Source organism: Aulonocara sp. 'chitande type north' Nkhata Bay, linkage group LG7 (assembly GCF_057382095.1).
Source record: "Aulonocara sp. 'chitande type north' Nkhata Bay isolate Kocher_YH1m ecotype deep benthic linkage group LG7, A_spYH_male_GT1.1, whole genome shotgun sequence".
Taxonomy (NCBI): domain Eukaryota; kingdom Metazoa; phylum Chordata; class Actinopteri; order Cichliformes; family Cichlidae; genus Aulonocara; species Aulonocara sp. 'chitande type north' Nkhata Bay.
The window spans coordinates 64,871,518-65,153,034 of NC_141350.1; the positions used below are offsets into that span (position 1 = coordinate 64,871,518).

Consider the following 281,517-nt stretch of genomic DNA (forward strand, 5'->3'; position numbering starts at 1 on the left):
GCAGTGATCCACAAACTAAAGTCAGCCATGGCTAGGCATGGTATTCCAGAGTCGGTGATTAGTGATAACGGTCCGTGCTATGCTTCGAGTAAGTTTCAACAGTTCGCAAAGTCATGGAGTTTCACCCACACCACTACTAGTCCCCATTACCCACAGAGCAATGGTCTAGCCGAGAAAACAGTCCAGACAGCAAAGAAACTTCTGGACAAGGTCAAAGCGGAACATAAGGATCCCTACTTGAGCCTATTAGAATACCGGAACACCCCCGTGGACAACTTAAAGTCGCCTGCACAACTACTCATGAGCCGGAGACTTCGCTCCATCCTCCCTGCAACACCAAAACAGCTGGAACCCCAAGTAGTTTGCCAGCAAACAGTGCGTGAGAGGAGAGAGGTCTGCCAGCAGCGCCAGCAGACTTATTTCAACAAAGCCACCCGACCTCTGCCTCAACTATGTCCTGGCACACCGGTCCGGTTCCGGCAACAAGACGGTTCCTGGAAGCCAGCTGTGGTCACAAGTTGTGCCGACACGTCCAGAAGCTACAACATAACCACAGATACAGGACAAGTTTACCGGCGTAACCGCCGACACCTCCGCAGAAGCAGGAACAGCGTAGGAGGTGAGGAGTTCATTCAACCAACAGGCATCAGCGATGACAGCCCTGTGGTATCTCAGCCCCCGCCTGTGGAGCCCCCTGATAAAGACATTACAACACCTGGATACACGACTCGTTATGGGCGTGTTACCAAACCAAGACAGGTCTTGGACCTGTAATATTGTAAAGGGTGCAGGCGGATCGCTGCCCTAGAAAAAAAAAAAAGGGCTGTTTATATGTTTGTTGTTCCAATGATGTCACTAAATGCATCTGTTTATTATGTTTGTGATATAGCCAGTATTGAGTCGAATGCTATGTTATCAATGGATGTGCTCAGGATGTTATTCCTGTAATTTCAGTTGCCTTAGAAATTTTACAAGCCTGAGTTGTGTTTTTTTTTTTTTTAAGAAGGGAGATGTAGCATGTTGACCTATGTTTGTATCAGCCACTAGATGGCACTGTGTCGCTGCAATGTGTGTAATTCACTGGCGAGCAAGAAGCTCCAGAGAAAATGGAGAAGTAGACGAAATAAAGTGGAATCGGAGCAGAGATTGGTGTGTGCGTGCAGTTAGTATGAAGCTCGGTATACATACAAAAACAACACATGCACCACTGTTTTACACCTTTTAGTTTTTAGTTTAGTTGTTGTTCAACTGCTCATCAGTGGGATGTAGTGGTGTGACTTTGTTGTGTGGGCACAAGAGGACTACCTAGTGCAAACAATATACATGGATACAGATGTGCACAATGCAACCAGAGGAAAGGCAGACTATTTCTTTTTTTACATATATATGCCAAGATACCTGTGTTTGGAAAAATGAACAGTGAAAACATAGCAAAAAGAAAAACAGATCCTTCAGGCTTGCTGGAACAAAATAACTGATGTTTTATTTGCAATGTATTTCATGAATTATTTTGTTGTTACATGTTACTTTTATGTGAAATCAATAAACTGTTATTTAAGCAATGGCATCAATTTCATTTTTTAAAAACACACAAAACATTGAATTTGTGTAGAACTTATTTACATGGTATTTAAAACTCCATGCCTAGCATACTGATATACATTTAGACAATAACACAACTGAATGAAGAAAATGACAAATGGTATTTTTGATGTTACAAAAGCACAAAGTCACTTATGATTTTAAAACGATTTAGTGATTTACTTTATAATTTTGATAAACAATTTTGTTGAATCTGAATAGTAATATAGTAGTATAATTAAAAAGTATTAACATTCAACATTTGCAATGAATTTGAATTATCAGTAACTTAAACTCAACTATCAGCACTCAAGTACCAGTTCTGTAATTAAGTATTGTCAGCTAAGAAGTCCATGTTGCAATAATGCGGCTAACTGTGGACTGGTGTATGTTAAATCGGTGTGCCAGGTCCCGCTCCTTCAAACCAACTGACAGGAAAACCAGGAAAAGGAAAAAACTCGTCAATTGGCTGTAGCAGCTGCCTCTGGAAGGTGAAAACAAAAGGGAAAATGTTACTCCTTAAGCTATGAACTAGTAAAATTATGCTTTTCTTGGCTAAATGTTTTGTAATGGTTATGCATACCATACTGTACCATGGGGTAAACAATGAGGTGCTGTAGTACACAGGTGTATGTATGTAGGATACTGAGTCTAGCATACATACACCTGTGTATGTATGCTATTGTACATTATGTAATGTTATTGTACATAAATACAATAACATTACACCTCTAGTTCTAACTACCAACAAACCCATAACCTACCGTTGATGTGCGTGCAGGTGTCAACACTTCTTCGTTCCGATTGGCAGCTGACTTGGCTCTTGAAACCCGGATCATTTTATAGCTGCAAGGCTCAATCAAAAACCAAAATGCCATCAAATGAGCATAGCTTGGAAATCTATTCACGAGAGAGACATACATCGTGTCAATCATTAATTAACATCCAACATTGGCATAAAATAAACTGTGACAAATATGCTAATGGTATGCTGTATAAAATAGTCTGATTAAGAGTCTATTTGGTGTTGTATTTTATCTGTAGCATTAGGATATCGTTTAAATACTAAAGCATCTACATGAAACATACAGTCAGCAGAGAAAAAGTAAATTTCTATTGTGTTTCATTAAGACTTGTTACACCCCGGCCTAGGCAACCGGAGTGCAACACGAAAAAAGTAAAAATAAAGAAAAAAAAAAAACACACAAAAAAACCCCCCACTAAAGCTCACCACCAAAATCCCAAAACGAAAGTATCGACAAATCTATTTACAGCTATTTAAAACAAACTATTTATTTACAACAAAACACCAAACTATTTACAACACGGGGGAGATCGCGACCATGACACACTGAAACACAGGGTTTAAATACCTAGAGGGAGCAATCAGGAAAATGGACAACAAGAGGGAAACACAGCTGGGGCAACTCAGAACTGACGAGACAGGGAAACGTAAACTGAAAACACTAAGATAACACAGACTTTCAAAGTAAAACAGGAAACGCATAACAGTCACGCCAAAAACAACACACTGACAACACCGAAACGTAACAGACTGGAAACACTTGAAATTTAACTGATGGTGACCTTGGTATATTTTAAACAGTTAGCTTGAATAGAACTTAGGTGTACCTGGTATAGAATCGGATGTCAGTGTTGGAGCCAGCAAAAAGCTGTAACCCAAATTCTCGCTGGACACGTAACTCCTGTATTTCCTTCCTCAGAGTCTCCACGTCTTTGAACAGGTCTTCTGCAGCTGATGCAGATACAGTGGGGCAAAAAAGTATTTAGTCAGCCACCAATTGTGCAAGTTCCCCCACCTAAAATGATGACAGAGGTCAGTAATTTGCACCAGAGGTACACTTCAACTGTGAGAGACAGAATGTGAAAAAAAAATCCATGAATCCACATGGTAGGATTTGTAAAGAATTTATTCGTAAATCAGGGTGGAAAATAAGTATTTGGTCAATAACAAAAATACAACTCAATACTTTGTAACATAACCTTTGTTGGCAATAACAGAGGTCAAACGTTTACTATAGGTCTTTACCAGGTTTGCACACACAGTAGCTGGTATTTTGGCCCATTCCTCCATGCAGATCTTCTCGAGAGCAGTGATGTTTTGGGGCTGTCGCCGAGCAACACGGACTTTCAACTCCCGCCACAGATTTTCTATGGGGTTGAGGTCTGGAGACTGGCTAGGCCACTCCAGGACTTTCAAATGCTTCTTACGGAGCCACTCCTTTGTTGCCCGGGCGGTGTGTTTTGGATCTTTGTCATGTTGGAAGACCCAGCCTCGTTTCATCTTCAAAGTTCTCACTGATGGAAGGAGGTTTTGGCTCAAAATCTCACGATACATGGCCCCATTCATTCTGTCCTTAACACGGATCAGTCATCCTGTCCCCTTGGCAGAAAAACAGCCCCATAGCATGATGTTTCCACCCCCATGCTTCACAGTAGGTATGGTGTTCTTGGGATGCAACTCAGTATTAGTCTTCCTCCAAACACGACGAGTTGAGTTTATACCAAAAAGTTCTACTTTGGTTTCATCTGACCACATGACATTCTCCCAATCCTCTGCTGTATCATCCATGTGCTCTCTGGCAAACTTCAGACGGGCCTGGACATGCACTGGCTTCAGCAGCGGAACACGTCTGGCACTGCGGGATTTGATTCCCTGCCGTTGTAGTGTGTTACTGATGGTGACCTTTGTTACTTTGGTCCCAGCTCTCTGCAGGTCATTCACCAGGTCCCCCCGTGTGGTTCTGGGATCTTTGCTCACCGTTCTCATGATCATTTTGACCCCACGGGATGAGATCTTGCGTGGAGCCCCAGATCGAGGGAGATTATCAGTGGTCTTGTATGTCTTCCATTTTCTGATGATTGCTCCCACAGTTGATTTTTTCACACCAAGCTGCTTGCCTATTGTAGATTCACTCTTCCCAGTCTGGTGCAGGTCTACAATACTTTTCCTGGTGTCCTTCGAAAGCTCTTTGGTCTTGGCCATGGCGGAGTTTGGAGTCTGACTGTTTGAGGCTGTGGACAGGTGTCTTTTATACAGATGATGAGTTCAAACAGGTGCCATTCATACAGGTAACGCGTGGGGGACAGAAAAGCTTCTTACAGAAGACGTTACAGGTCTGTGAGAGCCAGAGATTTTCCTTGTTTGAGGTGACCAAATACTTATTTTCCACCCTGATTTACGAATAAATTCTTTACAAATCCTACCATGTGGATTCATGGATTTTTTTTTCACATTCTGTCTCTCACAGTTGAAGTGTACCTCTGGTGCAAATTACTGACCTCTGTCATCATTTTAAGTGGGGGAACTTGCACAATCGGTGGCTGACTAAATACTTTTTTGCCCCACTGTATGTCCAATGCAGACGGCTCGGGGACTGAGCAGTAGTCATGATCTCTTGTAAGACGAACTAGTTCAGGGCGTCGCTCCGTTCTCTCCCAAACACTACGCCGCGGTGGTTCAACTTTATAGCCATTCCACTCAAAAAGTGTTGGTACAGCACCTTTAATAAGCCGCCTTCGACCATCGAGGGTTGTTGGCTCTATGAGTTGATCACTGGCAAAGTGTCTGCAGCAGAGCCTGGTGTGAGAGGTAATCGTGAAATGATCCCGGCGTATGTTTACCAGCCATTGTCTTCTCAAGTCGGAATGGGTCGGAAAGCCATGAAAACTTAGTATGCCGTTAAATTTGGCTGAAGCCGAACAAAATAAGACACAGCAATGCTCGGAGTATTTCTTCTCCTGTTTTTGAAAATGTTCTGTTTTAAATACTTTCCTTTTTATACTCATTCTGAAGGGACATTAGCATAGCTACCGACAGATAAACAAACATACCGGAAACGCCCAAGCGGTAGTATTTGGAAACAGAAATACGTCACATGCCCTAGTGCAAGTAGTCCATTCTACACTGCAATCATCGAGTCCATCCTCACCTCCTCCATCACCGTGTGGTACGCTGGAGCCACTATCAGTGACAAACAGAGACTGCAGCGTGTTGTGCGCTCTGCTGAGAAGGTGATTGGCTGCAGACTCCCATCTCTGCAGGACCTGTACACCTCCAGGACACTGGGGCGTGCAGCTCGGATCTCAGCTGACCCTTCTCACCCTGGACACAGTCTGTTTGACCTGCTCCCCTCAGGCAGGAGGCTCCGGTCCATTCGCACCAGAACCTCTCGCCATAAGAACAGTTTCTTCCCCTCTGCTGTTGGACACATGAACAATAAACGTACGACTGTTCCCACCACTAACACATGACCCTACGCTGTGTTCACTGCATCATTCCATGTTTGGCACTGATCACCACCTGCACTCATGTATATATCTTTCTACGTAGCACTTTTAATTCTTATTCTTATTTTTATTTTTTCATGTCTATTTAAGCGTAATTTATGACAGTATGTTTGCACTGAAGCACCGCAGCAATTTCCTAATGTTGTAAACCTGCTCAACATTTGGCAATAAAACCCTTTCTGATTCTCTGATTGTATTTTCATTTATACTATTATGTTTTACTGCAGGCAGAGGTTTTTCTGTGTGGAGTTTGCATGTTCTCCCCGTGTTTGTGTGGGTTCTCTCCAGGAACTCTGGCTTCCTCCCACAGTCCAAAGACATCCACTTAGTGGAGATAGGTTAACTGGAAACTCTAAATTGCCCATAGGTGTGAATGCGGGAGTGAATGTGAGCGCGAATGGTTGTCTATGTCTATGTGTTAGCCCTGCCTCTGTCCAGGGTGAACCCCACCTCTTACAGCTGGGATAGGCTCCAGCGCCCCCCGCGACCCTGAAAAGGATAAGCGGAAGCGAATGGATAGATGGATGTTTTACTGCATATTTATTGACAGCATTATTAATTGGCTTTGTTCACACTGTTGCAGAATTAACGCTGTTTTTTACTTATAACAAAAGAAGTTCAACTTTAAAAATAACATCTTAACCGGTAATAAGAGTCACCTGTAAGAAGTGCCATATCTAATCCCTGTCACCTCAAAAAAGAAAAAAAGTACTACCAAAGGGAGGAAAATGAATGTCTGGACTATATTCAAACAAATTATAGAATTCACGTGTCTGCAACACTGTGTGCTTCAGGTCCCAGAATAATACTGGGATTTTCATAAAACAGAGCACAAATGAACTGAACCGAGCTTCTTTTTCACAGAAGTGTGCACAGAGTGAGGGACTTTGCTCTATTGAATGTGTAACAAATAAAAGTGAAATGTCTGTAAATACAGCTATCAATTAATCTTATCTTCCTTCTTATTCCTATACAGTTTCTGACTGACTTGTCTTACAGAGTGAAATAGAAACAGAATGCAAACATGTAATAATGAGTTAATCTGTACTTGTTATTCTGTCATAATGAATCATTACACTGACTGACACATTTCATTAATGCTGGTGTCTTGACAGACAGAAATTACATGTTTGTGTTGCACAAAGGGCACTTTAAGAGCAATTTAAGAGCCTCAGACACTTAAATGGAGCCAGGATGCAATGCAATTAAGAGCTTAGTGCTGGTCTAAGAAAGGGCAGGTAAACTAACCCATGTTGGGAGACTTTAGTCGATCACATCTAGAAGTTTTGATGCGTCACTTCTGGTGGGAAATATCTGAATTAGTGAATTTTTGGAAATGATATCCAAATTCAAGAGTTTGATGAAAATAATTCATATTTTATTAAACTTTATAAAACAATCCACAATATTTTTTGAAGGAAAATGTCCTTCACTCAAATGTTTTCCCTCCACTCAAATGAAACATTCTTTGTCAATAAGCTTTTGATGAACTCGTGAAAATAAAATACAATTTTAAAAAGCCTTTGCAACACTTTCCAGCAAATTCATACATACAGACCAACAAGCTCAAGTAAAACAAATCAACATGTATTTCTCACTGTCCGTGCCGGAATACCGCCCGTAGAGATGCCAAAGCCAGAGGTGGGAAGTAACAAAAGGCAAATACTCCATTACTGTACTTAAGCAGAATTTCCAGGTATCTATACTTTACTTGAGCATTTCTTTTTCTGGCAACTTTTTACTTCCCACATTTCTGCACAAATATCTCTCGGCTACCTTCTACTCCATGTAACAGGAGAGGAACAAGACAGGTTGTATTTAAAGGTAAGGACTGCTCAAGAGCATTAAATAAACTGTAAAGTTAAATATTACACATCAGTTGCTCATTTTGTAAATCAGATATTTGATCTGTATGATATGCAGTTATGTTTTTTTCCCCTTTTGTTAAACACCCTGCAAAACAAACTGAGCTTTATAGTTGCTTGTGATATTCCGAGGTTGCAGGAAAACCGGTTCAGTGCTGAATAAACAGGTTAGTTTGCTGTGCTGTGGTGGGTGTACTATTTTTCTGTGTAGGTGGTTTATGATTACAGTAATTTGGTACATTATTTAGACACGAGTCTCTTGTGGAATTTTCCTTCAAAAAGTGCTACTTTTTAACTTTGTGTGTGTTATTATTATTACTATTATTTATGGTGTATCTATATTGAAGAAAATCATGAGATGACTGTTATTTAATGTTTGATTTGTAGTACAAAAAACATGGCATCCATCCATCTTCTTCCGCTTATCCAATTCAAGGTCACCGGTGGGAGGCTGAAGCCTGTCACAGGGTGAAAAGCGGAGTACAGGTCTGTCGGAGGGCTAACACAGAGACAGACAACCATTTGTTATCTAAAATCATGGGGAACATCGACTGTGTGGATCATTATTCATCCAACAATTAGCATATCTCTGTCATACTCTCTCTGTCGTACTTACAAAAAATACATATGAAGATCTAGTGCAAACCATCTATGCTGTCTTCAGTGTGCTGGTTCAGCGTATTCTTGAATCCTAGTCTGTACAATTGGCCTCCTCAACACAGCCTCTGATTGGCAGCTACAGGCTGACCTGGGTAAACGGCTAAAGTTCCCACAGTACATTGTAAAAACATCTCTCCAGACATGATCATTATGTCTGAGGCCTCAAAACATCTGATCATAAAGCAGTTAATGCAGTACTTTTGTTAAAAATGGGATTGTTTCTGTCGTGCATTTCAATGATTTTATAAAAGCCAAAAACGTCTTTCAGAAACACAATGAGCAAATTCAGACCTGTCTTCATTCTGGTATGATCTAGTGATTGGGGGGCCTTTCCTGCAGTCTGGGTGAAAGATGGGCTGATCCTATATACAGTATCCAGTATCGGTCCGATCCTGACCTAAATTACTGGATCAGATATCGGCGAGAAATAAAAAATCAATTAAATATCACAAAAGCGCCTCACAGAACGTCCGACATGGCGTAACCCAGCTAGTGACCTTAGCACGTCGGAGCAGCAGCTGTTGCGTGCGAGACCTGTCGGCGGACTGGAGTTGCTTCACAATGAAGGCATCTGGAGCCTTGCACAGGAAAAACGTTTCTCCCACAGAAAACGCTACATCCAGATGAACAGAATCAACTTTCAGAGATTTACTTACCTGGATGATAGAGCATGCATCAAGATGACCATACAATGGTTAGACTCACGTCTTGAAACTTGAAATGTCTGAAAATACAGCCGTTGATAAATCCATGTTAGTGTGTTAGATTAATGCCTGAATGTTGCAATGCGCCATTTAAAAAAAGAACAGATTTACACACATGGCACATTAACATAGTTACTGGGAAGGCTCATGATCTCATGCAGCAATTTCCTAATGTTGTAAACCTGCTCAACATTTGGCAATAAAACCCATTCTGATTCTGATTCTGATTCTAAATAATGTCTTGTGTTGTTCTTCTGCACAGGGGCGCTACCAAGTTTGCTGACCACCCCAGTGGCCCCCTCCTTGACAAGACAGTCCTAGGTTGGCAAAAATGTTAATAAACGCGAGCACAAAAGAGAGGAAGGCACCCTAGTTGAAACATAAGCTTGTTATTTGTTCCTGCATTAAAGCATATTCTTAGCAGATCATCCAGCGACTGTGGTGTTGCAAGAATTTGCCTCACTTCATAAATCTTTTTTTTTTACCCTTGTGTTTCTTCTTCCTTTCTTTCTGTGTTTCTATTTTTCTCTTCTTACCCCCCTAATTCCAACGTGAACCGTAAAACCTTAGCCCTAGACCATGAGTAAAATTAAAGCTCTAAATCTTACAACATTTTTTACTCAAATTCAGTTCAGTTCAGTTCAGTTCATTTTTATTTCAAACATTTCAAACATGTGCCTTCACAATCATTACAAAATATCATTCCATTATTTGTTTGAAAAGGAGTAGGCTGAAGTATTTACTTATTTGTCCCTACCCCCTCAAGTTTTACCTCTCATTCATTTAATTTTTTTTTGTCTTAAATTAAACAAACAACATATGAAACATATAAACATATGAAGTAAAACAAAACATAACATACATAAATCAAAAACAAGAAATTAGCAAGCCCCACCACAGTATAGTTTCTTTCATATGAAAAATACAGAATGTGTATATTTGCAGATACACAAGTTATGGAAAAACAACAAACCAAAACAAAACAAAAAAACAACCAAAAAAGAACCGCAACACCATTACGGGTCCGTGTACTTTTCGGTATTTGAAGTTTCGTTTCAGAAAGTATAATTTAAAAAAGAAAATGAGACACTTATTTAATTCTCAACTTAAAAAGCTAAAATGAAAAACGTAAAACAATTGTTTTTTTCATTTTGTCCTTTCGCACATCAGAAACGAAAAACCCAAGAAAAAAGAACGAGAAAGGGCCCTTTATTTATTTTGTCTGAACCGGAAGTTTTAGTAGGTCAACAACCTGTACAAGTGATGCGCAAACTTATGGCAAACACTGTAGTGTGGACATCATGACGTTGGAAAAATACTCAGACGTGATCATGGAGATGGCAAAACAAGGCCTGTCATCGGAAATTATATCAGAGCGTCTGTCATATGAACACGGGGAAGTGAGAGGATTTTCTGCGAGAAATGTTAGAAAGTTTTGTGCTGAGCAAATCACTAGCTGTCGACTCTCGGACACACGGTTGGAGCTTGAGGTGACACAAGCTATAAATGAGGTAAGGTACTTTCTTCCTTCACCTTATGACTGTGTATGGTTGTCTTAACTGGGTTGTAAGGGGGTTAGTCTAGACTGTGTGCGCGCGCCCGCGCGTTTTAGCGTCTTGCGGGTGGTGGGTAACGTTAGTTATTTTAAAGATGTCTCTCACTGGTATTTGTACAGTTAATTAGCACAATACTTTAGCTTTACACATTTGCTTTCAGAATAAGCTACTTTACATTTGTTGTTCTAGTAGTAGCATGATCTTTTATTTTAAACAGGTGGGCCCAACATATGGCCGCAAAATGATGAAGGGCTATCTGTCCACAAAAGGGGTACATGCTGCAGAGGGACGAATTGGGTCAATTTTAAGAGAGGTGCATCAACCTTATCATGAAGCAAGACGCCAGGTAGCCTATGTTATTTAATCTTCCACTAGAACTGTATTCCAATGTTCTTTGTCATATTTGTGATATACATCATGTAATGGTAGGGCCTAATTCTGTTTAACAGATGTACGCCCTGCTTTAACAGTTACTTGACTCTTCCTCAAACGTATGATCAAATCTGCCTTTATCCAGTCAGCTGTCATTTATTTTTGTGATTTTTTTTTGTAAGGGAGCTCGGAATCTTAATCCCACACCGTACCATGCTGAATGCATGGGGCACAAGGTTCACCTGGACCAAAACGAGAAACTTGTAATGTTTGGAGTCACCCATGTTTTAGCTGTAGATGGATTCAGTAAAAAGATTGTGAGTCATTCCACAATGCCAATCAAAAACAACTTGAGCATCTATGAATATGTTTTCAGGTAATACAACCTCTCAAACCATTTATTTCATCTTAAGTGTTTTGATGGACATGTTAGTCATATTGGACATGAGCTGCACCCAAATTTACAATATTTGAATTTAAATTAGACATGCAACAGATGGGTCTGGTTATGTTCCTGAATATAATATATTAAGAACTTACCAAACATTTTGATCAACATTTTCTATTAATGTAAAAATAAATAAAATGGAATTGCACATGAATCATTTAACTACTTTATTGCAATTAATCAGTGTTCATTTATGAATGGAACAAGGTTCTTGGATTTCCACATATCTTTCAATTGTTCTGACATACATCTAAAGTCTGAGCATGACAGTGACATTGCAAAGAAACTTAAGAAATATATGTTGTCCTACTACAACTAAAATATTACCCAAAAAAAACATGAATGAATACATTCAAAATAATAACACCTTTGCTGGTCTTAAAGCAAAATAGTTAATAAATGTTCTTTATTTTTCCTGTACCAGACCTGCAGTGATCACCTATGGTATGTGGGACCAGGTGCGAGTAGACCATGGAAAGGAATTTTATTTAACACTGTTCATGCAAGAGATGCTGTCACATCATCGCTTCAATCAGGAGAGACTGCCTTATTTACAGACCTCATCCACAAGAGTAAGATTTAAGTACCATTAACATCAGCTGAAATTCTTATACTATTACGTGTACTACTACGTACATTTAAGACATGTTTCTTTTAACTCTTTTAGAACCACACAGTTGAAAGGATTTGGCCTGAAATCAACAACCGTGTCAACTACCCACTAAAAACTGCCCTACTCCAGCTGATGGACCAGGAGGAGATAGATATGGAGGATAACCTTGTGCGATACTGTGTGTCCAATCTAACCTGTCAGCTGTGTAACATTGGTCTTGCAAGTGTGGTAGAATCATGGAATGCTCATAGAATCCCAGGTAAAAAAAAAAAAAAAAAAAAGTCAGATTGCTTACAACCCTGATAATGAACATTTAAACACCTCCTCTATTTTTTACAGGAAAAGGCATACCAAATCACTTTGCAGAACATGGGTGTAAAAGAAGAATTTCTCCAGAGCTCTTGCCAAATGCACTTGAAGCAGCAGACCTTTACAGGCAGCACTTGGGATCTGCACTCAAAGAATATTCGACTTTTGGAGTTGATCCCTTCACAACCGAACAGGACAAACTTAGAACAGAGAGTCATTTTGCAGAAAAATATCCTGATATTTCACATTTGTTTTTTAGAGCCGTAAATGGTGACTTTATGCCATACAAAGAAGCTCTGCTCTGTCTCATAAACATAACTCAGAGAAATGTATGAACCACTGCATCTGTAAACTGTACAGAACAGACAAAAAAAAAATCAACTGACTGTAAACATTTGTGTGTACACACTACATTACTCCTCTGCAAAAAAAGATTTCAATACAGAAAATGCAGCTGTTAGACCAGTAATTTGTAGAACTCCGTTGTTACTCTCCCTGCATTTTGCACAGTGCTGTGATGTCTCTTGCCACTGTTCCACACATGTCTTGCAGCCAATAATGCTTCTGCAGCACAGTGAGAACACTGGATCCTCAATGATGTCTGCAAAAGTAAATCAGATAAGTGAGACTGTTATCCATTTATGTTGAATTTAGTTCAAACTATAGGTTCAAAGTCAGTCTTGACATAAATTTACAGACAGCATGCAGAATATTTTTGGTTATTCTGTAATTCCTCTTGTTCACGCTGTTCTGAGAAAGTCCCTGTCTATATTTTTGTCTATAATTGATGAGGGGCAAAATCAGTACATTTTCTCAATTAGCAAGCAAGAAAAATGAAAAAGTTACAGGTACTTGATTCAATATATGCAACTACAGTCCCATTTTAAATGTGAACTTTTTAGTTTTACATTACTGTGAACAGTGTACCGTCACCCATACTGACATTGTAATCAATTTGAAAAGCTATACTTTCATAGTCAAGATTGCAAGGAGAACCCAAATTAAATGTGCATGTAAACTTTTGAATGTTATGTTACAGTAGACCTGCATCTTGATTGTCTGTGCCTAAGTATTTAAATGGACACTGCTGAATAAAGAGCCTATGTTTGGTAAAAAAATGTTTGTCCAAAGTAATGATTGAATGTGGTTTGACATTGTTTTAATTGTAATTAAAATGTTAGTGTAGATGTAATGTATTTACTAAGCAACATTTGAACATACTCATACAAACCACGCAGCTAAATCCCTCCTTGAGTGTCTGCAGCTTGGGGGTTGTGACTTTCTGGGCAACTGCAAGATCAGTGAGCTCTTTGATTGCTGCTGTGACAGCTGGCAGACTTTGAGATGCCAACACCAACTCTTCTATTTTGTCACTCACTTCTCCCAAACTGGCACTGTCATCATCTTTACGGCTGCTACAAATAAAAATGGATAATCAGATGTCAAAGCTACTTACTGGCTTAAAGAAACATCACATCACTTACTGATAGATGATGATTTATGTAGTGATGTCTTACTGCTATTATAGGATTTAAATCAAATTAATTCTTCTATATTGATGTTCATCCTATAGTATATACATATTTATTCACATACCTCAGTTTCTTCCTCTTTGTTCCCTGGAGGCAATTAAAGTCTTGTTCAGGCACAGCAAGAATTTTTCGTGCATTTTGTCTCCAGTACTGTGACCCTACAGATGAAAAACAAAACCAAAGAAACCTGTTTAGAAGCCAATACCATATTACCCAATAAATATTACAAAGAGTCTGGTAAGACATGTCTCTCCATAAGATATGGGCTTTAGCTGTAATATTATGGCTCACCTGTTGTGCCCTCCGACTCCAGAATTGCATTGCCCTGTGCATCTGTCAAAATTATTGGGTTGTAATTACCAATGGCATCTTGCACTTTTCCTACTATCCCTTGAAGCGTAGCCTCAGACTCCAGGAATCGTACAACCACCATTCTATTGGGAATCAACCTCCCACCAACTACATCTGCAAAGTACACTGATCTGTAAAACAAAACATAATAATTTTACATATCTTGTAAAAGACAGCAGGCCACAAATCCATTCAGTGATTGCTATAGGCAAATTGTACTAAAACAGCTTTGCTATTCTTAACAATTCAACTATCCATGCACCTTATGTTTCTTTTTATTTTGCCTGTTCTGTAATTTAATATTCAAGAACACAGACTCATCCTACCTCTGAAATGTTTTGGAGGACATAGGGGAACTTGAAGTAGCCTGCTGTGAACGTGAAGGTGCAGACGCTGCCACAGCTGGTGCTCGCATAAATGCAAAACGCTGCCCGCTGGAACCTGCTGTTGGAATTGACTCCATGTCTTCTCCGTGGACTTCATAGTGACCTCTGGGTGTAAGGTCTAATGCGCTGAAAACACCAGAGACCGCACCGGGGAACATAGCCACGTTTGAATCATCCGTGATGTACAGAGTATGCGCGGATACCTGTTTAAGAAAAGTTTCCGTAAATCACGTTGCTCTGCTAACGTGTTACTCCTGTGCACACGGTTAATAGGCTCTAAAGGCTTACTTATTAGCTAGTAGCCGGTAAAAGTCAATGAATAACTATTTACACATTAGCACATGTGCACAATTCACATATTAGCACAATGAAGACGGCTAGACATAGTATTAGTAAAAGTAGGCCTACATGAAATCACCAAATGTTAACGTTAGCCGTTCCGCAGTAAGGAAGAACAATAACGTTCATAAAAAAAACTGCTGAAAGCAAAGTTTGCGAAGTTTACATATCTACCTGAAAGATGCGACCCAGTTTTTCTGCAGTCATGTCTTCGTCCCGGAGTGTCACTCTCTTAGTTTTCCTAAAAACAACGTAATGGTCCATCCTCTGTTTATTCCAGTGTAACTTTAAGGCCGTCGATCTCTTGTGTGGGGGACGGTGTGCGCGCGCCATAAAAAAACGCGCAGAAGAAGTACTTCCCGTTTCAGACATTGAAAATGCGTCTATTTTTTTGTTTTTGCGCTAGTATACTTTCATTATTTGAATCACGAAGAAATCCAAAAAAGCACGTCTAATTTTAAGTGTATGACGGCTATTTGTTACCACCGAATGAAAAAACAAGTTATTTTCGCCCATTTTATTCTTTATCAAAAATTAAAAAAATGAAAATTCTTTTAAATATCGTTTTTTCGTTTTGGTTTCTGAAACAAAACTTCAAATACCGAAAAGTACACGTACCTCTTATTATCCATACATTCCGTTATCTTTTCCATTAAATCTATCAGTGCCAAAGCTGTTGATCTGTTGTTTCTGAACCCATACTGACTATCTGTCATTAATTCATATTTTTCCACAAAACTGTCAAATCTTTTTATGAAGAGTTTTTCCAGTATCTTAGAGAACTGGGAGAGTATTGACACTGGTCTATAGTTTGTAAAATGATGTCTTTCACCGGTTTTGTAAATGGGAATAACTTTAGCAACTTTCATTTTTTGTGGAAAAACTCCTTTTTGAAACGACAAGTTGAATATATATTTTAATGGTTTTACGATACCATCAATAACTGTCTTTACCGTTACCATATCAATATCATTCCAGTCTGTACTGGTTTTGTTCTTAAGTCCTCTAACCATGTCATAAATCTCTTTCTCTTCCACTGCTCTTAAAAACATTGAGCTACTATTCCTTTCAATATTTTCACCAGTGTCCCTTTCTATTCCATCAACCTTTATTTCTTCTGCCAGTTTTGGCCCTATGTTTACGAAGAATTCATTAAAGCCATTTACTATCTCCTCCATGTTATTAATACTTCTTGTCCCTTCTATAAAGTACCCAGGGTAATCATTATTCCTTGATTCATTTTTGATTATTCTGTTTAATACATTCCATATATCTCTTGTGTTATCTTTATTGTGTTCTAACCTTTTAATGTAATACTCTCTTTTACAGGATCTCATTATATTAGTTAATTTATTTTTGTAAGTTTTATACTTCATTTCAGTTTCTATTGTTCTCTTTTTTATGAATTCTCGATATAAGGTATTCTTTTTTTTGCTGGCATTTTGTAGTCCTTTTGTCATCCATGGTCTTCCTGCATAGTTGTGTTTCCTATTGATTTCAATTACTGGGCAGTTTTTATCAAGTAATGTGTTAAATGTTCTTAAAAATCCTTCGTAAGCTTTATTAACTTCTGTTTGTTCATATACAATATTCCAATCTTGCTTTAAAAGTTCATTTCTAAGACAATTTAAGGTCTTCTCTGTTCTTATTCTTTTGTAAATAATCTTATGTCCATCGTTGTTCACTTTATAATGGCAATTATACGATGCAAAGACTGGTAAATGGTCACTTATATCATTGATTAACAGCCCACTTTTTATCTTTCCTTCTATTATATTTGTAAATATATTATCTAATAGAGTTGCACAATGAGATGTTATTCTGGTCGGTCTTGTTATCAGTGGAAATAAACCTATGCTGTACATGGAATCAATAAATTCTTCTGTACTCTTATTATGATTTGGATTCAATAAGTCAATATTAAAGTCCCCACAAATAAACATTCTTTTCTGATTTATATTTGTAAATAAGTCCTCCATATTATCCTTAAATATCTCAATCTTAGATCCTGGTGTTCTATATATACAACTGACAATTAGGTTTTTCCTTTTTTCTATAATTATTTCCACTGATAAACATTCCATCACTCCATCAATAACAGTTGTCATTCTTCCCATTCTTTTGTACTTTAGGTTTTTATCAATGTAAAGTGCCACCCCACCTCCTTTCTTGTTGATCCTGTCTACATGAAGGAATTCATATCCATTTATTTTAAAGTCTTCTTCTTTTCCAGGAGTTATCCAGGTCTCCGATATGGCTATCACATTGAATGGCTGTTCAAACTGTGTTATGTAGTCTTTGATGGATTGAAAGTTTGCATATAAGCTTCGACTATTAAAGTGAACCATTGTTATACCCTGTTCTACCTTGAATTCCTTTTTAAGTTGCTCATTTGTATAATAATTGCATTCATTTGTCTTATTGTTAAAGAAATTACAATCAGGATCTATGTTGCTGTCATACATCAATGTCTTATTTTCAATATCTATATGAGTTGTTAGTTGAAAATTGTCAGACATCTGCGTTGGTTGTGCACTTGGACGGTCACATCATATTTAGCACTGCTTTGCATTTATCGGTTATATTTTTCTAGTTTCGTCATCTCTTTGATGACTAGAACCTTAGCCTGCTCTGGTGTTCCATTTAACTTAATGAATATTTTACAGTCTGACGTCCAAGTTGACTGTATTTTCTTCTGTTTTCTTAATATTCTTGCTTGTCTTGCAATGTCTGCATTTTTCTTGATTAGGTGTTCATTTAAATAAACATTTGTACCTTTTAGCTTTCTTCCTTGCTTGAGCAGTTCTTTTTTCTGTTTTCTATTAACAAAACGAATGATAATGGCAGGTATTTGATTTTTTCTCGGAAGAGGATGGCATCCCTCAATATTTTTACTGTCCATTTCTATACCTTTGCTTTTAAAGAAGGCCATTACCTGCTCTTCCAAAGAGCGTAGCTCTTGCTCGGGTGGCTCCCCTCTCTCTGCTACTGCTACCCGTGCGTATGTCTGATGCTTGGTTTCCAGTCCTGTCACTATCACATCATTTACTCTTGAATATTGTTCCAGATCTGACACCCGTCCTTCCAGCATAGCAATCTTCTTGTCCTTTTCCTCGCTCTGCCTTCTTAGTTCTTTAATATCATCCATTAAATTGAGTATCAGTTTTTGTTGTTTTGAAATTGTTGTTATTTCTTCAGACATAAAGTTTAGGGATTTCTTTATGTCCTCCAGTTCCTCCTCATTAACGTTGCTCCTCTTAGGCGGCATCTTAACGCTCCTGGGCCTGGTGGAGCAGGAGGATCCTGGGCCTAGTGGCTGCTGGAAGAGCCTGGGCCTGGTGGCTGCTGGAGGATCCTGGGCCTGGTGGAGCAGGAGGATCCTGGGCCTAGTGGCTGCTGGAAGAGCCTGGGCCTGGTGGCTGCTGGAGGATCCTGGGCCTGGTGGAGCAGGAGGATCCTGGGCCTAGTGGCTGCTGGAAGAGCCTGGGCCTGGTGGCTGCTGGAAGAGCCTGGGCCTGGTGGCTGCTGCAGGATCCTGGGCCTGGTGGCTGCTGGAGGATCCTGGGCCTGGTGGCTGCTGGAAGAGCCTGGGCCTAGTGGCTGCTGGAAGAGCCTGGGCCTGGTGGCTGCTGGAAGAGCCTGGGCCTGGTGGCTGCTGCAGGATCCTGGGCCTGGTGGAGCAGGAGGATCCTGGGCCTAGTGGCTGCTGGAAGAGCCTGGGCCTGGTGGCTGCTGGAAGAGCCTGGGCCTGGTGGCTGCTGGAGGATCCTGGGCCTGGTGGCTGCTGGAAGAGCCTGGGGGTGATGCTGGCATTCAGAGGGCACTTGGTGCACTCATCCTGATCATCAAGCCCTCACATTGTTCTGAATTGACATCACAATCTTAAACTGGTGTGAATAAAATACCCAATAAATTATGCATATGCTATATTAAGGGAACATCAGTAAACTGCTCAAACAGAAAAAATGGGTAAAAGAAAAGACAGAAAGGAAATCCCTTGCATGGTATTTCCAAGTTTGTTTGTTTAGGTTTTTTTTGCTGTGTGTTAGGAAAGATTATTTCTGTTGCATTTACAGTCCAATGAGTATTAAAAAAGTAGTTTTATTGTATTCCAAAACTAAACAACTATTCCAGGTTCTTCCTTAGTTTCACTGAATATCGAGCTAACAAAGATGAGGAAGGATGACAAGATGATACTTATTAGTGACTCAGCCAGTGGATGGTACTACAATGCAAATTATCCTTTGATGAGAAAAGCTGCTTATCACCCCCTTAAAATGTGAAGTCAACAAGGTTCCTAACAATAGACTAAAATACACAGGAGTACTTGTCATTATTTATTGCTGCCAATAGTCAGGAACAGTTTCTGACTGATTCATCTTACAAAGTGAAATAGAAACAAAAAGCTCAGATATAGAATCACAGACAAGTCTTTCACACAGTATAGAAAGATATTTTACTGCAGTTGAAAAACCTTCCCAGATAACTAATAATAGCACACATTACTCTACAGTAAACCTCATTCTCTCACAGTGAGTCGCTGTACTGACTGACATTTATTCTATACTAATAACTGCCTTGTGTTCAGTTGTTTCACTCTTCAGTATGGGAAGCATCATGCCCAAGGGCAGCCAGCAAACAAACCGCCAACGTTCTAATCAGTAGATAACATGCGCTATGTCCTGAGCTACAGCGCTTCAGCCACCCCTGATAATAGAAACATATTTATTCAATCCAAACCTTCTTTGTTTTGTCTTGAGTGATACTTTGTATCATTACTTTTGAGACTCTGAGAATGTAGGTTAAAAGTTGCTGAAATTCAGAATCAGTTAATGCAATACTTTTGTTAAACACCTTTATCTGAAAGTCTGTGTTTCAATCACAAGTGGATTCTTTAGTTTAAAATCCATAGTGATGGCGTACAGAAGTAAAATTACAATAATTATGTCACTGTCTAAACACTTGTGCATGTAACTGTATCCTACATATGTTAGAAACACCCACTTTGGACAACTTACTACAGATATACATAGATTTTACAGTATATGACAAGTACTGGCTTTCTAAGACAAGCATGCATATTCCTGTAACTCCATTAAATTTGTTTTTCTTTTTTCACGGTAAGGATTAATAGATGAGCCATATTTTGCTGTAGTGTGTGATACATATGAGGAAACATGACAAGTGACGCCAAAAGCAGCAAACCTGTCTACAGCAAAGTCTGTCATGATAAAGTGGCAAGTAGCGTTACTACTCCCTCTTGTGCTGACAAGTTGCAATAACACCAAAAACATGAAATGGCTCTAACACACCGGCCCCTAATTGTTCTTTGGCAGAGCACATAACAATTTCACATTTCACAAAAATAACAGAGCCATTACTTCAATAATTACAAAGGCATCAAATACTTAACGAAGAAAGAACGAAACCTTTTGCAAATTAATCATCGTAATTTGTATTGACTTCAAAAAGGTGGCGAATTTTGGTCAAGAGCCTTTCAACGATCCTTGTCTTAGTTTTTTAGACCCCAGATCAAACGAGTCCTCCTTTGTCAGGATACACCTCAAGCACTTTTCAAAGGAATGTGGGGACAACGTGGTGCTTTGGGATGAACTACGCAACATCGTCTCCAGATGAAAGGCTTTTTCTTTCTTTGTTCCATTCTTGCCTTTCTTGCAACAATGGCAAATATTCTCAAGTCCATCTTTTCCAGAAGAGATGGCCCAATTATTGAATTTGTTTCCATCTTCTTAGATATTGCTCAATCCTTTTGAAAACTCCTGGTGGGAGAACTGGTTTTCCTTTCAGTAAAAGAATGATTTGGCGTAAGTGGGATATTTGTTGCGATCATCAATTAATGTAATGGGACGGTCATTCAAAATGTTTTCGCGCAATATAGTGCGTAGCCCTTTGTCGTCGTTGCATTGTCTCACTCACAGCATGACTATTTTCTTCAACCCATTTAATTAGAGCAGGTAGGCATCCATGTCAGTCAAGTCGAGCAGCCACCTCTACTTTTTCTGGTATACCGAAAAAGTAAATTGGGTGGTTGTTACATTAAAAAAGTCTAACTTGTAATTTGAACGCAATAATTTCGTGTTTCTATGAACGTAATTAAATCATGAAGGATCTGTACGAAATTCAACAACTTAATTTGTTCTTGTTGAGATGACATGATACAGTCTAGTAAGAGTGGTTAGTTGCTGAACTCATAAAATTCACAAGATCGAACGAGATCTCAAACTGCAGGAAAATCACTGGAGTTAAAAGAGGCAGACAACTACACACACACCACGTGCATGCTATTGCTATTTATTGTGGATTAACCTGTCAAGGACAAAAACAAAAAAAAATCTGCATCAAATACAGGAAATCATAGCTTTCCTGTGTTTCCTAGATTGTTGGCATGGTGGTTAGTGCTGTTGCTTCACAGTAAGAAGGTCCTGGGTTCAAATCTACATTCTGGCTAGTTTGCAGTGGTTTCTCTCTGGGTATTCTGGTTTCCTCCCACAATTAAAAGTCATGCAGTTATTAGGGTTAACTGGTGATTCTAAATTACCTGTGAATGTAAGTGCAAATGGTTGTTTGTTTCTATGTGATAGACTGGTGAGCTATCCAGGGTGTACCCTGCCTTGTAACCTATCGCTTCAGGGTTATTTCCCAGCCCCCCTGCAACCAGGATAAAGATAGAAGGATAGTTGTTGAAGACCCATTCAATTTTTATGGTAACCAGGATCTACACTTTGTTGAACATTATGTAATATGAAGACAACATGTAGTATTTAAGTGACCAAGTAGTATTGGGGTAAAAGTTATTGAATACTGTTGAAATAAAATGACAAAATTGTGAAGGATTAAAATATTCCAAGAGCTCAACTTACTTCATCTAAACATGTTTCAATCGCGTTTTATGAACACAAAATGCACAGGTTTATTGAATATGAAAAAGTTGTGTTGATTTAACTCAGTTGTTTAAGTTTCTGCCAAAGCAAAACATTTGTGTGCAACCAATGTCCACTATTGAATCAAGGCAATCCAACATGGCCTTTTTTTCAGTGTACTGTGAGCTTCATGAACTACCTGTCCATTTAAGTCTCTCTGAAATGGAGAGTGCTGTGATCTTATGTGTGTGTATTTAAAACCTCAACTCTGCTGATACAAAAGAGACCCAAACCAGTGCAAAAGAGATTCAAAACCAGTGTTTTAATGAGTAGAATAAGCCATTTAAAGTTTCCATTGATTGAATAAACCTCAAATTTGAGTGCTTATCATGTAAAATATTGCAAAATATAGCAAATTTCCAAAAATGTACAAGTGAAGATATTGTTTTATTCAGAACACTCAGTCATTTAGGAAAACCAAAACTCTCACAAAGTTGTGACTGAAGTCCATCTTTAGTGTAAGTGTTTGGCAATTTTTCATGTGCTCAAAAAAATCACTATCAACATTTTCCCAGATATCACCCTAAACACAATTAATAGTAGTTAATTTACCCACTTTCTCTTACTCTGAAGAGATAAATCAACATGATTTAACATTTGCTACTCATTCAAGTCATTTCAACGTCAAGCCTAAATGTACCATCACAGATTAAATGTTCTATGATGTTTATATGTGATGTTATTCTGTCTGTGCAGACAGCAAGAGATATTTGATTTTCATTAATTTCTCAGAGTTGGTTGCTGTATTAAAAGATGTATAACTGTGAACTTGACTCATTTGTTTTCAGACTGATATCAGATGAGCAACGTTTATGGCAGGTTGGTTGGTGTACTTTACAATCTCTTTTTGCAGCAATGAATAAATAAATAACTATAAGTTTTGTCTACTTATAGAGACACTTCAGGAAAAGTCATGTGATCGTGGCACGCAAACACTAAATGTACATTAACAGAATACTGTGCTGCCTTTTCACATTTCAGTCTTCTTACAGTGTCCGTGCTTTAAAAATGGACATTATGACAGTGTTCTCTGTTTTTAATAGTCGTACCCTAATGTAGTTTTTTGTGCGGTCCATCTGTCAGAAAGTCTTTGTCATTCTTGTTGTAACTGTTGTCCATGTGCTGTGTTTTATCAGGTGACCAGCTGAGCTGTTCTTGTGGTACCAGCAGATCTACGTAGAGATTCTTCTGCTCTATTTCACTGTTTACCATCGTGTACCCGAGATAAGACATGGCCTCTTCACACACTTCCTGTACTCGTTTGACCGTGTTGTGTGGCAGCATGGTGCGCCAAGCCTGAGAGATGTCAGTGGCGCTTCGCGATGTGATGTCAAAAGCCTCTTTAATGGAGCCTTTGCCTTTTCCGTGGGTCACCTGGTAGATCCATGTGGCCAGCTGTGTGGTCATCTCCAGACCTACAAACTGATACAAGGATTTGATCTCCTTGACTGGGTTGCGCGTCACATCCTCGTAGCGAACCAGTTTGTAGCGGCCTTTTAGAAACGGAGGAGGCTTCAGGACCGCCCTCTTATTGATACGCAAGTGGCTTCGACAGATCTCCTGCATGACCTGATACTGTACCTCTGCTTCATTGATGGGTTTCTGCTCCAAGACGATCGCGTTATCACTCGCTAAGTATTCAGCTACCTTTTCCTTAGACCGCATCACTCCCCGTGGGTCTCGGACCAGGTGGATGATGCGGAGATTTAAGTTTGGGTCCAGCAATAGTGGGTAGAGGGATTCTAGCTCAAAGATGCGCACTTCCTTGTACACCACACGAGAGTAAAAGCCACACACCTGCTCTACAATCTTCAGGTCCCGAGGTTTACAATTCTGTTGGCAGTGTGTCTTGTTGCTGAGCTGATTACGTGGCATGAGAGGACAGACCGGGGGTGAGCACAGAGCTCGACTGTGACTCCACATAAACAACTCTTTCTGGTTCTCTGGAAGGTAGGACTCCATCACTGAGAAGTCACACTGGAACAGGCTCCGTAAGAGATCCCTCAAGGCCATTCGAAGTGCCCGTGCACCATTTTGCCTCAGCTGGGTCCACACATGCCAGCCAGGCTCCATAAGATAGAAGACAGACGGGTGCTGACTGAATACCTGGCCCAGGAAGGATGAGCCTGATCTCCATGATGACAACAATAGAACGTGGACTTTGTCATTGGAGGGTTGTGGGTCATAGAGGCTGAGCTGCATGTACCAGCCGCTGACCAGCAACAATGCTGCCCCACATAGGATCACTTGGAACTTCATGGTGTTGTGGTTCACTCTGTAGCGCAACATTATGGCTGTGAGCTGCTGTCCAGTCAGTGGTGCTTTGTGCGAATTCTTCTCTCTTCAATCTTGTCTTAAGCTGTGTCTCTTTTGCTGCATAAAAAATACACAAATAATATTAATTATTTTTTATAAAATACCAATTTGTTTGCAAATCCTGTCTTTGCTGGAAAACCTGGCATGCCACTGGTTGTGAACCACCTTCTTAAACATTTTAAATCACATGATACAATTTTGTATATGGTGGAGAAACTAAACCGAAACGGCAAACATTAACCAGTGATACTTTTTGTAAGGGTCATTTCATCAGCACAGAATTTTAGCTTAAAAAATCTTGCATACTCCTTCTGTTTCCCTTGTTTGTCTCTCACTGTGTGTGTGTGTGTGTGTGTGTGTGTGTGTGTGTGCGGTTTTACCACAAAGGTCTGCTACCCAGTACCCAGTTGGAATTAAAGTTTATCCAGTATTCTGGGCTGTAGAATCTACCGTAGCATCGCAGAACAGAGCGTGTCCACAGTCCTTTGAGTATCCCAGGGGAGCTCTCCTCTCCTTCTCCGCTTCCTCTGTCAAATGCTGCTGCTCGGATAATTATTTTCTTTAGTCCCCGGGCGTGTAAAAAGCGGAGATTTTGGGCGGAGTCTTGCATGCACAGAGTTGACGGTGTGGCAGGGGACTGCCACAGCCGATGCTATCGTCACCTTCCGGCATAACAGGTCAGCTGGGGGATGTTCGAAAGCTGGAACAGAACTGTTAAAAAGCCGTAATTTACATTTACCCAACTGCCGACATCGTTTAAGACATTTGCTCTTTATGTGTTAATTATCTTGTGGTTCTGTCTGTGTTTTATATCTTCTGGTGTGCCAAAATATGATCATCTGCCAAACAGTAATTTCGGATGTTCCCAAAAAGCGATTGCCCGTACCTGTAAAATACTTATTTGTTGAATTATAATATATGAAAAGTGTCTAATGCCTCACTCACGAATGGTATCAATTCATCTTGAGCTACAAACAACATTCTGGCTGCATCAGTTTTTAACACAGCAACTTTTATATATGCTCAAGAGTTAAAAAGATATTTTAACTGGCCTAAAGGGCTGGACTGATTACATCAGGTACAATATCATAAAGATAGCCTACAAGTCATAAAGATAAAGAACAGGTCAGGTAATGTCTTTAATTTATATATAACCTTGTGAATCCTGTTCGTTATTTAACAATATGAGTAAGACATTACACACACACACACACACACACACACACACACACACACACACACACACACACACACGCAAAACAAGACATTGGACATGCAAACGTAGCAGCCACGATAACACAAAAAAACAAATATAAATATATATTTAAATATCCCCCCCCCCCCCCCCCCCCCCCCCCCCATTTCTTTGTACTTTCACGTCCATTCCGAGAATTCTGGCAATTTCCCTTAAGGAACTCGGTGACATTTGTGAGTTCTTATAAGCGATGATTATTATTTTCTCCGAGGTCTGCAGCAGATCTTATGAACTAGACCAGCAAAAATGCCACTTACTGCCGTTGGGGGTGAGTGGATGAAAACAGGACAAAGACACGGTGAAAGAGAGGCAGAGGTGAATAACCAATGATTAAATGCGTAAAGAGAGGCGTAAAAACACGCAGCGAGTGAAAAAGGTGAGTGAAGAAACAATGCGTCATGTGCAGCTACAAAGAAGTCATTCATCAGGTTTTGCAGTTACCGTTAAAGCATGAGCTCACATCGAAATTGCAAAACAACTGGAAAGACTGTCCAAGTTTGTGGTACGTCACCAAACAAGAGCATGTAGCAGAACAAGCTGCGTGTCACTGTAAGAGAGGATTTGACAGGTTTTTCATTGTTTTTGCAACCCGCACACACTTAAACACTCAACACCCCTGACTTTCTGAAGCTTCCCATTATACCGGTTATACTTTCTGTAACAACATTTAATGTGCTGTCTTTTATCAAGAGGGATGATTGGTGGAAGACAATGCATGTTTTGATAATCACTTAATTATTTCAGCTATTTTACAAGCAGATATGCTGACTTATCAACATCTGCTTTTCTTTGTCTGATATGACAAAGGTCTAGGTAGTCTAGGTATCATTCTGCAAAAGACCAAATAATTAAAATAATAAAAAATAATAATTATAGGCAGTTTGGCGATTATTAGAAATACTTATCTGCAACCACAGTGCTGTTATCCTCCAATGATTTCAAAGGGCAGCAAAGTTGATTCTCAGAATCAGAGAGTCATCTGAGTCAATTAATATTTTAAGTGACTTGGCATTGTTAAGCTCGTTTTCTGAAAGATTATGTCATAATTGTCCTGAAATTTGCTGTCCAAAGTCCAAAATTTCTGCTGGTGTCTGTTTGTGGTGAGCATCAGATCAAAGTTAAGAATTATAAATTGTAATTATAATTAGCTTCTAGTGCACTTTCAGGCCCGTGAGACTCATTTAGACTCTCGGACACTAAGCCATGGCTCTTTGCGAAGTGCACACATTTCTGCATATCTGCCATTCAAAGACACTTTTTATAGAGTTTATTTTATGTAATATTCAATACTGAACTGTATGTGGGAGCCGAATCTTCAGCCCTGCTGAGAATCCATGTGGGACTTTACTTCCATGGGCATATCATGCAGGCCAGTTACATGCAAATACCAAAGGGTCATTTATAGCTGACATATGAAATTATCTTGCAGACCAGTTATATATAACAGAATAGTAACTGCTCAGCTGGGGTTCCAAGCAATTCAAGCAGGTACTAAAATATGACATCATACCCAGAGTGCGTGCCACCAATTGGCTGGTCAGTGGTTTCACTCAGTAGGTTATTCACAAAAATCAAAGCTGCTATTTCTGAAATCCAGCAACGAGGAAAATGGCTACAAAAACAATGCTCTGTTCATCCAGTCTCACAAAAAACCACAGACTGAGCAACAGTTACATCGTTGCCTCGACATCCACCTTTGTTGTAGCATTCATGTCACATACTAATTATGTCACAGGACCCTCGTCAGCATTGCTATGACGAAGACCACACACATTAGGTAGCACTCGATTGTAATGGAAAACAAATGGATCCGAGTCAAGTCGTGGTGGGTCAATCCAAGTAGGTACTAATGGAAAAGGAGCTTAATGGTATTGCGGGCCAGAAGTTTGACGCCCCTGGTACGGATGCTTGATGTAAGATTTCAGGCTATAGGACAATGAAAACTGTTTTGTAAGGACATTGTGTTATCAAGTTGTGAAATGAAAGTGTGAAGTGTTGCCCTGATGGTAGGGTATGGAAACAAATTTCAAAATCCATTCAATACTTCGTGGACAGCATCAGCAGGATCAACGAAGCTGGAACCATTCTTTTGCCAGAATCTGGAGGTTTGAGTCGATGAGCGCCACTGAATGATGGACAATCGATTGCACTCGCTCCACTCCACAGTACCGAGGTAGCAGAGCTCCTTCTTCCTCAGACTTAAACCCTGCTGCCATAGAATGTTTCAGAACACTTCAGGAAACCATTCTCTGTGAGACTGTATGCAACTCCACTTTCTTTAGCAGGTACGTACATCCGTCACCATGCCAGAATATACTTGTTACACCTGTTTCCAGGCAAAGTGTTAAAAACCCAAAAAGACACCCACCAGTGACAGGGGACCTTTTGCTGACTCCTGTCAGTTGTTCTCGTGTTAAACCAGATTCCTATGTGAACAACAATATGGTGAAATGTACATTTATTCAACTAGCATTCTCACATTCTCTTGCACAATCTTGCAAAATCAAATACTCTCAGATCCATATGTTTTTCAAGGGTCTTCTGAGCCGCTTTCAGGCCTTTTTTGCATAGTGAAATCTTCTACAATGATTGAACATGAATATCTCAAAGACTGTCAAAGATAACCTGCCATGGTTACTAGAATCAACAAGTGAATGAAAATGGCATTTTATTTACAATAAATGCCATTTTCTTGTTGAAAAGTATTCTATATCCTTAATTTTGTATTGTAATGAAATATTAAATAAATAAGAAAGTTATTTTAATTATTTGTGCTCAAATATGCAACTTTCCAGGACAGCTTGAAATTGTTTTTAATATTTTAAACAGCCATTTCACATTTTCTACCATGAACGTAAAACAGAGACAGTCGAACAGCAAATGCTCTGAACGTTGGCTGTTTTGAAACAGAGTAACCCATGTGTAAATTTTTGCATCTCACAGTAAATGTTAGGCCCTGACAGTGTCCGGCTGTGACCTTTTATTTTAACTATGTTGTTTATGTATTGTGAACGGTACTATTTTTATTCTTTACTCTTCTGAGAACATGCTTCCTAGTACAGGGCTCTATGGTCACATGATTAGTGGTGGTATTCTCCAACGCATGTTCAGTTTCACGTCAAAATATGCCTCTAATTTTTCCACTACTCTTTGCTCTGCTTTGAGCTTGCTGGACCGCCCATCCCTTCAAACTGGAGAGCACTAGTTTCCTTTTGAGATCTTGAGTCTGTGTATTTAAGATTTTATCTTTGCTTATGGAAAAGAGACCCAAACCAGTGCAAAAGAGATTCTAACCAGTGTTTTAATGAGTAGAATAACCCATTTAAAGTTCCCATTGATGAAATAAACCTTAAATCAGAGTACATATCATCTCAAATAAACAATATTTTGTTATGTATTTTACTCCATGATGTAAAACACTTCTGTACTTCATAGCAAGTTTCCAAAAATGTACAAGTGAAGATATTGTTTCAATCAGAACACTAAGTCATATATGAAACACAAAACTCACACCAAGTTATAGCTGAAGTCCATCTTTAAAAAAAAAAAAACCCATGACAATTTTTTATGCATTAAAAAAAATTAATGTACATTTTTTACTACAAAGCACCCTAAACACGATTAACAGTAGTTCATTTATCCTTTTTCTCTTACTGTAAAGATATAAATCAACGTGATTTAACATTTGCTACTCATTAAAAGACATTTCAGTGTAATCAAGTATTAATCAATAAAACAGACAGATCCCGTAAACAAATGTAAATAATGACACTGAGCACTTTTATCCAGTTTAAGTAAACATGTTAATTCCACTCCTTCATGAATGTATACCTTCATAGCTACAATACACTGTGGAAGTGAGGAGTTTCAAGTGGGAGCAAAAAAAATAATGTTTAAATTCTCAGGCACTTAAATGGAGCCAGGATGCAAAATAACGCTGTTAGTTCTGAGCTGAGAGCAGGTCTGAGAAGGAACAGATAATCTATCCCATGCTGTGAGACTTTTGTCAGTTACATCAATATATTTTGATGTGTCAGACATTCATTTGCAGAGTAACAGGAGACTGACTCCATCTTAAAGCAACATTTATGGCAGGTTTTAGTAACAGCGTTGGCGTGCTTGACTCATTTTGGAGCAAAAAAAACATGATTTTTTGTCAATACCTGTTTTTTTATACTGCAGGGTGTCTGGTGATTTCCGCCCATTACTTTTTACTGCAGGATGAATTAAGCTTGAGTCCAGTTAGTGAGTTTCCTGGCTGTACCGTATTAATAACATGCACATTGCTAAGAGAGGGTAGGTGCGTTTCATTGTGCTAATGCATTTTCTCACGGCTCTCTGCAGCTTCTTAACTTTTCTCACACTATCAGCATGAGAAAAGTATGTGAGGTGCCAAATGAGTAGCCCTTCAGTTCTAAGTGCTGTTAGTGCGTTAACACATCAGGTGCTGGTGATACTTGGAGGCTGGTCAGTATTTATGCATCGTGTTGCACCATTAAAGACTTTGCATAGGAAACATTTGTATTTATTTGTTCTATGCGTCTTGGTTGTCCTTGAGGTGCACATAAGGGATTTGAAGAGCAAGAGTAGCCACTAGAAAGCATCAAATAGCATCATCATCATCATGAATCAAGCCTTCAGGAGACAATGGTTTGATGCATATGCTTAAAACAATGTGGCATGCAACGGCCAATGGCCGGCTCTGTGTGTTTAATGTGGCACATCATAAATCAGGATTTTGGTTATGTTACATCGTTTTGTCATAAATTGTTTTGTCAGTGAGTCTGTGGACTGTTTTTGTGTGTGGTCTGTGCCTTTAAGAGACTATACATGTCCCTTGTCTGATTGGGTGAGCTGTTTTGGGCTGGCTTCAAAATGGCATCTGCTGATTGGCCCCCACTGTCAACTGGCCACTTCAAAAACTGTGTCTCCATACATCCCCTGACAGCAGCTGACACCAGACCTAGTTTTGATTAGTTTGATTTCTTGCTTTTGACCTTGGTTTACCCCAGAGTTAATGGTTTCAGTTTTGGTATTATTGGTGTCCCCACTTCGGCCTCCAAACCAGGAGAACCAGGGCAGGGTGGTACCGTTATCCGGTCCTTTGAGTAGTCCATTCTTTAAAAAGTCTGTTTGTATTCCTGTTTTAACAAGTCTTTGTCATTCCAGTTCTAATTGTTGTTAGGGTGCTGTGTTTTATCAGGCAACCAGCTGAACTGATAGGGTTCCCGTGGCACCAGGAGATCTATGTCAAGCCTCTTCTGTTCCTTTTCACTGTTCACCGTCCTGTACCCGAGCAACGACATGGCCCCTTTACACACTTCCTGGATTCGTCTGACCTTGTTGTATGGCAGCATGGTGCGCCAAGCCTGGGAGACGTTGGTAGCGCTCCTCGACGTGATCTTGAAGGCCTCTTTAATAGAGCCTTTGCCTTTTCCGTGGGTCACCTTGTAGATCCATGTGGCCAGCTCTGTGGTCATCTCCAGACCTACAAACTGATACATGGCATTGATCTCCTCGAGTGGATTGCGTGCCATGTCCTCGTAGCGAACCAATTTGTAGCGGCCTTTTAGAAACGGAGGGGGCTTCAGGACCGCCCTCTCGTTGATACGCACATGGCTGCGACAAATCTCCTGCATGACCTGATACTGTACCTCTGCTTCCTTAATGCGTTTCTGTTCCAAGACGATTGCGTTATCACTCATAAAGGCCTTGGCTGACTCTTCCCTAGACCGCACAACTGCCCGTGGGTCTCGGACCAGGTGGATGATGCGGAGATTTAAGTTCGAGTCCTGCAAAAGTGGATAAAGTGATTCCAGTTCAAAGAGCCGCACATCTTTGTACACCACGTGAGAGTAAGAGTCACACGCCTGCTCTACCCCCTGCAATCCCTCAGCATCACATTTCTCTAGGCACAGAGTCTGGTTGCTGAACTGATTACGTGGCGTAAGAGAACAGATTGGTGGCGAGCACAGAGCTCGACTGTGACTCCACATAAACAAAGACGACACATTGGGGTACTCTGGAAGGTAGGACTCCATCACTGAGAAGTCACACTGGAACACGCTCCGTAAGAGATCCCTCACTGCCATTCGAAGCGCCCTTGCACCGTTTTTCTGCAGTTTGGTCCACACATGCCAGCCAGGCTCCATAAGATAGAAGACAGACGGGTGCTGACTGAACACCTGGCCCAAGAAGGATGAGCCTGATCTCCACGATGACAGCAGCAGAACATGGACTTTGGCGTTGGAGGGTTGTGGGTCACAGGGGCTGAGTTGGGTGTACCAGCTAAAGAACAGCACTACTCCTGCCCCCTGTAAAATCACCAGAAACATCATGGTGCTGCAGTTCACTCTGTAGCGCGGCATCGTGGCTGTGAGCTGCTGTCAGACAGTCGTCCTTTGTTTGAATCCTCTCTTTGGTCCTGTGTTGAGGTGTTTATCTTTGCTGCATGAAAAAGCAAGACAGACAGAGAGAGAGAAATTCATATTCAAGATTTGACAATCATGTTTATGCAGCACTCAAAATCTCTTGCAAATTATTATCAAGCATGTGTCAAGAAGAGAGAGCCTATACGCTCTTATAAATTAGCTGACTTTGGGACATTAATAGTGACACAACATTGATTAAGAAAATATGACTTTTGTTATCAGTTTTTTTATCTGATGAAAAGCTCAAATAATAAATAAATTAGATTAATTTTACTTAGAGACTAGTTATACTTGCTCCAGTAAATGAGGCCTTGTGCAGCTTTAAATGCTAAAAAAAATTACATGTATAGTGGAAGTATTTTAAACTGTTTTAATTTTGATGATTATGGCTCATGAAAATCAGAAATCTATTATCTCAAAGTGTTAGCATATTTAATTCAAAGTTTGCATATGAATGGCGTGTATTTCTCAGTCTATTTTAGCACTAAAACTACAATCATGGGGACAACTGCCGATGCAACGGTTAACCAAATAATCATCGACATCCTGTACAAAGATTTTTGTATTTCATTTCAGGCTCATAGCGCCTAGGTACAGGAGTCCAGGTTTTTGAATGGTTTGAGATACTATGTCCTCTGTGTTGGTGGTGGTGGTTGGTCTGCTGTGTTTCATCGAGTCCAAAGCCAACACAGCATTTCCCAGGAGATGTGTGAACACTTCATGCTTATATCTCCTGACAAGCTTTATGGACATGCTGCTTCCCTTTTCCAACATGACATAGCACCTGCCCACAGCTCAAAAACATCATTACTGTGTGTGACTGGCCTGACCTGGCACCCCAGCAGTGCAACAATGTGATCGCCTCCCTGCCACACCACACGTGCTGAAATTCTTGGCAAATAAGTCCCAACCAAGTAATGAGTTTGTAAATATGGTTTAAGTAAATTTTAAATACTTTTATCATGTGTCTGACAAAACATAATCTGAGATACTGAAATGATGATTTAATGAGCTTTAAGCCCATAATCCCTGAGTAAAGAAACATTTTACATAGATGAAGAACCTAACAATAAACTAGTGCAGAGTGAACTCAGGTCAAAGAAGTGGAGCAATATCCTTTAAGAACACTACTTAGAAATCCATTGCGTTCTTATTCTATTACAGTTTTGTTTTCATCTAAAGTCTCACCTTAGACATTTTATAGAGATGTCTGCAAAGATTATGGCTAATGTCAGTGCGTCAAATTACAAGCTGAGCAAGTTTCAACAATTTAAAAGGATTCAAATGACACTCAGCCAGTCAGACTAAGTCACTAGCTTATATCTGTTATAGCCCATATAATGTTTATATCTAACTTTGTAAATAATGTGTTGCTAATATTATTAAGTGTACTGACAGCTAATAAACCAAAGATAGGTTCATTTGATAGATACACTCCTCACACTTGGAACACATCATGCACTGACTGTACCTGACAAAGTCACGTGCTACACACAGCACAGTCAGACCTTCCGGCACAATCTCAGCAAAAACTGTGAAAAGGTATTTGAATCATTCATTACCTTTTCAGGTTTATTTTTACCCATTCATGTTCGCACCTTCATTTTCAGTGCAGATAAAACAGATAAGCAGATAAGATTGCAAAACGCTCTTGCAAATTTTTCCTGTTGTACTTCTGTGTCTGTAATTAGCTCAGTGCATTTTTACCTCATTCTTTCTACACATACGCACGAGCATACATCCATTGTCACAGTCTATTTTAAGTGACTCAGTTTCCATTACAAAATCACATAAATTCCAAAGAACCACCTCCCATTCTGCTTGCTTTTTATTATTATTATTTATTTATGATGTGTTCTACAATATTTGTCAATTTAACCAATTTTGCAGGGCAATCTTCATATACAAGATTAATTTTCATATATGAGAGACCTGACAGAATATGGAAATGACTTTTGTGCTTTTTCCTGCCTATCTTGAAATCTTTGAAGCATTTCCACTGGACTAAACATGTTAAAAACAAAGACTGTGCTGAGAATTCAGTGACATTTACAAGCAAAGCTGTCATCCAGAGAACAAGTTAGAAGCATGATTGCATCTTAATTGGTGGATTTTGAGACATTTGTTTGTGTCCCTCGTTGCTGCAGGAGAACTTCATGCTGGTTTGGAATGCAGAGAGAGCTCGGGTTAGTGCAGAGAGAAAACTGCAAACACTGGCACGGCTTCACTGAATGATTTTTCCTGCATCATGCCACTGTAGCAAGCGGCCTTTATGTAGCTGTTCAGTGTACATTTTTAAGGATTGAAGAAAAAAAAAGTTCATTTACATTAAATGTGTTTTCATAGAAAATAAAGGGTCCAGTTTTATTGTTACTTCATTGCATATGAGATGGTTTTAGTAAAGTTATAACTTTTGGCCACTTTTAAATGCGACACTTTCTATTGATACTTTTTAGATACTTTTAAACCAACCCTATACAAAACTCTGATCTCTCCCCTAATGTTCCAATGTCACGCAACATGCTAACATGTGAGGCGTGTCACCTCACCGGCGGCTTATGACAGGAATGCTGTCACCTGATGACAGTTGAAAATACTGGCAGCATTCTTCTTTCGCCGAGTGCAGGAAGAAGGAAGAAGAGCAAGATCCCTGATGATAAAGCAAATCATGGTAGTATGTCATAAGATGTCTGAACAGGCTGGGACACGAGCTAATCAACTTTTGACCCTCGAGATAGTGAAACAGTGATAGTGAAATCCTAGTGTGGCAATAACTACCTAGTTAGTTGGTAACTGATGTGAACCACCCTTCTTAAACATTTTGAATCACATGGGCTGATTTTGAACATGGTGAAAAAATCAGACCTAAACATCACACATTAATAATAATAATAATAATGGATTGGATTTAGCGCTTTTCAAGGCACCCAAAGCGCTTTACAATGCCACTATTCATTCACTCTCACACATTAACCACTGAAACTTTACACAGGTATTAATCACGCCACTGTATTCCTGCTCTCTCTGTTTCTCTGGGTCGTCTGACTGTTGGGAATTTCCCTCTGTATCAATGTAGAGTCATTACCTTACATACAAATTGCCTCGAGGTGATTGTTGCTGGGATTTGGTGATATATTTAAAAAATCTATTTCATTTATTGAAACTATCAGGTGTCAGGGCATTTAGCCACCTGCTACTCACAGATAGAAGGGCCTGAGTTTGACTCGTGTATCTGGGGCCTTTCTGTGTGGAGTTTGCATATTTTCTCAATGTTTGTGTGAGTCTTCTCTGGGTACTCTGGCTTCCTCACACAGTCCAAAGTTCGTGGGAATTCGTATTTAATTATTTAATTATTAATTAGTGATTCCAAATTTCCCATAGGTATGAATTGCTGTGTGTCTCTCTGTGTCAGCCCTCTTTCAGATTCCAGGGTATGCCCTACCTCTCAACCCTATGACAGCTGGGATAGGCTCCAGCCCCCCCTGGTGCATGAAAGTATCAGTCAAAGATTCAATCCTCAAATATTTTCAGACAAGCACTTATTCATCCACCGAAAAACACACGCTAAGCTCGACATTTAGCTAATAACAGAAGATGAAACCTGAGAAAGTTACAGTCTTGTTAGCTGCTGATCCTTTCCCTATAAGAACCCCTTACCTGTTGAGTAACCTTCCTCTTAAACTTTCAGATAAATGCAGAAAAAAAATCTTAAAAATTAACAACTTGTGACAACTGGCAAAAGAAATCTTTCAAACCATATTTACTCACTTGTACTGAAAGGCAGGATTTTATTGTATTATTTTCTAACTGAGCTATCACTAAATACTAAAATATCTGGATGAATGTCTTGCTTAAACTGTAATGCGCGTCCACATACTTGCATGTGGGCGCAGATCTGATGTAGAGGCAATAATGCCAGGTAATGTCAAGTTTCAGATCACTTTGTACTCTCTTAAATTTCAACAGGCTGCTCAGCTGAAAAAGTGGAAACTTTCCCCGACTGTAAGACTGAAGTGCTGAATCGTCAAAAAAACGAAAATCCCGATTGGCTTTCAAAGATGCTGTTAAATGATATTTAACTGCTGAAAACAGCAAGCACTGTGCACTCAGACATAAGGTGACATGGATCCATCACATGCAAAACTGCCTGAGGCTGTAATCTGCCCTTTAATTTGAAATGCTAACATGAGCCTGCAGTGTCACAGACACAGTGGATAAACAGGGACAAGCCTGCAGAATGCCGCCCAAGATCAACATCATTTCTGTTAGAAATATAAAGAACATTTATACTGGAGATGAATTTCTCAACCCACAATTAAAGGAGTGATGGCAATCTGTCTTAAGTTTGGGATCACAGAAACTAAAGCGGGACAAACCACATATGAAGCTACAAGTGTGTTGGTGGAGCAGATCAGGTGTGATGGCGCAGTGGGAAAAAAAGATTATTCTCAAAATTGTCAAATTCTTTTGTACTGTGACTTCAGTAGAACTGTTTTGTTTGTAGGGAGACGAATCAGCTGACCAGGGCACTAGTCAAATGAAGTTTATAAATATGATTCCATACAAGAGGATGATAAATGACACTGGCATTTTGCTGCTGGGATTCTTTCACCTGTGCTTTGACAAATTTCATTTACTGATTTTAAATCTGTTTTCGTCTTGCAAGTTCCCGTTTTTTTAGTTATGTTCCAAGTATTGGACAGCTGGACTGGACAGAAACAGCGACTCATTATAAAATTAAAGAAAGTAAGTGTGCTCTGCAGAAAAGTAAGCCCAAAATTAATGAAGGTCTTTTTGTTGGTTCTAAAATCTGTGAACTGATACTTGACGATGAGTTTGAATGGAAACCGGAGCCAAGTGAATCAGTAGCCTGGGAAGCATTAGTGCAGGTTGTCCAAAATTTACTTTGGAATCACAGAGCAGAGAATTTTGCTAAAATCACATCAGCTAACGAGTGCAAAATGTCACTGAAGATGCACTTTTGTTCACCCAAACCTGGGCAAAGTCAATGATGAGCGTGGAAAAAGATAAAAGATCAAATAAAATGTTGGAAAACTGATACCGGGGACAGTGTAATCTGAGCTTGATGGTTGACTGCTTCTGGTTCTTTGTAAAAGACATGCATGCTCAGTACAAGTGCTAAAGTAAGTGGCTAAAACATTTTTGAGCAGACATTTTTTTGACAGTCTCAAATGTATGCTCAACTGTGAGGTTCAACCATGTGCACCTCACAGTTGAGCAAAAGTTCAGCACAGTTCATTACTGTAAACGTTGCCACAGTTCCCTAGCACTAACTAATCCCAGCAGCCTGCACACGCAGCCTTTAAATTGATCTGAATGCAGTGCCCTGATCAGGCTGCATGAAGAACATACTTGACATTAGGTATTACCCCGCCTCTTAGATTTAATTACTCATGAAGGTGCTGACATGTTAAGACTTTCTCTCCTGTTTATGTCTTGAACAGATTAGACAGCACACTGAACAATGGAGAAGTAAACAAAAGGTAAATGCTTTTAATACCCCAATCTTCATCTGGATTTATATAATTTATGACTGTGTGATATTATACACACGCACCTTGTGTAAACATGGATCTGCAGCGTCTTGTGTGCAGACATTGTGCGACGCCTTGCGTGCAGCTGCTCGTGCACTGTTTGTTTGCAGTGAGACTGAGTCTGGGAACAGATGCGTCTCTTTCTGTTTGCCAGCAGACGTGGTGAGTCCAAGTGCAGGAGACACTTTGCTGTCTTTGTGAGGAGAACAGTGCTGGCAAGCAGCACCGTGAACTACAGCGCTGCAACACCGAAGAGATCCAGATATTCGTCTGCTAAGAAGCATACATTATTGCACCTGCATGGCGAGCTGCGCCAGCTGCAACCTTTCCTTGTGATTATCATTTCTGACAAAGCGGCTACTCGAAAACACTCGCTGCTCGTCCTGCTCAGCTCTGTGTGCATGAAAGAACACAGGCTCTCAGGGTTGTTTCGGGGTGTCTTGCAGCTGCTTGATCAGTGGATAAATAAACCACAGAGTCAGCCAAACCTCAACAATCCACTTAAACTAAATCACTCGCTTTGTTCATGAAGTCTGCCTGAAGGTGGCCATTCTTTAATTGTACTTTCTGATGTTTGTAGTTGGTAATGGAATGCATATAAGAGCTGCAGAGTGCTCTTTAGACCACTCTGTATCTTGTAAGTGTACAGATCCAACTCTAAAAAGCTTCTTAAACATATGACAAAAGATTTGAGCCGATATGTGTATAAACAAAATCAATGAGCCTTTCAAGCTGGCCTATCACATACTCTGTAGTCTTTGTGAACCTGAACCGTACTTGTTTCTGAAAAGTAAAAATAAACATTTGCTCAGTTTTGACGTAGTTGTTCACACATTGGCCAAACAAGCAAAAGATCCCTAGTTTGTTCCCAGGAGAAGGAGAGTTTGTGGGTGCTCTTGGCCCATCAGCCAATCGTGGAAAAGAGTAAACTTCTTAAGTGCAAACAGCTAAATGTTAAAAACCGTGAAAAGTGCCCGTTGTCCCTGTCTGTGCTTTCAAAAATGTATATTTGGATATTTTATGGGGGTTTTCTCCTATGAAACTCTGCGTTCACCTTCTATGGATGCACAATCTGATACTGGACACAGGTTCAGTCCTATTCAGTTCATTGTTGCTCTGCATTTATAACTCTACATAGCAGAAGCGTTGCTCCTGTTACCAGCAGCACAGCTAATATAGCATGGAGGAAGCTGGCAGCACAGGTTCAACAGTCGGGAGGTATTCCAAGCATACTGCATCAACAGCTTTACATATTTGAAGTGGTTTTTACTGCTTATCAAAGCGTTGCCAAGTGGGGTGACTCAACTGAAAATCTCCAACAACAGTGCTTTCTTTGTTGGTTTCTCTCTCGCTCTGTTTACTTTAACACATGTTGGGAGGCTTTTACTATACTCACTGTAACATAAAGTGTTGATAATCTTGGTTAATATTAAAATAATCTCTCATTTCACCTGCCTCCTATTACACCAGTCTCCTTCCCCTGCTCTGACAGCAGGGTGCAGTAAAGAGCTGGTCGTTTTCTTCTGTAAGCAGACCTGAAACAAACATTGACACTGAAAACATGATTCATGTGTGTTTTCTTTCCACCTCTTCTTTCTTTTTGCATTTACATTTATCAGCTGTTATAAATGCTGATATTCAGCAAATCACCAGCCACCAATTTTTTGCAAGCTATTAAATTTCAAGACTTGGTGGCGTTTAAAACAGCGCAAATAAGATAGAAAAGAAAGAAATAAAGTGTTTGCAAAAGAGGGAAATGGAATTTTAAAATACAAAGTGTTAGAACAACTTTTAAAAATGTCTATCTCAATAGCAGGAGTTAAATTATGGAACAGTCTAACAGAAGAAATTAAAGAAAGTAACAACATAAACCAGTTTAAAGTGAAATATAAAAAACTGATTTTTAACAAATATAAGAATGAAGAAAACGGGGTAAACCCAGGGCGGTAATGTTGTTCGTAATAGTGTTTTAGTTTGTTTGTCTCATCATTTGTGAATCTGCAAACGTTGCCACTCAGTCCTTATTTATATGAAAGTAACTATACTGTGGTGGGGCTTGTTTATTTGTTTTGTTTGTTTGTTTGTTTGTTTTGATTTACTTTTGCTTCATATGTTGTTTGTTTAATTTAAGGCTAAAACAAAATGAAATCAATGAGAGGTAAAATTTGAGGCGGTAGGGACTAATAAGTGTATACTTCTGCCTACTCCGTTTCAAACAAAAGAATGGAATGATATTTTGTAATGATTGTGAATTCACGTTTGAAATAAAAATGAAATGAACTGAACTAAATCATAAATAAATCAGCTCATAAAATTTGTTTATTTTCTGTAAATGTTCCTTAAGCATGTGCTTATATAGAAACAGTCTCTCAGCTATCCTCCGTCAGAAACACCTTTGACATTATGACTCATATTTCTTCTCATAACCTGAAACACTCATAGACACATCCAGTATTTCCTCTGATGTCACAGTCCCTTGATGTGTTTCTCAAAAATTAAATTGTAGTTTCCTTTAGAGTACGAACAACGTAATAACAAAGCCAGTGTTCTTGGTTTGCTTTGTTCTTGGCCGTTACTGATTCCCCCTTTCGTGTTATCAATACTGCTTTGTCTTTTATCTCCACTCCCTTTGAATATTTAACCAGTTTAACACTAATACGAAAGCACACATAAGTAATGGTCAGTGGTACCCATGCACCAGTCAGCTGGGATGCATCTTTTTTTTTTTCAGACATTATTTGGTAACTTTATATTTTTGCTGTGGATTTCTACACTGTCACTATCACAAAGTGCTCTTAATCCACTTACTATTATTATTGTTATCTCTTCCATTGAATAGCGATTTGTGTGTTTGCAGATCAGCTGAAGTAATCTTATCAACTACCCACTGGAAACGCTATAGAGGAAAGCCCACATTTAAGGATGATTGACACGGGCACTTGAGCAGAGCAGGCTTCCTCATATTACCTCTATAAGTTTACAGTTAGTTCAAACACTCAGCCTCAGGAGTACCCATCACCATTCTTTCTTATATATATATATAAACATTATGTCAAATTCTGTTTCAAAATTGGGGGGAAGAGAAAAATTTTAAATGAAAGGCAGTGTGACAAATTTAATAGCTTTACACCTGATGTTTTTGAAAAAAAAAAATATAGCTATATATTCATCTGTACGACAGATAGAGTCTCACATTTTAGACTGCTGCTCAGCGTGTGGCCCGTATAATGTCTGTCTGTGAAGCACAAACGTGACATGAATATTGGCAGCTTTTAATTACTTCATTCATTCACTGCCTTCAAATGAACCCCGTGGAATCTGGTAAATATTGTACAGAATAAAAACGGCCGAAGAGGCTTGTAGCTGGCACTTGTAATCACATTACAGAAGACTGTGTAACGGCACAGACCAAACTAACTCTGAGGGGATAAACGGGGGGTAATGGAGTCCCCTGCGCCTACCTGGGTGGTCACGGATTCTGATCTTTGGAGTTTCGTTACATTGTTGCGTTGCTCGGTCTTAAAGACGAATTTATTGACATGGTTGTAAAAGAATCGCCAAGATGGGCAGAAAAGAGGGTCGTAACCGTAGAGAAGCGAGCGGGTTGTAGTTTATTCGTCTTTTTTTTTTTTTTTTTTACCTCTTATTCCACCAAAGAGAAAGAAAAAAGTCTCACCTTTTATTTTGTTGTCGGTCGCGCTGTCTGACAACGGAGCCGGTCCACAGTCCTCTGAACTCTCCCCTCCTCCGCCGCCCTCGGTCACCAGCTGCTCGGAGAACTTTCTTGTAGTGGCCGTGCACAAGGCGAAGTTTTGAGACGTGGCCGGTGGCAGTGCAGGGCTGACGGGCTGGCAGAGGGCTGGGCGGGGGCTGCTGGTCACAGAGATAGGAGAGTGGTGGAAGGTGGGTGGGTGCGTGGATGTGTGTAACGGAACAGTTATAAAGGCGACATTTACGGCGCATCGATGGCAGACATCCTTCCCAACATTTATTCTTGTGTGTGGTGCAGTAGGCTACAGATGTTAACTGCCCTGTGGTCCAGTCCCAGTGTTTTATCTCCGTTACCAGCTGCAATGCAGCCACTACCTTTATAACTCTGTGTTTATTGTACTTACATTTTAACCCATCCGATCTTTTTTGGCCACTGAAAACATGTTTACAGAACTATTGTTATGTTTTATATTGTTATATTTGTGCTGTCCTCTTGGTCAGATTACGCTTTAAAAAGACATTTTTAATGTGAACGAGATTTTGATATCATTCACGAGGGATACATTTGACATATATTTCACATATCCTCCTGAGAACCAGCAAACAAGTATCTTCCAGTTTAACGTTTTTTGTGATGCCCTGCCTATTTGAACGTAGAGGCGACTCAAAAACATGAGGTATCATTGGAAAGGCACAGATGTCCCCGTTTGAGCTCACTTTAGGGCTTATTACAGTAGCTTGAATAAATCAAAAGATGTAGACCAAAAACAGATGTCCATTTGTCCAGTTTTTGGCAAATACACACTTTCAAGTCACTTTCCTATTCAAAAATAACTTTGCAAACAGGAGAGACACTAGATCAAAACTAGATCTAAACTCAAGGACGCGTGAGGAAAGTTGACATTGTCGTCAGAACATTTCCATCCTATTTGTTTTTGCTATTTTCAGTACAGTCAAGCTTTAAAACTAGCTGCACAAGCTGACGGGTAGCCTCTCTTTACTTTCAAAGATAAATGAGGGCTCCTCCTCTGCACTGGCTCATCAGCTCAGTGTCCTCCCCAGTTATGCTGGTTATCATCATGGCTGCAGAAGCACGAAGCTGCAGAACTCTACTGAATCTCCAAACATTGATTCTGTTCATCTGGACGTAGCGTTTTCAGTGGGAGACTACTGAATAATTCAGCTGAGCTCGCATTGCATTAATGTGGGGGTTTTAAGTTTTCATTACAATGTCTCACTGTCTGCAAGGGCCCCTCATCATAACTTTTCTAGCAGGCTACAATTTCAAGTGTCCATCCTCCGTTTTGATAAGGGACTTAACCAAGGTGTCGTTGAGCATTGTGCCTTAAAGTAAACTTTGATATAGTTCAATCCAACGACTGTCTAAATGTATTTTCTACAGTCATTGGTTTAATCAGTCGATAATAGGAGAACCAAAGCAATTTTAATAGCCAGTATGTCACGGCTGCCGAGGCGAGCTGTGTGGTGTTGGAGGAAAGGAGGACCCAAAATGCAGGCGATGACTGATGTTTATTTACAGGGTGGTGTAGTGGCAAACAAGCAGTGAGGGATGACAGGGAACTAAAGAAACCTAAACTGGAAAAACTAAACAACAAACCTGAGAACATACGAAATGGGGAGAGTGGCAGAGAGCCGCAGACAGGGAACAGGACACTGTGGAACACAGATGAACCGACAACAGGCAGGAGAACACACAGGGCTTAAATACACACAGCAGTAATCAGGGGACGAGACAGGAGGGCAACACACCTGGAAGAAGTCAGAGCTGACGGGACAGGGGAAACGTAAACTGAACACACTCACACGAGACAGGGACCTTCAGAATAAAACAGGAAACTCAGACACAGAAGCAGACAAGACACTGAACTAACTAAACAGACAGATTCACAAACAGACAGTGTGACAGCATAGACAGACAGAACACAGAAGTGGGACCAGGGTAAGCACAGAACAGAAACCTAACAAACGGTAAATCATAACAGAATACATACTCAGGATAAACAAAAGCATAAAGAAACACAAAACACTGAGTCGGCAGACTCAGGACCATCACACAGTAAAGCAGCATCTGTTTCGTCCAGCATCTGTGCTTGTTGCACCTTATAAGTTTGACCATCCTTTTGTTTTGCAGGTAGGCCTACATAGATTTTACAGGTTCGGATCACTGAGCTTTTGTGAATTCTTTGCGTGTCCCATTCAGGGACCAGTAAAGAAGTCACTGATTCTGTGCTTTATCTTCAGCTACAGTTTCTGAATCACTTTTAATGTATACTGTACCATTGCTACTTGGTGGGGTAAAGTTATGTTTCACATATTGTTTTGATTGCCCAGATTGTGATAATATCGTGTAAAACAACAAATGAATACTAGAAAATACTGTGCATTGTTTTTCTGGAAGCATGGAAAACACTGAGGACAGTACACAGGTTGCTGGCAAATGAATGCCAGTATGTTATTGCCAACAAAATGTATTTACATTACTGTAAATACATTTGCAGTAAAAATATCCTGCCTCACTTGCATTTACATGAAAGTTGCTGTAACTGGAATTTACAGTAATTTGCTGTGAGTCTGCATAGAAGTTTGCAACTCTGCCTGCCGCACACAACTTAACATGACATATATGTCTCTTAACTTGGACATAATAGTAATTCAACATGTAGAGCTATGTTAATATTTACTACAGCAATGTAGCTGACTTGTCATTAGCTAATCTGAAACCGGCTGGGGTTATTTTAAACCCTGGCAGTTTGTGATGTCTGGTTTGCATTATTGTGCCAAACATATTTGCTTTTCCAAGATGAGCTCCATAAATTGTCTATATGCTTCTCTTGTTTGTGTTTTTCTTTTGTCTGTTTATTTATTCATGTCCATCATTATTTCTATAAATAGCCTAAGGAGTTTGGAATGAAGGTGACTAGACTTTCTTTAAGTTGCTAATAATTTAGGGGTTCAACAATTTAAAAATTCTGTTACCTGTGTGGGCATTTCTGAGTTCAGTTGCCAGCAGTGTTGGTCAAGTTACTTGAAAAAAGTAACCAGTAACTAATTACTGATTACTTCCCCCCCAAAGGTAATCCCATTACTTTACTGATTACTTATTTTCAAAAGTAATTAATTACTTAGTTACTTAGTTACTTTTTAAAAACACGATTTACAACCTGAATAGGTGATAAAGCGATCGATCTTTCAGCCCAATTCTACTTTTTCTGCATAATCCATCATACAAAATGTAATCAAATGGAAAAGTCTCTTTTTAAAACTTGTTTTATCAGTTTTAATCTTTTAACTTTACGCATGAAGCAAACATTAAATTATATGCAACATTCTCTGACTGGAAGAAATTAGTTTAACATTTAAACCTATTTTCTGCACATTCCAGCACATAAAATAAAATATTTTTTGTGTTTACACTCAGTCTTTCAAATAGATGCAAGTAAAACACAGCAGAAAATAAATAAAGTCAAAGACTAGCGGTCCTGTTGCTCTATTTTCACCTGTAAAGCAGGAGTGGGGTAGGCGGAGGTTTACCCTGGTGCAGGTGTGCTGCAGCGGTGTGGAAGAATCCGCGAGTTTCTCTGTGAGTTTCCCATTACGTCTTTGCGCACTCGGTGCTTGCTCGGAGGTTTAGGGTTTTTTCGCTGTAAAAAGAAGTTTTCTTCCCACGCACAGCGGACGCTAATGTTTTTGTCACTTTATATGGAATCAAACTCAAAGTAAGGTCAGTACTTCCACGCTTTAAACGCTGCACGCTCATACTCTCTCCGCACTCCATATATTATTCACTGTTGATCTGCACACAGCTGTTGTCACGAACGTCGCACTCGCTTACGTCATTGTCATGAGACATTCTCGCAAAAATTCACGGTTTTAGTAACGCAGTAATGCAGCGTTCCTACGGGAAAGTAACGGTAATCTAATTACCGTTTTTGCAATAGTAATCCCTTACTTTACTCGTTACTCGAAAAAGTAATCGGATAACAGTAACGCGTTACTGCCCATCTCTGGTTGCCAGGGATTAAATCTTTTCTCTATGCTGTTCATCATTTGCTGATATTTAAGAAATCTACTGTTGGTGAGCCTATATTTTGATATGCATTCTTGGATTTTTTTTTTTTTTTTTAATTGTCATGAGTAACATGTTCCAGATTTTTTATTCGTTTTTATGAAATGATGGAAAATTCTGTGTTTTCTTTTTCGGGCAAACTATCTGGATTGTCCCACACCTCCAGACTCACAAACCAACCTCTTCTTCCCCTGGGCTTGTGTAGAACTACTAGTAGAATTTTCCAGTCACCCTATGAGCTATGAGCATGTTCATATGAAAAGAATATTATTGGCAAGATCTAGGTCAAAGTTACCATGGCAGAGAGTGAAGTACCTTTGGAACACTGAAAACCAGGGTTTAACCTAAATTAACCTCACCAAGTGCATATCCTGCCCGCAAATACAGGTCTCTGGTGTGCTTTTTTGCAGCACAGAGTTAGCTGTATACAATGCAGCAATATTTCCATTGCAATAAGAATCCATTAAAAAGATTCATGCTTACATAACCTTTCAGAAACCCTGAGAAGACAGAAATGTTTGCAAATGGAAGTCAACCAAATAAAAGCACTGAGTCGATCATAATCGTTATGCTAAACCAACACTGCACACATGTGTGAACAGGAATACAATATTTAAAAAATAAAACCAAAACAAATATGCCTGCATTTTTGTTTTTTTGTTTGTTTGCTTTCTAAATTGAGCTTACCTTCAAACCCTGCCTGTTGCCAACCAACCAGGTAGATTCCTCAGATTTGGTACTTTAGTACATTTTCAGCTCATTACTCCCTTTCAACAAAAACGGTCTAAAACTGATTGTTTAAAGCAGTCTGGTGGTTATGTTTAACATGAACATCCACCACTTTAACAGCATAAATAATGACAAAAATCACCTAGACAGAAAGTGAAAATCATAGCAAATTTGCACATTTCAAATGATTTTGATTTTTAATTCCCCACTTCCTCCTTTTGATAATGAAAATAACTTGCTTGGTACCTTAATGGCACCAATGTTGCCTCACTGCACAGGCTGCACTTCCAGGCTGGGGACCTTTATGACTCTGCACATTCTCCCTGTGCATGCATGAATTTTCTCCAGGTTCTCATTCTTCCTCCCAGAGACATGTGTGTTGGTTAGGTCAGTTGGCTGCTTTATACTGGCCTTAGGAGTGAATGGTTGTCTGTTTCTCTTTGCAAGCCCTGCAGCACACTGGCAACCGGTCATAGGCCTCTCACGCTATGCCAGCTGTCACAGTGTCTTCCTTTCTTGTGGCATTTAGTGAAGCAGAAGTTCTTACTTTGCTGCTCTGACAAAAATGGTAATAACATAAAAATAATTTAAAAAAAAAAAAGCAAAAATGTGAAAAATAAGCAAAATTTGCCACATGTTCTCTTCTTGATTATAATAAAACTTTAATAGCTGGGAGTGTTTTCATAAAACTTTGAGATTATTTTGGCATTGTTTTCATTGGGATGAAGAATTAGAAATCTGTATGTTGATGCTCTGTCTCTAGAGCAAAATAAAGTGGAACTTGGGAAAAGCAATGAAACACTGAAAAAAGAGATGCAAACAAGGGATGCACCTGTTTCCTGTAAGACCCATCTCATATCCTGTTTTCCTTCTCTCTGCAGCTGAAAGAAAAGCTTTTTGGTGACCAGTAAGAGCTGGATGGAGGCGGAGGAGGGACTTTGGGCAATGATGTGGAATTAGTTGTAACAGTTGCAATAAGGTGTTAAAAAGAGTGCTCTTTCATTCAAACAGGAGACTTCCAGTTTGAAGTGAGCCAGCACTGTTATTGGTTATATGGCTCTTTGTTACTTTGTCCCTGCATTCCCAAAAAACAATGGTCTACAACCCTGTTTTGTGAATGGACCTGTTGGCCCATCCTTAGTAATTTCAACATCTATTGGTGAGATTCCCACAAGATGCTGCATATACGCCCATGGAAACAGATTGCATTTAACAGGGTTGTAGAAACACTAAGCTACTGTTACTAATAAGATCACAATACTAACTTTATTTATGTTGACTCTTTATAAAAAGCAAAATAACAGATTGCAATATTGAAGCACAAAGCCAGAAATTACAGATTAAATTAAAGTTAAGGTAGAAACAAAACTTCTTAATTTCAGCTTCTCCCTTTAGGGGTCGCCATTCTGGACCATCTGCCTCTATCTCAATCTAGCGCTACGATCCTCCTCTCTCATACCAACCCTTACACATCCTCCTTCATTGCATCCATTAACCTGCTTTGGATTTTCCCGTTTTTTGTCTGACCTGGCAGCTCCATACTTAACATCATTTGCCCAATCAGCTATTCCTCTTCTGCACATGTGCAAACCATCCCAGCCTCACTTACTTTGTCTCCAAAGCATTCAACCTGAACTTTCCTTCTGATGTGCTCATTTCTAATCTCCCTCCTGATCACTCCCATCTTAACATCTTCAGCTCCACTCCTGTCTTTGTGTTAGTACCACTGTCTCCAAACCCTACCTCATACCAGCCTCACTACCACCTCTTCTGTTACAAATCACCCAACACTCTTCATCACCGCTTGCGTGCACTGTCTGTTGCTTTGGCTGGTCGATCCCAGGTATTTTAAATTTACCTTGTCCATCACCACTCCAAACAAGAAGATGCTCAGAGCCGATCCCTGATGTACTTCCACCCCGACCTTGAATCCATCTGTCACTCCTACTGCATGCCTCAACACTCGTGCGTTTTCTTCCTACAGGTCCGTCCTTACAGACTTCTCTGTCAGTCTTGACTTCCTCATGCAGCACCGCAGTTCCTCTCTTGGGACTCTACCCCTATCTCTCCAAAGTTACTGCAGCTCTGCACGTCACCCTTGAACTTGAAATTGGATTTCTCTATTCTTCAGGAATCCTCTGACCAAAATTATGTTAATCAATCTGTTTAAAAGAAGCCATCTCTCCTAAAGATCTTCATATTTCACAGACATGCCATCTGAACCACCTTTCCACTCTTCATAGTGTAATATGTGAAATCTGCACTTCCTGACTCACTTTCCTCCATCCATCCTCCTCTCTTTCTCATTTTCATCATTCATTAGCTCCTCAGAGTACTCCTTCCATCTTCTCAGCACACTCTCTTCACTTGTTAGTACATTATGATCTCTATCCGAAACCACCCTAACTCAGTACACATCCTTTCCAGCTCAGTGTCTGTGCTGCCTCGTCCTTTCCTCAGTGCCCAGCCTCACATGCAATGCCCATAAGCCTTTATCCTTTGGCACCCTCTCTCTTTGCCGTACACCTACCCTCTCAGCATTCCTGCCAACTTTCTTCATCTCCTTGACTATCCCACTTTTCTTTGCTAACGTCTTCCTTTAAATATGTTCCTGTACTTTGTCAGTGCATAGAAAGTCACAAATCATCAGCATAATGAATGAAATAATAAAGAGCAAAAATTGTGAGGCTGTGAGGACAGCAGTCCACCTCTCTTAAGCTAAACAGGCATCCTAGTCAGAAAAACGCACCCATTTGATTTTTTTAAGGCTTTAAGTTGGGATCGTCAGGTATAATATTCCAGTCACATATTCTACTTTATGTTTGTGCTGTTGTGGTGATGCAAAAACATCCTTATAATAATGAATCTAATTGACTAATATGAAACATTAACCAAATATAGCAGCAGCGTGTCCTTTCTGTGTCTCTTGGGTAAAGTTTAGTTGATAATAAAACACCTTTTCTTTTCTTGTTTAAGAGCATGCAGCACGTTTATGATAAAGATAATGACATCAACAGGAAGTGAGCCAAGACTTATATGTTCAGATAATCTGACCTTGAGAACGAATAAAAGGTAGTACCCACAGAATGGTTAAGACATGATCTTTCTGAGATGAAGTTGCTGAGCTGCTTGGGTGTTACTAAATCGTTTCGTCCAGCACAAACTTTGACTGATTGGTTTAAATGAGCTAATGCTCTGGTACAGGCACAGAACCACATAAACACACATGCACACATTAAAAAACTTCTCCCTGGAGGATGAGTCACAGGGAGGAAGAGAGTGCAGTACTGCAGCCTATACGCCCAAAGTCAAAATGAAGTAACTACAGAGCCTGCTAATAGTGTGAAAGATACAGTACTGTGCAAATGTCTCGAGCCACCCTTTGTTTCTGCATATTTTGTTCCCAATGGGCCAGATTTTCCTGTAATGTGTAAAAGTGTTCTTAAGTTAAGCATTCAGGAAATACTTTTTTAAATCCACTGAACACCGATCTGTAAATCATTCAACCATCAAAAGGCTCCTAGCTCAGTCTCTTGATGTGTGGAAACCAGTGTGGTTTCCAGTGTGTAGAAATCAGTGTGTGTAGAAACCAGTGTGGTTACTACACATAACAGACAACTTAGCAAAGAACCAATTTTAAATTGTATCTTTAGGCATTTTGTTACTAGCAGTGTATCTCAGAAAACATCATTTGTTGCCTTTTATTTAGTTAAATCTATGAAAAATGCCCAAAATAACAACAGTGTTTCTGCACCTGTATCATTAAAAGTTTTAAGGAACCCGGACAAGTGCACAAGGGTTATCTGAAAATGTTGTCCTTAAAAAAAATGGGGATAACAGACATCAGAGACAGAGGTAATCAGAGGTCAATTGATCCAATTCATCTACTGTTTACTGAAGCCTGATCAGGAATTCTCTCAATGCTGTCAAGAAGCCAAACTATCTATATAATTGGTTTAAAAAGTTGTCATACTAAATATTGACTTTCAAACTTAGATTTATACAGACTCTATTTTTGCCTTATAATCTGTATTTCCATGTATGTTTGCAGATGTATCAATAAATCGCTGCTCCAATTTCCCATTATCTTATCAACAAATAAAAAAATGGGGGGTGTTTCATGAATTTTGCAATTAACAGTGAGAACTTGGTGACATATTAAAAGGCTTGAAAGTGAAGTTGGCCATTCTAAACCACTCTGCTCACAGTCTGCTGGCTGTCCATGTTGTACGCACACTGAATAAAAACATCTGCTGTTTGTGCAAAGCCCTGAATGGCCAAAAGGGGAGAGACACAGAGGAGCTTGGACTGCTACAAAAACATCGGTCAAGCCAACCAGCAACACACACACTGCTTCTCCTCCAAGCACCAAAGCTTAAAGGACGTGTAATAAAACATGAAATGCTTGTCACCTTTTTATTTCCAAGAGTAAATGTTAATGAGAAACTGGTTTTTGCACCACCAGGAATGCTTCCTAACACACAAAGAAAAATTCTTCTGTCCTAATCTTGAGGATTAGGGCTGTGACAACTCCAAGACAGGGAGAGAATCATCCTTCAGCCAGTTCGAGCTGTGTTGGCCATTTGCTCTGTCTAAATATTCTGATGATAGGATCGGTTAACCATTAATTCTTTTGAACCTCATGATTAACATTATCTCATTTTCTCACACTTAGTTCCTTCTGGTATTTCACATGCTAGGATTGCACATTTATGATCTCTGGTTACTTGCAGCCCTTCATTAGCTCGGTTGTTGTGAACTCCTTTGAAGTGCTTTCACACAGGAGATCATTAGCTCATTGGTTATTAACCCTATGATATAAAGTGTCTTAAGATAAATATTGTTGTGAGTTGGGGTTATGGCTTCGTGAAAAAGTCACAAAACATTAAAAAACAACAGGTTGCTTCAGAAAAAGTCTGAATACTTAAAAAAAAACAGGTTTTAGTTTTCATTTCTTAGGAAATCATCACACACATGTTATGGTTAAAGCAGACACACATAGTTAAAACTGTAAAAAATATTTATTATCCATTATGCCACAACACAAAAGACTGATTCTGCCACATACACTCACACAATAGCACAAACTCTTCTCATATTTCCTAAACAGTTGCTAGAAAACAGCAGCAGAAAGAAAAAGATCCACTTTTCAGAGAAACAACTATTCAGCTTTATTAGAGGAGGTTGCTCCATTGCTCCTCAGGTGGTAAAGAAAAAAGCAATAAAATTTTAAAATCTTAAAGATTTGCTACATGGGATTTCATTCATACAGAAACTCCTGTTTCTCACAAAAAATATCTCCAAACTGCCAACTACAAATTCCTAACTACAGCAGACAGTTTGTTTTCAACACTGCCACGCCCATGGATGTTCGAGATAACAGGACATCTGTGAGTCGTATAACTTCAGTGCGCTTTATCGTATAGAGGCAGCTGTTGAGTTGTGCCAGCACAGGTCAATCAGCGCTACGTGCACTGTTGTCTCTGCACAAAAGAAGGAACCTCGAACGTGTCTAACCTTTCAGACACTACTTTTTGTTTTTTAAGTTCCTGCGTGCAACAAAAGACAGACTGATTCTGCTTTCTAACAAATATCAAAGCAGTTTTAAAATTGAATGTGCAGCATGGGTGCTGGTTGTACTGATGTTGCGAGGATGCTGCCTGGTCCTAATGTGTGAATGTGTTTCAGATCACCAAAACAGGTTTTCTGGACGATGATGGGGCAGCACTTACTGCTAACTGTAAACCTGAGTTAACACACGAGAGGCAACAGCAGAAAGAAGTTCAAAGAAGAACAAGGAAAAAGAAGATTGTGGGCAGGCTGCATAAGGAGGTTGAAGCACTACCATCATGACATGTGAGGTTTTCCCACTGGGACTGGGACAGTTGTCAGAACCTGGTTCTGGAAAACAAATCTCTGGATGCGTTCAAAGACCCAGAGGAAGATGAGGAGGATGCTGACATATTGAATCCAGGCAAATTTGATGGTTTCCCAGAAGCCGGGGCGATAGGTGGAGGGAGAAGTCAAGGCAGAAACAATGACAAAAATTAGACACCACACCCCAAAATCAGGGGTGTCAAACATTAGAATCAGAATCAGCCCAACAAAGACTCCAGTCTGGGCCTCTGGACTGCTTTGGCAGATGTGAATGCAACGGCACACATTTTTAATTTTTAACTGTATTTTGGCACGGTTTACAGCTTCTGCTACTACTAATGACCTTTTTTAAGGTCATTCACAGTACACCAAATGAATTAAATAAAATACACAAACAATTAAATGACAGAGGTTTTTTTTCAGGATAATTACATGTTAGAACAATGAACTACCAGAACTTTTTCTTTTAACTTTTACACATCTGTTTCTCTACTGTGCAGAAAAATGACGTAAATGTAATGTTGTATTTGCACTTCTTATTCTTATATTAAGACATCTCCAGGATTAAATGTGCAGTTAAACCTCTGTACAGTGACAGAAAGGGGAGTCTAACACCTCTGGCCCACTTAACGTTGGAGCGTGGGCTGAGCGTGGGTTGGAGAGGGGCCGATGGCACGATATGGCAGCCTCGCTTCTGTCAGTCTGCCCCAGGGCAGCTGTGGCTACAACTGTAGCTTGCCTCCACCAGTGTATGAATGTGAGAGTGAATGAATAGTGGTATTGTAAAGCGCTTTGGGTGCCTTGAAAAGCGCTATATAAAATCCAATCCATTATTATGTGGCCCACTGTATAATGTGACTGTATTATGTTACTATGCTGTTTCTTGTTTTATTGCTGCTGGCCTCTGTGAGCTACCAAACAGATTTTGTTGTATAACTACAATGACAAAAAAGTTCTTCAAGTCTTTAAGTCACTTAAGTCACTTTAATGATTTTAACATCCCTGCTCTAAATTTTCTGTACTCATGTTTTACAAGTTTCTTAATTTTACCTGACTTTTCTTTCACCCAAAACTTCATAGCAAAGTTTAGCATGTGAATAAGTAAAGCACTGAATGGGACAAAGAAAACGACATCCCAGTCTCCTGACATAAAATGTTAATATCATGCAAACGGAGCTGAATTACCAGCTAAATTAAAGCACTTAGTTAATTAAGCTACTGCATGTTATTCTAACTCACCACATTCATTTTACTTACTTTTTCTGATGCAGTGATTTTGCAGAATTATTTTACAGTGCTTTGAACAACAAAGCTATGTGACGCCTGATTGAGTAAAGATGAAATAATATTTGATTTTTCAGAGAATAAACATTCAGAGGTTTGCTGCTACAGCCTCCCTTTACCTTCCTAGTTTTATGCATGCACAGTACTGCTGTGGAAAACATGTCCAATAAAAGCCTACTTACATGAGATAAAATTTATCATAAACCTCTTTTTTATTATGAAATGTTTCTGGGCTTCTGGAGACATGGAGCTAACATATACTGACAGAAAGTTTACTTAAATTATTTATAATCATTTTTTACATTACGAGGTTTCACAAATGTCCAAATGAAGGATCACCCCAAATGAGTTCAAGGTTTTTATAGAGGTAGTGTTTGAGATCTCTCTTTATCGCTTCATGAATCAGAAAATACACAATGAAATCCATATTCTATAGCCAAAAAGGCCATACAAAGCATCACGATACAGGCAGGAATAAAACAGGAAACTCTGGTGTATGCAAATGACGTAGAAGAGTATGTCAGAGTGTAAGAAAATGACTGTTAAAGTTTTGTATTGGGAAATGACAGTAATTTACATACATGTGCATTACCAGAGGTGTAAAACAAGCACCTCAGTGTTTGTTCTGGACATTTCCTTTGTATTACCATCTCAAAAGCATGTCAGAGGACTGACAAGACTATATAAAATACCTCGGAAGCTCAAAATTGAACAGTCCATGAAAAAAACATGCTTTGTCTGCAGCGTCCCACCTTAAATAAACCTTATCCATAGAAAGTATTCAAAGATATATTTATTTGAAGGTTACTCTATGTGAAAACAAACATGTCCATTTTAATGTATTTATCAAAAGGATATCTGATTACCTCCACAGGGTAGCGGATTTCAGCTTTAAACTCAAAGGGAGCAGCAGCAGCTCGTCCTATAGTCCACACGGGGATTGGGCAGGACAGCACTGTGGTCACTGTGGCAGGAAAAAAAAAATACACACTTGCAAAATTTGACTAAATTTACATTAAACCAAACAAGAGCAGCGCCTTTGTCAACTCACAGTTTCTGTTCTGGTAGCTCCTGATTATATTCTCGAGGTCATACGCGCTCGCAAAAGGGCTGGAGCCATCGATCACCGACACCTTAGCATCAACGCGGAGGAAGAGAAAACAGCACATTAACGTATAATCATCCCCCATAGCATGTATTAACACTGACACAGCAAAGATGCATGGTGTACTGCAAATATATTTTTATACGGGGTTATTGCGATGGCTAAAATCACTAGCTGAATTACTCTGATATTGAAGTAAACTTTAGATTAATACTTCAGGAGTATTTTATGCAGATTTGTTTTGTTTTATGTGGAGTTACATTTGCTGTGGATGTCTAAGTCACACATATTCTAAAAAATGACACCATATGGATACAAATTTGGGCAGGTGCCTCTCTGACACCATCATGCATACACCCAGTTTAAAAGCGCGTTTAGTGGGCTGTTACAGTGGTAGTGAGTGCTTAACAAATACACGCCTTTACAGAAGACAGAAAAGATAAGAAGCTACTGTTCTGCTGTGAATGACCCTTCTTGTAAAGCAAGACACTTGGGATGTGGTTGGTGTGTTTAATTTAACATTAGCAAACATTGTTAGCAAACCAAACACATGCATACTACAATGACGCTAACCACTGAAGCACGAAGCTTTTGGATATCAGATCTTAAAAGTGCCTTTCTGCTCCGCTCCAGGCTCAGAATGTGGTAGCAAAGCACTCATCTACTCTAAAGGGTGTAGCGAGAGAAAAAGGTGGTGATCCCGTGTCCTCTTACATTATAAATATTGTAGAGCCCCCTGTGAGGCAAAGGCGTTCTCTGCTGCAGCCTCAGGTCTCCGCTGATGAACAGCTTAGCTCCGGGGACAGAAGAGGAGTGCTGCATGTATGCCAGACTCTGCATCACCACGGTGGACATCCGCTGGGAAAACAACAACAACAAATATTACACTCTGCTTTAGCTGAACCACCAGCCGTAGACGGTCCTGAAGGCCCTACTTTGGTGCTGTCACACTGAAGGCCACATTTTATTATTTACAGCACTTTGAAATACCTGTTATTAAACAGGTAATATTTATTACCTGTCTGAAAAAATGTGTTTACACATGTAATAATTGGGGCCCAAACACTAAAAGTGTGAAGGTTATTGTATCTGCTTTGTTGTTTATCAATATTCAGGCAAATGAATCGCCTATTTGAGGCTCAAAAACTCGTGAAATTGTGCATACGCCTCAGTTCTGCTGAAAATTTACATAAAATCTACATATTTTACCGATTTAGCGTTTCAAAATGGCTCTAGAGCGCCACCGATGCTGATTATTAAGAAGTACTACAGACACATAGCTGAGCTACATGAGTCAAATTTGGTAAACATGTATAACATGAGACAAACAAAAAGTCTCGGGGCCCATTGACCTAAACCTAACAGGAAGTCAGCCATTTTTAATTTAAAGTGGAATTTTGCGGCAATTTCGTCCATTTTCAGGCCTCGTACGTTAGCTAACTCCTCCTAGGGTTTTTATCAGATCTACATGAGCTTTGGTGAGTACAATCTAAAGGCTTCGGTGATGTTAAATTGCAAAGCTTTTGAATTTTCACGAAAAGGCGTGGTCCTGGCGGCACGCTAATTTTCACTCATTCGCCACAGGACACGACATTGTCAAATCTCAGCTAAACATCGTCCAGTATGTCCCAAACTTCACAGCTTCGATGCGAGTCTAGAGACATCTGTGTGCCAATATTAGGTCACACTTATGGCGCCACCTAGTGGAGACAGGAAATACACAGTAGGTTATTTCCCGTCTTCACTTGTGGTTCAACGTCTGATATGCTTCAGAGATCTTTAGATGGTATTCTCCATCGCCACCTAGTGGGCATAGGTGTCCAGCATGGACACCTATGCCCGCAGCGCACCTGGATATACGCCAGGGTGCGGGGGCCCTCTCGTCGCTGCTTGCAGCTTTAATTCTATTTTTAGCAGGCAGAGTGAGAGAAATATTGACATTTAAAACTGCTTAAAAGGCTTTTAAAAAATCCCCAAAGCTACTAAAACTGATAAAAATCACGTGGTGATCTGTGCCTCTTAGCTCCAGCCCCACCATTACCTCACAAGTTTTATCACGTTTCATAACATTAGTTTCGTAAGTGAAAGAAATAAACTTTTTATGGCTCCTTCTCAGGTTTAAAGTTAGTAGAAAGCCTTGTCTGATGAAAAGGTGTTTCCTACGGAGGAAAGGTCGAACCTAAACTATCTAAAGTCAGTAACGTGGACCTCTTGGCCATCTTATTGCTGTTGGTGCCTTTTTGGAGCATCTTTAGTGGTGAACCATGTTATTTATGGCCCAATGTGCAACCTTTAATTTGCACTAACTAGCTTAACAGATTCATGGAGTGTCTGTGCGAGTGGGTAATGCTGTGGGATACATACAAAGAGCTGGTAGCTGAAGGTGAGCAGCAGCTGAATGCTGTACACCTGCTCATTGGGTTTCAGAGGAAGCTGCAGCTGAAAGACCAGGAGGTCCAGTTTCCCATCCTGGTTCTGGTCCTCTTCTCTCACCTGCAAAGTGCAGTCACAGAAGAACAAAGCAGACTCTACTGTTATTAAAAGTAAAAAAAATCATATCTGTCCACTGTTCAGTACAAACATGATGTTTATTATGCAGGAACGGACACTTTTTTAAACCAGGGCTCGCTACTTAATACGTTTTCCAGCTTTTCAATGACAGTAAACTCAAACTGCTCACTGAGCAACTGGACTACGAGGAAAAATAACATAATTGACATTTCTAATGTATTACACACAGTGAAATCATTAATTATTGTATGAAATAAGAAAATTAAAGTAATTGCCATGTGAGGCCTTTTGGTACTTTTGTGATGGTACAATGCAGACTTACCTAATGTTTTTGTACATTTATTACAAGTTCGTATTGGAGCTGAAAAATATTAAACCAATACATAAATGCCAAAATCTGCAGCTATTCTATACTGACTGATTTTGTGAGGCAGTTTTGTATCAACGTGGGGACACCAAATATTGATATTGTATTAAATAAATTTAATAATCACTAAAAACAAGAACAAGAAGCTGCATCTCATGCACCACCATCCTGAGATAAACGAGCAAAATTTACATTTAACTGGCCCACCTGAAAAACATTGCTTCACTGGACACACTCGCCTTAACAAAGCTGCCTCCTAATTCAAAGCAAGCTAACGGCTCAGCCACATAAACGAAATTCAACAGCAACCTTGTGACATTGACAAAAACTCCCCACAGCACTAAATGGGAGTCTATGGAGACTCCCTTACTCTTTGAGAAGGCCCCAAAAGGGAATCAGGGGAACTGCATGTTCATTTCTCAGCCCCATAAGTTGCTGCTTGGGTCCTACTGATGAAAAACACTGATGCACTCACTAACAGCTACTTTGGTCACAAGCACCATTCACAAATACACAGAATGAGCACGAAAATGAAGCTTACACCACGGCCAAGTTTCTTACTTCTAAATTCTGATTTCAGCATAAACTCTAATCACCTGTCTAATCTCATCTAATCCAATCCAGTCATCTGCTCAAAAAACTCAACTGTGAACACAGTGCTTTAGTTCATTACTTAAATATCATGTCTTCTATTAAAACAGGATCGATTCTGCTGTAGTTTGTTACCAGAGAACATAAGCACCGTGCTGATTTGAGTGGCGTGTTGTGAACACATTCTTACAGTGACAGCAGGAATCCGGAGGTTGGCTCCTAGCATGTTGTTAAGTTGGGGGAAGGTGCTCCAGGCGACATATTCTCCCCTAGTACTGGTTGCTGCAACAAGCAGAGTCTGATACTGGAATCTCACAACTGGCTGTTCCTCATAAGTGCTCCTTTTTATCCAAAAACCTAAAATTAAAAACAAGTTTGAGAACAAGGAGCATGTATTTGTACCACTCAAACTGTTCAGTTTTCTACAACTACTTACTTGGTGTAATTACAGACATATGCAAAATAAATCAGACTAGCACCCATTTGAAATAAATAAATAAATAAATAAATAAATAAATGAATTGCTGGACCACTCCTTGGAGGTCAAGAGACTGGAGTTGAGATTTTTGTGTGGGGAAATCCCAGTAAATTCCGGTAAATCAGCAGTTTCTGAAAGACCCAAAACAGCTGGTCTGGCTCCAACAACCATGCTGTATTCAAAGTCAGTGAAAATAATACTAAAATACATTTCTTAAATTATCCTCATTTAGAAAACAGAAGCAGCTTGATGATGTCACTGAAGGCTTCTGTTTTCAACTCTGTTGTCATTTTACACATGGACACCACCAACCACTTGCTTATCAGTTGTAATAATAAACGTGAAAATAATTACTGCCAATCAAACAACCACGTACAATGCTTTCTATGTGTTTTCTGTTTAAAGCAGACATGAATTAAGCGTTTTAACATGTTTCACAGTCATACGAGAGCAATAAGAGAAACAGGGAGCCTGTGATTCCTGACAGAGATAAATGAAGTCTGATAGTGCAAAATGAATCTTAATAGGTGTATAAAAGCTTCAATCGGGAGTTTTATAAATGTAATTTAAAACTTCATGGCTTGTCCCATGCTTTGATACCTAGCAGACTTGGGAGAATAGAGGAAGTGCCACTGGATTTTGCCTTACCAGCAAAATCTATCTATGAAAATTCCATGGCGTGGCGCAACCCGGGTGTTTTTCCATGAGTGACGTGCAAACAAATATTTTGCTTCTATTAGCGTGGCATGTGTTGCTGTTAAAGGGTGTAGTTTTTAGAGCGCATGTAGAGTTTCTGGACCGTAAATGTACCTTGGCTCCTGTAAGCAACCAGCAGAGGCGGGATGTAGGTGAGGCACAGAACCACAACCAGGAACAGCGTGGCTTTCGTGCACACGCTCGTTTTGTACCGAATCAAAGCCGGGTGAGAGTACACCTCATAGAAAGCCATAAGTGTGCTGGAGGTATAAACAGCTCAGTCTTCCAGATAGCAAAGATGCTAAACCGACGGAAAGCCCTCGGAGGATCAGCGTGGGCAAACCGACAATAAAATGCTAAGCAACCACAAATTATCCCTTAGTCATCTAACCGCTTCCGTAATTAAGTGAGTCTAGTAGGGCACTGGTCAAAAACACAGCGAATTAACATGCTATTTATGTTAGCACCAAGTACCGCGCCATGTTCCTTCCTAGCTTAGCGTCTGGCGGTTACCATGGCTGCCAGTGTTCGCGTTTGTGCTGCATTCACGCGATACCAGCACGGTGAGGAGCACACACACACACACACACACACACACACACAAAACGTGTACAGAAGCAGAAACGCATTACAGGTAGGGATTCTATATTTTTGTGGTTATTGTGCATTTATTTCTTGTAATTTTGACTTTTGAATAATTTCATCACCGTTTTCATCAGTTTGCTTCGCTTTGCGGCCCTTTTTGTGTCTGTTTCAAGTTGTTTGCGGGGTTTTTTTTCAATCTTTTTGAGGATAGGGGGGTCTCTGATTATTTTTTAGTTTCTCTTTGAGGAGGTTTTGTGTCTCTTACTTTGTGTCTTTTTGCATCTTGTCAATTTGCACCCGTTTCAGGCCACTTCCTGTATTTACCTATGTTTTCAGTTGGGTATGTCTGCAAACACGTGTCTGTTGGGTTTTTTCTATCACTTTCTGTTCATTTTGCATTTTCCCTTTACATGCCAATCTAAATATTCTTCCGTAATGAAGTGAGTCTAGTAGGGAACTGGTCAAAAACACAGCGAATTAACATGCTATTTATGTTAGCACCAAGTACCGCGCCATGTTCCTTCCTAGCTTAGCGTCTGGCGGTTACCATGGCTGCCAGTGTTCGCGTTTGTGCTGCATTCACGCGATACCAGCACGGTGAGGAGCACACACACACACACACACACACACACACACACACACACACACACACACACACACACACACACACACACACACAAAACGTGTACAGAAGCAGAAACGCATTACAGGCAGGGATTCTATATTTTTGTGGTTATTGTGCATTTATTTCTTGTAATTTTGACTTTTGAATAATTTCATCACCGTTTTCATCAGTTTGCTTCGCTTTGCGGCCCTTTTTGTGTCTGTTTCAAGTTGTTTGCGGGGTTTTTTTTCAATCTTTTTGAGGATAGGGGGGTCTCTGATTATTTTTTAGTTTCTCTTTGAGGAGGTTTTGTGTCTCTTACTTTGTGTCTTTTTGCATCTCGTCAATTTGCACCCGTTTCAGGCCACTTCCTGTATTTGCCTATGTTTTCAGTTGGGTATGTCTGCAAACACGTGTCTGTTGGGTTTTTTCTATCACTTTCTGTTCATTTTGCATTTTCCCTTTACATGCCAATCTAAATATTCTTTATTTTTCACTATGCAGTCACATAATGAAATTCTGTGTGGTAGTTTTCATCTTAAAATAAGATATTAATTGCTACATAATATATAATTGTACACAATAGAAAATAAATCATCATTAAAGATAATTTTGTGTTTGTTATTATTATTATTATTATTATTATTATTATTATGGATGGTTGGATGGGTTCATTATGCATTAACACCGATGTCAAATTCATTTTACATTGTGGCCCACATGCAGACCACTTTGATCTTAAGTGGGCCAGATGAGTGAAACTCTGCTTATTGTCATTGACCAGAGGTTTAACTGCACATTTACAGTCCAAATCGGTTTTTCTACATGATAACGTTTTTGTACTGTAGTTAGTGAAAAAGTAACACCAGCCTTAATGATTCTGGGCTTATATTGTAAAAAAAAAATACATGTGTAAAATTAGAGAAGCAATTCTGCTATCTCATTGCCCAGACTGTTCTGTAATTATATAACAGAAAGTTTTAGTTGTTAATTTTTTTTTTAATTTTTTGTCTGTGGACTTTTTGCAAATCAATAAATTGCTCTAGTAGAGCATCATTTAATTGCTTATTTGTTACTTAATTACTTTGTTATGAATGGCTATGAGGTGGGAAAAGCTGTAAAAGGTATGAAAATACAGTTAAAAGTCCAATATTTGTCATCTTTCACATTTTCCAAAACCCCCCAATGTGCCTGATTACACTCTTTGCCCGGCCGAAGATGGCCCCCGGACCTTATGGTTGACACCCTTGCATTCGTAGCTGGACTGAGAGCACTTGAAGGCAGCACCAAAACCATCAGCACCTCCCCTGTGTCAGACAGTGACGTCACCTCCCTGATAGACGGACAGCTGAAAGCTCCTGGCTCAGCGGGGTTTTTGACGTTTTGTTTTGACCGCTTTTGTCTGGATTTTTGGACATTATCCGCAGATTTAGAAGCCCGCCTTTCGACCCTGCCGTCACGCGTCAGTGCGGGGATCCAGCAAAGATGAAATGGATGTTTAAAGAGGACCATTCCCTCGGTAAAGGGGTTTGGATTGTTATGAAACGAGAGATCTTGTCATGTCACGCACCCTCCGTTCTGTCTTTTTCTCCGCATCCATTGTTGCCATCTCATCCCATATAGGTGTAGAAATGTATTGCTTGCCTCAGCATATAAATCCATGATGGCTGATGCTGCATGGCTAGCAACTAATGCTAAGATTATTCTTGCAAGTGTTATGACCGCTGTCAAAATCCGGCTCACCTTTCATATCCCTGATGCATCCAATCAATCCTACCCCGAAATGTGTTTTTCCACTGCATGCATGTTCTTAACCAAAATGCATTTAAAAATCCCACAATTTAATGTTGCTTTGCCTATATGTAATCACTACTTAAAACCCTGTGGTAATAACATGATTAAGGGCTGTCAGGGACTGTTGTGGCAAATTCGGCTGTATGCAGTAGGGCTACAACTTTTTGTGTTGGTTCATGCTGCTGGGTAACCCCCTCCAGGGTCTATTTAACTAGGCCTTATAACTTAAATGGGTACTGAAGAGGGCTTCCTCAGTGATTCAGAGCTGGTAACACCTAACACAAACAGTGTAAGTGTTATTATGTTTATTAATAATGTGCCAGAATTTGGAACTGAGTTTGGTGTAAAGTTCTCTCCAAATTTAGATTGCTGGAACGGCTTTGCTCCTCAGCCTTTGTCTCCATACTCTCTTCAGATAATCTCGAAGTTCCTTTTTAAAGAAACACACAGCAAAAGTAGGCCTCTTAACTGGGCTAATGAAAGTGTGCACCTAAATGAAGCACACATCTTCTCACCCATCACCTCATCCTCTCTGACCTCTGTTCATTGTTTTCCCTGCTGCATGCAGTCTTTCCTCCAATAGATGCTCTTTCCTCCTCCTGATATAATAATCACTTAATAAAAGCTGCTGATGTGACTTACTACTGATCTGTGACAGTAATGCCTTTAAGTGTCCACTTTAACACACATGATCACACTGTGAGTTGATGTTAGAAGGCATCCGCCGCTCTGTCTGCGTAAACTGCAGTCAACCTTAATGCTGTGCTTGAATGTGCATTTGAGCCGATATATCTGACTAGCCTTGGCTTGAAAGGCCAGAGGAATCCCAAGAGGCCTCGCTCAGCCCTTTAATCTCTGACTTCCTGTTTGTTTCCTGTCTCTCCTTCAGAGCACCGATGTGTGGAGTCAGCCAAAATACGCAACAAATATCCTGACAGAGTACCGGTGAGTTGTGGGGGAGGGCAGTCACCCAAAACCTGCTAAATTCACATCAGGATTGGGTAAATGTGCAGTCCTCTGGCATTGTTTAAATAAGCAGAGCTGTAGGCCCGTAGCAAGAAGGATGGTCCTTCTCATCTTTAGCCTGGAGGATGCAACATTCACGGTTTCCATAAAGAATTTGAGATTCTGATTGACCAGACCACCATCCATTTTCTTCTGCCTATCCGGGCAGAAAATGACCACAGGACAACTTTCCATTTCTCCTCAGTCTGTCTTAATTAAGTTAGGCCCCAGCAGAGTGCCTAGGTCTGTTCAGTTTGTCTATTTTTTCCATTGACCATGGTTTACTAATGTATTCCTAAGCCCATGCAGTGATTACTATAGAGAGCAATGTCTGTCTCTAATGCAGTAGAACATGAGGACCCCAGAGATCAAAATTTAAAATTAGTTTTCAGCCTTGTCCCTTGTGCAGTGGGATTTTCCCTCCTTTGTCTGAATCCTTTAATGATGTTGTGCGTCACAGACGCAGCGACAACCTGGGCACACTCTACCTCTCGCACTATGGCAGCTGGGATGGGCCACAGTTATGGCTCTGTGACGTTTGGTGTTGCATTCAGCCAGTGAAAATTGCAAATGCAATAAAAACATGCGTGGATAGAAGAAGGACTATCAGCCATGGATTGTGACGCACCTTAAAACCTTACAAGTACCTTGCTGCTGAGGGCTTACTGGTGACATATGTTCTTACAACTTCACTCACAGACATTGTATTGTATTGTATTGTATCTTTATTTGTTTCAGACATATAAAACAAAAAACAATATATACACACTACATATATTTTCATTTACAGATACGAATATATATGTAGATATACACACACACACACACGTATGTGTTCAGATAAACAAAAAATATATAATGAAATAAAACAAAATCGTCTGACATAATGTAACAATGTTTGGTCTGAAAAGGAGTAGGAAGAAGTATGAACATACTTATTAATTCCTACCCCTGCTCAACATCTTATTGATCCCACATAATTCACCTAATTCCCATCATCACATACTCCACACGATACACGAGGAGAACCTATATAAACTTGGCTACCGTGACTGATATAATTTGGATATAATTTGATATTTTTTATACATACAATGGGTGATCATCTTTATCGGTATCATATTCTTCCAAAATCAGTTTTCGAAGTATTTTCATGAACTTACTAATTCCTGAGCATTGCTGTAGATCTATAGTAAAACTATTCCACAGTTTTACCCCATAAATAGTGACACAAAAGGTTTTAACCTTTGACCGTGCTTTAAGAATCCTTAGATTCAATTTCCCCCTCAATTCATAGTCTCCTTCTCTGTCATAGAACATCCTCTGTATATTTCCTGGTAACATTATTGTAAGGCTAAGCTTAATGGTCAGCCAGAAGCTTTCAGATAGGGAGTGCAGGTGTTTGCTACAGTATTGGGAGATTTGTGGCCCACACACAGCATGACCACAGTGTGTAAGAATGCATTTGTCTGTTAATGTGTGCACTCCAGGTGATAGTGGAGAAGGTTTCTGGCTCTCAGATAGTGGACATAGATAAGAGGAAGTACCTGGTGCCCTCTGACATCACTGTGGCCCAGTTCATGTGGATCATCAGGAAACGCATCCAGCTGCCTTCAGAGAAAGCCATCTTCCTCTTCGTTGACAAAACGGTCCCCCAGTCCAGGTGAGAGTGCGCTGCGTTCTGCAGCAAGTCAGTAGATTTAAAGGTCAAACTCATGAGTGTGCACCACAGAGACCAAAAAACCTTGTGCCAACTCATTCTTCTCGATAATTTTATTGAATGTAAATGTGTTAGATGATTTGAACTTTTTTTGAGTTTAACAATACCTTTGAAATAAATATTTATGCTGTATATTGTTAATATTTACTTTGAATTGCATGAATTGTACTCTGTAGTTGTAGCTTAAGAAAGAAATGTGAGTTACGTTGATTTTTTTAGCATCTGTTCTCCTCACTCAGATGTCTCCTGGGAACCAAGAATTAACTGATTCGAGTTTAGTGGTTTTTGGCCATATCGCCAGAATTCATTACATAGTTACAGCAAAATTTCTGCAATAAATACATAAAAATAAATATGTTTAAAATCTGTTAGCCACATTTTACCCTGGATCAACAGCCTGACGTTATCAAAGCTGTAATGTGCGCACTGTGTGTTACCTAAAATGTGTTTAACCATTCATCTTGTGTAACTGATGAGCAGGATCGTATGTAGAAGTATTTCTTATCCAGCTCCATTTGAGTCTGAAGCTACACTTTCACCTCAATCAAAACTTTCACCAGTTTTAAGATGGAATAAGCTTCATGGTTGTTGTAAGGTTAAGTAAACAAAGAAACTGGAAGCACAGCTGAACTTGGTGTATACAGACAAACATGAACAAGAATAAAAGAGTAATATATTATCATAATTTAAAACACCAAGTACATAGGGGCTAATCCTAATGTTAGCAGCTTTATCAATGGTATGGGTAAACAGTGGAATAGATGGAAATAATAGAGGTAGGTGAATATTATAGAAGGGGTGGGGGCGTCAAGGGTGGATCGATCCAAATATCGGTAGTATCGATACTAGCGCTGGTATTGGTATTGGAGCAATATTAGTGCGATAGCATCGATACTTTGTTTCTCTCCTCTAAGTTCTGTGCGTTGCTCCCATTCACCAGAAAGAAGTCATGTCTGTGTAAACACTGCTCCTCTTTGGACACTTTGCTGTCCTGTGTTTAGTTGCCCTTGGGTCACGTGTCCTACCGGCACTAAACAGCTGTAAATACTAAAAACAGTGATACTGTATGTATTCGAAGAAAATTCTCTTCTGTGGCTACACCATCAACCATAAAAGACCATGAAAAAGCACAAGAAATGAAGAGAGGAGGTAATGTGTATGTAAATTCCTCAAATTGACCCAGACAGACAGAGCTCGCTGTCACAGTCCTTTCAGAGAGGCAAAGAATATCCAGGTAGCTCACGTAGTGGTGAAGCTAATGTTAAATAATTCAGTTCATCAGCGCAACTTAACGTGGACGTGTTATTGTCCACCGTAATTGTTAGTGGTCATTGAATTATGTTCATGATGATTCATCTTATAAATCATGACACATCACTCTCCACCATATATTATTTTTACTATAGTGCTTTGCACTTAAGGTAGATATTGCACAGGGATCAGCAGTTTTCTAGGTGTGAGTGTTGAGTAGCCTGATGGTCGATGGGAAGAAGCTGTTTTATGCTCTTTATGCTCCTGTACTTTCTTTCATAAGGCAGCATGAAAGTCTCTCATCTATTCGTCGTTTATTCAATTAAATCCGGTTTTACTTATATAGCACCAATTTCTAACAAAAGTCACTTCATTGTGCTTCATATTGTGAGGCTAAAACCCTGCATTATTAGAAAGAAACCCCAGCAATCACAAGGGACCCTATCAGGAAGCAGTTGACAAAAGTGGGGAGGGCAAACTCCCTGTTAACAGGAAGAAGTGTCCATCAGAAACAAGTAGGTGCAGCCATCTGCTCTGACTGGTGGAGGCGGGACGGGATGGGATCAGAGAGAGGCAGCTTATCAAAGGAATCTGCTTCTGAGTGCTTTGTAGCACGCTGATACTGCTCTCCTTATTAAAGTCTAGCCACAGCACGTATGCCACCTCTTCACTAACAAAGCAATAATGCTGGAGCCAAATCTAGAACCAGTTCCACAAAAAAGACTGGCTCTGGGACAACGTTTTTTGGCATCGTCTCTACTGATGTGGTTGCTCCAAGTAGTTGTTTAGCAAGAGGATGTCAAAGATGTTTCAGAAGCACAGCTCCTACAGTCCACAGCTTTGATAAATGGAACCAGAAGGAAGAACCACTAGCGGCTCTTTTTTATTTTTAAAACTTAAATTCATTTTTTTATGAGGAATTTATTCCACACGTAAATCAGCTGTTGTGAGGAATGTTCATGTTCATGTTACAAAAACATGCATCTGGCTGTAATCGCTGAGCTCTCAACCTCACGCTCCCATTGAAGGTATTAAACAGACGGCCTGTAGTTTTTATCAGATTTGACAGTGAGTCTAATGAAATTTAGACACACCGACACAGTAGGGCTTAACATTGCTCAGGTCTTTGTCATATTTGACATGACATAACCACTGGTTGCTAAGGAAATGTGCAATGCTAGACTGGTTGGCAGATTTCCCAGGTAATTCTCAGTAATTACTAGTTGTTGTTGTTGTAAAATCGACGCAGTTCCCACCTTTAAAGTAAACGCTGCAGCTAACTTTTACTTTTAAAGGCACACGGTCTGCAGTTCTGCTTCTGCAGTTTAACTTTGAACAGTGTGAAAAGTGCAGGTTTTCTGCAGGCAAACCCATCATTGGTTCCCCACAGAAAACCACGATCTGGGCCTTGAGGGTTAAACTAGGCTAGCCCATAGCAGGTTTGCCCTTTTGGGTTGGCAGTGGGTCTATCCACAGATCTCCCGCATGAACCCTGAGGAGGAACATTTGCTAGAATGATTGTCAAATGCCCAAAACCACAGACAAGTTATCATCACATATCAACTTGTGTCTACAAAATCTCAGTACATGCAGTTAAATCCTGGTACTTAGATTACAGTTTCAAATTACTTTTATATCTGTTCCTCCATTTAAAGGGTGGAGCTGCCCAAATAACTGCTGGGTGGAATTACCAAGGTCACTATAGAGTGGTGAGAGTTGCTTCAAGAAGGATTTTGATATATCTGTGCACTGTATATAAAGAATGCACATAGCTAGTATTGGGCCACACCTCAGGCTCAGCTTCTGAATCCGGTTTTCAGTCTCATTGAATTTCAGTCCTGTGGCATCAGCACATTAACTGTGCACCAGGAGCTTAATGATACGGGTTTCCAAGGCCGAGGAGCTTCTGTCGGTGTAATGTGTTTGTTGCCCAGGCCTTTTTTTATACGGTGTTGGCCTAAAAGTGAATCTATTCCACAATATGCATTTGTTTTAATTGCCAGCAGGGGGCGACTCCTGAGGTTCTTTGCTCTGCGACTTCACGTTCCTGATTACTTAATGGGCTAACTCAAAGTAGTTTGAAGTGATACTGAGTAAAACCTAAATTTAATTTAATAATTATGGTCATGATATGAGTCAGAAACCAGGATATCCGATAGCCGTCTTCCAGCATGTTATTCAGAAGCTCACACTCATGACCTCTCAAAACAAAAAGATGAAGGTGGCATAAACACTCGGCGCAGTAATGCAATGGTGTCGAATCTGTCTTTAGGTAAAGCCTGTAGACATGACTGACTCTGTTTTGTGCATCATCTAACTATTCGGTTTTTACTGTGTTTCAGTCTGACGATGGGCCAGCTGTACGACAAGGAGAAGGACGAGGACGGCTTTCTGTACGTGGCCTACAGCGGAGAAAACACCTTTGGTTACAAGGCCTTTTATACAGCACAGGGTTAATGCATAACTGATTACTAGTTTCTCTCTCACACGCTTGCACACACACACACACACACACACACAAAACCCCAAACACACCGACACATTAGGGCTTAACATATACTGGTGCATAGTGCTTCAGAAATTGGCCTTTACATGTGTTACACAGGTAACGCACCTACACATTTGGCACTTGCATTTCTGATCAGCTTTTGATACTTAAAACTGCTCATTTATGATGCGAGTTTGCTACAATAAACAAACTTTTTTCCCCAGATGCTTGGATGATGTAAAAAACAAACAAACAAACAAACGCTGAACTTTATCATGATCTCCATTTCAAGGCCAGTTACTGAAAGAATTATCTTTAACACTGCCGCGAATCTGAATAACAGTCATGTACATTAAAGCCACTTCAGATACCATTCATCATCCTGGCACTGTTAATAAACACACACACACACACGCATGCACAAACCAATCATTATGTGACACAGTCATGCTCCATTTTATTTGTTGTCACAGATATTTATGTTCAGTGGAAGTGAGAAAGAGACGCAGTAATCCTGTGACTAGAATACTTACCCGCATTCTTTGTATTGCTCATCATATCATGTATGAAATGTTCACCACAAGACAAAAGATACTCGTTAGAAGGCCCAGGATAGGCTTGAAGGTTGATCATAAGCACGTGAATGTTAGCCGGCGCCACTCCTCGGGATGTTACCGAGACTGCCCCAGCCCGACGGTAGTCTCTCGGCACAGGATGTTGTGCTGGATAAACACGAATTCATTGAACTGCTTCAAAAAATCCAACACTTTACTTGAAGTTTTAAAATACCGTCAGAAAAAACAACAACATATAAACAAAATACAATTAATGACAAAACAACCTTATAATTAATAAAACCTTAATGAATATTTCCTCAATTTAGAGACACAAACAACCGAAGCCTCGTTATTTATTATTATTAATTCACTGAACTTTTAAAAATGTAACATTTCTGTTCAAACCCATTAAGTTCTGAAATGTTCAGTGGGAGTTATTCTATGAATATTACACTGACAGCACTAATAAAATATTCCAACAGTCTTCTGATTCCCCCTGATTCATAATAACCTGTGAATGAGTTTAGCTAAATATAAATGATGTAATGGTACAAGTCAAACATATTGACCGCACCCAGATAGCAAGGAGACACTGAACAGATGTTGATTTTCCATCTGAACCATCAGAATCGTCAGGATGGAAATGTCAACACAAAACCAATGTTGAAACAACATTGAAATACCGATGAAACCTGACACTGACAATGAAATAACATTGATTCACTGTTGTTCTGTCATCGTTGGTTGTTGATCTATTTATAGTTGACAAGGTGACAACAATCACGTTGAAAAACCATCGATTTATGGTTGAGCGGGAAATTAAAGCTGCTCACACTCAGCTGCGGTGTATATTTAGCACTGAGAGTTTCATGTTCCTGCCAACTTTGTTGTCACTGCACACTCAGATTTGCACATGTGCTGGTCTGTCACCGTGCAACATGGATGACCGGAGTGTCGCGTTACCGTCTTAGCCAGCGTGCGCAAGCGTGAGCGGCCGGGAGGTGACTGCAGTTCACAGCTGTGGGTGAACTTCTCTCTTTTTTCTTTTTCTAATCCAATATTTAAATTTTAGCATTCAGTGTTTTATTTTTACTACCTGTGTCTTGGGGTGCAGTCGAGTCCTTATGTGACATTTAATTAAAAAGTAAAGCTATTTGAATTGTATTAAACTCGTGTGAACGTTTATGTTTAAATCCTGTTTAACATTTAATTATGGGCTCATTAACCACAATAATAAAGAGCTCGCTATTTATTTGCGATTTTTATTTCTGGGAAACCTCATCCCTCATGAAATGTGATTGGGAATTGAATATTCACAGATCTGTAATTAAATTGTTTTGCGCGAGTCCTGCTGTGTCTTTTGTGTTATTAATGAGCTGTGATAACTGGGATTTACACTTCAGTGCATTGCACCATTTCACTTTAGGGAGCTCAAAAAATGGACAGTAAAGAGCCGAAAGGATGAAATCGTCATTAAAACGGAAACTTCTTGGCTACTCAGAAAACACACTTAAAACCAGGGCTGAAGGATGTATTCAGGTCTTTACTTAAAAAAAGTAATTAAGTAAGTAAAACTATATTTATAGGGGCAAGGATAAAAAAAAAACAGCATTAAAAAATGAAAAATGTGACAAAACAATCACCATAAAGTGATTGAAAAACTTACAATTCAACAGAATCTTTTCTGAATGTGTCATGAGATTTAAATATGAATTTTAAAACAACGGGAGAACTATCGGGTTAATAAACACGGAGGTCCCACTCTATTTTTGGCTTTATAGGCTTGCAAACATGGCTGGAGCGAAACCTGCGTTTAGAAATGACGCGCCGTGCTTTGTCATTAACTTCAAGTAAAGTGTTGTTTGTCTGCAAAGCATTCACAGCCTTTTCATCTCTCAGCTCTCACGTTGCATTCAATATGACTTCAAGCTTGTAACTGAGATAATAAACTTGTATTTAAAAAGTTTAACAAATTCAAAGACCAATGGAGCCAAAGGATGACGTTTCATACACACAGACTTATGGCCGGAGGAGATGCCTCCTGCTGGCAGGTTTAAGACTCGCACTGGCTTCATTTTGCACACCTGAAAGTTACACCTGTCCGTCCACTGCAGAGCGTCTATGGATGACTCTGAGGCTGAACTTTTAGTTGCACCTGTAGTTTCTGGTGCTGGTTTCCACCCATCATTTGACCTCGTTGCAGTTTTCATGTCTGCGCTCCACAAAGCTGGTTCACTGTCTGATGTTGTGTAATATGCATTGGTAATTCTTATTTCATCAGTGTTGTATGAATATAAAACATATCTTAAAGACATAAATAAATTTTAGATATCTGATAAAGGGAAGGTAGCTGGAAGACCTGACCAATAAAAACTAATGTAAAATTTACGGTGTGGTCTTTGACTTGGTGGTTGCACTGTAGTTTCACAGCTGTGTCCCTATTTTTAATGCTTCATACACATAAACACTACATGATGATGTAAGGGGGTCCGAGGAAGAGGCGCACAATTAAAGGCAGAATCGTCCACTTTAATAAAAACCTAGAGATTTAATGATGAGCACTGATCGTGTTGACAGGCTTGTAAAAAGATGTAACACAAAAATGCTCCATGCAGCAAAAGCTGACATTTCCTAGTTTTTTTTATACTTTACGTCTTATAATGCATCAACGTAGATTAACTTCATTAGCCCTCACCTTTCAGACTTAATCTACTGGAAAAGCATGAAGTTTTCAATCCGACGCCTTTACAGCAGAGTTCAAGCTCACTTCTTTTTAAAGGGGACAGTTTTAAATACTGTTGCTCTTAAAATGCATCACCTCATTTATTTCCCTCAAGCCCCTGGTCTTTCTAATAAATCCATAGTCTTTGCTGATAACATGAATTATTCTCTTGAAATCATTTGGAGCATCTCTGGAAGTCGAAGCTCCAACTGGGAAACATCACAGTGGAATAGATTCACACATAGATACACAGAAGTGATCATTAATCTACTGAGTCAGAGTTTATAAATAAATTATCCTAATATTTGTCAAATACTGTGTGCCACATTATCTGTGACAGATATTCATGTTCTTCAGGTTCAGTGATATCGAAGTCGGCCGTGGCCATGGACCCTTTAAAGTCTAACTACTGCCAGATACATTTACTGGCTTAATCAGCCACTCACGTGGCAGAAACTGTGCATTTAGGGTCAAGATGACCCGTTGAAGTTTAATCTGGGCATCAGAATGGGTGATTTAAGTGACTGTGGGTGGTTTTCTTCAGGAAATGTTTCCAGCACCTTGTCGAATTAATGCCACACAGAATTAAGGCACCTCTGAAGGCAAAAGGGGTCAAGGTGTGTCTAAAGAAGTGAGCGTTTGCCCCTGGTTCAGTTTTCCTGTAAGGTCTGTTTAATCGGACCTCATGGGCTGAATCAATACTTCAAATATAAAACTCTGCTTTTTCTGTATTAGTCCAACGCTCACAGACTAAAATTATGAAGCTGTTAAAAGATTCTCTTGAATCTAAAATATGATTGATATTGTTTTCCCTTGGCTTGTAGTGCTTTTATTCATCTGATTATTGAATTGTGCAGTTCTGGAAACATCAGCTTTCTCTCTAATGGAAAAGAACTACAATGAATCCCCTCATGCCAAGGGAAAAAAAATCCAACCGAAAACTTGCATTAACCTCAGGTTTATTTATGCAACTATCCATATATTTAAAAAAACAATATAAAGAATTTAATTCAATTTTATTAATACAGCACACAAAACACAATGAGGTGCTTTATATTGAAAGGTAAAGACTCTATAATAATACAGAGAAAACACACAGCTTTCTATGAGCAAGCACTTGGTGACAGTGGGAAGGAAAAACTCTCTTTTACCAGGAAGAAACCAGGTGCAGGGAGAGGCAGCCATATGCCACGACCTGTGGTTATTTTTCCCCTGAGCTACAGACGAGCTTGCACTGATGTAATCAGATGTCTGCAGCCCAGTTCTCTGCATCTCTACGATGGATGTGACGAAAACAGCTCAAAATCGCTGAAGAATGAGAATGAGAAAATTGAGGGCATCCTGGACATAAGCCACCATGTGCTGTTTGTCATTAGCAGAGAGGAAATAGCAGGAATCAGCTGAGCCACATCACCAACTGAACTGATCCTCTGTCCCTGCACCGTGGTCCTGAATGAACGACCTAACTGTTTGTGCAGAAATGTGCAGCTTTACCTTTTTCTTCACAACAATGTGTCCTACACAGGCCGAGTTAACAAACTGGTGCGAAAACGTTTTTGCAGGGTTCAAACCACTGCCAGAAAGTAACTGCTGGTCGTTTCCTTACGATGAAATTAGAAAGCTTTTCCCAGAATTTGCCAGTTCAACCTGATAAACCAACTAAAGCAATTCCTTTGATTCCAAATTTTGACATAGTCTGGGACTTCAGGAGTATCTTCATGTTTTTAGTGCAGGACGCATTCAAACTAGGAGTGAGACTGGAGGCTGTGTTTTCCTGTGCAGGTATAAATGGCTGTGCGCTTTTAAGAACACCAGGCAGCTGGAGCCACGACATGCACTGTGAAAATAAGCCATCGTGTGTGCTGCATTACCAACAGTTTCAAACAGCGTGACAGCGCAGAGCGTCCTGCTGAGGCAAACCTGCACTGCAGACCAGCTGAGCCAACACACACACAGGAAGAGAGGAAAAAGACAGCGCAAATTAAAGAAGCCAAGCTTGTCCTTTCATTAAAAGGGTGCCGCAATCCTTTCTGTTCTCTGCAGCATGTTTGAAATCCGAGTTTCACAAGGTCAAACCTTGGGCGACCCTTGACCTCTGAGTTTCTCCTACAACAAAGCTGCTTTGTCATCAAGCCTGTCGAGAGTGAGTTGTCAGTGGAAGAGGAGGAGGTTTCTGTCACTGCGCGGCCACAGAGGGAATGCCTGACTGCGCAGCTGCTGCCAGGCCTGCTGGTACGACTGGGAGGCCTGCTTGTAGTCCCAGTAGGTCTGCAGCTCTGCTTTCCTGGACACATGTAAGAAAAGAAAATCCTCGATGTAAAGCAAGAAGCAAAAATTATTACTCTAAGTTACTTTTAAACCACTACAGAAGTACAAAAAAACCCCATTGGCTGAAACTGTTCGTGCAGATTGCTGCTACAACCTGTTAGCACGTAAAATGAGCTGAAGTTTAAGTTCTGTAATAAAGATTCAAAATACATCATTCAAAGGGAGAAAGTGGATTACTGTGTGTTAGATAGGAGAAACAGATTGTTCAAATATCTGCTGGTTACCGTGGTTACTTGAGCCACTGTAGTAAAGAAGAACATCTTGTAGATAAAGTGATCAGGACTGGCTCTCAAAAGGCAGATTAACGATTGATTTCCCTCAGCTGCAACTTCCTCCTTCGTCTGCCGTTTCTCCTCCTCGGACGTACCTTTGTCATTAAGTCCTGTCATTGTGCTGAGCTGAGTGTGAGTGTTTACAATATGTCTTTTGTGTGTGGGCCGTATCAGGTTTTCTGACAAACACAAGGACCTTTGTCCTCCATTGTTAGTCATCAGAGTTTCATTTTCTCAGATTCATTTTCAGGAGACCTACTGTCATCCTGAAGCCAGTCTTCCACATAAATGTAGCACAGCACACTATGTGACAGGATCTCCAAAAACAAAGACGATGCAAACAAAGTAGCCGTGTGACAGACTTAATATAAGTACACAGCCAGGGATTCAACTGCAAGGACCAATTTTCACAGAAAAAAACCTTACAGATTCCTGTCGAGTGCAACATGAAACCGCAGCAGCCTTGGACAGTCCTTTATTTGGCAACAGCCTGGCATGACTGCACCACGGTGGTGGTTTTATCCATAGTTTAACAGGTAACAAAATGAGAGCAGAACAAAGGCACCAGCCGAGAGAAACAGTACCTCCAGCATGTCCTGGATTGGCCCTTTAATCTCCTCACAGCTGGACACCACATCCTCAGCTCATCTCTAAAGGAGAGCCCGAAACCTGCCGAAGTCCAGCCGCTACCCGGAACTCATGGCCAAAAGTGAGGTAAGGAACAGAACACAGCACCCTTCTCCACCTAACCTGGTGCATGTGAGATCCACATGGCCTTAGATTTGGAGAAGCTGCTAACTCTGAGCTCAGTCACTTCAGACTCGATTACAACTTGCTCCAGTGCAAGCTAAAGGTCACTGCTTGATGAAGCCTTAATACGAAAGCTTAATACAAAAAAAATCAAAAATCACCTGATAACTTCATAAAGTGATCAGTAAACATGAAGCCAATCAGCAGCAGCATAGCACACAAGTCTGAAAAAGTGCACACACAACATTTTATCCCACAGCAGGCTGGAAATCTAAGACTGAGGAATTCAAACCAACCCCACCTGTTTAATACGAGCGTAACAGTCAGATTGCATAACACGATTTCCAGTAATGAACATTTCACAGTGATGTGAACATTTCCTTAGTGATTGGTGCACGTAGTTTTATGTGAATGAGAGTTGCACAAACTGAGAGAAGCTGCACTGTTCTTCAAATATTGCAGCTCTCGTTGGAGCGTTTTCAAAAGCTGCAGCGAGTTTCTGAAAGAGCCAATTGTTTGTTACCTGAGAGAGTCGGGGAGAGCCGAGGGATCGGTGGCCGACACCAAAGACAAGAAGGAATGAAAAAGCTCTGATTTGCACAGAAGAGACCTGAAATCAGAGAAGCACGCCGGGATGTTTGAGAACACAGCAAACTCACGTGGTACTCATGTATGATGACAGTGGATTGGTTCTACCTGGCTTTTGCTGTTCCCAGGGCCTTCTTGGTGACTCCGTGTTTGTAGCCGTTAGCGGTGACATCTAGTGGCTGCTCTGTTACGTTACACCAGCTGATGGCTGAAACACAGGGAGCAAACCTCAGATACACGCCGAGATTGCAGCTCAGTGCTGGAGCAGTTTAAACACAATTAAAACTTTAATTGAAACCGTAAAAACTGCTTCACTGAGTGAATGGGTTAAATGCAGAGAGGAATTTCCCCACGGGGATCAATAAAGTATACATTATTATTATTATTATTAAAAAACTGATACCATTAACAGAAAGAGACAGCTGCAAACTGGACCTAAACTGAGAGAGGCCTGCAGCGAGGCAGACACCCTGAGTCTAGCAGATACTCTTGATCTGAAATCCTTTCTCATCTCATGCTCAGTTCCTCCACTAAAGCAAGTGGAGGAACTAAAGCAATTTCCCGATTGGGTGATCCTCACAAACAGAAGGTCTAAGCTGCAGGTGGGTGTGGCTTCTTTGAGATGACTATATTAGGGATAGTCCATGGTTGATGTCAAGTGTTGACATCTAGTTTTTTGGCACTTACAAATAATTTGCAGAATACGTGGACAGTCCTACCTGCCCCGCAGGGGGAGATGCGGCCCTGGCCGGCCTGGTGCTGGAGCTCAGTTTGGGCTTGGCTGAAAGGAAACTCCAACGTGGCCTGGAGCAGCTCGGGCGGACGTACGGCGAAACCGGCAGGGAGGTCCGATACACAGGCGCACCTGACAGCACAGAAGCACTGCATTTAATTGAGTGTGGTCTGATTTGATGAAGACTATTCACTGCCTAACACCTGCAGTGCTGCAGGTGTTCCACTAAATTCCACAGAATTTAGCAGCTAGAAAATTCCCACATGATTAAAGTGATATCAAAGCAGTTCTTTATTGTTGCATACTGAGGCGTCAAAATGCATTATCTTCATGGGTGAAAGAGTTCATTGTCTGTGTGAATAAGTGATAATCACACAAACTGACAGCTACCTTGATGTAACCACTTAGCCCGATTACAGATGTTAGGCTGTCAGAAGGCAGATAAAGGAAAGATATCCTGGTTATACGGCCCAAGGAAGTGGTTTTTAAACCAGCACCAGTTGGTGCCTGTCCAACATGCACACTGCAACAAGAACACTATGCTGTCTTAAATATTTGCTCGTATTTGCATATGAACTTGAGTGACATCCCATTCTTAATCCATGGGGCTTAATATGATGCTGGCTCACCCTTTGCAACTATACCAGCTTCAACATTTCTGGGAATGTAGGAGTGTGTTAGTGGGAATTTTTGACCAGGAATCCCAAATACAGGAAGGTCTGGAACTGGCTCTGTTTAAAAGCCCTAATCTCTGAATCCCATGAGCATTACCCAGTAGGCAAACACAGCTTAGATGGAGCCAGGGAGGAGACTCACCCAGCTCAAACTGGTACTCAGCCCTCCGGATGCTGATCCTGAAGGTGTGCTTGCCAGGGTGGCTAAGCCCGCTTCCTCTTCAGCCACACCCATTACCAGCAGCTCTCCTCTAAATCTGTGTACTTGGTAACTGACTGGTTTAAATGCAGTAGCTTGGAAAATTAAGCCCCAAGGATCTGTTCATTTTTAAGGTTAAAGTAACATGTAAGAACCCACTGAGTGACGTTCTAATTAAATGCAGATTTTTACCTTTGAGGTTTCACACAAGGTTAAAAAGGAAGTGTCCACTGTTAAAAACGGTTCTTTTGATTCTTAGGGCCAAAAAGACACGGCTCAAAAGTGGTCTTTTACTTTAAAAAATGATCTTTAATCTTACATATCCCGGGATATGGAGACTGAGCACACACAGAAACGCCTGCTCACATCAGCCAGTCTCAAGCAGAAAACAGGAAGCCAGGTTATTTATGTACCTCTCGACATCACATACAGTTTCATTTAGGGCTGCCACAAACGATTATTTTGATAGTCGACTAGTCACCGATTATTTTTGCGATTAGTCGACTAATCAGATAATCATCCATTAGACGTAAAACTACAGCTTATTGCACCAGCAGCATCTGCTCTCATATAACTATCATTAGCTTACAGCTTTAAGTGTTTAAGGTCTGTGCTAACTAAAAATAAAGACAAGATGATAGTTTATTAAATTTTAATGAAATTTGCAGATTGTTTCGGTGAAGTTTAATGAACTCCTTGCTATCTAAAATATAACAGGACACTGGAGTATATTCTGGAGCATCTCACACTTCTGATAATCAGCTGTCTGCTTGACGTTTATTCAGCTGTGTAAAAACTATAACTTTAATCTCAGACAAACTGATTTACTCAGGAACAAATAAAATACAAAAAAAAAAAAGCCAAACAATAACATTTTAAGTTATCTAAGTGACTCATATATATTTAACCTGAGTAGCGAAAGACGGCGGTGGGTTTGAAAACGATTTGCGGGGAGTCCGGTGTTCTCACCGCGCTAGTGAGCCTAGCCCCCGGCTCGCTAACGAGCTAGTGGGTAACAGATGTCTCCGAAAACGTCGGAGCGCTTTTGAAAATATGTGGTGTCCTGATAAACTGAGCAGATATTTGAGGTTTACACAGCTACATTCTCGCCTGAAAATATGTTAAACGTTTATTTTGTGACCCAGAAAGAATAATAAGAGTAACATTAAAACTAACTAGCTGCCGCCATTGTTGGAAACTGCGCTGGGCCGCGCTATGAATTCTGGGACACAGCTGCTCCTTCTTCTTCTTCGGGGTTTAGCGGTAGCTGACATCCTTGTACATGCAATGCTGCCATCTTCTGTTTCAGTCCGTTATTACACTCTTAAATCCTGCCACTTATTCCTGCGTCTTTTGCGATCTTACAAAGCTTCAAACGACGCGTCGACTATTAAATCAGTCGTCGACGATTTTGATAGTCGACGTAATCGTGACTAGTCGACAAATCGTGGCAGCCCTAGTTTCATTACACACAAAACTTCTTCTATTCACTTCCTCTTTTCTGTGTCTGATTTATTAATATGCCTGTGCACTAAAACTTCTTGTGCAGCTTGCAATAACTTCCCCTTTCTAAGGTCTGTTGCCAGGGCAACCTGTCTAGACTTAGTCTCACTCTGTCGGTTCCTCATATTCTACAAAAAACATACAGTTTCTGGTCAGCCTGTAACCTAGTTTTACACTGAAGTCTGGGCCTCTCTTATATAAACCAATAATAATCAGCATAAAAGCATTTAAGATTATATATATTACCTAACACCACCTTTTAGACTTTTTGAATGCAGGATGTTTTACCAAAGCAATTTAGCAGGAGCGAACTAGAGCCAAAAAAATCTCTTGAATCATACGTATCCAATAAACTTCTCTAAGCTAGTGCTGGTTTTGTTTGATTTTGAGAGAGATTGACCAAATAATGAGCACATCCAGGTGAGACGATGCACTTATCTCTGTTTCGTGTTGACATAAATAATCCCAGAGGAATACAGGGGAAATCCAAATCTGCTCAAAGTTATCAGCTGCAGGACATCAGTGGAATTCTTTGGAAGCTGTAATCTAGCAGGAAAACAACAGAAATCCAGATCCTCTTCAATTTATAATCAAACATGACAAAATGAGTAGAGAAAACCCCAAAAAAAAATTTCCAAATGTGAACTCTTTGATCCAATCTTCTGTAAGGCTCGTCTCCCAGGAGACAAAAGGATGAACAGCTCGTCTCTTCTGCTTAAAACAACAAGGCTTCGCTCACGGTCTCTACTCTAATTCGCTCCAAAGGGGTTCTGTCAGGCTGAGGTTAGGATTCTGTGCAGGCCAGTCAAGTTCTTCCACACCAAACTAGCTCATCCATGTCTCTATGCACCTTGCTTTGTGCACTGGTGCGCAGCCGTGTTGGAGAAGGAAGAGGCCATCCCCAAACAGGAACAGTCTTGGTGTGCTGAGGCATTCAGGGGCCGAGCCCAATTCCTCCAGAACAACTCCACACCATAACCGCCGCCCTCCACCAAACTTTACACATGGCACAATTCAGTCAGACAGGTACCGTTGTCCTGGCAACTGCCAAACCCAGACTTGTCTGTCGCATTTACAGACAGGGTAGCATGAACATGCAACATTGTTCTGGAGTCCAGTGGCCTCATGCTTTACAGCACCGATGCTTTGCATTGCACTTGGTGACGTAAGGCTTGGATGCAGCTACTCCACCATAGATACCCACTCCATGAAGCTCTCTGCAAACTGTTCTTGAGCTAATCTGAAGGCCACATGTAGTGACTAGAACACCTGAATTCAATGATTTAGATAGTTGGCAAAATAGCTGAAGAATTAAGTTCACCATTTAGCAGTTTTTTCTCTCAGGAGTTGGTGGAGAGGACGTGTCTTCGTTCATTGAAAGGCAACTGTTTGCAAACAGGTCGTTTTTCTGGCAGAAACCAAACTGAACTGTGAAGTCATTGCACTCATTTCACTTTCATTAATATCTGCTGCATTTAGCTTACTCTAATTGAACCTAACGTTGTTTTACATCAAGGAGGGTCCTTGACATGCTGGTCATGACTGGAACTGTTACATAAACCTTCAATATCTCTATTTGGTGTTTATTATTATCACGAGTTGTGATTACTGGCTCTGTATCTGTTTAGGTGAAGTTTTCACAGCGCATGACTAATAAAAATATAAAGCAGCCAGTTCAGCATTACCTTGTGACCAAAGCTCTCTGCATGACTTCTTGGTCATATGGACACTTTCCCACCACCATGGTGCTGAAGTACAGCGCCTCCTGTAGGTAATGGGACAGCAGTGCACCCTGGAAGCCCAGCACCCCCCAGCGGGCCATCTTGTCGCTGCAGGAGAGGGAGAGAGTTGGCTCTCCTCTGCCGGGCTTTACCCGGAGAACGCCCGGACTGTGATACCCCACCCCAGGCTGCAGAGGGTCAGCTGGGCCACCCGGTACACACTTGGCCCCTGTTCTGTGAATGTCTGAGACCTGATGATGCAGGCCAGTGCCATCAGTTTGAGCCAAGACTGCAGAGCTGCTGGTTTGTGAGGATGTTTCCGATGTTTTGTTAAAGTTCAGCGATCCACGCTGTTCTGTGTCTCCTCTGTCCTCTTCCTTTGTCTCTGCCGTCTCCTCCAGATGAGGCTGCTTAGAGATTCGCTCCTCGCCGGATTCCTCTGCTTTCCTTTTCAGGTCTCCTCCTCCATCAGTCTGTTCATGGCCCTTTACTGATGTGACAGGAGGGCAGGGCTGAGGCTGGCTGTCAGTCATGGGGATGATGGAGGCGTCGCCACCTGGTTTCAGATCGGACAAACAAATGGCATGAGGGCACACTTCTGCATGATTAAAGCCAAGATAGATAAAGGTATGGTTAAAGGTAGAATGCATATGTCTGAAAGACAACAAAAAAGAAAACGCCTGCAAATGCCTCACAGCTAATAACAAATACTAAAATGTAAGGCTACGTCCACACTAATGCGTTTTAGTTTGAAAACGCATCATTTTCTCTCCGTTTTGGCCTCCCGTCCACACTGAGACGGCGTTCTCACTCATGGAAAATGCAGCGTTTTGAAAACGCTCTCGAAAACGCGTAATTTGAAAACGGTGCTTTATGTGTCGCAGTGTGGACAGCGAAAACTTTTGACAGCCCTATTAAAGCTTAATATCAGTCCGTACATGCTCCAGAGAGCTTTTCTTCAAATTCTTTAATTCTCACTCGCTTTTGCAACTTTGTACTTTTGCGTTACTCGCAGCAACAACTTCACCTCATTGTCAGTCCATTTAAAAAACTCGGTGCTTTCTCAACGTTTCGCCGCAACGTTTTTCCCATTTTCCTCTATAAACCATTGTGCAATACATATTTACTTTTTTCTTCTTACACCAGATTGTACTTTTTTTCTGTTAATACTGTTTATATGTATATAGTGCTGCTGTTTAAAAACTATATATATATTGTGAAGTTTTTGATATATAAAGCTGAAATTTCACAGCAATCATTACAGGTGTCCAAACTTTGGACCATAAAAGTTTCGTGTAAATCAGAGATGATTAAGCAAGTGAGCAACGATGATTTGAGAATTACTTTCTCTCTTTGTTCCCACAGAACTGTGCCGGTCTCAGTTATAGCGCAATGTGCTTTATCACAAATGATCCCTGTTCTCTGCATGAAAAGGCTGGACTGACTTCCTTCACAAACAAGAATAATCATGTCAAGTCCTCAATTATTCATCATCTCATGGAACTAATTTTACCATAAAGAGGTTGGAGAGTTAAACATTAACAATCCTTATCAGAAATGCATCTTTATTATTTATGGGCTAACAATGCCGCTGCTGACTAATATTTAGGTTTACTGCTTAATAAGCGGATGTTAAATGTTATCAGTGGTGAATATTTAACTGTTGCCATATCAACTCTGCATCAAAGCTCAAGAGCTGAAAGACTTTTCAGGCTATTTGTTTGCATCTCTGGCACAAACAGGAGTTATTACATGTTATCATTTATAAAGACCTTCATTACACTCTGCTAGAATGGGTTATGTAATCAAAAAACAGAATAAATCTAAACTGGGTAAGTTACCAAACTACCTCACATTAACTCACAGTAACTACAGCTGATAACCTAGCCACTCTCTGTGTGAGCAACACAGATCTGGTTTGATTTCTTTCCATCTACTTTCTGCTGTGTGTAACTGTATTCGTTATTGTCGCTGTCCTGTGTGCTGACACTCACAGGGAGTGTGGCTGGTAAAAAGGAGGAAGGAAACTCTGGGCCGAAGCTTCCACTTTCCTCGCTCATCTGCTGCACAAAACACAGAGCTGCCCCGACCGCTCACAGCCCCGTGCAGCTCCTGGATCAGGTACCTGCAAATAAAAACGCATACATATACATAAAGCAATCAGCACAGTCAAACAGCCTGCAGTGACACAGGTGGGTTCATACACACACCTGATACATCCCCTCCTGGCAATGACCTCTGCGTGGCTGTCGTTAAGTACATCACCTGAATTAAAAAGGAAAACAAAATTTGGTTTGCACAATCGACACCTTCAGCGTCTGAGACACAAAACGTCCATCTGCACACACCTGTGGGACTCATGGCGGTCTGTCCAATACATTTGGTCCCAGTTCCCAGAGAAACAACCTCCATAGCAACTGTGATGGAAAAAGAAAAATATCGCATCACTATACCTCACTCATATCAGTGTCTACAGGTCCGCTGAAATATACATTATGGACATAATTTAGAACAATTTAAAGCCTTTTTCCCCATCTTCAGAAAACTTTAAATGTCTTTTTAGCACTGACGTTTGATAGAAATGGGGAAAAAATGAATGAAACCGGGGTTTCAGAACAGTGGACTGGTCCATCCTGCCGAACAACCTGAATGAGAGTCAGCTCCGCGGGTGATCTGGAGCACAGCGGCCAGCAGGGTCCACTCTCTGCCCGGCTCAGGCTTCCCTCTGCGGGGAAGCTGACTGAAACGCTCGTAGCACAACTTGGCGACTTCATCCGCGCTCACCACATTAAAGCGACGGGGAAGGCGGATGTGAGCACCAGTAGGCATTTCAGATATGATTAAATTCACCGTTAATGTCCCGGTGTCATCCGAACACTACAAAGGTGGCATTTTCATTTAGAACTGCGACTAACTCCGGTGCACTTCCGGCGAATGAGAACGAGAAGTTACTTCCGGTCCCAGCAAAGGAAGAGGTACTTTCACAATAAAAGTCCTCTCTTCAGCACCCTATGTCAAAACATCCACCAACCCTCTTCTGTACGTCACCAAACCACCTCATCCTTACCTCTTGCCTGTGTCCAGTGGGCTGATTAAGTAAACCTCTCCAGCGTACTCACTAAATTTATTGTCTTTCCACCGCTGTAGACATAATCTGTTGTGCCCAGAGCCACAAACTGGACGGCCAATGGGAGACTGAGAGTGAAGATTCACTCAAAGTTTGCGTGCATGGTTACATCCAAACATGCATTTTCAATTATTGTGACCCAGTCGGCCAAACCTCAAACTGCTTCGGGCTGAGCTCTAACTGGGGGGCCCAGGCAGAGTGTAATCCCCCCTACAAAGACAGTGAAATAACATATGTCAACATTCCTCAAGCCGTCTCAGGAAACTTGTCAGTAAAAAGGTGACACCGCTACCCTTGATAATCAGTGTAAAACACCTTTAAAATATTTTTTATTATCTGATTTTTTTAAAACAAAAACCACAAACAAAGCTACAGAGATGGTTCGTTTTTTTAAATTTTCCCTAAACATTTCAATAATATCGTTGATTATTTTTTTAAACACAGTAATGATGGCAATCACGACAGCAATTGTGACATGGTGAATTTTTCTATGCAAAGCATGTTTTTATAAATATTCTATTTTGGGGAATTAATCATAAACCACACATAAAAATACATTTTGAGTAAGGTTATCATTTCATCTTTCTTCAACAGTACAGTATTGTTATTGTGAAGTTCAAATCTGACATCTGGACATTGCTAACCTCCATCATCATTTGAATTTTCCTCTGTAAAGAAGTTATATACACTTTAATGATTGTAAGTCATTATGTAATTTCTGTGCAAAAGTCTCAAGCCGCCCCTCATGGGTGCAAACATATTTACAACTGGAAATACAGTATATAAGGCAAAAACAGTACAATTCTGTACAATTCTAAGGGGCCTGAAAGTCAATATTTGGGATGACCACCTTTACACTTCACCATAGATTGAACTCTGAGGCTGCTTTCATGTCATTTCTTTAAGCACTCTTCAGGAGTAGCTCTCTGAGCTCCTTGAAGGACATTTAAAGCTCCTGTTTGAAAGCCGGCTGCCTTTTTGTTCCGTCCTCTATCAGAATGATCTCACACTGCTTCAATAATATTGAGATCCGAGCTCTGGAGAGGCCACTCCATGACTGATAGTGTTTGCTTGTGTTTGTCAAACTGTGTTATCGTTGATATTTTTCATAAATTCAACAAAAGAAATGGGAACAAATTATGTGTCTTTGCGAAATGCTCCTAGTACCAAAGTGCCTAAAGATACCATTTAAAATGTTTCTTTGCCAAGTTGTCTGGTACTGGTTGAGTTTGGTGCCTTTTTATTCTTGAATGACTCAGAGTTTGGTGTCAAGTAGCTTAACAAACAAAAGAAATGATCAGGTTCAAGTGAAAAAGCCACCAGTGTCCAAAGAAAAGCTGTGAAAAACCTTCAGAAAGCCTGCAGAACGATTGCTCAAGAGCACTTTAAAAAAGAAAGTCTGATAATAAAGAAACAAAGGGTGGCTCGAATTGTTTGCACGGCACAGTAAACCAATTAATGCTGAACCTACGTCACTCACACTGGATTAAGCATTTTAAAAAGAAAGCCTCACCCAAACATCTTATGACTGAAATCTCATTTATTTGAGTTATATACAGGAGAAATCGACTGAATTTCACAATCAACAGAAAAAATAAAATCGCATCTCATCTCTCTGACCTCTGTAACAGAGGCGCACTAGTTCACGATAACAGCTTCCGCTCACACGCTGCCGTCTCGCTGCTTTAATATGCTTAAAATGTACGTCTCTCTGGTAGATATGTTGTACTGCATTTGCGGGTAGCTGTGCTGTCGCTGTGAGTCGCTGCTGACATTAAAACTATCATGTCGTCTGGTTTTGGTGCGGTTCTAAGCAGTGAGTGAGGAGGGGGGGGAGTGGTCATCCTGTTTAATCCACACACATACACACCATTTATATGCAAATACACAATGGCATTAACATGAGCAACCACACACACACCCACACACACACACACACGTAAGCATTCACTCTTCTGTGTTCCTGTGCCTCAAGCCTGATCCCATGATTCAGCTCACTAGCTCACTAACATGATCCTCGCCCAGGGAGGGCTTGTTTAGCTGACAGGTGACTCCTCAGCCCTGTGATGAACAAACAAACGCAAAATAAGACCAATAACAAAAAACTATTCGTCGATTTAAGTGTCGTCCGTCTCTGCCTCCTCGTCTCACTCCTGTCCAAATCCCTCCGTCTCCTCGATGGCGAACAGGAGCTTCTCTCGGAGCTGTTCCAGGCTTCGGTAGGGAGGCAGATCCAGACGATTGAAGCTGAGGAGGAGGAGACAGAGTTACACCTCAGCGTGGATTTACAGATGGAACTTCAGGGTGACATTTATCTATTTTTTTAAACGCTCCCAGGCTGCTCACAGCTCAAACAGAGGAAGTGAAATCCTGATTTTTATTTTTCCCCCCTGTAGTAACCGTTTTAAATCCTACCTGCCCTGCTCAGTGGCTTTAATTCATTTTAGATCATGTGTATTTTTAGCTGAAATTACTTTTGTAGCTGAAATCCTGTCCGAATCCACGTCCTTAAATTTCAACTGTCTTTTTCTTTCTCCTTTAAAACGAGAATTCCCTTCGAAATGTAGCAGAAGCGTTACAGCTAAGATACAAGCGTCTTCTCCTGATACTAATCCAGGAGGTGAAGGTGACAGAGGGGCGGTCCTGAGATGGTAAAACATGCATAAAAAATGTGACTCTTGTCAGGGAGGTTCTGAATACTATGTGACTTTAAAAAAGTGAATTTATCAGGAATAGCTGCTCGTTTCAGACAGACGATGACCTGAGGGACTGCACAGAGACCATCTACAACATGAAGAAGGATTCTAAATTATGCAAAGCTGCTCTAGTAGAGTCCCAGAATAAAAACCTGGAGCTGGAAGTTGAGTGAAATGAGTCCACTTTAAGACGTTTAGTTAAATCTGCTGATCTGTCTATCAGATGTCTTTTTGTACATTCATTTTAGCCTCAGAGCGGCAGCTCTCTGTACTGTGAAAAGACTGTAATCTAAGGAAAGTGATTTAAGTAGAGAGAGGTGAAGAAGAAAGTGCAGGCAGGGTGGAGATGGGTGTCAGGGGTGATTTATGACAGAAGGATAGGTTCATAAGATTGTTGCGAGAGCTGCTATGATGACAAAATAACAGGAGGCCGAGCTGAATATGTTCAGAATTTCATTGGGAGTGAGCTAAGTGGGCGGGATTAGAAACGAGTACATCAGAGGAAAAGCTCAGGCTGAGACAAAGTTAGAGAGACGAGTGCAGAGGATGGATAGTGGATATACTGAAGACAGGATGTGGAAGAGGGAGCTGCCAGGTGGGAGGGAAAGAGGACATGCAGGGACTGATGTGACAGAGGAGGATGTTGGGATAGGGTGATGGAGGCAGGTGATCCGCTGTGAGGTTTGTAAAGCTGTCCTTCTCGTTTGTAACCTTGCTAGTCTTAGGCTATTTTTAAGTTTTTCAGAGGAGCGCTTCAATAAACACCTTGCTTTTTACCCTATAACAGCTTGAACAGGCTCCGCCCCCTCGACCCTAAATAAGATCAGCGGGAGACGATGAATAAATGGATGATTCGGAGAAGCAGAACATGAGGCAGCATCTTACCATGTGTGGCTTCTTGGAAGCCAAGTCTCCTTCCCCACTTTGTCTATGCAGAACTTCTGGGGACCATTACTTCCTGCAGGACACACACACACACAAACAAAACTCAAACCCTGAACAGGAAGCTGAATGCTGCCGACTCGCATAGCAGAAACTCAAACTGAAGATGATTAAGAAAGTGAGTAATTTTATTATATCTTATGAAAATGCTTTGGGATTTCCAGCTCCCAGAGCAGCATGGAAAAGCTTTTGTTTCAGCACTTTGGTTTGGAGCTAAATGTCTGCTCAATTTCCTTACAATTGCTTGAGAATTTCCTGTTAGTGTCTGTAAACATCACAGGTCCCTCCATGCAAAGGCAGAGATCTATTTACAACAGTATTAAAACCAGGAGAATCCTCATAACCAGGACACTCCTGTCCCTGTAAACGCAGTCAGTACCTATGAGCTCGGAGAACCCTCCGACGGGCAGCCGACAGGTTCCCGTTACAAACTGAAGCAGACGGATTCTCTTCTCATTGTCCATCTCTTTCACCACCTGCAGAAAAAACGCTCAGGTCAGCGCTTTCCTAGGAGCATCAGTGTGGTAGGTGTGTGTGTTTACAGGCCCATACCTGCCAGAACCAGTGGATCTGCTTGCTGTTCTTGGTGTAATGTCTGTAGATGGTGTTCTTCTGCCAGTCGGCCAAATCGATCTCCTGCATCCCACAAAGCATCAGCTGCAAAAAGGACAAAGACGGGGGGGTTACTTTAAAATTTGGAGTTTAAACTACTCACATGTGACTTCACTCTGTGTGCTCAGAGACATTTTTGCATGTGGTGGTACAGAACCCTGACGTCCTTTATAAAACTTTACTGATTACAGCCCAAATTCTCACATTTCCTCCTGATAAACGGGGCTCCTGCAGCTCAAGTCGGATGAGATTTCAGACTTTTCAAAAAAAAAAAAGAAAGAAAAAAAAGTCCAAGCTTACCCCCCACCAGCTTGTTTTGGGGGTTTTTCTCTTGGCTCATGAACTCTTTCCCTTCTGTTCCTCTTTTCTGAGTTCTGTTGTTTTAGGTCTGCTTCCAGAAAAAATGTTTGCATATGAGGTCAGCGAGGGTCTGTGCCTATACAGCTCACTAAAGCTATGATTGGGGAAAACCCAGGAAACTATTCTGATGGTCGTCACACCACGTCTTTACTGATCTCTAAAGAGGTGTCAAAACGGCTCAATAAGGGTGCAGGGAGGTCCATCCCTCAAAGAAAAGCTAATGGTGTAAAAGGTTGAGACATTTACACTCAAATAACTTTATTTGAGTACATGGTGTGAGATTAAACTGCCTCAGGCTTTCACTGAATTCACAAAATATCAGTGTCACACGGATCCTGATCCGTGTGACTTTAAATCCTCAGTGGAACCCTGGGGCGCAAATGAGTGGCATTATGGTGCGATCAGGCAAAACACGAAGCATCGTTTTCACGTGGTGTGATTTTTGCTGGGAGACACACACAAGTAAAACGAGCTGCTAACAGCTGGATTCATGACATTTTAAGCCTAAACACCAATAAATACAAGTCTGCCTCACCTCCAGCTCCTTCTCGTCAAAGTAGCGAAGCCACTCCAGAGGCACCACCTCGTTGAAGCCGTCCAGGAAGGCTTTGGTTTGCTCCTCCACCCCGCGGGTGAACCTCCAGTCTGTCAGCAGGCTGCGTGAACAAAGAGGCTGCTTTTTATGGTTTGCTCTCCACCACAGACCTTGTTTCTCCTACGCTCATCCGTCTTCATCAGCCCAACTGTCCCCATTTCTGCTTACTGACCTGATGTACTCCTCCTTGTTCTCCTCGGTGACCAGCTCGTTCTCCCCGTCGTCCTTCAGCTGGTGAGTGGAAACCTTCCCGAGGATCTCCATGTCCTGTGCAAAATAGAGCTCCACACCGCACTCCTCCAGGTTGTTCTCTCTGAAAACACAGACGCACACATAATGAAACTAAAAACATTAGCACCTCGTCCTCTCTGTGTCGCCTGCAAGACTGACCTAAATCCAGCAGCCTTCTTGGAACAAACTGCGACACCAACTCCTTTATGTGGCAGTTCATACATAAAATATAAAAATATCAGAAATATAATTTTTTTTTTAATGTATTTACTAATACTGTTAATTTAGAGAAGGGGTGTCAAACATAAGGCCCAGAGGCCAAAATTGGCCTGGCAAAAACTGCAATTTGGCCCACTGGATACCTTTAGAAAATGTAAAGGCGGGCATAAATTTTTTACCTGTATTTTCCTGCTGAGAGTCATTATCACTCAAAGTAGCAACAGATAAACATGCTTCTGTTCACCATGTTTAGAAATGTATCTTAATAAAATTGAATAAAAGTGGCTGTGAATCAACAAAAACTTCATGTTTTACAGATACGGGACAGGCTGGGCAGCTGCCAGAACCTTTTCTGTAATTTTACACATTTATCGTGTAGAGAAACTGAGGCGTATTGTTGAAATTGCACTTCCTAATCTTATAACAAGACATCTCAGGGATTAAATTTGTACTGAAACTTCTTTACACTGACAGAGTTTCACTTGTTCAGTCAACTTCAGATCAAAGTGGGCTGTATGTGGCCCTCGATGTAAAATGACCTTGACATCCCTAATTTAGAGTAAAACCTCACATTAGGTGGTGGTCTGATAAATTTTGTAGTCTGTCCAGCTGAGGGCGCTCCTACTCCACTGTTTGTGATCAGCACTGTCAGCAGCACATGTAACAGAGCAGCATCTCAGAGTCTTATCAGCTAAGCTTTTAGCTGGTTTGTCAACTAAAAGTCATTTAACAATTACTTGATATATCAATGTGGTTTGGGAGGCATTTTAAGACTTTCAGACTTCCTGCATCCAGGTTTCTGTTGTTTGGATATAACTGGCTTAGTATGACCTATTCACCTGGACTCCTACTGTTCATTTCTTTTATTAGTTAAAACTAACTAACTCACATGCCAACCTCTACCCTTGTGAGCATAAGGTGGCCAGAGCGCACAGATTCAGAGGAATCATAACTGCATTACTTACTTGACCCACATGATGGAGTTATAAAACTCCGGGTCTATCGACTCCAGGTCTTTGAGAGTGGGTTTCTTGTCCAGCATTCGCTTGTAGAAAGGCAGCGTGAAGCCGGTGTCGATGAACTTTCCATGATACAAAGCCTGCAGGGAGGATTTATTACATTAGAAACCACAATAAGAGACGCCACCTGGTGTTCACCGCTCACATTTCATAAAATGTAATTGGGTTAGGCTGATGATAGCGCAAGTTTGAGTTCCTGGATGTAACAAAGCAGAGACAGAGGGAGGTTATTTTTGGCCTGCTGTAATTCTGCGATATTAGTGTTTTTTTATGGACTCTGGTTGCACATGTTTCAAATTAACGCCCGACAAATTACACATATTTTCATCTCGGACGCGCGCCATGCTGATGATTCACACGGGGGCCGTTTTGAGCTCATTCAAGTGTTAGAAACGCTTTAACAGCCAATCACACTTGCAGAAAAAATGAATGGGGCTTTTATTTCTGAAATCACTGCAGCCACAAGAACAACGCAAATCATTAAGACTCAGACGTGGACATAAACATGTGCAGCGACCACAAACGGCTCCAAACCACATCTTAATCTTTCCTTCGTGTGTGTGTGTGTGTTTTCAGAGAGAGCACACTCAGTCAGACGGAGCTGTTTAATGTTAAAAACCCTGTGAGAGTTCAGAGCTACGATGAGCCAAGAACAACACAGACGCTCACTGACTCAGTCACAGACTATCCTGTCCTGCTGACCCACCGCATCTGTGGAAGCAGAGCAGAGGGTGACCGAAGTGAGAGCAAAGCAGGTAAGGAAAAGACACGAGAAATAAAGTCAGAGAGGCTTTGGGAGCTGGGAGTGGGTAGAGACAACGATCTTTGTGAGGAAAGTCAGCAATGTGCAGTTTAGGGCTAAATATAGGCAGCTGCTGCCGGGTGTGGGCTGGGTGCGGCAGTGAAGTCATGGTGTGGGTGAGGGGTGGGGTAGCAGATGGAGGGGAAGGTGGAGGGTGACGGCTTTGGGACCTACAAATTTTTTTGAGTTGACCCCAGAATGCCGTGCATGAATGCTTCAAACTACTTCAAAACGAAACCTGCTCTGAGCGAGAGCTTTCCCGGCTGACAGCCTGTGGAATGACTTTTATGTGACGCACTTTCAGGAAAAATCCAAAATATGTGATATCTGTTCTAAACAGTGAGCAAAACTAGCTAACCAAAGATTAGAAATGCAGTCATCTAATCACAAAGGTTAGTTAAACACACAAAGCCTACATACGTGCGGTGAAATCCATTTTTGCTGCTAAAGTAACAATATTACTAAGATCGCAACACGATAGAGGAATGTCTCAACTACATCACATCTGCATTTTGGCTTTCCCAACGTGAGCGTCGCTTCAGTTTATTAAACTGAGGTTTCACTTTAAACACATCTGGATACAATGTTGCCGTATGTGGCGATCAAGTGAAAAAAAATGGCTCAGATGTAACAAAAGAACTGTGTTTTTGTGCGATTTCAATACAGCTCACCATAGCGATGAAGCGACCGATGAAGCGAAAGTACGTGAGGTGGTCGGGGTTTATGGAGGATGCTGGGTTGATCTGCAGACAGTAGTTGTTCTTGCCAGCATACTCAAACAGGCAGTACATGGGATTCAGGACTTCATGGGACAGCAGGAAGAACCACTCCCTGTGGAAGAGGAGAAGAGGACGTGAATGCACGAGAGGAAGACACAAGGCTGTCATCCTGCAGGGACCTAACAGTAACATACAACACTGAAATTAAACACCTCAAAACTATTATTTTATTTTAAAAACCCCAAAACACATTCTATACTAGCTGTACAGTCAACAGAAGAGCACATGATCACAGGGAGTTTATAAGAAAAGCAGGAAAATGAAAAAGCATTTCTCCCACACGAGAACGAGGTGCTTTTTTTCCATTGGCAGCATATAATTACGACATCTATCATCCTAAACTTCCAGCGTCTTCATTTTTCACTCATTTGCTGCTTTTAATCTTCTTGTCAAAAAGACAGGAACCAATTACAAGGTGTTGCCAAGCTCAACTCTAAAATTACTGCCAAACATAAAGTCCACTGGCACGGCTTAATACTGATGTCCTGTAGACACGATGATTTCTTTAAGCTCATCGATGCCTCGTGTAAATCAAATAGAAGACCAAATAAGGTTGGGTTTAATTCTCTTTATTCTGCTGATCCTTAAGATGATGTTCATTTCTGATAATGGATCTCGCTGACCAGTTATTAATCTAAATCAATTCTTTTAACTGAAAAAGAAGATTTTTCTTATGACTCTGAAGTGGTTTAGATGGGAATAGAAAGTACATTTATAGTTATAAACACATCCTACAAGCCAAATCTGACACATGAATTACATGGAGACAAAACATATAACATTTAGGATAAATACAGCCAGGTAGAACTAAATAAAAAGACACAAACAGACTGTGGAAGGATGCACGTTAGAGAGAATGAGGGCCCCCTCCACCAGCTGCAGCACCAGAACCAAGCACTCCCAAGGCCCCTGCCCTCTCCCCTTTGGGAATATTAGGGAGGAGGGTGTATGGACTGACGGACGCAGACACCTCCCAACATCCCGTCCGTGGTTCTACCCTGTGGTAGAACAGCATGATGTCACCTACCATAGGGTAAAACCACTGACGTGACACCGGAGACAGAGACACAATGCAAAACCAAAGAGAACAAAATGAGGAAAAATAACAACATGTACAGAGAGGAAGACCTGAGTGACAGCAGACGCAGCGGGCAGCATGGACACGTGTGATGGACGGATGGAGAGATGGAGGAGGACAGCAATGTTGTGAGAGGGTGAGAGAGAGAGCAACAAGTAACCCAACACTATCACACACGTCTGCACTTCTAGAAGGCAGAAAAGGCAGTTTTATATCAAAATGATGTTGCTGTAACAATTTCAGACAAAAACAACAGATTAAAATCTGCGCCATTGTGTTACTGCATCTACAGGCTGGAAAGACATACATCGGTATCACTGTGTCTAGGTTTAGGCATCATAACGGTGACAACGCTACCACCATCAGGTCAGGATGGAAACTGTAACGATGCCCTATCTTGCAGGAAATTGACCTTAAAAACAAAATTTCTTTCTCACTTTACTTACAAAAAGATTGTAGAGGACAATTTTTAAAATAAAACAATGAAGCTGGGGGAAGAACAATGCAGAAAACAAAGATTTTCAGAGAATCGCAAGTTTTGAAAAGCAGTCATTTAAACACCACTGGTTTTTCCGTTGCTTTTTTACCCAACAGGAAGCTGGTGCAAAGATTGAGAAGCAGCAGGAACAGACGAAATACACCATCACCAACGTTAAAAACCCCTGGATTACATAACAAGCTTAACAAACCCATATAAAATGACAGAATTTGAAGATGTAAAGAGAAGCTGCAGGAAAGAGTTTTAGGCTGTTCTCACCTGGCGATGCCACCGTAGTCCAGCCCCTCCTCCCCTCTCATAATGATGTAGAGCCGGCGACGAAGATCGTATGGCTTCACGTTCATGATCTGATGACAAAGCACGTTATTTAGACGTTGATGGTGTCCAAGAAGTGGCCTCACTTTCAGCCATTCCTAGACTCGCTTCTAAAGTAACTAAATGATTCTCCTGATACAAGAAGCTCTTTCAAATTAAAAGCCCTCAAAAAATTCACCACACAGAAACCCTTTATTCCTTATCACAGTGTTTTTCTATATAACATAAAGCACCAATGCAAAGCAGAGATAAGATAAGATGTAGTTATTAAATGTTACCATTATGTAAACTAGAAGAACAAAAAAAAATAACAAGTGTGTTTCATCCGTCTCTGACCTGCTGAAACGAGTCTTCAAACAGCGTCTGTCTGGACACAGAGATCTTCACGTGGCTGGGTAAGGCATTAGACTGCACATTACAAAAAGAAAAAAAAGAACACCACCATCAAGGCGAGAAGAAAACCTCGGGATATTTCTGTAATCCCAATCCTAATCCCTTTCTACAATTCACATGTGTCAGCATTTAAAACAGGTACAGCGTTTACAGAGCACGTCACTGCTTGATCTGTACCATCTCATTACTGATGTTTCTCTTTTTAGTCTCAGGCTGCTGGGTGTGAAGTATACGGAGGATAAAAAGCGGCAAAAAGTGAAGAACACTATGGCTCACAGACACACATAGTTCAACTTTTAAAGATTTTTAACAAAATGGCAAATACATTTAAAATAAAGCTATGGCATCTTCATCAAATCTTCTTGAGTATGAATCAGAACACTGAGATTAAATGAAGACTGACAGGACAGATGGGAAGAGCTTGATGCTGGAGCATACCAACTAACTCCAGTTCATCCAGGGGGCTTAAATAGAAGCTAGTAATAAGATTTTTCCAGACACCATAAGTATAAACAAACTGGTAACGATGCCTACATATGCAACCTGAGATTTTCTCTTTTTTCGAGACAGTATCTGAAGCTGTCTGTGGATCCATGGATGCCTCCCCCTCTAAGACCTCCCCGTAACCACAATGACATCATGTGGCTTAGCTTAGCTCAGTCTGAGTTCAGTCACAGTGGAAATGTCACTTGACAGATATAAAGCGCTTGCCAATCAGTTTGGTTTGGTTCACATGCCGCTAACATGTGAATGCTCCTAAAGCCGTGTCTACTACAAAATAAAAGCCTCCTGAAAGTCCAACTTTGCGTTAAGAAGACTCGAAGATTTTATATGAGGCTAAAACCAAAAAAATCTTGCCGTTTTTGAAATACTCTCTAATTCTGAACGTGCACTCTGTTCTCCTGTTCAAAGGCTTGCACCAGTAAACAGCTGCGCTTCTATGACGGTAATGACTGAAAGTGGCAGCACTCTAACGCCACAAACTGACATTTTTCCCTTATTATCAGGATTTCACAGGTTTTCTTTCTACAGTATTAGAATGTGCACAAGCAGATGTAGCCTTCAACTCCCAATCAGTCTAAACGGTCTATGCAATAATGCTTGTGATGTGTAAAACGATAGTTTCTCTCTAGTTTGGCCCTATACTGCTGTAGCTCGTGAGGAAAGGTGTGCAGTTTTAATAAAGAAAGTGATGTTTTGTCTTGAGTTTATGTAGAGAGGAAATAACTGCCTGAAAACCAAGTCGTCCAGAAAACTGAAAATATATTTTTTGGCCACACTTTTCCAGTCTTAGAGTGAATTATGCTTTTTTTTCCTTCTCTGGGTGAACAGATCCAGACTGCAATAATCAAGGTGAGCAAAGTGGGGAGTTTTATTGTGGCTACAGACTCTATTTAACACTTACATGGCACAGGAAACGGAACTGGTGGTATTTCCACCTGAAGCTGCGGTCGTAAGCGCCTGGTGAACCGCCCTGCCGTGACCTGCACGCGCACACACACAGACACACACACACAGAAAACAGAGAAAGTTGGTCAATTTTACAAGTTTCAACAGAACTCTAAAGGTCAGCTGACCAACAGAAATTTGGCGTCCTCTTTTGAGGAATACTTAATTTGCATCAGCTCTACAGCCCTCGAGTGTCTGAGTCGCAAAGACAGAGGTGAGCCTGGCCCCGCAGCTGTGTTAGTATAAGCTCCACCAACCCACTGTATGCGCACACGCACGCGCACACACAGTGGATATCTGCCTTGTCAGCAGCACAGAGGCTGAGAAGCAGAAGTAGAGTTAGACAGATGATTTGGGGGGGAGTGAAGAAGAAGGAGGCCTCTAATGCGTCGGGTCTGTGCTTGCCGAGCTGCCAGGCACATCTCGGTTTGGGTTAGGAAATGGCGACCGCAGCAGCAGAGCGCTGGCCGCGGACGCACACTCCTGCAGGATCCAGTGTAAGAAAACAGTGAAGGAGGCCTCTGTGAAATAGCAGCCTAAAAATACGTGCAAATATCTGCATGAAAAGCAGCTCGCCGATGCACACACACACACACACACACACGTCTTCAGCACTGACCACACAAGCAAATACACACTTGCATGCAGAAACACAGAAAAGCACAAACACCCACACAGATGCCAGCGCAGTCTGCAGTGGATGTGTTGTCGCACATCTGCACATTCTGGGATTTGAGACTGCTTCAAGGCAAAGCAAACACTCACAGGCTGAGGGGAAGAGCAGTGTGTGTGTGTGTGTGTGTGTGTGTGTGAGTTTTCTGAGATCCTCTGTGACACTGATTCTCTCTGACTCAAAGAAATATTCAAAACAGGAGAGAAAGGAAAGGTAATGGATAAAAAGGAACAGCAAAGATGATGGGAGTTTAGAAAAAAGATTATTTTCAGGTTTTCACCAAACGAGCGGCTTGTGTGACTTAATATTTTCAATGCAGTTATGTCAGGCCGAGGCAAAAATCACTTAAATATTTTGGAGAAAGTGTCGAATGATCATTTAATTAGGAAGTCTTTGCCTCGGCCTGTGACAGCTTTGGGAGGAAAGGGCTGAGAGAATATTTACCCTGACTCAAACCCAGGTCGAGGGTCTTTAAAGGTGGTGGTGCGCGAGTTGTGGTCCACGAAATATCGGACTCCCTCGGCGGTGTACTTCATCTCCCAGCCCGGGGGCAGGGGGTGCTCCTTGATCATCCTGCAACAGGGGAGAGGGCAGTGAGCGCGGTCCCGGCTCGAGGGGCCCCGTCTCGGGGGATGAAACTGACATACCTTCCCCTGCCAACTCGTGCTAAAACCAGAAAGCCTGCGCCGGTGTGCCACAGTGGAGTTTACCTCCTATGAGCATGGCAATGGTAGGTTTGATTATTCAGGTGGCTTCAAACCACAAGAACGCTTAGAGGACACAGAAGCAGCATGTTTGGCTTTAAGGTGAAAAGCAGTTTTCTTTCCCTGATGCTTTAGTCGCTCTATTTAAACCTACTGTGTTGATCCGAGGTCTAAAACTCTAAACTTTTGTCACGGTCAAGGTTGTGTTTAGGTTAAAGTTTAGCACCCCGTGTTTAAAAAATACAAAGTGTATTTTTTTATTTGTTCAATGCGATATTTGATTGATCTTTTATTTAGTTGTGAAATGGTTTCAACTTTACACAGACACACACACACTTATTAAGGAGTGCAACGATACTGACGGAAAACCTGATCATTTAAAATTAAATACGGATGTATAAATGGTGTCAGCAGTGTGATATTAATCTGAGTAATTGTTCTTTTTGTATGCTTTTGTGTAGTTCTGACTGAGTCTCTCACCAAATCCATGCACTCCAACGCATTATGGCCACTTTTTTTTTTCTTTTCTTACATGCTTTATATTTTTTAATCACAATAAATTTCATAGCAGTCGCCCTGATCTGCCTGTGAATCTGTTTCCTTTCTATCGTGTTCCCGGATGCTAGGCTAACACAGTGGCATCACCACCTCACAGTAAGAGGTGACGATGCTAATACAGCTTTGTAATAGATTCCTGTCTTAAAAAGTTCTACATAAATAAACTTTACTTACTAAGAAGTGCCTGCTTTTAAATCTGTCTGTTGTCCGAGGAATTTGCAGAAATGCAGAGGGGGAACAGCGTTTTTCACTTTTCAAACCAATTTGGATGAAAATTAAGAAGAACAACACAGCTTTTCACCTTTTCGTAAACGTTGTCTTTTTAACGTGTTTTTGCTTTGCTTGGCTAGCCTGAAAATTTGAATCAAAGACTCTATAAAAGGGGAAGGGGAAAATAATCAGTTGGCTGCATGCTAAAAAATGAATAATTTACAAGAAGAAAATCATGCTTTTAGGATTCTAGAAAAGATCTAGAATGGCAACAAAGGTGTATCTAACACACCGAGGAGAGCAACTGAATCTCCAGAAGAAGATGCAAAGAAGGCTCAAACTCTGAAATGTCAGCGGGTCAACTAGTATGGGTGAGACGAGAGGAAAATCAGGAAAGTGAGCGAGATGACCAACAGCGCATCAGACCTGTGTCCAACATAATGTGAGGTAAAGCTGCTTTTTTTTAACTTATGTCAGGCTGTGAAATAAATGTTCCTCTCGGGGATAATACTCTACTCGTGTTTATATCATAATGTAGATGAGTCACTGTGTTGTCATACTAAACTGTGCATGACTACCACGTCTTGAGTATGAGCAAACACCCAAAGCGGCACGCCACCTAACAAGCAGGCCAACACATGCACGCACACAGAGATATTTTCCAGCTCGCTGTCTCACCCTTGGGTCCGAGGATCATCCCACTGCGTCGTCCGTGTGTTGTGGTTGACGAAATACACCCTGCCATTGTCCTGACGCTTCTCTGTGGAGACAAATGGGGCAGAAGGAGCATGCTCAGTGGGCTCAGAGGTTCTTGGAAAACTCCACACTCGACGGGATCAGAGGGATCACCTGACCGAGAGGAGAAGAAGAAAAAAATCTCGCCGCTATGAGAGAAAAGCAGCGAGTCTTTGTGGCATTTCGCTGTGGGGTGATCCAAATACCTCACCGGGGTAAAGCAAAATATGTGTGTGTGTGTGTGTGTGTGTGTGTGTGTGTCAGAGTGACCACAGACATACAGCAGAGAGTGTACACTGGTGCCCCATCCTCCTCCTCCCGCCGCTGGTCTGACATCTTTTTCTCATTAACAGGAGTGTGTGGAGGGTTCAGAAACAGTAGTGCTCGCATTGCAACTCCTACTCACTCCACCCCCCACTTTACTATAACCACCCCACTTGCCACTTTCCCTTCTTTTCTCCTCCATCTCCCATCTTTCTCTTTTTCAAATCGGAGCAACCGCAGATGAGAAAAAAAAAAAAAAAAAAAAAAGCGCACCCGAGAAGCAAATCAGAGCCAGCGATGTAATTGAGGTTTTGAGGTACCGCAACATGTTGAAAAGGCATCACGGGCAGAAAGCTGGGGGTTTTTATTTTTTATTTTTGGAGAGAACACGGCTGTGATGAAGTCTGTGAAAATGTTGGCGGACCGGGAGCTGCCAGCAGCGTTCGTTTATGAATGAATGTGCGGGGGACAATTCGCCGTGGCTCCGGTTACATTGCTCTTTTGGGGCAGCGGTGGATGATGAAGAGCCCCATCAATAACGCAGCCCTCTGTAATTTGTGGATTTCAGAGCAAAAGGAAAGCGTACAGTGATAAATGAGTAGAGCGCTGAAAAGAAACCATGAGACACTTTATCCAGCTTTTCTACACGGGAATGAAAATCACCATCAGTGGAGGGATTTATCAATCAATTAACAGTTGGCTGGCTCACAGGTCAGTGATTCAGGACAAATGTAATAGCCACAGAACCAGAAGAAAGGTTTGAAATCTCCAAAAATGTGCTTTGAGATCTGTAAAAGGGAGGGAAAATTTCACCGTGCAGCAACTGTTTTCCAACACCTCCACCTAACAGCTGCACGCACATAAGGAAAGCGCATTTTGAACCATTAAATCGAAGGTTCACGTCAGGTAGTTTGAGTGTCGCCAAACCTACCTGCAGGACCGGTGAGGGAGGCAGAATCACTCTTTTCAAACAGGCTGTAAATCTAGCACACCTGGAGACGATTTTAGAATATTCTCGTCTTTGCCTGGAGTTTGTTAACAGTCGCAGAAGTGTGTGCATGTGTGCGTGCGTTAGATGAACTCACCCCATCCAGGAGGCAGCGGGCCCAGAGGGTCATTTTCCACCGGAGCACCGGATGGCTGAGGGGGGGGGAACACAGAGAGAAAACAAATCCGGTTAGGACACCTTTAAGTGTCTCCTCTCATAGCTTGCTTTTGCTCCGGTTTTCTCTCGGTCCTCGTCGCCACCATCGCAAAAAAGTTGTGGAAAACAAAAACACACAACATGTTGTGAATAAACCAATCAGAGCTCAGGTGGGTGAAGAAAAACTGAGAAAAACTCATACAGGTGCTCCTAACTGTCGCGACCAAGTCTCTGCTCGACCTCCCTCCCTCAGCGATATCTGTGGCTAAGTGAGGGTGTATGTGTGGGTTATGGGGAGAAAAGGTGGATGAGGACGGGGTAGTGGGGTAGCTCCTCTCTGCCTCAGCACTGAGGGGCGACTGAGAGAGCTGGCCGGCCGGCGGCTCGTATGCCTTCCAAAAACTACACGCTCGGTAGGAGGATAAAACAACAACGCTGTTCCAATGAGCTCACTGGCTGGATGCAAGCCCCACCCCCCCACCAGCTTCCCGCTCACCTCCTCCCTACCCCACCCAGAGGTCCTCCTCCTCCACCACCGCCTCCTTTCTCTCGCTCTCTTCTAGCGCTGCTGTGAAAGTAGGCAGGGAAGTGCGATGTCTGAGGGAACTGAGGGAACATTCATGCTTGTTCCAGACTGGACACCACCCACCTCCCTGGCCCCCACCCACCCCACGCCTGACAAAAGGCACCTTTATTCACCCTGGGCCTGGAAACCACTGTGGGGTTTACTCAGCCTGTACTCATACACACATACACACTGAAAATGAAAAAAAAAAAAAGAACATGTGTGCGCCATGGTGTGGAAAGTTTGTCCATGACAAACAGTCAGTCAGTGTATGTTCTTATGGGGGAACACACACACACACACACACACATACAGGAATATATTAGCATGAGTGGAAAAGCAGCTGAAAAGATGCTTGTTAGGAGTTAGCAGAAGATTTTTATCAAAAGGGACGATTTAGGTGTGTCGCAAGCAGCTTCAACAACATTCCCTGCACCACCAAGCAGAGTGCTCCTCATTCTCATGACAACATGTTGTGGTGCTGCTGTAAATAAAAACGCTGCTATTTAGCCATAAAAAGCTCCGCTTGGGAGAAAACCCCCCCGAAATCAATTAGAAAAACTTTTAGGCGGATTCACGACCTTTCTGATGGACAGCTGATCGACACTCTGCCTAACTTGCTGGGTGTGTTGCTGAGGACGTGAGTGAGTATGTGCAGTGCCATGAGGCCCACTGTCATATTTTGGGTAAAAACACTTTGTGTTTCTGCTCCAACGTGTGTGGAGAGATGACACACAAACCAGGGACTGTATATAAAAGATGGACGCGGCGACTTTATACAGGTTGAAGCCTTAATGTTAGCATTTTGCTAAGTTGTTGCATTTGCATGATTCTAAGTTGACTGTGTGGGTGCTAATAAATGAACTACCACAAAAACAGAAGCACAAACCTCTTTAAGGTCTGTGCCAACTAGCAAGCCACCTAAACAAATGCTCCAGTTCCAACTATTGCAGTTGGGCAGCCCACCAGTTAATTACAGCCGCCACACCATTAACTTTACATCATCCCAGCACACAATAGTTATAAAGGGGACAAACTATCAATGATTTGGATTGTTTGGATTCAACCTCTTACCCCTAAGTTTAGTGATTATAATAGTGTGTCTTTTCTCTCAGTTCCCTGAACTTCAACCAGTCGCAGCAGATGCCCCGCCCCTCCCTGAGTCTGCTCCTGTCGGAGGTTCTTCCTGTTAAAAGGGAGTTTTTTCTTCCTGCTGCCGCCAAGTGCAAATTGAACCGAATTAAATGTGGAGCCCGAGCCTATTTCTAACACGAAACCTCTCAACTCAAACATGATATTGCATTATGTCTTTGGTTTCCTGTGTCAAATGATTCAAATCACTCATTCATGTTTGGATGAGCAGTTCCTCAAAAACCTGCAACTGGACAGTTGTAGCTGCAATAAATAACCTAATTTACACTCTTAGAAAACAGGCTGAGCACTGGTTTATTAAGGGGCGGGTTTAGACAGCACAGGTAGTCTTTGTTGTCTTCTGTTGGCTATGAAGGGAAGGTGGCAAACCAGCATTTTCCAAATGAAAGCTGGTGAACCTTCAAAGATTTTTTTTCCCCACATAGACATATTGCACCACACAAGCAATGATTATTTCCTGAGTAACCATAAAGTGGAGTACTATCCACCGAATGTCAGCATCACCTTAAACACCATCCCGCCCCCCCTCCCTCCAAAAAATGTGACTGTGCCCATTTAAAGAAGCTGTGTCATGGAAACAGTGAGGGAACTGGGATGGAAAGGACTGGGCCTGCTGGAGGAGCAAGAGTGGGCACATAGCAGGGTTAAAGGGTGTGTGTGTGTGTGTGTGTGTGTGTGTGTGTGTGTGTGTGTGTGTGTGTGTGTGTGTGTGTGTGTGTGTGTGTTGTTCCCATCGACAGCCAATCTATGCCCCGGCGCCCCACCCTTATGGGTTTTCTGTGACTAAAAAAGGTAAAAGGAGAATATAATGATATAAAGACACGATGACTTCATCTTGGCTCTGACCATTCAGCTCTTCAGCAGCTTCCAGACGCAGTGAGGCTGGAGGGAAGAAAAGAAAAGGAGGCTGAGAAAACAAGGGAGGGGAGAGGAAGCGAGGGAAAAGCGGCGTGCTGGCACAAAAGTGTGAAATAAAGGTTGGGTATTATGGACCTGGAAGAAATACGCCACAAAGGCCTCGTTCAAGGCCAGGCACCACAGGTGAAAATGGCAATTTCAGCTGGTTGCTTTTAACACTTCAGAGGCAAGTTAAAAAAAAACAAAACAAAAAAAAACACACACAAAACAAAACTGAAATGCTTTTGCACTGTGAAATCCTTCGTCACATTTTGGTTGCAAAGAGGACTTGTTGCTTGCTTTCCACATCTGCAGAGAGCAGAGAGGATGGTGTGTGCACAGCTGGAGACGGGAAAATCTGAGGTCAGGGAGTTCATGAGCCAGTCGACACTTTATCTGTGTGGGTCTTTGAAACTAACACATTCAAACAAATTAATGGCTCATAATTGTCCAGTGTTTATGGTGCTGTGTGAATTTACAGCTGCACACCTATATGAGATTTTTAAAGATACTTTTACAACCTTAAACTAAAAGTGATGATTAACCACTCTTTTTCTTGATGTACTGAAAGATTTTCGGATTGATTATAATGTAATTTTCTGTGTTATGTGATGTATTAACAATATGCCAAAGAACATCTGACAGTGAAGTTAAAATGCTAAAAAAGAACTACAACATTTGAAGAGCAACACATTAAACTTGACTGACTTTCGAACATATTTTTGTCATTCTTTCCATGGGTAGGTGTAATAATGGGGCTAAACTGCCATGTTATCAATAACCTACTGCTGGATATTGATATTTTTCAGACTCTATGACTGTGACCACACTCACTGCTCCATCACTCTTGGTGTTAATCAAATGAACAGAACCTACCGTATTGAAACAGGAAAAGACTCACTGGGAGACAGCGAGGGAAAGCTCATCAGGAAACCTTAATAACTGATTAAAACTGAATTATAAACAAACAAATAAACAAAGACATGTGAAACATGTCCCGGGAGCCGGTTTTAAGCCCTCTGCCTTTCACTACCTCCTGATCCACACTGCGGCTGAACAATCCACGGGAGGGCTGGCCTATGTGGCTCATTCAGGCTGAGGGCCCCAGAGGCTCGCCAACCAGCACCTGCCCCACGCCTGGATCCAGGGTAGGCCTGATAAACATGGTCCATTGTTTCAGAGGTCACTTTGACTCTAAATCAACCTTAGGCCAGCCCCTCACCCGGGACCAATCTGCCTTGGGAGACTCTACCAGGGGCAAAGTGACACCTGCTGGCATCACCAAAGCTCCTTTAACACAATAAAGGCGTGATTCATGGAGGGATTCTCAGAGGTTCACAGTAGAGGTTCTACTCCTCCACATGGAAAAGAGCAAATTAAGGTGTTTTGGGTATGACCAAATAGAAGGAGACCTCAGAGTAGAGCCAGGACCCAGGCTTCGGACAGTGGTGCCCCTGAAGAAGAGCTGAAGAAGGTGGCTAGGGACAGGGAGGTCTGGGAGGTCTGGTAGTTTAGGTAGCTTAAACTGCTACTGCCCCGTGAAGCAGCCAGAAATGGACAAACATTTATACTTACTTGCTGCTCTTTTCCTTCTAAAGGACAGTCTTCAGTTCAATTCAGCTCTATTCTTATCGCACCAAATCACAGCACCAGTTGTCTCAAGGCACTATATATTGTATGGTAAAGACCCTACAATAATAAACTGATACTGTGATGTATGGCAGACATGTAGGGCTGACTTGAGGTGTTGTCGTTATTATAGGTAACAGATACAAACACGTTGTTGTCACTCTGTGATTTTAAATGGTGTACATAGTGTGGAAACTAATTATTTTCAATTTTCCCAAAAAATATTTGAATGATTTTCTCAATTAATTGACTTTTAACTTGACTTAAATTCCAAAAATTATGAAGCATATTACACACTAACCTACTATAATGTCACATCTATTTGTGTTGTCTAGTCAAGTCTACAACCACACGTTAACTTCGCAAACGATGAAGGAAAGCAGCAAAACAAGAACGTTTCTGCTTGAAAGTGAAACACTGTTGCTGATGAATAAGTGATGTGAATAAGTGCATTACTTTATTACTTTTTATTACTAGTTCTAAACAATGTTGTCAAGCTGAGAAGACTTCTTTTTCTGAATGAGATTATTGGCCAAAATGTCTTTGGAAATTGAAAGGATACAGCACTAGCTCTTATGAAAACTGCCATGAGGGCTTAAAGACTCGATTTGACAGCACACAGTAAGTTCCTAATTGGTTTAAATCTTCTAATTTCCATGAATAAATTCACAATGATATAAAGACCAGCATGAGTGCAGTTTTATAGGCTCTGTTCATTGTTCCTTTCCTGTTATAAAAGTGCTCTATGACGAACTGAGTGTAAACAGAAGTCGACGTCACATCCAGTCATGTGGACTGTGTGAGTTTTCTGTTCAAGTGATAAAACACAGGGCTGATTCAGGTAGAGCTGTTAAGGAGTCCTTGTTGCAGCCAGAAAGGGCCAAAAGTTAGAGGGCAAGGGGGAAATGAGGGAGGGAGGAAGGCCTCTGAGGGAAGGTGAGGGGGAGCGAGTGAATGAGTGATGTGAGAGCTGAGAATGAAGAGGGTAAGAAAGGGGGAGGTTATCTGAAACGAGTAGAGATAAAACTACAGATATTTTTGAGGCGAAGCAGAAAACGGGGATTTTGGAGAGGGAAACGGGAGATTGGGGGGATTCTGGAGAGGCGACAGAAAGATTGGGGAGGGGTTAAAGGAAAGAGTAGAGGTAAATAAAAAGGAAAGGCAGAAATGGGGGAGGGCCGGAAAACAGCAGTTAATGACTGCGAGCTACTCTCACTGGGGCTTCTAACGAGCAGCAATTACTCGCCAAACACACATTTGGAACTTCTATCACTGCGAGGACTGCAGCTGCAATCATTATTTTCATTCCACATTAATGTGACAGTTATTTTCCCTCCTAACTGCTTTGTGGCTAAAATATCACGAAGGTAAAATCTGCTCAAAGAGATAGACAATCTTTTTTTTTTACAGTCATGCGATAATAAAAAGTGCACAAAATATTCACATTCGAGTTAAAAAACTCACAAAGCAATTTTTTAAAATATCTTTTTGCATTTGTTGCAAACTCTTGGTTGGTTGGGATGAATCCTCTTGTACCATCAAGTCAAAACTTTTTGCCGTTTGAACGATGTTAAGATCTCACTGAAAACTGAAAGTTTAAAAGCGGTTTGTTTTTTCCACATCACTGTAAAGAGAGCTAGAAAAAGACAGCCCTCTACAACCCAACTGGCAAAGGTGGACCGCTTCCTCGTCAACTCTTCTACTACAGAACTGCGCTGCCCTGGCATGTGGGGACAGTGACATCCGATTTCATCCGTGTGTTCAAAAACATCTGTAAAGATCAGTGGGTGCTCTGTCATGGATTGGGGCTGCGTTTAACCCAGCGGTGTTGGAGATGTTGTGAAAATTGGTGGAATTGTGAACACAGAAAGGTACAGTCAGATTTTGACCCGCCATGCTATATCATTTAGAAAAGCTTCAGATTAATATCACTTTCATTTTATAGCATGAAAATAATCCCAAACACACTGTGAATGCTGTTAAAGCAAACCTCGGTAGAAAGACACACAGTGGAACACTCAGTCATGGGCTGGCCTCCCCAGAGCCCGGACCTCAATGTTACTGAAGCAGTGTGGGATCATGCTCACAGAGAATTTAAGAAAAAAAAAAAATCAGCCAACATCCAAATAAGAAATTTCAATGTCCTTCAAGAACCTTGGAGCACTATTCCTGAAGACTACTTCAAGAAATTACAAGAAAGCTGCCTCAGAGAGGTCAGACTGTTCAAGGATAAAGAGGGTCACACCAAATATTGACTTTGAAACTTGTTACAGTTGTACAGGCTTTATTTTTCACACATATATATTGTAGCTCCATGTATGTTTGCAGATGTTAAATCGTTGTACCTATTTTCCATGTTCTCAACACTTTTGCACAATACCGTGCAGTAATGTGATGTTAAAAAGTGCCCAAGTGGCAGATACCACAAAAGCAGCTAACCTTAAAATCTCAAGCATTCTGTTCAAAGTAGGGCTGGGCCATATTATACCGTTCACGGTAATACCGGTATAATGTTAGGCAACGATAGGAAAATGACATATCGCGATAGAATGGGAGTAAAACGCGCATGCGCAGTGCCTTTGTTTTCATACGCACATGGCCGATTGTTGAGTGAAACAGATGAACCAGAATTGGTTTGTAAAAATGGTGCAACTTCCGTGATGTGGAACTGGTTTGGTGTTTGTCCGTCAGATACACAACAAAGCACATTTTTTTGCAGAACATGCAAGCGGCCGTTGTTATTGTCATATTTGTCGGACTAAGATGCTCTTAAATCTGGGAGTAATCTGGGTCCTAAACTCCGTATGCTTCAGGTCAAACGAACACTGCAGCATCACTTAGAGTTAAAAACTGTCTAAATTCTTTCATCTTTAATAAAACGATCAGCATTGCTGCTTTACCAGGTGTAACTATAAAGTTTAACTTCCAGGCATCCATGAAAACAAAAGTTATTACATTTAACGGAGTTAGAAGTTAGCAGGAAGCTAGCGGAAGTTAGCTCGCTAGTTTCGCTAGTTACCTAAGCATGATATTGCATGTTCTGACGGAGAGATTTCTGAAAAAAAATCAAACGTACAGCTCTGCTATCACTTCCAACATAGATGAAGACAGGAAACTAAACAGCAGTGACGTTTGTAGGGTTACTGAAGTTGGGCTAGCTGGTATATAATGATGTGCTACGTGATCGCTAGCGACACAGCTATGTTAGCATAACATAAACAGTGAAGCTGGAGGACGAACACTAACACTTTTCCACTTATAAAAGTTAACGTGAAGGTTCTTCATGGTTAGAGACAAATGCAATCGCATGGCAGGATGCTGTAAACGGACCAAACTTCAGTCAGGAGAACAACTGAGATAATCCATCCACAATACGAGGTTAGTCATTAATATACTGCAACATGGGAATAGAGCAGCTGCAGAGAATTCAACATTAATGAATCAATGGTACAGAAGTGGAGGAAGCAAGAAGAATGAGTTTAATAAAGTTTGATTTATCTGACTGCTTTGTTTCACTTAATGTGCCTTATAATCCCGTGCACCTTATGGTCCGAAAAATGCGTACTGCACACTGCAGTTTAATGTTGCAAAGCACCTCTTTTTAACTTCAGTGGATATTATACATGGTTATGCTCAGGATATGTCAGCCCATTTCTACTGGAAATGCCTTTTGGTTAAACTTTCAGCAAGGAATTTGCATTTGCACTGTTACATTTTTATAAAGCTTTAATGTACATAAAAACCAGCTTCTTGTTTAAGTGAAAATAAATGGAAGGTTGTCTTTTTGCGCTAGTAATGTTGTGGAGTTGTATTTTGTCTCGCATCAATTATATCGTCGGTTATATCGTTATCGCAAATTTTCAAATATATATCGTGATAAATATTTTTGGCCATATCGCCCTGCTCTAGTTCAAAGTGTGTCCTATAGTCACTACCAACAAAATCGTCTCACCTCCCACTCTAAAAAAAAAGGCAGACACACAAAACCATCAGTAAGCAGCTGAAAAGTTTCAGTACTCGAGTGTCCAACTCCTTTACAACACCCAGTGCATGATTACTTTGGTGCCTGTGTTTATGGAGCTTTAGACAGTCCATGTTTTTGAGTGTGTGCACAGTCTCATTGCAGCGGCATGGTCCATTTAAGAGGGCGACTGGCCCCTTGGCTCTCTTTAGTTGTCATGTGCTTCAGAGGAGAAATGTGGCACCTGACCTCAACATTACAGCCCTGTGAACACATCTGCACCAACACACACAGAGGAGGAGCACATGACTGCATGGCAAGATCATATAGCTCCATATCACAATATCATCACCAATATTGCAAACTTGACTAATGGGACATTTACCAGTAAAGTTCCACCACAAACAAAAAAAAATGTAATTGGGGGGGAAAAATGGAAGAAAGCTTTGGAGGAGTCATGGTGAGAGTGTGAGCCAGGCAGCAGAACATGTGGCTGTGTTCACAGGAAAACTATGAAGAGTTTGTGTGTGTGTTCCTTGTTCACACACACTGGGACCATAAATAGTCGCTGCTATCAGCAGTGTGGGCATTCCAAGACAGAGCAGTGTACTATCAACACGGAGGGCAGACCTGACTCTTGGGTTTTCTCACACACTTGGAAGGAGAGAGGGAGGAAGGGAGGGGCGAGGAAAGAAAAAGTTTCCAGCTCGAACTGAACCTTTCTGTGCGGACATTAAAAACCTGAATGAATAGTGACACCGCTTATAACTTTGTTTTTGTTTGTTCAACTATTTTTACGTTACTTATACAATCTGACATCACTGGAAATGTTTACATATGGGCTAAGTTGGCCATTAGTCAGCCTCTGCTTAGTCTGCTCAAGGACCTGATTGAAAATATTCTTCACATCATTGAGTATCGGGGCCAAGCTCGGGTGAAGAAGTGGGGTCTGTTCTCAGACGATGCCTCATTGAAGATGCTGATCGTGTTGACACAGACATACGCTTTGCTGGGAAATTCAAATGTCACAACAAGACAAAGGTCAGGGAGAAAAGGTGAATTTGAGGTTTATTAGAAAAATTTAATTAAAAAAAAATATACAAAAATTTGTGCACAAATTAAAAAGCCAAAACACTGCACTGTTGCACTGATTAGCTAAGACGAAGAGGACGTCTGTGCTGAAGATAACAGGTGACGCAGACGCCATCAAATAATCAGCAGACCACGAATCCTCCTTTAAATTCACTAGTTTGCGTGAAAAACACTGCTCATTTCCTCCTTTATATATTTATTCTTGAACTCTACCTGGGCAGAGAATAATCTTTGATAATGTTCATTTATCGTACACTGGAGCTTCAAACTATTCTAGCTGCATTTCCTCCTCCCTTTAACCCTTTCTTCTGATTGGCCGTCCCTCGCAATTAAAAAGTATGAAGAGCAGGTGGGTGGGGCTTCTGTCCCCATAGCTACAACTGATACAGATGACAAAACTCTTACCCCCTGTATGAAAATTTGATTTTCCAAGTACTGTTAAACAGTGCAAGGATTTTTAACGTAGCTTTTCCAAACACTGCTTTCATTATTTTACTTTATTTTACATTAAAATAAAATTATTTCACAAAATCAAAAAAACTATATTAATCAAATTAAACTAAATTATTAGCCTCCCTGATGCTAAACAGTCAGACGTGTATCCTCTTTGCTGGATAACAGCTTGAAGTTGTTTGTTGTAGTCTTACACACGCCCCCTGTTTTGTTTTTGGCAGGATGTGCTCGAGTGACAGCTCAAAGGTTTTTATACTGTGTGTAAAATAGGTGTCAGGCTTTAACTTGATTTTACAAGCTTTGAGCATTACAAAGTCAAAGCACATCATTGGACAGCAGTGATTTGTGCTGTGGTTCAATAAAAATGTCTAATAATCCTGATTTTTTTTCCAAAATAATTCTGTTGTTGTGTGCAAATTTAAATAATTTATGCTTTCTAAAGAAAAATAAGATATTTAGAAACGGTATGTTAAAATCCACTGCTCTGTTTAAAAAAAAATAATTAAAAGACTCATCTGTCTTGAGACAGGGTCAGTATCAGATCGAGATAACAAACACTGATACAGCTTTCATCTTATATGAGAATGTGAAAAAAAGTAAAATAAAAGGAAAGACCGGTGATGTAATCAAAAGAGGACTGTTTCCATTTGATACGGACACCCTGTCTATGCATATCTGCTGATAGAGAACATCAATCCAATATCAGTGTTAAATGAATTAAATTAAAATTAAATTAGCACCTGAGAACAGGACCAAATAAACAATAATTCGCCTTCTTTATAAGCACTTCTCTCATTTCAGCTCAGTATTAGAGCCTTTACTACACAGGCTGTAATTTATGATCATGCTAATTTCTCCTCTCTCTGCTCTCATTCCGAGTGCACACCTGATAACAACATTATGCTTTGTAATCGTAAGAAGCCGACAGATGAATGATCGTTTTTGAGATGAACTGTGCAGGTTCACTTGGCTGCTGTTTTCAGTTTAGTTGAAAACTTCTGCAAACATAGAAACAAAGGAAAACTGCTGACGCAGCAGCTGGAAAGTATCTCCAACCTACCTACTGTTTGCTATTGCTTTGTCTGTGCTATGTATAAAAGTCAAATGAGGAGATCGTGCCATTCTTTTTGGAGATTTCAGAGTGATCTGATCAACATAACACATCAATGCATCCCTAACAACTGCAGCAGTCCAAAGTAATTAACGTGTGTAGACAAGAAGTCAGGAAAAATACAAGCCACAATGAAGACCAAAGCTAACTTTGACAGTGTTTTCCATTAAATGTTTTGCCTTCAAGTTCAAACTCAGATCATGTCAAACAGATACTGTCCATCGTGAAATCAACAATGAGTGAAACAAGTGTAAAAAGGGAGGGACTCACTGATGGATAAAAGAGCTGAAAGATGATGAGAGCATTTAAAAAATGACTGGAGCAAAAAGGACAAGCTGATAAAAAACAAGTGAAGGTTGTTTCAAAGACGACAAACACGACAAAGGAATCAGACAGCTGGAAGCATATAAAATAAGCCGCCACAAGCAGACAGAGTAAAACAGAAAGACTGAGACGAACACACAGATTTCATAAAAACTGAAACACCAGCACGGGGAGTGCAAGGCGGGGTGTTTTTATAGAAGCCTATAAGAGTTTTAAGGCGTTTTTTTACTAATGGTCCATTGAGAAGGCTCTGTTGTTTTAGCCCCATAAGTTTTTACTGTCTGGCTGCAATCTGACCTTGGCTGCTTCATGGAGAAGATTGTGATTGTCAGAAGTGCGGCCAAACATCAACTGGCTGCGCTGGAAAAATACTATAAACAAGTCTCAAATATCATCCCTAACCCCCCGCAGACGACGCCTTCAGACTGCTCGACTTACTCAAATCATACAGACATTAGTCTCGTGGTGCCTGCGTGACAGTCATGTCCAAATCTAAACAAAGCAAACGTTTTGTGCCAAATTCAAGAATTTCACCGTCTCCTCAGTCTAAATGAAGGACGGCTTTTCCAAAACATGGAATCTTCCGCCTCAAAAGTCTGGTGTTTTTAACCAACTTTATTTTCCTCAATTTCAAACCCGCCAGAATGGGGGAGGATAGCTGTGTCTAAACGACACAAAGAGACAGCTTTACTGAGACTAGGTGGCTATTACATTAATGTTCCTTATAGCTTGATTCAGACATACCAAGATACAGTACCGCGTTCCCTCTCGTCTCAGCACTTGACCAATTTATAGCCACTTTTCAATTCATTTCAGTTGTATTTATGTAATGCAAATTTACAACAGCATTTGCCTCAAGGTGGTTTATACTGTAAAGTAAAGGCCCTACAATGAAACAGAGAAAACTCTAATAACCAAATGACCTCCTTGGATTTTGCACTCAGCAACAGCGGGAAGGAAAAACTCCCTTTTAACAGGAAGAATCGGGCTCAGCGAGGGCAAAACACACTGTGGAAGAGACCCAGAGATTTTTGCAACCTCACTAGTGTAGTGCATGTTCATAAAGAATTTAACCCTGGGTATCTTTGGTTGCAACAATTCACATAATAAGAAATAATAAACTTCCAGGTTTAAAAAGGGGATATGTATCTACACATGCCTGCAAAGCCCTAAATACTGTGTAAATTTAGGGTTATGAAATCTGGGAATACGGTAAACTCTGTGTGCGTGTGGACCCTGTCCTGTGGACAGAGTGGCGCATGCAGTACTCAAAAAAAACTTTTAGCCAAAACATGAGAACTGCTCACCACTGCACTTCGTTTAAGTCCTAAACAGTTTAACCAGCAAGTTTAAAGGCGATCAGATGATCAGCTGTTGAGATAGATTTATGAGGAGTTGGATGGACAGACACACGTTTATGGTTTGGCTCAAAGCATTGACCAACACTGCCAGAAAAATAACCCAGAATATGTAAGTAGATGCTTGGTGTTATCTGGAAATGCTGTCACCACATAGGTTTATGCATCAGAGAGATAACAAGAGTCTGTTGTAAACATTTAAGGGCTTTAACCACCAAGGTTATTTGTTCTCAACTTGCAACACTGTAGCTTAAATGGATATATGCTACTAGTGGGGTTACTTTCCAATTGTTCCAACATTTTTAAAGTATTCAAAAACATCTTTGACTGAGCTCTTTAAAGGCCAGTGTACTGCATGCTGGAAACCACTAAAACCCTGTGGTACCTGGTAGAGGAAGCGCTGGCTGAACTGGTGCATGGCGCCCTGCAGCTGGCTGCGCTGGCTCTGCCACTGCTGGTAGTTTCGCACAGACTCGGCTGTAGGCCTCTGCCACGTGGTGGTTCTGGTGTTGTGGTCCACATAGTAGAACCTGCCCCGCTGGTCCACTCGTTTCTCCCAGCTGCAAGGGGGGACGCAGAAAGGGTTAGTCGGGGCAGCAACGGGCGCTGTGCCTTTCAACAAGATTTTATTAATCGCTTCAAGAGTGGGTGGTTGCATCGAAAAGCTGCTGATAGCAACGGTACTTATTTATGGAGACGAGGAAAGAGAAACAGACGAGAAAAGGAAGGAAAACACAGTGAGGAGGCAGATAGAGAGTAGGATTCAGGAAAGGAAAAGAGGCAGGCATAAGGAATGTTTCCGATGGAAAACTGTTTAATGCTTCCTTTTTAAGGATGTTTTAAGATTATTCCAAAGTCTCAATCTTGCTTTGGATTAGTGCTCCAGTAAATCACCTAAAAATCAGCTGTAAGAGACAGAGACTGAAGCTAGCTGAATTTTGTTTTAGTACGTTATCACTTTAGCTTAGCCTGAAATATCAAGGAGTTTATTCTCCTTAAGCCGACGCCTGGCGTTACGCATGATGAGTAAAAACAATGGAATATGTCAGGTTTCTGACTGAGACTAACCATGTCCTTCATGTGAGTGCTCAGTTGTTTATGTACATGCTATTCTTCCCCTGAGACAGGAGGTCTGGACTTGGACTGAGATAGTGACAGTCTACTTAAAGACAAACACACAAAGAATAGACCCACAGAGGACAAACGCATGAACAAAGCTCCCCTCCCCAACACACACAAACCAGCTCCCCAGGCTCACCAGGACCGACTGCTGCTCTGCTGCTATTCTTGTATCTCTGACTTAAGTTCAACAGAATTTGGTAAAGAGAAAACAGCATCGACTTCCGAAGGCTAAAAACACTCACTGCAGATACAGACCAGCTTAAAAAAAATCCAAATGCACACAGACAGCCTCAGATAGAAAATAAATAGTCGTGCACAGCAGCACCACACCTCCACTCTTGTCTTGCTACATTTTTTCTTTTTACCTTTCATATATTTGGAGAACAGCACAACTGCTACTTAACGACTGATTGAAATCAGCATAATACAAGCAGTGTAGCTGGCTCACACAGAATCAGTATGACTGGAGCCGCTGCCTTTCAGTTTGTCTAAAGTCCAGGACCACTCGCTGCAAACCTGAGTCTCTAAACAGGCTCAGTTTTGTTGCACTGAAGCATATATGCAAACTCACATTCAGGCTGCAGGAGGAGAACTGCATGGAAGATTTAGTTTACCAACCGAGGCTAAGAGTTTACTTGCTGCATCATGTTTTATTGGATGCCTGCATATTTATATAACACAAAATGGTAATAATTTTCATCTGTTCGGTATTTAAGCCTTTAGTGCCCAGCAGAACAAGCTCACAGTGAGATGGAAGAAAATAAAAGACATGCAACAGAAGATCCTGGACTTGGTTACATCTTAGGACAAAGACACACATTACGCATTTCTCAGGACAAACAATCTTCTTGAAAAGTAACATGCATAGTTAGGTCAAGGTAAGTGGAAATAATTAGTTTTAATGCCGGCCCACAATAATAATTTTTCATCTACTTGTTAAATTGTTAATGATGGGGGGAAAAGTACAGTTCAAATTCTTTTTTAAGTCAGGCTTTTTGGTTCTAATAACCAGACAGCAGCCCCATGTTCAAAAGTTAGTAACTAAAAAATGGTAACAAATACAATGAAAGCAAGCGATCCAATAAGGTGTTTAATTAGATAAATTACTATTACATATATAATATTTAAAAACACTGCTGAGCTCTCTAAGAACTTGATATGATATTTTATATGATACTAATGGGTGACGCAGTGCATGAATGTAAACACAGACAAACCAGGAGGATCATGTGACAGCCCAGGCAAAGAAGTCTCTTTCTCAAGGACACTTCAGTAACACGGATGACTGCAAACACAGCGAGTTATTTGGTGGAGGGACAGTCTGTCTGACCACGATGCCTCTGAGCTTTCTTTAAAATGCACAAGAAAACTCTGCTCCCTCTCTGATATTAGCGCTGGCTTGTTATTTACTGGAGCCGAGGAAAATCCCAGAGCCCACAGAGGCCCGTCTGAGTCTCTCCTCAGTTGGGCTATCTGTCTCTGACGCTCTGTACCAGTTATGGTACCATGTCATTAACCATCTACTCTGCGTATTTCCTGGAATTTGTAGACTACAGTCCCATCACCATGTTCAGATCACACAGTGCAGTGTTGAGCTTCGTTTGAACAGTTCAATCATTATTTATAACCGTGTCAATCAAAAGCAACACTTATTAGCTCCGTCTCCTGTCTGTGCTTGACTTACTTAAACTGCTGAATTATTGGTGGGAAAAAAAGGTAATAATGAAAAAAACAACATTAGGTGAACAATATGAGCATTCAGTGTCGATTCCATTTTGGGTTATACTCCAAGCAGAAAGAGTTAGTTGCATCTTCAAGCGGCTGAGATGATTTCTTCTGTAGAGTGGACTCAGAGTTAGTGTGAGGAGTGCAGACAGCCTGGAGCCGCTGCTCCTTATATCAAAAGGCCAAAGCTGGTGGTTCAGGCATTGGGATGGGACTGGGATGCCACCTTGATGCATCCTCTTTTGGAACCTTATTTCTCCCATATTAGATTCTCTTCATTGGCTCCCTGTTAAATCCAGAACCAAATTGAAAATCCTTTTCATCACTTAAGGTGATGACTAATCAGGCTGCGTCATATCTCAAAGACCTTATAGTACTGTATCAATCAATTAGAGCACTTTGCTCTCAGACTGCAGGCTTACTTGTGATTTTTAGGATATTTAAAAACAGACATCTGGAGAACCAGCTTCCAGTATAGATCTGGAAGAAAGACACCCTCTCTACTTTTAAGATTAGGCTTCAAAGTTTACATTTTGATAAAGCATATAGTTGGGGCTGGGCCAGGTGACCCCTGAATCCTCCCTTAGTTATGCCAAAATACATCTAAGCTACTGGGGGCTTCCCATGATGCACTGTGTTTCTTCTTCACTCACAATGTGTTTATATACCTCTTTGTATTGAATCATTAGTTATTATTAATCATCTCTGTCTCTCTTCCACAGCGTGGCTTCGTTCCTTCTTCCTCACCTCACCCCCAAACGGTCACAACAGATGGCCGCCCCTCCCTGCTGGAGGTTTCTTCTAAAAGAGAGTTTTTCTTTCCCATTGTCGCCAAGTGCTTGCTTATAGGGGGATGTAGCACTTTAAGATGACTGTTGTTGTGATTTTGTACATTATAAATACAATTTAATTCAAAAGAAGTAAACTGAACAGAATTAAAATGCAAGAATTTATACCTTTAGGTGTATCGTTAACCAACAAAGAGTGGATAGTCAAAAAACAAGACAGAAAAGGTAATCTCACATGGGTTTCCCGTGGAGGGCAGAATGAGATTAAAGCTTCAGGCCGGGCTCGGTCATGATAGCTTCAATCTGAACTCTGGTTTGTTTAGCATCAAAGAAAAAATACTGTTGCTCAGTAACACAGCCGCAGATCTGATTACTGCTTAAGGCTTTGTTAAGTTTTTCAGACTGACTTTTTAAGTGGAAATCACGGCTACACTTTGGTCTGGCATGCTGTACTTCTTCTTAACTCTAACCATTTTAGTCAAGATGTAATCATTTGATGTTTTGAAATGCTATACTGGATATAAACAAAAGCTTTTCAGTTTAGTCTGTTTGGTCTAAAGAAATTTTTGAGTTTGTGACGTGTTACTGCTCACAAACCCTGCAAATGATATGATGAAGAACAATGTGAGAAGCTCTCCTCAGTCTGGCTTTGGATTGCTTTCATTCTTTAAAAAAAACACTATTGCCTAACTACCCCAACCCCACCCCCTTCATCCTCTAAACAGCTCCTGATGTGTACATCTGGAGCGTTAGCGCGGTATTAGCTTGCTAATTGATCCTCTGAAGGGCCACAACGGCCATCCGCCAGCACAGTGGTGGATGGAAGTACATGTGGCATGAAGAAAGGACTTTTGTTCTCTGGGCCCCCACGCTCTCGTTCCTTGTATGGAAAATCTGAGGTGGAGGTTTGGGGGGGGCAACCGTTTCCTAAAAACAGCCTCTCTTTCTCTCTGTCACCCAGTCAAACGCTCTGAAAATCAATCAATACTCACTCCAAGTAAAAATGTGGTAAATGGGCTGAACTCTGGCAGAACACTGTACTCCAGAAGAGGGAGAAACAGTGTTCTCGTTACGATGCCTCCGCACACAAACACTACGATCAAGCTGCAGCGTTAGGCACAGTTACAGTGCAATGTGTGTGTTTATGCCAGAGAACATATAACGTGCTCTTAATAAAACAAGAAGCTTTGATCGGGCAGAAACCAAGACTGGGAGGGAACTTTATATGTTCAGCTTTAATTTTAAAGTCACAGTCCACCCAGAACTGAAATTCTTGTGGCAAGTTCACTTCAATGGAATTGCTGCAATCAGAGCTCACAGGGGTCAGATGCCCCTCCCACCAACTCAGAGGCTGTTTTGGCTCGTTTCAACAGAACGCTGTCAACTTTAGCAGCCAGTCAGCTGATGTGCTTCACAAGGGCCTCAGAACAATAAAGCGTCTCTCATTTCCTTCTGTCCCACAACACCTCTGCTTGCTTTTCCATCGTCGACACTGCTGACTCACACACTCCACTGCTGTTTAGTCATAATAAACTCCATTCTCTTTTGGCCAGTTTTGCTTTAAGTTTTACTTTTTTCTTTGATAAAACATTCTTTTTTTTTTGTCATTTTGACTTTGATGTTTCAGGAATGATTTAGGCGTCGGCCTAAATCATTGTGGCACAGGGCATTTCAACCTAGTCCAGTTTAAACCTAATGTCCTCAACTGTTCGGTGCAGGGCAATGAGATCAAACTGCGCCTTTATTGTCTACCTATGCTGACGTGCAAGCCTGGAACAGAAACAGTACGTCATGATTTCAACCTGGAACAGAACACTTGTTTATCTTCAGTGGGGGTTTTTTTGTCTAGATGCTGAACTCCGCTGTTGTTCCTTTTCCCGGACAAGCCAACTTTTTACACAATCAGCTCTCAACCTACGAAAAGTGTCATTACCACTGGGCAAGGACGGCACACAAGTGGGCCTCTGTATCTTCTGTAATTACCATAATCCTCCTCTCTATGTAGCCAAATAGACACAAATGTCAGACCATTAATCTGAATCTGGCATAAATGGTTATTTAAGGACAGATCCTGCTTTTCCCCAGTTACGTTACTGTCAGATGGTGAAGCTAAAAAAAGTGGCCACAGATATCAGAGGAAACGGTTATTTTCAGACAGGTGATGACTGAATGCCCTTTAGTTTACAGAAAGGAATGTTGACACATGCATTAGCCTAACTTTACGTAACCCTAAACAACCAGTGCACTGATGGAGAAAACACATTTAAAAGTGCTACGGGCGCACCCCGGTGGCAGTGGTCTCTCCCACGTTGTGGTTTTGGTGTTGTGGTCAACGTAGTACACTCTGCCATGAGGCAACACCCTCTGCTCCCAGCTGCACAAAGAGAGAAGAGACAAGCACGCACAAATATTCATTTACTATCACACCGAATACATTCCAGCAACGAGATATCCAAGATTTTCTTGGACTGCCAAATACATCTTAAGTTTTTTTGTTTTGTTTTTAAAGTAGTCAGGGAGTGTCCCTTAATGTAATAAACCTCTAAATGCATCTCGCTCACCTGCAGCCATCCACACACTTAAGCTTTTTAGGGGCACTGACTCAACAAGTGTTGCTGAAGTTTTATCCTCTATAAAAAAAAATCATTCACCTCGACCTCTGTAAACACACGACTCACACTGGAAACACCATTTTAGTCTATCAGTAAAATATTCTTTTCTGACATATTGGTGGCAGTCATCTCATTCTGTGCTTATTCATCTGATAACTATTAATGAATCCCCACTTTTAGGTTGAAACTGCAAATATACACACACTACGCAGATTCTTACAAAACTATTGGAAGATTTGACTGGGTTCAGAGTTTCAGAGGCAAATATGGTGCTGGTAATAAAACGAATAAAACTGAAATAGGTGAAGTAAGCTACAAGAAGCAAAAATATATATAGAAGGCAGACTTCATTTTATTACAGGATGAGGAATGAAAAGGAAATTAAATGTTTTAGTATGGGAGGACTCAACTTTCTCACAATTAAATACTTATGACGCATTCACAGTTTACACGAAAGATCCGGGCCTACTCCAGCATCCATACAAAGTTTATCTATACACAATAACAGATTATTAATCACTGCTTACTTTTAACATTTAATGTGCTAGCATTTTTACATGTAGATACAGCAGTGTGTGTTTAAGATTTTCTTAAACAATAAATATTCCTCTCGTTGTTTCTGTGGCAGTCTTTCGTATCGTTTATAGTTTGCTGCTCAAACTACAGGCTGACTATGAGATGCTGTGACACACTGGCTCTTACCCTGCTGGGAGTGAGTCTGTGGTGGGCTCTGTGGTGCTGTTGCTGGCCTGCTCTGTGCTAGAGGTGGTGTTGGAGCTGGGCTCCACTGAGGCAGCTGGACCCAGGGCTTCCTGCTGACCAGGAGAGGGGCTACTGCTGCTGCTGCTGGCAGCTGGAGACCTGCCCGAAGGAGAAGATGGAGGAGGCGTGTGTAGGGACACGCCGCGATTGTTCTCCAGTCCATTAGACGTCAGCTCAACCTTATCTGAGAGAAGACACGGGCAACAAGAAGCATAAGAAAAGCTGGGAAGATGATGTGATGCGTTCTTACAGTCAATTAAGAAATTACGGTTTAAGAGTGAGTGGACTGATGGCTGCATGAGAGATGATTTGGGACCAAGATAGACAAACAAACGTTTTTTTTGATTGGTTGATTACAAGTAGCTGAAGCATCTGCTGTATATTACTCAGCTACTCTCTTTTCCCACATTTCCTTTCTCTCCACCAGTGCTGTCAAATAAAGGCATTAAACGCTTCCAATGACCTTTAAATTAAATGTTAAGTTTGGCAATCTTTAGACGGTAACACAATTTCAAGCTTCAAGTTTGGCATTTGCACTTGGAAGGTGTTTCTAATTCCCCAAAATGAGTGGGCGATCCTTAGGCTGCAAAATAAACAAAAATCTATCTGCCTGTGAGAAAATCACCGAAGGATGCACACATACAATGTTTTTATTGACTGAAGCCCCTGCAGTAGCCTTTTAGCATATTTTTCAGCCTGCTCATCTCGATAAGTTGCTTAATTGAATCATTTTGTTTAATTTTGTTTAGTGTGTTGAACGTCTTTCAAAATTGTGACACTACGCATATCTAAAATTGTCATGTGACATATTTAGGAGTGGATAAAAACTTTTTGATTATTTTCACTACAGCTCATCTCCTCATAATTCTTTTTTATCACCTAGAAAATGGTAGAAAGTGTGAAGAATTCCCATTATCTCTTTTATGTTTCTACTTTTTCTGACCTAAAGTCCAAAATTTCTCTCATTTGTGACAAAGTAAAGCTTAAAATCCATTTTCCATACGAAGCATATATAAAAGCTGCAGCTGAAATATTAGCCACATCTACCATTCGCTGTAGCGTGGTGTAACGTGGTTATTTTCTTGGATGCTCCCTTTTAAAAGCTTCCTCAGCAGTGTAACCACGTAAATGTAAAAAGCCTGTGTTCTTAAACTGTGCGTGACACCGTGGCGAGGTGAGCAGACTTTCCTACCTGCGCTGTTTCCGGGGCTGCCGTGACTCTTAGAGGACTGCCGGCGAGCAACGGGTCCGGGGATCTGCTCCTCACTCAGATCCCCATTTGTCAGAGAGCTCCCTCTGGAGTCCCCCGAGGACTCACCCTGCGAACCCCCCACTGAGTGCCTGTTGCTCCTGAAAACAGAGAAAGAAAAGAAGAAGACATATCAACATCTGCACTTACTTTATTCACCTCGTCCTTTTATATCCTTTGTTTTGACGACTCACAATTCAACCACACACGCAGAGGTGTCAGCTGCTTTTCCTCTCTGAACACTATCATATTTTCCCCAACGCTAAATATAACTTTGCTTTTCTGACGAGAAAGAGAAAAGCACGATGGCTTGCCCCCCCAGGACTGAGGAATGCTGGGGCCAAGCTTGGACGGCAATCTCTAGATTCAGTTGTTTACGCAGCTCAATAAGGAGAAGAACTAACAGTGCAGTGTGCACGTCTGCATGTTTTTATGACCATGTTCATGCAATGAGAACACTTGAGAACAGCATAAGAAGCCTCTCATCTTGTCTGTTGGTGGCATCTCTTCATATGCAGTATAGAGATGTTGACTGCCTCGCCATGACAGCAGCGGTTTAGGCTCTTGGCTGAACTGTGCTTAATGCCCCCCCACAGTGTTTAGAGGGAAATACCATCTGACCCCATGCACTCCCGCAGCAAAGCTTGGAAATAAATGCAGCCTGCTCCACTATTTATTATCTCGCTACCATTCTAGCCAGTGAGAGCTGCGTCTGAAACCACACTTGGGGGGGGGGGGATAACATGCTGGCACTCTGCATAAGTGCTTCAGTCGAGTGGCTTCCTCCACTCGACCCTTTTCTTCTCTTTTCTGCATTTATTTTGATTACAATTACGCCTGGGGTTTGTGACTTTCATAAACAGTTTTTTAGAAACGGGTTTGGAAAGTTTAGCATTGTATTTATTATTATTGTTCTTACTGTACCACAACGTCTGCAGACTTTCTAAAGCGGTGGGATTAAAGAAGCCTCTTTTTCTTTGAAAAGGCATTTTTGGTTTGTTAGGCTATAAAGAATCACAAAGTCTTTTAAAAATCTGACTTATGGAAATAAACATTAAGACAGAATAATGCTGAAATGATGGCTTTTATAAATACACTCTATTATTCTGGTGTTCAGCTATTCAACAGGAGATAATCATGACTTGTATTTGATGTTTTGCTCGCCTGATATGCCAGAAAAGTGAATCTCTTTGGAGTTTTATTGCCTATTAGAAAAAATGAGCTGATTTTTATTTTTTTTTATTTAATGTTTTAGACATAAGCTATAACTTTAGCTTATCTAATGCAATATATCCCACAGGAGATGCCAGTACAGTCTACAGTATTCCCCACATAACTCATAAAGAAGCTCTAATGAAAGCTGGCTACAGTGTATGCACCTCCTTTTGTATATCTTGTTATATTTCATGTTATAATTCAGAAATTTTATGAGCCTAAATGTCACTGTTCATTATGACAGCCATGGAGTTATGACAATTAAGAAATCCCAGACTTTTGGGCCATCTGTCCTGCTGTGTCACCCCAAGCTCTTCAGGAGCTGGAGAGCAAAACAACAATATCCCACGACGTGCTCTAATAAAATAATAAAATAAAATATCAAATTTCCCCTAGATGACAGCAAGCTGTGCAGATCCAGGAACCCAAAGTCCGTTTTATGCAGATGCCAGATGGTGGGAATTATTACACCGTGACGCAAACGCAAAATTTTGGGAAGGGGATAAATGATCCCCTTTCTTGTGTGGAGAAAACCACAACTAACCACCACATATGTTGGTAGAAAAAGATTCAGAGTCTTGAACTGAGCTATTTCCCAGAATCCCCCGTTACATGTGTAACGGCACAATGAGTTGGATGTTAACCATAGTTTTACTCCATTAAAATATTGTTGAAGCATTGTTGAGGACTGTACCCAAATCCCAAACAGTCACAGTGTGTGTGTGTCTTTGTGTGCGTTTTCTGACCTGGCCTGTGATCCCGCTGTACTGGGAGTCTCCTCGCTCTGTGTCCTCCTCAGGTTGGGTCTATCCGACTGAAGTATCTCTGCAACAAAGACCGATTACATCATTAGTGGACAAACATACACACGGACACATCCATATCACGCTCCTACCAGCACAGTAACAGTTCAGCAGTGAATCCTTGACTAGATAAAAATTAGTCAAGTCTCCTTTAGCTTGTGACAAAACAGTGACAGTTCGGGCTGTTTCTGTCTCCTGCAGTAGACAGCCCTGTTACTATAGCAACCCAATGCAGTCCAATAAAGAAATAAAAGAGGAGGATGTAGAGTCAGGTTTGGTTTAATTCACTAAACAGTCACAGGGCCAAACAAGTGCACGTGCAAGGTTTCTGAAACTAAAAATAAGGATGTGTGAAATTAATTTAGTGTACTATTTAATTCACGCAATATTTCTGCAAGGTAAAACAGAAGGTTTAACCTCAGACACCACTGTTTATCTGCAGGAAATGTCACACTTGGTTTTAGGGCAAACAAAAAATTCCCAAAATGTGTAAAATGTCCATCTGCATCTAAAGGTCAGAGGTCACTCTTTCGAGGACGCAATGTTCACATTTTGGACAGAGAAGACAGATGGTTTGAACGAGGAGTAAAAGAAGTCCACTGTGAACGAACATCTCGGATGAGAGGTGAAACATCTTCAAGGAAACTTAAAGAAGTCCAGATGCTTTTCTTTCCAAGCTTCTTAGACTATGATGACCTGGATGACTGAGAACCTTCACAGACATAAAATGTCAAATATACAATTAGAAATGTTATATTTTCCATAATAAATACACTATAGTGAGAACTGGGCTCACATCTGTCAATCTGGACCAAGTGACAATCCTCAGGGCCGGGCCCAAATGAAGCAAACACATACTATAATCATCAAAACCTGCAGTTCCTCCAATGGCCACTGGAGGCTGGCTCTAAATTTGAGACAATCCCCATGGACTCGTATGAGAAAATGTCCATTTTCAGCAATTAAATAAAGAGGTTTACAACCTGGCACTAAAACATTGTTTGTCTTCTTTATAACGGCTGCACATGGATAGGAGTCTATGACTGACAGTTGTGCAAACAGGCAGCAAATCACTCAAATGAACCTCTGAATGGTTCAGATGTTTGATCTGGACAAAAAAAAAAAAAAAAAAAAAAGATGGATGGATGGATGGATTTTGGATGAAATTATCTCAATAATCATAAAACTATACAAATACAACATACACAACTGATTTGCTGCTCAAAAAAAACTTCAGTTGCTAGTAGGGCTGCTCAATTAATCGAATTTTAATCACGATTACGATCTGGGCTTTCAACGATCATTAAAAATGACTGAGCCGATTATTAGCCCCTCCCTCATTTATCCGCGACACCTTAAAGGCCGGTCCGTGAAAATATTGTCGGGCATAAACCAGTCCGTGGCGCAAAGGTTGGAGACCGCTGATTAAGAGGACCCGAGGGAAGCTCGGAAAGCTAAGCAGAAGTTATTTGGAGAGTGACTGCCGTTGGTTGAAAAGAGAGTTTAAAAAAAAAAAACTTCAGTGGTGTTGCACACTATTTTATATTATTTTTTTAAAGTCATTGTTAACCCTTTAAAGCCGGTCAGAGCAGCACGCTCCGTTTTGCGTAACTATTTTTAAATCCCTGTAGAACCTGAACCGTGTAAGCTAGCGCAATAATTTGTTTTGCATATGAAACCGGAGGAGTTGTACTTACATCTTATGCCATCAGCTTGTCCTCGGTCACGGTTTCGTTCCACATATAGCTTTGCAAAAATTGCATAAAAAGCGCTTGCAGGAACAAAAACATAATATTCCAGAAACACGCTTTGCCGATCCTATCAGCTGTTCGTAACACTTCCCACAGTGAAATGATGCACATGCTGTTTTCTTTGCAAATTTGCATCATAGGATTGTTTTTTGTTTTTCCTGCAGTATATAAAAATTGCTGTATCTCCAAAATAAAACTATGAAGACACTCAAAATAAATTTCCTGTGGTGGGAAACTATTTTTTGCAACTTTATTGTATTTAAAGTTTTGAGGGATAAACCTCTTAAATTTCTCCAAGTAGAAATATATGTAAACAAAACAAAAGCGATTTTCAATTTTTTTTGTAGTTTATTGCACTTTTTTGCAATTTATGTAATTACTATGGACTTAATGCATACATATTATTAAAATATGGGCTATAACAGTTGTATTGATGTATAGCAACTTGAAATGCTCCCACAAATGGCACTACAGCATGTAAAAAAAATAATATAAGCTCTGGTGGACTTGGTTCTATAGTAGGTCTTAAAGGGTTAAATAAATATCGTCAAATAATCGTGATCTCAATTTCAGTGAAAATAATCGTGATTATCATTTTTGCCATAATCGAGCAGCCCTAGTTGCTAGTAAACTATATATAACTAGCGAATGATTCCACGTGGTGATTCTCCTTTATGAGCAAAGTTTGCAGAATAAACATCAAGTTGCATTCAATAAAAACTTAAACTAGTGAATAAAACCGTAAACCCATCAGGATGTGTTCACTTACACCACACAGTAAAAGAGCCAAGCACTGTTCACAAATGAAAGACTTTGAGTCGCCCCCTGCTGGCCATTATCAAGAATGCAAGATCAAGGCACTTCACATTAGCTTAGCTTTACAGACTCTGAAGATACATCTTGCGAATACAATCCATGTTTCCTATCACTTCGTTACCATCGCTGATAACAGGCGAAAAACTTTCAGACAAATTAACTTTTTAAAATCACACTTTGAAGCAAGTATTGACAATCCTGGCTAAAAAACTCGAAGCAAACTCACTAAGCAATAAGTTCAGCTTCCCTAACATCATCATTATCAGTCCCAGTGTCTTCTAAGACAGCGGTCCCCAACCTTTTTTGCGCCACGGACCGGTTTATGCCCGACATTATTTTCACGGACCGGCCTTTAAGGTGTCGCGGATAAATACAACAAAATAAAACTAGTACCCGTACCGAAAAAAAGAAGATTTATTCATAACACACGTGAAGAGACCCAGGAAAACCGAGTAAACGATAAAAACGATAACAAAATAAAGCTGAAAACCGATAAAAACCCTGAAAACCATACATTTCACACCTGAGCCTCAACTCTCGCGGCCGGTACCAAACGACTCACGGACCAGGGGTTGGGGACCGCTGTTCTAAGACACAGATTTATCGTCGCACTATGAAATTTGCGGTGGTTACCTGTCCCTGCATCTCAGAACTGTACAGTAAATGACAAAGTGCTCATACTGAGGCTTTGTGTGCACAAATAAAACAATAACCCTGAAAACCATACATATAGACCTGACACATGTGGTGGTGGAAGCACAGTTGGCGGTTTAATAGAGACCATTCATGCTTGTATGTATCGAGTAGTCTGTGCTGGTTTGTGTGCGCAGTGGTATGCGGTCTTGGCGGTGTGAGGGACTATACAGTCCCAACTGTGACTGAAAGCCACAGGCCTGTAACGCGCTTTTCATTAACACTCACTTTCTCCTTTACACACCACCTTCCTTCGTGCCGTGGGCACGACAGCCTCAAATGGCATCCATGTTTACACATTTACATATCCCGCTATCTAAGGTAAAGAAAACAGGTAAAGTCTCACTGACTCACATACTTACACACACACGCGCGCGCACACACACACACACACGCGCGCACACACACACACACACACACACACACACACACACACACACACACAGCACTATTTTAGAGCTATGAAAGAGCTTCTTGTGAGCAGACCTGGTGGACATACAGAAAAATAAACAGTGGGCTTGAGGAGAAACCATTGTGTCATAGCCCGCTCACTGAGTTCATCATCCCCCATCCCGCGTAATGGTCCAATTACTGCTCTGGTGTGTGTCTGTCTGAGGTGGTATGCCTTCTCAACATCTAAACTTCAGTGAAAATAACAGAGGGCACACATTTCAGTCACACAGCTGCTATGGAGAGACTGGAAGCTTTGGCTTACTTGTTTAACCTCAGTGTCCACTCGGATTAGCCCCTGTGAAAGAGAACACCTTTGATTTAAGACTGCAATAAAAGAGGTCGATGAGGCCGAGCCCAGAGGTGTTCACTGATGTTAACAACGACACAAAATGAACACATTCACACAACTTGCAGCCAGGGCGACAAATGAACTGATTATGACAACACTTAGATGAGGGTCTACACCAGAGGTATTAAAGATAAGGTTCGGGGCCAAGAATCAGCCCAGCAAAGACTCCAATTTCGCCCACTGGACAGCTTTAAAAATATGAAGGAGTGGAACTTAAACACAGACACCAACCCTAATATCCTCATTTGCCACACATCCTACTCCAAGGCAATTAGATAATAGATAAACAATTAAATTACAGAAAAGCTGCAGTTTTTCCACAATTTACTACAGAAATGTATGTTTGTTTAATTATATAATTAAAGGACGTTTTTAGCAAAGGACTACAGGGACCTTTTCTGTAATTTTACACATTTATCATGTAGTTTCATGCTTCAAGGCCCAATTATCAAAGTTTGATGTCTCTGGTCTACATGAAGCACCGGGGAGACGGTCATCAACTGGCCATTTGTTATTTGTAATGATGATCGTAACAGGTCTTCATTGCATAAAATTTCATTGCAAATGGAGCTTATTTTTAACCTGTATCGTGATATTAGGATTTATGAGTAACTACAAAAACAAATATTGGCTTTTTAAAACCATGAAATATCGGTACTGGTATCGGTCTTAAAATTCCTACACTGCCTAAACTCTACATAACAAGTAACAGGGCTCGCAAAATCGCTGGCCCGACGTCCCGGGGCTAGCGATATCTCTGGTCGGACGACCAAAATCTATCTCAGCCCAAAATGCGCAGTTTGTGTTTAACTAAGCATTTATGAAATCACTTTATTTTTTTCCCAGTCTGTTTATTCAGTGTTGGCCACACCACCCTTTAATATCAGTCCCTATATATAGACATCATTGGGCAGTGACTGGGATTTTCACATCACATAGTTGCCCTCGTTTTGCAGACTGTAACGTCTCATCCATGGACATTTTCTTGTGGATACATGCTATACCGCAATATATACATCTGCCAGTGACACTTTTGGCTGAATTTCTGTCTCACGCTCTTAATGAGTTCCACAACTCTGGCACATTTAGCCAGTTAATTAACACAGTCTAGCGTGATGTCTCAGTGTTGACCAGTGTTAGTCAGTGGGTCGGATAATCTGAGGGTGTCTGTGCTGCGGTTTACATGTGGCTCCTGCTTCTGTGGGATAGGAAGCTGTGAGTATGTGGAGTGTGTATGTACGAATCTGACAGTTACAAAGTTTGCCAAAAGTTGAAATATAAGGGTTTGTTTATGAAGCCCACCACATGCGTGCGTGTGTGTGTGTCAGAAAAGCTGCCAGGGGAAGTGAGCAAACCCCCAAACTAACAGAGCTGCGTTCAGACTGAGAACACAGAGCCCCTTGACATCACCAGAAGTAACACACTCCCACCTTTATGCACTTTGTATATTCAAGCAGCTCACATACGGCTGAGCACACACACTCTGCAGAATGTAAAACACATGTGCGCTCACACACAAGTGCAAAAAACCCAAAACAAAACAACAAAACCCCCACACATCTGCATCGACACTCAGGACAACATAAAAAACACACACAAAGTCAAGTGCCTCAGCTTGAAACCCAGGATCTGGAGGGCACACTTCAGGCCTCTCCTCCCCCTGAAACACACACACACACACACACACACACACACACACACACACACACACACACACACACACACACACACACACTTGCATTCAACTTTGTCATCGCTGCCCCTGCAAGCTTGAAGAGGAAACCCCCCCCAACTCTCGCTACCATGCACACTGCTCCAGGATCACAGAAGGCGATTGTACTACTGAGCTGCAAGCAATGAGACTCAATTACGCAATTCTCTGCAACAAATTAGACAAAAGCGCTCCTGATGTTGGTGATTATGTGTGTGGAGAGGCTGCAGATAACAGAAAACTGGGGGGTGGAGGGCTCTTTTCGTTGTACGTCAACCTTTGACCTGCACACACACTCAAATTACGGATGCACGCTTGTTTAACTGCATTATGAGGGCTTCGTTTTCACTGCATTCATTCGTTTATATCCAGAAAATGGTCTTACTTTAAAGCATGGTTCCACATTTTTCCATAAACGCGCTCACTCGCTTCCACGCCAAGACTTTGGTGAGAAGATCAAAGTCAAAAGAGCAGCATGCAAGCTTGGCTTTGTATCACAACTACTCAATCTTTACAAAATTATGCGTAAAAATGAGATGTTCCCACTAACCTTTCTGCAGCCAGCTCTAGCTGCTGGATGAAAGGATTATCCAGAAAGTCAAAGTACTCTGTTAAAGATCTGGATATTCAATTTTTTTTTCTGTTTATTTTGAATATGACAACACTGCATTTAGGTTGTTTAGGTTGTTTGGGCTGTAAAATTACATAATAATTCTCACCTTTCAGGAACCATTTGAACTTTCTCTGCAGGTTAAGGAGTTACAGTCATGTGAAGCACGCATGATAAAATCTAGGCCGAGCTGATTCTTGTGCCTGTGTTCAGCCAACAGTACCTTGTGAAGCTTTTGTGCTGTCGTGACAAACAGCATATCTCTGTAAAGCCTGTCTTTTCTTCTTTTGGAAACAATCTGAATTTTGTCTGTAGCACAAACGGGAACGGACGGACGCAAATATGGAAAGAGTTGCCGCAGAAACAGCAGGGACTTTGGCGACTGTGTCCTTACAACTTAAAAACATGTACGTGTATGATTCTTATGTGCATTTAAATCCAAACAATTATCTAATTATCAAAGAAAAGCCCCATTTACAGGATTTGTTTTTCCATCTTGTCCCTCTCGGGGAGATATATGTTACAACAGCATGCACACACTCACACACCTCCTCTTAACCTCTCTTCACATCTGAACAGTCACAAAGAGACACATTTACGCAGCCCATGCTGTGGCAGGCCTCAGGCCTCACTGCTGGCTGTGTTCATTCAGCAGGATACACTGCGGGCTCTGTGTGGCGCTCTATGAAGCCTTGTGTGTGTGTGTTGCACAGAGAGAGGAGATGGATGCATGGAACCTCGCTATGGCTTTAAGAGCAGATTAAGAACACCGTATTTGTTTAAAAAAACATAGACCCAGTCTTTGCTTCCAAACCATAAAGGAAGGCAAAATGTTAGTGTAGTGCTTGGGAGCGGAAAATTCTGTTGACTGAGAGTCAATAAGTGTGTGAAGTGTTTGAAATCCTTCCTGGCAAACTATGGAATCATTTTATATTGGTTTGGGAATAGCAATACATGAATGTGAAGATAAAATATCAACTGAGGCCACAGTTACACAGTGTCATATATTCTTTTAATATCATGATTTAAGTGTAACGATATTCTTGTTTTGTTATTCTTGGCCGGACAGACAGACTACTGGGACACTATTTAAACATCACCTAAACTCTCTACTAAAAACAACAACCGACTTTGGTGAAATGAATAAATACTCTCTAGTCTAACTTTACAGTAACTGTCATCAGGTATGACACAATACACCTGAAGCTAGCCACTGCATAACAAATGCTTTATCCAAATTCTTCAAAACTGTTATCTTTATACAGTTAAAGCAGATAAAAGCAATACAGAGAATATTTTCTGATGATCCAGCGCTTTCTAAAACTCAAAGTGCACTCAGTGAAAAATAAAGAGTTTCTAATGAGCAGAAGCCTGAGTCACCGGGAATGTGACGGCAGAAGGCGGACAGAGCGTGGAGATGTTTTTGGCAGAAGCGAGCTGGCACAAGGGCAATAAAAATAAATTTGTTGAGACTAACAAGAGCGTAGCCGCTTCTGCCGCTGCTTTTTCAGACACTTTCATTTGTCAGATATACGGCCTGGAGGCCAGGCCCTCTGCTTGTCTTTGGAAAGTGTGAAAATGGCAGAGGTGGTGGTCAATTTTTAGACTTTTTACTGTGTTTTGCACCAGGAAGCATTGTGTTCCAAGACATTAAGACAGCAGCTGTCAAAATCCGGTGCAGAGGTGTGATACAACATCAATTTAACAGCCTTCATGACATTACCCATGGCCTGCTGTGCCACTGGAAGGATGTTAAAACATGTCAAAGTCACGGAGGCATGTCAGTGCTTCTCTGACTTTCAACAGCAGCTCTTTTTCTAAGTGGAAAAAAACGACTTTGCACACTAAGACACCTCCAGCTGTTCATCGTATGTGTTGTGAGGATGAATCCTGAAATGCTATGGTGTTTACAGTGCAAAAACTCAAAATCTTACCAAGTATATTTGTCTAATTTCTATTCAAAATATCTCATCACACTGGAAAAAAGACACAATCAGCTACAGAGTGACATTTCAGTGAGATATGGGAACTTGTTTTTAGTGCATCTTGGATCTGGAGAAACATCACTTGTTCCATCGGCAGATTTTTTTTCACTTATTTCAAGCAAAAATATCTTGTATAAGTGAAAAAAATGATTAATTAAATTCTATTATCTAGATATTTAGAAATATCTGAAGCAGCATTGTACTCTCAGAAAACATCAAAGATCACAGGTAAAATGCTGACCTTACTTTGACTGCTGCAAAGGAGACCAGGTCAGGTCACATTACTGCATGTAAAGGAGGCAGGAGGAGGCCAAACTACTTGTCAAGCTAATGAAATCTTCATTCATATAAATGTACATGAAATTACTTTTTCTCCATAATTTACGCCAAAGCCAATATGGCCGCTTTTGACAACGCACTTTAGATTTAAAGACTAAAGAACATGAGCAAACGTGTGTGTTGCCTGTTAGATAAAATAAGTGTAACACCTCTGGTCAACACATTAAAAGGTTATCAAAATGATCCTGGTTCTATGATAGACGTTACTTGGAATTACAGCTTGAATGACTGATGGTGATTATACTATAAACAATATAATCAATATAAACATAAAAAACAACATTATGGCATTTCAGACATGACAAACACAAGCGGTTAAATAGTTTACATGGAAATAACAGGACATGGAAAGGTACAGTGCTATTACTGCTAACATTAATATAATTAATAAAACTGCAAAAATGTGAAGAGGGCGCAAACGCCTTCGCTGTCGCTACAAAACAAACATCCATTTAATGCACGCTGGTATTTCCTAATGAAATAAGTGAAAAATGTCACAGTATAGGATGTTCAAAACATCAGTAACAACTAGTTATTGATTACTCACACCTACTGACAAAGGATGGAGTCTGCTGGTTAAAGTCTACAATACTTAAACAAATTCCGATAAAAAAAAAGCAACAATAATTTAAAACAATTCGATAATTTAAAGCAATTCAGTTATTGAAGCATTTATTTTCAGGTTATTCACAACATTCATGCTTCAAACCTGCAGCAAAGGTTTACTTGTTTTTTTGGTGTAAAAGTGTTGCTACATAGCAGAACACTGCACCACCATCACACCACAGTCTGCTGAATCTTTAAATTTCAAGCTGAATCTTTTTGCAGTTAAACTGTTTCTAGGATTAAAAAGACAAATCAAATGCAAAGTTGCATCAGTCTACCAAACCTTAAGGCTCACCTTCACTATTCCTGCTATTTTTAATTGCACTATGAAATGAGGTTATGGCTCCCTGGAAACGTTTGTTATTGTCCTAAGGCCTTCTCCTGCGTGGGAACCAACAAATATTTTAATTTCCAAAGGTTTAGGCAGCCGCGTAGAGAACTCAGTGACTGTGGGTTGCTGGGACAAGGTTTCGGGAAACAGAGTATTTATGAAGCTTTGAAATTTGAATCACCTCCCTAAAAATAATTAGAGTTAAATTAACTGAGGTTAAAGGTGCTTTTTGGACACTTACATTTTTAAAAAGAGAGAGGGAGAGAGAATAAAAAAATAATCTTGCTTTAAGGCTGAAAACAATGTCAGCTTTTACTCGGCTGTCTTTAGTAAGACTAAACACAGTAAAATGTTAAGGCATGCTACTGTACAGCCACAGCGTAGAGCAGGAGGCAAAGTAGGCCAGCAAAACATAGAAGGCTTCCAGTCCCACTGTTTTTAATAAACAGTGGTTAAAGTACTTTTAATAAAGTAAGACTGTTAAGCATCTGCCTAACGTTTCATCTGATTCCTGTCGACACCCACATCTGGATAACTTTACAGATGTGGGTATCTTTAGACTTATTTGTTGATTCTCAGTAGACCATCTAAAAACTAATACAAATGAAAGACAACAATCAACATTAGATTAAAACAGCATTCGGCTGTCACCGGTGTCACCACATAAGCAATGTACCAACAAGCTGTCATGTCACCATGACGAAAAAAACTCCACTACAGAACATGTCAACAGCAACTGTATTTAACCTGAGAGCAAAGAGGGCAAGAAGAAGCGATTTAGACTATTTTGAACCCTTTGGCTTTTTCCAGCACTCATTACCAGGGCGGCGAGACACACAAGCATCTCACTGTACAGATATATCTGTGTGTGTGTTTGCTTTCTGGCAGTGCTACAAAATATTAAAGAGAAAGAGCAAGGGGAAAGAGGGAGAGGAGGAGAAAAACTTTAATACTGCGGTGTATTCTGTACTAATAAGCTGTCTGGGCTTCTGTGGGAAACTGTGTGTGTGTTCACTTTAATATAGCTTGTCTGACCGGTGTAAGCTTTGCCATGCACTTCTGTGTGCTTCTCCAAGGCTTCATGTTTGACTGAGAGCTTTCTTTGAATGTGCTGCATGTTATTTCATTTTTATATTGTGCACGGTGCAGCTGTGAGACAAATCTTCACATCTGTGGTGTGACTGCTTTGCGATGTGCTTTTCAGGTCATTTCTGTGCGATTACCTTTACCCTTGTGCATGTGTGCGCGTGCTTGAGAGATAAAGGCAGGACTCACTGTCTGCTGCCGTGCTGCCGTTGGGCAGCGAGCCCAGATCAACAACCATGCCGTCCAGACAGACGTTGAGCTCGCCTCCTGCTACAACCGAGCCTTTGTTCTCCGTCTGCAGCACCAGACTCAGCTGGACGTTCTCCACTAGAGGGTGGAAGAATGACAGACAAACAGAGAAAGAGGGGATGAGTGACTGAGAAGGCAGAGGGACAAAGGAAAATGGATATCCTCTGTTATTGCTCTAACAGAGGAAAACAGCGTGAAGTCACCGAATACCAAAAGGATTGTTTTCCAAAGATGTCGTCCCCCATTTCACTTGGAAAATATTCTGCATGTTAACAGATATACAGAAGGTCTGACTGATCCCCTCACACGTCCAGTGTGTAAAGTTGTTTTTAATTGCAGTATTTACATGAAGTAAGTCGTCTAGCTGCCAGATTAAGTTCCACACTGCACGTATGCACTGAATCTGCCCACAGCTTCCTGCTGGGCTCAGAGGCTTTGCTTTCACATCCACTTTGTTTTTGGTTTTGGGGGGTTTTAAATGCTCAAACCATTTCACAGTTAGAGAGGTAAGACTAACATGGTTTGGACATGAGGAGAAAAAGAGAAAGATCTCAGAGGAAGTTCATGGATGTATGAAAGGAGGACATGCAGAGTGGTTGGTGTGACAGCGGAGGATGCTAGGGATGAAGGAAAAAAAACATCCTGCTTTAAATGTTTCTCTAAGATATTTAAGTTAAAGTTATATATTGCAGCTTTATTTCATTTTAAATTAGATGAAGGGTTCAGGCTTTAAGAATTAAAGCTCTTGAGCATGTACCGCTCCCTTTTTTAAAGGACAGGTGTGGCATTTCTTCATCATTGACCCTGTGCACGAGAAAATGCTAACTTCCTGGTTTGAGACCGGATGTGGGGTTGTACATTACTTTGCGGTCAATCGCTACTGCGAAGATATACTCCAAAATCATGTCCAAAACTCGAAAACGGAAAGATCACGTTAAGTTACAAAGAGGAGAAGGTGGGAACACTCACCGCTGTTGTGTCATAAAAAATCTAATGATCAATTTTGACGTTTAAAGCGTTTAGATCGATCAGTTGCTTACATCACTCAACACAAGCAGAACTGCATCACTGCAGCAGAAGACACATCGTCCACATTCAGAAGCACATCTCTGTATAGTGACTGGTCTTATGATTTAAACAGGCAAATGTAAATCGCCGCTTGATTCATTCATTTGCTTAACTTGCTTTGGACCGTAAACAGGGCGCGAATAGGACACCGGAAACAAAGCTCCCCACAGGAGTTTCCGCACCGGAAGTAGCATATGCTAACGCACACATAGTCAATAGAGCTTCCATCGTATCTGGAAGCCGTCGCTGTGAATCCAAAACACAGCTGCAGTTCAAGTACAACTCAAAAACCGTTAATCCTCAGACTTTAAAAATAAATCCATTGGATATAACAGGAACACTAGTTTAACAGGAACATCGGTGGACACAATAAGGAGCTTGGCAACATGAAGACCCTGACATCCAAAGAAAAGAGAAACGTGGTGCATAATCACAGGATCCTTTTTACAGTAAAAGGTCTTCAGAACACGTAGCCAAGCACACAACACTCTCCAGGAGGAAGGCTTAATACCATCTACACTTAAGATAAAGACCGGGATGGGAAGTAGGCAGTAAACAAGTGTCTATCAGGCTCTCAAACACATATGCCAAATTAGACTTTGCCTAAAAATTGTCTACAAAGTTCTCTGTACAGATGAAAGCACGACAAAGCACCTAAACTAAAAATGTTTTTATAAATATTTTCATTTGTTCAATTACATCTAAGAAGACCATGTATAAGATATAAAATGTCTGTAATAATGTGTCCTTTGATATTTTTGTTAGAGAGTGGGTACATCTTTTAAGATGAGTAGCAAAGGGAAGTTCACTCTCTTCAGCTTGAATGTGCAGGCTCAAGCAGGAGACGCCTAAGGCCATTGCATCCTAGTGCTCAACCTACCCCAATACAGGATAAGAGATCAAGATAAGCAAGATCCATCCAGTATGGCACCATCTCAGACATACTTACATTACAGTCTTATAACTCTAAGACTCGTCTGACTCAGTCAAATATGCAAGGGTAAAGAATATTAAACGCTTACAGAGGAGTTATTTAGCAGTAACCATCAAGCCAAAAGTTACAGAACACTGAAATCTTTTCCGAGGAGTTCATAACAAAGTTAAGTTAAGCTTAGCTGGCAATGTGCCACCATCACTGAGGCTACTGAAAAGGTTTGAGACATCCAATCAGTGTTACTGTTCAGTTTAAGTGTGAATATCAAATAAAACTCTCTGTCTCAGCACTGTTAACAACAGTTATGCACATTTTTACTTTGAAAGTAAAAAGAAAATTCAGGTGTTGCGCCAGTTATACATCTGCATGCCTTACCTCACTAAGTGCCTCTGAGTGGATGAAAACCACAAGCATGTGAACAAGGCTCTGGCACCCTTGGTGTTAGTTAGCACATCGTTCTTTAAAAGAAACAACTTATTCTGTAAGCTTGAGTACTTTCAGTTTTTTGCCAAATCTGCTGGTGATAAAGAAAGTTTTTTATTAGTATAGTGAGCTTCTGTCAAAGTGGGTTAAGATAAGCTGCAACAGCCTGATTAAAATAACTGACAAGTAACTATCAGAACTTCCAATGCTACAAAGAAAAGTAAGAAAAATTTAAATTCTATATATTCCTTGCAAGGCCTCGGCCACTGCGTGTAATTTTTAAGGTTATTTGATCTAATCTAACTAATGCACATGGATTTGGAGTCGGCATTTTAGTCTCAGCAGCCTCTCTCTGACCGTGTCTGCCGTGTATTTACAGCAATATTTTAGAATTTCCTTCATAGATGGTTGGTCGTGGCTTACATGATGATGTGATGAAGTCTCTGGAAGACACAGAACCTTTCTGTATATGAATGTATATGTCCTGTATACAGACTTTAAATTCCTTATACTGCTAATAATTTTGGTTACACGAAAGCAAACATTGTTTGGGTATGCTGCATATCATCAGAGTAATTCTGACAGTTCCAAAGAGGCTTTGGAAATTCACCAGGACTGTAATAAAAATGCCCAAGTGCAATTTTTAGGTAATTTTATTTACTCAAAGTAATATAGAGAAAATTTATTAAAAAGAATTTTTTTTTTTATCATCAAATAGCCAGGAAAAAAACAACGAGGAAAAACGCACAAACCTCTGTTAAGTAAGGTAGAGAAACACGTACAGCGAAATTGTGCTCGACATGCATGGTGACTCCAAACTGTGTGTGGGTGTTTGTGTGCGTTTTTTTCTTACTCTTGCCATCGTGCGAGCGCAGCGTGTCCAGCAGGTCTATGGTTGCGCTGCCCAGTAGCTCCTTTCTCAGGGTGTGGCAGCTCCACAGCTTTAGATCCAGACGACTCTGTGGCGTCACATTACTGCAAAACGGCATGAAAAATACATCAGCTACAAATGCTTCTGCTTACAGCAGCTGCATTTTATTATTGCATCCTGCTCTTCATCGCCTTTAGCGACGGTACGCAAGTTCTACCTCAGACAAAATGCTTTAAATAAGCTGACGGGAAACAAGTACAAAATCTCGATTAAATTTTATCTGTGTTAGAGCGCTACCACAACAGCAGTACAGTCCAAACACTGTCAGATGCATGCAGTTAATTTAATGTTCTATTGAATTGTTTTAACAATAAAACCCTGGCTCTCATGAGAGCCCGAGTGTGTGTGGTGCTCACTCACAGGGTGAGGTCTTCGTTCCACTGCAGCTCAAGGTGCCCGCTACGTTTGCCTGTTTTTTTGGTTTCACTGGTGAGGCCGTCTGCAGTCACCTCAACGAAGGAGCTCAGCCGAGAGTGCCGGTTCGGCAGCTTTGGGGACTGGGGCTTCGCCGACACCACTGCAAACACACACACGCATAAAGCATGTATCGTAGTGGAAGAACACATCTGTGGTTGTGACAAAACCTCTGCCAGCAGTGCAGCAGTGCTGTCATTTATGGCAACAAAGGACAATAAATGTTAACAAAAGAGAAGCATTTCTTTTTTTCATTGAGGTTTAACTGACTGCAGCTCTGGTAAGAAAGAGTCGGAGCTGATCAGATCCTCACGTGGAAAACGACAGTCTAATCACACTAAAGAATTTTAGTTCAGAATCAGAACACTTTATCAATCCCTGCGGAAATTATGTGGTCACAGTTACTCCAAGACAGCAAGAACAGCAACTACCTGAATTATATTAAATAATAAAATATATTGCAAAGTTACAAGATGTAACAAAATAGCTTACAAATAGTTCTAATATTATAATAATAGTTCTAATAAACAAATATTCCAGTACATTACAAAAAACTAAATATGACACTGAGACGGCCTTCTTACTATACCGACATCCTCTGTAAAGGATGTTCAGATCGTTAGGGTGTGTGCACTGTATGCTGTGCATTAGATGGAGGAACTGAACAACAGGAATGACTTCCTGTGTCGTTCGGTGATACATCTGGGCCTCACTGAACAGCTCCTGTGACTCGCCAACAGTGGGTGAGCGGGATTGTCCAGCATTGTCCTTTTCTTGGACAACATCCGCCTCTCCGACAACACCTTAAGGGAGTCCATCTCCGTCTCCACAATGTTACTGCCCTTGTGGATCAGTTCATTGAGCCTGTTAGCATCCGTGACCCTCAGCCTGCTGTCCCAGCATGCAACAGCATAGAGGATGGCACTAGCCACAACAGACTCGTGTAAAATCCAGAGCGTGTCCAACAGATGAGAAAAGGCCCCGGACAATACAGACGGCTCTGACCCTTCCTGTAGAGTGCAGTGGCGTTTTTATTGTCACTGTGTAATACAAGGCAACACCCTTCTTTTTAAATCAGACTGACTGGTGATTGTATATATGCAGTTTCTTCATCCAGGTGACCATGGTAACTAACGCTAATGCAGCAATGCTTCCAAAATAACTGGCCAAATAAGTCTTTGTAGGAGTGTTAAGATGGCTGCCAAGAGGCGATGTGTACATATAGGATTCTGGATCCTGATTTTTATGAGATTGTTTTCTATTTATTATGTAATAATGTGAAGCAGCGCGGTGTACACTACCGTTCATTTTAGGTCACCTGGAACGGTTCTCAGCGGTGCTGGAGTTAAAAGTTAAATAAGTGGTTCAGTAAATTGGACAAATGTTACAGCGTACTGCAACACCCTAACAGAAACTCCTTGGACTGTGTGTACTCCTGCATGTATACTGGCTGTTGTGAGTATTTTGTTACACGCTGTGTGCCACGGCCTGTTCAGGATGGATTTGAAGTACACGGAGTGTATCAGACAAATACAAACTTTGCCCTCTAGTGGAAGAAAGGAAACCACCTTCATTTATTTAATTTTTATTTATTTAATAAAACGTATTTAATTTATTTAATTTTGGGGGAAAAAAGAATTGACTGACCACAATAAAGCCTTCATGTTAAAAAAAAAAAATACAAACAAAAAACATTGCACTGTTTACTTATGCTCCATTTAAGGTAGAATGAATATTTGAAAGTAAAGAAACTTTTTGCATCCACTGATTTCAAGCTTTTTTGTTCTCTTTTTTTTTTTTTTTTTCATTTGGAGTGGGGTAAAAGTGTACATCCGGACATTGGCGAGCTCAGAGGCTTGGAATTCTTGCAGGCCTGCTGAGACTCTTGTTATCGCATGTATCAGTCCTCAGAGGAGCTGATTTCTTCACACTGAATCACAAAATCACAAGATTGCAAACTGAAGAACATGCTGACTAGCAGCGTGTCGCAGAGGGCCTCTGATCAGGACTACCGACTGAAAGAATAAATGTGACAGATTAAGATTTAAAAAAAAAAAAAAAAAAAAGGACAGACAGACAGACAGAGGGGTTTCCATCTGTACTTTTTCCTTTGCAGTGAGACCTTAGCAGATCCACACTGGCAGCAACATGTTGATGACCTCAGATCTTCTGAACATCTGGCATAATAGAACATGACTCATGTGAAGTTCTCTAGAAACAGGGAGGAAGTGACACGGGGAGGTGGGAGGTGTGCCAGAAATGGAAGAACTGAAGTAAGTTTCAACAGTGTGGGAGGAGGTGGGAGGAGGTGGGAGAGGTGGAGGAGTGGTAGACAGCCTTTGAGAGCAGATCGGTAAATAAAAAGGTGAGTCAGTGTTCATATGATCAAACCTATGGTTATGACTCTGGTGCAGTTCAAAGACATAATTAAGGAAAAAAGTTCTGATGAACTTTTTTTCGTCTCTTTAAAGATAAGGGGCAAGAAAATTCATTTTATTCCCGGCAGACTCAAGTGATTCATGCAAAAACAAAAAGTGAGTCAATCACCTTATAGCTTCATGTTAAAATATTACAGCATAGTACAAAGAAAGATTTATAGAGGTGGAGTTATCTGATGCATGGACGCTAGTTTCAATCAGTAAAAAAAAGAAACAAAAATGCTAAGCTATGCCTGACTTGAAATTTTGATTCAGATCTGCCAATCAGGAAGCTCTACAGAGGTACGTCATTTCTTTATTATCCAGAAGGAGAAGGCAGAAGGTGTCGGCTATCCAGCAGTTCAACATGAACACAGTGACTCCATATCCATGCAGTTATCACTGAAGCCATTCAAAGCTCACACACCTGGCGCCAGTTTGTTCATACTGATGCTGTCACTACCTAAGTTTGCATTTGCACCATCTGTTTACAGGTAACGACAAAACAACAGCTCTCATTAGCAAAGCTAACTCGAAAGTTCGAGTTACGGATGGGTTTTCTTTTTCTCAGTGGTGGAGACACAGTCTTTTGTTCAATATTTATTAACAGGCACAAACAGGCACTTGTGTTTGTGCATTACACAGTTTATGAATGCATGCCTGAACACCAAACTGCTAACGACGGGCTCTAAAACAAACTAACCTAAACATGCAGACTTCAAAACGCTCAGGTCATATATCCTTATATCAGGTCTATGATGCAAACTCATATTAAAAGGTAAGAAATACTGTTACTGTGATGTTTTCATCCTTTTGACCATTTCAAGTGTTGGATGATTAAACCAAGCAGGACTCTCAGGCTTGGATTAGACTCACTGTACGACACTGTTCTCAACTAAATCGATTTTTGGAACGACATTGAATGACGTCTCAAACACATGAACTAAACCTTTTGAAAATTAACACAGAAAAAAACTGTTTTAGAAAAAAAATCTCTGCATTGACACAGTTACTATGGTAACTTATGCTGGACACATGACCAATGAAATCTCTCAGCACTGAGCCTGAAACAGAAAGTCTGGAGCCGTAAACAAGGTTGTGTTGTAGGTAGCACACTCATCTGGTCACCTTAACCTCCAGTGAAAAACCACCAAAACCTCAAATCAAAATCTTTTATGTGCAATTTGAAAGTCGCATTAAAACCCCTGCAGCTCTGCTGAAGCTGCGAGCCCTCCTGCTGCCTCAGTCGTTAGAAATAAGAACATAAAAAGTCTATCACAGCCATCTATAGTGAATCTTTTTTGTTTCCTGACTCCTCCATTAATTAATAAAATTCACTCAAGTGAACATGATCTATAAGCAAAAGGCTTCCTCTATTCTCCAAGCTAGTGTCAGGTCATCATTTGGCTCTGTTTCTCCTGGGTTAATGCATAAAACTAACAAAACATCACCATCTGTGGGAGATCACTGTCATTCTGCAGGTTAAAGTGCACCGTATCTATATTTTCCTTGATTTTAAATATGTGATATTTTCAATTGCAAATCGGATTTGTGAAAATGAAAATCCATCAGTAGATGTGGCATTTACATTGATGCATGCGCCAGCTGCGATGTAGGTGTTCAGCTGATGAGCTGAGAGGTGTTAGACTGCATAACTGCCTGGATGGATTGAAATTATTTATTTAAACCACGGAGGGAAAATGCTGCAGTGCAAGGTAAATTCATCCAACGAACCAAGGTGTGAGCTAAGTGAACTTTAAACTTTGCGGATCCTGGTCTTTACATTTTATCAAACAGTCAAACAAACTAAAAAGGAGAGAAACCTGAGGGTGTCTGGATTGTTCCCCTCATTTCCTGTTTTATTTTCTAACAGCTGTTTGTCTTCACCTTTAGTTATTTCTATTTCCGCCTCTTCTCCAACAGCGAATTACACACCTACACACCTACAGGTAAAACCCCCAGTTTCCCTTTCTTTCTTGCCAGGTCACCTTTGTACTTCTGGCAGTTAACACCTCTGGGCACATCTCCGGTTTTCCAGGTAAAGTTTTTCCTCTTTGTGGTTTGTTTGAGTGTTTCTCTGTTTAAATTTTTGCCTTTTGTGTTTACATTGTGCTGAACCCTGGACTGACATGAAGTTGGGGACTTTTTGGACCTAACTTTGCCATCTTGCAGTTGGATCTTCATCTCTGTACTGAATCCTGGCAAGAAGATAATATTGCATTACATTAAGAATGAAAATCCTCCTTTATCTCGCTTTATAAGTCAACGTTTATGTCAGGTAGCGACCAACGCTGCTTTTCTCAAGTCAGCAAGCTAAAAAAAAACCAAATATTTGTTTGCACAACAACAAGTACAGCCCTGCGTCACTAAACTGGCCCCTCCAAAGCTGGTCGCAGCTCATCATTCATGGTTTCACAACCAAAGCAGCACTACTTCAAACAGAAAGGACATAGTCACATTATGAAATATGTTTATGGGTAATAACATATTGTCTTATGCTTGGAGAAGAGATAGCCAGATAAAGAGATTAAAAAAAAACAGAAGTACCTGTACCACACTTCTGTTTGCGGTATCAACATTTTGTCTGTGTGAGCAATAAAGTAGAAAAAAAAATTACCTTTCAAGGTCAACTGAGACTTCTCAGTGGTCTGGGCACTGCCAGGTCTGCTCACGCTGGCAGCTGCCATGACATCACAGCTCTGTAACACAATCACAAACACACAAAATATTACAGTATACTGTCACTGCCTTCCAATCAGGTGTGTGTTGGGTGATACAGCTCTTCTATGCAAAAAATATTGTGGTGGAGGTGGAGGCAGAATTTTACTGCATTAGATGGTAAATCTGGAGCAAGAGGTGGATGACATAGCTTGATTTATGTGCAGTGTCTTGAACGACAATCTTGAAAGCAACGCAAGTTGTCTCATATTATTTTAACGTCACCAGCAGAACATAACCCCTCCTTCAGACAGAAAAGCATAAAACTCCCACCACACTGCACCTCCAGTCCTTAAACACTCACTCCAGGGGAGTGATAAGTGACGTTGTCTAAGCACATTTCGCAGCATTAGAGAGAAAGCTAGCTGGGATAACCTAATTCAACGGGGCAAAACATCATGACATGCAATCACGCATCACTTATAACTGCACAGTTACAAAACTCCCACAAGCAGAAGGGAATTCTGAGTCTTTTAAATGACTGGAGAGGTCGTATCACTACATTCACCGGCAGCAGAGAGAGACACGGGATGAACAGGATAAAGAAGCAGCAGAACACAGGTGGCGCTACCCCACCCACAGCAACAGGTACCAGGTGGTGATAGTAACGGGTGTTTTTCCTCAAGACATGACAATTTATGCCAAAACATCTGGAAGAAAACATCCAAATGGAGTTTGTTTCAAAGCAGCTGTGCAAACATTAAGGCCAATGAGCCCGACCGATGTTTACTTTAAAAACTGTGGCGTTAGATTCAAGTCAAAAGCAGGACTCAATGATTTCCACAGCCAAATATCCACCTTCTCTTAACACAGCAAAAAGCTTATTTATTGCTTTAGTTATTTTATTATTATATTATTTTTATGGTCACATTAAAACACTTAAAAACAGACGTTACACATACTTAACTCAGCAGTCAGCTCAGATATGTTAATGACCACCCAAGCATACACACCGACTTGTTTCAGCATTTTCTAGTATAACGCTTCCCCCACTAACTGGCTCAGACTTCACTGCCATTCAGCTGTTCCCACAAAAAGGATCTCTCGCTACAGGTCTGCTGCTCTCTCCTGAACTCCACCTGGCAAAGGTAGTTCTACTGCTGTAAAGATCTGCTGAAGGGCCACTTTAACCACAAGCTACACCCTACAGCTCACCAAGCCTACAGAGCAAACAGGGCCTGCCGTCTCCAGCTCCAGTCCAAGATAGTGGAGGTGAATCTCAATTGAGGCAGCCCATTTTATCACTCTGTTTAGGGATTAGGGAAACTGCTTTTTGTAAGCACATGTACACACTCAGATTCCCCTCTATGCCACAAACAGAAATCAGTAGGACACTATATTCTGGCAGAAGCCACAAGACACTTTAAAACTATACAAAAGGGCCACTCATGCAAAAATAATATAGAGTGAGACATCTAGACTCTTGCTGGTTGAGTGTGCATACTTGTTCTCCACTCTGATCACACTGCCAGAAACACTAAATCAGAGCGCATTCACTGGGAATTCAGCTGTATTTAAACATATATATGAACTCAGACATCAGGAGGGAAGATCCACAGACCCAGTAAGGAGTCCTCTCATATCATTATCATGAATGAACAGCTTATACAGGCACATGTTTGCACAATTCATGGATGCTGTAATAATGTTCACTTACCCTGGTGTGATTACAAACCTTGTTCCACTATTGTAACTAAACCGGATTGTTTTCATGTACATGCAGATTGCAAGGGCTTTAACAACACTCAGGAAATTAAAGGGTGAATCACTATATTATTTATAGGCGAGATTACCTACCCCAAGTTGGAGCTTGTCTGAACTATTTTGTACACTCTGTGTGATCTGTAAGACACTTATCACAACACTGGAGTACAAGGTATATAAAGCTGATTAAAGGTGTACTGAGTAGCCTGTCCTAATGAATTTACATTAAAGGCGTGAAGTTGTTCTCCCTGTAATATTAAGTAAAAGCTATGACTTTCATCAAACCCCATCAACATCACCTTGAGCAAAGTCAGAGCACCCTGCTGAATTTAAAGCACCGCAAATACAATGCAGATTAAGGCTGGACTCTGCTCTGAAGGTGTGCTTATACTGATCTGTACTATATGCATCAAGGAATTAAAATTAAAAATAAAACCCCGATTCTAACACTGCTCTGCGAAGGGGACCCTCGTTTTGAAGGTGACATGCTGCAGGCACTGCAACCGAAACCAAGACAAAACCCAGCCAGAGGTGACCTGGTCCGAGTCAGAGTGACTAACCGGGTGTTGGATTGCCAGAATATCCACCTGAGGTCTGTCTCAAGGCTGCAGATAAACAGACGAGAGCTACCAAAACAAAAAGCGCACAGCATCCTCCGTCAACCTTGTGAAAGAAGCTGGATGCTGCGCAGCGTTTCTTGGCCGCTGTGAGCTGTCTGAACTTCTCAAGAACCAAGAGAGGTTTAAATGATCCTGACAAACTATTTTATCGCTGCCGTATAAAATACCTTTGGCTGCTGCGCACATAATACAAACGCGGAAGGTGATCAAGGTTTGTATGCATCACCGTCAACGAGAGCAGACCAAAACGCTAACGCTTCTGGTCACGTTTGCAAAATAAAATCTCCTGTTTTGTTTTGTTTGGGTTTGTTTGCGTTGAGAGTGCGGAGACAATAAAACAGCAAATTAATCCTTTTATCAGCAAGTAGAAACTGTCGAAGGTGAGCTTCTTCTATTGAAAAACACAAATGTATTAGAGACTCACAATTTATACATTGATCTTTAAGAATCTGAATATTTCAGTCGAACTCTAGTCGCATTTATTTCGAAAGAAAAGCCAACACACTTCCGCTTTGACTCAACGAACTTCAGCTAGCTTACCTAAAAGAAGCTAATAGCTAGCCAGCGAGCTTCTTGGTGGGATTTTATAAAAGGACATGCGGATAAAACCCGTTCTAATCACCTGACAGCAAGTAAAGCCTCACCCACAGCCTCACGGCTCTCCTCATGCCATGGTACACGTATTGACACGATAACAGTTGAGGCTTATGTGTGATCCTGGACGTACCTTTTTCAGCTGTGCTCCGCCGCTGTCGCTAGTGAACTTTCATTTCCGCCTCAGTGACAGTATCACGTGACCTAGCGTTCTCATTGCACAAAGGATTGTGGGTCGTAAACAATAATAAACAGCCCACACAATTACCTTAAATCACCATATATATATATATACACACATACGGCCTCTTGCTTTCTTACAAACCATGAAAAAATATTAAAATATGGAATGAGGAAAGCATGCCCCTACTTTTTATTAAATCTGTGTTTCTCTATGTAGTTTACATCTTTATCTAAGCTCTGAATGATCCCTGGTTTGAGGAGACACAAAACTCTGATCCTACTGCAAAAGTATGAAGTTTGTTCGAGGTCAAATGCTTAGCCAACCTTTGCACTCATGTCCCCCACGGCCTAGTATGTTGTTATGAAGTTTGAAGACGATTCTTAACAAATTGTGGGTAATATAAAGCTTTTAGTACTTTCTACATTTGGTGGGACCTTGACCATGACCCAGTTTTTTACAAAATTAAATCAGCTTCAGCTGTTTTTGGCATCTACCGTCTCCCAAAATTGAAAACAATATCTTGAAAGTGCATGAAAAGTTATAAGTTTGAAAATTTTATTTTCTGTACATTACCCCAACTCCCACTCTCCTCCTTCGACTGTAAATATCCTGATTGATTAACAAACTGTTTAAACCTGTACTGTTTAAGTTTGCACTTTGAGTCCACCTGCTTTCACTTGCATTCATGACAGATGGTAAGTGCATTTGAAAGGTCTTGAGAACCAGCTAACGGGAGCAGTACGTATCTGCGCAAGTGGGAATTTGTAACTGTGTCCTCCAGCAGCAGGCAGCAAGTGAGCAGGTGATTTTAGTGTTGAACAGGCTGTATTCCTATCAGATGGCAAATGTTAATCCACAAAAGAACCTCCAGAGAAGAGGAACCTGATGGGAATGTTGGAATATGCATCTAGGATCTACGACAAGGAGAGGAGATGAGGCTAAGTAACTCAGATGGCTTTATTTGAAAACAATAGCCTGAACAAGTAACGATCAGAGGGGTATACTACAAACAAAATTCAACAGCGCCAGTCTTTCTTTGTGTTAGCTGCCTCGACAAAACCTAAAACCTCAGTCGGAGATAACAAGTAACAACTTTCTGTTGAACTTCGCTTTCTGCTTCAGATTCTGTGCACACTCACATAAGAAGAGGCAGTCTGCGGTTCTTGTGATTCGGTGAACTTATATAAATGAAGGCCTCTTAATCACACGTTGACGTGGCGGCGTCCTAGCAGCAACTTTGATTACAGCAGGAATGGTCACATCAGGAAGAGCTTTACAAATTGATTGCAGCTGAGTCACCACCTCACTTTGCTGTCCACATTCAGAAAGCACGAATGTACAAATTTAAATAAAGAAACCTTAAACAGTCATTTATTCCAATAATATCAGCATGATGTATATGCATAGTAGCATAACTCAGGTTTGGTGTACACAGAATAATATGTATTGCTGAAGTGAAACATCAGGCATGTGCAGCTTTGCCTCACAGATGAATTCTCAGCCCAGTCATAAATGCAAAAGTGTAGGAATATCTGCTAGACTGCCTTCACTCAGTCAGTGAAGCTGCAGGAAAACTCTCCGCTCTGATGTTGGTGGTGACTGTGACGGGCAATGCTGACGGTTAACGCGGAGGCTGACGTAGTGGTCGTGAAAGTAAGTGGCCACAGCTAGAGGAGGGCCCAGCAGCAGGAACAGCCACACTAAACCGTTGCCATAGTTTCCCTGGAAATAGTTTCGGAGGAATACTGCGACCAAGAGCTGCAAGAAGAAGACATAGTGTCAGCTCAAGGCACGCCCCGATTATAATAACACAGTGCATTGTGTTAGGTGTGGAAGGCCAAAAACAATAAAGTGGATCAGGTTTAATTATTAGGACTAAGATTTCAGTGTGTAATCTGTGTCTCCATTTAAAGCCTTTTTGCATTTGTTAACACTGTTAAATAAAAGAGCATAAAATTCATCCATGAATGATAAAGTTGGATCCCCATACAGCAGCAGCTGCCACCAGTGCAATAATCTCACCTCAAACACCATCATGAGAAAGATCCACAGACGGCAGCTATGCAGTGGCAGAGCAATCATATACTGTGTAGGAGAGAGAAGAGAACCATCACGGCTCATTAGTACTGGTGTTTATCCAGAGGTACCAGCTTAATTTTATTGTATAGAAGTGGGCTGCAATTCAATCCTAATCTCTAATCTCTTTTCCTTTTCCCCAGTGGGAGAAAAAAAATCACGAAGTCAAGAAAAAATGTGAAGTCTGACTCAACTCCAGAAACCAAACTACCTAATAAAGCGACGGTGGATGTCACTGACGTGGGTCAGCTGTGGTGAAACTACAATGTCCCACTGATGGACTACAAAGACTCATCTCACACTGACTGCTCTGTTTCATGCAGCTTGTAGGTTATAAACAAGGTCATAAATCTCACTTAATTACCAGACAGAGGAACAGAGGAATAAAGATATATAATAATATACAATAAGAATGGTAGGATACAGTAATTTACAGTAGTATACAATAGCATAATGCAAATATAATATCAAACAATTCAAACAAAGTGACGATATAACTATTCCAGTAAAATAAATAACATAACAATCAGTGCAGGTGCTTATAAAAAAAGTGACATAGTATTGTGCAATGAATAAAAAGAGAGTAGCAGCGTATGATGGGGGAATGAAACAAACATTCAATAACATACTGTTAAGTAATATTGCACAATCTGAATGAGAATAAAATAACATTGATATTAATCTTAAGAAATGTCACCCGTTTAAAAAAAGTCTTTCAGCGTCTGTCACTGATGTAAAGTCAGTTCATAAGAATCCTAAAGGCCAGAAATAGTTTTACAGCGAAAACTTAACCAAAGTGTGAAAACAGATATTTTTAAATCTGAAAACACGAGTTCAGAGAGTCTAAAATAATTCCACATTTACTTTTAGCTTCACATGGGACACAAACCAAAGTTTCTGGGGCTAAAGATCAATGTTTGGTCCTTGAAAGGTCACCTGCAATCTTGGAGTATATGAGATCGTTCAGAGGTAACTTCTGGGTCTGAAATGGGAAGAAATGCAGAAGTTCCTTAAACCTGCATTCTGGTTAATGACCAGCAGGGTTGGCCCTTGGATGTTGATTCACCTTTACAGTGTCTCTGGCCAGTTCTGCACAAACTTAGTCTGAACGTTATTAGATTGCTGTAACTTATGCTGGATTCCCCGTTTATTAAATGCTAGATTTGTGGGACTAAATTCAATAAAGCCAAGGCCCTGACATTCAAGCCTTACACTCTATAGTTGCAACGATGGTCCTCTAGCACCTTAAATATGATACTGTAGACCAGTAAGGTAAGAATCAGATACTGCCATAAGCAAGGGTGCAATGTATCCTGTGCCAAAGGAGATAAGGAAGCATTGATAGTTCCTTTCCAAAGATGCCAGAAGAGTGGACTGTACCTCACAAAGCGCAGCAGACATCAGGAAAACCAGCAACTCGGCATGTGATGGGGAAACATTCCTCTCCACCAGACGAGTGTAAATGTGTCTTTTTATGCATAAAAAGAAAAACATGTAAGCAAAAAAAAAACAACCCATGTCAAACATTCAAGCACACAGACCAAAAAATGTTGATAATACCTGTGACACCACCTCTGAAAGGGAATATTCCAGTTCTTCCAGAAAGCAATCAAAGTTGTAGCGTTCCTGTAGATAAAATATAAACTGCACTAATTCTGAGATGCAAAATTAACACAAATTACAGTAAATGTTCTGTACAACTGACCACCAGTCTCCATAAAAATGGCGATCACCAAAGCGCAGCAGTTCTGCACAGAAGTTCAGGTATGCATGAGTCAAAAAGAAGAAGAGGAGCCACAGGAAGTGGGTCGGTGCCTGACAAGAAAGTATGTGTTAGCAATGCCAATATGCCACACATACAAACTCTTATCTCTAAGTATCATGGACCAAGGACAAAAGAAATCACTAACCACCAGCCCCACGAGGTGCTCCACCCTCGTAGTGATGGCCATGCTCTGGATAAAAGTATACAAATAGAAAGAAGGGTGGATTCAGCAAGGGTGGGAGCTGCCCTTGTTTTAATGAGCACACTTCAGAAGATCATGTTTCACTTACAGAGAATGAGATTTCTGATCTCTGGAAGATGGGTTCAATCCACTAGAATGAAACAAAGGATTCTAGAATCATGAAATTCAACTTGGTTCTTGAAGATAATAGTCATCGATTTCCATGACTCCCTACTCCATGAAATACCAGCTGAAGATTTTACCCATTTATAGACAGGACATTAAAATCACTGAGAGGTGAATCAAATGCACTGAAGTCACTTTGATTCAAATAATGCTGCAATAATGGCACGGCATGTCCAACCACACCAATGAGGAACGGGTTGAGGAACACGATAAAGAGTCATGACGCAGTTTTCTAAACTCCCGAGGTCATAGCCCAGTGCCTGCTTGACGCCCTGTGCACAAAGGCTCGTGAGTCCAACGAGTGGACTGTAAATGCTACAGTGATCAATGCTCTTCATGTGTGCATTTTTATGTACGTGTTGAGAGGTTATAGCCAGGAAATAACTTCTTGGTGTTATATTAAAGTATGAGGACACATTTTAGGACACATAACAAAACATGTATCAGCAGAGTACATTCAATAGCATCTGTCATCATCAGTGCTGCTCCTAATTCACACATACCCCCCAAATCAACCTCCAGAGTGAAACATGCTCTCACAGCCGTGCAGTGCCAGACTCCCTGAAAGGTCTGCACATAAATGCAGTGATACTAAGCTACTGTATAACAAAGAAAGGACTTCAGCGATCTGCTGTACCTGCTGCACAATGCCAACCATGATCTGGACAACCACCACCTAAAAACAGAAAATTATGTTTAATTATCCCATGTAGTGTGTGCACAATAATTTTACATTTTGTTGAAAAAAAAAATACATTAAAAAAAAAGACAAATATTCAACACATGTGATTTAATGTGGCATACAAAACAAATCTTAGATGTCGGGACTTTAAAATGTAGTAGCTAAGTCCTTACGTTTCAAATTCTCTCCAACAATAGAGAATTTAACAGGAGAAAAGACAGAGGCGACAGGAACAAGGAGCAGCAGAGACTACAATACAATCAAATGAAAAAGAAATAACGAAACAACAAGGATTTATATCAGGAGCAGTCACACTGACATTAGCGGGGACAGAAAATCCCCTGTGCAGTGTCAAAGTATTACAAATACAATACTTCTGGTTAAAGGTTCAAAGATAATCTGATTAAAGGGCCTGAAGCTATCCAAGAAAAAGGTTTGTTAGCGCTCGTTTTGTTACCATGCCAACAGAGGATGAAGAACGCCACGGAGCGCTCAAGTCTAGACTTGTAAAGAGAAAATTGAGTCATCCATATCAGCGCTATTAATCCTTTTTACTTTTTCTATTCTCCTCTCTCATAGAACAATACTGTGTAAAAATAATGACACCAGTGTTCAGCTCACCATTTCTATCAGTCTGTGAAGCAGCTTATTAATGCGGACGTTAGGACAGCAGGGGAAGCCCCTCTGGAAGCAGAGAGTGGGGGCGAGGAGGAAATAATAGAGCTCTGAGAAAATAAAGACAGAGTTAAAAATGCTGAAACATCACTTTGAGTCACTATAAAGAAATGAAGCAGCTGTTACCTCTGAATGTCAGATGCTCATTGTGGTGTTTCTGTGATGCAGGTCCATTCTGATCTTTCTCTAAAAATAAAACAGAAGCAAAAAGCTGCAGCAGCTGCTGTTCTTCTGAGATGGGGTCAATGAAAAGTTTAGAGTTGCACAGATACCTAAATGAGCCAGACGATACCAACGATTTGTTTCCTGGTAGGAATAAAGCTTCATCCCCAGAATAGTGAAGAACAAGAGAGAGAAAAATGCTCCACCTGGTGGACAAAGCATAAACGTGCTTTTCAGACAATGAGACACATACACATGGAAGTCCTGGAGTCCAACAAATCTGCAGTACCAGTGCGATGCTGTCACGTCATCCCCTCCCCTCACCCAAACCGGTCACGGCAGGTTTGGTTCTGCCACAGGTCTCCTTCCTAATAAAGGGAGGTTTTCCTTCCCACTGTTGCCAAAGCACTTGGTCATAGAGTGGTCAAATGATTGTTGGGGTTTTCTCTGTTTTATTTGTATTTTTGTGTGGCTTATAAAGTGCTTTGAGGCAACTGTTTTGATTTTGTGCTATATAAATAAAACTGAATTGGATTAAACTGAATGTCAACATGGATCAAAATCTGACCTGAATCTGTTTCCTGGTATACTTAATGAAGTGGCCAATGACTGTATTTTATAAGGGAACTCAACTCTATCGGTCTGGATTACAGTAAATATGATGCAGGTTTGAAGTTACCTGTTGACATTGCAGGCTCGTGTACGATGACAGCAGGAGGAAATAGAACCAGCAGCCCCAGATTAGTAAGGTGTAAACGATGTGCGTTGGAGAGAGACAGCATTGCCTGACAAACAAAGATTTGTTATTTTTTCTGTGTCAAAAAGTCCCTCTCTGGAAAGATACATCCTTTCACATCTAAAAGAGAAAATAATAAGCTCTCACCTTTTCCTGGGACCTCTCCAGAAGCAAAGCTATCAGAGCAAACGTGTTGGCAGCTGGGAAAATAAGAAATTTATTCATTCACAACAACAAGTGTGCTGCTGGAGACACCTATTCTCTCTACTCTAAAGTAATCCTGTATCATTCATGATGTGTTGTTTCTCTGCCACAGTCCTACGGATACCAATGGTTCTCACCCAGAATGAGGATGACTGACGGCCAGTTGCAGTTGTCCTCAATCAGATGTCCCAAAACCTTTTTGACATCTATCAAAAATCCATGTCTGTTATGAAGAGGAAAAAAGTAAGCTTTAGTAAACAGTAAACAGAGAGCAGGGACGTATTTAAACTGGAAAAAATACTGTAATGAATAGAAATTCTTGGTTTTTAGACCAAGAGGTTTTAATATGTTCATGTGACACATTCAGTGTGGCGTTTCTCCTCACAAATTATCATCCAAAAGTCTTCTAGATTCAGAGTGTGTTGTGCTGTTGTGAAGCGCAGTGCTCGTGCTTTTCTTCCACTAAATGTGCCCGCAGAGTCCCAGCATATAGATTTTACACTGGAGTAAAGCATGGGAGGTTTACTAAACATGAAACTTTAATGGTTTACAAAAAAGCAAGTGTGTTTGTAGGTGAAGGGTCTGTTTTATAGATGGATGTGAAGTCCACCAAATCTGAAAATTCAAACCAAAAAAAGGACAGAAGCCATTTATACTCACTGTATGAAATTCTCCAAGAACAGGTGAGCATGAGTCAGGACCTTAAAAATCAGAATGACAGCGTTTTTATAACTCAACAAAATCTTAAATGTATTTCCACAAATGATAAGGCAGGGCTGAGAAACTAACCAGCAGGATGATGATCCAGTTGAGGATGCCTCTGTATCCGGTAAAGCTGCTGTTAGAGCTCAGCAGAGAGTCTTGGATGCTGTGGCAGCTGCACAAAAACACATTTTCATCTTCATCAGGCTTATTTTTTTTTGTTTTTTCCTGTAAATATTATCCTGTCAGCTCTAATATGACTGCATCGCAAAAACATTCCAGGTCTCCTCCAGTGGTAAACAAATGGAAAACCACTCAGCTGATGGTTTTTTGTTGGTTATACGAGGCCCTGGGATATAAAGAAACTAAACATGTCTACATCTGATTGTGTCTTTAATATATTTTAGCCCAAATTCAGAGGATTTTAAATTAAAAGTGACACTCAAGAGTCTGAAGATGGTTTACTATTCATTAACTGTTAATTTTGTAATGATGGTGCTGAATAAGTATTTAACGGGATGATCTCTGTGTAGTTATGAAACAGGGTGTTTTGGCTCTACAATGGGCCACAAAGACCACACGGTACGAAAACACAATGTCAGAGAGGTCGGTGTAGTTGTTATCCACCACCAAAGTTCAAGGATTCAAGGATGCCAGTGTTCACATTTTGGACCAAGAAGACAGATGGTTCAACCGATCACCTTCTTTTGAAGCTTTTAAGACGTAGGAGAGGGTTTTTGAAGCTGTGTGTGAGATTAGAGCTTCAGAATTAGATGGCCACGCCTGCTGTAACGTGTGTCGTTACTTGTTCACCAAGATGTCAAGTATTATTCCTCATCTACGTTTCACGCTATCCTCCTGAACAGTTATTTCTGCACAATGACAGCCAGGTCTGATGGGTTCTGTGAGTTTTTATTATATGATGCCTTACACGTATATAAATCAATGCATTCATAATTTTTTATTTGTGCTTTTTATTATTTGAGTAAAATATGTGAACATTTCATCTGCTGGTGAGGTCATACATCTGCCACATGGAGACACGAGGAAAGCAGCAGAGAGCTTACCAGAGCAAAGATGCGTAGGGGTGTTCTTCTTCACTGGTTAGATCAAATGTAGAAAAGGAAGTGCTATCACAGAGGCTTATACCGTCTTCTTCGACTGAGGAGGAGGAGAACCTCTTCCTCATCGAAGCCATCTTTAACTCCAAGGATCAGTCCACCGAGGTGGCGGTTACAGATGTTTGAGTCCACTTTAAGAGTCAGAAAACAGATTTATTTAACTCTCACAAATAACATTCTCTTATTAGATATTTGATTTGAAATATTAAGATGATCAAAGAATAAACATAAATATTACATAGTGTCATATTTTTATCTGAATTTCATGCAAGAAATAAAGTGTAGACCAAACTCCGCAAATTCCTATTTACGTACACTGCTTAAATAATATCAAAGTTTCTGTTCTATTCTATCCTAAAACTGGGCTCTGAGGAGGTCAGCTGATATTGTTCCAATGGGTGCTTTTTATATCCAGTTATGCTTTCCTGCATTTGCAGTGTGTTTGGGATCACTGTCATGCTAAAAAATAAAAACCTTTCCCAATCAGATGTTTTCCAGATGGTATTCCATGGTGGATTTTAATGTAATTGTACATTTCTGCATTTCCATCAGTTTTCTCCAACACGACTGGCTGAAATGGAGCTCAAACCACGACAGAGCCTCCACGTGCTTTACAGATGGCTGTACACACTCACTGTCGGGCTTCTATTTTGAACTCTTCTATATACAAAAATTTCAGATTTCCTGTTTCCCTTCATTGAGACAGGATGTCCCTTAACACCTACCCATCCTGTGCAGTTTCCTCAAAGTTTTTGAATTCTGACACAAGATTGACTCCAGAATTTTGCACAGTTGTTTACTGTACTTGTTAAAATTTTCTGCAATGATTTATTGTCTTTCTAATCTTTGCCATGTTGAGACAATGAGGCTGTAGGTTGTGCAGAAAATACGAGCGCATCATCAGATCATTTAAATGCAAACTGCATCTTAGAAAATAATTCCAACCAAATCGCTGTAGTGGATTACCACTTTGGTGTTTTATCGCTTGTATACGCGGGTGAACATTAAGTAAGATAAAGTTTTAGCCTTGACCCGAGCTTTAAGTTCAATTTGTGAAAATTCGGCAAGCATACAAATTATTATTAAGCCATTTAGTTCATGAGAAATTAGACTTTAGATGTCCTTTCTACCTCAAACGACCCGTTGTCGCAGGCATCTTATGCTTAAAAGCCAAGAGGTTACATTTTTGTGTTGCTGCTTGTCGATAAAATGTACGCCGAATGAAATAGCTGCCCGAAATACATTAGTCAGTCTAACCAACTCGTTTTACAACCACTGTAACACCGGGTGCTAACAAGTCAAACTTTTAATTTCCGCATTTCCTAAAGAAGCTCGGTGTGACCTTCTGAAGCGAAAGAAAAACGTCCTACCGCGTCATCCTCCGCGTGCAGCATCCTTCTAACCAGGTCCACATCTCAGAGCATCCGCCGCCTGTCAGCTGACTGCCCGACACAGAGCTTCTCTGACCTCTGAGCCCTCTGAGGACTGAGGAGGTGCTATTCGGTGTGAAGCCACGAGATCCTTTTATTGTGAAACATTCAAAATAAAAGCCCACTTAAAGTAAAAAAGACTTTAATTTCTGAGATGCCAAAATAAAGGCCTGTAGTCTGATTGATTGTCATTTTGGTGCCTTATACGGAAGCCCGTGGTTTATATACATATGTCATTTATTGTTCCTCCAGTATCCAATTCATATTTTGCACACAGTAAATGTCACAACAGCAGATTTAAAGTATTAATAGATTCATAAGATAAACATTTTACATAAAACAATGTTTACAGAAATTGTTACGCTTTAAAACATTCATTTCTTTTGTACCATAAAGGGATTGTAAACAAACGATTAACTTTGTGCATAAAAATCAAAGAGTTGTCTGGGAATAAAGCCTTCAACTGATTTAAGTTTAAAGGTGTAAAATAAAAAGCGGGGAAATAGAAAGCAGGGTTCCCAAATGAGTTTTCTCCCAAATGACTTGAAGAAAACTCCTGCCAACCAAACATTACTATGTTTTAAGTCAGATAACTAAATGTGTAACTGTTAATACTGAAACTGCTCATTTCGATCATTACTGAGGAAATAATTGATGCAATTTATATGAAAAAAGTTATACGTTTTTCCCTTCATCCACTCAGCACCCAAAGAACTGTACGCCTTCACTTATATATTCCGACTCTTTAGACCTAATTAATTACATTTAACCTTGATTAAATATATCATTTTAAAAACAGCTAAATCTGGTATTAAAACCACATATTTATTCACAGGCTGCAGATGCAGGTTAGTTATCACAAGCCCAGAAAAACTGAAATAAGGACACTTCATGAAAAAAGATAATTTCCTTTAGAAAATATTTATTTTAAAAAAAAGGAACATTTAAGGAAAAATAACAGTTTAAAGTGTTACACTGACAGCAAAAAAGATCAATATGCATTTGGCTCAAACTCCAAATTAAGCAATGATCTCGCAAACTCATTGAATTTTACATTTCTAGTGACTGAGACTCAATTTATTTATTATGACCAGAAAACACAACCCACATTTTAATGGATCAGATCTCAGTGATCCTGCCAGCCTGCAGGGAGGACACAGCAAAGCCATTTCTGGATGTGAAGATCAAGCTGGTGTGGAGGAAGGTCCTTTAGTTGATGATCAGTACGTCGTTCTGGATCTCGTGGCTCAGCTGGGTTTGGAGGTCACTCAGCTTCTTCTTCAGGACAGCCAGCGCTGACATGACAATGGTCTCTGGCCGCAGGGAGCCGCATGACTCCACGTTGTAATAGAACCTGTGCAGGGAGAAATGTGAGCCGAGCTGCGTGCAAAGTTTCCTTATAAAAGTCAAAGTCATTCAACTTCAGAATTTAGTCTGAAACTTCCTGGATTGCATTCAGAGCCTAAAACACATGCACGGTACTGAACGTGCTAATCTTTGCTTGTGTCTGGAGTTCATTTCCAGCTCGTTTTGGTAGACCAAGCAAAAATAAGAGAAGGTAAGCGATCACAGCCATCTCATGCTTCTTTATTGACAGTAGATTCTGGCCATCTCCAAAAGCCTGTGTATTGATGTCTTTGTGAATATTTAGGGTGGAAATATGCAACACTCCTCATAGGCTTGCCTCAGGACATTTTCATGCAGTGGGAAACACTAGTGTGAATGTTCGATTCAAATAATTCAGGAAACTTGTTTGGTTTCAGGGATCAAAACAGACCTAGATCCTTCTGGCTAAGGTCAGGTAATGCAAATCCCAGTGGGCAGAATAATAAAGATGAGAAAACATCATGAAGCTCTTTGCTAACCGTTCCGGTTTCCCGTTGGGGTCGTAAGGGGCCTGAAACTCGTCCTCTTCGATCTCTGAGTACTCGCTCTTCGGCCTGGGAATCAGTGCATTGGGTGTCAGTATTTTTATGATAATTATTCGTTAACAATGTAGTTTTTAGATGAGCCAAACTGGGAGGAAAACCTACCACTCCTCGGGTCGTGGATAAACTGTGTGTCTCAGTGCATTGTCGGGGTCATACTCGAAGGAGACCCCCGCTGTTGGGTTCCACTTGGCGTGTTCCTTCCCAAAACCTTTCTTAGCGTAAGCTCTGAGCCGAAGTTCCTGACCTTTACGGAGCTTCACCAGCAAAATGTCTGCGTGGTATCAGAGCACAAGAAACATTTATGAAGTGATGTGAAAACAGACACCAGGCAGAGACCTCAGCAGTCGGTATGTACTCGTGAATACAGCTTTACCATCTTGCTCGACGTAGTCGTTGGGATCGTTGTCTCGACTCCTGGAAGTCACCTAGAAAACCACAATGCACCACAGTCAACTTCACCTCTGCTTCCAGTCAACTAACGATCCTAGAAAAAGGAGAAAAGCCTCACCGGGATGACTCTGGGGTTGTTAGACAACAGGTCACGCGAGGTCACGTGACGCGTCTGGTCCTCGTTACATCGAACATCCAGGGTGAGCTCCACAGAGCACTCCTGACAGAAATCCTCACAGGTGCAGTCCTGCAGGAGAATTTGACGTTGTGGTGTTAAAGCCGGCGCCCGCATTCAAAAGTTAGGAAGCTCTTGGCTTTGTTCACAATCTGATATCATGTATCGTTCACACCAGGGAACCATCAGGTTAATGACCAGTCTGAGTCTGTTTATGTTGTCACAGGCAGCTGACAAATCGTGTGTAGAAACCACAAATGTCTGAAAATTAGGAACAGCATCTCTGAGTCTCACGAGCAGGAATGGCACTCTAATCTGGCAGGAGGAGTTTTTGCAGGAAACAAGAGAGAGGTGTCCCCTGAACAGCAAGCGTGGCAACACAGATAAGCTTTTAAAAATACGTTGGAGAAACAAGGATAAATTGAAACTGTGGTTGGCTGTGCTACAAATGTCTGCTTACCCTGGAATACTGCATTTTGTCCACGATGTCGTCGCTGGTGAGTGGTATGAGCCCTGAAGATACAGGAAACACTCAGGTTTTTACAGCAGCCTTCTTTGATCTCTTGCACTACCACAGGTATTACACACGCTCTCATACATACCCACTCTGTGGGCGATAAACTCATCGTGCAGTACAGACGAATTGGCGTCGATCTGGATCCAGTCGATGGCTGGAAATGAAGCAGTGCAGTGCAAGTCAGTCATTTAGGCTTGCAGAGGTGGGTTTGATACTGAACGCTTTCCCCAGAGTTCTGGTGAAGCTACACAACTTTATCCAACACAATATCCGTTTTGTTTTGCTCTCCATATCATAACAGCAGCTGAGACTTGACTGCTTACTTATATAACTGTACAGAGGACCCCACCAGAACTTGGCGATGTTAAGCAACGACACACACAAAGCTACTGTACCTATTGTAGGAACCTCCGACATAAAGACACGGCGGAGGGAGTTTGCAACCCTGAAAAAGAGAAGAAGAAAAAAAATGGTTTCAGATGAATAACACACCGTTAAAGTCCCCCTTAAACTCCAGACTGTGCTTTCAGGTTTTTATGTGTGCTTCATAGAACGAATTCTAATAGTCCAAGATCACCTGAAATCTGCAACTGAGAGGGCTGAATTATACAAACATTTAAAAGGGCTTCCAGTGACGAATGATGAACGATGATTAATAAGTCAACTAGCAAAATACCAAACTATTACTGATGCTGATTACTGATCAAAGTTTTGTTTTTTGTTTTTAATCAAAGAGGCATTCCTTAGTCATAACATCAGCAAACTCTGTATTTTCAGATTTTGGACTGTTCAGACATTAAAAAAAATTGCACTCCACATTTTCACGTTGTGATGTCACAGAGGCGTTAAGATTTTTATCTGGAATGACTATAATGGACAAGCTTAGAATTGATGGATAGCTAGATTTGAATTATGAGGGACATTGAAGACTGAGTAATATGGAGACAAAGTTAGAGGGAAAGCTGATCTGCTGTGGCCAAACAGTCACTGAAGTGAGAAAATAATCAGGAGACTAATTAAAGAAAGGAAATATTCTTCTAGCGAGAAACAGCTGATTTTTTTTATGATTGATTGCCTAATCAATGAAATGTTTCTTTTAATTATCAGACAAAACACATTTTACAGAATTGCAAGACAAAGAAAACTACATTTTAAGATAGTGTCCAATGAAGTTTCCTCAGCTTTAATTGGTGTGTTGTTAGACTGCCAGTTAAACCTGGTAATCTAACAAAGGAAAGGCAGGAAAATACTTTAATCTTTAGGAATTTTCATTTCCTTATTTAAAAAAAAAAAAAGATTAGAGAAAAATGTACATTTTAATCAACGCTGGAAAATATAAAAAACTAATGGAATAAATGTTACTGTGCAGTAAACTAGCCCATTTGACTTCTACTTATATTTCTTTATTTTTACAGCCTATGCATTTACTTATTGGTTATTTGTATATGAAACTTTGTCCTAAATGGTAATTCATTCACAGTAGACTAAAGACCCATTTAAAAACATGACCTAACTAATGTGAAGCACCTGCGTTTACTTCCACATTCAGCTAGCTTAACATACACTTAAATAATAATTATATTGTATATTAAATATTAGTTATACGAGTTAAACGAAAGCAGCTTTACACTGTTACTCAGCGTGTGTTTTGGTGCTGAGAATAATGGCCGCCCTCGTCCTCCTCACACACTGCACAAGGGAAAATATACTCGTACTTACGCCAAATCCGTGTTTTCGATGACAAACTTGACATTTTCATCTGTCAGCTCTGTGATCTTTACCGTTGGCTGGTTAGCATACGGCATTACTGAAGCTAAATGAAGCTAAACTAGACGTTTCACTATCAACACACTTCACACTACCGCTGCTTCTGCTTGAAGACCTCCACGGAAATATTTACGAGGCGCTGATTGGCCTCGAGATGTAAACGCGTACAGTGATTGGGTCAAAAGAGGCTCGAAGGCGGGTCTTCTTTTAACCACCGGGTTACAGACGACGGTAGCTCCCTTTTCAAAACAAAAGCACAAACTCTCAAGTTTGACTTGCTTGCAAACATTATCTGCATATTCCTTTTCAGGCAAGAACTTTATTGTCTCACATTAATCTAAAACAAATATTTCAAGCGTTTAGATTGGTGGGCAAACCAAGACATTAACAGACAATGTATTGACGTTTCAAAATTGCTTTTTCATTGTAATACAGTTAGACCAATTACAATTAATGCAAACGTCCCAAATCAGACACTTTAAAGTCTCTATATACAAAACTTTAACTGCAGAACATTTCAAATCATTCTGGTGGCACAGGGTTTTCGCTCTAGTAAAATATAGTGACTTTGACCTGAAACGTAGTTCTTTAGTGGGAAACTGATTTCACAACTGAAGACAAACCAAAAAAAAAAAAAAAGTTAAATATACAATTACTATTTTATTGAACTTTCACTTGATTCAACAACTAAATTGCAGATCTGTGTCCTTCTGTACAAAGGAAAAAATGATCTGAGCAGGAGAGTGAAAGGATCAGCGGGTGAGAGTTTCTGCAGGTGATCAGAAACAAATTTGCTCCTTCTATTGTTTATTAACAGCTATAGTCCAATATTTCAGAGTTCTGCTCATCATGTGGACGGTCGGGATCGGTGCTTCATCTTCTCTGGTTCAATCCTGTGAGGTTCTTCAGCTGTGAAAAAGAGGCGTGCAGACATTAATGAACACAGTTTCCTTCAAGAACGTGAGAGTTAAGAGCACAAATCTAAGAAGAGGGTGAAGACTTAAGTATCTCCACTAATCCTGTGGCAGAAGTTATGAGAAGAGTGAATTTAAATGGTGAATATAACACAAAAGACTCACTGTAACAGCAGCTCCCATGAGTCCCTGCACCACTGCTTCACCTGTTGACTGCACCTACACATCAAAGTGGAACATACAGCTTACACATGGCTGAAGAACAGGTTCAGGTGTCACATAAAGACTCATTTTTACATGATTTCTCTTAAAACGCTAAATCTCAGGTCATTTATTTGTTATTATCGTTGCTGGGTGATGCTGCAAAGCGATTAAAGATGTGCTTCTGCAAAAACATTCAAAAGAAGTCAGGAGTGAGTCTTTAACAATGTTTCACTCTCTACCTGTTTGGCTGTGGTGGCCATGTTGACTACATCTTGGATGCGGTTATCGAGGAAGGCCCAGGTGTCCTGGTAGTCTGGAGAGGAATCCTGAATCATCACCAGCTCTGTGGTGTTGTAGATGCCCGTCAGCGCCGCACGCTTTGTGTACCAATTCATCTACAACAGAAATGAGTCCTGCAGTTTTACTCCTAGTCCACATTTATTTCAAGGTAAACTCAAAAGTAAAGTAAGTAAAACGGATGCAGTGGCACATAAAACAACTAAGCTGTAGTGCCTCTTCACCTCACTGTGCAATACCTTTTGTGCAATACTTTTGTAAATAGTCAACGGTGCAATAGACTCAATACTTGAAATGTGCAATTCACTTGTATTTTTATTTTTATTCCTATTTATTCTATTTATCCCCTTCGTATATTCTATTTATATTGTCTCTGTATTTATATATATATGTGTGTGTGTGTGTGTGTGTGTGTGTGTGTGTGTGTATATATATATATATATATATATATATAATATTCTGTAACTCTGTAACTTCTGTGCTGTGCTTTTTTGGAAATCGAATTTCCCAGAGGAACCCACCCGAGGGATTAATAAAGTTCTATCTAATCTAATCTAAAAGGTCAGCTTTAAAGAAGAGCACACAGGAGACTGCACCAGAAAACAGTGCTGTGCAAAAGCCTTGAACTGCCACTCATTTCTTTAGATTTTGCCAGGAAAATGATTGCACCGATTTATCGCAACATGCAAACTTAAATGTAAATACAACAAGAGCCAACATGGGGCTGGTTAGTTAGCTACAGCTTAGACAATACGTATGTGATAGTGGTGATTTTGTCCTTGCACACAGTGTGAGAGCATGCATTGCCTGCAAATTTAAGCACGACTGGAGTTTGTGTTACGGCTGCAGGTGTCAATAGTTTTCCGAGGTTACACCTTTACTGAAACAAATCAAATATTACCAATTACTACAAATGTATCAATAAAAAAATGGAAAACGATCACTCATGAGAAGGTCGTTAGCCCTCTTTTTCTCTTTGTTAGTTAAACAGTATCTGTGATATAATCTGCTGACTGGAGCGATCATTCGCTGTTTTTATATAAATGCTCAAGTGGCACCTGCCAGCTAATAAGAAACAAGTATTTTCAGTGTACCAGCAAGGACAAAGTGAGGTGTCGATAGGGGCAGTAACCTGGGAGGTGGCAGGTCGGATATTTTGAGGGTGGTGATGAAAGGGGGACAGGAAGCTATGAGGAGGAGAAGAAGAAGAAGAAGAAGAAGGGTGACAGGATCCACTCACGTCTGTGGATCGGTCTCCGGCGTAGTACCAGATGTCGTCCATCAGCGTGGAGAGGTGCTTCAGGCTGTCGGGGATGTTGTGGGGAAGCAGCAGTAGGCTCATTGCCTGAGAAGACAATATCAAGTAAAGCTTCCTGACCTGTGAGCACACTCAGAAGCTCATATTCTCAGTGTTCCATGCTGTACCTGTGGCCATGTTTCGATGTAGGGGATGTACATGCGCAGTCTGGTCTCTACAGCGTCTCTTATAAAATCTGCAGTCTTCTTTGGTCTGCAAGAGAAATCTGTCTTTACATCTCTCACATTTTTTCATATTACCTGTCCCGCTGAGTGTTTTATTTTCCAGCCTAAAGCGTAGGTGAATAATCGACCTGAATTAAACCTGAGCTCAAGCTGAATCTGCACAGTTTTCCCTAAACTACTCACTCATCCATCCAAATCATTGAATTCAGGTGTTCCAGTCACCTCCATGGCCACAGATAAATAAAATCAAGTCCCTAGAGGCCTGTAGGCTGCTGTCAGTCAATGCAAACCTCCAAACTTCATGTGGCCTTTAGATTAGCTCAAGAACAGTGCACAGAGAGCATTACTGAATATGTTTCCATGGCCGTGCAGCTGCATCCAAGCGTTAGATCACCAAGCACAATGCAAAGCATCAGATGCAGTAGTGTAAAGCACAATGGCACTGGACTCTCGAGCAGTTCAAACGTGTTCTCTGGAGAGATGAATTACATGTCTAGCAATCGGATGGATGAGTCTGGGTTAGCACAGTGCAGACTGACAAGTACCGCTGTCCTGGCAACCGGCAAAGTGTAAAGTTTGGTGTAGGAGGGATTATAGTGTGGGAATGTTTTTCAGGAATTGGGCTCGGCCTCTTAGTTCCAGTGAAAGGAACTCTTAATGCTTCAACACACCAAAAGGTTTTAGATAATGTCATGATCAAGTGCATACGTTTGTGAAAGCAGAGAGCAAATACTTGTGACAATATAGTGTAGCTGAACTGCAAAGTGAGCTGCTGTGTATACATACTCAGCCTGGCCCAGCTGGACCTGATTGTGCTGTTCAGCCAGGATCTCCGTCAGCTGCGCATTGCACTGAGCGATGAAATGTAGGACCAGGTCTCCGGATCCTTTCTCGAACATACCGGTGGAAGCAGAAGACAAACCCAGACTCTGGTACAGACACAACAACCACAGCGTTAACGGTGCAGCTTACATACGAACACAGGGCTACACGATAAAGTCTTTGAACTACTCTCTCACCTCAGCACCAGCTGCGATAGCTTCCATCGACCAGCCGTGCAGAGGAACAAACTCCAGAGCGGCAGTCAGGATTCGAGCCTGAAGCTGCTCCTCTGTTTCATACTCCTCATCTTGCTCCCCGCTCTGATCCTGGTAACTTCACAAAGACAAACGGCAATGTGAGACCAAGTGTAGCTCTCCCACATCAGAAAGCATCTTGTAAAATCCCCGTTGAATGACAGAAGTGACTAATGTAACGATTACTGACCTGGTGTTTGGATCGGTAGACTGGTCGGCTGCCGGATCGGAAGCAGAAGCCGCCGTGTCCTGTTCAGCAGAGCGAGCCTGGTAGTGCTCATGGTAGGTGGTGGATGAGGAGGTTGAGGAGGGAGGCTTGTCAGATTTGGACTCATCCTGAAGCCTCAGCCCTGCACAGCGGAAGCCTCGTCTCAGACTGCCGCACTGAGGGTTTGTTGCTGTTGGTGCAGCCACCACTGGAGCATACAAATATATGGATTTACTTCCACAGATTCATTTTTAATACGGTGTACTTGTTTATTTCTCGTAATAATCGTGCTGTATCGAATCTCTATCGCCTGTCACTTTCCTCCCAGTGTGTGCTGTTGTTGTTCACACTTTTACCAAACTTTTAGAAAAAGGATTAAATGTGACAAACCACAGTACAAAGTCTCACATTTACATTAAACTCAAGCTCAGTGAAACCTGTACAATTTATCACATGGTATGAAGTACTTTATTTCCCCATCTGTTACACTTAAGAGAAATATTGGTGAGAATGCTGCACTAAATACTTATTATACTACACTCATTGGTCACTACATCAGCTGCTTGTTAAGGCAAATATCTAATCAGCCAATCATGTGTCAGCTATTCAGTGTATACTGGCATATAGACATGGTCAAGATGACCTGCTGAAGTTTACACTGAGCATCAGAATGGGAGGAAAAATGACTTTGAAAGCGCCATGGTTGTTGTGAGAGAATATTTCAGAAACTGAAGACCTGCTGGGAATTTCCCCACACAACCATCTCTAGTTTACAGAGAACGGTCTGAAAAGAGAAAATATCCAGTGAAAAGCAGAAGAAGATCTCTGAACGCACAACACTGGAAAAATGTTGCCTGGTCTGATGACTGTCGATCCTCGTCTCAACAGTTCAGGCTGGTGGTGGTTTAATAAGGTGGGAGAATTTCCCTGGCACGCTTCTTGAAACCAGCTGAACACCATTCAAACACCACAGCCTATCTGAGTATTGTTGCTGACCATCTCCATATGACCATCTTCCGATGGCTGCTTCCAGCAGGTTGAACACGTCACATCATCTCAAACTGGTTTCTTGAACATAAAAAGAGTTCACTGTACTCAAATGGCCTCCAGTCACCAGTCCTTTGGGATGTTGTAGAACACATTCATATATGTGTAGCTGATAAATCTATAGTCTCGGGGTGATGCATTCATGTCAACATGGACCAAAATCTCAGAGGAAAGTTTCCAGCACCTTGCTGAATCTGAGCCATGAAGAATTAAAGCACCTCTGAAGGAGAAAGGGCGTCTAGCACAGTGCTAGCACCTAATAAAGTGACCTGTCAGTGTAGGACATATGGACTTAGCTTTATTCGTTACTTCATTAACTATTATATATATATATATATTCTATATATTTTCTATCAAATTATTCCAATAAAATGTGGGCAAATTATAAAAAATACCCCAGTATTCCAACGGGAGGATTTTAAAATTGATTTGTTATACTAACTCAGTATAAATTAGGCTGTTTAGGTATCAAACGATTGATAGCTTTCATAGTTTAAGTGTGTATTTCAGTGGAAAATGTGCGGTTTGGTACATTTTTTGCAAACTCTAATCAACAAATACTGAAGCTTTACCGTAGATACACTTCAATAGGAGACTGCACATGTGTGTTTCACAGAACTTGCAATGATAAGAGGAAAAGGGAGCTATAATTAGGGGTTTCATTAGAAACGCTCAGACAGCTTGTATAACTGCAGACAGCACGCCCCCTCCCGGTGTAGGAACCTGTTTACGTGTTTACCCTGCAGTCACCTGTGAGGTCTGCCCGGCAGAGCCAACCCGGACACTACAAACCTCCTAATAGCCCCGTTTTTGGAGCTACACTCAGTTCCCTGTTGCTGATATCGTCCTTCATGATCACCTTTGGCGCGATCAGCTAACGCTAATAAAACGCTCGTTCTAAAGGCGCTGATAACGCAGACACAGACACGCGTTCTGGAAAACGTGTCCCCGGCTCTCCGGTATAATCACAAAACCAGCGGTGACCCCTTCTTACCGCTGCTCAGGCCACGGAGTGCCCTTCCAGCCCGCAGACCTCTTAGCAACGCCGCCATATCAGCTGCTCACAGCGGCGTCACCACCGCGCGACTCGCTCCCACAGCGGAAATCCAGTCAGAGCATTTCAAAATAAAACGCCTGAATTAGGTGTGTATGTTTGTGTGTGTGCGTTTTTCACGTCTGTGTCCCAGTAATCATAAACTTGTAGCTAAAATTTACATATAGAGCATTTAATTTCCCAAACGCGAACACTCTTTTTCAGTGTTTATACATTTAAACTCAATCACGCCTGTAAATTACAATAAAACTAAGACCATCGAATTGTGCAAAAAAAAGAAGTAATTTTAATAAATTTAATAGTTAAAAACTTTTCCATGAAAAGGTTTGAAAAATATATTTTGGATCATCCTGTATCAGGTAAGCATAAACCTATTGCGTCTAAATTAATTTATATTAAGTCAAGTACAGAGGCGGAGCCAGACATTTGAAACACCCGGGGCTTAGCCCAAAGAGTAGTATGCATGTGGGATTTTTTTTTTTTTTTTTTTTTTGGGGGGGGGGGGGGGGGGGGTGTAGAAATGACTAAAAGATTAATAGGCTCTGTTCAAAAAAGAATGACTTCATATAGGGAAAAATATATATCACATGTGCAGGACACCTTAAACTAGTTTTTTAATTAAGCAGCAAGGCAGAACAAGGTCAGGGCTGTATCAAGACACGAGGACTAAACCCCAATTCAACCAGACCCAGAACTGATCCAGAATTAAAACAGGACTACAACAGTTCAAAATCAGGACTACTGAGGACTTAACCAAGACAGAACCAGAATCAGAACTAGATGATAGCACTAAAAATCATCATAGACCTGCACTACACTTATTTTTTAATTCTACCAAAGTCCACTATTTAGATTGAGAAAAGTTTATATAATTATTTAGCCTTGTTGTGCAAACAAGCCTGCAGAACTTAATAAATACAGAATTTGAAAAATAACAAACCTAAAAAGAAACACTAGGTACGAGATACATGAGGACCTATGATACGGTGATACTTTTGGTAAACAACCATTTGACTAACATGTGTGTCTCACCTGCTCTTGTTCATCTGTTCTGTCCTCGTTCTCCTCTCTCTCCCTCTTTGTGCTGACAATCATCAAATATACAGTTGAAACCAGATATTTACTCTTCAGATAAAAACACTTTTTTAATTGTAACATCAAATCAGACTAAATGTTTATTTTTTTAGATTGATAAATATAAAAACATATTTGTTAACTTTAAGAGTACAGAGAGAAACTATCTGTATTTCTTAATTGCAAATGGCACCAAATTGTATTCAAACTTGAGCCACATTTATGGAGCTCCACAGTTCTTTTCCTGGTGTTTTGGTTGATATCTCTTGATTTTCCCATGTCAAAGAAACAGGCTCTGTGTTTTGCCTTATATGCATCCACAGCTGTGCCACCAATTTACTCACATGGACTCTACTAACCTATCAGAAGCTTCTTCAGCTCAGAATGGAATCGTCTGGAGTTTTCTTATTAATTAACAATAAATTTAGTGTACATGTACTCCTAAATTTGATGAAAGTGATAAAAATAGCTCTGTCTCTCTTTATTCTGAAATTTAACTAATTCAAAATATATTTCAATATTTATCTAAAACAAAAATTTACTCTAAATTGATGTTGTACAGTAAAAATGTTTTATGTTTTCTCCCTAAAGTGTAAATATCTGGTTACAAATGTGAATATCCTGCTGTGTACTGAAATCCCTCTTGTTTTGCATAGAAATATACTGAACAACATACAAAGCATAATATATAAAATAACATTTACCTGAGTTTTTTCTTTGAAAGAACCCTCGAATGTCCATTCTTATGTTTCAGTACATAACTGAAACCGATTTAGTCGGGGAGGGTAAGAACTGAAAATATGAAATAAACACACGTAAGCTAAGACTCTCTAAAAAAAATAGCATTTGTTCGGCTTTTCATTTTGCCATTTGTTGATTCACTTGAAGAGCAAGTAACGTAATATTGGTCAAGTGATCAGTTTCATATCAATCTTTCGTGATGCACCGTCATATTTACATTATTTGTACGGTACGAATGATTTGCTTTGGTACCTGGTCAAACTTAAACTCTCCTTAGTATGGCTGGCTCCGTCTCTCCAACAGCGCACTCACGGGCAGCAGCTGCCCCGCCCCCTCGCTCAGTCGCTTAGTGCCTGAGCTTGGATCATACCAATATCAGGGGGGGATTCACGCACAGTCGTAAATTCCCACAGTGTGCACTATGTGCTTCGAATATTGTGTGTACTTTTTGTTTTATACAGTTGTCAGCCAGGCATCTAACTATGAAAAAATTACACTCCAAAATACCCCGGGCTTCTGACAAAACAACCCGGGCTTAAGCCCCGTAAGCCACCCCCACGCTCCGCCCCTGGTCAAGTATACATAATGTATGAAGAACCTTCACACAGCCTGTGGGCCCGTGGGCCAGGCTCAAATACTTTACTTTGAAAATAGGAACCGGAAACACGCTCTGACGTAACTGTAGCTGAGTTTAACCGCCATCAGGACAGCAGGCAAGTCTTCGTGTAGGCTCGGTTTACGTTTTGTTTCTTTAGTTAATTCTGCCACCAGAGGCCTTTTAGGAGAGCAGTAGACAAACGTTAAGCCTTTGATACTGCGGGTAGCCGTGTAGCGGGAGCTGCTTGGTGTTCACGCCGTCGTTAGGAGCTGATTACGAGCCTCTGCCGGTGCTGCGTCACGTTGTTTGCTCCTCGGAGCTCCTGAAACACCGGAGTCAAGAACAAACCTCTAATTATTGGTATGTCACGTAAGCGGTTTTTTCTGTTTTGCAGACTTTAAACACATCTCTTCACTGTCACTTACAGAGCGACAGGGAACCTTCTAGACCTTTGTACGATAACATTAGAATAACATTTTGTAATTTGGCTCTGATTGGATCTTAAAGGCTTTTTATTACACTCATTTGCACTTCCACGTTTATATTAGAATAGCTTTACATTAAGATTCACACTTGTATAAATACCCCTTTGATTTGATTTTTACTGTGATTTTTACTTTAACTAATAATTAGTTAATGTGAGAAAACATGCCTTTCATGTATATTGATACTGTGTTTTTAGGAAATCTCGAATGATATTGTGCCCATCTTTGAAGCACTTTGGGTCAGCTTCTGTTCTTCAAATGTTTTGTAGGATATGAATAAAATAAACGTTACAGTCAATACAAAAAATTTCAGACATGTTTCACAGTGCAGGTATGCGGCCCAGGACAGATCCCCTAAAGCTTCCTCAACATCATCTACCGCTGAGTAATTACATGTCTGAGAGGATGGTGTGTCATGTATGAGTGCTTGAACACAATATGAGGTACCTGTGCTTTTGGTAAATACACCTTTAAAGCTCACAGAACATGTGGAAAGACAGAGATGGCAGTTTAAAACTATTCCCACATACAGTGGGGCAAAAAAGTATTTAGTCAGCCACCGATTGTGCAAGTTCCCCCACTTAAAATGATGACAGAGGTCAGTAATTTGCACCAGAGGTACACTTCAACTGTGAGAGACAGAATGTGAAAAAAAAATCCATGAATTCACATGGTAGGATTTGTAAAGAATTTATCCGTAAATCAGGGTGGCAAATAAGTATTTGGTCACCTCAAACATGGAAAATCTCTGGCTCTCACAGACCTGTAACGTCTTCTGTAAGACGCTTTTCTGTCCCCCACTCGTTACCTGTATGAATGGCACCTGTTTGAACTCATCATCTGTATAAAAGACACCTGTCCACAGCCTCAAACAGTCAGACTCCAAACTCCGCCATGGCCAAGACCAAAGAGCTCTCGAAGGACACCAGGAAAAGTATTGTAGACCTGCACCAGACTGGGAAGAGTGAATCTACAATAGGCAAGCAGCTTGGTGTGAAAAAATCAACTGTGGGAGCAATCATCAGAAAATGGAAGACATACAAGACCACTGATAATCTCCCACGATCTGGGGCTCCACGCAAGATCTCATCCCGTGGGGTCAAAATGATCATGAGAACGGTGAGCAAAGATCCCAGAACCACACGGGGGGACCTGGTGAATGACCTGCAGAGAGCTGGGACCAAAGTAACAAAGGTCACCATCAGTAACCAGTGTTGGGTAAGTTACTTTAAAATAGTAACTTAGTTACATTACTAGTTCTCTCAAAAGTAACTCAGTTACTTCAAGTTACTCGTTACTTTCAAAGTAACTAGTTACTAGGGAAAGTAACTTTGGTTTTACTCAGAATTCTCTTGTTAATGTGTTGCTTCCATAACTTTGCCAGTCTTCTAGCTTGCTTACTTGCCACAAGTGCACTGTGCCACCTACCAATAGAAAGGAAAAGATAATGTGCATATTTCCACAAAACAAGTCCCACGCCTGGACCGTCATTGACTACTGCCATGATTCTAGCCTACGTCACGGCGTCATGTGCGCCTTTTACATCCAACACAAAAACTGCAGTTGTGGTGCTTTGATTGTACTCAGAACTCGGAAATTCTGCCTTCTGAATAGGAAGATGTAGGCAACACCAGACTGCAGATGAGCTGCATACAGGGCTGGACTGGGACAGAAAATTGGCCCGGGCATTTTGACTAGAGACCGGCCCACCATTATAGGAAAAATCATAAAGCCTTTGAATGAAAATAAACACTGTTGTGACAGTGATGTACACTGTTCTGATGGTATATATGCATCAATCTATCAATCGTTTGTTGTAAGATTCAGATAATTATTTTTTTAAAAGCTAGACATTTTAAATGAGAATAAGAAAGAAAAGTATTTCTTTGTGCCCCCCTCTCCCTGTTAATGCCCTACCTGGCCCCCTGGCAAAACTTTGCTAGATCCGCACCTGCACAGTTACCAGCTGTCAGCTACAGTGGGGCAAAAAAGTATTTAGTCAGCCACCGATTGTGCAAGTTCCCCCACTTAAAATGATGACAGAGGTCAGTAATTTGCACCAGAGGTACACGTCAACTGTGAGAGACAGAATGTGAAAAAAAAATCCATGAATTCACATGGTAGGATTTGTAAAGAATTTATCCGTAAATCAGGGTGGCAAATAAGTATTTGGTCACCTCAAACAAGGAAAATCTCTGGCTCTCACAGACCTGTAACGTCTTCTGTAAGACGCTTTTCTGTCCCCCACTCGTTACCTGTATGAATGGCACCTGTTTGAACTCATCATCTGTATAAAAGACACCTGTCCACAGCCTCAAACAGTCAGACTCCAAACTCCGCCATGGCCAAGACCAAAGTGCTCTCGAAGGACACCAGGAAAAGTATTGTAGACCTGCACCAGACTGGGAAGAGTGAATCTACAATAGGCAAGCAGCTTGGTGTGAAAAAATCAACTGTGGGAGCAATCATCAGAAAATGGAAGACATACAAGACCACTGATAATCTCCCACGATCTGGGGCTCCACGCAAGATCTCATCCCGTGGGGTCAAAATGATCATGAGAACGGTGAGCAAAGATCCCAGAACCACACGGGGGGACCTGGTGAATGACCTGCAGAGAGCTGGGACCAAAGTAACAAAGGTCACCATCAGTAACACACTACAACGGCAGGGAATCAAATCCCGCAGTGCCAGACGTGTTCCGCTGCTGAAGCCAGTGCATGTCCAGGCCCGTCTGAAGTTTGCCAGAGAGCACATGGATGATACAGCAGAGGATTGGGAGAATGTCATGTGGTCAGATGAAACCAAAGTAGAACTTTTTGGTATAAACTCAACTCGTCGTGTTTGGAGGAAGAAGAATACTGAGTTGCATCCCAAGAACACCATACCTACTGTGAAGCATGGGGGTGGAAACATCATGCTATGGGGCTGTTTTTCTGCCAAGGGGACAGGACGACTGATCCGTGTTAAGGACAGAATGAATGGGGCCATGTATCGTGAGATTTTGAGCCAAAACCTCCTTCCATCAGTGAGAACTTTGAAGATGAAACGAGGCTGGGTCTTCCAACATGACAATGATCCAAAACACACCGCCCGGGCAACAAAGGAGTGGCTCCGTAAGAAGCATTTGAAAGTCCTGGAGTGGCCTAGCCAGTCTCCAGACCTCAACCCCATAGAAAATCTGTGGCGGGAGTTGAAAGTCCGTGTTGCTCGGCGACAGCCCCAAAACATCACTGCTCTCGAGAAGATCTGCATGGAGGAATGGGCCAAAATACCAGCTACTGTGTGTGCAAACCTGGTAAAGACCTATAGTAAACGTTTGACCTCTGTTATTGCCAACAAAGGTTATGTTACAAAGTATTGAGTTGTATTTTTGTTATTGACCAAATACTTATTTTCCACCCTGATTTACGAATAAATTCTTTACAAATCCTACCATGTGAATTCATGGATTTTTTTTCTTCACATTCTGTCTCTCACAGTTGACGTGTACCTCTGGTGCAAATTACTGACCTCTGTCATCATTTTGGGGGGGAACTTGCACAATCGGTGGCTGACTAAATACTTTTTTGCCCCACTGTACCTAAAAAAGGATCCTGGGGTTATTTGTCTCTCAGAAACAGTTCATAACTTCCCTTCAACTCATTCATGTCACCTAAAAGGTAAACCTGTTTCTCCATCACAGCTCTGATGATCCAGTAAGGACATCTCCTGGTTTCATCTTCATGTTTCCCTCTCACCAGATAACCAAACCATATCATGACCAGCAGCTTTACAGCTGTGGCTCCAGCAAACATCAGCTGATACTAGAAATTAATATTAAATAAATTCTAACAACAGCTGATCAAGCTTAAACGTGCTGCTGTTGTTTAGCGCGACATCCGCTGGTTTCCTCTTTCGGCGCAAAGTGGGATAAACAAACAAGAGAGCCGATCAGCTGATCATTGATCAGTTTTCATGATTGAAGTAGAAACAGGAGAGGGAGGGGGGAGAATGTAAGAAGAAGAGGCAGCTGTGCCGCCGTGTCCTGTTCAGCAGAGCGAGCCTGGTAGTGCTCATGGTAGGTGGTGGATGAGGAGGTTGAGGAGGGAGGCTTGTCAGATTTGGACTCATCCTGAAGCCTCAGCCCTGCACAGCGGAAGCCTCGTCTCAGACTGCCGCACTGAGGGTTTGTTGCTGTTGGTGCAGCCACCACTGGAGCATACAAATATATGGATTTACTTCCACAGATTCATTTTTAATACGGTGTACTTGTTTATTTCTCGTAATAATCGTGCTGTATCGAATCTCTATCGCCTGTCACTTTCCTCCCAGTGTGTGCTGTTGTTGTTCACACTTTTACCAAACTTTTAGAAAAAGGATTAAATGTGACAAACCACAGTACAAAGTCTCACATTTACATTAAACTCAAGCTCAGTGAAACCTGTACAATTTATCAAATGGTATGAAGTACTTTATTTCCCCATCTGTTACACTTAAGAGAAATATTGGTGAGAATGCTGCACTAAATACTTATTATACTACACTCATTGGTCACTACATCAGCTGCTTGTTAAGGCAAATATCTAATCAGCCAATCATGTGTCAGCTATTCAGTGTATACTGGCATATAGACATGGTCAAGATGACCTGCTGAAGTTTACACTGAGCATCAGAATGGGAGGAAAAATGACTTTGAAAGCGCCATGGTTGTTGTGAGAGAATATTTCAGAAACTGATGACCTGCTGGGAATTTCCCCACACAACCATCTCTAGTTTACAGAGAACGGTCTGAAAAGAGAAAATATCCAGTGAAAAGCAGAAGAAGATCTCTGAACGCACAACACTGGAAAAATGTTGCCTGGTCTGATGACTGTCGATCCTCGTCTCAACAGTTCAGGCTGGTGGTGGTTTAATAAGGTGGGAGAATTTCCCTGGCACGCTTCTTGAAACCAGCTGAACACCATTCAAACACCACAGCCTATCTGAGTATTGTTGCTGACCATCTCCATATGACCATCTTCCGATGGCTGCTTCCAGCAGGTTGAACACGTCACATCATCTCAAACTGGTTTCTTGAACATAAAAAGAGTTCACTGTACTCAAATGGCCTCCAGTCACCAGTCCTTTGGGATGTTGTAGAACACATTCATAGATGTGTAGCTGATAAATCTATAGTCTCGGGGTGATGCATTCATGTCAACATGGACCAAAATCTCAGAGGAAAGTTTCCAGCACCTTGCTGAATCTGAGCCATGAAGAATTAAAGCACCTCTGAAGGAGAAAGGGCGTCTAGCACAGTGCTAGCACCTAATAAAGTGACCTGTCAGTGTAGGACATATGGACTTAGCTTTATTCGTTTATTCATTAACTATTATATATATATATATATATATATATATATATATATATATATATATATATATATATATATATATATATATATATATATATTCTATATATTTTCTATCAAATTATTCCAATAAAATGTGGGCAAATTATAAAAAATACCCCAGTATTCCAACGGGAGGATTTTAAAATTGATTTGTTATACTAACTCAGTATAAATTAGGCTGTTTAGGTATCAAACGATTGATAGCTTTCATAGTTTAAGTGTGTATTTCAGTGGAAAATGTGCGGTTTGGTACATTTTTTGCAAACTCTAATCAACAAATACTGAAGCTTTACCGTAGATACACTTCAATAGGAGACTGCACATGTGTGTTTCACAGAACTTGCAATGATAAGAGGAAAAGGGAGCTATAATTAGGGGTTTCATTAGAAACGCTCAGACAGCTTGTATAACTGCAGACAGCACGCCCCCTCCCGGTGTAGGAACCTGTTTACGTGTTTACCCTGCAGTCACCTGTGAGGTCTGCCCGGCAGAGCCAACCTGGACACTACAAACCTCCTAATAGCCCCGTTTTTGGAGCTACACTCAGTTCCCTGTTGCTGATATCGTCCTTCATGATCACCTTTGGCGCGATCAGCTAACGCTAATAAAACGCTCGTTCTAAAGGCGCTGATAACACAGACACGCGTTCTGGAAAACGTGTCCCCGGCTCTCCGGTATAATCACAAAACCAGCGGTGACCCCTTCTTACCGCTGCTCAGGCCACGGAGTGCCCTTCCAGCCCGCAGACCTCTTAGCAACGCCGCCATATCAGCTGCTCACAGCGGCGTCACCACCGCGCGACTCGCTCCCACAGCGGAAATCCAGTCAGAGCATTTCAAAATAAAACGCCTGAATTAGGTGTGTATGTTTGTGTGTGTGCGTTTTTCACGTCTGTGTCCCAGTAATCATAAACTTGTAGCTAAAATTTACATATAGAGCATTTAATTTCCCAAACGCGAACACTCTTTTTCAGTGTTTATACATTTAAACTCAATCACGCCTGTAAATTACAATAAAACTAAGACCATCGAATTGTGCAAAAAAAAGAAGTAATTTTAATAAATTTAATAGTTAAAAACTTTTCCATGAAAAGGTTTGAAAAATATATTTTGGATCATCCTGTATTAGGTAAGCATAAACCTATTGCGTCTAAATTAATTTATATTAAGTCAAGTATACATAATGTATGAAGAACCTTCACACAGCCTGTGGGCCAGGCTCAAATACTTTACTTTGAAAATAGGAACCGGAAACACGCTCTGACGTAACTGTAGCTGAGTTTAACCGCCATCAGGACAGCAGGCAAGTCTTCGTGTAGGCTCGGTTTACGTTTTGTTTCTTTAGTTAATTCTGCCACCAGAGGCCTTTTAGGAGAGCAGTAGACAAACGTTAAGCCTTTGATACTGCGGGTAGCCGTGTAGCGGGAGCTGCTTGGTGTTCACGCCGTCGTTAGGAGCTGATTACGAGCCTCTGCCGGTGCTGCGTCACGTTGTTTGCTCCTCGGAGCTCCTGAAACACCGGAGTCAAGAACAAACCTCTAATTATTGGTATGTCACGTAAGCGGTTTTTTCTGTTTTGCAGACTTTAAACACATCTCTTCACTGTCACTTACAGAGCGACAGGGAACCTTCTAGACCTTTGTACGATAACATTAGAATAACATTTTGTAATTTGGCTCTGATTGGATCTTAAAGGCTTTTTATTACACTCATTTGCACTTCCACGTTTATATTAGAATAGCTTTACATTAAGATTCACACTTGTATAAATACCCCTTTGATTTGATTTTTACTGTGATTTTTACTTTAACTAATAATTAGTTAATGTGAGAAAACATGCCTTTCATGTATATTGATACTGTGTTTTTAGGAAATCTCGAATGATATTGTGCCCATCTTTGAAGCACTTTGGGTCAGCTTCTGTTCTTCAAATGTTTTGTAGGATATGAATAAAATAAACGTTACAGTCAATACAAAAAATTTCAGACATGTTTCACAGTGCAGGTATGCGGCCCAGGACAGATCCCCTAAAGCTTCCTCAACATCATCTACCGCTGAGTAATTACATGTCTGAGAGGATGGTGTGTCATGTATGAGTGCTTGAACACAATATGAGGTACCTGTGCTTTTGGTAAATACACCTTTAAAGCTCACAGAACATGTGGAAAGACAGAGATGGCAGTTTAAAACTATTCCCACATACAGTGGGGCAAAAAAGTATTTAGTCAGCCACCGATTGTGCAAGTTCCCCCACTTAAAATGATGACAGAGGTCAGTAATTTGCACCAGAGGTACACTTCAACTGTGAGAGACAGAATGTGAAAAAAAAATCCATGAATTCACATGGTAGGATTTGTAAAGAATTTATCCGTAAATCAGGGTGGCAAATAAGTATTTGGTCACCTCAAACATGGAAAATCTCTGGCTCTCACAGACCTGTAACGTCTTCTGTAAGACGCTTTTCTGTCCCCCACTCGTTACCTGTATGAATGGCACCTGTTTGAACTCATCATCTGTATAAAAGACACCTGTCCACAGCCTCAAACAGTCAGACTCCAAACTCCGCCATGGCCAAGACCAAAGAGCTCTCGAAGGACACCAGGAAAAGTATTGTAGACCTGCACCAGACTGGGAAGAGTGAATCTACAATAGGCAAGCAGCTTGGTGTGAAAAAATCAACTGTGGGAGCAATCATCAGAAAATGGAAGACATACAAGACCACTGATAATCTCCCACGATCTGGGGCTCCACGCAAGATCTCATCCCGTGGGGTCAAAATGATCATGAGAACGGTGAGCAAAGATCCCAGAACCACACGGGGGGACCTGGTGAATGACCTGCAGAGAGCTGGGACCAAAGTAACAAAGGTCACCATCAGTAACCAGTGTTGGGTAAGTTACTTTAAAATAGTAACTTAGTTACATTACTAGTTCTCTCAAAAGTAACTCAGTTACTTCAAGTTACTCGTTACTTTCAAAGTAACTAGTTACTAGGGAAAGTAACTTTGGTTTTACTCAGAATTCTCTTGTTAATGTGTTGCTTCCATAACTTTGCCAGTCTTCTAGCTTGCTTACTTGCCACAAGTGCACTGTGCCACCTACCAATAGAAAGGAAAAGATAATGTGCATATTTCCACAAAACAAGTCCCACGCCTGGACCGTCATTGACTACTGCCATGATTCTAGCCTACGTCACGGCGTCATGTGCGCCTTTTACATCCAACACAAAAACTGCAGTTGTGGTGCTTTGATTGTACTCAGAACTCGGAAATTCTGCCTTCTGAATAGGAAGATGTAGGCAACACCAGACTGCAGATGAGCTGCATACAGGGCTGGACTGGGACAGAAAATTGGCCCGGGCATTTTGACTAGAGACCGGCCCACCATTATAGGAAAAATCATAAAGCCTTTGAATGAAAATAAACACTGTTGTGACAGTGATGTACACTGTTCTGATGGTATATATGCATCAATCTATCAATCGTTTGTTGTAAGATTCAGATAATTATTTTTTTAAAAGCTAGACATTTTAAATGAGAATAAGAAAGAAAAGTATTTCTTTGTGCCCCCCTCTCCCTGTTAATGCCCTACCTGGCCCCCTGGCAAAACTTTGCTAGATCCGCACCTGCACAGTTACCAGCTGTCAGCTACAGTGGGGCAAAAAAGTATTTAGTCAGCCACCGATTGTGCAAGTTCCCCCACTTAAAATGATGACAGAGGTCAGTAATTTGCACCAGAGGTACACGTCAACTGTGAGAGACAGAATGTGAAAAAAAAATCCATGAATTCACATGGTAGGATTTGTAAAGAATTTATCCGTAAATCAGGGTGGCAAATAAGTATTTGGTCACCTCAAACATGGAAAATCTCTGGCTCTCACAGACCTGTAACGTCTTCTGTAAGACGCTTTTCTGTCCCCCACTCGTTACCTGTATGAATGGCACCTGTTTGAACTCATCATCTGTATAAAAGACACCTGTCCACAGCCTCAAACAGTCAGACTCCAAACTCCGCCATGGCCAAGACCAAAGTGCTCTCGAAGGACACCAGGAAAAGTATTGTAGACCTGCACCAGACTGGGAAGAGTGAATCTACAATAGGCAAGCAGCTTGGTGTGAAAAAATCAACCGGGAGCAATCATCAGAAAATGGAAGACATACAAGACCACTGATAATCTCCCACGATCTGGGGCTCCACGCAAGATCTCATCCCGTGGGGTCAAAATGATCATGAGAACGGTGAGCAAAGATCCCAGAACCACACGGGGGGACCTGGTGAATGACCTGCAGAGAGCTGGGACCAAAGTAACAAAGGTCACCATCAGTAACACACTACAACGGCAGGGAATCAAATCCCGCAGTGCCAGACGTGTTCCGCTGCTGAAGCCAGTGCATGTCCAGGCCCGTCTGAAGTTTGCCAGAGAGCACATGGATGATACAGCAGAGGATTGGGAGAATGTCATGTGGTCAGATGAAACCAAAGTAGAACTTTTTGGTATAAACTCAACTCGTCGTGTTTGGAGGAAGAAGAATACTGAGTTGCATCCCAAGAACACCATACCTACTGTGAAGCATGGGGGTGGAAACATCATGCTATGGGGCTGTTTTTCTGCCAAGGGGACAGGACGACTGATCCGTGTTAAGGACAGAATGAATGGGGCCATGTATCGTGAGATTTTGAGCCAAAACCTCCTTCCATCAGTGAGAACTTTGAAGATGAAACGAGGCTGGGTCTTCCAACATGACAATGATCCAAAACACACCGCCCGGGCAACAAAGGAGTGGCTCCGTAAGAAGCATTTGAAAGTCCTGGAGTGGCCTAGCCAGTCTCCAGACCTCAACCCCATAGAAAATCTGTGGCGGGAGTTGAAAGTCCGTGTTGCTCGGCGACAGCCCCAAAACATCACTGCTCTCGAGAAGATCTGCATGGAGGAATGGGCCAAAATACCAGCTACTGTGTGTGCAAACCTGGTAAAGACCTATAGTAAACGTTTGACCTCTGTTATTGCCAACAAAGGTTATGTTACAAAGTATTGAGTTGTATTTTTGTTATTGACCAAATACTTATTTTCCACCCTGATTTACGAATAAATTCTTTACAAATCCTACCATGTGAATTCATGGATTTTTTTTCTTCACATTCTGTCTCTCACAGTTGACGTGTACCTCTGGTGCAAATTACTGACCTCTGTCATCATTTTGGGGGGGAACTTGCACAATCGGTGGCTGACTAAATACTTTTTTGCCCCACTGTACCTAAAAAAGGATCCTGGGGTTATTTGTCTCTCAGAAACAGTTCATAACTTCCCTTCAACTCATTCATGTCACCTAAAAGGTAAACCTGTTTCTCCATCACAGCTCTGATGATCCAGTAAGGACATCTCCTGGTTTCATCTTCATGTTTCCCTCTCACCAGATAACCAAACCATATCATGACCAGCAGCTTTACAGCTGTGGCTCCAGCAAACATCAGCTGATACTAGAAATTAATATTAAATAAATTCTAACAACAGCTGATCAAGCTTAAACGTGCTGCTGTTGTTTAGCGCGACATCCGCTGGTTTCCTCTTTCGGCGCAAAGTGGGATAAACAAACAAGAGAGCCGATCAGCTGATCATTGATCAGTTTTCATGATTGAAGTAGAAACAGGAGAGGGAGGGGGGAGAATGTAAGAAGAAGAGGCAGCTGTGCCGCCGTGTCCTGTTCAGCAGAGCGAGCCTGGTAGTGCTCATGGTAGGTGGTGGATGAGGAGGTTGAGGAGGGAGGCTTGTCAGATTTGGACTCATCCTGAAGCCTCAGCCCTGCACAGCGGAAGCCTCGTCTCAGACTGCCGCACTGAGGGTTTGTTGCTGTTGGTGCAGCCACCACTGGAGCATACAAATATATGGATTTACTTCCACAGATTCATTTTTAATACGGTGTACTTGTTTATTTCTCGTAATAATCGTGCTGTATCGAATCTCTATCGCCTGTCACTTTCCTCCCAGTGTGTGCTGTTGTTGTTCACACTTTTACCAAACTTTTAGAAAAAGGATTAAATGTGACAAACCACAGTACAAAGTCTCACATTTACATTAAACTCAAGCTCAGTGAAACCTGTACAATTTATCAAATGGTATGAAGTACTTTATTTCCCCATCTGTTACACTTAAGAGAAATATTGGTGAGAATGCTGCACTAAATACTTATTATACTACACTCATTGGTCACTACATCAGCTGCTTGTTAAGGCAAATATCTAATCAGCCAATCATGTGTCAGCTATTCAGTGTATACTGGCATATAGACATGGTCAAGATGACCTGCTGAAGTTTACACTGAGCATCAGAATGGGAGGAAAAATGACTTTGAAAGCGCCATGGTTGTTGTGAGAGAATATTTCAGAAACTGATGACCTGCTGGGAATTTCCCCACACAACCATCTCTAGTTTACAGAGAACGGTCTGAAAAGAGAAAATATCCAGTGAAAAGCAGAAGAAGATCTCTGAACGCACAACACTGGAAAAATGTTGCCTGGTCTGATGACTGTCGATCCTCGTCTCAACAGTTCAGGCTGGTGGTGGTTTAATAAGGTGGGAGAATTTCCCTGGCACGCTTCTTGAAACCAGCTGAACACCATTCAAACACCACAGCCTATCTGAGTATTGTTGCTGACCATCTCCATATGACCATCTTCCGATGGCTGCTTCCAGCAGGTTGAACACGTCACATCATCTCAAACTGGTTTCTTGAACATAAAAAGAGTTCACTGTACTCAAATGGCCTCCAGTCACCAGTCCTTTGGGATGTTGTAGAACACATTCATAGATGTGTAGCTGATAAATCTATAGTCTCGGGGTGATGCATTCATGTCAACATGGACCAAAATCTCAGAGGAAAGTTTCCAGCACCTTGCTGAATCTGAGCCATGAAGAATTAAAGCACCTCTGAAGGAGAAAGGGCGTCTAGCACAGTGCTAGCACCTAATAAAGTGACCTGTCAGTGTAGGACATATGGACTTAGCTTTATTCGTTTATTCATTAACTATTATATATATATATATATATATATATTCTATATATTTTCTATCAAATTATTCCAATAAAATGTGGGCAAATTATAAAAAATACCCCAGTATTCCAACGGGAGGATTTTAAAATTGATTTGTTATACTAACTCAGTATAAATTAGGCTGTTTAGGTATCAAACGATTGATAGCTTTCATAGTTTAAGTGTGTATTTCAGTGGAAAATGTGCGGTTTGGTACATTTTTTGCAAACTCTAATCAACAAATACTGAAGCTTTACCGTAGATACACTTCAATAGGAGACTGCACATGTGTGTTTCACAGAACTTGCAATGATAAGAGGAAAAGGGAGCTATAATTAGGGGTTTCATTAGAAACGCTCAGACAGCTTGTATAACTGCAGACAGCACGCCCCCTCCCGGTGTAGGAACCTGTTTACGTGTTTACCCTGCAGTCACCTGTGAGGTCTGCCCGGCAGAGCCAACCTGGACACTACAAACCTCCTAATAGCCCCGTTTTTGGAGCTACACTCAGTTCCCTGTTGCTGATATCGTCCTTCATGATCACCTTTGGCGCGATCAGCTAACGCTAATAAAACGCTCGTTCTAAAGGCGCTGATAACACAGACACGCGTTCTGGAAAACGTGTCCCCGGCTCTCCGGTATAATCACAAAACCAGCGGTGACCCCTTCTTACCGCTGCTCAGGCCACGGAGTGCCCTTCCAGCCCGCAGACCTCTTAGCAACGCCGCCATATCAGCTGCTCACAGCGGCGTCACCACCGCGCGACTCGCTCCCACAGCGGAAATCCAGTCAGAGCATTTCAAAATAAAACGCCTGAATTAGGTGTGTATGTTTGTGTGTGTGCGTTTTTCACGTCTGTGTCCCAGTAATCATAAACTTGTAGCTAAAATTTACATATAGAGCATTTAATTTCCCAAACGCGAACACTCTTTTTCAGTGTTTATACATTTAAACTCAATCACGCCTGTAAATTACAATAAAACTAAGACCATCGAATTGTGCAAAAAAAAGAAGTAATTTTAATAAATTTAATAGTTAAAAACTTTTCCATGAAAAGGTTTGAAAAATATATTTTGGATCATCCTGTATTAGGTAAGCATAAACCTATTGCGTCTAAATTAATTTATATTAAGTCAAGTATACATAATGTATGAAGAACCTTCACACAGCCTGTGGGCCAGGCTCAAATACTTTACTTTGAAAATAGGAACCGGAAACACGCTCTGACGTAACTGTAGCTGAGTTTAACCGCCATCAGGACAGCAGGCAAGTCTTCGTGTAGGCTCGGTTTACGTTTTGTTTCTTTAGTTAATTCTGCCACCAGAGGCCTTTTAGGAGAGCAGTAGACAAACGTTAAGCCTTTGATACTGCGGGTAGCCGTGTAGCGGGAGCTGCTTGGTGTTCACGCCGTCGTTAGGAGCTGATTACGAGCCTCTGCCGGTGCTGCGTCACGTTGTTTGCTCCTCGGAGCTCCTGAAACACCGGAGTCAAGAACAAACCTCTAATTATTGGTATGTCACGTAAGCGGTTTTTTCTGTTTTGCAGACTTTAAACACATCTCTTCACTGTCACTTACAGAGCGACAGGGAACCTTCTAGACCTTTGTACGATAACATTAGAATAACATTTTGTAATTTGGCTCTGATTGGATCTTAAAGGCTTTTTATTACACTCATTTGCACTTCCACGTTTATATTAGAATAGCTTTACATTAAGATTCACACTTGTATAAATACCCCTTTGATTTGATTTTTACTGTGATTTTTACTTTAACTAATAATTAGTTAATGTGAGAAAACATGCCTTTCATGTATATTGATACTGTGTTTTTAGGAAATCTCGAATGATATTGTGCCCATCTTTGAAGCACTTTGGGTCAGCTTCTGTTCTTCAAATGTTTTGTAGGATATGAATAAAATAAACGTTACAGTCAATACAAAAAATTTCAGACATGTTTCACAGTGCAGGTATGCGGCCCAGGACAGATCCCCTAAAGCTTCCTCAACATCATCTACCGCTGAGTAATTACATGTCTGAGAGGATGGTGTGTCATGTATGAGTGCTTGAACACAATATGAGGTACCTGTGCTTTTGGTAAATACACCTTTAAAGCTCACAGAACATGTGGAAAGACAGAGATGGCAGTTTAAAACTATTCCCACATACAGTGGGGCAAAAAAGTATTTAGTCAGCCACCGATTGTGCAAGTTCCCCCACTTAAAATGATGACAGAGGTCAGTAATTTGCACCAGAGGTACACTTCAACTGTGAGAGACAGAATGTGAAAAAAAAATCCATGAATTCACATGGTAGGATTTGTAAAGAATTTATCCGTAAATCAGGGTGGCAAATAAGTATTTGGTCACCTCAAACATGGAAAATCTCTGGCTCTCACAGACCTGTAACGTCTTCTGTAAGACGCTTTTCTGTCCCCCACTCGTTACCTGTATGAATGGCACCTGTTTGAACTCATCATCTGTATAAAAGACACCTGTCCACAGCCTCAAACAGTCAGACTCCAAACTCCGCCATGGCCAAGACCAAAGAGCTCTCGAAGGACACCAGGAAAAGTATTGTAGACCTGCACCAGACTGGGAAGAGTGAATCTACAATATGCAAGCAGCTTGGTGTGAAAAAATCAACTGTGGGAGCAATCATCAGAAAATGGAAGACATACAAGACCACTGATAATCTCCCACGATCTGGGGCTCCACGCAAGATCTCATCCCGTGGGGTCAAAATGATCATGAGAACGGTGAGCAAAGATCCCAGAATCACACGGGGGGACCTGGTGAATGACCTGCAGAGAGCTGGGACCAAAGTAACAAAGGTCACCATCAGTAACACACTACAACGGCAGGGAATCAAATCCCGCAGTGCCAGATGTGTTCCGCTGCTGAAGCCAGTGCATGTCCAGGCCCGTCTGAAGTTTGCCAGAGAGCACATGGATGATACAGCAGAGGATTGGGAGAATGTCATGTGGTCAGATGAAACCAAAGTAGAACTTTTTGGTATAAACTCAACTCGTCGTGTTTGGAGGAAGAAGAATACTGAGTTGCATCCCAAGAACACCATACCTACTGTGAAGCATGGGGGTGGAAACATCATGCTATGGGGCTGTTTTTCTGCCAAGGGGACAGGACGACTGATCCGTGTTAAGGACAGAATGAATGGGGCCATGTATCGTGAGATTTTGAGCCAAAACCTCCTTCCATCAGTGAGAACTTTGAAGATGAAACGAGGCTGGGTCTTCCAACATGACAATGATCCAAAACACACCGCCCGGGCAACAAAGGAGTGGCTCCGTAAGAAGCATTTGAAAGTCCTGGAGTGGCCTAGCCAGTCTCCAGACCTCAACCCCATAGAAAATCTGTGGCGGGAGTTGAAAGTCCGTGTTGCTCGGCGACAGCCCCAAAACATCACTGCTCTCGAGAAGATCTGCATGGAGGAATGGGCCAAAATACCAGCTACTGTGTGTGCAAACCTGGTAAAGACCTATAGTAAACGTTTGACCTCTGTTATTGCCAACAAAGGTTATGTTACAAAGTATTGAGTTGTATTTTTGTTATTGACCAAATACTTATTTGCCACCCTGATTTACGAATAAATTCTTTACAAATCCTACCATGTGAATTCATGGATTTTTTTCTTCACATTCTGTCTCTCACAGTTGACGTGTACCTCTGGTGCAAATTACTGACCTCTGTCATCATTTTGGGGGGGAACTTGCACAATCGGTGGCTGACTAAATACTTTTTTGCCCCACTGTACCTAAAAAAGGATCCTGGTGTTATTTGTCTCTCAGAAACAGTTCATAACTTCCCTTCAACTGATTCATGTCACCTAAAAGGTAAACCTGTTTCTCCATCACAGCTCTGATGATCCAGTAAGGACATCTCCTGGTTTCATCTTCATGTTTCCCTCTCACCAGATAACCAAACCATATCATGACCAGCAGCTTTACAGCTGTGGCTCCAGCAAACATCAGCTGATACTAGAAATTAATATTAAATAAATTCTAACAACAGCTGATCAAGCTTAAACGTGCTGCTGTTGTTTAGCGCGACATCCGCTGGTTTCCTCTTTCGGCGCAAAGTGGGATAAACAAACAAGAGAGCCGATCAGCTGATCATTGATCAGTTTTCATGATTGAAGTAGAAACAGGAGAGGGAGGGGGGAGAATGTAAGAAGAAGAGGCAGCTGTGCAGCGTAAACACAGAATAACTCCAGCTTTGTGCCTTTTTCATTGTAGCTGAATTACGGGACAAACTGTTCCTTTTCACCTCAATAAGAAACGCGTAATATTTTCTCTGAATACCAGACGGGACGGTTGGCAACTCTAATAACTTATGAACAAAATAAAGTTCAACATCAGTAACATAGCACCCACCCAGCTGTATAGAAACTCTGTCATGCTAGCTAGCACGCAGTAAGGAAAAAGTCAGAATAACGAAAATAAACTCCACCTAAACTTGGTTTATATCTGACCCAGAGAGACTGCAGGTCATAACTTCTTACCTGAAGTTCAGTTCACACTTGGACCGGCGGCCGCCTCGGGTCTCTTTTCCTTCTGCGTCCCTTTTCCTTCATCCACCTGCTGGCCTCCACCACTTGCTAATGTTACTGAATCTGTGGAAGCTCCGCGATAGCCACCACACGAAGTAACGAGTAACGACCCTATCTAAATCCCAGTAACGGCTAACGCGTTCCTGATTTTGGCATAATAACTAGTTACCGTGCTCGTTACCACAATAATAACGTAGTTACTGTAACGCGTTACTTAATAACGCGTTAGTCCCAACACTGTCAGTAACACACTAAAACGGCAGGGAATCAAATCCCGCAGTGCCAGACGTGTTCCGCTGCTGAAGCCAGTGCATGTCCAGGCCCGTCTGAAGTTTGCCAGAGAGCACATGGATGATACAGCAGAGGATTGGGAGAATGTCATGTGGTCAGATGAAACCAAAGTAGAACTTTTTGGTATAAACTCAACTCGTCGTGTTTGGAGGACGAAGAATACCGAGTTGCATCCCAAGAACACCATACCTACTGTGAAGCATGGGGGTGGAAACATCATGCTATGGGGCTGTTTTTCTGCCGAGGGGACAGGACGACTGATCCGTGTTAAGGACAGAATGAATGGGGCCATGTATCGTGAGATTTTGAGCCAAAACCTCCTTCCATCAGTGAGAACTTTGAAGATGAAACGAGGCTGGGTCTTCCAACATGACAATGATCCAAAACACACCGCCCGGGCAACAAAGGAGTGGCTCCGTAAGAAGCATTTGAAAGTCCTGGAGTGGCCTAGCCAGTCTCCAGACCTCAACCCCATAGAAAATCTGTGGCGGGAGTTGAAAGTCCGTGTTGCTCGGCGACAGCCCCAAAACATCACTGCTCTCGAGAAGATCTGCATGGAGGAATGGGCCAAAATACCAGCTACTGTGTGTGCAAACCTGGTAAAGACCTATAGTAAACGTTTGACCTCTGTTATTGCCAACAAAGGTTATGTTACAAAGTATTGAGTTGTATTTTTGTTATTGACCAAATACTTATTTGCCACCCTGATTTACGAATAAATTCTTTACAAATCCTACCATGTGGATTCATGGATTTTTTCTTCACATTCTGTCTCTCACAGTTGACGTGTACCTCTGGTGCAAATTACTGACCTCTGTCATCATTTTGGGGGGGGGGGAACTTGCACAATCGGTGGCTGACTAAATACTTTTTTTCCCCACTGTAATCCAGTGGAGCCATGTTCCAAAAGACTTGAAGCTTTAACAGCTGCCAAAGAGGCTTCTGCAGAATACAGAATCAAGACTCTGTAAGTGGGAGTGGAGTTGAGCACTGGATGAATCTGTTGTGTCTTAATGTTACAGACATGCCAGTTTGGCCTTTCTTGCAGCCTGGCTGATTCATCAAGTTACAGACCTTGGGTTGAAATTTTACAACCTCCACAGTCACCAAAACTGCAGTTTCTTTTCATTATTTTTTCCACTGCTGCTTGTTTCTAATGAACAGCTTAGCTTTGACCCGGCTGCGGTTTACAGAGTCAGAGAGTCTACACGATAGCAGGAAGAAAGAGTTCACTTGCTGTTGATTTTCCCAGAACAACAAAATTTACTTTTTTGTTTTTGTGCAAGTACATGTGGGATTTATGTTGTCATGGTGGAGGCCACAGCAGCAAAAGGATGGAATGCTTCAGTAGTCATTACCTACACCTTTAAACACACAAACTTTGATGCTGCACTTTCAGGTATAAAAACTTGAGTTCACTTCCTCCAGGGAATCATGGCAGACCTTGGCATCAGAGCAGGAGACAAAGTGGTGCTGGTGTGGGCTCAGCTTTCAACACCTACGGCCCTGAAGCAGTACGCAGAGGCGCTGGGAGCGGTCGTCGGTCCGTATGGTAGAGTGGCGGTGGAGAACATGGACATGCTGCTGCTGTGTAAGTTCACCTGATAATTTCTTTTTAACACATGCTCTGACTTAACCTCTTAAGGAAAACTGCTGAAACAGCAGCTGTAGACTGTCATCATCACCACAATCAACACGCGTTAAATTCCCCTGCATCTCTGTCATGAGTTCATGTGTGCAAATGTCTAAAAATAGTCACAATTACAGTACTTATCGTAACTGCTACTTAACTACTCGGGAGAACAGCTGTTAAAGAGAGGTGCTTTCTGAGGTGGCGGGAATTTAAAATGCACTTCATGTACCTGGTGAACACAGATCTGCCTGTAAGAGGTTATTGATGAAACTTGCAAATGAATATTTCTGAATCGATAGAACTTTAAGACAAAGGAAACTCGAATTCACAAAGAATATCCATTTTCTTCCAGTGCACCTGCACACTGGGTCTTATGGTTAACCCACCTCCTACGTCTCACTTTGAACCCCTGCTCCATTGTGAAATACTTTAGTTTGCAGTTCAGAACATAGCGTATTTCACATTAATTGTCTCCTCCTGTCCTCTCCTCAGCCTCTCACGCGGCCTCCACCTTCAACTGGGTGCTCTCTTGCCTTCTGGCTGACAGCTCCTCCATCCACACTTTAGAGACTCTAGCAGAGATAGCCAGAGTGCTCAAACCTGGAGGGCAGCTGGTCCTTGATGAACCAGTTACAGGTAAGAGACAGTAGTCCATTCATCCATTTGCTGCTGGAAGATAAAAAAGATACTCCAGATGTCCCACTTAGCAGCTCCTCCTGAGGGATGGTGAGATGTTACAGAGTCTCATGAGAGTCTGGATCAGAGTGTTCTTGACCCTGTGATCTAGTGTGTAAACCTGTTTGAGCTTCTAGATTTTTGCTCTGAATTCCTTCGCTGCCCTTTGTTGAGCCAGCATGGAATCCTTTTGACCTGTTACATTTAATCCTAATAACACTGGGACTTCACTGTTATTCATTTTGTCATTGTTTTTTTTGTTTTTTTACTTTCATGGATTTTTAAAAAATATGCTTGGCCTGCAATAGCATTTTTTTTCACATCTGAACCAATCACTGTTCAGTTATTAAAAGGTTAAACACCTCCTGAAGTAGGAGCTAAGAGACCCCAAAAAACAGGGTTCCAAGAAATCTTCTAGTACCTAATTCCTGCAGTCATAAGAGCTGTGAAAAGGTTCCTGTGCCCCTGGAACTGGGGCATTTTAAGGAGCTCCAGCATTACTCTAACCTCTCCAAAAGTTGATTCTGTTCATCTGGACGTAGTGTTTTGTGGGAGAAATGTTTCATCACTCATCCAAGTGACTTCTTCACTCTCAGCTGACTGCAGGTTTCCCCAATCTTATAAACAGTACATTTGCATAATGACTGAAACCAGCCCACTGAAGGAACAGTGGGCTGGGAGGTCAGTTCCTTAATCTTAATTATGCAAATTCTCATGACCATTGATCAACATTAACAACAAACCATTACTCTGACCGCTCTCTGGAGCCTGCTACTCGGTCCCGGCAGGTGACTGGTAAGGATGACAGGTGAAATAGTAACCACTGGCAATGCAAAGTGTCAGGTATCAAGTTTATCTCACTTCAGCAGCATGACTGACGTGACTTTGAATGAGAGTGAAGGACACTGTTGTTTGACACGTGATACAAGAGTGGCCTAAGTGTGCACTGTTACAGTGGAAACGCATTATCGACAGCAGTTTAGGTGTATTTATCCTCGGTGTCGATGTGTTTTAATGTGCTGAGTATATCTGTGTTACAGAATCAGAAGGACAAAGTGTGAGGACAGCTGAGAAGCTGGTGTCGGCTCTGAAGCTGTCCGGCTTTATGTCAGTAACAGAGGTGAGTAGTTAACACTAGGGCTGTTCGATATAACGATATATATCGGATGACGATATAAAAACGTCTGTCGTTTCATTTTACGCTATCGTTTGTTTCGCAGTGTGGCAAAATAAAATGTTTACGGCAATATTTTTTTCATCGTTTGATGGTCACTGTAGTGGTTATATTAATTTGTTAAATTTCTCTTTCTTTTATATTTAATATGACCACACTACGGATGGACAAGCGACTGTTTTTACGCGTTGCTGTTAGCAACCACGATGGTAAAACAATGGCGTGGCTCCGCCGTCTGCTTGTTTGTTTTGCATATTAACCTTTCACAATAAAGCTCAAGATCCTGTTGAGGCTTTTCAAAATAAACAAAATCCTGTGAAAGAGTATGCAGTATTTACGGATGAGAAGCAAAAAAAGAGCCGTCAGGTGCTAAAAAATAAACCTTAGAGTCAAACGTTAGAACAGGCTTTTCCCCGCAGCACGCCGTGTAATAAATATTCACAAAGAAAACGGCGGCCGTTACAACTTATGTCTAAAAATGTATAGTTTCATGCATTGGCTAAAAGTCATAACTCCAGGTACACAACGCCCAGCTGAAAACACTTCATGCAAGTCGAGCTGCCCGAGATTCATGGAATTTACAGAAAATTTTAAATGTTGTGATTTATATCGTTATCGGGATGATAGATGTCTTATATCGGGATATGAGATTTTGGTCATATCGCACAGCCCTAGTTCACACTGTGGAGTAGAGGGATGTTTTCCCCAACATCTGCAACTGTGTACTCCAGCAACATGCATATTCAGGACATTATTCCACTTAGACCAGCTGATCGGAGCACTTGAGGCACCGGTTGACATGTTGTGAAGTTAGTTTTGGGTTTAAATTCCTGGAAGCTTGTCTCTGTAAACAGATTTTGAGTCTCCAGCTGCTTGAACAGTGAGGAACATGATTGGAAGAAAGAAGTTGGTATGGGTCTTTCAGTTGCTGGCTTCTGAGAATCCCCTTACTGAGGAGGTCTAATTATTGTTAATAGTTTGACCTGATGGTCATTTTTGCTTCCTCATTCACACGGAGCATCATCTGCCTCCATCGCATCCTATCCCTGCCATCCTCCTCTGTCATGTCCATATTCAACATCCTTTGTCCAATATATCCACCATCCCTCCTCTGCACATGTCACAAGGGTTTTCCCTAAAACCTGCATACCTTTTTAGTTTTATTTAATTTTTTAAAATTTGCTGAGATTAAAAAAACGTGAACTTTGGGCAAAACGCTACACTGCCACTTTCTTCCCAGCCCAATAACGGTGTAATAGGGACAGGTGTAATAGGGACAGGTGTAATAGGGACAGGTGTAATAGGGACAGGTGTAATAGGGACAGGTGTAATAGGGACAGGTGTAATAGGGACAGGTGTAATAGGGACAGGTGTAATAGGGACAGGTGTAATAGGGACAGGGAAAGTGCTACACCGACATGACGCCACATCCTACCTTAACCAGTGCTGACTAATAAGGGAGGGCACAGTATAACTGCTGCTCTGAGTGTGCTGCACATCCCAGAGTGTTAGTATGAACATGGAGGAATCCTCAGTTCACTGTGGGTCCATCAGTTAAGCAGCGAATTTAGCTGCTACACGTTATTTCTGTGGGTCTTCACGTCACGGGTGGGGAAAAAAAAATGCTCCCAGCTGGGCGTATTCACAAGGCTGGATCCAGCCCCTGATTTTGTGCCATGCTTATATCAGTTTGCTGTCTCGTCATTCAGATCAGCAAAGCAGAGCTCAGTCCTGAAGCGCTGAGCTCCCTCAGGGCAGCCTCTGGTTACCAAGGAGACTCCCTGTCTCGAGTCCGCGTATCTGCCTCCAAACCCGACTTTGAGGTGGGGTCATCGAGCCAGATCAAACTGTCGTTTGGGAAAAAGACAGCCAAGCCAGGTAGGCTTCATAAGTACGCTTTGTTCTTTCTCCTGTTGTCTCTGAATCCACAGCTCACCGTCTCTGTCAACTATGATCTAATATAATAGGCTACAGATGCCAGATTCCCTTTAGTTTGTAGAGAGGTTTGAGTTGATGATGATAGGGACATAAATCTGTAATTTTACAGATTACAGATTTATGGCTTTGTTTATGGCTCTAACAAAGGAGAAGTTACTGTCTGGGCATTAGGAATACTTCATGTTAATAAACTGAGTTCTGCTCAGTTTAAAATGAAAGAAAATCCAACTGAAGAAACAAGAAGTACCACTATGAAGTCAAGAACAATCAAGTTAGGAATCTGCTGACCAATTTGGAAAAAAAAACCAAACGTTTTCACGTTTTAAAGACTATCAACAGAAGACGAGTGACTTTCTCGACTCTTTATACAGACACAATAATCCAGTTTGTCTGCGATCGCTTCTTTTTTTTTTTCTTTTTTTTATGAATAATGTAATTTCCACTTGGAGGACGAAACTTCATTTCCTATTCGGGCTGTCTGTCGTCCTCACTACAGTAACATTTAATTTTAATTTTTTTTTTTAACAATGCTGCATTTGCATCATTATAAGTGACGAGTGAGTCTGTGAGCTCCTCAGACTGTCTGTGCTGTGAAGCTAATGTTGGTTAAAATGTGTGATTTCAGCAGAGAAACCTGCTCTGGATCCCAACACGGTGAAAATGTGGACGCTGTCAGCCAACGACATGAACGACGATGATGTGGTGAGTTTGTACACCGACTGAAGCGCTGAACCACGCACACGTGACCGTTTATTAGGCAGACTGAAATCCTCTTTTAAAGAAAAATATATGTATTTCAGCACGATGTAGTTTGTGGGGAATTGCTGATTTTTCTGCAGTTTCTCAAACCTGGAGTAATGCAACACATAAATGACACACTGATGTTTTTCTTGTCCGTCGTGTTTATGTTCTGTGTAGGATCTGATGGACTCGGATGCTCTGCTGGATGAAGATGACTTGAAAAAACCTGATCCAGCTTCTCTTAAAGCTCCGGCCTGTGGAGAAGGAGCCGACAAGAAGAAGAAAGCCTGCAAGAGCTGGTGAGGTTTTGTTTAAATCTCACATATTTTGGAGAGATTTAAGACCAAGATCCGAGCTTTCAGAAATGTCAGTGCACTTTTAACCAGATATTACACGATTTACCCATGCACAACCTTTGGGCTCATGCTCATTTTCAGCTTCATGACTTATAAAATTTATGTTTGAGATGTCCGCATTAAGGACGTCTGCTCTCACTGACAGCATACAGATCCAGTGTTATGAGCAATCTGAAGTTTGCGGCGATCTGAAACTTTTGCATGAGCATGAAGGACATCATGTGACGTGATGCTGTACTGTATCTTTGTGTAGCACGTGTGGGCTAGCTGAAGAACTGGAGCAGGAGAGTACAGGAAAACAGAAGACTGACCTGCCAAAATCAGCCTGTGGAAGTGTGAGTGTATACTTTCAAAAGCCTGCATTGGTTCCTCATCCCTCCTCTGGTTCTAATAAAGAAATAATAATTATCTTTGTTCTGTTTGTGGCAGTGTTACCTTGGCGATGCTTTCCGATGTGCCAGCTGCCCGCACACGGGGAAGCCGGCGTTCAAGCCGGGAGAGAAAATCGTTCTGGACAACAAAACACTGACGGATGCTTGAAACACAACTTCAGCAACGCGCACTGCTCAAACCTCAACACATGACATTCCTCTCTTTTCCAACCCTGTAGACACGATTCCCTCTGATTAAACCCCGAGGATCAGTGAGGCACCTTGCTGATCCATTTTGTGTATAATCCACACGGGAGTAAATATGCACTGAGAATGTTTGAGTCCTGCTGTGATGAGATTTAAAACATAAAGTAAACTCTCAAGATGATCAGTGCAATTACACCATACAGAAATGTTTTTTTTCAATCTGTCAGCTGGTTTGCAGTTTCCATCATTGCAGCTTCAATAGAAATGATTCATCATTGACTACAAAGTCTATAGTGAGAGCGCCTTCACCTGAAGGCTTTCTAGGTCATTCTGAAAAGCTGATATGCTTTCTTTATTCCTTGAATTTAACTTCCATTTACACCTGATCGCTAACAGCTGAAGAACCGAGTGGAAACGTATTGCTGTTTAAGATTTACGAACGCTGACATCGAAACCAAACCGCATTTAAACCGTTCAAATGAAGGGTCTGTATGTATGTGGAAGGCAAAGAAGTGTTGTTGCCTCTCTTTGTTTCATTGCAATAAACTAAAACCAGCCTTACAATGTTTAAACATATCCCATTTATTTCACTGCATGTGACTAAATACTTAAGAAATGGTTATTGGTATTGTGACTGCAGGTGGCCCAGGATCTAAATGTAATCCCTTGCTTTAACAGCAGCTTTAAACACTCGTTTTAGAATATGACTTCTTTCACAAAAACTCTTGACACCAATTTAAAAAAACAACTTTATAAACAATTTCCTGAATATCAAATAGTCTCTCAAAACAACATTTGGCTTTACTAGACTGTAACCTGCTGACTGACAGCTGCTACATCTCTTCTAAGTTTTTGTGTACAAACCTTTATTGTAATGAGAATTTAAAAAACGACTTCAAACAGACTTTTAATGTCCAGCTGATACAAAATATCCCGCAGCTGTATCATCTCAGAAAGTAAAAAATAGAACTGGTGACATCCTCACTAAGCTTCTCATGTTCCACACTCTGAATTATGGTTAATCATGGAGATTCAGTCAGAACAAAACATGTTAAATGTCAGGTTTGGCAAAAAGTGAGCTGTTCAGTCGGTGATTGCTCGACGTCACTGAGATGTGACACTGAAGTCCATCCTAATGTCTCCTAAACTGGGTTCAAAGGTGAAGCTGTAGTACACCGCGGCCCTGCCGTCACCTGAGATCTCCCACGGCGACCCGAAGAAGTACACTCCCTGCTTCCTGTGTCGACTCCACTCGCAGTCGCCCTGCAGGAGAAACGTCTGCTGTAAAACCCAACAAGTCCACTGTGTCCCCAAACTTCACACTCCCAGTGAAACGCTCCACCGAGGACCACTTTTAGTAATCTTTAGTGATTCTTTAAACTTATTTTGCTTTAATTGTTTTTCATTTACAGTATTGTATATGCACTCATAATCACTGTTCTTCTCACTGAAACAAAACAGCCCTACCAAATAATAGCAGGTAAAATCTGTTGACATTAGAAACAACCAGGAGTACTGACAAGCAGCCGATGAGGGTTAAGAGGGTGCAGACACCCGGTCTCCTTCTAAACTGCTGCAACTACAAAAGAAGACTAAAATTGTATAACAACTACACATCTGTTGGTAGTGCTGGCGAATGCCTGGATAAGAGGTTCTCCCTGTGGTTCCTCCCACAGCCCAAAGACATGCAGTTAGTGGTGATTCTAAATTAACCATAAGTATGAACGTGAGTGTAAATGGTTGTTTGTCTCTCTGTGTTAGTCCTGCAGCCTGTCCAGGGTGTACCTCTCCTCTCACCCTGTGGTGGCGGCTCTTTCAACACTGTGTTAGCAATTAAGTGTTAGCTCATTCAGAACTCTGCTGCTCGAGTCCTCACTAAGACCAAAAAAGTGGACCACATCAGTCCAGCTCTGAGGTCTTTACACTGGCTGCCTGTCCGTCAGAGGATAGACTTTAAAGTTCTGATGCTGGCCTATAAAGCTCTGAATGGTTTAGGACCAAAATACATCAATGACCTCCTGACCCAGTATGAACCTTCCAGATCCCTCAGGTCATCTGGATCCGGTTTTTTATCAGTTCCCAGAGTCAGTTTGTTTGCTTGTTTTAATCAATTTTAAATCGTGCTTTTTATTTGTTTTTGTTTCTAATGTCTCTGTAAAGCACTTTGAATCACCTTGTTGTTGAATTGTGCTATACAAATAAACTTGCCTTGCCTAAAGAAAGAGTCATTTAGTAACGAAATGAAGCTCTAAACTGAGGCAGATACCTGCTCATTGATTGGTCCGTTGAGACCTGCGCTGACAGTGATGTCATCTGTCAGGTGGTACTCCATCCACAATGCAACACCATGGCAACGACCTTCCCTGAAAAGCATGTTTAACATAGAAAATATGCTACTGACTCAACTCTATGAAGCAGAAGATGAACGTCAAACCTCACAGTAGTATTTTAACAGCATCAAAACACAACAATAAAAGGAGCTCTACGGGGTGAGAGAAAACCCCGAAAATCAGACGTCCCCCGCGAGCAAGTATTTGGATGGTGGGAAGGAAAAACTCCCTTTTGACAGGAAGAACCAGGCTCAGGGAGTTGCTGCTTCAACCATTTGGGACTCAGGAGAAAGAGAAGAGACAAAACAAACTACAGAAAACAAAAGACAAATAACACAACAGCCACAATGATAGAAAACTGACATATTAGACTGACATGTATGTCTCAAATTAGTTCTGGCACTGATTAAAGTAACTGTACCTAATGAAAGACAGCAAGCCCTGGCTGCTGATTGGCTGCTGAGGGAGGCACTGTGTGAAGTCAAAGGTCATGGTGGCGGTGGACTGGGTGAGAGCCCGACAAGGATACTCCCACAGGGGGTGTGGCTCCGCCTCACGGGACTCGCGGAAATCCAGAGAGCGCTGAGGGGACATAAGGATTTATTTGGACACAGATAGTTACAGTTGTGATCAGCAGGAGTCAATGAGCTTCGAATTTATACCAAAAATTAATTAAAGGTGTTTCACACGGCTCATTTGTAGATCCACTTCTTTTTGTAATATATTTTTATTACATTATTTCATCGTCACAAATTGGTATGTACATTTATATGCAGATGACACAATATTTTACTGTACTGTTGATTCTGCATTGAAATCTCCCAAATCACTCATTAGTCACTAACTGCTTTGCTTTCATTATGTTTTCTGTTCAGTTTTTGAAGGCTGAAGTTCAGCAGTTTGAAATGATTCAGCAAGCTTGTGCACATGAAAGTCCTCTCTCAGGGTCAAACTAGTATTTAGAGGTGTCTCTGTTTGAGTATTTGTCTTATTCCTGACACCTTCAATCCCAAAAGCTAATAGAACTCACAAAATAGAAGTAGCACAGAGCACTAGTTCAATAAAAACGACTACAGATCATCTCTAATGAGTTTTTAAGATAATGCTTTTTACTGATCCAAATGTTACAGTGTTGCCATTAAAATAGAAATAACTCATTCAAAACCTCATTTAACATCCAGTGAAATCATCTCATTTTACCTGGACCATTTCATCCATGGGCGTGACATCGAAGCCCTCGCAGGTTCCACACGGCGCTCTTATCCTCCACAAATCCTACCAGGCGGACAAAGACAGAAACAACGCGTTTATTTTTTTGGTTAAATAATTGGATATACGTCTAAAATAACTGAATCTCAAATCACAGTCATTCCCCTCCACGTGAGAGGAATCTCACAGCATGTAGAACTGAAAGATGGAGATGCAGAAAATGATCAGAGTATTTAACACCTTCACTCACTGGTGTGAACAAAACAAAAACAAACAAACAAAATAGCAACTTGTTTGTTGCCATTTGGATGAAACATTTAACAGCGCCTTCATCTGTGAACAGTCTTCATGCTTAAAACTAATAAGTATTAACCACTGAATATGACCTGAATTCACATAAGCAGCCAACATCTGATAGATTGATTAAGTATTTATTTGATTGGTTAAAGTGTAAAGTCTGAAGGATCATCGCAGAAACAAGTGTAAGCTGATTTCCACAAAGAGAAGATTTTTTGGTTTATGGGTCCCATTCTGGGAACGTTTGATCGCCCTGTATACAGATGATAACAACAATCATAACAGCCTCACCTGGAACTCCACAGCCACCATGTGAAGGGAGGCAGAGCGGGGCAGGATGCTGGCGTCGGGTCGCAGAAGACCTGCCAGGGCGGTGCGACAGTACCAGAAGAACAGGGAGTGCCACGGCAGGAGGCTGGTGCTGAAGTACGGTTCACCCATCAGGATGGAGATCTGCACAGGAGAGGCCAACATCACCTCACACATTTCAGTTTCCTTAGCACTCATGTGGGTGGGACTCCTGACGTAAAATCCTCTCTGTCATAACAGATTAATAGATGCTCCCAGTTTGACTGGACTGGACCAGGTTATGTGTTACCACAGTGATTTAGCCAGGTCAACACAGAAAACACAAGACTTTAAACTTGTCAACCCTTTAATCCTGCTTTGAGGTACATCCTTCTAAAGGAGTCTAAATGTGTTGCATTCAGATGCTTCCTGGTTGCATCGGGAAGACGACGGTACCTGTTCTCCTCCTACATCATTACTGGTCAGCTGCTCCGGCCTGATCTCCAGCAGCTCAACACGTCCTTTCATGGAGTTGGCTTCCAAAACCTGCAGAGAAAGATGCTTTCATGTTGATATACAGGACGTAACAAGCAGGATAAGACACAGTTTTGGTTATATGAAACCATTTTATCATCTTTTTACCAAAATGAAACAAGAATAAAAATCATACAGTGCCTGAAACATTTCAAAGCATCACCGCTGAGAATGATCTGAATGATTACCTCATCAATAACCTGTTTAGACATTTGGGAGTTCTCCAAACCGAACACCTGAGTAGAAAAGGAAACACAGGGAAGTGAAAACAGGCGTGACGCTGATGATGTCACGGAGCGACAGTATCTGTGAGGTGAAAGCGGCGTACCTTCTTGGCTCCGAGCATGTGAGCGAACACAGGAAGCAGACTCCCGTCACTGACGCTGAGACACACGCTGTCCTCTCTCAGCACCTGAAGTTCACCCAGCTCGTTAAACCGCAGTCGTATTTGAGAATATATGAATTTACACAGGCGGCCTCGATGCCTCCACTTACGCTGCGCAGAGCGCTGACGTAGCTCTCCGTACGCCGTCTGTCGTTAAGTTCGCCGAAACGCGGCCGAGTCCAAACCAGGTGAGCCTGGCAGGTGCAACATGGCCGAGAGGGAGGAGCCTCAGTCTGTGAGCCCCGCTGGCTGAAACAATCGACATTCAGACCAGTTTGTGACAATTCCCAACCAGGAGGACATGTTTGTGAGTAATGTCTGATAATTCAAGTTATTGCTGTTAAACGTGGTTCTACCATCCGCTGAATCATAGGGTGCAGCTTTTCACATGAATCTTTTCACTCATATTCAGTGAGAACAATCGCACTGATGTCTTCTTGTTGAGCTGCAGACAGATTCAAGAAGTCTCTTAAATAAATTGTTCAAAGCGTATACATGCGTCTGAGCAAACTGTACCTGCGAGGCTGCAGGTTGTACCACAGACTGTAGTCATCGTGGCAGACCATCAGGCTCAGCTCCTCTCCTTCTGTCACCTGGCTCTCCACAGGCAGGAAGTACACGCTCTGCATCCAGTGGTCGCGCCACTGAAAGACACGACAGTGACCGATGATTTATCGACTTACTTTTTGCCGTGACCAAAAAAAATGTCCCACGTGTGGGACTAATGAAGGTTTATCTTATCTCATACTAAACGCAGTGAGTCAAACCTCAGCTGTTTATGCAAAGCTAAGAAAATACCTTCATATATTTTAGCTTTAAAAAATATCAGTTCTGGCTTCTTTATCCTGTCAGTTGTGGATTTTACTGCAGTTTCATTATTATGTACAAAATCCATGCAAAGATGAAGACTGCCAGGCACATTTTCCTACTGTTTCTCCATGCTGCACACACCACAAAGAATCATGTCACAGATTTTTGCTGGCATCTTCACTGAATATAAAGTGAGTGCACTGAAGTGTTGTTCCCTCTGATATTTAAGAATATTTGTGGCACTGCTGCCTGAGCTGTTAAAGAGCTTGCTGTAGTCTGATGCTACTGGCTGCTTAAACACAAGCAGAGCAGTAACTCACCGGGGCCATCTTTGGCTCTTGGTAAGTCCAGCTGGGTGCCATGGTGCACACTATGGACCCAGTGGGGTCCATGTCCAGGTCCCACCAGGACAAAACCGCCTGAGCCCGGCCGCTTGACTGAGCCACAAACTGGGAGGAGTGGGCCTGGAAGGCGCTGCTTACAGGTTTGCTAAAATCCACGCTGAAAGGAAAGGATGACAGTCAGAGAGGGATGTGAATAACTGCAGATGCATACGAGCAAGTGTCTCCTTTCTTACGTGAACATGGTGCAGACGGGACCCAGCGGGGTGAAGCTGGCAGGAGACACCTGGCTCAGCTGGATGTCACACACCGCGTGAGCTCCGGCACACCGGCCCACTGCGGGCGGAGGGACCAGCCTGGCCCCCTCCACCTCAACTGGCTGCAGCTGAGCCCAGCTCCACAGAAGCTCCGACTCTACCAGCTGGGCGTAGACGGTGGCCCGGTGAGGGACGGCCTCGCAGCGCTCCTGCGGGGCAGAAAAAGGAAAGTAAAACTACCGGAAACAGTCCAAACCTTCAGCTGTGAGGAAGCTGCTGACGAATGCAGGAAAAGTGTGACAGCACACACCTGCATCAGGTTTTGGTGGGCGTGCTCGTAGCTGGGCAGAGCTCCTTCACCGATCAGCTCAGTATCGAACAGCTCTGTGATCAGGACGTTGGCCTTCACCTGCATGTCTCCATCTGGAAAACAGGGTTCTGGTTATGAAAACAGATGCACTGCTGTGTAAGTAATGAATGCTGTTTTTTTAAATGTCCTCTGCTTGTTTGGTTTTGTGCTTGGAGTGAATCGTTACAGTTTGGGAGAAAAGAGTGATGTTAGTAAGTTAATATATGGACAGAAGATTTAATTGATTTAGGGTGAGCTGTGAAGTTGAGATTCATTAACACACAGCCTGATGCAGTACTGCCGTGTCTGACCTGGTCCCACAGTGACGTCTGTGGAGTGTTTGTTAATAATCTTGATTTTGTCGGAGAAGCCGTTCTTCTCCACGATGCACTGCGCCGCCTCGGCCATCGGCTTAAAAACCTGCAGGGAAGCATCACAAAGTTATTAACTGATATTAAAACACCACAAGGGGGAAATGAATCCATGCTGAAGGAGAGCGATCAGTGATGTTCACCTCCACGGCGTAACAGAAGTCAGCCCCGGCCGTGATGGCCATCATCGACAGGAGGCCAGTTCCGGTGCCGATGTCCAGCACGATGACCCTCTCGCTGCGAGCCTTCACTCTGGCTACAGCAGCCCGGATGCCCTCATAGTATTTCTTATTCTGCAGTGGAAGACATGTTAGCGGTGTTGTTCTTTTATTTCTTCTGTCAAACACGACACTTGTTATATGTGTTATCCATCTATTTGGGTTTATTATTAGTAATAATAAAAGCACTTCTGAGAGTTCTGAGGGACTTTTTCTCCAGGTCTTACCCTGTCGTGATCGTGCAGCATGTCTGCATAGGAGGACCTGAAAGATAAACCGATGAAGGATCATTGTAAATTTTAAAAAACTGATTAAAGAAGAAAAAGATAAAAATTAGTCACTAATGCAGTTTAAACGTATAAAATCATCATTTTTGAAAACATAACCAACAAAGAACATGTGCCATAACAAAGTCAGTCAAAGGAGCTTAATTAAAACAGAGGAAAGTTAAGAAAAAGATAAATAAGAAAATGAATGTACAATTTAAAAAATATGTTCATGTTCTGTTTACATTTGGATTTAGAAAGACAAACATATAATTTTTTTTAAATTTTATTTTACAATTCTCATTTTTTAGGCCATTTTTTCCATGATATTTTTCACTTCAGTTAACGTTGATTTTTCAAAACCTTTTATTGATCAGCAGCAGTGTAGAGTGAGACTGTATCTGTAGTTTGTTTCCATATCATTATCTGTGCTTTTATATCTCATATTCTTATCTTTATTGTGCATTTTTACACGTTTAAGTTGAGAATTTTCATGACAAACGTTACAATTTCTTTTGCCGGCATTACTGAACTTCCATACAGGATCACAGAGTGGCGAATATCTTCAGTGTTTCTAAGGATCTTTGTTTTCAGGGTACGCAAGACATCTGTAAACCACATCTGTGGTCACTGGACGCCCTGAGCATACCTGGCTATCTCCTGGTGGTAGTCGTACTCCTCGCTCTCCTCCACCCAGTCTAAAGCCCCGGTGGTCGGGTTGGCTCTCCCGCAGAAGGTCTTCATCTCCGCCACGACACTCGGACCCCTCTGCGGTTGAATGACGGCTGGTTTCACCTGAATATTCTCTACAAGTAGGCAAGTAAACACGATCACAGCAGCAGCGTTTCTCCAAAGGAAGCCGCCATCTTGCCACGTGACGTCACGTAGGCGGAGTCACGTGACGCTTTGCGTCGTTGATATTTTCTTTTTTGGTATTTGTGTCGTTATTGAAGTTGTAATTTAGGAGTTGGTTATTAAATACATTTATAAAAGATAATCGGCCTTGTGAAAAGCTAAATTACGAAAATAAAAATGACAATAAAAATATTAGAAAAACATGAGAAGAAAAAAACAGAATAGAAAAGAATAGAAATTGTACGTGTACAACGAAAGTGTGGGTGCTCCAAACAGACTGTAAATAGTAGACAGCAGGAATTTAAACAGCTAAAAAAATATTAAGAAGAAACAGTATAATAATTCATAAAATAAAAATATAAATGATTTCAAAAGTGACTATATTAGTTACTAGAAACAGCCTTTGCAAATAAAAAAAACCTGAATGAATAAAATTAAAATTCACACCTAAATCTTGCTTTCATTATCAAAATAACGTTTCATCATTCTCTCGAGATTCAAAGATTTTTACTGTCAGTTTGCTGCGTGTACAGGACATCCAGCAAAAATGAAATGCTGTTTCTCTCACACACCGTAAAGAAGAATTAAGAGGCAAGAAAGATAAAGGACACTCTAGCAAAATATATAAAAGTCAAACACATTTACAGTGCAGTAGTTCAAGATATAAATAAATACTTTATGCCAAGTAAAGAACATAATAAATAAATAACACTGCATCTGCTGATTGATAGTGATTTCATACTTAATATGTGCCTTATGCTTTTAATAATAGAAATACAAAGTTTACTTGATAAAGACTTTATTAAAACACTTATGGAACAGACTTTATGCTCTTTAGAGGCTTTGAACCAGAAATGTAAAACCAATAACAAAACACCAAACAAAAGACAACAGTTGACTTTGTTACATAAATACAATAAATACTTTCTAAAAAAAATGAGATAAACAACATTTGGTACAAACAGCAAGCTTGAAATGAAAACACAGTTTCAGAGTGATTACAGAGCAGCTGCTCTGGTGGGATGTTCACAGCTGGGAAATCTCAAAGAGAAACCACGTTCATCTTTAAATAATAAACTATAACTTATACACACTTTCATTTGTTCTTTTTTTTAATGTATGCACTTTCCTAATTTATCATCCATTTTTATGTCACCTTAATTTTAACATTTCAATGCATAATGCCATTGTTTCATGTCATATTTTTATATTTGATGTCACTTATATATTTAATGATTCATCAGTGTCTCATTTTTATTAATAATCCAACCACGTATTTAATATTTCTTATTTTCAGTTTAATTTCATTCTCATCTTTTATTTTTTTGTCACTTTTCTTTCATAATGCCACTTTCTATATGATCATTTCTTTATTTCATGTCTTTTTCTTTCATTTTGAAAGCTTTGGTTTTCAATATACATTACATAAGAGTTATGCTTTATCTGAATTTCTACTACACCTTTTATCTATTTTACCATAGTAACTTTGACTCAGCGGGGAGCAAACCCTGCCAAACACCCACGCTGCATTAATGTGTATACGCATGCTGCACAGCCAATTTTATTTAAATTCAACTCAAAGCATTTTTATGTTTGAAGCCCACCAATATCATAAATCTGTCCCATAACCTCTGTCTTCCCTCAAATCAGAAGAAAATCTCCACAAAAAAAGTTTAAAAGTGTCTTTTTTTCAGTAGGAAGTTTTTAGTTTATATAAAGATATCTAATATGCAGCAATTTGAGTCTTAAAAATGTTTTCTCACAAAGAAATGATCAAAAAACTTTGGTGCAGTTTATCCAGGCAGATTGTTTGTTTCACATAGAAACGTTTATGCTGATGTGAGATTTTACTCATGCAGGTCAAAGCAATGCTCAGCGCTGACTCTTTAAAGTGACAGGAAGCAGAAATAACGTTTAACCAGTAACATGGTGGGTAATGAAGAAGAACGAAGGCAGCGTGCAGGCCTGTTTGTGCTGTTTGTCACTTTAAACCTGAACCAAAAGTCCCATCAACAGCTTTTTAAAGTCTGTGAAAATATGACAGCGTATCGAGACTATTGAAGGTTAAGGGAAAATCACAGTATTTAAACTCCTTTTGAAACGTAGTTTGTTGTTTCTCTTAATGACTGGAAAGCTGTTGCTTGTGTTCTAACATTTCCTTTTAAAGATATTTAAACAAATTGAAAGATATAAATTTTACCTACATTTTACTTGGAAATTGTTAAATTAGATGTTTTTCCCATCATAAAAATTCTGTTTTCCTTTTCTTTCTTGTGTTGATATTATTTTTCCCCCACAAATCATACATGTGTGTTTCTCAGAATTGTATGACTTTAATCTCAGGATTTCTTCTTGCTTTACCCAGTCGCTCAGTTTCTCTGTTTGTATTTCTTTACCTTTAGTAATTCGCTCTCATTGTAATGGACACGAACATTCAGGTAGGAAAAATATAAAAAACAAATAAATGTTAATAGATGAACACATTTATTTATCTTCTATCATTTGCTTAGAAATAACAGAACTACAGGGCGTCTGGTCGCTGTTAATGTGACAGTTTGAGAAAGTGGAAAACAGAGTTCAGAGAACAGGTTACTTACCTGAAGCTGAATACTTTTTCACTTTGATCATAATATAATCCCCAGAGAAAAATAAGTCATATATGGTGTGGACTGATAATAAAATCACCCAACCTGCCAAAGAGAAATAAATTCCATCCAAATGGGGCTACAGAGAGTGTATGAAGTGCACAATAGTCCTGTTACTGGACTTTAAAAATCATCCACGTCCTGTTAACTCTGTTGTATAAACTGCAGAAAACTCTGACAGCGACTTCTGGAAGTATAGAAGACTTAAGGCAAACAAAACAACCCCTGCCTCGCAGCTGATATTAGACCTGGACCAGCAAGTCGCCACCTCAAACCCCTGGTAAGCTGGAGGAGAAATAAATTCATGTGCATCACCGAGATCTTGAATAAATAAGGAGAGCTGGAGACTCTGCTCAGCACTGTTTCTAAGTGTTTATTTAGGAGCTCCCTGCTTTTTACACGAAACCCCTGCAGCTATGCACACTTGGCAGTTGGCAGGCAGAAGGCCATGGTGGAGGGAGGCACCAGGATGTCAGTGAAGATGGGTCGGTATCCGACGGGAAGAGGGGGAGCGCTCTGCTCCAGCAAATCCAGTACAGCCCCTTTGATGTCCCGAGAGACGTCGCCTCGGATTTCCAGCAGCACGGACACGTGCTCCTCACTGAGAGAACAAACACAAAATCTTTTTCTACATTATTCACCAAAGGAAATGGACTGGTTCTTACACAGCACTCAAAGCACCTTACACAACTCACCTCATTCACACAAGCTCTTAGGTCTATGTAAGTGCTTTCTATGTAACATTCACACACATTCATGCTCCGATGGATGCTTGGGGTAAGTATCCTGCTCAAGGATATTTGGCTTGGGCAGGGATCGACCCGCAAACCTTGCGATTAGCAGATGACCTGCTCTACTTCCTGAGTTACAGCCAGATCATTTTAAATCGTATGGCATCGCTTTGATGATACCTTTTCTTTCACAATGTCACTTGATTTTAGCTTTTCCTTCTACAATGTTTATGCTTTTGATCATTCTGTTTTATATATGAGTTTATTTATTTCGCATTGATTTTTCTCACCTTTTCACCTGACAGCGTTACTTTAATTCAGACCATTTCATTTTATCTAAAATCAAAATTTTATTTAATTCACATCACCTTATTATACTCTTTTTTCCATAAATGTCACACTTTATGCCTTGTTTAATATCATGCCTCATGTCTCACAGCCTGAAAGTGAGTATAGACTAAGTATAAAAACTAAATGTCAGGCTTTGTCCGTGTGCAAACCTGTGTGGTGAGAAACAATAAAAAAGATTAAAGACTTTAGATGTGCTTAAAGAACTTTAAACCCTCCTGCTGTCATCTCACAGAGGTCTGAGAGATCTTCCACCAACGGTGATGCTAATTTCTAGAGGCCTGATTGGTCAGCAGGCAGCGAGTTCGTGTTATGGCTCTGTTCAGTCTGGGTTTTTCGTTTTGCAGCTTTGTTCAGGTAAGTTATTTTCCTACTCCTGTGGTGCGTGCAATCATAAAAAAGGCTTTTCTCCTTTGAAACGTGCTGACTGACTGATTATGAGATGAATTAAACCTCAGAAACAACCCAAAGACTTCTTGAAACATCCCGTTTTGTCTGCTCACTTTGGAAGAATTTGTTCTGTTGTTTGTTGTTTCTTCACTCACTGAACAACCAAAGACAATCAGGGCTGTGGCAGCTTTATTAAAGACGGTGTTTCTGAAAGCTGACGTATGACGTCTACAATACAACTTTCTTCTGAACAACACTGGCAGTATTTGTTTTACACATCAAGCTTACAGAATGAGCAGCAGTTAGGGTGGAGGAGGTGCTGATTACCTGATGTCAGGATATTTGGCTGCAAGTCCAGACACCTCCAGTGTGAGCATGTTGGGGTCTTTGAGGCGGATGAATTCGGCCAGGACAGGGAGTAAGGCCAAAGGGTTCACTTCAGGTGCTGACCCTTCACCTTCCTGCTGAGACAGATCGATGCACGTGTGGCTTTGAGTGATCGCGCACGGACAGGTATGAATATTCTGTGGAAATTATTCAGTTAAGACATCGCAGCAGACGAAAACACGATTCTCATGCAGTACAACGGCAAACTATATGTATACGAATACCCCAAAGTGCTCAATGTTAAATAAATAAATCAGTAAATAAAATACTTATGTATGATTTTTCTACTCAGCGTGTTATTATCAAAGAAACTTATTTGACCACTTCTTTAAAAATAATTGTTCTACCAATGAATTTATTAATTAATTTGTAGTTAACAATAAAAGTATTAGAAGTATTTAATTTTGTCATGCAGTAATTCATATTACGTTTCTATTTCACAATATAGCTTTAAAAATGTGTTTATTTCATAAAGCTATAATCCCACGTTTCATCTTTTTTTAACTTTGTTCGTTTCATTTATATATTTTTATTTCTACATTTTTCCATTTTTTTCTCAATTTCTTTATGTTATGTCATATTTTAGTTTTATTATACTTTAGATTATTCAATTTAAAAAAAAATTCATCATATATTGTTTAAATGTTCAAAAATTAGTTAAATTGTACGTCAATGTTTATCTAATTATGCATTTGTAATTTCATGATTCACATGATTACTTTTCTACTTTTACATCCTTTGATTTGGTCTCTTTTTTTATGTTAATCTTATTTTAATTATTTCATTTTTATTTCAAACTATCACTTGATTTTGTTCCATTTCATTTCATTTTTATGTCCTTGTTCATTTTATAATGTTACATGTCATGTGTATTTTGTTAATCTGTTAAATTAATTGAATATTGACCAGCACGGGCCTAAATAAAATACATTTTATTGTAGTATGAGTAATGTAGTACTCATATTTCTACAAAGTCTCAACCTTAACATACTGATATTGTTCAGTGTTACATAACCTGGTACAGTTTTCTGAATCATGTGTAATAATATTGTGTAATAGTACTTTATACCCACCAGGCTGTGGAAGATTTCTCTGAACAGCTGGTCGTCCTGAAGCATCTGCTGAGCGAGCTGCCTCCTCTCCTCGCCACTACGACACACCAGCCTCTTCTGCATCAGAGCCCTGACGTACTCCACCACCATCAGCCACTGGGCCTCTTCCTGCAGACGCTGTACACACAGAATGTATAAAATAAATATGCACTATGAGACTTATTCCTGTCTTTGGAGGTTATTTACACTTTCTTCGGTTATTAGGTTCTGTACCTTTAGACCACCTTTACCCTCGACACACACAGTACATTTCTAAACCGCTCTCTGAATCTGATACCTGCCGGCAGGGAGGCCGAACGCGCAAGTACAGCTCCAGGTGACGCTCCAGGACGCGGCAAAGTTTGGGGGTCGGGTCTCCCTGAGCCAGCCAGGGTCGGGTGAGCAGGCCTGGGAGGAAAGGCTTCAAATCCAGCAAGAGCTGATCCATGACAAGCCGGCACGCCCGCCGCACCGCCCGGTCCAGAGCTGCCAGAGGGTTAGGAGGAGTGCGAGTGAACTGGCCTGCCGACTGGGACGACTGCTGCTGCTGCAGGCTCTCCGTGGACTTCCTGCACCGACAGTGAACAACGATTAATCCTCTCTGAGACCACACACATCTTTGCTCCTCAAATCGATCTAACTGTTCACTGCACCGATCTGGCAGGTCACTACAGCTGTCTCATACGGCACTAAACAAGCTGTTTTTAGGACACTCAGATTCCGTGCCATGATCTTCATCTCTGGAAAACTGAAAGGCGGTGCTTCGAGGCTCCTGAAATTAATCACATTTAGAGCAAATACCGTTTCACAGGCGCAGCTATTCACTGTGTCTCACATGACATACACCCTCATGTTGTGATGGTCTGTTTGCTTGCTTATAACGTTTCCATGCCGATGGGTGGAGCAGAACATCAGCTCAACTGGAGTGTTTCCTCAATTAAACTCCACCCTTCCTCAGACCATCAGCGGCTTTTCTTTCACACAGATCTTTGCTTTGTGCCACTCAACATGTCCAGATACACACGTCATCATTACTGATGATTCTCACCTCACAGTTAGGTTTTTCTTTGTCTATTTTTAATTTGATACCAAGATAAATTAGTATTTAGTGGCCTTCACCCTGTATCTTCCTCTTTTGTCATGGCTTTAGAGCCAAGCCAGTGTGCAGAAAATTACATTACGACAGTTAATTATTAATGGCTAACTGTTGTGTGACTTATAGCTAAACTCATAATAAAGATCAGGACTCAACCTGTGCATCGGGATTATGTCCAAAGTCTAAAAATATGCAAAGGAACCACTACTGCATGTAGAGGCACTGGGATGTCTTTGCTTCAGAACTTCCCAGTGGAATTCTTCCATTTCTATTTAAGTTTTTTCAAAGTGATATTAAGAAATAATAAGTGACCCCACACCATCAAATGATGGATCGATTCAACATGAGAGCACTGAGAGTGTGCACGTCCTGGAGCATTTATCAATCAGAAGCTCCTGTGTGTGGTGACTACTTACTTCCACACCTGCACTGATCTTCCACTACAAACTTACTTGAGGATGATGCAGTTGCTGATGGAGGCCAGCAGATAGTGGAGGTAGAACTTATTTTTGCTGTTGCTCAGATCCCTGCGATGCTCCTTTCCGAATTCCACCAGAGCTTCACGAAACCTGGAGGTTAAAGTAGATGTAATGATTCACAAAATTATTGCAAAAGGAAACCTCCGGAGCTGAAAAATGCAGCAGGGAGAGCATAAACTGTAGTTCTTCTAACTTCCCACTAGAGGCATGCTCCAAAAAAAGAGTCAACCCCAACAGACTAATGAATCCAGCTGGATACTGGATTTAGGGGCATATCCATGCTGACTGAAAGGTATCCTGACAGAGGTGGCATGAGCTGATCCATGCTTGCTAGGCCTCACCTCTGTTAAGTGGAGTCATTAACCTGAACCTTCTACCACACTGGCTATTCTGCTTTGACTTTGAGGCATTCTCTTCTAGAGAAACTGGGACATTTTCTCTTTTTGGACCATTTTCTTTAAACCCTAGAGATGGATGTTTGATGTTTGATGTGACTGAAAGTCTCAGAGCAGTTTGAACCTTAGCAGGTCACCTTGACCATGTTTGTATGTCTAAATCCACTGAGTTGTTTTCGTGATTGTTTGTTAATAAGCAGTTAAACAGGAGCATCTACTGAAATGACTGGTGAGTGTACAAAGCAGCAATAAGGAAATGATAAAACTTGATCTGACTTGAAGTCTACAAACAGTGTAACCTGGTCTAAAGAGCAAATACTAAGCAAAAGCTGGGTGCAGTATGTTCAGGAGCACAGACACACAACGTCCATGCGCACACACCTGTTCAGGAGGTTCTCCATCTCATACAGTCCCATCTGTATAGTCTGATCTCGCAGGGACTCGCCGATCATCAGAGCCACCCGGGCGTTCTCCTCCAGCATCTACCACCGTGACACACAAATCCACACAAAATACACAGCATAGTTATATAAAACACTCCGAGAAGTCCACACCAACTCTACATTCAGTGGGGAACTTGAACTAAGTTTAATAGCAGAGAATGTGAGATCTTTGTTTCTGCCAGTGCATTTCCAAGAAGCACATAATTTCATTACATACAGAATCTGCAGGGTGTGGACAGGGATGAAGATCATCATTGTGATTACATTATCACGTGATTACATTATCCAGCTCCAAAACCAGGACAGAATCCACAGTCATGCTGCATGCGAGGATTGTGAGATGCTCATTTAAAGGTTTATTAAAGAAACTTTCAAATGTGTAAAATTTGCTCCACGTCATGGATCTGTGATTGTATTTATCTGATGTTTTTATAGCACTGGTTACCTGTGTGATGATTGTGGGCAGGCTTGTTTGGTAGAAGCCCTCATGGTCTGTATCTGGCTCCTGGTCCCTCTGCCAGTCCTGCAGCTCCACCTGCAGAGCTTTGTGCATCCATTCAGATACACTCTTCTACAGCAGCAATGACACACACACACACACACACACACACACACACACACACACACACACACACACACACACACACACACACACACACTATGTGTACTTAATGCAACAACACAGACAGTTTCAATATATAAAACATCTGTCTTCTGTATATGCAGACTGTATCCAGTGCTCACCCGAACACTCTGCACGTATTTGCTCTGCAGCTGCTCGAGTCCCTCCGTGGAGATTAGAGGCCTCAGCTCTTCTCTCTCCATCTCCGTCACCAGCTCAGGATGACCCATCATGTCCGGGCTGCCAAAACAAGACTGCCACGTTCAGATTTTAGTGGCTTTAATAGTCATTGTAATGAAGTATTAATGAACTCGCGGCTTCTTGTGACATTAATGGCTGAACGTGGGTTTGCAGAGTTCAGCCAAAGGGTGGCGTTTCATGCTAATAAAAGTCCATAACTTCACAGTAATAACAAAACAGAGATTTGAAAGAAAAGTTTTGTATCTCTTGTTTCTTCTTTCTTCCAATCTTGTGATTAGCTCAAGATTAAAATCTTCCAAACTGCTGCTTAGAAATATCCTGAAAAACTCTAAAAAACTTTATGGTAACAGAGAAAGGATAAAATACAGATTCTGATCACGAGCCTCACCTGTTGTAGATGTGCAGCACCCAGTTGAGCACAGCGAAGATTTCACCGCTCTCCAGGTCCCAGCTGCTAACCTAGGCCACAAATATCACTTACATGTAGACAGTGATGGTGGTCGGTGTTTAAAAAAACACTGACCTGGACAGAAGAAGACAGATCTGTAGTATTCATGATGAGGTGGCATTGTTCATTTCACCGACCTGTGTCAGGTGGGCATGTAAACAGCGGTGGCTGGCCCTCAAGTAGGCTCCAGTCAGCTTGTATTGTTGCGGGACGCAGTGCTCCAGCAGGTGGCGTACGGTGGCCAGGTCGGCCATGATGCCGTGCTGCAGTGCAGAGAGGTGACCTGCCAGACCCGGACCACGTGTGTGCAGATAGGAAACACTGCGAAACCGCGCCGCCACCGCCTCCTCTAGTACCTGGGAGTATGAGTGAACTGAGACATACATTTGTATATTCAAAAGCAGAAACTTGGTAACAGTGTTTGTATCAGGTGCCGCTGACCTTGAAGAAGCACGCTCTCCAGCAGCGAGGTCGTCCAGGGGGTAGGGGCCTGCTGTTGCCTCCGCCGCCTCCCCTCTCCTCCAGCAGAGTTTGGTCCAGCGCCTCCTCCCGCTCCACAATCCTCACAGCGGATACAAACGGCGTGGGGTTTTGTCGGGCCAGAGCCAGAGCACTGCTCACCACCGCCCACAGCTCCTTCCCTGCAGCGCCAGGATGAATGTGGAGTATGAAGATATCAGGTTTCAACCAGCAGACTTTGTGCTTTCATCATCAGGACCACAGAAGCTGGGATTAAAGATTTTATTAAAGCTGCTAATACCCAATGGCACTCTTTCCATGACACTGCTTTTTCTACACGCTTCTTTGATGTATTCTTGCTTTAGAAAAGTCAACTGTAAAGCTTATTGCATATCCTGGGTGCATACTAAATATCGCTGAATGTTATCATTTGTTTTCTTTTATCAATAAAGATTTTTTAAAGGTTTCTTTCCAGAACAAAACTGGTTGCTACAGCTGCAAATGCCTGAAGGTCAGTTATTTAAAACCATGTCTCAACAACTTTAAGCAACTTATATGAATGAATGGTCTTTTTTTTTTTTACAGAAACATGTAAATCTGATTAACAGTGATGTGTTGTTAGGCTGCTAGGAGAGGAACTTTAACAAAAAATGATGGTTGAGCTTGAACAGATTTTCCCATATCTTAATGAGTTCCTCACCCAGTGCATCGACCAGGTGCCGGACTCCAGAGAAATATTTGGCCACCACTTCCTGGTCTTCAGTGCTGAGTGCACCTCCTGCGGCCTTGTTGAGCTGCCATAGAATATCATCCTGCAAGTACTCCAGATCCATCAGCTTGGCATGGGCCTCCAACAGCCGCCGGGACTCCACCAGGCGCTCTGTCTCCATCACCATGCTACGCACTGGGCAATAGAGAGTATGTGGAGGTGGTTTACATGGAACTATAAGAATTACCAAAAGAATTATTAAACATGAAAAGGTTTACACTGCGCTATAGTTTCTGTATGAAGTCATTATGAGTGGATATCCCGTAATACGGTCATCATAGCTGACGGTGACATCAGAAGCCCCACCCACCTGCCATTTAAACATGGCTGCAAAGGGCAGCCAATCAGAACACCTCTTTTAGGCACGCAGACATACCTCTGAATATCAGGCAGAAAAATAAGGGGATTTTCCAACCAGCAATAGCGTAAATGTCATATTCACACACTTTTAAAGCTTTTAAGGCGTCAGCATGGAAAACTCAGTATCCTTAAAATACACATTAGAGCAGTGGGACACCTTTTTTATATGTTTTCAAATCAAAAACACACAGAAACAAACAAAGTCACAGTAAATTTGCCAAAATGCATCAATGTAAATGTTTTATGGTGTTAGTGTCAGCTTTCAAATAGTTTTCCTGAAATCCTGTTCCAGCATAAAACTGTGTAAAATGATGTCATCTCTAGATTTAAAGTCCTTTCATGTCAAATTAAAACCAGTTATAATAATCTGCTCATCATATAACAGGATTAAGGCAAATGTATGCATGTATGTATGCAAAGCGTGATGACAGGGACATCTACGTTAGTCACTTTCGTCATGGGATCCTACTTTCATCCACACAGCTGCTTCTCACCGGAGTAAAGTCGTGGCAGGTTGCTAACGGCAGTGAGGAGCTGACTGTGGTTTGCAGACACCTCTCTCAGTCTCTCCAGAGATCTTCCCCCCTCTGTGTTTTGATCAGACTCCAGTCCAGCTTTCTTCAAATCACGTGACACTTCCCTCAGCTCAGTCCGGGCCTCGCGGAGCTGCTCCAGACCCCAGCCCACTCCCTCCAGGTACGACTGGACCATGGACTGGAAAGAAAGGGATTGCAGTGTTAATGTTAGGTCTATTTACAAAAAACGGAAAAACAGCAAAACTTTTCCTCTGTCCTTCCACCTCCCTACATGCCATCTTTCTTGTGATTGGATGTAACGGGACTAAAAACCCTCCTGAAGGTTTTCGTGATTTTTGGTCAGCAGTGGTTTTCTCCTTGGAACTTTTCTATGGATGCCATTTTTTTCCTCGTCTCTTACTGAAGAATCATGAACTCTGACCTCTACCGAGACAAGTGAGGCCTGCAGGTCTTTGATGTTGTTCTGGGTTCTTTTGTGACCTCGTGGATGAGTCATCGACGAACTTTTAGGGTAATTATCAACACCACTGTTCCAAGTGGTGTTGATAATGATTCAGTGGAGTCCCAAAGTCTTAGAAATATCTTTCTTTTCCAGACTAATAGACATCAGTGACTTTGTTTCTCACTTGTCTCTTTAGATTGCAGAATGATGTGCTGTTCATTGAAATCTCAAGTGATTTCTTGAGTCGGCAGGTCTGGTGGTAATCAGTCCAGGGTGTGGCAACGGAACTTGAACTCAGCTTTCCAAGATAAAAAATCAAAGTTAATTCATGATTTAAGAAGAGGGGCAGGTAGCTTTGGATAGCTTTTTTCACCTCAGTAAATAAAATCATTACTTTAAAAACACATTTTCTGTTGAACTGGGTTATAACTATAATTACAACTTATTTGATGACCTGAAACATTTAAGTGTGACGAATAAGAAAAAAAGAAAGAAATCAAGAAGGGGGCAAATATTTTTTGCAGCACTGTATGCAACAGAAAATAAGGAAGAGTAGATTAGGTTTCTTTTATGTGCCTTATTGGGATAATTTAAACTGCTTTAAACTACTGCTCCATTATTGTGCATTGATGCGTACTTGTGGACTGTGTTGTCACCTTCAGTCTGGTGTGAACGGACGCTGTCCTCTGACTTTCTCTCTTCCTGTATTGACTGAGTCGCTCCAGATGTTCAGGCCGACAGAAAACACCCGACGCCCACTTCAGGGCAGCGCCGCGGGCCAAACACTCTGCCCTCTCCACCTCAGGCCACACCTCAGGCTGTGGCACCATGTCTGAGAGACAAAGAGAAGAAAATATCAGGCAGGGAGATATAGTGAAGCAACTCGCCCATAAAGAGGCAGGCCTGCCCTTAAGCATACTCTGTTTTATTGTCTTTTCAAGCTGTAATTTACACCATGAACATCACAGTGTTGAAACTTGTGACTGAGACGATAAACTCTTTTACTGAAGTCATAGAGGAAGTGAGCAGCAGGTTGATTCCTCCTGGCCTTTCTGTTCTGTTCCAGTCTGTTGTGTTTGAAACACCCCCTGTTGGCCATTAGATAGAATGCAGGTTTAATTAACTTCAGCCCTCAAAGCTACAAACATCTTTTATATACAGTCAGTGTCACACACACCGCAAAGAGGCGTGTTTTATCCACTACTTGCTTCTAGCACAAGATATATTAAAAATACTAAGTTCTAACTTCATGTTTGGGTAAAATGTAAAGAATAAAAATTACATTTTATTTTTATATATAAAAGACTCTGAGCCGTGTTAGTAAGCTGCTGAGCCATCCTGTGTCACTAGAACAGCTTCAAAGCTCAAAGTCTCAGGACTCCACAGGAACACCACTCTTCCAAAACATATCCCCTCATTTGGTATTTTGATGTTCCAAAATCTCCCTTAGGTGTTTAGTGAATCTCATTTTCATTTTCTCATATCATTTTCATCCTCATCAAAGCATTGAGCCCTTATGTCCTATCAGTGGGGGGCATTATAATCCTGGAAATGACCACTATCAGAAATGTTTCATCACAGGGAATAATTTTGTTCTGAGTTGTCGTTGCACATTTCTCTAAGAGGACAAGAAAACACAAACAAAGGTTTAAGTTCACCGTTTATTATATTACGTTGATCTGTTTTAATCTGCACGCGCCAACTTATACTGCATTAGACATGTCAGAGAAGTTCTAGCTTTGCAGTAGTAAATTATGGATGTTAGTTAAACTATTATGTATGTTTTATTATAATAAGATGTTCTACATTTGTTCCATTTTATTTCCATCTCAGTTCAGCCACTGAGATTCTGTTTTATTTTTTACCTCTATGTTGGAATAACAAAGCTAAGAAACAACACGTCGGGTGTGTTGCTGCATTGACATGACTTTCACTCGGTAATGCTTGATTGATACAACGGCAATAAATCTATGCATACAGTGCAAGTAATTTTAACATTTAATTCTGTGTTTTTTAAGTATTTACAATTATTGTTTTTCTTTTGCAAACTTTTATTTTTGAATAAATATTACTTCCTACCACTGTTATCCTGTCAGGGCAAGCAAGGCAAGCAGTGCTTTCCTCATCAAATCTAAAAATAGATGCAAATTGAAAAACAGTGATTTTTCCTTTCACTTTGATCTTAAAGCTTCTCATCTATTTGTGCTAATTTTGTGCTCATCTCCCATTAACAATGCAGGAGCTGGGCAAGTGGAAGACAGCAGCTTTTTTTCTGGTGGATAAACTCTGGTTTTCGCTGACGGGACGGGAGTGTGTGAAACAATCTGGCTCAGCCTTCACTGCTCTGAGATCAGCTATGACATGCACTACATATGGAAACACAGCTAGCAATAGCAACTAAATGAGCTTTAGTGATTTAGCATCAGTGATGAGTTTGGTCTTGCTAACCACCTTGGCCAGCATGAGTCATGTAGAGTAAAAAAGTTGTTAATAACTTCTTACATTAGCAAGAAAAGCTGTGACGACGGTAGAGAGGGGAAGGCAGCTCTGACCATAAAATAGGCAAGTTGACTAGGTGCAGTGTCAACAGTGCTTTTAAATAAGTATCTATGAGAATGTCTGACAGTATTTAATTTAACCAGCTGGTTTGCCAACACTCCACATGACATGATGGAGTTGGAAAACAGAATCTAATGAGACAAGGGGAAATAAAACTAAACAAAATGCACATGAGATAAGAGACTAGCAAAATAAAACAGGAAGTAACAAACATCCAAACAATGACACTAATATACAAACTAGTCACTAATGGGAACGCTAAGAAAAAACAAAGGAAAACCCTGTATAATCTGATCTCTAAGTAAAATACTAACTGCTACCCATACACCACACTAAAGTCAAAGGTCAAGAGTGTACAAAGAGGGATACAAAGAGGGGCATTAAATAAAGGATTAAAAAGTCCGCAACTAAAAAAATTCCAAAAGCCAACGGGCAGGGTCAAAAAACCAGGATCATGACACAACATTCATATTTTAATATTGAGAGTTAACCGTGACAGATACTACTCAAGTCTCTGTTCGCCTTACTGCAAAACTCACCGCATGCCACCGCTTCCTACCCACACCTTCCAAATCAAGGAAATGATAAAAGTCTGCTCGGTCACATGGTATTAAAGATGGGAGGTCAGCACAGTCAAGGGGAGCGGACACACAGCAGAGCAAGGGGGGAAGCAACAAGGGGGACCAAGTGAAAGCTGCTCTCCATCTGATCGAAAAGGACCTCTCTTGTCCTCCCTTTCTTTACACCTTCCTTAAAAATTGTAATAAGTCCGTTTGATAGTAATATTTTAACACAGTTTATTAATTAGCTCAAGGACAGTACCTATATGAAAAAATAATGCTAGCTGGTGCTCTTCTTTGTACATAAATACTTCCCTTCCTTTAAGTGTAAAAAAACATATTCAGAAACTGTCCATGAGCCACAAGCCGTACAACCGTAAACTCAAGTGAAAAACATCACTCCCTCAGGTTTTCCATATTGAATCATCTACAATATAGAGATCACAGTGGAAAGGCAAAAAAATATGTACTTTATTTCTTCTTGATTCAAACAAAATGTTTGATTAAAACAATATTTAACATTTAAGGCAACTTCACTCCTACGCAGTAACGCTAGCACCACAACAAAAGGGAGAGTGAGACATTTAATTCATGTGAGTAACGACTTACTCAGTGACTTCACTGCAGTTTTCACACCTGGCAAAGCAATCCAGTGGACCCATCATCTAAAGAGTCCAATAAACTCAGTAACAAAACGAAAATGCTTGATTCCATATAACAGCTGAGAATCAAATAATACAGCATAAAGTTAAAATATTCAACTTGTATAAACATTTAACTTCATCGATTGAGGGAAAAGGAATCTGACATATTTTAACATTTATTTTATTTATTTATTTATTTATTTTTTACCTCTGATAACTTTCTTGTGCTTGCAGTGGATCAAACAGTATATTTTGTCCCCCAGAAAACCAGAGCTCACGTCCTCATTTTAATATTGATCAGACCAACAGAGGCAGCTGTGTACCGTCAAAGGTTTCTGTTTGACTTAAAAACACTTTCCCCTGCAACACTCAAGATACTTCTGGTATCCCGCGGTTCTTTACAGCAAAAGAACTGTGTGTTTGTTTGTGTGTTTCTTACAGAGGAATAAACACACAAAACAAGAAAACTTTAAAGTGCAAGCGGAAATGCAGAGACAACATGTTAAACGCCTTATACTCACTGGGTGTGACTATAGTTCAGGGCTATTACCATCATGAGATTAGCTGCGTTACTACAGGGAACAGTATTTGATCATATTTAGACAAACTGGGCTCCAAATGAACGAGTGATTCTAAATGTCACAGTTTAAAATCATTTGAAGGAAGTTTTGAAAGCTGGTCACAACCTTTCCCATGACAGAGGAGCTTGAATTGGCTCGATTATGTGCTAGAAGAGAAGTTTCACTCCCTCGGCAGCGTCATTATTTCTGTCACAGCAGCTCTGCTTCAGAGAAATGCTCGTGCAGAAATGTGCAGTGATGAGATTTGTTCCCAGCTGGGAAGCAGCCTGTCAAGAGCGATTATGGATTGCCTCACTTAATGTTTTTTTTAATCGCTTTCTCATTTACCAGCACAAGAAAAGTACACTCTGATTTTGTTACGGCTCCCAAAGCTGCCCCCAAATATTCTCCCATAATTTTCTCTGAATGTTCAGTATTGAGCTACCCACCACAGAACATTACATTCAGTGAGGAAAAATACAGACTTCTTATGAGATTTTTATTTTGGAGAGCTGGTGAACTTTCGCTTATTATACCATTAACACAGCTTTGACTTTAAAGCCTTATTAATCAAAATGTAATGAAGACAGAGGAAATAATATAAATAATAGATACAATTTAACAAACTGAGTACCAACACAGAGAAACCTAACCCCTATTTACACTTTCCTAGAATATAGTTATCGTCAATACACTTTGCAGATAAACCTTCATATCAACCCTCAGAAATTATAGATAAAACATCCCCCAAAAGGTTGACTCTGTTCATCTGGACGTAGCGTTTTCAGTAGGAGAAACGTTTCGTCACTCATCCAAATGACTTCTTCAGTCTCAGCTCTCTGCAGGTTTCCCAAACTTTATAACGAGTACATTTGCACAATGACTGAAACCAGCACCACTGAAGGAACAATGGGCTGTGAGGTCAGTTTCTTCATTAATAGGCAAATTGCCATGACCACTGATCAAAGACCATTGGTCCACCCCAAGGATCGAATCCCTCGACACAAACAGAGTAACATAGTGTACGCTGTTAAGTGCCAGGAGGATTGCCAGGATTTGTACATTGAGGAACCCAAACAATCTCTGGCGAAGCGGATGGCACAACACAGAAGAGCCACCTCGATTGGGGAAACCTGCAGTCAGCTGAGACTGAAGAAGTCACTTAGATGAGTGACAAAACTTTTCTCCCACAAAACGCTACGTCCAGATAAACAGAATCAACTTTTTTGGGGGGCGGATTTCCTTACTGGATGATTGAGCATGCATCAAGACATAAATACAACACTGAGCGGGCCACAGCAGATCATCTGCCTGCATCTCACAATGTCCCTGACATCCTCCTCTACATGTCCTCCTTCACTAATTCCACAAAGCTTGTCTGAGGTCTTCCTTTTTCCCTCCTGCCACATTTATCATCCTCTGTGAAATATATCTCTTCTATCGAGTCTAAAAATGGCATCATACACATGACCCCCTGTCTCTTGGGTGAAAGATCAGGTGATTCCAAGACTTCAGTGAAGTGACAAGAATCAGGATTCTTGTCTTCCTTGTATATAGTAAAAAGAGACAATGCCTAAAAATGTACATAGCTTCCAGCATATCCCGAGTTACCCAACAATTCGGGAATGGGAAGTGCTGCGCAGTCAAACAATTCTCCCTGTCCCAATGGAGGGACTATTTTATAGCCCAGACTCTTTGTGTTGTGCCTGTCAGGTAAGCAGGATATCATATCTCATCTGTGAGTCAGCTAGAACACAGTTAGTCACATGACTGCCTCAATTGGAATTACACAACATAATTGGTCTTAATGGAATAATGTACTGGTTAGTGACTCAGCAGACAGCAATGTGCTACGCTGGGTCGCCTGGCTTTCTGGCACTCTGGAGGTTGAAAGGTTACAGATCTGCAGCACAATGGACAATATGATCGTTAACTGCCGACGGCGATTAGACAGACCTGATTCATAACGATTTTGCAAAGATTGCAGAAAATGATTTACTGCTGATTTTATATGAGAAGATCCTGATGAGTTTAAAGCTGCTACTTAATGTTCAGTAGTTGGTCTAAAAGTCAAATATAAGTGGAAAGGAGTGAGATCAATTTAGCTGACATTTTCAGATGGCTGCAACTAAAGATGCTGTTTCTTATCATATATGTGTGATAAGAAAACCAAGAAGGTACAAACAACAAAAACATGCTGATGCAGAAGCTACAGTGTTTTCAATCCACATCGACTCCAATCCTCTATCTGAAGAGGCACTTTCCCCTTAATAACAACCGTATGGTGAGTGATTTCTTTTTAAATCACTCACCAGACTGGATACTGTTAGGTTGGCCTCACCTCTTCTAATTTCCTGAGCTGGAACTCTCAACCAGGTTTGTGCTGTTTGGACCATTTTAATGGAATTATGTGACAAGGAATATGACCCACAGTGTGTCCAAGAAGCTTGTGCTTTAGTTCAATCTAGCATTTTGTGTTTTTTGCAGTTTTTTATATTACTTAGCATAACATAACTAAATAGCAGGTATCTGTGTCTGTGCACTCATTCAGTTTATGCCAGGAGCTTGCTAACCGAGCTAACTTAGAGCTCCAAAATGTAGACTTCATGTAGCGGGTGGCTGCATACATCTACATTTGTGGGTCATTGTTCTCAGCATATCTGAGATTTCTGACATTAAACACAACAGCACACGGTCACTTCAGCAGCTGCAGTGGAGCTTTCAGTTATACAAGATCTTTAAAGCCCTCGTGAAATGGATATTTGAACATTCACAGGTTTGAAATTGCGTCATGAGAAAATTAAACTTTTATACCCAAACACAGTTGGAGAGTCTGTAGTTTTCTCGCCCCCCAGCAGAAACACTGGACACAGGGAGAATCCTGTATCTCACAAGCACTGGCTTCTTCAATATTTCATCAGTCACTACAAATCAATCCATCAGTGTGAGGCAAACTCCTCTGGTGTGTTCATTCATTTCTCTCACAGAGAAGTAAGAGTGCAGCCTCACGCACAGCTTTGTTTTGGTTCTAGCTGTTAAGAGGCTTTAGAAGAAGTGGGTGTTGGCCACAGTCAAGCAGTGTGTGTGTGTGTGTGTGTGTGTGTGTGTGTCCCATTACCTTCTGGTTTGTCACCACCATTCTTCTGATCCCCAGCTGACATTGGAGTTCAGTTTTTAGCCGCCCATCCACCCGACGAGTCTCCTTTTCCCCTGAGGGCCGGTGCTGAAGGTGCCCAGGGCGCAGATCTGATGGAAGACAGTGAAGGAAGACACTGATGAGGAAGAGGAGAGGAGGAAGCAGAAGAAGAAGGAGAAGGAGAAGAAAGGGTGGAGGAGAGAAGGCACATATCCATTCTACTGAAGGCTTTCCTCTTTTCCTCTCTCTCACACACATACACTCTCTCTCCAGACACATCCTCTGCTGAGAGGCCGGCAGGAAAGGAGGGGGAGTTAAAGGAAGAGAATAATGCCTGAGGGTGGAAAGAGAGGGGAGGGAGGGGGAGAAAGGGAGGGTATAGGGTGATGTGCTGCTTTCAGGAGCCTGTGCAGAAGATGGTAAATGCTGTTAGAGGTGATTGTTTCTAGTTTTATAGCCAACAAAACAATTGCAAATAAATAGTTGATTATTAGCGTTTTCTTTCAACTAGAGGAATTGAATTTCATTTTTACAACAGTCCGTCATACCTTTTTTACTTTTTTAAAGGTAAAGACCCCATGATGTTAGAGAGAACCCCAGTAATTAGAAGATTCCCCGTGAGCAGCACTTGCCAATAGTGGGGAGGAAAAACTCCCCTTTAAAAGGAAGTGACGTCGAACAGAACTCGACTCAGGGAGTTCAGGGTGAGGAGACAATACAGGAGACATAATGGTAAAAGTGGTAGTAATAACAACATATAAACACATGTGGAGTGAAAAGAAGGTGGAGGATGTCTTATGTCGAGTGGTACGATCCCACAAAGCACACTGGGAGGACTTATGAAGTTTATCTAATGAGTTAAACTGACTGCAGTTCATGGCGAGCAGTATGATAGAGGCAAACCCATGTTTGCACAATTTAAAATATTTCAAAACATTTGGTGAAACACGGTGGCTCACAACAAAACATCAGCTGGACTGTTGATCATGTCGTTACATGACAAAGAACAAAGGAGAGGGCTTCAGATATTTCCTCTCTGTTATTCTGAATCATTAATTTGCCAAACATGCATGTCTTTGGAGTGTTGGAGAAAGCTGGATTACCTGGAGAGAACCCAGGTAGATAATGGATTTGAATCAAGGACCTTCTTTCTGGGCGGCAAAAGCACTAACCACTGCACCACCATGCTGCCGCCATCACTACCAAATCACATGAACTATCCTAATAAAAAGAGAGCAAAGCATGAAACATCGAGTCACACCTTGAGGCGACTGTTGTTGTGGTTTGGTGCTGTATAAATAAAATTCAGTGAACTAAATTAAGAGGAGGATATACTCAACCATGGCCACATCCATCATTTGGACCTGGAAACATATCATTAGATCATCAGTTAACAAGTGGATCACAGCACAAGTACCAGCGATAACCAAAAACTTTGGCAGAAAGAAAAGTTTGATATGTCATCTTAAAACTACAGAGGCTGTCTGTTTCCTCAACCCAACTGGGAGCAACTGATACCCAAAGTCTCTGCCACCCATTCTACTTTTTGAACCTCAAAGAAGTGGACAGTCTGAAACTATCAAACTATGAGGTCTTTAGGATATGATGGGGCTTAATCATTCAAGAGTTGTGTTAATTAAGGATTTTAAATTCTAGATTTAACAGGCACCAAGAGGTACTGCGTGAAATGGATAAGAGCTACAAAACAAGACAACAAGATCAAGAATAAATGCACAAATTTAACTGAAACTTCAGTACTTAGAGTTTTTGCTTCACCCAGCTGTTGGTGATATGTCGCACCTATAAACACATCGCTGCTTAACCCATGTGTTATCAAATAACACTGTATCCCATGGTACACTTCAGTCACAACACTGAAACGATTGTTTGTTATGGCATCTTAAAAATGTCCCATGTGACGCGAAAGCATCACAAGGGAAAGATGACGAGGGGAGGAGAGCAGGAAAACAATCCAGATGGTGGCACATGGGGTGGGGGTGGGGGGGCACAGCGAATGGACCTGGTGTTCCAGAGGACCCCCCCCCCCCCCAGGAGTCTGAGAGTCTCCTCGACTCAAAGGGAAACCACTTAACAGAAGAAACAATGTATAGTGCACAAGTCATTATCTTACAACCCAGTGGAAAAGAACAGAGCCAACAAGTAATGGAGTCCTTGATGAGTAGTGTTGTATTGGAAGGCACTTTGTAGGTGTCTCAGATGATTTAGTCAAGTTCTGGATAAACTGTTGTGGAACAAAATGTGTTGAAAATTTCCACTCAACAAAAACAGCACGTGTCATTGACCCTCTCTGATCCTCTGCAGCTGTCTCACCAGTACCGGCTACTGCCCCCGAGGACAGTTTGTTTATTTGCGGACCAGTTGAGTCCTCTGACCCCGCCGCCCTGTTTACGCCTCCAAGCTTCCCGGACCTCTTCACAACACAGCGAGGAGCGTGCCAAGTGGCCCCGTGGCCGGAGCCAGCACAAACACAGTCTCCCATCATCTTTTGGTGCTGCATTACTGATTTCCTCAAGCGAGTTTAGCATTTCGGCACGGGTGCTCTGCAGATCGAATAACAAACCAAACTGAAACGGACTTTGAGAAAGGCTGAGAATGACTGATGTGGCCTGTTTAATGTGTGAGAGCTGCATCTCCAAACAAAGAATCAGACGTGGATTGCACCAGGTGAAGTTTTTTTTAGCCACATTTCTTTGTGGACTTGAGAAATGTTTTGAATCTACTAGAGTAGCTTTCCTGAAGTTTAATGAGGTCTAACGATCGCATTAGATATATCTATTCTCTATGACATCACACAGAGTCAAAAGTAGAACAAGCTGAAGTCTGAGCTTTTGGTTCACACGGATGAAGAAAAGACAATAAGACAAAAAAGCAGTAGCTTCCCTTTTAGAGCATCTTTTTCCTTACTCGAAATAAACGTTTTCCACAAATGGCCTCCAGAGTGTGCAAATCTGTCACCACTGGGTCGGTATTTCAGTGTTCGCTCAGCTTTTGAAAATATTCCATTGACCCACCTCAGCCCATCGAGGGTCCGGAGCAGTGTGGGTGTAACTTTCTCTTTGATGGTTCGCTGAAATCGCACATACCCAGAAAACTGACTGGATTTCTTTTGAATCTCTGGTGAGATGTGAGATGAGTGATAGCTGGTGTGCAGTGTTTATGAGCTACAACTAAAATCACTTTTTAATGCTTCCTTATGCAGCAGGCTGACAAAAAAGGGGAGATATATATGTAAATCAGCTGTATTGTGAATATAGCTGTATATAGAAGATGGAAAAGGCTACCAGGCCTGAAACTTGAAGTCAGTGAGGAAGAAATTTAAATGGATTACTTCTGATGCCCAGCAGAAGGCAAAACTCTGATTGCAAAAAGAGCTCAATGAGGAAAACAAAAGGCCACTTTACTTACTTTAAAGTCTTATTTATTAAACATCAGCTTCATTTAGTAAAAGCTGGTTCCATTTCAAGCCAAAAAGACTTTTTTTTAAAATAAATGCTTCAGTCAGAATCAGCTCACTTGTGATATCTGGTGTCGACAGACTGAGATCAGAAAAATGCAAAATGAACCTTCACAAACTAATAACTCTTCCAGATCTTTAAAAGAGAGTTTGTCTTTAAAAACACCATCCCATTGTTGCATGATCTCTAGAAACACTACCTGCGTAGGTTTCATATTATTTTTCACAAGTTTTATTAGCATAGATCTTTGCATTAGCTACTAGACTGTATATAAAAGATAGCAGTAGTCCCTGCAATATTGTCCACTACTTTGGAACTTTGAAGCTTTAACATTAGTGTTTTGGCTGCCAGCATATTGACTTCTTTGGAGCCAGAACTAGGGTTGCCAACTCCCTGAAAAATAAATAAGGGACACCTCGTGGCCAGGGCCGGGCAACCCAGTTGTCTTCACCCTTCCCAGTGTGGTAGCTCTTTTTTGTGTGTGTGAAATTATTTTTTAACCATTTGACTTGAATTTGATTTAAGCAGATGCATATTCTTTGTGATATGACCATATGGGAAACAAATGATCATTTAGCCATTTATTTGTAGCTCAAAATGACAACATTAACACAGTAAAACAGGTCTCTTTCTTAAACAGAAGCCTGTCATGCTTAACTTTTGAGAATATAAGTAAATCTTTCTTTAAAAGAACTCTGTCCTGCTTAACTTAAAATTATATAAATTAATAGAAAGCAATAGAACGAAAAATATTCTTGTAACTGTGCACATATAGTGCATTTAGTACAATTGGCTTCAGCTGAGGTATTATTTCAGCTTTTCTAAAGCTAATCAGCTGCTCCTGTTTGTAAACCCGCTTGTTCCCATGATTACGCATCTTAACTCATCATCATTATTCATCTATGTATTACTTTTATGTATTAGTCATCTATTTGTTGTAATCATCTATCCTTGCAGTTGTTTATTACACAAAATAAATTATATTATCACACTTCTGGCCACATAGCGCTGATATTCACTGCACATGCCCATATTAACCTTAACCAGAGGGTTTAAAAAACAAACCAGTGTTTACATACCATATCTGCTTCGGCCTGGTGGACAAAAAATTGGTTAAGGGTTCCCCGAGCTTTCACGCCCCTCATGTTCTTCATGTGCCCACCATTAGAAGCATGCCTATGGAAAAAGTGCGCCGGCACACAGTGCAGTGCGCTTTATAGGTGTTATGGTGACCTTTTCCAGCCAGGTGTTTCCCTTTTCCCATTCCTCCCTGTGCTTTTGCAGCCTTTTTTTCTTTCTCTGAGCGAACAAACATTGCTGCTCTAATGCTGGGCTCACACTGTGCGATTTTTGGCATATTTTGAGACGATTTTTGAGTCGTGCGACCGATTTGGTGATCGGCCCAATTTTGGCCTTCATCGTGCATCGTGTAGTATACGTGGGGTAACGAGAAGCGATTAACACCTCGAGCAGCTCCCGATCATCAATCGCTCGTGAGCCGCTCACACTGCTCACGCGCAAACACGTAAACGTCGGTGAAAAAGACGGAGCAGCACGGCTGTGCAGCGTGTGATCTGGACACAAGCGATGGAGGCACAACTTGTAGAACTTTGGAAAGCTCATCCGAGCCTTTTCGATGTGGCATCACAAAATTATCACGACCACAACAACCGTGAAAATAGTTGGATTTACATCGCTGCTCATTCACAGCCTGATCAATGTTTTTCATTAGCAATTTAGCAAAGTTGATGGTGGTGTGTCTGTGTGAGTGAAAGACAGGGAGAGCGACAGATTTTCTGTTATAACCTTCATGTTATGGAGGCACAGTGTGAGCACTCAGGTCGCATCAGAGCATCGGGCGGTATAGTGTGAGACCTGCATCGTGACCTACCAACTTCTAACCCCTGCGAGTCAATCGTGCAGTTTGAGCAGGAGCTGAATAACGTGACTGAAAAAAATCGCACAGTGTCTGCCCAGCTTTAGGTGTACTGTCGTCCGAGACTTGCACCGCAGTGTCGGCGTTTGTTTCCCTGTTGGCCATGCTTCTTGTTGTGGTCATCTGTTGTCTTCCGGTATTTTCTCCGCAAGCGACCTTTCCTCGACCAATGAGATGAGCGGTAATCTGAATTGTCATAAGTGTGCTGTCAGCTCATTGGTCACAAAGCAGGAGAGGGGCTGGGAATTATGCTTTCAAACAAAGCGTTAATTCCATTAACATTTATAGACTACTTTTGATTCTCACTGTATTACGGGACAAAGTGCGTCCCTTATTAGCTCAATACGGGACGTGTACTTTTGTTTCTAAATACGGGACGATTCCGTTTTTTAAGGGACGGTTGGCAACCCTAGCCAGAACAGACCATAGTTGCATGAGAAGGTGGAGTAGTAAATATTGGCTAATGCTAGCTAGTTCGGGGTATTAGTAGCTGAGAAGGTAGAGCAGGTCACCTACTAACTGGCAAGGTGGCGGTTTAAACCCTGGCTGCCAGTCTGCATGCCAAAGCATCCTTGAGGAAGATGCTGGACTCCAGGTTGTTCTCCGATGCGCTCGCTGGAGTGTGAATCTTATTAGGCATAGATAAAACAATGCTTATGTGAATAAGATGTCATATAAAAGTGCAAAATTGTAGGAAAGCACTATATAAGAACCAGCCTGTTTATAATTTAGCACGCTGCACCAAAAGAAAGTGCAACACATAGCCACTTGCTAATAGTGCTAAGTAGCTAAGTGCTAAGGACAACATGCAGCTCACAGCTCCTTGTGTACATCCACATACCTTTAATACCATTATTAAATTCACCCAGTATTAAGTTATTCACAGACCATAGACCTACCTATATTGGGCAAGTTTAGGATTTTAACATGAGACTGATTCACTTTTGGAACCAGCCTCAAGTAACTACTAAAGGAAGTTCATTTTGGGTTGCAGTTTGTTTGTGGACCCACGGGCAGCTTATATTATTGTGTTGGTGAGAAATTAGGATGAACCATATCAATAAGCTGGAAGGTGCTTTAAAAAAATAACTGAAGTTTATGTGATAAATTACAGGTATCATTATAAGCTTCATTTTGTCTCTTACTTTAAGCACACTACCCAGACAACTCTGGGCACCATCAGCTCTTGTATCTTTACCACACAGGCACCGTTTCCTCCAGAGCCATGTAAGGAACAGAGCTGAGGATGACGCACCAGGATGTTGTGCAGAATGTATTCCTGTCAGGGTGGGACGACACTGATAAGGACAACAGGGCCGCTGACCTGACGTTCCCTGCTCCTGTCACACTGACAGCAGGGCTCAGTGCAGTCAAGTGTTTCTTCCTCCGTCTGTGTCGCTGTATGCTTGGTCGCTCCTTCTGCTGCAGAGTCTTATATGAACTCACAGCGGCCCTGCAGGATGAAATCAGATATTACTACTGAGACCTTTACACCTCAGGCTTTCCGGTCTGCTGGAGGAAAATATGTCACCATCTCGTGGTTGCAAAGCAATACATTGCTGCCTTGAACATGCTTCAGTTATAGTTATAGTCAACAGTGTATATGATGCGCAACCAGCATGGATACAGCACAGCACACCATCTGGTTTAAGCGTCATTAAATTTTCAGCAGCATAATGAGTCTAACAGCATTTGCTGAGGAGTGCTGCCTCACATCACCTCAGGTCCACAGCCAGTAAAACCAGCTGAGACGGTGTGGGAGTTTAAAAGATGGGTAAAAGTCCAAAAATGTAGTGAGGGGACAGATAAAAATAAGAGTATATTGCACTGTGTTTCATTTGTCCAATCAACTTTAAACTTAGTAGGCTTGTTGCAGTGGAGCACTTTGAGGTGTCCGGGACACCAATTCTTAGATTTTGGGTAAATCAGGCTCTGTTACTGTTTTCTTCTACAGTAACTGTTGACTGCTTGACACTGAATAATTCCTGAGCCTTTTACCTGTAAGTTTAACCTAAACCTAATTCTAACTTTAATCCTAAAACCCAGACTTGAACCCTCAAACAGGCCTTTGAAGGGATGGTGCCCACAAAGAGAGCTGGGCATGTTTTCATTTCATTTTATTCATCTTTGCCTTTACAGAAATTACAGAACAGAAATTTTCTATCACACCTTCCTGCCTGAAATTACTCCAATTGATTCATGTTTGGATGAGTGGTTCTCAAGAAAGTTGCAACACACATTGTTTAAAACCCGGCTCTGCTAAACAGGCACAATCACACACATTCTGGGAGTTTGTCCTTATAGGTGTCCTTTCTTCAAGAGCATATTTTATGATGTGTTTAAGGTCAAAGTGTAAACTGTGGCTACGAAAGCAAAACAAACCTCTGACGCACTCACATTTCTCTAGTAAGACTTCAAATTTAACGAGCAGAAATGGTTTCGTTCGAGCATGTTTACATAGCTGTAATGAATAATGAACTGGCTTCCATCTGTACTGATCTAATAGACCAGTTCTACATTCCTGCCCCACAATCTAGCAAAGCTCTGGCAGGCATAATGCATCGCCGCCCTGCACTCAGAGGATGAGGCTGCCGACACAGCCGTACGGCCGTCCTGAAAGCTCAATCACGTGACCCGCTGCCCCTTGTTGTTGTCATCACCTTGAGCACCGTAACACCCAGCGGCGCCTCCACCCAGAGGAGCAGTGGGACGAACAGGAAGTCTAATTCTAGACTACTTCCTGTATGACATTCCTGACCTGAGCAGCCTTCCTGCCAGATTCTCTTAAGCGCCCCATGTATAGCAGGTTTACGGCTGAAACGGCTACTTTTATATGAATACATGAGCAGGCGAGTAATTGTAGTAAAACCTTTGGGGATCTGTGCACAGGCTTTCAAATATTTTTTGCATTAGTAGGAAAAATGGTGTTTATTGTTAATAATTGGTCATTTGTTTAAAAATCCCAGTCTGTATCATTTAAACCCATCAGTCAGAACACTTTTGTAGCAGTTATACTTCATTTATTTTACCGTTTGGCTTCCATTAAGTGCATAGAATGAGAGTTCACATCATCAACATTTAGAATAAAGTGACAGAGATGGACAATAGCAGAACATCAGGCAGACAGCATTCATTGCAACAGCGTGTCAGGGGCCTCCCCAGCTGAAATACACGTAAAATATGATTTTATTTATCTGCACTTGTAATGCAGAAGACTGACACTTTTAGAAATAAAACAGATGCACTGACTAGCAGTTTCATGGCTGATAACTGATGACATTCAGGGTATTTATACACATTTTATCATTTAGATTCATTTAATTTATTCCCTCTTGTGTGCCAGGAGGAGAAATGCATGCATACTGTATCCAAACATATGGATATATGGAGGGTAAACAACAGCTACTGCTCTTACTAAAAGGCAGATTGGCTGATATATTTGAACAAGACCAATACAGATGCTTACAGATTTACCAGTATTTGATTGATTATGATATATGTTGGTGCATCCCTGGTTTTCAGCACGACATCATATTAAAACTAATTATATACAGACTTCATCTCCTGTAGATATTCCATAGAATTCCACAAATTCTTTGGAAAAATCCCAAGATGATTATCTGTCAGTAGAGAGGTCTGAACGCCTGCCGAGAATAGATTTTACATTACTTACTCCCATTCAACACCAGCCAAAATTAATTCTACAGTTTTAATTATTAGTGTTTCTGTCCATTTCAAACACGAAATCCCAGATTACTACAGTTAAAGATTTATACCTGTATATATTTATTAGTGTCTCTATATAAATTTTAGCCTTCCCATTTAAATGATACAAAAAATACAATCTGAATCCAAATAAATGCAAATTATAGCAGAAACATATATGAGGGTATAAGGCAAGAGTCATCTCAGATACTGAAAGTGCCCTTTATTATTACCAGCAGAGGCTGAAGCAGCTGATTGCCACAAAAACATAGATATATATATATAAAAAAATGTAAATACTCAGACAGCTGTGACTTGGGAACCAAACAAAAGTGTTTGGATTCAGGTTAAAAAGAAACACATACAAGGAAAAAAAAAAATCTCCCAAAGATAAATCAACGAGACACATGTCAGCGAGGCAAACACTCTGAGATGAAGAGTAAACCCTGAAGCACATCCCAGCAGGTGTCTTAGTGATGTGTTACAGTATACTCTCCCTCAGGTTCCCACTGCTGGACGTGTTTGCCTGCTGACTCTCTGTTTGGGTTCGATTCCACGTGTGAAAGTCCAAAAGAGCCTGGTTGAGCTTCTCCATCCAGTCCAACCTCTCCTGCTTGGTGTCTGCCGAAAACCAACACCTGAAACAGGAAAGGCCTTCGTCAGTTTGTGTGCAGCTATTAGTGTCCAGCCTCCACCCAGTGAGTGGTGTCACCGAAAGGTGTTTCCCATCAGCTGTCAAAAACACAACACCCACTGTGACATCACTAGCTGGGTGCAGCCAGAAGAGCAACGTCATGCGTCATGCTCACTGTAAACAAATGTGGAATAGACTGGCTTAAATGTGTAAACCAGTCAAACAAAATTAATCAGTGAGAAAAGTAGATGAGCTCAATTTTGTGAGCAAAGCCTTAATTCTCTTAATTTTTCCAACAAGCAAGCAAAACGAGCCATCATGCACAGAACAGAGGTCCTGACAGTTAAACCTGAGCTTTTCCTGCTGGATAAAAGTGAAAAAGTCCGTTTGCAGCTGTGATTCACACTGAAAGTAGGCTGACAACAACACATTAAACACTTCGCTCTAATGTTTCTGTCTGTTTGTGCAAGCAAAGACCTCATTTTCAGGGAGTCGGGGTCGTTAAATTCCTACTTACTTGGCTGCGGCATCCTGGCTGAGGTCTTGCTCCTGCTGCGATACGCTGCTTACCAGCTCAAAGGTGAAAGGTCGAGCACACAACTCCCTCTTGACAGGCCTGACGCACTGACTCTGTGAGCTGGAGAGAGAGATGCTGCCTTCTGCCTCCTTAGAAGTTGAACACAAAAGACCGATTTAAGGTCACTGATGGCAACAATTAAACTTGGCCAGTTACAGGGTACGCCCTTCAGAGTCGCCTTCTCATGAGTGCCTGTGCAGGTGGTCAACTTTTACATTTAAGTTGCTTACCTTGCTAGTTAGAGCCACAAACAGCAGTCCCTAAAACTAATTATTCACGTTTTATTAATGTAACAGTTTCTTAGATTTAAAATGTCAGGGTGCTAACCACTGCTGATTGGAGCTAGAGCTGAAAACAGAAAAGTCCGTTTAAAAGTTTTGACACTGCAGCAAGCAGGCATCGCAGTAGCACAGTCATAAACTTCCACTGCGAAACCTAAAAATAGCATCCACCCCCAGAAGCTACTCAGACATGCACAAGAAGATGACACTGAAGAGATGGCAAAATTTAAATCAGATATGCTTTTTGATTTTTATGGGCTGGAACTTCCATATTTCACATCTATGTAATAAACCTGCTCGTTCATACCTTTGTTTCTCTGTCATTTGGATAGTTCCAGTAGTACAGGTTGCATTCCTCCAGGACAAAAAAGCAGCGATGCCAGACCCCATACCCACTGATCAACTCGAACATCGTCTGGGAACACAAACACAGCAACAATGCAGTGAAAACAGGCGTTTAAATTTAGAGGAAAATGATTTGATGTGTGTAAAATTTAGCTGAGGCAGGATCTGCACTCCCTGCAATGTGACTTTAAGAAACTGAGACATGACTTCAATTTCAAAATTTTTCCCCTTTGATATCTGGAACATTAATGTGTGCCTGGCACTTTGTCTTTGATTTGACTCACTGGTCCAAATTATCTGATGCTCACGCAACGAAGGCTTCAAGCTTCCAGATCACACTCGTGATTCATCTGCGTGGCTGGCTTAGAAACTAGTTGTTAAATGGCATGAGAGAATTTTTTCATTTTCAGACAAAGCGCTTAAGCACAGTTTCAGGAAGTCTCCACCTATGCTAACATGAATCATAGCTGCCAGCTGGAAACAGGAGTTTTTGTTCTGGTCTGCAGCCTCTGTGAGCTCAGCATCGTGACACTGAACCAGCTGCATCTGCTACAGAGCGGCAGACGGAGTGTGAGTGAGAATGGAAGAATAAAGTAAAACACCCAAGAAAATATCCTGCTAAGATAAATCTCTCTGTGACATACTCAGGTTTTTCTTTAATATAAAAATATATAAAATTCCTGACCAGGAAGCCTTGGTGCTGGACGTCAGAGTGGCTCTTGCTCTCCAGCTGCAGGTAGATGTTGCCCTCTAGAGGGGAAAGAAAGGGCACCTAAAGCCAGAAAAGGACAGGGAGGGGCACACAGTGTCAGACTGGCAGGATTTTAAATGGTGGTAACAGAAAACAGCATTTCAAATACATCCCAACATGCTTTTCTACACATAATCTAACAGATGACCGGCAGTGGTCACTTCGACAGCGAATGCTGCCGTTTTCCACGGAGTAAAGATAATTTCAATCTGCAGGAATCAAGAATATAGGAGAGAAATGTAAGAACATGTACACTGACTACACATGCAGTAATATGTATCAGCGAGTTGAGATCACTTTATGTCCTTAAGAACAAGTTTCACATTCAAAATGGCAACATAATGGATAGCCTTTAATTTCTGAGATTCGTTCAAGTTCTTTCTTATCTAAAGTGACAGCAAAGTTATTTACAAATAACCCTCGAAGGTTTTTATGAATTATGAAATAGGTGAGTTTTCAGAGAGGTGGAGGGGTGACAGAATTGTGAAAAAGTGAAACCTTTTCCTGAAATTCATCTCCCAGCAGCCTCCTGACTTTGCCATCCAGTTTCATCTGAGTGAAAGAAGCAAGAAAAGAGGGGGAGGGACACAGACACGTTACATCACCAGTGGGCCCGTGCATGTGTGGAGTAATAACAAATCAAAAGGGGGAAAGCATGCGGGGTGGTGTTTGCAGCACTGTGCTTCTTCCTCTCAGGCAGCGGCAAATCCCAAAGACAGTGCTTTTATTCAGCTGCATCACTCAATCAGCAAATTCACATTTACACAACTACACAGACAAAAGAAGCTTCCATTTGTATTCATCTTATTTTTTACTTCTCAAACTTTCAAAGACAAGTTTCCATCGCCAAGTCCTATTTCTCTTTACCAAAACTCACATTTCCACTAGGTTCCAGAGTTGCTGAATAATAAAATATTTGTAAAAATGTTGAACAGGCTTTCACCAACAGTCCTCCTCAGTGTTCACCCCAGCAACAGACACAATCTTACCTTATCCAGGGGGAATTTGCTGTGTCCCAGTGAGGCAAACATGATCTTATGAGAGCCGACCAGACAAAAGTTACTGGAGCGACGGGTGATGAGAGGAGGAGCAGCAGCTGAAGGAGCAAAAGCAAAAACATGACTAATGTGCAACACTTAGAGCTGGAAGTATATCACCAACCACCATTATAACCATCTTTGTGCCAGTTTGTTCAAAGAGTGAAACAGGACGAACTGAAGCCTCATCGGGGTGTTTATGCTTCAAGTCAAGTTTATTGATATTGCGCCAAATCACAACAAAACATAAGGCACTTTATATTGTAAGATAAAGACCCTACAATAACATAGATAATAATACACCCCAATAAGCATGCACTTACAGCTAAAAATCAAGTTCAGTCTAAGACTTAACAGTGAACTTCATGAAAATAAAATTTAGGATCCAGCTAAAGAAATACTAAAGAAAATGGAAACTATACTCCAACTGAAGCCAATATAAAACATTTTAAGGCCTTTGGTTATAAATATGCATTTAAGACATTTGAAGACCTGTAACCATGCTGCTCTTTATGCACTGACAAAATAAAATAAATTAGTGACCAAAATAAAACAACTTACATGTTGAACTGACGCTGGATCTCTGCTGGAAAATAAGACAAATGAATAAATAAGAGTAAAACTCAAAGTATAACCACGATTTGATGAAAAATAAAACTGAAACCTCACCGTGAGAGTGTTCAGAAGCTTTCTTGGAGTGACCTGCACATGAGAAGGCAACATTAATGAATTTAAACATTGTATATATAAACATGCAGTGAGCTCAGAAATGACCAGCTTACCCGTGGCTTGGTGGAGGCCCGCTCCATGGTGCAGTTACTGGCTGAGGTTTGGGACTAGATGGCAGAAAAACAACATAATAAAAATATAAAGTAATTTCAGTTTTAGACAACAACACTCCACATTTAAAATCAACACAAACACAAAAAAAATAATAATACATATTTTACACATTTGGTATATTGAGCAGTAAGAAGGTCATTAAAAAACAAATCACTAGGCCTAATGCAGCACACCTTTAAACTGCCTTTAAAACCAGCACACACCCAAGCAAAGGGCAGCCTAACCAGAGCCTTATACAATCCTGCTGCTAATGCTGAACGACCACAGCTGTTCAACTACACTCCGATTACTGATAGGCATTAGTTAGTCTCCCCTGGCTTCAGAACTTATAACTGAAGTAAATCTCATGAGCTGTCACATAAAGAAAAAACAGTGGCTTCTGTATTTAGGTGGGAGGACTCCAGGACGGCCCCTCTCCCTACAGGATCGCCAACTAACAGCACGCCAGCTTACAACAGCCTTCCATCAGATACCACAGAGACATGCCTGCAATGCTGCAGCAAACAATCCAACCAAGTCTCTTCAGCTAATCCATTAGATACACTACAGATGTGTGTATTACATTAGCACATCTGGCTGCAACATCACCAGTTCACAGTTAACGCACATGAAAGGTTTATAATGATTTAAAACGTGTATAATGTAAATAGTCATAGAAAATGAAGCTCTATAGATTGTGACTGACCAGGCTGTAGACTTCCACATCAATTTCAAAGGATGAGCGAATATCCTTCCTGAAACATTAAGACGAAGCAATGCAATGCATTAGGATACTTTGCATATCAATTACCAGAGTCACAAAATGAGAAATCAAAATGCTGTTTCAGAGCCGCAACATGAAACGTCACATAAGGTCAAAGGCCACAAACATTTGTTCCAGTTTAAGAGTAGTTGATGAAATGCAGCTTACATAGTGACAGATGTGGGGAAGGAGATGGTGTCTCCGTTCTGAGCATCTGCAGCTGTGGCCAGAGGGGTGGCGATGATGTTGCAGGGTCCGTAGCGGATAAGAACAAAAAAGTAGTGACTTGGTCGACCTAAATGACAAACAAAAACAACATCGTGAATGTTAAGAGTGAAGCCATTAAAAACCAAACAAAGGCAGAAATCTTCTCAGCTGCGGTACCTGCACGGTTGTGTGAGGAGCAGACATATTCCACCTTGAGCGGCAGCTGGATGTTTGTGATGCTGACAGTGCCTCTGCAGGGCTGCTGGGAAATAGATTCACTGTCCTCCACTGCTGCCTCTCCAGATTCTGAGCTCCTCTCCTCCTTCAGTCTGGCCACCTCAGCCAGCAGGGCAGAGCGCTTCTCACCTGAAACAGAAAATATATCATAAATGCAAGGAAGACAAAATAGATAAATATTATAACATATCAGCAAAGAATTGACAGTTGTGGATATCACACTGTCAGTTTTGACTGGTTCCTAATCTTAAAGACCAATGAATGACCAATAACGGCTGCAGAGAAGAAGCTTAGATGACAGGAATGAAAGTGGCTTATGTGAAGAAGCATTCCTGACTCTATGCTGAACAAAGATGCGGTGGTTTAAAATCTTGCAGTCTACATACACGAGACCAGCAGCAGTTTCTCGGCTTCGGCCTCCTCCAGTGAGCCTCGCCCGTGCTCCTCATCCGTACAGCAGTTCAGGGCCTGCAGCGTCTGGTTAATCACAGTCTGCAGTTTCCCAGCTTCTTCATTAAGAGCCTGGACACAATCGACCAAACCCAGAGCATCACTGATACATGTAATATATTCAAAAGGTTCCACAGTTTTTGGGGTTCTCACTCTTTAAGAAACATTTTGTTGCACTACAGTTCCAGATACAAATAACATAAGAGTGTTATGAGGGGCGATCACGTTCGAAAGTATTAAGTTCCTCTGCATAAAAGTCTCCATTAAAACATTCCACATGCTTGAAATTTAGACCAGATGAATGTCGAGTTAAACATAATTTCAGCTTTTTAAATTCATTGCTCTACTGATTTAGTCCTGCTCCATTTGTTGAAATGGAGAAAGACTTCAAATTTCTGTTACTCCCTGTGTAAACTTCAGGACAGGTAAGTTGTTGGACAATATTGAGCTTAGCCTTCCGTAATATCAGTGTTTTTCTAAACTAGTCAAAGCAAACTACACACCGTTATTTTCTCCTTGATGTTGACAGGCGGTTGAGGCTTGGGCGTCTCTTCAGCCCGTCTCTGAACCCCCGGAGTGACGCTCTGAACAATGGGAAGCTTACTCTGCCTTTGTGTGCGGTAGGCATCGATGCTGACAACCAGAGAACAAACAAACATTAACATAAGGATAACAATGTTTGAGAAACAATGTGTGAGTGCTGGCACAGTTCAAGAGTTCACAGAACAGTGTGGGTAAAGCATCATGGAGCTTTCTGAACATGCACAACATGTAGATTTGATTCGTTACACATTAGGCACCAACAACCCCACCAGACTGCTGAAGAGCACAATCTCATGTGTTGGTGCAGACTGACTCAGTCGTTTTTACTAACAGACCTCAGACTGTGCAAATGAGCCCACTGTGAGATCTGATAATGACATTATTGCAGTGTAACTGCTGTAAACTGATAAAATGTTCATGATCCTGAATTTGGATCAGATAGTTTTTTTCTGTTTTAATAACTTGGAGGAATTATCCCATTTTATGAGGAACTAGAGAGTGGTGTAAATGTATGGAGATTAGTGACTACTGCCAAGGCTGTACCAAAAAAACAAACAAACAAAAACTTCTATCCTTTACAGCACAGGGGTCCGTTCTTCGTACCTCGCTTACTACATCCAAGATCAAATCATCGCGCTAACTTTGAGCTCGCTGTCCCGGTTCTCCGAACACACCTGTTGTTGACGATTAGTATAGCTGGATGAAGTAATGTGAGATCACTGGGTGGCTTAACAGGGGCTACGCATCGATAGTAGAAACATTGATCGGCAACCCTTTGATTGGTCGGCGAAAATGTCGAAGGAGCGCGCTCGGTATTTTTCGGCAGCAGAGCAAGAACTCTTGATTGAGGGATTTCAGGAGTTTCAGAGTTTAATTAAAACGCAAGGGAACACTGCAAAGGCTGCAAAAGCAAGGAGAGAGGGCTGGCAGAAAGTTGCTGACAAATTAAACTTGTAAGTAATTTAATAATAATAATAATAATGGATTGGATTTATATAGCGCTTTTCAAGGCACCCAAAGCGCTTTACAATGCCACTATTCAGTCACTCTCACATTCACACACTGGTGGAGGCAGCTACGGTTGTAGCCACAGCTGCCCTGGGGCAGACTGACAGAAGCCAGGCTGCCAATATCCGCCTACTGGCCAACACCAGTAGGCGGTAGGGTAAATTTATTATATTATATTACATTATATCCTCTTTCACATTAGAGCCACAACAGGACCCACTAGAACATGGGAACAAGTAAAAGTGAAATATAAGAAAATTCTACAGAATGGTAATATTTATCACTTATATTGCTTTTAGTCTCTTGGACAGAGACCCTGAAATAATCTGTTTGTTTGTTCATAACAGCAACCAAGAAAGGGGCAGAGCAAAAAAAGACAGGTGGTGGTCCTGCACCCCCTCGTCAACAAGTTGGTTAAGTGAATAATACCCTCACGGGAAAATCGATATCTCTCTATGAGCACACTGTCGCGCTGAGCTAAAGGATCCTGTCTGTCCCGCAATATACGCTGAATTCTGAGGACTCTCCTTATCAATCTTGCACCTTCCGCAATGGGCTGCTCGCGTATACGGACAGGACATGGCTGCGACAGGCTTCCCAAATCCACCTTCGCTTTTATAGCCGTGGTCATCTTGCTTACATGAAGTAATTTACTATTACTACTCTGAACTGTGAATTACATCTGAAATAATCAAATACATGAAATAGAATGATTAATAGTATATTTCCCTTTTTTTTAGGAAATGACCTGTATGTATCTGTATGAAATCAATAAAAGGATCAAGTACTGCATTAACTTTAGTTACATTGATGTTATTTATTTATGGTAAAACAGTGGTAAAATATCGCTGTTGCTTTCGTATAAATGAAGCGGACATACCTGAGTGGCCGCGATCTAATCTTGTTTACATAAAGTGAGCCTGCTCCCGAGCAGGTTTACGCTTTGTTGCTATGACAGCAAGTCCCGGATGAGCTTCGGGGAACCGAACGATCCAAGATCACACGAAATCGTCAACAATCAAATCCAGCTAACTTACTTAGCCAGGTACGAAGAACGGACCCCAGGTGTCAAACTCCAGGCCTCGGGGGCCGGTGTCCTGCAGGTTTTAGATGTGTCCTTGATCCAACACAGCTGATTTAAATGGCTAAATTACTTCCTTAATCATGTGATTCAGGTGTGTTGACCCAGGGTGATATCTAAAACCTGCAGGACACCGGCCCTCGAGGCCTGGAGTTAGACACCCCTGCTTTACAGCTTCAGAGCTCACTTTATATTTTATGAGCCAACTCTGTAAGCATCTTTTGGAGTATCTCAAAGCTCTGAACATTTGGGTTTTTAAACAATTTGAACACAAATGTATTACTATTACATTTGTGCAGCACGGTGGCACGGTGGTTAGCACTGTTGCCGCACAGCAAGAAGGTCCTGAGTTCAATTCCAACATCAGGCCGGGGTCTTTCTGTGTGGAGTTTGCATGTTCTCCCCGTGTTTGCGTGGGTTCCCTCCGGGTACTCCAGCTTCCTCCCACCGTCCAAAGACATGCAGCTTGTGGGGATAGGTTAATTGGATAATCCAAATTGTCACTAGGTGTGAATGTGAGTGTGAATGGTTGTCTGTCCCTGTGTGTTAGCCCTGCGACAGACTGGCGACCTGTCCAGGGTGTACCCCGCCTTTCGCCCTATGACAGCTGGGATAGGCTCCAGCGCCCCCCGCGACCCTGAAAAGGATAAGCGGAAGCGAATGGATGGATGGATGGATGTATTACTATTACTCTTTACGTTTGGCAACAGTTTGACTGTGAAAAGATAACAGCTGGGATTTATTATAACCTGTATTTGTGTATGACCATGTAACTGCTGTGATTACCTGTACAGGGGAGCAGATTCAGCAGGATGGGCGCTAGTTTCCTCTGGTGTCAGGAGCAAAGGAGGGATGGGCTCCTGGCTTGCGGCCAGTCGCTGTTGTAGGAACATTAGCACACATGTCATAAGTTGTGTTGTTTACAGGGCACTCGTTAATGCTGTCTGCTAGTGGAGGACACCAACTCTTTCAGCTTCTGAGTGTAGCTTCTATAGACTGGAATAAATCTTACCAGTGGGGTGACCACCGCCTCTACAGACTTGCTGAGAGGAGAGAGGATGCCAGTGGGAGGAAAGTTGAGCAGCTCATCCCTGATGCCATCAACCTTATCACTCTCATCACTCTTCTCCTCTTTGGCCTCTCCCTCTTCTTCACTTTTTTCCTTCTCCGTCTCCATCTTATCGTTTTCGACGGAGCAAGCCCCAATACCACTGTCGTGATCCTCAGGGCCTTCCATCCTTTCAGCATATTCGAGCACCTCCTCGAACATCTGATCGATAATTTCACCAGTGTTGGTCTCCTCACGAAAGCTCACTTCAGTATCTGAAAAATATCACAAATGTATGAAATCACTTTGAATCATTTTCTGACACTTCAAATGCTTCTGTGCAAATAGCAAATCTGTGTTTTAGACATCAAACAAATCATTTCGTACGTTCTTCTCAGCACAGCTCTGATGAAATAATTGTAATTGTTCAATCTAGACAAAAACCACCCGTGTATTTGTGCACCATGGACCAATACCATAATCTTTCAAAACATGCACCTCATGTCCAACAGACTCTTTCACCCGTGAGTTTCCACCTCTCCTAAAGTGTCCTCAGGTGCTCACACTGCCCTCACCTGACAGGGCGGTTTCTGTAGAGGTATTGTTGTCAGACACCCCTGAGCTGTTGATGAACTCGGGCTCCAGAATAAAGGAAACCTTCTTTGAGCTCTCTCCTCGCTTGTGAGTGTCTTCTGTCAGACTAACGTCAAGATTCACCCTTTCATCGACAGATTCCTGCCCCACCTCCAGGTGATCAGATGGCTGGATCTCTGCTGAGGTCTGAGCTCCATCAGCCTCTGTTAATGCGCCCTTGGGCTTTACCACAGGTTGTGCCTCATCTTCTAGATTTCCCTCTAGTCCCGCATGCTCATTTTGTTCATTTTCAAAAGAAGTAGGCAATGCTCGTTTGCCTCCGTCTGAGCATGTGCTGTCTGACTCTTCTTTTATACAGACTGTCTGGGTTTCCTTTGACTGTTCAGCTGCATCATCATCGTGACTGCATAGTTCCATTTCTTTCTGCTCTTGTTTTATTGTAAGAACATCACTATCTGCTGTAAGTAGACCCTGACTACCTTCTTTACATGACTCCATGCTCTCTTTGTCTCGGTCTAAAGTACACTTCCCTCTCATTGAGTTTTCTAAACAGCTTTCTGGTTTGGATTTGTCATCTTTTTGTATTTCAGAACAGCCAGCGGTCTTAGTAGAGACATCAGAACGTGGACCATCATCCTGGATGTCAGTGGGTTCATTTTCATCTGTTTTCTCTTTGTTCATTTGGGATGATTCCCCTTGCACGTCCTTCACACATGCTTCGTGTACTTCATCTATGGCGGATTCTTCCTCCATACACACTGTGCTTTGAGGATATCGCCACATCCTTAACTCCTCATCTGTCGATGGTTCAATCTCCCCGTCACTACAGCACGAACTATCCATCTTTTCATCGTCTTCAAAGGCCAGCATGTCAGAGCTACCCTGTTCACTTACTGTGGACTCCTGTGATGTTTCCTTAACGTTTGACTCATGTGGAAGAGTTAATTCTGAGAAACTTTGCTCATTAGATGCAGTTAAGTCAGACATGTTCTGATCCTCACCAGAGGGGGCTTTGAAGAAACTGTGATCCTCGCTAAAAGAAAGCTTTAACACAGTTTGGCCCTCTGGTTGTTGGGGACCTGGCTGCTCTTCTTCATTAGCAGACAGAGCCTCTTGCGTCTGTCTGGGTTCTTCACTGAGAACACACCGTTTCTGCATTCCAGTCTCTGAATAAGCTGCAGGAGCTTCAGAGTGACCGGATGTCATCTCACCTGTTGAGAAACAGGAGTCTCGCATCTCATCACTACACACCTTTTATAGCTTTATACTTGTTAAACCTTCAGAGCAGTTACTGAACATACTGAGTCATTTATATAAAGAGCACAAAATCTGTACTGATACTGAAAAGAAATACCATTTTAGATGCGAAATGAACTTGCAATTAAATTTTTTTATTAATTAAATTTGCAAGATTTAATCAAACGTGCTCTATTAGTGGCATTATTCCTAATTATTGGTTACATAACAGACACAAGAGTTTACAAAATATTCTGAAATGTAAAACTTTTCTCCTTAAAAATGAGGTCAGACGAAAACAAATTGAACAAATGGCAAGTGGCCTGAGATTACATCCCTGGTACATAAGTGCTGTTCGAATGCGTTTGCCCCAATACAGATGTTGCATATGAAGTCCAATACTAATTAGAATTGTTTTTGTTTCACATTATAGAAAAATATATGCTTCAATTTTAAATCTAAATGACACCCAAAGCCTTACCTGTCATATTAAGAGATGCGCTGTCTGCATTTGTCGTCGGAGGTTCAGTGAAACTACCGTCTTTCACATCAGCGACACCTTGATCCTGCCAGAAGATCAAGAACAACAGGATTAAAGAATAAGAAGGAGTTTTATTGACTATAATGATACTATGTTGATGACTACATACAAAAGGAAATAAAAGTTCAGATAAAAACAAATTAATTTAATTAAGGGACAGTAAAATTGTAAAAGAATTCTAAAAATTAAAAATCATGAAATATAAAATTCACAGGAAGAAAAAACAGCCCCTAAACAAAGTGAACCAAGAAAATATTGACAGGGTGCAATAATGCTGAACAGTGCAAGTCTGTACAATCTTCAAATGTACAAGAAGTGCATGAATCCACCACTGCACACCAAACATGACCTTTGTTACCGCAGTGACAAGCCAACATCCCCAAAACCATAGAAGAGAAAAGAAGGTGCAGAGTAAGGAATGAAATTCTGTCTCCAGCAGTGCTTCAAGACATATTTAATCAACTGATCTCTGCCCAAGTCTATGTGGCCCATAATACCAGGTGACTAGACAACGCAGGGTTTTACACTACTGACTCACATCCCAGAGGCATGTGGGAGGCCACTGCACTCTCCTTTTTGATCTAGGAACACTGGAGGAGGGACCTGAAGGGCCACAAGGAGTCCTCTCCTGTTTATATAAACTGTCATGTTAAAAAAATCTATGAAAACCAACAGTGAAAAATGAAAAGTACAGTTTACAAAAGCTATAATCCACAAAAACGAGTTAAAACCCGAACAAAGTTTTAGTCAAAGCAGGACGTGCCGAATTCTTGTTGACACTGACTGTGTGCATCAATTACTATTTACTGTTTCACAGCTGTGATACTAATCCACACTGCTATACTTGATGGCAATTCAAGCACGAAGCTTTAATTTACCCATCGATTTTAAAATAACAGATAATAAACTATGACAGTTTATTATCGGAGCTCTGTAGGTGGAACGTCAGGGTCTGAAAACTCACCTCTGCTAAAGCGGAATCTGAGCTGCTCCGTTTCAGCCAGGCGTTCTCAGCGATGGGCTGAAACGGCACCTGACTCAGTTCATGCTCCCGCTCCTGACCAGTGAAAATATATCAGATTTTAGACATTTATCACAAGCATAATCAATTATCCAGTATTTCAATATTACAAAAAAATTATTTCTTTCTATGTTTTTTTTAGTATTAGATTTAAATAATAAATAAACAAACAGAAATAACAAATTTCCCCCCTTAAGAACCAGCACATGGGAGTGTTGAATGTGCATTTCAGTGATTAAAGCTGTTAAACCAACCTGGCGGATGCGAGAAACCTGCTTTGAGCTGGGTGTAGTTGAGCCCTGGAGTTTTTGTTGGATGACTGATACAAAGCTGGAGCGTGTCCGGGGGTATTGGTTGGCGGGGCTTGGGGTGTTGGTGGGGCTACTCTGGAAAGAGGCCATTTTGAATCGCTCCATCCGCTGATTGAACTCTGCCTCACCTGGAAAATATTTCAGACAGTGTTTAAGTCAAAGGTGGGGTACTAAAGACCAATTACCTTAAATAACTCTAACAAGGTGGAATGATGGCCTTAAGCTTTTGTTGGTTATCAAATTGAACCAATGAGCTAAATTAATAGAAATAGTGCATGAGAAATAGACGCTTGTCATGCACATCCTCCCATAACACTGCATAGATATAATGCAAATAACAGTAATGCTTTAAATATAAAGTAACAAAAGAACAAAAGAAAATATTTGTGAATGGAAATGACAGCAGATGATTGGAAATCAGCTACTGCTCAAAAACAAATTATTTAACTCTGAGTTAAATCATTCCATAACTCATGTTAGCCAGATGTATCATAAAAAGAAACACCTGTCATGTTCACTACTGACATACAGTCACTGCACATGTTGTGTTATTTTAGATTAGAACTTAGCAGCTGGGTGTTGCAAACTCAGGGACGGGCAGTAAGGCCAATGTCAGGACTGAACTTCAGTCTGTGTCCCTCTGTAATACACTCTAATTAATGGAGTCATTACAGTAAGCAATCTATTTAGGCTTCAGTCTTTAAGACTGAAATTGTTTGTAGTTAGTTAATAACAGGTGATGTTGATAGAGAGGTTTTTGAAGGTGTGCTCATATGTAATCTCACCAAGGAGAGGCTCTTTGTGGCCCTTGCTGTCCCCGCCTGGATCCGAGAGGCACCGCTGTGCAGGAGGAGCTCCTCCTAAAATACAACACACTTTGTTACAAACTACAGGAATGATCCAACTCCCACACAGTCACTCGGGCTCAACAGAAATTACTCAACATCTTGACAGCAGGTCTTATCTTGCTTGTAAATAATCTAGTTGACTTTTGATCTGCTATCTGAAGCATTACCTGAAATGCTGCCAAAAAACAGAGAAGTTTGTTAGCTACCCAAACAAAGCCAGTAGTGCAATAAATTCCACCTTTGTGAAGGTTTTGTCACAACTGTACTGTACAGATCAGTCAAGTATTTTGTCACATATTCAGCATGCATGAACTTGTATGCAGAAAACAGTCATTTACCATCTCTTCTCTGGGTGAGCTGTTGAACTCGTGACCGGACTGAGGGAACTATTGGTGTGTCGGGTTTGGTTTCAAGCTCTGCTCGGCGTCCAGAGGAAGATGCTTCAGGGCAGTGGTTCTCCTGACCGGCCGCTTCCAGACGGCGCCTCTTCTGACTGTCATTGGTCTCTGACACAGTAAGACATAGGCGACAGGCATAAGGGACTCCTTCTTGTAAATATATGTATATTTTGTAAATATAAAGAAGAAGGAACCTTGACATTGGTTTAAGCCACAAACAAACCTGGTGCTGAGCAGTTATTGTCCTCTGAATCCGACAGCGGTGCTCTCTGTCTCTTCAAGCCCATATTGTTGCCATTTTCCTCACCTGCTTCCATATCGAGCTTCAAAAACATTAAGCACTGAATAAGTATTTTTAAGAGGTCAGTTTCACTGATTTGAAGATAAAACTCGAAGACCATGAACAGATTTACTAAAGAGTAAAGCGGTATCAGCTAGCAATAGTTACTTTCTCAATAGAAACAAGCCACATCAGAAAAAAAAACTGATCAAAATCCAAAGAAATAACTGCATGCCAGATTGAATCTAGCTTTGTAATTTCAACAGTGACTAATGCCTTTACCGATTTTCCAAATAGCCGCCATATAACCAAGTTTTATCCTGTCTATGGCCATCAAGCTTCACTCCCGACCAGGCCTGCTTCGAAAATCAGGTCAGTAAACTCAGTGACATTTATCTGCCTACAACAAAGTTAAATAAATTTGCAAAATTAAAAATGTTCTATTATTAAATGACACAGATTACCGCAGCTAAAACTAAACGTGAAAACGCCCCGTTTCAGCTTGGCTCGTTTTTAAAAACAAAAACACTGCTGGCTGATTGGCATCGCTCTTCAGCGAAAACTGAAGCATTTACTTAACACAGCGACAACTTAGTTATCTACGCCAAGTTTTTCCTCTCGTCTCCGAACAACCTGTCACGCTAAAACATACTAGATTAGCACGCTGAACGCATCCACACCCTGGGTCAGCTTGGCTAGCTCTTTTCAAGCTAACCTATCTAAAGTTAATGCTAGTTTAGCTTCCAATTAGTTAACTTAATCAACAGAAACTTAGACCGGTAGCTCGAGTTTGTCTCTATATGTTTTGTTTCTAAATGGCTCCCCCCCCCCCTTTTTTTTTTTTTTACCTGAGAAGATATCCGTAAGAAAGTACAGGTGTTACACGGGACAACCTTAACTAACAGAAACCACGAAACAGTCCTCTCGTTGTTTGCTCTCTTCTTCTAACTTTGAATTTCAGCGGGTCTTCTGACGTCAGAGGAACGAGCGATTGCAGTACCGTAAATATTCATAAAGAGCCCCGATCTGATCTTTGCCGTGCGGCTCCTGTGGGGCGTTAAAATCTGATACTGCGTCCATTCTCCAGAAATAGTAGATGAACTCTTTTAGTTAAATACCCACCGATGATTATCTACATATTTGTTTTCCTACTAGTTGATGTAAAAACGGCTTTTGTGGAAATTAGGTGTTTATATTACGGTAAAAACAGAGTAAACGCGCGGACGGTTGCTGACTTTGGTAAATAAGGTTGTAATAAGCTTTCCCTTCCTGGAAGTTATGAAGTGTACCACATCTTTGCTGTTACACAACTGTCGTATATATTTAGCTTAATATGATCTCAGAGCTCGTCTCTAGTATGTTGTCTGATTGATATTGTTGAGGTTCCATTTAAAATATCTAAGCTACACCTATATATATGAACAGCGTTTAATTATTATGTGATTTCTCTGTTTGATGTCCTGCAGACAGCCAACTCTGTTGTTAAATATTATAAAGCTCTATGACATACATGCAACGAGTAGTTACAAAAATGACCAGTAGGTGTCGCAGATTGCTTTCAAAGGTAAGGCTTGGCGAGCATCTTTGTAACTTTCAGAAAACTTCATACTAGACACAGTATAAAGCTGGTATGAAGGTGGAATGAATGGAATGAATCTCAGCATCATCAGCTAATGAATCTGTGCTACACTTGATGTAACCTGACCATGAGCATCACAGCTGCCGTGCACCAGTCACACAGTAGTGTAGTGTAGTGTAGTGTAAACCCATGACAGCACAGCAAACCAACCTGTTTATCCTGCACTAAAGTATATTTGTGCAACCTTTAAATAACACAAAGTTAGCATACCCCAGTTTGTTTTTCAGCATGATTCACAACATACAAAAATGTCACATGTAAAGACCAAATAAAACATGAAAATATAAAAACATGAGGACATATATGTAAAATTTCAGTTGATCAGATACTACTGAGCAGTCCTTACCTTTAAGTGTAGCCTCTCCTCCTCCTTTCCTGTTCTGTCTTTCGTATCTTTTTCCACCTCTGCGTAAAGTTAGTACCGCATCCGTCACTTATGGGCAACTGCACTGGTTCTGGTGATGCCAGAAATACGAAAAACACCAGTGCATGTTATCTCCTGACCATGGTGATTAATACAGGAACATGATTGCCTTTGACATGAAACTGTTTAGGCCCAAATCTTCTGATATTTGAAGGCCTGCAGCAACATGAAACAATAACTCCCCTTAAATGTGTTAAACCAAAAGCAAGAAGCCTGTTTTAAAAATGTAAGGAGGAGAAAGTCCAGATCTTTGTTTATATATGTAGGGAGAAGTTGCCAGAAAAATAAATGCTCTAGTAAAGTACTGATACCTGAAAATTGAACTCAAGCACAGTAACAGAGTATTTGTACTTTGTTACATCTCACCTCAGCACGACAGTAGTGAAATTTAAAATGGGCAGAGACAAAGAACTCTGAATTGAAACGATGGCAATAAAAGTATAACTTGCAAAGGAGAAATCGTGTAGAATCATATTTGTGTGCAAAGTAAGCGAGCTTCAAAGTCAGATGCTGTTTGCTAAACTCCACCCTGATGGTTCAAATCCATAAAACGCAGCACCCCTCGGAGCAGCAGACCATAGAAATCATGGGACCTATTTCTAACGGAGCCTTAGGTCCACCCTGCCCTGCTACACCAGAACTTGGGATTTCTGCTACTCTAACTACCAAATTCCACTTTAACCCATATGTTGAATCAGCAAATGGTGAAGATGTAGCTTATAAAGTTGATAATAATGCAAATTAGTTGAAGTTTCTAAATTATTTCTCCTCAGCAGTTCAGTATGACTGGATTTAAAAGGGAATTGTTGTACTTGGGTGAAGTTATTTTGGCGATAGTCAGTTCAAGCTTTTCTCTATAGTGAAAAGCTCTTTTTTTCCCTTGTAAAGTAACTTGCTCCAAGAGCCGACAGCAAACCAGTGACGTGTGAAATGATTCTGCTGACAATGCTTCAAATGTATGTTTTTCCACACTTACACTTTGTAGACAGTTCCTGTGCACTCACAGCGCACGTTTCCAACCGCAAACAGTGAGTTACATTCATTTCCTCCCACCTCGAAACTGATTGTGGAATGAAAAACCAAACCACAGACGGACAAATGTTGACCTTTCCATGTAGGTCCAGTCAGACCATCTCTTACACAGTGAGAAATATACACGAGCATATTATAATGAAGGAATTAGATATTTGTTATTGTAAAAACTAATCTGATACAGTACGTGGTTATAAACAAATAACCCAGTAATTTATATGACTGTACACAGACTTTGTTTTAAAAAATAAATAACCCTTTTAAGCTACTTACATTTATTTAAATTGAATTTCTGTGTCTTTTCCTCCATGATGAATGCACTGCAGTGTTATAAATATCACTTCCTTGTCCCCGATGTCTGCAGCATAAACCCAGGGAACTGAATTTGAGTGTGAAGTCAGTGAGGTCAGGAGGAGCAGAAATGGGCTCAGAAGCAAAATATCATGAATTTGAAGCTCTACTGAGGTATTTTATTTTTCATTTTCATTCTATCAAAGGTTTTATTTTTCAATTTAAATCTTCTTTGTGATAGAAAGTCTAACAAGGACACCCAGGAGAGGTTAAGGTAGAAACTGGAGGTGGCTGCAGTAATGGCCTAGCTGAGCACCTGAACGGAGGAAACGCAGCATTTGTTGATGTGCATGGGTTCTAGAGTCCAGGTAGACATTTTCCTCAAAGGATTAAAGGGAAGCTTAATATTTACAGTTAGTTTGTCTAATTACTTCTGACCAGAAATATTCCTAAGCAGTTAATTTTCAGGGCGGATGGAGAGTAAGGATGAGGATCCAAATGCAGGAAGCCAACTTTACCTGAAGGTGAGCCTTGAATATGACGATTAACAGGAAGACCAATATAACAGATTATAAAGTAAACAAACAAGTTGACCCTTCACTTAGAGTGAAACCTCAGCAGAACTTTGAACTCAAATACATTCACCAAGAATTAAAGACCCCAAACTATGAAAATGAAAAATTATTCAAGTTATGCAACACTCTCTAATCATGTACTAGAATCATGCACTACTTTAGCTCATTACCTGTAAAATGTAAAATGTCACTTGTTGAGCTTTTTGAAACGTTAAATATGAAATTACCTGCCACTTTTTGAAAACGTTTTTTTTTAACATAAAAAAGCACTACTCTTTTTTGTTGTTGCTCACTCCAGTTCTGTTCAGCTAGCAAGACTAAAGTACTGAAGAAGTCAAAGTCAGCTTTATTGTCAAAAACCACATGTACAGATCATACACAAGCCACGGCCCTCAGAGTTACACTAAAACAACAGGAAGATAAAAAGATCAATACAATCTTATATAAACAACAGTGTTCAACACAGTCCGGGTGTTTGTGGGTAAGAATTTGTGTGCAAGTGTGGTGAGGGAATCAGTGAAGGGCGATGGTGAAGGTTCAGAGTTTCTTATGTCTGGGGGGTTCAGGGGGAAGAGGTGAATGCAGGTCTGGAGTTCATGAGAGTTGAGAGGGACAGAGCAGGGAGAGAATTCAGCATCCTGACAGCCTGATGTATGAAGCTGTCTCTCAGTCTGCTGGTTCTAGCCCGGAGGCTCTTCAGTCTCCTTCCCGATGGCAGCAAACTGAAAAAGTTGTTGGACGTATGAGTGGAGTCACCTGTAATGCAGAGGGCTTTTTGGGTGAGGTGGGTGCAGTAGGCGTCCTGGAGGGAGGGAAAAGGAAATGTAGCTTTTTCTATCAGGACACAGTGCAGGAGCCATATCACACATTGGAATATGAATAACATACAGACACAGACAGTTGATTGTTTGGGCTTGTTCTATCAGATATCTTGAGACCGTGAAGTTCCGGTTTCAATATTTTTCAATTTTTATGCTTAAGGACAACAGATGGAAATTAGCCCTTGGCTATAATCTGGTATGTTTACATTCATGTAATTTTTTTTTACATTTATGTTCATTAACATGCACTGTCCTAAATAAATAAATAAATATGCAGATTGGAATGTGACTTTGTGGAATGTGTCAATTTAAAGTTACTTTGTAAACTGTTGCTGGAATTTTAACCCCTTTATTCTTTACCTGCTTAATTACAGCTGCAGAATATAGAGAACATTTATTTTATGCTGATTTCAATTTTTTTTTTTTTACATTATCACAATATCAACTTCATAATTTGGGAATTATGTTAATCCAGTATGTAAAACTCAGTTGATAAAGTGTCTTCCCTCATTAATATCCCATAATCATCTGAAGGTGCTCTTACTGTAAGATGGGAGCATTGAAGAACCACATGAAGTGCCAGACGACATCAAGTTAGATGGCAGGGTTAGTGAGTGCAAAGACAGAGTGCTGAAAAAGTCTCCAATGTTTTGGTGACTAAGAAACTCCAGAGTTCCTCTTCTGGAATTAAAATTGTGATGTGGGTTTTCATGGCCTGTAGGTGTAATGTGTAGGTGACCCCATACGTTTGGCCATATAGTATTCCACACCGCCTACCTCCCCTTAAGCCATGTTGAGCCAGGTTGATGTGACTGTGTCTCAAAGAGCCTCATTTGATGAGCAAAGTTTATGTTCAGCACTCTTAGGCTTTCTTTAAGCAGCTCTCCAAAGCTTTGAGGTGTGTTTGGCTTCAATATATCCAGGTTTATCAGTTACTTTCACTATGCCATTTATATAAGCATTTGTATCACCTTGTATTATTTTGCTTTATTCTTCATTAAAGTTTCATTTCACAAAGCTGAACGACTCCATCAGACAGTGAATGTAAAGGTGTTTTCATGCTGTGGCCTTTGTTTTGGAATTTATAAGTATGCTGGTTATGAAAATGTGTCAATAAAAGCAGTTGAAGGTGAATGTGCACAATGTGACATATTAGGACGTTTACAAAGGCATTATCTGAATGCGGGAAACTTCTCTGATCTGCACAAAAGGTTGCATGAATGTAATGTGGTTCATATGCTGCTAAGAGATGGTGGTGACTATCAAAGCGGAGCCAATGAGATTTGATAAGGGAATCAGAGGAGTCATTGTCATTCAAAGGAATAATACATACATACAAAAAAACACCTTTCATAACAGGGTGCATTTTTGTAAGTCTCTTCTGTCACTGCACTGGATGAATTTTACTCATCCATCCTCTGCTTTTCTGTTGTGGGGTTCCCTCTAAGAATCCTTTGCCCTTTCTATAATAAGTACAAGTGATGCATCAGAAAGCAATGACATTTAAGTCACTCTTTTATCTTAAAAAACAAACAAAGTTCGTCAGCTAGCTGTATATCTGGACAAGAAAATAGAACACAGTGGTTTCAAACTGTTGATGCGTATGTATTTTGTCTACACGTCATTAAAACACTATACATTTTCTTTTTCACAGTACGTTTTTTGTGTCACATGCATGTGTTTAATGGCAACACGTGTTTCTTAAATTGAGGTTTGCAAACTGGCACGGTTGAAAGTAGGTGCATGAAATGCATCTAAATAGGTTACGGGTGCATCTGTAACCTGGGTTTTGTACACATCTAAAAGCAGCACTGATAAGATCTTGGGAACATCATGAAATCTCCATCACTTCAGTCTGCACCACGAAACATTTGCATAGAGAGGAGAACTGAGTCACGTTGTGCTTGTAACGTAGTTCACCCTGGAGGAGGCAGAAACTTTAGCTGCTATTCTTTGTTTGTAAGCGCTTGGATGAAATTTTTTAGCTAAGAAACCCTGAACTTTGACTTTTTACACAAGGAGATAGAACGGTTTGAGGGCTAGTTTACCCAACAGAAAAGAGGTTCTATATCTGAAAATAGTCATGTTATGAAACCTTCAAAGCTCTCTGCCTACAGAGTACAAAGTGAAAATGTGGTGGAACTGCACAGTAAAAACAGCACAGTTTCTTAGAAAACTCTCGAGTGTTGTTTTTTCCAGTTCTCTGTGGCAACATCACTGAAGTAGAAACCAAATATTTCTGCCTGTAGGACCGAGACAGTCTAATCCACAATTACAATAAATTCAGCTCCCATGACACAGAGATTTGACCTCTGAAGCCTCATTTACTGTTTCTTGTTCTGCAGTTAATTTCTAGCCGATATTATAGGCTCTGTGTACATAACCTTAACGTATATTTCCCTCCCTATGTCAGCAATGTTAACAGTATCTAGCAGCACAATCACCGGAGCTGGAAATGAAGCCAATGCTTCATTCAGACTGCACTGCCCTGAGTAATAACATAAGCTTGTTTCTATGATTCAGCCTCCAAAGACTTGCAAATAGAAATAACCACCTTTACAGCAGAAATTATAAAGTTTAAAGCTTGGTAACAAAATTCACAAAATCTGTCCATGAAGGGATTTTTTACATAACTATCCCCTTTAAACTGTACAGAGGTGAATAAGGACACAGCCCATAGCCACTCACTATTAGCCAGTAAATTCATTAATATAGACCTCTTGACCTCATGACCTCTCCCACGTGTGCACAGAGCCAGTCTGTGGGAGTCAGAATTGTGGCTGGGCTGTAAAGGATCAAATACTCACATTTCTCTCAGTGTCATGCAAACCAGTTTAGAACTTTTTTGTGATGTGTGTGTTTTTTTTATTTTCAGTTAATTGTCTCTCTCCATTAAGATGAAACTATCATAAAAATCAGAGACTTTTCATTTCAAGTGAGCAAACCTACAAATTTAGCCGGCAATCAAATAATTTTCTTTCTTTCTTTTTCCTCAGAATTTCAGTGGAACAGTCAGTTGCCCCACTTTCACTTGTGTAGCTCTAAATTTGGTACAACTACAGTTAAGTAAGTTTTTATCAGGTTCAGTGAGATCAGTACATGCTGACTAATTGTGGTAAGCATAAAACATCTCAAATTTTAAGCTTTGTGGTAGAAGCAGCAGGAGTTTTTTGACCTCCAGCCGGGCCTAGTGATGGGTACTCATTTGGGTTGTGAGTCAGTCTATTCCCCATGTGCTTGGGGAAACACAACTAATTTTGTGAAAACCACACACAAAATGTCAGGCATGATTGTGATCAGTTTCCTTTGTCTACTAAAACCCCGTTAAAGAACCTGAAAACTAGAGGTAACCTGTACAGATATAAACACTGATTACACTCTCCCCCACTTCCGCTGATTCTAATCTGTCAAATGTCCCCTTACTCTAACTTTCTTCCGCAGTTGCACGAGCGGTGGTTTGAGTGTGCTTTCGTGTCGGGGATTTCTGAGTTTGGGGCGGAAAGGTTGACATCACAGAGATAGAAAAGGCATAGGATTTATATTGGATGCACGGCTGGTCAACATCAGATAAAAACACGACGAAGAAGATCCTCCTCATCCCTCCTCTCAGCATCATGAAGACTCTCTGCTTCTCCCTGGGACTGCTGCTGCTTGCAGCCTGCTGCTGTGATGCCATCCGTGAGTGTTTAATCTTTATGACTCCTTGCATTTGTTTGAAAATTTACAGCTGACATGTTGATACTGACTTTAGTCTTTTACCTTGCTCTCAGCGAAAGGCGTAAAGTTCAGCACAGCTCCTGGAACCTGCTGCTTCAACTTTAAAATAAATGCAATACCGGTGAAGTTGGTGTCCTTCATCACCCAGACGCACAGCTCCTGTCCCAAGAAGGCGTACATGTAAGTTTGATATTTTCAAACAGGACTGGTCATGAATAAAGTATAAAAAGGGATATGTGAAGTTTAGACAGGCCGTCTGCAAGAACTCAATCAAAGCAGTGTGAATAAAACGATTTTTGTGTGCATGTTTTGCAGAGTCCACACTGTCAGAGGAAAAAAGATCTGCTACACTCAGAGCTTCCAGTGGGCTCAGGACATGTATCGGCTCCACAACACTGAAGGCAGCAGCTAGCCGCCACCAAGATCGTCAGCTATCAGCTTTAGTTAATAATTGACTGCTTTTTTAAGGCCTTATGGCTTCGCTTTGTATTTGTATTTTCATAAAACTGGCTTAAAAATAAACAAAAAATTTATGCAAGTTCTCTGAAAAGCCTGTTAGACGTTTATGTGACTGATCAGATGTTTGTTAGGTATGTTTTGTGCAGGGCAAGAACTGTAAAGAAATAATAATACAAAAGTGCTTTTTACTCTGCTGCCTCAAGCTCAAAGCTGTAAAAAGATCTTTATAATCTCATTAAATACAGATCTTAAAAAAACTGTCATCCAGTGTTTCTCAGTCTCTTGTTTTCATTTGAACAACTCTTTGAATCTGTAAAAATGGTAAAAGATATTCAGAGATAATAACCAGAGAAACAGCAAAATCTAGAACTGAATTACCTTTTAAAACAGGTTGGTGCAGCACCACTTCTGCCTTGGTGTATTTTTAAAACAAGCCCACGTTTCAGCATGTTTGAGTAGTTTCACCAGCAGACGCGAGAGCAACTTCTATGAAAAGATGGTTGCATGTGCTGATTCAACCGGGGACCAAATTTTTGCTCACAACCTGACTAAATCCCTTAATTGTGTACAAAATGATCAAAACGTGCTCCACCTGAAGGAGCAAAATTCAGTTGAATCAATCAATTAATGCTTCTGTATTAGTCTAATAATGCCATACAATATACAGTATATAAATCTACTAACCTCATCAGGTTTACTCCATTTTTTTAGGCACGACTGTAAACATTGCACTCGAAGTTATTTCGGTACATTTCAGCTTCTGAAACTGTAATTTTTACACCTGTGAGGATTTTTTTTGTTTTGACACCAAGTAAAATCTTTACGTTGAATCCACGGACTAAAAACAGCTGAAGAAAGATACAAAGATCACGAACCCAACAGTGACTGCTGGTGTGTGCCACAGGCCTCGCAGTCACCTTTAGGAAATTTATATTAGCTCATTTTACTGGCATGTATGCCATGACTCATGTGTAATTCTGGGGTACACTGACATTCGTAAGCACATTAGAAAGCATGTAGGGGGATTTAATCTGAAACGAACAAAGACGACCTGCACCAGTCTGCATTTATCGGAACGTAGTTAAACCACAAGCTGATCTGTCGTTGTGATAACATCTGTGAGGTTTTAGCTCTTGCGCTTGTTTCTGTGTTAACGTGTACTTATCTTAAGTCATCCGTTGTCTGTGTGTGTGTGTGTGACCACCCCTCAGCGATGGCTAGAGTTCAATCTTCACTGATAGCATCAACACAGGCTGCAGACCTGCAGTGCAACACACAGCATTATCGGTTCAATCTTCAAACACAATTTACTGCAAGCAGCTGGGCAACAATAACACCCACCACCCCAATCTAGGTCGCTTATAAGATGAAGAAAATTTTACACTTACGTAATTAAAAAAGTTCAATCAGTTAACGGCTTATAACACTTGTAACGTAAGACAAGGTTTATTTGTCATATATATATTGAAAGTCTACATAAAGGGACTGTGTTTACCATTTTTAAGAAGAGGGTTTCAGATAACGAGGTGTGTGTACAAGTAGTCTCTGTGAAATAAAAGCTCATGCTTCCTAAACGACATTTTGTACCGTGATTCAATCAAAGTCCTCTAGCAGATTTTAGGAATATCAATCTGGAAATGAATAGAAGGTGTTCTATATACAAAATATGGATAAAAATCAGTTACATTTTAGTTAGAATACCAAATCACAACAAGAGTTTCCTCAAGGTGTAACAGTGGGAAGGAAAAATTCCCTTTTAACAGGAAGAAACCTACAGCAGAACCAGGCTCAGGGAGTGAAGGGAAGCCAATACAGGAGAAATCTGCTCTCTCTTTCTAGCCCCTGTCAGGACTCTTGCTGCAGCATTTTGGATTAACTGAAGGCTTTTCAGGGAGTTTTTTGGACATCCTGATAATAAAGAATTACAGTCGTCCAGCCTAGAAGTAATAAATGCATGAAGTAGTTTTTCAGCGTCACTCTGAGACAGGATATTTCTAATATTCATTAGTTATATGCTACTCGGATCAACTTTTGCTCTCAGAGTTTCTGTGATTTTTCCTGTCATATATTTAGGAAACTGCAATAAACGTTTCTCAGACAATTTGGTCCGTGTTGACAACAGAGCATCACACAGTTGATCAGCTGCACATCCATGATGTACAGCTGATCCATGACTCATTTGTTCCACCACATCCCATGTTCAGGGAGGCTGTGGTGTTTAAAAGATGGGCAGTTAGTAGCCAAAGTGGGGCCCAAAGTGTGCCAAGAAAATATTCCCCACACTGTTACCCCAGCAGCAGCCTGAACCATTGATATCAGGCAGGATGGAGCCATGCTTTCATGCTGCTTACACCAAATTCTGACCCTACCATCTGACTGTCACAGCAGAGACTGAGACTCATCAGACCAGGGAACAACTTTTCACTCATCTATTTTGACATATGGTGCACCGAGAGATGCTCTTCTACATACATTGGCTACGATGTAACAAGTGGTCCTTTGAGTAACTGTTGCTTTCCTATTAGTTGAAGCAGTTTGACCATTTTGTTCTGACCTTCGGGATCAATTAAAGCATATTCTCCCACAAAACTGCTGCTCACTGAATATTTTATTTTTCCTGAGAATTCTCAGTAAACCACAGAGACGGTTGTGTGGGAAAAAGCAGATCAGCAGTGTCTGAAACACTCAGACCTGCCTGACACCAACAACCAGGCCACTTTCAAAGTTTTTAAAGTGAACTTTCCGATGCTCAGTTTGAACTTCAGCAAGCCATCTTACTTAAATGCATTGACTTGAAAATTTCCTAAACCAGCAGGTGAAGTTGGCTTTTATGCTCTTCTGCTGCTTCCTTTCAGGAAATCAAATTATATAGAGCAGGGGAGCAGGTCACATCACCCCAGTGACCCCGATAATGGAGAAGAAGCCTCTAAGACGTTAATACTGTCAAAGGGTTTATTTGAATCAAAACCACCATCTTTGCATAATGAACCACAGAGAAAGAATCCAAATGCAGGACATAAAACACCAAGAAAGAATAAAATCCAAATCTTTAACCCAAGACACAGGTCAAGACATTAGCAGGTGATAATATTAGAGCAAAGACCTGACAAAAAAGTAAGGTAAAAAATCAGGTAAAATATCCATACACAGAATAATAACTGCAAACATGAGAATCACAGGCATGCTGGAGTGCAACTATAACAAGACAGACTAAAGAGATTAATGAGTAATGGGAAAAAGGTGTTGCACAAAAAGGGCAGGAAAGAAGACACAAGTTAAATAGACATTTTACATATTGCAAATAAATTGCTGCTAAACAAATAGAGAGATAAATTAAAGATGAAATTTTTTTTTATTTTGAGGTGGATTTTATTATGATACTGCTATGTGAACATGAATAAACCCCGACAACCAGACACAGGGTGGGCATCTGGCTGGCCATCCTTTGATGTGGTTTCTTGGTTAGGGGTCGAGATCACTGTGGTCTCAAAAAAGGAAAAGAATAACATTTTTACACTTCATGTCTTTAAATTTGATTAAAAATACGGTATGTGTCAAATTTGACCTAGAATACCTTTGTTGCTCAAACCCCATGCATCTCAGAAATGTTATTATGTTACTGTACAAAAAACTGCTTAGTAATAAAAAAACATATTTTTAAAATACATTTCGTGTGCAGATGCTTGTATGCGTTGCCTAATGATTCTCGCACAGACCATCACTGTAACCTGCACACTGCAAGGCTCAGAAAGTGATGATTAAGGACTATTGGTGACAGTTATGAAACAACATTAGAGGTTTAATAGTGGAAACATTATGACTATGTATGATTGTTGGGTCTGTGTTTCCACATGCCCCGCTAGTTTAGAGACTTATTCCTCAGGAAGAGCGGAAAACAAGACAGAACATCTTCAACCGGCTTTTTAACTCGCTAACGAGGGAAGTTTGGGTCAGAACCAGCTCTTGGAGCTCACGCTCCTCACCTGACTCCAAACCCAAATCCTTCAAAGAGCAGCTGTCCTCGTAGCCTTTTTATTGACAAACTGTTACAGTACACATCACAGCAAAAGCACCTCCCTCCGTAAAACCCCCCTTGGTGACAAAGGCAAGGCACTATGTGTGTGTATGTGTGTGTGCACGTGTATGCATGTGCAAGAATGTGTGTGTGTGTGTGTGTGTTTGAGTGAGTGTGTGAGAATGTGTGTCTCTCTGTGTGCGTGACTTCCAACTGTTTCTAACAACATCCTTAGTCATAAAATGGTAATCTCCCCCACACCCAATATATGTTTCACCATGCACAAAACAATGAAGCCATCGAAAGGGCGGTCAAAGGAGCTTGCAAAAAAAGCGTCTGGACTTCTTTAAGTTGCTTGAAGACGTTTCACCTCTCATCCGAGAAGCTTCTTCAGTTCTAAGGTCAAATGGTGGAGAGTCCCAGATTTAAACCTAGTGGGAGTATCCCTCCACAGAGGGACAAAAGGACCCCCTGATGATCCTCTAATCTCCTGAGCCAAGGTGTGAAACTGGGTGTGGGTCCCAATCACTCCACCCAAGCACTGAGCAGCTCCTTCAGTGGGAGACTGCGGCACCCACGGTGTGGGACGGAGAGATTTCGCAGGTCTTTCCTCCCCACTGCTGTCAGACTCCACAACAAAGACTTTAACTGAACAAACACACACATCCACACATGTGCAATAACACTAAGTGCAATAATCTTTTCTGGCATCGTTGTATTTTTACTCAGTTTTATATAGCATTCGTATTCTATTTTTATCTTATTGTATATTTTTATTCTATTTTATTCTACTGTATATAGTATATTATTTTATTCTATTCTGTACAGCTGTGTACTGTATTTATTCTTATTGTATTCTAATTTTTGCGTCATAACTTTTGCACTGTCCACTTCCTGCTGTGACAAAACAAATTTCCCACGTGTGGGACTAATAAAGGTTATCTTATCTTATCTTATCTTATCTTATCTTATCAGCCATAGTTTCGGGTGAGCTCATTGTGAAACCTGGCCCCACCTTATCATGCGAATTCCTGAAGTCAGATGGCCCAAGATGTGAGTGGGCGTTAAGGCGTCTGGGGAGGGAACTCAAAACTGGATTATAGATGGCAGACAGTTGGTGTCGTAAACCACCGCCTCTGTTCAACGACGAGCGACCATCTTTGAGCCCAATCCACAATGAGCTCACCCGAAACTCTGGCTGATTGGGACCCACACCCAGTTTCACACCTTGGCTCAGGCGATTAGAGGATCATCAGGGGGTCCTTTTGTCCCTCTGTGGGGGGAAACTCCCACTAGGTTTATATCTGGGACTCTCCACCATTTGACCCTTAGAACTGAAGAAGCTTCTCGGATGAGAGGTGAAACGTCTTCAAGCAACTTAAAGAAGTCCAGACGCTTTTTCTTTGCAAGCTCCTTTGACTACGATGACCTGGATGACTGAGAACCTTCACAGACATCCAAAGGGCAGGAAGCTTACCAAACATCAAACAGAATCTTCACAAGGGATGTGTCTGTGATAAAACCTCTCCCAGCACAGAGTGGCTGGAGAGGTGGTCAGAGACAAAGGGATGTCTTGATCCTATAGATTGAACTAAGACTTTACAAATTTAAGAACCACAATGACAACATTCAACAATTAGACTTAACAATGATGTAAAGACAATGGAAAGGCTTGAATGAGTGGTTTGGCTGACCTTGTTTTATCACACAATCAGAGTGGCGGTGAGCCCCTCAAACTTCCTGTTGCCTTATATTTGTTTTATAATTTTCCCCCCACTTTTCTTAGAACGACTTTGAATATGCAGATGAGGACATGTGAGCAGGTCCCCCTTTAAACTGTACAGGAGCATAAGGTTATTATTATTATAGCCTTTGACTGCCAGGTGAATAAGGACACAGCCCATAGCCACACACTATTAGCCGGTAAATTCATTAATATAGACCTCTTGACCTCATGACCTCTCCTACATGTGCACAGAGCCAGTCTGTGGGAGTCAGAATTGTGGCTGGGCTGTAAAGGATCAAATACTCAAATTTCACTCAATGTCATGCAAATCATTTTAGAACCAGCCGGGCCTAGTGATGGGTACTCAAGGACTTGCAATTCTGCATTTGGGTTGTGAGTCAGTGTATTCCCCATCTGCTTGGGGAAATGGGTCAATATCAGATAAAAACACGACGAAGAAGATCCTCCTCATCCCTCCTCTCTCAGCATCATGAAGACTCTCTGCTTCTCTCTGGGACTGCTGCTGCTTGCAGCCTGCTGCTGTGATGCCATCCGTGAGTGTTTAATCTTTATGACTCCTTGCATTTGTTTGAAAATTTACAGCTGACATGTTGATACTGACTTTAGTCTTTTACCTTGCTCTCAGCGAAAGGCGTAAAGTTCAGCACAGCTCCTGGAACCTGCTGCTTCAACTTTAAAATAAATGCAATACCGGTGAAGTTGGTGTCCTTCATCACCCAGACGCACAGCTCCTGTCCCAAGAAGGCGTACATGTAAGTTTGATATTTTCAAACAGGACTGGTCATGAATAAAGTATAAAAAGGGATATGTGAAGTTTAGACAGGCCGTCTGCAAGAACTCAATCAAAGCAGTGTGAATAAAACGATTTTTGTGTGCATGTTTTGCAGAGTCCACACTGTCAGAGGAAAAAAGATCTGCTACACTCAGAGCTTCCAGTGGGCTCAGGACATGTATCGGCTCCACAACACTGAAGGCAGCAGCTAGCCGCCACCAAGATCGTCAGCTATCAGCTTTAGTTAATAATTGACTGCTTTTTTAAGGCCTTATGGCTTCGCTTTGTATTTGTATTTTTATAAAACTGGCTTAAAAATAAACAAAAAAATGTATGCAAGTTCTCTGAAAAGACTGTTAGACGTTTATGTGACTGATCAGATGTTTGTTAGGTATGTTTTGTGCAGGGCAAGAACTGTAAAGAAATAATAATACAAAAGTGCTTTTTACTCTGCTGCCTCAAGCTCAAAGCTGTAAAAAGATCTTTATAATCTCATTAAATACAGATCTTAAAAAAACTGTCATCCAGTGTTTCTCAGTCTCTTGTTTTCATTTGAACAACTCTTTGAATCTGTAAAAATGGTAAAAGGCATTCAGAGATAATAACCAGAGAAACAGCAAAATGTCACGGTGGGTGCTGGCCAACCGTGGGGATGTGGGGGAAATTGAACCCAAACGCAAGACTTGGTGCAAAGAAAGCAGTGTGTTTATTTACAGTGAGCCAAAAGTTACATAACAATAAATCCCTGTGAGTTCCCTCGTCTCCGGTGCTGTGTCTTCTTCCCAAAAAGTCCTTGTTTAGTGCTCTCTGCTCCTGTGTCTCTGCACTCCCCGTGCTCACTGCTCTCTCTCGTCCCACGCTTACATGCTGCTTACACCAAATTCTGACCCTACCATCTGACTGTCACAGCAGAGACTGAGACTCATCAGACCAGGGAACAAATTTTCACTCATCTATTTTGACATATGGTGCACCGAGAGATGCTCTTCTACATACATTGGTTACGATGTAACGAGTGGTCCTTTGAGTAACTGTTGCTTTCCTATTAGTTGAAACAGTTTGACCATTTTGTTCTGACCTTCGGGATCAATTAAAGCATATTCTCCCACAAAACTGCTGCTCACTGAACATTTTATGTTTTCTGAGAATTCTCTGTAAACCACAGAGATGGTTGTGTGGGAAAAAGCAGATCAGCAGTTTCTGAAACACTCAGACCTGCCTGTGTCAAATTTGACCTAGAATACCTTTGTTGCTGAAACTCCATGCATCTCAGAAATGTTATTATGTTACTGTACAAAAAACTGCTTAGTAATAAAAAACATATTTCTAAATACATTTCGTGTGCAGATGCTTGTATGCGTTGCCTGATGATTCTCGCACAGACCATCACTGTAACCTGCACACTGCAAGGCTCAGAAAGTGATGATTAAGGACTATTGGTGACAGTTATGAAACAACATTAGAGGTTTAATGGTGGAAACATTATGACTATGTATGATGTAAAGACAATGCAAAGGCTTTGCAGAATGAGTGGTTTGTCTGACCTTGTTTTATCACACAATCAGAATGGCGGTGAGCCCCTCAAACTTCCTGTTGCCTTATATTTGTTTTATAATTTTTTTCCACTTTTCTTAGAACGGCTTTGAATATGCAGATGAGGACATGTGAGCATGTCAGACTTAAGCCGAGGGAAGCAGGACAAATCACTTCAGATCTGAAACACCAGCATCACCAGGTCTACAGCGAACATGAAGACTCTCAGCCTGACCGTGGGACTGCTGCTCGTGCTATTTACTATTTACTACTGCGACGCCTCACGTAAGTCTGTTAGTCTACTTCCTGCATCACACTGGAGGGAATTTCAACTGTGAACATGAAATTCTTCATTTTCCTGTATTTTAAGTGATTAAAACAAAAATGAAACTAATTATTATCTCAGGGAAAGGACAAATGATTGAAAGATTTTTATATTTTAAAAATTCCCCTCTTGCGGCTGTGGCGGTCTAAGCTCGGATCCTCTACCAGGACTGTGTTACATATATTTGTGTGTGCATGTGTATACAATTACATTTTTAAATATGAAGCTGTATATAATCATATATACAATTTTTACAATTTTTGTTGGATGTTGAAGTTTCAAAAGGTTATTTAAATATCCAGCACCTAACTTTGCCCTTACTGTCCAAGTGTAAAAAGGTATCATTAGCATAAGCTAAAATAAATTTAACCATTTTCTTCTAAAATCTGCTGTCACATAAAAATAATACAAATAATATCTACATTTTAAATTATATTAAAAAATAATATTTTTGTTAAAAAAAAACAACTAAAACTTTAGCTTGCCTGGGGTAGCTGTACATCTTTAGCCAACAACTAATTTGCATCTACTATCATTTAATATTTTAAATTACATATATATAATTTTACTTTACATGCTTACACACTAGTATCTGCACAACAGAAAAAGCCTTACCCAGTTTAAAAAATAAAAAAAATCTTACACTAGGACATAAAATATAAGCTTTCAAACTGTAAGTTTTGTTTAGATATAAATTGAAAACAAGTTGCGACATAGAGTCGTAGCACTAAAACATACCCTGTGTTTTTCTCTTACAGCTTCTGGAATGGGTTTAGTGCCACCTGATCTTTGCTGTTTTAAATTCTTTGATAAAAGGATCCCAAAGGTGCACATCCTCTCCATCAGAAAAACTCACAGCAAATGTTTAACAGAAGCCTTTGTGTAAGTTTGTACTTCAACATCTCTTTGCTGCCCTCACTAATATTTGCAAAGCATTGTATTATCCTTCTTTTCTATGAAGAATAAAATCTGTAATCTGAGAACAAAATAATGACACTGATTTTTTTGCAGGATCAACACGCCCAGAGGCGATTACTGTGTGAGACAGAATGATGACTGGGCAATGGAAGAGTTCGTCAAACGCCACAATTAAGACATGAAGAATCTACCATGACCCCAATGACCGGCAACCAGCGCTGGAGTTTTAGCTCTTTGTACTTTGCCTGCTTAAGTAGTCTTACTATTATTGAAATGCGGATACTTTTATTTTGCATTTATCAGCTTAATTATCAGCATAAGTTTAGTAAAAAGTTGCATCTCTGAAAAGGGAATTTGAGTATTTGGTATTTGTTTGTCTCTCACTCACTTTGGCAGCAGGACTTTAAAGATCTAAAGATTGAAATTTAAAGGGATTTCACTCGGGTGAGGACAAAGACAGCTGCAAACATCACATATTCCTGTTTAGTTAATGAATTCTCCCTGAATACTTGTTTTTTTTTTGTAGTGCAATGTTTCTGATGCGAGTCCTAATCAGGACAAAAAAGTAGCAGGCACAGAAATGTGATAATTTATGTCACTTGATTCCTTCCGACCTGAGAACAGAGACTATGTCAAGTCTTGTTAAACCAGATTATCCCTGCAAGAGCTTCATGTGACGACGATAGTCTTCAAGTTGAAGTGTGACAGTAACAATGAAGGAAAGTTCTTCCATAATAACACAAACAGTTATCCTGCTGCAATATGAATCGTTCTCCACAAAGATATAAATCACTGCTGGAGGACATCACTGAAGAATGGAGGGCTGCTTCTCCTCAGTCAGGGTGTAGCTGATTTAGATCAGTCTGTCTTCTCACCACCGTGTTTCACTGTAGCTTCGATCCACTGTGGTATCCATCCCTCGCCTGTTTCTCTCCTTACATATGCCCTTTTTTCCCTGCCGCTAATATCTAACGTAGAATTATCATTAAAAACAATTTTAAATTATTTTGATGCCTTAGACGCTTACATGATTTCCATATTCAGATAAAAATAGTGCACGTGAAATTTAATGTCTCCAGTCATTTTACCATTTACTTTCACCGTGCCATTGTTATGCAGATACAGTGTGTCCAAAGCATTTATATATCTCTGTATATTGTTTTTCTTTATTCATTAAAGTTGCATTTCACAAAACTCATCGACTCTGTCTGACAGTGAATGTTCAACTGTGCTTTTATGCCGTGGCCTTCTCTTTGAATTCATCAGAATAGTGAATAAAATCAATAAAATATCCCACATAAACTTTAAAATATGCTCACTTTCCTTTAAAATACAACAAATTTTAAACTATAAAAATGCTGGTGAAAACATTTGAGTAAAAATTGTTTGTCATTTTAGGAAAACTTTATAACAACAATCACAAGGGTGCTGAATTTCTCGTCTTGCACCCAAGTTCAGGTATGCTTGTTGTATTTATGTAGGTGCTTGTTAGTGGTGAGCGCTGCACATTCGGGACTGTGGGAATCATTGAGACACTCAGACACTGAGCCATGGCTCTGTGCTACATACAGAGATTTCTGCACCTCTTGGTATTTAGTGACACTTTGTATATAGTTTATTTTATGGCAATGACAATTTTATTTAGCTAGTACATTTCATTACAAGCCAACTCAATGTGCTTAACACAGAAAAACATAAAAACCCATGTTGGTTTACAATGCCAAAGGCAGTGAAAACGGCAAAATACAATAAAACTGTTCTGTCGTGATGGGTCATCAGAGTCTAATCTCCAAATACATTAACTATCTCACTAAATCATGTTTAAATTCTTCCAAGTGATCTTTCCTTATGAAATAGTTCTTAATGATAGAAAGCAATTCTCATAATCTTATTGCTGTGATTATCAAAACTAAGAATGATACCAATTCCTGACTTGCCGACTGTATCTTAGAGACAGAGGTGATAAATATGAAAAAAATTGCCTCTGACTTCCTGTAACAGCAACTAGTATTTCTGTCTTTTCTCTGATCAGTTCTAAAAAGTTTTGATACATCCAGCAATTAATGTAATCAGTTAGCACATTAATGTTCAAGGAACTGACCTCCCAGCCCATTGTTCCTACAGTGGTGGTAGTTTCAATCATTATGCAAATGTACTGTTTATAAGATCGGGGAAACCTGCAGTCAGCTGAGACTGAAGAAGTCACTCAGTTGAGTGACGAAACGTTTCTCCCAATTCAATTCAATTCTTCAATTCAATTCTTTATTTATTTGTCACATGTAGTTATAACTAGTACAACACACAGTGAAATGTTTTTTCCGGCTAAAAAGTACTCCCCCCCCGACTGTGCATCTTACTAAACTTATAATAAAAAAATATCTATATAAAAGTATAAAAATGTATAATATCGTGCAAAATATTACGCTGTAATAGTTAAGAGCTATAGGGTACGTATTTACATAAATACAGATGTAAATGATAAAATACAAATAAAAATAAGGATAAAACTCAAAAGAAAATTATATACTGTGTATGGAATTGTCCATCATGTTGTCCGATTTGTGTTTTGATTGAGGAGTCTCACTGTTTGTGGGTAAAAACTCCTCCTGAACCTTTCAGTTCTTGTTTTCAGGCTACAGAGGCGTTTCCCTGACCTCAGTGGCCTGAACAGTTTGTAAGCGGGATGGCTGGAGTCGTTAGTGATCCTGATGGCCCGGGATCTGCACCTTTCAGCGTAGATGTCCTGCAGTGTTGGTAAAGATGTTCCCATAGTGCGTTCAGCTGTGCGCACGACCCTCTGCAGGGCTTTCTGTTGCTGTACTGTGCAGTTCCCGTACCACACCGTGATGTTATTACACAGGATGCTCTCAATGACCCCGGTGTAGAATCTCCTCTGGATGTTCTTGGAGATCTTAAACCTCTTTAAACGCCTCAGATGATAGAGGCGCTGTCTGCCTTTGCTGATGAGGAAGTCCGTATGTGTGTTCCAATTAAGGTCCACTGAAAACATTACGTCCAGATGAACAGAAGAATTTTGGGGGTTCTGTTTATAAGTTGATAAGTTTGTGAACAGAGGTTAGATCATCAGAGGAATGTGATAAGTACAACTGTGTATCATCTGCAGAAGAATGGTAGGCTATATTATGATTCTTTATGGCCATACTGAGTGGAAACATGTAAAGGTTAAATTGTAATGGACCCAGGACAGACCCCTGAGGAACCCCTTGTTGAATTTTCATTTGTGCAGATCAGAAACTGCTAGTTGAGACATAAAAACTTAAAAGCCCTTTAGATACACAGAGAGGCATCATCAAAAACCGGACCTGTCAAACCAGCTGTGTCATGAAGCCCTTGAATCAGAATGTCAGTGCTGAAAACAGCAGTGAGATCAAGAAGGATTAAAATCTAAACTCTTAGTGAGTCACTATTGATCTTTAGGTCAGTGATGACATTACAAAGAGTTGTTTCTGTGCTTAATTGGTTCTGAACCCTGACTGGTCATAACGACTGTGAGAAAAAAGGAATTTATTTTATTTGTCATAATACTGTTGTCAAATAGTTTACTGAGAAACCTCATAAAGCATAGTGTTTAACTTGGTCTTTAATATTCCACTGTAACATATCCTTACATGTTCTACTTGTAACTATAGTGCAACATAGAAATTATTCATTTAGAGAAGTAGTTTTATGTCATTTACCATGGCACACTGTTTCATTATAATACGACTTCTGTTTGCCAACATGTAACGATGCTGCACAGCAGGGTCATTGCATTTCATAAGCTGGTTTGCACTGAATTGCATGATTTGTAGTATAAGTGGTGGGACTGCCACATAATAATGGGCCACGACTGATTAACACATGAAGCTATATTGTTACATCCAGCCTGTGGGCCTTGGGTTTAACATGTGTGGCATACACCGAAATAGCCTTATCACCTTTATAAGCTTTGATCTTCACCAGTTTAACTGAAAGAACCCAGCGTCCTCAGATGCCTTCGGATGAATTCACTGCTTCTGATGAGTCATTTCTGTCTTCTTGATTTGTGTTAAGCTGTATTTTTTCAGTGTGAACGACCTCAAGCTGCTGTTCACTCTTTGTACAGGAAAGGTTTTGTCTGCCACAGTTGTTGATATAATCTTGTTGAAGACAGCCAGAGCAGTTTTATTTTGTCACTGTGCTTATTTGTCTTAAATGAACTACAGTGTAAAGCACTCTGGAGCACAAAGCTTCACTGAGGCAGCTGTTCTTTAGAAACGTACTATAAGTTTGTAGTGCAGTAAGATGTTTACTTGTTTACACAAGCATTACGTAGGAGTACGTAATGATAATGGGTATTGCTTTATAAATAACTGGACATGAATAGTTTGAGATCAATAAATAATGTTGTTCTACTACTTTAAAGCTATATCACATTTTGGGGTCAACTTGAAGGAAAGGCAGATGTGAAATGTGACATGATATTCTAAATCTTAATATGGTACTTTCTAAATGTTCACAATACACAGCACATTTGTAGGGATTGTAGTTTTTAAGTTATGAAGCTTGTTGTCAATTTTCTGACAAAATCAAGCGTTAAGTTGACCTTGAAGAGCTCAGTGGAAATAAGCCAAATTTTAATGGATTGTTAACATGAGCTCTACTCTCCTCCTAAAGGTTTATCTGAACCAATGCAAAACCTTTCTTGCAGATTCCAATTTAAGTGACAAAAACTCACATTTCTTTCTCAATATTTTGGGTACTCATCAGGCAGGAGACCAACAACCCCATAGTCAGTGCGGAACAGTGGTGAAAGAAAAACAGCTTTTTTTCATTTGTGTTTGTTAAGTGGCAGCACGGTGGCATGGTGGTTAGCACCGTTGCTGCACAGCAAGAAAATCTTGAGTTCAATTCCATCATCAGGCTATCAGGCCTGCAACAGAGGCAAAACAAAGATGAAACAATCAAGCGGTGACAGATGTTGTAAACAGACACCAAATATTTTCACTCATCAATGAGACCTGAAACCCAGGCACCGAAGTGACTGAAGACGTAGTGAAACAAACAGACGGAGGCCAAATTCTCACAAACTGTTCCCTTGAGGAGCGAAGAAAGCAGGTGAAACATGCCAGAGGAAAACATTCCATAAGAATTTGCTGCCAGGTTGTTTTACTGGAAGTTTGTTATTTATCTAAGACGTGTTGTGTTTGTGCAGCATTTTCAAAACTATCATAAAGTGTATTTAGGTTGGTGTCAGGAACATTGTGCCAACTTGGAAGTCAAAAAGCAGCAATAAAGGCTCAGTTTTCAAATACAGTCTCAGTATCTTTATCCTGCAAAATGTCCAGCAGGACTGAATTTTTCAGACATGACCAAACACAGTGCGTAGAAGTTCCTGCTGAGGCCTTGCAGTTCAAACAGAGGTGGAAGCTGATGATTCATTTGTGTTTTATGTGGTGAGAGTTTCACACGGTGCAGAATTTTACATTTCAGCAGGGTTACGCAGTACAGTTACACACTGATAACTTTTTTGTATGATCCCAAATCACATCCTACTCTTCTTCAGTGATGTCTACAGCAAGTTTATTTTTCCACACCTGTGCTACAGCATGGATGCTCATTACATCCAACACATCAGTTTGATTCAAGGCACTGTAAAGATGAGATATGGCTTTCTTGGCTGGACCTGGGAGAAGTAATTGCTGATATCCTGCTTTTAATATTGAAAGTAGTTTTTTGGGGGGTTTTGAAGTCTGAGAACTGAATGTATCTAAAAAAGAAAGTAAAGTTGGGGATGTTTATTGTTTACCACAACGATGCCTGTAAGTCTGCTTCTAGTGCTTTGTTAGTTCTTTGAATTTTCTGTCTTTCTCTTTATTGAAATGGAGAGTGAGACAGAGCGAGGACATAAAACAGGAGCCTTTAATCTGTATCCTTTAATAACAAATTGTGTTTTTGTTGATGTTTGTTGCCTGATGAGCATTAGCCTTAATCATTTCTGATATGCTGTAAGTCATTAGAAACAGACACAATATTGAGTAATCCCTGTTTCTTTTGTTGCAGCTAATTATGCAGAGACGTGCACGGCAGGTCTCACCACACTGCCGCTGATGAAGTAGATGATAATAAGATGTGTTCAGCTGAAGAAAGAGAAATCCAATCTCCACTCAATGATCAAGCTGGGGGAAAGAGAGAAACTGAAAACAAACCAACACTCATTATTGTCAATGGGGCCCGGAGGCCAGTATGTGGGTGGGGACCCGAATCAAAAGACAGGCGGAGGGTTTTTCACAAGCTTTATTATAAACAGAGAGATAAGCAATGACACACCATGGAAATGTGGCAGCGAGAAGATGGTTTCTGAATTTGAAGCTTACTTTGCAGGTTAGGAGCGTAAGGTTCTGGAGGCCTGCTTACCACAGTTAGGTATCTGATGAACTGGCCAGTCTCCATAGCCAGTCTTGTTAATGCTCGCACTCAGGTGGGGCTCGGGCCTATGCAGGACAGTAGTGATGACAGGGTCTCTCATTGGTACATCCCACACTTTATGGTAGGTTGTGCTACTGGCTTTAAGTTGGCCTCTAGTGTTGTTCGCCATCCAGTCCATCTATAAAGATAATGCATGCACTGTAATGACTTTGAACTGGCGCTGAATACATCTTAAGTGCTGCCTCGCTGATTGCTGTCAATGGATATTGACAAATGGCTATAGCCTGGAAATATGGTGCACCTACCATTCAGCAAATATACAACATGTAAACATAATACATACATACTACATAATATAGTGTGGAAAAACTGAGTATCAATATACAAATGGATCAGATATCAGCAAATGTTTCAAATGTTGTCTCGCGATTCTACTGTCGACTTTCACTGCAGCCTGAGTAAAGGAAGGTTGTGCAGACAGTGAAGATTGGGACTAAGCATGCATTATCAGTGCATGTATTTATTGGTAGAGCACCGAGTGGTTTGTTTGAGCGTTTTATCAGATATATTGAGTCCCTGAAACTTCCTGTTGTCTCATGGTACAGAAAAACCCCAATCTATTAACCACCTTTGGGGTTGTTGATCATTTTTCCAGTTTCTAAGAAATGGTTTGAATATGCAGATGAGAACGAGACTTAAAGCAGGGTATTCGGACCGATCACTCAGACATCTTCTGAAACATCAGGATCATCAGGTCTACAGTGAAGTCAGCATGAAGACTCTCAGCCTGACAGTGGGACTGCTGCTCGTGCTGTTCACCGTTTACCACAGCGATGCCTGTAAGTCTGCTTCTTGTACTTGTGTTAGATCAGTTTTTGAATTTCTGTCTTTCTCTGCATTCAGACACAGAGTGAGACAGAGCGAGGACATCAAACTCATATAAGTTCATGGTCATGAAGACCAGTGTTGATCTTAAATTCTTTACTGTAATTAAAAGTCAGATTGAATCCTCGTGTAAACAAGTGTAGTCACATGTTCGGCATGTACTTCACTGAGACAGACTTTTTTAAAACTTAAATTCTTTTTTCTATTTTCTATGTATCTCTGTCTTTTATGTCTTTGCTTAATAATCTTACTCCAAGACATAAAATAAGAGCCTTCAAATGGTATCTTTCATTAAGATATAACAAATTGTATTTTGTTACTTAATGAAGCATTAAACTTCATTATATCTGGTATGTTGGAGAAGCAGCCACAGCACTGAGTAATTCCTGTTTTTCTGTTACAGCTAAGGCAATGATTACTCCTGACCTTTGCTGTTTTCGCTTCTTTGACAAACGGATCCGAAAGGCGAACATCGTCTCCATCGTGAAAACTCACAGACAATGCCCCACACCAGCATTTGTGTAAGTTTGTCTTTCACTGTCTCTTTGATTCGATCACTAATGTTTACCAAGAAGTCATATCTAGGGATTGAGAGTAACGTAGTTTCTATTCTCTGTATGTCCTGTACATGTGGCAGAATTGACAATAAAGTTGACTTTGACTTTGACTTTGATGTATAAGCAATGTATGATCGTCCACATTGAAGCCATAACTCTGCTATTAAGAGTAAAATGTGTAAATATGAGAGCAAAATAATGATTCTGACTTTTCTACAGGATCAAGACACCCAGAGGGCTTTTCTGTGTGAAACAGACTGCAGAGTGGGCAATGGAACAATTTGTCAAACAAGAGAGAGGAGCAACTAAACCAACGCCACAGTCAACAGCTCAAACATCTTTCATGACTTCGATGAATGCTACAAGCCGAAATGCATCAGTCACTCCATGAAGTTCCTTCAGAAAGTTTTTATTTTTTGCATTATCACAATATCAGCCTAATAATTTGTGGATTATGTCAAACCTCTGGCAAATAGTTTTCAGTATTTAGTTAATGAACAAAGCTATTGGGGCACATCTGAATCTTTGAATTCAGGTCTTTTCTGTCTTGTTGCCGCAGGTGTATCAAATCCACCAAAATGCCATTTAGTCTGTACAAACACTTGTGAACGTCCGAGTTGTTATGTTGACCCAGCTTGATGTGACAGTATCTCAATATCTCAGTTTATAATGCAACAATATATAAAAAACATGTATCGAATCATTTGCTTTCACTATGCCATTTAAACGCTGCATTGTTTTGCTTCATCCTGCATTAAAGTTTCATTTCACAAAACTGAGCGACTGAACCTGGAACAACATTTATTATGATGATGTGGGAACAACACCGACACGAGGATAACAGATCGTGCCCCTTTGTAACAGTGAGGCAGACCATGACAAGTATAGTGGAACAAGAGGCATTTATTCACCATATAGCTCAGAACAAGACAATGAGAGATTTTTCAAGCCTTCTCTCTTCACAAAACAACAACCATCACCCTGACTAATTGAAGCTGGCATCCTTAAATACTCTCAGCTGTCACAGGCTAAACCATTATTCCACTAACAGGTGAGTTCTAAAATCCCACCCCTCCACCACGTTATACAATACATACATTTCAATGAATAAATATATACATACATTTTACATTTTCATATTAATAAATATTTTACACTTCTGACACCATATCCATTATTATAAAAACCCCCAAAACCCCAAGACAAACGATTCCCCACACTCGATTAACTCATGGCCTCTCCCACAACCAATAAATGGTCTCTGAAGTCCTGGAAACGTTTGCCCCAAAACCCTGAAGAAGACACAGGAAAGAAAGGTGAGTAATCACGTCTCGGTCACTTCTTTGCACCACCTTTATTTCTAGACTTGTCACACACACATTTGCGTTAGTTCTCCTTACTGGTAAACCTTATTTGCTCTCAATCACAACCTTTCCTTTTCACAGACAACGACTACATTTCTTGATGAGTAGCAGCTGTGCAGGACCTGGAACAAAGGCTACCAACTAATTTTAAAATGCACAATAAATATTCAATATCCCCAGATTCCACCAACATGTCTCCTGCCACACCAGAGGAGACAAGACTTTAGACCATGTGTATTCCAACCTGGCTGGAGCCTACAAAGCCACACCCCTCCCCCACATTGGACAATCGGACCATCTCTCCCTGTTCCTCACACCTCGGTATTCACCACTCATCCAACGTGTGAAACCTGCTGTGAGGACAATTAAAGTGTGGCCAGAGGGGACAGACGCAGTGCTCCAGGACAGATTTAAAAACACAGACTGGAATATGTTCACGCACACAGACCTGGACCAGTACGCCTCATCTGTACTGGATTACATCTCCAAAACCACAGACAGTGTCACCACCCAGAAACGGATCACCATGTACCCCAACCAGAAGCCTTGGATGAACCGGGATGTTCGTCTCCTCCTGAAGGCCCGCAACACTGCCTTTAGGTCAGGAGATGCACACGCCTACAGCACAGCCAGGGCTAATCTAAAGAAGGGCATCAAAAAAGCCAAACACCATTACAAAAAGAAGGTAGAAGAACACTTCTCCAACTCCAACCCCCGACGCATGTGGCAAGGACTCCAGACCATCACAGACTACAGGACCACCAAACCCTCCCCCGCATCCTCTGATGTCTCCTTCCTCAACGAGCTCAACAACTTTTATGCTCGCTTTGAGCGAGAGAACCCCACAACCACAACCAAAGCAGACGTGACGCCAGACCACCAACCTCTGACTCTCTCCCCCACCGATGTAGGAGCGGTGCTGAGCAAGATCAATGTCCACAAGGCTGCAGGTCCTGATGGCATCCCCGGGTGTGTTCTCAGAGCGTGTTCTGGGGAGCTTGCAGGAGTGCTGACAGACATATTCAATCTGTCCTTGGCCCACGCTGTGGTACCGGCCTGCTTCAAATCCACCTCCATCGTCCCGATACCCAAAAACTCCAACCCATCTTGCCTCAATGACTACCGCCCAGTAGCACTCACCCCCATCATCACTAAGTGCTTAGAGCAGCTGGTCCTAGCACACTTCAAATCCTGTCTCCCCCCCACCCTGGACCCCCACCAATTCGCATACTGCCAGAACAGGAGCACAGAGGATGCAGTCTCCATCGCACTGCACGCTGTCCTCTCACACCTGGACAACAACAACACCTACGCCAGAATGCTGTTTATAGACTTCAGTTCAGCATTCAATACAATCCACCCCTCACAACTCATCAGGAAACTGACAGACCTGGGTATCAGTTCTCTCATCTGCAAATGGTTACTGGACTTCCTGACCAACCGCCCCCAACATGTCCGGCTGGATAACCGCTGCTCATCTACCATCACAATGAACCACAAGGCTGTGTGATGAGCCCTTTCCTCTACTCCCTCTTCACCCACGACTGCAGACCTGCTGATTGTTCCAACACCATCATTAAGTTTGCAGATGACACCACGGTGATTGGCCTCATCAGTGACAACGATGAGGCCGCCTACAGGGAGGAGGTGGATCGTCTGGCTGAGTGGTGCGACAGAAACAACCTGCTGCTTAACACCGAGAAGACCAAGGAGCTCATCGTGGACTACAGGAGGAATGCTGACCCACATCCACCCATCCACATTAAGGGGACGGCTGTGGAGCGTGTGAGCAGCTTCAAGTTCCTGGGAGTCCACATCTCCGAGGATCTCACCTGGACGACCAGCTGCTCCAAGCTGGTCAAGAAGGCTCACCAGCGCCTCTTCTTCTTGAGGACTCTGAGGAAGAACCACCTGTCCTCAGACATCCTGGTGAACTTCTATCGTTGCACCATCGAGAGCATCCTGACCAACTGTATAACAGTCTGGTACGGGAACTGCTCTGCCTCGGACCGGAAGGCGTTGCAGAGGGTCGTGAAAACTGCCCAGCGCATCGCCGGAGCACCACTTCCTGCCATAAAAGACATCTACAGGAAGCGGTGTCTAAAAAGGGCTGGGAAAATCATCAGAGACCCCAGTCGCCCATCACATGGACTCTTCACCCTCCTGCCCTCTGGGAGGCGCTACAGGAGCCTCCGGACTAAGACCACCAGGTACCAGAACAGCTTCTTCCCCACAGCTGTCAGACTCCTGAACTCTGCCTCCTGACATCTGACCCACGTTAACACATGGACTGAACATACACACACCCACAATGGACAACTGTACCCTCAAACACACAATAATAACATGGACTGAACCACCACTCACAACCACTAGCACTTTATATAGCCTCTGTAGAAACTATCTACACCCTCACTTATCTTAACTGCACTACTGTATAGCTTTGTAATAATCATTCTGTACATACGATAATTTTTAACCCTACAACTGTTTACAACTTGCATAGTTCCCATTTCTGTATAGCTGTATATCCCAGATTCTGTAAAGTTATTTATTTCATATTCTGTATAGTTTTTCATATTTATATCCTGTACATAGCTTGTACTCACTACAGCCTGTACATACTTATAGTTATAGAATATTCACAACATACTTCATACCATGTACATTATAACATACCATAATAGACCCATTTCTGTAATATACTCACATATCTATATTATTGCTAATATATATTGTAATATATCTATATCACTAAAGCACTTCTGGATGGATGCAAACTGCATTTCGTTGCGCTGTACCTGTGCATGTGCAATGACAATAAAGTTGAAATCTAATTCTATTCTATTCAATCAATAATTAAACTTGTGTGCAAATCTATGCTTAAAGTGCAACGTAAGGTGCTTTTAATAAAGTGAAAAGTGTGCCCCTATAACTGCTATACAAATTATTATATAAATGGTAGTAAGGGAGTCCTCTTCCTTTCACCCGTCTTTAAAAAAATGTAGCAAGCTTGAACACCTTTCTTAATATTACAGCTCAGGATAGGAAAGCGTTTTTCCATTTCTTCCATCATACAATCTATAACTGAATATTTTGATTCTGAATATTTGTTTGCTGTGTGGGTCTACATGCGGTCCAAGGCAAGAAGTAACAAGAGAATCATTAAGTTTTCTTGCTTTCTCTTTACCACAATATCAGTCGACAGGTCATCAAAGAAGGATTCAGTATAGCAGGGGTAGACAACCTTTCTGATGATGAGTGCCATCTAAAATTTCCTCAGGTCAGTGTGCTATATGATTGCATTAGCAATAAATTTAACAACGCTCTATATTAACAGTTACACACTATATAGAACCACTTTATAGAATTATATTTGTTCGCAGATATTGGCCGCTATCAGCAAATAGTTATCAGCTATTTTGAAACAAAGAAAGACACTTTTTATCCATACCAGCAAATGAACTGTACAACAGAACATGCAAATGCTATTTATGGCCTCCTCACAACAATGATAAGAAAAATAAACTGGGCCAATATGGCATGTTTGTTAATACAGGGATACACATGTTATGTGATCTCTGGTCTCCCACTCAGAGACACAGGTCTCCGAGTGTCCAGCATTCAGACGGCTACCTGAGGACACTCTTCATGTGAGAGAAAATCTGCTCACACAGATATATAGAGCCAAATACTATCAGTAAGGCCTCTGCAATGTTCTGAAGACAGTTAAACTTGTCAGCTAGTGATGTCCAGCAGGTGAAAATGCAGCTCCATGAACACGCACAGCTGTGGATTCCAGCTGCATCTGTATTTCTGCAAACTTTGACCCCCCACAGAGTTGAGCTTTTCAGTTCAATCAGCTGCATTTTGATGTCCTCTGTGTCCAGCTGGTAATGCGAGACAAATCCAGCTGCTCATTAAAGCTTTCTGGTTTGATCAGAAAAGAAAACATTGGTCCATACACCTGAAAGTCCCCAAAACACGTTGTGAATTTTGTCTCGAGTCTACGGATGTATCCGTGTATTGCTGATGCTGCGCTGAACGGAAAGCTCCTGAAGCTTTTGAAGTGTCAGAATGTGGAAAGCTAACAACGTCCCTCTCATCAGTAGGCTAAGTTATTTTTAGCCAATTACAAGCTGAATCTGGTAGTTGGGGTTGTTAGCTAAGATACCGTCATTAAGAAGAGGCACAACTAATGTGTCTATGCGAGCTGATTTGCAATGTGCACCGCTGGCACCATTTATTTTTTTTAATGCACCTTCTCAGATTAATTCACTGCGTGTCGTGCCCAGGGCTGGACTGGGACAAAAAATCAGTCCGGGCAAAATAAGAAAGTATTTCTTTGTGCCCCCCTCTCCCTGTTAATGCCCTACTTGTCTCTCAGCAACACTTTGCTAGACCCGCCCCTGCACAGTTACCAGCTGTCAGCTACTTAGCAAAGGATCCTGGTGTTTTTTGTCTCTCAGAAACAGTTCATAACTTCCCTTCAACTCATTCATGTCACCTAAAAGGTAAACCTGTTTCTCCATCACCTGTTCAGCTCTGATGATTCAGTAAGGACATCCTCATGTTTCCCTCTCACCAGATAACCAAACCGACATCATGACCAGCAGCTTTTACGGCTGTGGCTCCAGCAAACATCAGCTGATACCAGAAATTAATATTAAATAAATTCTAACAACAGCTGATCAAGCTTAAACGTGCTGCTGTTGTTTAGTGCGACACCCGGCGGTTTCCTCTTTCTGGCAAAGTGGGCGATAAACAAGAGAGACAGGACGTGGCAGAAATGCCGATCAGCTGATTATTGATCAGTTTCATGATTGAAGTAGCAACAGGAGAGGGAGGGGGAGAGAATGAGAGGAGAATAAACAGCTGCAGCGTAAAGACACAGAATAAATCAAGCATTGTGTCTTTTTCCATTCTAGCTAAAGTACGGGACAAACTGTGTTCCTTCTCAGCTCAATCCGAAACACGTAATATTTTCTCTGAATGAGGGACGATTCCATTTTTTACGGGATGGTTGGCAACTCTACTAACCTTATGAATAAAATAACGTTCACTATCAGCAACATCAGAGCACCCACCCAGCTGTATAGTAACTCCGTCATGATAGCTAGTACACAGTACCAGTGATTGTAACTGATTGTAAAAACTCAGCACAACGAAAATAAACTCCACCTAAACTTGGTTTATATCTGACCCAGATAGACTGCAGGTCATAACTTCTTACCTGAAGTTCAGTTCACCTGACACTCGGACCGGCGCCTCGGGTCTCTCCTCCTCTTTCCCTCATCCACTTGCTGGCCTCTGTGGAAGCTCCGCCATAGCCACCACCAAACAACTGAGTTATTTTTACACATCTGCCAGCATCTGGCCAATCCACCACCTTTTATTGTTTATACCGTTATTAAAAAAACAAAAAACATCGGCCCATGAAAACGAAATATCACCATCGGCCCGTCCAGGTATGAGCGTGCCATCAGTGATTCCACTAGATTTATAGCCTCAGACAGGTCAACAGTTTTGGACTGAAGCATTTCTGATAACATGTTAGAGTCACTCAGAGTGTAAGGCTTCCAGCAAAATATCACATCCATCTGAACCAGATTCCCCCTTTGCTTCTACAGCTCTCTGTGCATTGGTCTCTGATGAGATCTCTTTTAGTACACACAAAATAACCGGCAATCTGTCCATGATATTGCAGCACAGTATATGTCAAGAAGATCTGCACATATTACAAAAGCACTGCAGTTCTCTTGGTGCCCCATGAAACACTTCCTGCTGCACTGTCAGTCTTATGTAATGGATGAAAGATGCAGGTATAAATAAGTGTTCTAGCAAAGAAAATACATTTCCTGCATTGGGAACTGTGTCCTTTATCCATCCTGCTACACCAGAATATGACCCACTCATCACAGATGCTCCATCATACTCTTGGTCAGCGTGGTCACAGCTGAGCTATGTTTTAAGTAGCAGTGAATATTAGAATTTCTGCTTTTATCTTAATGTATGTCTAGTTTTTAAGAGAAGGAGAAATTCAAACCAAAGGAGACATGCCATTTTTAACATGAAGAAACGCCCAGATTCACAGTGAGCGGGTCACAACGTTAGCATTTTAGATCTTCTATTGCAGTTAAAGGTCAGCATGGTTGTGGTCTGTTGTAATACAAACAAACAAAAGTACCCAGCATGAATGTGTTTACATTTGATCAAAGCCACAGTCTTTCTCTAACTTTAACTACAGTACTTGTAGTTGCTTAAAACTATGAGGTGGGATCAGTTATAACTGTGCCTCCAATGCAGCTTGAAATGTTTCTGCAGCTAGCATTGAGACAAATATGCAACATGCAAACATCCATACTACATGTTTTTGTGTGAAAAAGTGGGTATCAATACACAAATGCATTTTTAATATTTTGTGTGCAGAAAATGATTTGTGTAACCTGAACTGATGCATATCAGACATGAGCAAATGTCTTACGTGTTGCTCTGTGATTCTTCTGCAGCCTGAATAAAGGAAAGTTGTGCAGAAAGTGATGATTAAGGAATATTGAGGAAAATTATGAAATTACAGAAGAGGTTTGACAAAAAAGATATACAGATATAAAGATGCAGTGCATGCAATGTAAGGACCACATGATGGAGTGGTTTGTTTGAGCTTGTTTTATTAGATAATCAGAGTGATACCGAGGCCCTGAAACTTCACGTTGTTCTTTCTCAATATTTTGTGTACTCATGCCAGGAGACCAACAACCCCATAGTTAGCATGCAACAGTGGTGAAAAAAAAACAGCTTTATGTTTTTTGATTCACTCTTTTGGTAAAACAAATGGCTCAGCACAACACAGCATGTTACTACATGAAAATATGAAGGTGGTAGGAGAGAAATAAAAATAAGTAAGTATATATTAAGCTAATAGTGCACAGCACAGGCCTGCAACAGAGGCAAAACAAAGATGAAACAATCAAGCGGTGACAGCTGTGGCAAACAGTGACCTTGTTGTAAACAGCCACCAAATATTTTCAGTCATCAACGAGACCTGAAACCCAGGCACCGAAGTGACTGAAGACGTAGCTAAACAAACAGACAAAGGTCAAATTCTCACAAACTGTTCCCTTGAGGAGCGAAGAAAGCAGGTGAAACATGCCAGAGGAAAACATTCCATAAGAATTTGCTGCCAGGTTGTTTTACTGGAAGTTTGTTATTTATCTAAGACGTGTTGTGTTTGTGCAGCATTTTCAAAACTATCATAAAGTGTATTTAGGTTGGTGTCAGGAACATTGTGCCAACTTAGAAGTCAAAAAAGCAGCGATAAAGGCTCAGTTTTCAAATACAGTCTCAGTATCTTTATCCTGCAAAATGTCCAGCAGGACTGAATTTTTCAGACATGACCAAACACAGTGCGTAGAAGTTCCTGCTGAGGCCTTGCAGTTCAAACAGAGGTGGAAGCTGATGATTCATTTGTGTTTTATGTGGTGAGAGTTTCACACGGTGCAGAATTTTACATTTCAGCAGGGTTACGCAGTACAGTTACACACTGATAACTTTTTTGTATGATCCCAAATCACATCCTACTCTTCTTCAGTGATGTCTACAGCAAGTTTATTTTTCCACACCTGTGCTACAGCATGGATGCTCATTACATCCAACACATCAGTTTGATTCAAGGCACTGTAAAGATGAGATATGGCTTTCTTGGCTGGACCTGGGAGAAGTAATTGCTGATATCCTGCTTTTAATATTGAAAGTAGTTTTTTGGGGGGTTTTGAAGTCTGAGAACTGAATGTATCTAAAAAAGAAAGTAAAGTTGGGGAGATTTGTCTATTTGTTCAAAGAACAGCCAGATATCACCTTCACCTTAGAGAGAAGTCTTCGAAGAAACCTCAAGAACCAGAGTCAGTGGGTGTGTGGCTGACTTTAGCATCTTAAATCTTTTGTTGTGGTTTCTTGGTTAAGGTTTGGCATGATAGGGTCTGGTCTCATACCAAAAAAAAAAAAAAAAAAAAAAAAAAAAAATATATATATATATATATATATATATATACACAACATGAACATTAAAACTGCTGTCCTTCTTTAACTTTAACTATAGTGCTTTGATTGCTTTTACCTGTTGGTGGGACTCTGGTGCAATGTAGCTCGGAAATGTGGCGCTCCAGACGTCCAGCAACATGCGAATGTACACTCATCAGACAT

The 281,517-nt window shown here is 41.0% G+C and overlaps 21 protein-coding genes across 36 annotated transcripts; 7 read left to right on the forward strand and 14 right to left on the reverse strand.

Annotated features, from left to right (window-relative positions):
• Positions 1–1,972: 1,972 nt before the first annotated feature.
• LOC147326629 (uncharacterized) lies at positions 1,973–5,391 on the reverse strand. Its single transcript, XM_086302636.1, has 4 exons — positions 4,956–5,391; positions 3,214–3,349; positions 2,346–2,481; positions 1,973–2,065 (listed from the first exon to the last, which is right to left on the reverse strand). The coding sequence occupies exons 1-4, from the start codon at positions 5,389–5,391 to the stop codon at positions 1,973–1,975; spliced, it is 801 nt and encodes a 266-aa protein (XP_086158762.1).
• A 4,763-nt stretch (positions 5,392–10,154) lies between these two features.
• Positions 10,155–15,102, forward strand: LOC147326630 (uncharacterized). The gene is made up of 6 exons (XM_086301961.1): positions 10,155–10,632; positions 10,895–11,023; positions 11,232–11,425; positions 11,922–12,069; positions 12,165–12,369; positions 12,450–15,102. Exons 1-6 carry the CDS (start codon positions 10,423–10,425, stop codon positions 12,752–12,754), a joined length of 1,191 nt encoding a protein of 396 aa, XP_086158087.1. The 5' UTR covers positions 10,155–10,422; the 3' UTR covers positions 12,755–15,102.
• LOC147326631 (uncharacterized) lies at positions 11,205–15,601 on the reverse strand. The gene is made up of 6 exons (XM_086301963.1): positions 15,202–15,601; positions 14,629–14,891; positions 14,243–14,433; positions 14,016–14,109; positions 13,641–13,834; positions 11,205–13,020 (listed from the first exon to the last, which is right to left on the reverse strand). Exons 1-6 carry the CDS (start codon positions 15,397–15,399, stop codon positions 12,833–12,835), a joined length of 1,128 nt encoding a protein of 375 aa, XP_086158089.1. The 5' UTR covers positions 15,400–15,601; the 3' UTR covers positions 11,205–12,832.
• A 1,998-nt stretch (positions 15,602–17,599) lies between these two features.
• On the reverse strand, positions 17,600–18,369 carry LOC147326632 (uncharacterized). Its single transcript, XM_086297797.1, has one exon. It carries the CDS (start codon positions 18,293–18,295, stop codon positions 17,600–17,602), a length of 696 nt encoding a protein of 231 aa, XP_086153923.1. The 5' UTR covers positions 18,296–18,369.
• Positions 18,370–22,295: 3,926 nt separating this feature from the next.
• Positions 22,296–24,772, reverse strand: LOC147326633 (carbohydrate sulfotransferase 6-like). Its single transcript, XM_086302637.1, has 2 exons — positions 24,665–24,772; positions 22,296–24,341 (listed from the first exon to the last, which is right to left on the reverse strand). Exon 2 carries the CDS (start codon positions 24,255–24,257, stop codon positions 23,019–23,021), a length of 1,239 nt encoding a protein of 412 aa, XP_086158763.1. The 5' UTR covers positions 24,258–24,341; positions 24,665–24,772; the 3' UTR covers positions 22,296–23,018.
• Positions 24,773–28,757: 3,985 nt separating this feature from the next.
• LOC147326634 (carbohydrate sulfotransferase 6-like) lies at positions 28,758–48,009 on the reverse strand. The gene is made up of 3 exons (XM_086301964.1): positions 47,911–48,009; positions 41,202–41,398; positions 28,758–31,986 (listed from the first exon to the last, which is right to left on the reverse strand). Exon 3 carries the CDS (start codon positions 31,905–31,907, stop codon positions 30,711–30,713), a length of 1,197 nt encoding a protein of 398 aa, XP_086158090.1. The 5' UTR covers positions 31,908–31,986; positions 41,202–41,398; positions 47,911–48,009; the 3' UTR covers positions 28,758–30,710.
• Positions 48,010–50,901: 2,892 nt separating this feature from the next.
• On the reverse strand, positions 50,902–59,503 carry tmem231 (transmembrane protein 231). 2 transcript variants are annotated; one of them, XM_086301966.1, is made up of 7 exons: positions 59,076–59,503; positions 57,978–58,144; positions 56,683–56,811; positions 55,033–55,176; positions 54,265–54,346; positions 54,080–54,177; positions 50,902–52,008 (listed from the first exon to the last, which is right to left on the reverse strand). In XM_086301966.1, the coding sequence occupies exons 1-7, from the start codon at positions 59,212–59,214 to the stop codon at positions 51,979–51,981; spliced, it is 789 nt and encodes a 262-aa protein (XP_086158092.1). In that variant the 5' UTR covers positions 59,215–59,503; the 3' UTR covers positions 50,902–51,978. The 2 variants fall into 2 exon arrangements, with proteins under 2 accessions (XP_086158092.1, XP_086158091.1); XM_086301965.1 differs by having other exon boundaries at positions 50,906–52,062; positions 54,072–54,177; positions 59,076–59,502.
• A 1,952-nt stretch (positions 59,504–61,455) lies between these two features.
• On the forward strand, positions 61,456–70,310 carry gabarapl2 (GABA(A) receptor-associated protein like 2). The gene is made up of 4 exons (XM_086301967.1): positions 61,456–61,669; positions 62,834–62,889; positions 64,440–64,612; positions 68,263–70,310. The coding sequence occupies exons 1-4, from the start codon at positions 61,636–61,638 to the stop codon at positions 68,375–68,377; spliced, it is 378 nt and encodes a 125-aa protein (XP_086158093.1). The 5' UTR covers positions 61,456–61,635; the 3' UTR covers positions 68,378–70,310.
• A 2,337-nt stretch (positions 70,311–72,647) lies between these two features.
• adat1 (adenosine deaminase tRNA specific 1) lies at positions 72,648–83,375 on the reverse strand. Of its 2 annotated transcripts, none has more exons than XM_086301968.1 (9): positions 83,101–83,375; positions 82,804–82,872; positions 82,666–82,720; positions 82,450–82,580; positions 80,420–81,011; positions 76,345–76,490; positions 75,734–75,833; positions 75,561–75,647; positions 72,648–73,971 (listed from the first exon to the last, which is right to left on the reverse strand). In XM_086301968.1, exons 1-9 carry the CDS (start codon positions 83,282–83,284, stop codon positions 73,839–73,841), a joined length of 1,497 nt encoding a protein of 498 aa, XP_086158094.1. In that variant the 5' UTR covers positions 83,285–83,375; the 3' UTR covers positions 72,648–73,838. The 2 variants fall into 2 exon arrangements, with proteins under 2 accessions (XP_086158094.1, XP_086158095.1); XM_086301969.1 differs by having other exon boundaries at positions 83,026–83,140.
• Positions 83,376–85,102: 1,727 nt separating this feature from the next.
• wwp2 (WW domain containing E3 ubiquitin protein ligase 2) lies at positions 85,103–145,683 on the reverse strand. Of its 3 annotated transcripts, none has more exons than XM_086301971.1 (24): positions 145,613–145,682; positions 142,461–142,542; positions 137,373–137,529; positions 136,935–137,056; positions 133,597–133,734; positions 122,621–122,699; positions 120,603–120,760; positions 119,351–119,594; positions 118,321–118,410; positions 112,787–112,961; positions 99,801–99,855; positions 98,395–98,476; positions 96,689–96,817; positions 95,528–95,606; positions 94,066–94,137; positions 93,673–93,761; positions 91,730–91,889; positions 90,203–90,336; positions 88,960–89,100; positions 88,728–88,848; positions 87,773–87,877; positions 87,600–87,696; positions 87,164–87,236; positions 85,103–85,829 (listed from the first exon to the last, which is right to left on the reverse strand). In XM_086301971.1, exons 2-24 carry the CDS (start codon positions 142,528–142,530, stop codon positions 85,730–85,732), a joined length of 2,670 nt encoding a protein of 889 aa, XP_086158097.1. In that variant the 5' UTR covers positions 142,531–142,542; positions 145,613–145,682; the 3' UTR covers positions 85,103–85,729. The 3 variants fall into 3 exon arrangements, with proteins under 3 accessions (XP_086158097.1, XP_086158098.1, XP_086158099.1); XM_086301972.1 differs by lacking the exon at positions 145,613–145,682 and adding an exon at positions 145,508–145,527; XM_086301973.1 differs by lacking the exon at positions 96,689–96,817 and having other exon boundaries at positions 145,613–145,683.
• A 923-nt stretch (positions 145,684–146,606) lies between these two features.
• On the reverse strand, positions 146,607–155,658 carry LOC147326639 (diacylglycerol O-acyltransferase 1-like). The gene is made up of 18 exons (XM_086302638.1): positions 155,524–155,658; positions 154,100–154,284; positions 153,120–153,207; positions 152,991–153,031; positions 152,468–152,553; positions 152,274–152,326; positions 152,070–152,175; positions 151,501–151,596; positions 151,355–151,414; positions 151,175–151,278; positions 150,509–150,547; positions 149,795–149,836; positions 149,650–149,694; positions 149,445–149,554; positions 149,300–149,365; positions 149,120–149,207; positions 147,686–147,748; positions 146,607–147,421 (listed from the first exon to the last, which is right to left on the reverse strand). The coding sequence occupies exons 2-18, from the start codon at positions 154,228–154,230 to the stop codon at positions 147,218–147,220; spliced, it is 1,422 nt and encodes a 473-aa protein (XP_086158764.1). The 5' UTR covers positions 154,231–154,284; positions 155,524–155,658; the 3' UTR covers positions 146,607–147,217.
• An 825-nt stretch (positions 155,659–156,483) lies between these two features.
• polr2c (RNA polymerase II subunit C) lies at positions 156,484–160,519 on the reverse strand. The gene is made up of 9 exons (XM_086301975.1): positions 160,316–160,519; positions 158,992–159,041; positions 158,682–158,750; positions 158,540–158,592; positions 158,023–158,151; positions 157,888–157,939; positions 157,617–157,785; positions 157,449–157,523; positions 156,484–156,937 (listed from the first exon to the last, which is right to left on the reverse strand). Exons 1-9 carry the CDS (start codon positions 160,399–160,401, stop codon positions 156,793–156,795), a joined length of 828 nt encoding a protein of 275 aa, XP_086158101.1. The 5' UTR covers positions 160,402–160,519; the 3' UTR covers positions 156,484–156,792.
• Positions 160,520–160,641: 122 nt separating this feature from the next.
• coq9 (coenzyme Q9 homolog (S. cerevisiae)) lies at positions 160,642–166,687 on the reverse strand. Its single transcript, XM_086301974.1, has 9 exons — positions 166,586–166,687; positions 164,527–164,752; positions 164,280–164,415; positions 164,047–164,189; positions 163,204–163,288; positions 163,019–163,123; positions 161,721–161,876; positions 161,443–161,496; positions 160,642–161,272 (listed from the first exon to the last, which is right to left on the reverse strand). The coding sequence occupies exons 1-9, from the start codon at positions 166,641–166,643 to the stop codon at positions 161,237–161,239; spliced, it is 999 nt and encodes a 332-aa protein (XP_086158100.1). The 5' UTR covers positions 166,644–166,687; the 3' UTR covers positions 160,642–161,236.
• A 10,987-nt stretch (positions 166,688–177,674) lies between these two features.
• ciapin1 (cytokine induced apoptosis inhibitor 1) lies at positions 177,675–194,459 on the forward strand. Of its 3 annotated transcripts, none has more exons than XM_086301977.1 (9): positions 177,675–177,807; positions 188,229–188,391; positions 188,926–189,069; positions 190,149–190,228; positions 191,992–192,160; positions 192,846–192,922; positions 193,139–193,260; positions 193,571–193,652; positions 193,747–194,459. In XM_086301977.1, the coding sequence occupies exons 1-9, from the start codon at positions 177,694–177,696 to the stop codon at positions 193,855–193,857; spliced, it is 1,062 nt and encodes a 353-aa protein (XP_086158103.1). In that variant the 5' UTR covers positions 177,675–177,693; the 3' UTR covers positions 193,858–194,459. The 3 variants fall into 3 exon arrangements, with proteins under 3 accessions (XP_086158103.1, XP_086158106.1, XP_086158104.1); XM_086301980.1 differs by lacking the exon at positions 177,675–177,807 and adding an exon at positions 183,152–183,454 and having other exon boundaries at positions 188,200–188,391; XM_086301978.1 differs by lacking the exon at positions 177,675–177,807 and adding an exon at positions 183,153–183,454.
• prmt7 (protein arginine methyltransferase 7) lies at positions 193,746–202,424 on the reverse strand. The gene is made up of 17 exons (XM_086301976.1): positions 202,200–202,424; positions 201,512–201,548; positions 201,210–201,359; positions 201,007–201,115; positions 200,657–200,769; positions 200,326–200,555; positions 200,069–200,249; positions 199,455–199,582; positions 199,049–199,187; positions 198,882–198,965; positions 198,742–198,789; positions 198,476–198,565; positions 198,023–198,184; positions 197,426–197,500; positions 196,647–196,807; positions 196,162–196,258; positions 193,746–195,158 (listed from the first exon to the last, which is right to left on the reverse strand). Exons 1-17 carry the CDS (start codon positions 202,292–202,294, stop codon positions 195,000–195,002), a joined length of 2,058 nt encoding a protein of 685 aa, XP_086158102.1. The 5' UTR covers positions 202,295–202,424; the 3' UTR covers positions 193,746–194,999.
• A 1,191-nt stretch (positions 202,425–203,615) lies between these two features.
• On the reverse strand, positions 203,616–227,363 carry exoc3l1 (exocyst complex component 3-like 1). Of its 4 annotated transcripts, XM_086301982.1 has the most exons (16): positions 226,262–227,363; positions 221,689–221,816; positions 214,904–215,079; positions 213,764–213,983; positions 212,841–213,044; positions 212,123–212,322; positions 211,819–212,037; positions 211,622–211,692; positions 211,155–211,272; positions 210,856–210,981; positions 210,349–210,449; positions 209,546–209,662; positions 208,296–208,566; positions 207,980–208,135; positions 206,847–206,983; positions 203,616–205,651 (listed from the first exon to the last, which is right to left on the reverse strand). In XM_086301982.1, the coding sequence occupies exons 2-16, from the start codon at positions 221,729–221,731 to the stop codon at positions 205,465–205,467; spliced, it is 2,346 nt and encodes a 781-aa protein (XP_086158108.1). In that variant the 5' UTR covers positions 221,732–221,816; positions 226,262–227,363; the 3' UTR covers positions 203,616–205,464. The 4 variants fall into 4 exon arrangements, with proteins under 4 accessions (XP_086158108.1, XP_086158107.1, XP_086158109.1 ...); XM_086301981.1 differs by lacking the exon at positions 226,262–227,363 and having other exon boundaries at positions 221,689–221,992; XM_086301983.1 differs by lacking the exon at positions 226,262–227,363 and having other exon boundaries at positions 206,847–206,980; positions 221,689–221,991.
• A 3,668-nt stretch (positions 227,364–231,031) lies between these two features.
• On the reverse strand, positions 231,032–246,838 carry anln2 (anillin, actin binding protein 2). 7 transcript variants are annotated; one of them, XM_086301987.1, is made up of 25 exons: positions 246,685–246,838; positions 245,780–245,879; positions 245,497–245,664; positions 245,096–245,170; positions 244,254–244,438; positions 243,943–244,035; positions 243,517–243,606; positions 242,919–243,003; positions 242,203–242,412; positions 240,572–240,882; positions 240,346–240,437; positions 237,431–237,560; positions 236,864–236,999; positions 236,418–236,606; positions 236,202–236,328; positions 235,977–236,025; positions 235,231–235,284; positions 235,118–235,150; positions 235,010–235,034; positions 234,401–234,507; positions 233,910–233,963; positions 233,346–233,432; positions 232,623–232,730; positions 231,975–232,123; positions 231,032–231,461 (listed from the first exon to the last, which is right to left on the reverse strand). In XM_086301987.1, exons 2-25 carry the CDS (start codon positions 245,871–245,873, stop codon positions 231,305–231,307), a joined length of 2,808 nt encoding a protein of 935 aa, XP_086158113.1. In that variant the 5' UTR covers positions 245,874–245,879; positions 246,685–246,838; the 3' UTR covers positions 231,032–231,304. The 7 variants fall into 7 exon arrangements, with proteins under 7 accessions (XP_086158113.1, XP_086158112.1, XP_086158111.1 ...); XM_086301986.1 differs by having other exon boundaries at positions 235,010–235,031; positions 241,183–242,412; XM_086301985.1 differs by having other exon boundaries at positions 241,183–242,412.
• Positions 246,839–254,101: 7,263 nt separating this feature from the next.
• Positions 254,102–254,992, forward strand: LOC147326646 (C-C motif chemokine 4-like). Its single transcript, XM_086302639.1, has 3 exons — positions 254,102–254,296; positions 254,389–254,515; positions 254,651–254,992. The coding sequence occupies exons 1-3, from the start codon at positions 254,164–254,166 to the stop codon at positions 254,745–254,747; spliced, it is 357 nt and encodes a 118-aa protein (XP_086158765.1). The 5' UTR covers positions 254,102–254,163; the 3' UTR covers positions 254,748–254,992.
• A 6,032-nt stretch (positions 254,993–261,024) lies between these two features.
• LOC147326647 (monocyte chemotactic protein 1B-like) lies at positions 261,025–261,799 on the forward strand. Its single transcript, XM_086302640.1, has 3 exons — positions 261,025–261,089; positions 261,182–261,308; positions 261,444–261,799. Exons 1-3 carry the CDS (start codon positions 261,026–261,028, stop codon positions 261,538–261,540), a joined length of 288 nt encoding a protein of 95 aa, XP_086158766.1. The 5' UTR covers position 261,025; the 3' UTR covers positions 261,541–261,799.
• Positions 261,800–263,051: 1,252 nt separating this feature from the next.
• Positions 263,052–265,247, forward strand: LOC147326648 (C-C motif chemokine 16-like). Its single transcript, XM_086302641.1, has 3 exons — positions 263,052–263,146; positions 263,945–264,068; positions 264,198–265,247. The coding sequence occupies exons 1-3, from the start codon at positions 263,077–263,079 to the stop codon at positions 264,277–264,279; spliced, it is 276 nt and encodes a 91-aa protein (XP_086158767.1). The 5' UTR covers positions 263,052–263,076; the 3' UTR covers positions 264,280–265,247.
• Positions 265,248–271,230: 5,983 nt separating this feature from the next.
• Positions 271,231–272,733, forward strand: LOC147326649 (uncharacterized). Its single transcript, XM_086302644.1, has 3 exons — positions 271,231–271,351; positions 271,801–271,918; positions 272,174–272,733. Exons 1-3 carry the CDS (start codon positions 271,285–271,287, stop codon positions 272,343–272,345), a joined length of 357 nt encoding a protein of 118 aa, XP_086158770.1. The 5' UTR covers positions 271,231–271,284; the 3' UTR covers positions 272,346–272,733.
• Positions 272,734–281,517: the final 8,784 nt, after the last annotated feature.

Coding starts and splice junctions, on each gene's coding strand:
- LOC147326646 (XM_086302639.1), top strand. CDS start 254,164: ATGCACGGCTGGTCAACATCAGATAAAAACACGACGAAGAAGATCCTC. Junction 254,297..254,388: donor CTGCTGCTGTGATGCCATCC/GTGAGTGTTTAA, acceptor CCTTGCTCTCAG/CGAAAGGCGTAAAGTTCAGC. Junction 254,516..254,650: donor TGTCCCAAGAAGGCGTACAT/GTAAGTTTGATA, acceptor CATGTTTTGCAG/AGTCCACACTGTCAGAGGAA.
- tmem231 (XM_086301965.1), bottom strand. CDS start 59,214: ATGGCTTTCTATGAGGTGTACTCTCACCCGGCTTTGATTCGGTACAAA. Junction 58,145..59,075: donor GGTTGCTTACAGGAGCCAAG/GTACATTTACGG, acceptor TTTTAATTTTAG/GTTTTTGGATAAAAAGGAGC. Junction 52,063..54,071: donor TACCCTGTGGAGGTAATCAG/ATATCCTTTTGA, acceptor TTCTCCCTCCAC/CTATCGCCCCGGCTTCTGGG.
- LOC147326649 (XM_086302644.1), top strand. CDS start 271,285: ATGAAGACTCTCAGCCTGACAGTGGGACTGCTGCTCGTGCTGTTCACC. Junction 271,352..271,800: donor CGTTTACCACAGCGATGCCT/GTAAGTCTGCTT, acceptor TTTCTGTTACAG/CTAAGGCAATGATTACTCCT. Junction 271,919..272,173: donor TGCCCCACACCAGCATTTGT/GTAAGTTTGTCT, acceptor ACTTTTCTACAG/GATCAAGACACCCAGAGGGC.
- anln2 (XM_086301985.1), bottom strand. CDS start 245,873: ATGGAAGCAGGTGAGGAAAATGGCAACAATATGGGCTTGAAGAGACAG. Junction 237,000..237,430: donor ACATCAAGGAGAAAATAACG/GTGTGTAGTTTG, acceptor GATTGTGTCCAG/GCTCTTAATGAAGAAGCTGG. Junction 231,462..231,974: donor AGCCAGGATGCCGCAGCCAA/GTAAGTAGGAAT, acceptor TTCCTGTTTCAG/GTGTTGGTTTTCGGCAGACA.
- LOC147326630 (XM_086301961.1), top strand. CDS start 10,423: ATGACGTTGGAAAAATACTCAGACGTGATCATGGAGATGGCAAAACAA. Junction 11,024..11,231: donor ATCATGAAGCAAGACGCCAG/GTAGCCTATGTT, acceptor TTTTTTTGTAAG/GGAGCTCGGAATCTTAATCC. Junction 12,070..12,164: donor TACAGACCTCATCCACAAGA/GTAAGATTTAAG, acceptor TAACTCTTTTAG/AACCACACAGTTGAAAGGAT.
- coq9 (XM_086301974.1), bottom strand. CDS start 166,643: ATGGCGGCGTTGCTAAGAGGTCTGCGGGCTGGAAGGGCACTCCGTGGC. Junction 161,497..161,720: donor TGGCCACCACAGCCAAACAG/GTAGAGAGTGAA, acceptor TTTGATGTGTAG/GTGCAGTCAACAGGTGAAGC. Junction 161,273..161,442: donor TCATGGGAGCTGCTGTTACA/GTGAGTCTTTTG, acceptor TCTTTTTCACAG/CTGAAGAACCTCACAGGATT.
- ciapin1 (XM_086301977.1), top strand. CDS start 177,694: ATGATCATGAGAACGGTGAGCAAAGATCCCAGAACCACACGGGGGGAC. Junction 189,070..190,148: donor CCTTGATGAACCAGTTACAG/GTAAGAGACAGT, acceptor TCTGTGTTACAG/AATCAGAAGGACAAAGTGTG. Junction 192,161..192,845: donor GAAAAAGACAGCCAAGCCAG/GTAGGCTTCATA, acceptor GTGTGATTTCAG/CAGAGAAACCTGCTCTGGAT.
- LOC147326634 (XM_086301964.1), bottom strand. CDS start 31,907: ATGCCGCGCTACAGAGTGAACTGCAGCACCATGATGTTTCTGGTGATT.
- prmt7 (XM_086301976.1), bottom strand. CDS start 202,294: ATGAAGACCTTCTGCGGGAGAGCCAACCCGACCACCGGGGCTTTAGAC. Junction 198,790..198,881: donor ACATGCTCGGAGCCAAGAAG/GTACGCCGCTTT, acceptor TTTTCTACTCAG/GTGTTCGGTTTGGAGAACTC. Junction 198,566..198,741: donor CTAAACAGGTTATTGATGAG/GTAATCATTCAG, acceptor CTTTCTCTGCAG/GTTTTGGAAGCCAACTCCAT.
- LOC147326633 (XM_086302637.1), bottom strand. CDS start 24,257: ATGTTGCGCTACAGAGTGAACCACAACACCATGAAGTTCCAAGTGATC.
- exoc3l1 (XM_086301982.1), bottom strand. CDS start 221,731: ATGTCAGCTGGGGATCAGAAGAATGGTGGTGACAAACCAGAAG. Junction 215,080..221,688: donor TGGTGGTGACAAACCAGAAG/GTAATGGGACAC, acceptor TTTGTCTCTCAG/ACATGGTGCCACAGCCTGAG. Junction 211,693..211,818: donor TACATGCCCACCTGACACAG/GTCGGTGAAATG, acceptor TTTGTGGCCTAG/GTTAGCAGCTGGGACCTGGA.
- adat1 (XM_086301968.1), bottom strand. CDS start 83,284: ATGCCTACTGGTGCTCACATCCGCCTTCCCCGTCGCTTTAATGTGGTG. Junction 81,012..82,449: donor TTTTACCAGCCACACTCCCT/GTGAGTGTCAGC, acceptor ATCTGAAACCAG/GTGGCGACGCCTCCATCATC. Junction 75,648..75,733: donor CTGGGAACAGCAAAAGCCAG/GTAGAACCAATC, acceptor CTCTGATTTCAG/GTCTCTTCTGTGCAAATCAG.
- LOC147326648 (XM_086302641.1), top strand. CDS start 263,077: ATGAAGACTCTCAGCCTGACCGTGGGACTGCTGCTCGTGCTATTTACT. Junction 263,147..263,944: donor TTACTACTGCGACGCCTCAC/GTAAGTCTGTTA, acceptor TTTCTCTTACAG/CTTCTGGAATGGGTTTAGTG. Junction 264,069..264,197: donor TGTTTAACAGAAGCCTTTGT/GTAAGTTTGTAC, acceptor ATTTTTTTGCAG/GATCAACACGCCCAGAGGCG.
- LOC147326629 (XM_086302636.1), bottom strand. CDS start 5,391: ATGAGTATAAAAAGGAAAGTATTTAAAACAGAACATTTTCAAAAACAG. Junction 3,350..4,955: donor CGAGCCGTCTGCATTGGACA/TACAGTGGGGCA, acceptor TTTGCCCCACTG/TATCTGCATCAGCTGCAGAA. Junction 2,066..2,345: donor CACCTGCACGCACATCAACG/GTAGGTTATGGG, acceptor TTCACCTTCCAG/AGGCAGCTGCTACAGCCAAT.
- wwp2 (XM_086301971.1), bottom strand. CDS start 142,530: ATGGCAGCTGCCAGCGTGAGCAGACCTGGCAGTGCCCAGACCACTGAG. Junction 118,411..119,350: donor ACAGACTCACTCCCAGCAGG/GTAAGAGCCAGT, acceptor CTCTTTGTGCAG/CTGGGAGCAGAGGGTGTTGC. Junction 88,849..88,959: donor AACAAGGAGGAGTACATCAG/GTCAGTAAGCAG, acceptor TTGTTCACGCAG/CCTGCTGACAGACTGGAGGT.
- LOC147326632 (XM_086297797.1), bottom strand. CDS start 18,295: ATGCCGCCTAAGAGGAGCAACGTTAATGAGGAGGAACTGGAGGACATA.
- LOC147326631 (XM_086301963.1), bottom strand. CDS start 15,399: ATGTCTGAAACGGGAAGTACTTCTTCTGCGCGTTTTTTTATGGCGCGC. Junction 14,892..15,201: donor AACTGGGTCGCATCTTTCAG/GTAGATATGTAA, acceptor TTTCTTAAACAG/GTATCCGCGCATACTCTGTA. Junction 13,021..13,640: donor TAGCTGCGTGGTTTGTATGA/GTATGTTCAAAT, acceptor TTACTTTTGCAG/ACATCATTGAGGATCCAGTG.
- LOC147326639 (XM_086302638.1), bottom strand. CDS start 154,230: ATGGCTTCGATGAGGAAGAGGTTCTCCTCCTCCTCAGTCGAAGAAGAC. Junction 152,327..152,467: donor GTCAGTCATCCTCATTCTGG/GTGAGAACCATT, acceptor TTATTTTCCCAG/CTGCCAACACGTTTGCTCTG. Junction 149,366..149,444: donor CATTTTTATGGAGACTGGTG/GTCAGTTGTACA, acceptor TTTTATCTACAG/GAACGCTACAACTTTGATTG.
- polr2c (XM_086301975.1), bottom strand. CDS start 160,401: ATGCCGTATGCTAACCAGCCAACGGTAAAGATCACAGAGCTGACAGAT. Junction 157,786..157,887: donor CGACTACGTCGAGCAAGATG/GTAAAGCTGTAT, acceptor GATACCACGCAG/ACATTTTGCTGGTGAAGCTC. Junction 157,524..157,616: donor TATCCACGACCCGAGGAGTG/GTAGGTTTTCCT, acceptor ACTGATTCCCAG/GCCGAAGAGCGAGTACTCAG.
- gabarapl2 (XM_086301967.1), top strand. CDS start 61,636: ATGAAATGGATGTTTAAAGAGGACCATTCCCTCG. Junction 61,670..62,833: donor TAAAGAGGACCATTCCCTCG/GTAAAGGGGTTT, acceptor TCTCTCCTTCAG/AGCACCGATGTGTGGAGTCA. Junction 64,613..68,262: donor AAAACGGTCCCCCAGTCCAG/GTGAGAGTGCGC, acceptor ACTGTGTTTCAG/TCTGACGATGGGCCAGCTGT.
- LOC147326647 (XM_086302640.1), top strand. CDS start 261,026: ATGAAGACTCTCTGCTTCTCTCTGGGACTGCTGCTGCTTGCAGCCTGC. Junction 261,090..261,181: donor CTGCTGCTGTGATGCCATCC/GTGAGTGTTTAA, acceptor CCTTGCTCTCAG/CGAAAGGCGTAAAGTTCAGC. Junction 261,309..261,443: donor TGTCCCAAGAAGGCGTACAT/GTAAGTTTGATA, acceptor CATGTTTTGCAG/AGTCCACACTGTCAGAGGAA.